We start from the raw sequence: 288,358 nt of genomic DNA on the forward strand, positions 1-288,358 counted from the left end.
GTCTGTGAAACTCTCGAGCAAGCTCCATTGGGTCCGCAGCAACCAAGGCCATAGCTCTGGTTGCCTGATCAGCTCTTGTATTAGCCTCAGACATAGAACAAGGAAGTAGGGTATGGGCTCTAATATGACCAATATAGAATGGATTACTCCTTTGAAGTATGTGTTGCTGAATCTGTATTAGAACATTGGAAACCGGACTTAACTGGCGAATGGAAGCGGCCACCTCGAGAGAGGACACCGCATTAACTACATATTGTGAGTCCGAAAACAAATTAAAGGGCTCAGGAAATTTCTTAAAAACTTCCAATACCACCAAGCATTCTGTAGTCTGAGGGGCATCGGGTTGAAAATTAAATACCACCGGTGACTGATTATCCACCACCATAGCTCCTACTCCTGTTTTTGAGCCATCAGTAAATATGGTTACAGCTCCCAATAAGGGCTTAGGGGAGGTAACTCGTGGAAAGTACACTAAATTCTTTTCCACAAAACTCAAAATTGGATGCTTAGGAAAATGATTATCAATAGTATTAGAAAAGGTGCAAAGCAAAATAGCCCAATTGTCCACAGTGGCGGCCAAGACCTCTACTTGCTCCTTAGTATAGGGTATAATCAGCTTATCAGGCATCTTTGCAAAACAGGTCAAGCAAAATTTTATTCCCATTAAGGCTTGATTAGCCACCAAGTCAGGATAATATCTAAGCGTTTTTGCCCCAATTGAATTACCATGCAGCCACCATAGAGGTCCCTCTTGCCATAAAACTCCTGTTGGAATATTTTTTGTTTTTAATATACAAAGAGAAATTGGCAAAGACGGGTCATGGCGGCATAGCTGTGCCTTGGATATAGCCCCCTCAATCTTGCGTAAAGATTGCATAGCAGCAGGTGTCAACGTCCTTGGGGAGGTAACATCAGGATCACCCTCTAAGATAGAAAATAGGGGCAGTAGCTCTGACCTTGGGACATGTAGATACCCTCGGATCCAATTAATATCTCCTAGTAACTGTTGGAAATCATTAAGGGTCCTTAAGTTTTGGGTACGAATAAGGACCTTTTGTGGTCTGATTGTATCTAGGGAGATAATAGAACCCAGAAACCGTGCTGGTGTAGAGCACTGTACCTTTTCAGGGGCTACAATTAGCCCTTGCTTTTCCAAGGTCTGAACAGTATTTTGAAAAGCTTCCCTAAGTACCTGTTGAGATGAAGCTGTCAACAGAATGTCATCCATGTAATGAATGACCTTTACAGTGGGAAACTGTCTCCTTACAGCCATCAGGGCAGAGTCTACAAATAGCTGACACATAGTAGGACTGTTTGACATCCCCTGGGGGAGGGTTCTCCACTGATAATGAGCATCAGGCTGTTCATGATTTACAGAAGGCAAAGTGAAAGCGAACCTTTCCCTATCCTGGGAACACAGCGGAATGGAAAAGAAGCAATCTTTGATATCTAGTACTATAATTGGCCAATCCTTTGGCAGAGCAGAGAGTAATGGGAGACCCTTTTGGGCTGCCCCCATGACTTGCATCTGACTGTTTACAGCCCGCAAGTCATGTAATAACCTCCATTTTCCTGATGCCTTTTTGATAACAAAGATCGGGGTATTCCATGGTGATACAGAAGGCTCAATGTGACCTAATTGCAATTGTTCCTCAATTAGTTGTTTAGCGGCTTCCAATTTCTCCTGGGAAAGGGGCCACTGGGGGATCCATACAGCCTTATTTGTTGTCCATGGTATGGGTATGGAGCCCATTGTGGAAGCCGATATGTCAGTGGCCCCTAAGAAAAACCCAGTCCTTTGCGGTCTGTCTTACAGACCGGTATTATTGGGTTGGGTATGCCTTGAAGATTTTTTCCCAGGCCTTGAGAAGGAACAGATCCTTGCAACCTCATCATATCTTTGCTTTTATCTGAAAATTCATTAGTCAATCTGAGCTGTAATTGCTGCTGAACATCCCTTCCCCAGAGGTTAATGGGGAGGTCTACTACAAAAGGTTGTATTTTTCCATGCTGATCTTCTATTCTCCAAGTCAGTTCCTTAGAACTGATGCAAGGTGTACGTGCGTACCCTAGCCCCTGTAGGGACTGGCAGGATTGCCGTAAAGGCCATTGCTCAGGCCAGGATTGGGTTCTGATAATGCTTCGATCCGCGCCAGTGTCCACTAAGCCCGAAAAAACTTTTCCTTCAATAGTCAATTCTAAGATCGGTCTGTCATTAAGGGCCATGGACAAACAGGCAAGGTCAACTCCTGTGGACCCCAAGCCCTCATTCCCTCTTACTCTGTCTGCAGAGGGGAATGATTCATGCTTGGAGGGCAAAACTAACAATTGAGCAACCCGGTCACCGGGAGCAACAGAAATTACACCATGAAAAGCTTGACAAAGAATCTTAATCTGCCCCGTATAATCAGGGTCAATAACACCTGGGTGAACTATCAGTCCTTTCATAGTAGATGAGGAGCGCCCCAAAACAATCCCTACATGTCCCTCCTGCAAGGGACCCGACATGTCAGTCTCCATAATTCGAACTCCCATGTCTGGAGTTAATACCATTCCGGAGGTGGCACAGAGGTCCAACCCTGCGGAACCGATGGTGGCTCTCCGTACTGGCGGGTCTGCCTCTGGTGACTCAGAGGTGGGGCTGAAGCCTGAAGCGCCCCGAATATTTTCGGGCCCCGGGGACTGGGGCTCCTCATCCCGTTTTTTGTCTCAGAACTAGAGACTTGTGGGATAGGCTGACCATTAATGTCCTTCACTGAGCGGCATTCATTGGCCCAATGCTTTCCCTTCTTACAGCGAGGGCAAGTGCCTGGCATACGTGGACCAGGCCTTGTAGGCGGTTCGAATGGTCCGCTGCCATTAGGACAATTTCTTTTTAAGTGTCCCATCTGGCCGCACCGAAAGCATCCTTTGTTTTTTGTATCCCGGGCCGATCTAGTGGCTGAAAGCATCGCCTCTGCTAAGCCTGCATTTGTTAAAGGACCTCCAATTTCCCTACAAGCCTTCAACCAAGCATCCAGTCCTTTATGCCTGACTGGTCCTATGGCTCGCTGACATTCTTTAGTGCTTTGTTCAAAAATTATCTGTTGCACAAACGGCAGAGTCACATCTGAATTTCCAAAGATCTTTTCAGAGACCTCAGTCATCCTGGCCACAAAATCTGCGAATGGCTCTGTGGGTCCTTGGACGATCTTAGTCAAACTGCCTGCCACTTCCCCTTTATTGGGTAGGACCTTCCAAGCACGGAAGTAAATATCACTAATTTGCTGGTACACCTCAAGAGGATGATCAACTTGGTTTCCAGCAAACTCCCCTTGTCCCAAAAGCATCTCGGCAGTCCAGTCTGGGTGGCCATTTTGTGCATTAAGCCGAGCCTGAATCTGTGCCTTGTCAGCAGCCAGGGATTTGAATTCCAGGAATTGTCCTCGGGACAGGCATGCCCTAGCAACCTCTGTCCAGTCTGTGGGTGTTAAAACCTGGGTACAGAGTCTGCGCAACAATGCAATGGTATAGTCTGCAGTGGGCCCAAAGTCCCTAGCCGCGGTCACTATGTCTTTCAGCTGTTTATAGGGCACTGGCTCATACCACCTATGATGTGTATCAGCATCCTCAAACACTGGGAAGGCTGAGGCCAAACGAGCCCAAGTGTTATTGCTGATGAAATGATAACCTCCGTCAGGCTTTGCTGCCTGCGCATAAGATGGCAGCGGCGCTGTGGGTGGAGACTCACCCAGCAGCTGCCTAGGCCCTCCTCTGGCCCCGCCTCCAACTGCAGAAACCCGGGGCAGGCGTCTCCGCCCACGCCGCTCCTCCTCGCATCTAGCAACTTCCTCCTCTAAGTCCTCCTCTTCCTGAGGACTCAGCTCGTCGTCCGACAAGTCTAGGTCGGCAAACTCCTCAAGAACCGGATAAAGCCGGTTCCTCTCCTCCATTTTTGTGCCCAAGGGCTCTCTTTGGCCCTTTTCCCTGGGCTTAACTTTTGAATCCTTTTCTTTTTCCTTTTCCTTTTCTTTTTCCTTTTCCTTTTTTCTTTTAGGCCTATCCAAGTCTCCCCCTTTTGATTCCGATTCTGATAAGCTGTCCTGGTGTGCTATTAATGCCTCTCTACCTTTCCTAACAAGATCTGCATTATCACCCCCTCGTAAGCAGTTCCTCACTAGTCGCCATAGCGGCATAGTGCCACGGCCTATTTGGTTTTCATGTTTTGCCTTTTCCAAGTCCCGTCCTAATTTTTTCCATGAGGGCAAGGTGAAATCCCCAGAGACCGCGAACCACGGTGCCTTCTGGTCAATGTCCTTCACGACCTTATCGATTGTGCTCCGAGAAACCTTCAGGCCACACTGTTTAAGCAGCGCCTGCAGGGGAATAACGAGGTCGATGGGACCAGGACCAGCGCCATGAGTGTTGCCCATAATGCGGTCTTATGCACGGGCACCCTACTGGAGAGCCGCTTAAGCTACAGCGGTCTTACTTCCCCCTCAGAGAAAAGCCGTTTTATCTACGACGGACTTACTTTCGATTCTGACTAGGTGTGGTCGCAACAGCAAAGGCACTCTTGACCAGGCTTATGGCAACGCAACCAAAAGCAACACAGGAGCACACAGATCACCATCACCATAAAAACAAGGCAGTACACTCCAGGCTCAACTCCAGCAATCATCATTTTTGGGAGACTTGCTTACCAACGTTGCTGCCCCGCGTGTCGAGTTCTGAATCCTCCTTGGCCCCTCGCCCGGTGACCGAAGGGTGTCCCGGCGTCCCAGGGTTTCGGCACCAGTTGCTGCGAACCCCCCTGGCTAGCAGAGAAGAACAACCACCGAGTCGAGGATCCTTCTCAAATCACGCTTTATTGGAGCCTCTTGGTTGTAGGGAGAGCAAAAGCGAAGGGCCCGGAGCACTAAACGGCAGCCGCTTATATAGGGAGAGCGGACACGGGTCGTGCCTGGATTGGCTACTCGCTCATCTTTCGATGCCCCCGGCCACGGGATTGGCCAAGATTACTGTGCACTACTGCGCATGCGAGAGGTTCCATCTACAGCCTTGCCATATATGGAGTTGTTTACTCGGTGGTGCAGGGGCTCGGTGCCATCTTGTAATGGCGGCTAGCAAATCGGCTCCCTGCACTGAGTGTTTTCTCTTCTGTTTGTTTGTTGCTGTTGTTGTTCTTTGTTTTATCTTGACATTTTTCTTAGACCAAGTGAGCCAATTATTCTGCCTTTGAGACCAGATATTCTCTGTCCCACTTGATCCAGTGTGTTGGTGAGGCTTCCTTCTGATATTTTGATCTTTGATTTTTGAATTTTTAGAGTTTTATTTCATTTTTACTTGTCTTCAGAGATTCTATTTCTTTATTAGATTCTACTTTCATGTCTTGAATTGTTTTCATTATTTCATTAAATGTGTTTTTATGGTCTTCATTCTAGCATTAATTCGGAGTGTCTTTGAGTTCTTCATCATCTTTATTATTGCTATTCCAAATTAATTGTCTTGTGTATCATCTAAGTTGCTTTTCTCAGGGGACATTACTATGGGGATACTCATTTTTGGTATAGTCTTGTTTTGGTTATTCATGATTGTATATTTCAGATGACACCTAGGCATCTGCAGTTAGGTCATCAGTACTGTTTCTTAGTATGAAAATCTTATCTGTATTTTGTTGAGTGTGTTTGAACCTGTTTCCTAATGCCCCATTTTATCAGGTGACCAGCTTTCTGGGGCTTTAGTTTCACTCTCTGGGCAAAACAGTGTTGATGTTTGAGTGCAGTCTCAGCATGAGCCAAGACATGTTTCTAAGCCCAGAAGACCATAAATCCAGAAGACTCTCACAGCCAGTCTTCAGGAGTTTGGGGGGGAAATGCTCAGAACTCCTTTTTAGGCATGGGTTTCTGGTGGAGTTGACAGTTCAAGTCTAGAATCCCTGCATGAAGAGGAGAGGCCAAGAGGTGGTGGAAGATGTTGTTGGTTGTTTTTTTAAAAACTCTTTTACTCTTTGATTCTTTGGAGGGCCTGTCACCCAACTCACAAATAACTTCATATGAAGACTTATTATTACAGCCTTAGCTTGGCTTGATTTTGGCCAGCTTTTCTTAACTTATCCTGACTACCTTTTGCCTTTGGGTTTTTATCTCTCTCTATTTCTATATTAATTTCTTTACTTCTTACTCCATGCTTGCTGTATAACTGGGTGGCTGGCTCCTCAAGTCCTCCTCTCCTCCTTCTTTCACTAAGTCCTTCCCAGATTTCTCCTCTGTTTATTTCCTCTGCCTGCCAGCCCCACCTATTCTTTCTCCTGTCTAGCTGTTGGCCATTCAGCTCTTTATTAGACCAATCAGGTGTTTTAGACAGGCAAAGTACCACAGCTTCACAGAGTTAAACAAATGCAACATAAAAGAATGCAGCACATCTTTGCATCACTAAACAAATGTTCCACAGCATAAATGAATGTAACACATCTTCAACTAATATTCTACAACAGGAAGACACACACAGAACACGTTTGGTCCTCTGACAAGATAGAGGGGTTAATGAAGTTTCAGGTACACATCTTGTGAGCCTTTTTGGAGAGGGGTAGTACTCAGGTCTTGGGAATGGTTGGAGCTGAGAGTGTGACTCCATTGTCTTGATAGAGAAGAAGCCAAGTGTGGGCAGCAGGGAAGGTGGAGTTTGCATGGCATGGGTTCAATTGGTGAAAGGAGTCTAGATTCCCTGCCTAAAGGTGGGACAGGATAAGGGTGCTGAGCAGGGGTGGATGGGGAGTTATCAGCATGAGTTAGGCCTTCCTACCTGAAAACACAGTACCAGAAAGAGCTTAAGGCAGGCATGAAGCCTGTGTCACTAGGGCAGGTCATGAGGATGCACGGAATACTGTTGTGGGGTCTGGTACTCCTCCTAGAGAGGGTGAGTCCACAGGCTGCAGGGATGAGTGGAATTAGTGGCATGGGCCTAGTGTTTGCCTAGAGAAAGGGTCAAGTATGGATAGCAGGGATGGATGAAATAGAGAACAGGATAGGCTTGGTGGTGGAGTCTGGACTGCCTGTCTAGGAATGGGGGCTAAGGACTTTTAGTGTGGGCTAGATAGGGTTGGTGGTGTGAGGGAATACCAGAAGGGTCACAAAAAGGGAGGCACACATGAGACATGTGTTCCTTTGATGTGGGAGAGTCTTCTGTTTGTGTTGATTTCATTGGTTAATAAAGAAACTGCCTTGGCCCATTTGATAGGCCAGCCCTTAGGTGGGTGGAGTAGACAGAACAGGAAGAAGGAAGTGAGGCGCCATGCCTCTCCTCTCTGAGACGGACACAGGTTAAGATCTCTCCTGGTAAGCCACCCCTCGTGGTGCTACACAGATTACTAAATATGGGTTAAAGCAAGATGTGAGAATTAGTTAATAAGAGGTTGAAACTAATGGGCCAGGCAGTGTTTAAATGAATACAGTTTGTGTGTTGTTATTTCAGGGCATAAGCTAGCCAGGCGGCCGGGAGCCGGGTGGGATGAAAAACAGGCCTGCCCGCAGCTCCTCCTACATTCCTTGGGCAGGTGTCAAGGGAAGAATAATGTTTCAAGAATTAAAGGCTGGCAGACCCAGAAAGACAAATATCATATGTACTCACTCATAAGTGGATTTAGACATAAAGCAAAGAAAACAAGCCTACAATTCACAATCCCAGAGAACATAGACAACAAAGAGGACCCTAAGAGAGACATACATGATCTAATCTACATGGGAAGTAGAAAAAAACCAAGATCTCCTGAGTAAATTGGGAGCATGGGAACCATGGAAAAGGGTTGAGGGGAAGGAGGGGGGAAGGGAGGGGAGCAGAGAAAAATGTATAGCTCAATAAATTCAATAAAAGAAACTTAAAAAGATAAAAAAGAATTAGAAGTTGGATATTTTCTAAGGCCATTGTAATCAGAGAACTTAAAAGGTGTAAGGACTGTGGAACCTATTTAAAGTGAGCCTCAAACCTGGTTTGCCTAGCAGTACCTTGTGTAAAATGTGTTTTAATTGTGTCTTCCTACCCCACAATACTTCTGTACACAGCAGTGTGATATATCATTGGGTGCTGAGTGGCAGTAATGGTCAGCACTGGTTTGACTGATCCCTTAGGTCAGTACTAAAGGAAACACCTTTAGAGACACAGGTTGAAGCAAGATGGCTCCGTAGGATTGGCATCTGAGGTCTCAGTGCCATGAGATTTCCTTCTTACTATTAATATTCCACTGAATTGATAGCATGATTTATCCTTACAAATCAACAGAGACAACCCATTTATTAATTTTAGTGATGTAGGAGGACCATTGATCTGTAAGGTTGTGAAGAAAACTCAAGGAAGAACTTTTCCTCCTATAAATGGGACCAGGGAATGTTCCACAGTTGAGCCCTGTGCCTGCTCTGGGGAGGATTGCCTTACAGTGCATAGGACCATCTAAGAGCATTGTCCTCTGTCACTGATATCAGCCAGGTAGAGTTCCTTCTGAGTCTGCGCCTCTCACGCTCCTGCTCCTGAGGCTCTATCTCACTGGTCAAACCCCAAGTCAGCGAGAGGTTCCCAGTGTCTCATGGGAGCACAACACCACCCGCCATTACCAGCACACTCAGGAGTGCAGGGGTAAGCCTGCAGATAGGGTCTGCTTGTCAGGACAGTGTGCAGAGCAGCCTTAGTGGGTGACCTCTAAAGTTGTGTGGCAGTATATAAGTTGCACACAGTGGATTTGTTATGAAATATCATTTTTCTATTTTCAGTTAATATTCAAGATGTGGTATTACAAGAGAATTTGGAAAAAGAAGATCAAATTCTGGTTTCCTTGGCAGGTTTAAAACAGGTATGTGTGCTTCTCTGATACTACATGTGTGTTCCGCAGTTGAGCCCTGTGCCTGCTCTGGGGAGGATTGCTTTACAGTGCATAGGACCATCTAAGAGCACTGTCCTCTGTCACTGATATCAGCCAGGTAGAGTTCCTTCTGAGTCTGCGCCTCTCACGCTCCTGCTCCTGAGGGCTCTATCTCACTGGCTTGTAGTTCTCCATTCCCCTATCACCTGCCCCCTACTTCCTCTTCCTACAAGACCCACTGCATTTACACCTTACCTCAACATCAGCTTTGATCATTTGTCTACAAATCCATGGATGCTGTTGGAAGCACAGACCATAATCACTACTTTCAAGTGGGCCCTCAAGAACCCAGTTTACCTGACCTTAGTAGGTCTCGGCAGGATTCAGTATCAATGAAAAGGAGCATGCTACTATCTGAACAGGCAGTGGGAGTGGAACCACTTCCTGGCTGGGCAACAGTACCTGTTTCTGAACATGATCAGACTTTAACCAGCCATTACTAAGTCCATAAATTTGAAATAGTTGGATTTTTACCAGTGATTCATTTCTTATAGTACAATGGTAACAATCATCCTTCAATATTCTCCATCCATGGGGTATATCTCAAGACCTTCCATGCATGCCTAACATCACAGGTTTGGCTGCATCATGAAAATACTGTATTTTCCCTACACATACTGACCTAAACTAAGGTTTAGCAATTAGACACGGTGAGGGATTAATAACAGCAACTAAGAATAGAGCGACTATAACAACACAGTCTACTAAGGCTTGGTGTGTATTTTCTCTTCTTTGATAATGTAAAAGATGAAGTAGGGTAAGGGGAATGGGCTACCATGTGAAATGGGGCGGGGTGTGTACTGTGCTGTAATACGTGGCTACTGTGTGAAGCAGGGCAAGGTGTGTACTGTGCTGTAACACGTGACTACTGTGTGAAGTAGGGCGGGGTGTGTACTGTGCTGTAACACGTGACTACTGTGTGAAATGGGGCGGTGTGTGTACTGTGCTGTGACACGTGGCTACTGTGTGAAGTAGGGCAGGGTATGTACTGTGCTGTGACACGTGGCTACTGTGTGAAGTGGGGCGGGGTGTGTACTGTGCTGTGACACGTGGCTACTGTGTGAAGTACTGTGATGCAGCACAGCTGTGAGGAGCAGGACAGCAGAGTACATGCAGTGGGCGATCTGGACGAAGGTTTGATTCCCATCCTAGCGCTTCTGCAGGTTGTCTTGCTAGACAAGGTGAGATATTTCAGCATACTGCTCAGAAAAACAGACAGCTTAAAATTTAGGACCTATTCTTTCTCGAAGTTCAGTGACTAGCAGTAACTAGAACTACAAAGTAAGGAATTACTGTAGGAAAAACAAGTCAGTGACAGGTCTGCTCCAAATGTATGTGATACTTAGCTACATTTAGCTACAAGCTCATTTATCTTTTTGATATTTTCTTCCCCCTTTGAAAATAGATCAAAGACATTCTGAAAGGCTCCCTGCGTTTCAACCAGAGCCAGCTGGAGGCTGAGGAGAATGAACAGATCACCATCGCCGACGATCACTACTGCTCCAGTGGCCAGGACCAGAGCCACCAAGTTCCGAGGGCCACCAAGCAGGTACAGGAATTTTGATGAGTACTGAGGAGAATGGCTTTCACGAAGTTAACCTAAGTTCTCCAAAGTTATAAATAAGGCCAATCCTACCAAAGCTCTTCAGGCTACTGGATGTGAAGTCCAGCCTGAACCCTAAGCACTGTCATGCTCTCTAGAGCTAGAGGTGACACTGTTCCTAGTGGTGACGAGACCAATGTCTCTGAGATGCAGTGAGGAATCTATGGGCTCCCAGCTGTCTCTCTAGTCCACTAGCACTGGAAGGACTCTGTAAACTGTCTCAGTGCTGCCTGCAGTGAATTCCTCTTGATGAGATCCCATTTTGCCGAAATCATTCCCCTAACTTCTTGAGGAATAACTCATTAGTGAACAGCTCCTAAGACAAAAGTCAGCAAATGTCCTCTGTGCAAGCAGAGAACATCCTGTTGAATTTACTGCTCTTGCTGTTTGTTTGGGTTTTATTTTTATTTTTTAACAACTCCTTAAACCCGTGAAGCACTCTAAGGTTGAGAGCCGTATCTGCCCATTTTTCCTGTCAGGTACCAGCACCCTCTGTGGGTCATTCCATCAGGATGTTCTGGCTAGAGTGATCTTAGGCCTTTCTTGTGTGCTCAGTCTACCTGCTTATGAGTAACAGAAGAGAAAAGGTGCAAAGACTGGCTAGTCAGGAGCCCTGTGTCCCTGTGGTAAACCTGTAGCTCCTCCAAGGGCCTCACTGTGCATTGGTAACCAACAAAAAAGTTGTTCATGCCCAAGTTATATTTAATTTTTAAATTTTATTATTTATTTATTTTGTAACATACATATGAAGACCAAAAGCCTTATAGAGTTGGTCCTCTCCTACTGTGTGATTCCAAGCAATCAAATTCTGACTTGCTGGTAGGCACCTTTGCCCACTGAGCCATCCTGATGACTCCCTGCAGCCTGTCTTCTAAAGCTTTAATGATTTTGTACAATTGCTTGAGACAGGGCTTCACTGTATAGCATAGGCTAGCCACAAACACTAGGTCCTTCTGCCTCAGACTCCCAAGGTCTGGGATGGTAGGTGTGTGCTAGGCCCTAGTATCCCAGTGACTTCTCTGAAAAGTCAGCTTAGGAAGTTCATTCTTAAGAGAGGAACTAGAGAAAAATTCCTGCATTGGAATGGGAATTGCTTTTCAGTTTTCTGGGTCTTCCTCCAGATGGCAGAGCTCCAGGTGACCTGTAAAGTTGTTGGAAAGGGTCACAGAGCTGTGTGAGTGCATTTTTACCCCATAAATGCAACATTAGCATTTTAATTTGATAAGTTTCTCCAAATTTCCCTTCCCTACATAGATATAGGTAAACTTTGGTGCACATAGACTCACCAACTATTTTTAATTTGCAGTTTTAAAATTAAAATGATTTTCTAGTTGACTGTATAAAAATACTACAGGACAAAAATTTTTGAGAGACACTAACCATATTTGAAATGTTCAGCTGCATAAGACAGGGACAGGCTTTGCTGACTTTCCTAGTTATAAGAACTTGTAGGAAAACTAAGTGTGTTGGCCCTGTGGGAAGTACAAAGCCAATAACAACAAAGATACTCCTGTGTCAGCTCTTACTTTGCTGGAACGTTCTCTGGGAGCCACTGTGGTGCTGAGAGCTGGTCCTGCATGGTCTTGTACCCAACTTCAGGTCTGACGTAAGTTAGTGCATTTTCAGGGAGTGTTCATGGGACTGCTGGCCCTTATGGAGCAGCACCGTGAGCTCGGTTCCATGAGCCCTGGAAACCTGGCATTCATCCTTCCTGAAAAGGAATTGCTCTAGGAACGTGGCACTCGGGAACGGGTGGCTGAAACGTTTGAGCCCACTTCACAGGTTAGAGACTCCAGAAATGCCCCGTTTCTCTTTTCCTGCCACCTCTGTTATGTCGCACTCTATCCTAGACAGGGTGCCTCGCTAGCAGTCAGCACACAGCGCATGGCTCAACCTTGAGTAGACATGCATTTTCTTCCATAGCTGCATCTGAGATCAACCCAGCCTTGCACTAAGGAGCCCATGCCCTGTCTTTGTCTTCTGCAAGAAGACACTAACAGGAGTCAGACTTGTTCTCTGGACGCCCTTTAAGGGAGCTGTCTCTGTCTCAGGGCAGAGGATGCAGGTGTAGTCAGTGGGCAGTGCATGCTAAGGTAAGGTGTTTCCTCACCTGGTACTAGACAGTCTTGGCAAGATTATAGCTTTGTTTGCTAACTTTACCTTTTCCATACCAGGCCACACTATATAGCCCAAGGTACTTTCCAAGTCCTCGGATTAAAAGTATGACCCAACACACCCAGCTAACCCCAGACTTTTACGTGTGTCCATAGATATTAGTGTCTGTCGACTAAAATGATAAAAATCCACTTAAAATTTTTGTAAAGGGGAAAATAATTGTGGACTAAATCAGTGCTATGTGTTTTTCCACTGCCCTTTACTTTTCTTGATTTTCCTATTTATTTTTCTCGATTTACTATTTATTGCTGGTACCTACCAGCACCACCATCACTCCAGGAGACCCACAAATGTGCACCCAAGATTAGCAAGCTGTGAGACAAGAAAACACTCCAGACGTGGTATCTCACGTTGCACAGCCAGCTTCATGAGCCTGCACGTGCCGCCTCACCCTGTTTCATAGATGTGAAATATAAAATTACAAGGGGCTCACAGGAGGCTGGTATCAGAGTGGCATCTATGGCCTGGTAGCTGGCTCCTGGGCCTGACCCTCCTACAGTATGGACGCTGCATTTCCTTGCAGTTTTTCAAACAGTAGCTTGAATTCCATCTCCTGGGTAGCAAGTGTTTGCTTTCAGAGGGCTCACAGGCAGTGCCTCTCTCACCGGCAGCACATGTCTGCCGGAGCAACCAGGTGTCTTCCTAAATGGGGTACAGGGTGAGGTAACCCCTAATGGCCACCTTGCTCGCTGGCCTTTGTACAAGGTTGTCCTGCCTGCTGTCACCATCCTTTCCCTCTGGTTTTACTTCACAGGCCCCTTCAGAGATGCCAGGGTGTTCAGGTGGACGGACCTCCGATGACTTCATTCTGGTTAACAAAGAAGATGAGGGGTGCAGTGCCAGGGGGGCCTTCTCAGGTCAGTCCCAGCCGCTTCTCACCCTCAGAAGCACATCTGGGAAGAGCAGAGCAGCCTGCTCCCCACTGGTATTCTCAGACCCCTTGATGGGCCCAGCATCAGCCTCCTCCAGCAACCCCAGCTCCAGCCCTGATGACGACAGCAGCAGAGACTCTGGCTTTACCATCGTCAGCCCCCTGGACATCTGAACACAGGGACCCGACTTGTGGAGACCCTGCTGCTGAACTAATGTTTTTTCCCAGCATGCATTTTGGCACTGGCACAACCCACCCTTTAACAAGAGGTTTCCTCTTTCCATGCCCTATGTTCACCAGAAGTGCAGGTAGAGCTTTCCACCTGACCCCATGACCCTTGCTCTGAGTTAGGGCAAAGTCAGGCACCCAGCTCTGTGCCCACTGTCAGACAGACCACAGTTGCGCCACCGTCTTCCATCCTCCTCCCCAGCACCTAGCTGGAAGAGCTGCTTTCAGGACTTCCTGTTATCAAGGCTTCGGCCACAGGAAACTTGTTAATACTGTGTGGTGATCTGGCAGGCAGCCTCCCTCCTGCTGCACTCAGAGTGAACTGTAGAAGCAGGGTCTCAGATTAGGACTCAGATTTTGCTTTGACTCAAGTACATTTCCAGGCCCTGGGCTGAATAAACTTCAGCCTCTTCTGTTCTCCCTGAACTGCATTTCACCTTCTAGAATCTCCACAGGCATGAAGCATGAGGCAGCTGTAAGCTACTGTGGCCTGTTACAATGAGGAGCACAAAGGAAAACCACATTTCCACCACCCAGAGCCAAACCCCCACTGGGAATTAGATTTGGAGTCCCTTCTGTGGGAGCAGGCTTCCTAAAACACATTCCAGGTGCCAGAAGAGTACAGGGCCCCTACTCAGCTGTAAACTGAGGTGCTGCTTCAAGGATGGTTCTGCATGCCCTGTGCCCCTGCCTGGGCTGCCACAGGTGTGCCGCCTCCTCTGCTGGCAGAGCACAGAGCTGTGCCGGGCACTCTTTCCTGCAAGGAGAAGGGCTTTCTGTTCCCAAGCAGGCACTCTGCTGGGGACAGTGGGGACTGTTGGCAGATGCAGCACCTGCTACACTTGCCTTGTGTCTCTCTCCGCAGAGGGCAGCAGAGCCTCTGGGCAGTGTCCCCCTCCTTCACAGCACTGCCTTTCTCTGCAGACGTAAGTCTGATGCTCCTCCATCTTGGAAAACAGGGACACTAAAGTCAGCTCCTGTGAGGACTTCTCCTTAGCTGTACTAGATGGCAGGGCTGTTGGCTGCCATGGTGCCTGATGAGCTCTGCCCCTGCCTCGGACTAGTCCTCTCAGCACTCGAAGGAGGCTAGTTCCATGTCCCATGAAGACATAAGAACCAGGGCCACCACATGGTGGGCATCCATCCTCCGAGGGAGGGTTGCCATTAGCCACTTCACAGAGGCATCAGTACCCTTAGACCTAAGGAAGTATTTACTCACCCCTCCAGGCCTGGTACAGTGCTGGCCATGTCTGTCCCAGCTGAGACACTGTTCCCAACATTCTCTTTGCTTTGAGAAGAAGGGTCATAGCTGAGTGTTATTGTCTATCCACAGAGCCAAGAAGGTGACAGGCTGATTCCCTACCATTTAAATGGGCATTTCACAGTCTTTAACCTACCTGCCCTGCCCGTGCCCCCCATCCTGTGCTGTGTGAGTGCCCTGTGAGAGCTCCTGGGTTCACACTGAGGTGTTTCTGTGGTCCCCAGTTAGCCCGCTTTTCTGCTTGGAAGAGGCAGGAAGGAGTGGAGAGTGCTGTGTACTAGGTGACTTCACTCTTCCTGTTGAACATTGCTTCCCTTTCTGTCCCCAACATTGCTGGTGCAAAATGTGTTCCTTCCCTGTACGTTATCAGGTACTCTGTCTAACTGCACATATTGAACTTTTTTCCTTAGCCACATGGTAATCATCAGTTCTGATCGCTCACATTTTGATTGTAGCAGCTAAATACAGTTTTATATATACTCCAAGCTTAGATTACGCCCCATTGTCATTTACTTTTTAAAACATGTCTCTGTGTTTCGTGCAACCCTTTCTGATCAGATTGGAATTGTGAGTTAAAACATTCCTGTGTGTTAAAGAGGGTCACAGACTTGCCTTGTCTTATGGGTTTGCTGTGGTCATGGGGCCTTCCTGGTTTATTTCGTCCAAGATGACCTGCTGTTCTGCGCTAACTGCAGCTTGAAAAGAAAAGAAATGACCACAGCACCACATAAGTATAGCTCTAGAGCACAGCCTACTCCTGTGGGGTTGGCTGTGCTGGACAAGCGTGCAGGTGCTGCCTTTAGTGGCAGGAGAGCTGAACAAGTGAAAAGAATCCCCTAGCCATACCTGCCAGTGTTGATGCAGGTTGCTGTTTGTTTTGTGAAAGCTCTCCCAGTGGCCACTCAAGGACAAAGTGGGGAGTACCCATGGCCCTGTGTCAGCCAGTTCCATCTTTCCCCAGGACACAATCCTGGCCTTTATCCAGAGTGGGAGCTACTAAGTCATGGGAGCCTGGAGAAGAGGCTGAATACACACAGAGCTATCAAGCCAGGCCTCTTCACTGATCAGATGCCTTCCTCCATGCTAGGCAAAACGTTTTTCTGGTAAGAAATAGCAAGTTCATATACCCAATCTCGTGACCATATTGGGGTAGAAGTTGTAGTGCCGTTCATGAGGCTCCATTATCTGCTTAATGGCGTCCTCATGAACCTCGGTGCTGGAACTCAGGCTCATGTAGGAAATGATGCCTCCTTTGGGAGAGAGACCCCATTCTTCCAAGAACCTAGCTCTGAGGTCAGGCAAGCACAGAAGCACCTGGCCATGTGGGGCTGGTGCTGTCCATGGCTTGGCCTCACCTGCTTTTCCTTCCTTTGTAACATGGGCAACCTTCACAGCCTCCTGAGACTGCTTCCTTACCTGCACGATATCACCAATACTGTCTACCCTTGTCAGCTCAGCTAGGTGAAGACATTGGAAGAACAGGTGTGAAGTGAGTGGCAGAGCCATTGGGGGGGGGGATTGTGGTTCCGGAAGTGCCACTCCCATTGATAGTGTGGGCTACAGAGGCCTCTTGATGTGGGGTCCCACCCTGAGGCAGCCCTGCCAGCCACTTCCAATATAGCTTATCCTTCCCTCCGCATGGCAGTCTCCTGCAGCACAGGGTTTGCCACAGGGTAGGAATGGGGGGGGGGTGGTCAGAGCATTTTACATCTTAAATGACACATAGGGAGAACGAGGGGGACACCTGTAGTTTAGATGAAGCCCAGGACCAGCAAGTGAGCAGTCATTTAGCCTGTGCTCAGGCAGCTTCAGGGTCCCAGCCAGTGATGAAAGCGTGACCCAGGAGCCACAAGGCATCACAGGCACAGGGACTAGCTCACTGGACCTTTGGGGCCTTCTCCAGACCAGTAATAGCCACACGTGTGCCAGAAGTGCCTCACCCCTGTCTCCAACTGTCCTTCTCCCTAGTTCAGCTCTCTGCCTTAGGACTTCTCTTAGAGGGTCTGCTGTTTGAGCCCCACTTCTACCTTGGGGACACCCTAGGCCAGTACTGGCTGTTTCCCTTTGGGTTGGGCTTGTTTTGCTGGTTCCTTCCCATTGAGCCTCCTCCTGCAACTCCATTCTTCCCGTTTCCAAACTACAGGCTGAGCCTGGTTTAAAGGGAGTGGCAAAGGGAGGAAGATACTGCTAGGTAAAGCTATCAGGCAGCCCTGGGGCAAGGCAGGGTAAAGCTATCAGGCAGCCCTGGGGCAAGGCTGGGTTGCCCCTGCTCCTGACGTAGGAACCAGCCAAAGCCAGGGCAGCCCCTCTACGTGTGAGTTTTGGAATCCAGGTCTACCCATTTGCCAGTTGGTCCTTATGGAGTTGGTTCTAGCACTCCAAAAAGTGGACACTTTGACTGGAAGCCAGCCTCTGAACTCTAAACACATCTGTTGTAAGACAGGTGGGAAGAGGCAACATTTCTACACTGGGGGAGGAGGCTCCCTCTACACCTGCTCACTTTTATCTACAGAGATACAACTGGATTATCTCAAAGAGGGAGACTGCCTGTGTGCTAAAGGCACAACAGCTCCTTAAATTCCAGAAAGGGCAAGAGGGCCATGCCTGCATTAGGAGAAGCTTCCATCCAGCCTGGGAGGAGAGTCTGTGGTGAGCAGTGGGCACACCTTCCTGCTAGGAAATGCTAGGCACTAGTTGCATGGTAGTTTCACAGTGGCTGCAGAGGTTGTATCCCCCCATCCCAGGCACTTGATATGAGGGGTAACTTCACTCTTTGACACTTTGGTGCACACTCAGAGCCCCAATGACCATAGGAAGCCAGTGTCAGAATTTTGACTGTAGTTAAGAAAATGAGGGGAACTAGTGGTAGTACTGCACGCCATTAATCCCAGCACTCTGGAGGCGGAGGCAGGTGGATCTCTGTGAATTCGAGGCCAGCCTAGTCTCCAAAGCAAGTTCCAGAACAGCCAGGGTTGTCACATACAGAAAGCCTGTCTCCCCCACCCCAAAAAAAGGAAAGAAAGAAAATAATAAAAAATGAAGGGATGGGGCTGCAATGGGTGCCTCTTCCTACCAAAGAATTATAACCAATTAAGCCCACCATGCAGAGACTGTCATTCACCTCGACCTTCCCACAGTACCCTTGACTCTCAACATGACATAACGAGTTCCTGCATTCTTGTTCCTACCCCTGATCCACAGCTACTCAGCTGCCAAAGCCAGGTCCTGCTGTCTAGTTCATAGCCTCCCCGTCCTCCAATTAGCCATTGTAAATAAGGCCTTGTCCCTATCCATTACATGTGCCTTACTCCTCCGAGTCTCCAGCTCACCTTCCTCTAAAGCAGAGGCAACCTGGTCTTTACCCCAGTATGTTCCCACCCCAGCCTGTTCTATCCACCCACACAGCATCCTGAGATAGCACCCTCTGGTGAGGCACGTCCTGACGGAATGCGTATTGCTGACATAGACTCTGCAGGTCAAGAACTCCAAGGCCTCAGTCCCACTCAAGTGGCCAAGTCTTACCTCGGTGAGGCTCCAAAGCCTTCCTCTGAGTCCCAGTATGAGTGATTATGTTTGGTTGGCCAGTGTGTGCAAAGATGATTATAGCCCAAGACTGCTTACCTACAGAGACCTCCATTAGAGATTGCATAACCTCTCTCTCTGTGCTGTGCCTAATAAACATGCAGCTGCCGGGTGGGGCAGTCCCCTCCCAACTTTACCATGTCTGTGTGTGTCCTTTCTTCGTTCCCTAATTTCCCCTAGTCAGAGTTCCAGGACCGAAGTCACACAAAGCATGGCAGACTGTAGAGCCAAGGTGTACCGCCAGGCCTTCCCTGGTCACATCCCAGGCAAACTAACTGGTGGGGGTGGTTTTAAGATTTGGGGAAGGGTAATTATACAGTAGTGAGTAGCTTTCAACCATGCCCAAACTAGCGGGACTTCCAGAGCTCCTGTCCTGAGGCCAGTGGGTCTTCCTCAGCCTTCCCTCCCACCGCTGTGTGTATTCACTTCCAAGTCAGCAGTCACCATGCCCTCCTTGAAAAGAGGGTCCACACGGTAGCCTCTCCTTTATTGAGGATCTGATGTGTGTCAAACACTGCCTGGGACTAGAGACTTGCCATGAAAAGATGGGTCTCTAGCTTTTGGGAACTTGCAGTAAACTGTAAATAACCAGTAAACCAGTAAGATGTAGCACTTGGCGGATGAGCAGAAGGGACACAGGCAGCGATGATGGGGTAGAAAGTCCGCTGGAGAGCGGGAACACGGCAAAGGCCAGAGCCCTGGGACGGACGCCAGTGTTGGGAGGTGTTAAGGTCTGTCAGGCCTGCATTCCTCATCACCCTGGAGATGCTGGAGTTATGTCCAGTCCCCCTCCCATTTAAGAGGGACAGTGGCAGGGATATCACTGGGCCTCGTCTCCCCATCTCTAGGGTGGGATGCTTGTATTGCCAGCCCCCCAGCAGTGGTGTATGTGATTGTACCTGATTGTCACCCACATAGCTCACAGGGCAGGTTCTGTGTGGCTGTCAGACTGTGCCAGTGAAGCCCAGGATGCCATCAGCTTCTGGGTTCAAGGCTCTGCATGACAGCAGCAACTTTCTGGCTTTAATCACAAAAGCCTGAGCTGGGGCCCAGACCCGATGGCTGCCAACTACAGAGGGAAAGCACACTGGAGAGATGGCTCTGCAGTGAAGACCCTGCTGTTCCAGAGGCCCAGGTTCAAGTCACAGCTCTCATGGGTCACAATTGACTGTAGCACCAGTTCCAGGGGATCTGACATGCTAACACATACATGCAGGCAAAACACCAATACACATAAAATAAAAAAACATTTTTAAAAAAGTGCCAGGCTAGCAAATGTGTGAAGCAGAGCTGCGTGACAGGGTGGGAGCTGTGGCAGGCCCTGCAGAGAGGCTAGCCACAGGGTCACCTAGAGGTGGTCAGGCAATAGCCATACTTCACCCCCACCCCCCGAGCTGATCTGGGGACTGAGGCATGCAGAGTGCAAACTTCAGAGCCACCCCTCCTTGGGGTTTGGTAGGCCAGGAAACGGTGGCCACCTACCACCACCTCCATCCCATCATGAAAATAAGTTGTCTCCCTCATTATTATATGGTTATTCCATTTAATTGTTTTTAGATATGCATATACTTTAAGATTTCCATATGGCCTTTCAAAGGGCCTTACTGTTAGTTGTCCCTCCCCACAGTCCCTCCTTTACCCTGCCCTCTCATTTCCCTATTTAATCCTAGTTTTAATTTAATTCTAGTTTCCTGTTTATCCTTTTATAATACCATGTTCTATTCCCCCTCCCGCAACTAAACACCGTGTGCCACCAAGGAAAATCAGTGTCAGGAATGGATTACATTTTTTGAATTATTAGCCAAAAGGGTCCCATAGACTTCCCCAAAACATGAGACTATTCCCAATGCTCCCCAAAAGACAGAAGAAACGACTGTCTCTTTTCACCTCCTCCCCTGCCCTAGACTCCCTTAGCTCATGGACATCCCTCCCACAGCCCTTCTTCTCCAGACCAGAGCAAGCCTGTTCAAAAGTTTCCTCCACAACCTCTGTCCTGGGTCAGGTAGCCTGGTGACTCTCAGGAGGCAGGAAAGCAAGCAGAAGAGCCAGGAAAGGAGCCATGGACTAGGCCTTTCAAAGTGAACTGTTCCCAGTCTAACTACAGCTGTTTGGCTCATACTCCTTTTCTTGGTTTTATTTAACTCTACACTGTTTCTTTTTCATGTCTCAAAAACTTTTGCTAAAATATAAATGTTATGTCGAGATTTGTAAGACTGTTGTATAAACGCTTTCATCTCAGGATTTTTAAGTTCATTGGGTGTAGTTTTAAAATCTTTATAAAAATCTATACAAAAAGTCAGCTTAAAACTTGTAAATTAAAAGGTTAATAGTTTAAAATCTATACATATGTAATCTTACTATATGTAACTTGAATTCAATTCTTGTTTAGGCCGGGCGGTGGTGGCGCACGCCTTTAATCCCAGCACTCGGGAGGCAGAGGCAGGCGGATCTCTGTGAGTTCGAGACCAGCCTGGTCTACAAGAGCTAGTTCCAGGCCAGGCTCCAAAGCCGCAGAGAAACCCTGTCTCGAAAAACCCAAAAAAAAAAAAAAAAAAAAAAAAAAAAAAAAAAAAAAAAAATCAATTCTTGTTTAGGATAAAAGAATGTTTTTTTTTTTTTTTTTTTAAGAAAAAATGGTGTGTGCTGATTGGTTCACCTTGGAGTAAATAACAACCTTGTGGCTTGCTGACATCTTTACTAAACATTTTAAATAAGGAACAATAAATAAATAAATAAATAATAAGGCTTATAAATTCCTCAAGACTATTCAGGGTGACAGAAACTAATTTCAGGATGTATGTCCAGCCTCTTTGTCTTCTCTAACTTTGTCATACTTTAGCTGTTTGGATAAACTGACTCATACAAGAAACTGCAATATTCTGTGAAGTTACACTGTAAAGGGTCAGGAAAGGCTCCTGGTCTCTCTGTGGGCTCTATTTGTGGTTACAGTTATATTTTGATGCTAAAGAATCTTCAATTAGATCTTTAGTTCAATTTTTAAGGCTCAAACTTACCAGGGATAAAACTATAAAATCCTAATTTTATAAAAGCTTCTAACTTGGCCCCCTTACCAGCTGTAGCACTCAGGAAAGTAGGCTCTGCCCCTTGCCTAGGCAGCACAGCAGAGCTGCCTGGTGGTCTGAGGAGGGGGTGACCCAGCCCTGATGTTGTGAGCAAGGGAGAGCTGTGCCCATTACTCATTTGACATCTGGTGGCATGGGCTGAAGAGAGATGCAGTCCCCTCACCTGTCAACACCTGAGACAGGTTGGGGAGCTGGCCCTGGGGTCATAAGAGCAGGAGAGCTATCTCTGTATCTCACCTGGGCAACACATAGAGCTGGCCCTGATGGTGTGGGTTTCTTAAATTTTGTTTTGTTTTGGGTGGGGGATACAGGGGCAGAGGGCAGATATTAAGGGACCAGGAAAAAGGGGTAGCAAGATACATAATGTAAAAGACACAGAATAAATAAATAGAAAAACAAAACCTACTAACTTGGAAACTTAAAAATGACTAAGCCATGCAAGTTAGTAGATAGTTATGTTGTAAATGGCTCAGAACTATGCTTGCAGCCATGCTAAGGACTAATTGAATTCATTCTCAGGGACAATCTTTTGCCTTCTGTATATGCTACCAATGTTAAACCTGAAGCATGTAATCAAAAACAAAGTTTGTTTAAATCAGGTATACATAATAGATTAGATGATGATCCTGAAGCCCCTCAGAGTGATCCGCTTAATATGGTGTTTGAAGTATTTAATGAAAAGGCTTCCCTTATAGACAAAATATCAGTTTCTGGTAACAGTAGCTAAGGCTATCTCCAAAGAAGACTCCACCTAGATTGTGGTATTGCTAACTTAGGAAAAAATCCTAAGACAGGCGGCTTCACCGGTGCAAAGAAATCTAATTAGGTCAGAGTAAACCGAATTAAAATGTCCATTGTTTTATTAAATGCAGCACTCTTGGGTGGCCAAGCGCATGGAGGGGAGACAGAAAAAGGGGAACACATGCAAACCCAGAACCACATGTTTCTTCTCTGGGAGCCCACTTAAATACCCTGTGTGAGTGGTCCTGACCCTTCCCCAGGGAGGGTTCAGGACCTGGCATGCTGGGATTTGGAGTCCAGATCAATGCAACTCCCAGGCCAGGGGGCTGGAATTCATGCCAGGGGCTGGGGCTACACTCAACGACTTAACACTCTCTGTCTCTTGATTGGGACTATTAGAATAGCCCTGAATTAACACTAACCACCGGACAAAGAGCTACCCCATTCCTGCTGCCAGAGATCTGCCCAAAGAATGGACACTGTAGGTTTGACTGACCTATTCTGTCTTGCCGAGATAGGTCAGTTTTCCTAAGTTCCTCTTCCATAGAAAAGTCTCTCGGACCTTCTTGGTCTGGCAGCTGAAGACTTAATGCTACCCTGTGTGACAGCCAATGTAGGAGGAGTGGAGGAGGCCGCTTGTTCGTCCCGGCTGTCCAAACCGAAATAATCACACAGAAACTATATTAATTAAAATACGTCTTGGCCCATTAGCTCTAACTTCTTATTGGCTAACTCTTACATCTTAGTTTAACCCACAGGCTAATAATACCTGCCAGTGATTCCAGTACCAGAAGATCCAGCGGTTTCCTCTGGCCTCAACCGGCACTGCACACACGTGGTGCACAGACATATGCATTGAAACCCATACACATAAAATAACACTTTAAAAAATGAAAGTGACATAAACGTTATTGAGTGGCATGGGATGCAGCAAAGTTTAGTGGCCATGTGACTTAAGGGGCATTTTTCAGCCAAGAAAAGATCTCTGTTCAAAGCCCTTGCTGTTACCCAAGGGAAAGAACAATGCAGGAAAAGTCCATTTCGTCCAAGAATAATTTAGGATGTCCACTAACCCCATGAGAGAAAGAAAACCCATTCTGGTGTCCAGGCACACTGTGTCCTGGGGATCCAGAAGGGATGTCCCTGAGACAAATTACATACTATACCAAGCTGTCTTGTGGGAGGCTTGGGCACACAGCCAAGTGCTGATTCCTTACATATACCCAGCCAGGTGACATCAGTGACTCAGTTGGAATGCTGGAGGAATCTGAGTTTAGTCTAGGTCCCTATAGTGAAGGATCCTTGGTGTCTCTGCACCCCTCCCACATAAGAAAGATCTATCTGTACCTCCTCACTGTTTGCCTCCCTTGAACATGCTCGTCTCCAGGTCACCTGGAAAACAGCCTGTTAACCCAGTGTGACACTGGGGGAAACTGCACTCTTCCCTATAAAAGGGAAATCAGGCCTGGGTACAGAGCTAGTACCAGGACAGGCATCAAAGCTACAGAGAGAACTCCTGTCTCAAAAAAGCAAAAGAAGAAGGAAAAAGGAAAATCAGCCTCCAGCAGGTGACCTAGATTTCCCTGCTTAGAGGATCTGGGAAGCATGGAGGTTGTTTTGCTCACAGATAAGCAGTAGGGCAAACAGGAATGTTAAACACACAAACTTGTTCCTTCGGAGGAAAGGATGCACAGCCTATCACCTGTGTAGAGGGGCTGGGAGTGATGTGGCTAAGAACTTGGGGGCCTCTGCACTATCTGCGTGGCCAGGACCACACTGGATCCCCAGACCTTTATTGTGAATTTGTCAGTGTCACATGTAATATGTAGTCACTTCGTAAGCTTTACTGTACAAACAGGTCTAATTATCAGCAACTGTGCTAAATGTGCCTAAAATAAACGACTCAGGGCCAGATTCCCAAGTTTTGAACCAAGACCATTTGTTGAACTGCCTTGCCTTTTTACCCCTCATTAACTCTTCCTCTGCTGGTCGTGGTGGTAGCAGAGACCCCACAAAAGAATTTCAATGACAGCTAATTTGTTCCATGGACCATGGCTTCCGCAGCTATCTCCTGTGTGGCCAGAGAGCAAGGAGCCCACTCGAGGAGGCCGTGTGAGAGGAGGGGTGGGGGTTGGCAGGCGTGGACTCTGCGCTCAGGAAGGTCGGTGATGGTAAGTGAGACCCGAGAAGCCTATACACTGTGAACTCTAACTCTTTTGTGTAGTCAGGGGCCACTGGCTGCCTCTCGGATGTCTGGAAGGAGCAGGTATGAATGCCCACTTACCACAAAGGTTCAGTTGAAGCATTTATCGAATTATTCTTTATCAATAAAAACTCAGGAATCAGATATTGGGGTAAGGACCTGGCCTGAGTGATCAGAGAAGCTGCAGGGAATTGACCAGTGACCTCCTCTCTCTCATTCCTCGATCCAAAAAGTCCTAGATCCTCTCTAAGCCCCGCCCTTCTACTTCCTGTGTCTCTCTTTTTGTCCTCAGTCCTCCAAACAACTGTGGTTAATTTTGGTCAGCTAGTAGCTAGCTTCATCCTCTGATTCAAAGCAGATTTTATTGGCAGTTTCAGGAGCATCAGAATGAGATCAAAACATCACACAGCACCCAGTGGCAGCACAACCCCATAACAGGGAGCAGAAAAGGCTGTGCTCTGTGCACCTGCTCACATGGCCGAGCCCAGAACAAGAGCTCCGGGACACTGGCCTTGCGGATACAGGACTTGGCCACAGAAGTACACACAACAAATGCTGACCATTACAGATGTTGTCCTTGACAAGGAAAGTAAGAGATTTTTAAACAAAAAGGAAATATATACTTTTGATGCTGGTATTTAATGCCAATATCTGTAGATAGAGACTGCACTTTTGTTTCCCAGCCATTCAGACCCAAATAATCACATGAAACTATATTAATTACAGCAGTTTGGCCAATGGCTCAGGCGTATTTTTAGTTAACTTCTATATCTTAAATTAACCCATTTCTACTAATCTATATATCACCATGTGGGTATGGCATTACCTTATTTTCAACATGTCTTATTTCCTCTGCAGCTAGATGCTGTCTGACCTGACTCCACCTTTGTCTCTGTATCTCTGCTTGGATTTCTTGCCTGGATTTACTCTGATAAGCCATTGGCAGAAATATCAACACATATACAGAAAGACATCTGATGTGGCATTCCCCTCTGTATGCTATGAATAAGTTTTATTGCCATTGGTTAATTAAAAAGCTTATTTGGGCCTATAGCTGGGCACAATATAGCCAAGCAGGAAATCTGATATATAAAGAGAATAGGCAGAGTCAGGGAGAAGATATGTAGCTGCCAAAGGACACAGATGCTGGAACTTTACCCAGTAAGTCACAGCCACATGGAAATACACAAATTAATACAAATGGGTTAATTTAAGATATTAAGAGTTAGCTAGGAATATACCTAAATGATTGGCCAAGCATGGTTTTAATTAATACGGTTTTCGTGTGATTGTTTTGGGCCTGGGTGGCTAGGAAATGAACAAGCTGCCTCCACCTACAGAATGGCACCCAAACATTTGAAGCCAATGACTGCCACCCACTTTGGGTCCTGATGCTGTGTCAAGAGTAAAATAACTCAGGGTTGAGAGTAAAATAACTGAGACCATGCCTGAGGCTCAGTGCTCCCTGCCTGGGCAGATGACAGGATCAGGTCTGCCAGGAGAGCATGGCAGATTCCCATCACAATACACAGAGATATTCCAGACCACACAGTGCACGGCATGGCAGATTTAGCTTTCACTCAGATACAAAGGGTTTATATGCTGCACAGTGCCACCCAGAGGTGAGGTCCTGATGACAGCTCCCACCCAGTCCCAGAGCTGGTGGTAAAAACTACCTCTGCTGTATTGAAAGCCAGAGGGAGGCAGAGCCATGGCCACTGCAACCAAGCTGCTTACCATTTTAACAGTGCTCCTGGTTAAAAAAAATATTGTAGATTAATAAGAGTCTGGATTGTGTATGTTACTGTGTTTTCTTTGAATTTTTTTTGACTGAATGAGCTAAGTACAGAGAGATGTTTGATTCTGATTCTGGGGGCTGCTAAGATAAACCAACATATATACTTTAAAGACATTTCGACATCACAATTTGGTTCTAAGGATGTATTGCTTTGGAAAAGAGGTTCTGCTTTTGTTTCCACAAAAGATGAGAACCTGTGGATTCCTTCCAGGTTAATGTGGTTTGATGGACCAAGAGCCCCTAAAATGTCTGTGTGAAACCCAAAATTACTTCACCCAACAAAAATCAGGAAGCAGTTTGGAGGAAACTATGACCAAATTCCCAAATAGTCTTTATAAATGTTTAGAAATGTATACATTTAAAAGGGGATATGCTATAGACATGAATACATTGCACTGTTATGGATCTTGGTTTTTTGATATAAATTTAAGGTCAATTTTATAAGGTATTGTGTTTGTGCAACTCATTTAAAAATATAATGTATAATTAAAAATGCAGGTTAATAGTCATCAATAAGAGACAAGCTTATAGTCATGTCTGTTAGGTTTTCTAGATGTATAGAGATATATTTCAGATGGATAGTTAGTCTTCAAACCTTTCAAAAACTAACAGATTATGGCATTTAAAATGTTTAAGAAATTAGAACTTTTCTCGACAGTGAGATATGCCTGCTCCTGACAGCACCAATCTACTTCAAGAGGATGATGGGCATCAAAGAGGTTCCTTATGGAGCTGGTTAACCATTGGACAATAAACTGTTCTTGCCTGGACTGCTTACGGTATGCTGTATAAAACTGGACATGAAGGACCCACAGAAAAATGGCTGCTAAATTTTCCTAAAAGTGAGACAGTGTTTCAGAATTCCTGCTTCATGAAATAACTGCCAGACAATTTGCAGAACACAGAAAAAAAGCAACTGATAAACTTTACCAATACAAGGCATAAGAGATCTTCAAATTTCCTGCTTCATGGGAAAGCCTGCCAGATACTATGGGCCTGTAGGCTGAAGACAGGTACTGCAGTGTTATAGAACTTCAGGTGACTGTCCAGGCAGCCAGATGTCTCTGTCAATTGTAGAGTTTTGGAAGTTATTTATAATGCACTTCCTAGGTAATATATCCTTCCGGAGTCTTTGATGGAGCTGAAAAATAGATAGTTATAGTTTTCCTTATTTATGATAAAATATAAGGTACATATAAATATTGTAACTATAATTCTTGCTTGGTAACGCTTTCGTTGTATGTAATTTTACTTGTAAAAGTTAAAACCTTTCTTTTCATTTAGACAGAAAAGGAACGGTGATGTGGGATTCCCCTGTGTATGCTATGAATAAGTTTTATTACCATTGGGCCTATAGGGCACAATATAGCCAGGAAGGAAATCTGATATATAGGAGGAATAGGCGGAGTAAGGAAGAAACCATGTAACCACCAAAGGAGACAGATACCTTGGAACCTTGCTGGTAAAGCATGAGCCTTGTGGTAATACACAGAATAATAGAAATGGGTTAATTTAAGATGTAAGAGCTAGCTAGAAATAAGCTTAAGCTATTGACCAAACAGTATTGTAATTAATATTGTTTCTGTGTGATTATTTCAGGTGTGGGCAGCTGGAAAACAAGCAGCCTCTGCCAAAAGACATCCCACATAATTTCCCCCTTTTCTATATAAATATAAAGGAAGGTTTTAACTTTAACATAGTAAAATTACATATAATAAAACAGTTATCAAGCAAGAATTATAGTTACAATATTTAGTCTATTTGTATTAGGCAAAAATTAAAGAAAATATTCTATCATCTATCTTTGTAAATCTAAAGTTTAGTATTTAATTTATCTCTTATTATAACTAAGAAAAACTATAACTATCTGTCTTCAATTCCATCAAAGACCCCAGATATAATATTACCTAAATAAACAGTAAGTGCATTATAAGCAGCTTCCAAAACTCTAAAACTGACGGAGCCATATTGCTGCCTGGACAGCCACCCAAAGTTCTGTACTGTTGGGGCATCCATCTTCAGTCTACAGGCCCATAGTATATGGCAGACTTTTCCATGAAGCAGGAAATTTGAAAGACTGTTTCACCTATATTGGCAGTTTGTTTGTCACTTTCTTCTGTGTCCTGCAGAATGTCTGGCAGACTCTTGTGTAGCAGGAACCCTGAAGGACTGTCTCACCTTCTTTTTTCAAGTTTAGCAGTCATTTCTCTGTGAGTCCTGCATGTGCAGTGTTTACAGCATACCATCAAGCAGTTCAGGCAAGATCAATTTCATGCCCAAATGGCTAGCCTTGTCACACCGAATGCAAATTCTATAATGAGTTTCTTTATGCCTATTAACCTCTCTGAAGTAATTGGTGCTGTCAGAAGCAGACATGTCTCACTGATGAGAAAAGTCTAAGTTCTTAAAACATTTTAAATGCCATATTCTGTAGGTCATTGAAAGGTTCAAAGAATACCTATCCATCTGAACTATATCTCTGTACATTTAGAAAACCTAACTAATATTGTTATAGTTTGACTATTACAGATGACTATCTATTAATCCATAATTTTAATTATACATTACACTTTTAAACAAGCTGTATAAATATACCTTAAACAAGAGTAGAAAGACATACATAACAAAATTGACCTTAAATTTGTATCAGTAAACTAAAGCCCATACTAATGTAAAGTATTCATTTCTATATCATATCCCATTTTTTGTTACTTTAGAAAGACCTTGACTGTGACCATTAGCCTTTTATAATAAATCCCCTTTAACTGAAAACAAATATTTATCAACAATATTTGGGAATTTGGGCATAGTTTTTAGACTACTTCCTGCTGCTGGGGAGTGCTGTTAATCAGGACTTTCATGGGGTATCCTATGTGGTTGGTACATCTTAGACATTAGTGCTGAAACTGTCATGGATGTTGGACCACCTGGGCCATCACTTCCGAGGGTCTTGTTTGATCAAACCATGTTAGCCAGCAAGGAATCCAAAGCTTCTATTGTCTGTTGAAGCAAAAACAGAACTGCTCTTCCAAGGTAACATGTCCTTAGACTTAAATTTTGGAGTCAAGATACCTTTAAAATATATGTTGGTTTAGCTCAGCAGCCTATACAATGAAATATCTTTATGTAGTTAGCTCATTCAGTCAAAAAACTCAAAGAATACAAAATAATATATATAATCCAGACTTTTAGTTTATTTTTAATCTTTACATGGCTTTTTATTCTTATTTCTTTTACTTTTATTTTTTAATTTTTGGTTTTTTGAGACAGGGTTTCTCTGTGCATCTTTGGCTACCTTGGATCTCACTCTGTAGACCATGCTGACCTTGAACTCACATAGACTTATCTGCCTCTCAAGAGCTGTGTGCTGCCACACCTGACTACTCTATTTCTTTTTTAAAGGAGTTTCTCCTTTTTCTTTTCTCTCCAAATCCTGTGTATATTTTTTAACACACTCTAAACCATTTAAAGGTCTGAATCTGTCTTTACTGTATATCTCTATCTTTTTCTGAGCATATGAGTCTTAAATCTTCTAAGCAGCATGGCTAGGATTAAAGCTGCAGCTTCGGAAGCTGGCTCTACCCCATTCCTTAGATTTCTAAGAGTCTAGTTTCATGGTGGAGGTCCTACCCAGAGCCAGGGTCCTGGTGGGAGATTTATTGCCACAATGCTGTGGATTTTCTAGGTCCATACCACCACCAAAAAGCTCCTCAAAATCACAATTTAAGTGTTTGGTGGCAGGGCCTCTTAAAAGAGTTGTGAAGTTTTTGCTGCAAATGCTGAGTCAGGAAGTCTTTCTTAAATGAGCCGTGCCTCTGCTCACTGCCAGAAAACAGGGCCTACCAGAGAAAAGACAGTTACCAAGAAGCTGTGCTTGACTCTTCTAAAGCTTTCTCAGACTTTATGTGGAAATTGTTGCCAAACGTTTGGCACCATTTGTAGACAGTGTCCATGCTTTTGTTTCCCAGCCACCCAGACCCAAATAATCACACAGAAGCTATATTAATTATAACACTCTTTGGTTGAGGGCCCAGGCATATTTCTAGCTAGCTCTTTCATCTTAAATTAACCCATTTCTAATATTCTATGTATTGCCACATGACCATAGTGTTACCTCATTTTCTATATGTCTCATTTTCTCTGCAGCTGGTTGGCATCTGACCCGACTCTGCCTTCTTTTTCTCTGTATCTCTGCTCAGATTTTCCACCTGGCTTTACTCTGCTAAGTATTGGCTGAAACAGCTTTGTTCATTAACCCATAAAAGCAACACATACACAGAAGAACATCCCATATCAAATATCCTTGCCCATTCCCTCCCCACCCAGCCTCTTCTGGTCTTACAGTTATTGTAAAACCAAATCATTTGTTTGAGTCAATAGGAGACTTCAGAAAGAGCCATGATGAATAATAAGTGTGTTTAGATTTATATCACTAATCAAGTTAAGAAGCACAAAGGACCCAAACTAACCAAGGCAACCAAACAAAGAGAGCTGGAAACATACCTGACCTCAAACATATAACATCCACAGCACTGGAGAAAACCCAAAGCACAAGCCCACAGGACAGGACCATGCCTCACAGAAATTGGACATTGACAAAGACACCCAAAGCATACACCCTACCATTCACTTAAAATGACCCCTATATTCAAATTCCTGAAAATAAAACCACCAAAGAAAGCATAGTTGTCAGGGCACCAGTGTCAGGCATTTAGTTTTGGATATGACCCCCACAGCAAGGGTGGACAGTAGAATTCTGTCAGCAAAGAGTAGTATCTGAAAAATAAGCATCCAAGAAAAGGGTTGATACCCAGAATATAGAAACAACTTAGAAAACACAACAAAAATAAGATTTGTAAACAAACAAATGAATAGACATTGCTTGAAGAAAAGATAAATAACCAAAATGAATGTAATTCTAAATGTCATTTTTTCATCAAGGAAATGCAAATCAGAGCTGCAGCACAACCCAGTCAGAACATTTGTCATCAATAAGGCCAAAGATAACACATGCTGGTAAGGAGCAGAAAAGGGAAAATGTTCACACAGTGGTGGCAAATGTAAATTGGTGCAATTATCACAGTAGACATGGGGGTTTCTCAAAAGTTTAGATATAGAACTATTGATCCCTTCCACTATTGAATATATATCTAAGGAAGATGAAATCAATATACCACAAAAATAGGAAATCAACTAAGGTGTCCTTTGAAGAGTGAATAAAGAAAATGTGGTGTACAAATGCTGCTGTGAAGCAATCTTTTGATATACTGTGAATATGTATATTAATAAAGAGTGAACTGGCCAATAGCTAGGCATGAAGAGGTTAGGTGGGACTTGCAGACAAAAAGAAAGGATGGTATAGAAGAAGGTGGAGTTGCCAGATGTGGAGAGAAACAAGATGAGTATGCCCTGTTGAAGAAAAGGCACCAACATGTGGTATAGATAAGAAATATGGGTTAATTTAAATTGTAAGAGCTAGTTAGTAACAAGCCTAAGCTATCAACCAAGCATTTATAATTAATATTAAGTCTCCGTGTGTTTATTTGGGAGCTGGCTAGTGGTCCTGATGAAAAACCCTGGCTATAAAATACAAAGTAGAATATTAATCATAAAAATATGAAATCCTGTTATTTGCAGCAATATGGACAGTATGCCAAATGAAATAAGAGAGACACAGAGAGATCATAGAGTCACACATGTGGGACTTACAGCGTGGGGCCAGGAAAAGACACATTGTCTACTTCCTCCAAACAGGCCCTGCTTCCAACTTTTCACTACCTTCCAAAATGTCTTCTTGTTATCTATCGTTAGACAGAGAGTCTCATGGTCTATTATCTCTGCAGACACCCTTGCAGACACCTGGGGCAGGCTCTCCCAATCCTTAGACATTTCTCAATCAACATAATTTCACAATTAAGATTAACCATTGTGCTGTCTTGAAAGAAAATGACCCCCAAAGGGAGTGCCACTATTAGGAGGTGTGGCCTTGTTGGAGGAAGTGTGTCACTGTGGGGGTGAACTTTGGAGTCTCTTTTTCTCAAGCTTCCCTCAGTGTCTATCAGTCAACTTCCTGACTTCCTGTTGCCTGCAAGACTCTCAGCTATTCCTCTTATACCATATCTACCTGTGTGCCATGCTTTCACCATAATGGTAATGGACTGAACCTCAAAAACTGTAAGCCACCCCAGTTAAGTGTTTTCTTTGTAAGAGTTTCCATGGTCGTGGTGTCTCTTCACAGAAAAAAGAAAAATTCCAAAGGCAGAAGTTGGTACCAGGGACTATATGATAGATGTGACCATGTTTCTGTGGAGGAATTGGGTACTTTTGGTTTGGAAATCAGTAGAATGCTGAGTCCTGACTGATGGATCATACTAGTAGGAGCATGGAAGACAGTGGCACTGAGAATGCACTATATTTTGAACTATACGGTGTTCACTCCAGAGATTTAAAAGGAGAAGAACATTAGTATGTTGCCTAGAGATTGTTCTTGTGATATTTTGGTAAAGAAAGTGGCTGCTTTTTTGCTTTTGTCCAAAATGTCTGCCTGAGTCTGAAGTGAAGAGTTTTGGATTAATAACATTGGTGGAAGAAATCTCAAAACAGCCGAGTATAGACTGTGTTGTGTGGGTTTAAGTGGTGACTCTAGTGAAGATTTATAATGGAAATGAGCAAGCTGAGCAAGGTAAATTACAAAATGTAAATTTTGATGAGAAAAGGAGCACCAGAGAGTGGAATGGATCTAAATCCAGCGTTCAAGGAGATAAAGAGATTAAGAAAAGGAAAAAAGAGAGTGGTGACCTCAGGGCAAGGTTTCTAACCCAGCTGGGTTGTGAGGAGGGTGGAAGGTGGGGGAGCAGGAGGAGGGGAGGGAAAGGGAATTAAATTGATATATACATATATTCATTTATTTATTAAAACAATCTTTAAAAAAAGAGTTGCCACGGTCATGCTGTCTCTTCACAGCAATAAAAACCCTAAGACACCATCAAACTTTTTTTAATTGATTTTTAAGATATAAAGGTGTCACCTAATTTGGGCTTTTTGGCTTTGAAGTTCAGTTACTATGACATAAAGTCTGCAGCTCAGTGTGCCTTTACCTCAACATGTGTGCACTTCAGCCTAACGTAAGTGACTTTTCACTTATGAATGCTCAGACATCTTCCTCCTGCTAGCCATTTGACTGCGGACCTGTTTCCTAGAGTAGCCACTGGCTGCTGGAAACCCCTCATCTCTTGTGATGGCAGAAGCAGTTTGCTCTGTTCCACAGAGGCTAATCCTACTCTCTCTGTCAGCATGGTGGTATGTGCAGGCAAGCCCACAGCTCAGCAAAACAGGGTCCAATGCTGCACAGACAGTCAAAGGCTGTTTGATCTGGACTGATTTGATTTCAATTGGACAAGCTCAGTTTGGGGAATTCCTTGAGGAAATCTAGACCAACCCTGAACTTAAAAATCTCTCAAAGACAAAGCCCAGACACTCTTCAGTAAGCAGTAAACAAGCTGCCTAGAGAGAAGATGCCAACCGCAGGCGCGCGCGGGCTCTCCAGCCTATTTATCTGGATTGTTATTGTGAAAGGAATTTATGGCCCACTTGCTATCATGAACGGAGGTTATCTGGAGGCGACGGAAGCAGTAAGGAGGCGTAATATTTCATTTTCCCCACATTTCCTTTACTCCAGCCTGACACCACATTGGAGGAGTATTAGTTAGAATTTACTGGCTCTAGAGAACACCTAATTCTCAGATGGCAGCTGACAGAAAAGCTAATTAATTCAGAATGACTAGCCTTCATTTTTATTTAAGTTTTAAATAATGAATGAGGGCAGCAAAGCTATGACAGCTGCACAGCGTGGGTGCAGATCCTGAGACAGCCCCACTGCCTAGGACCGTGCTCTCATCCTACGGTGTCCTGGAGGACATCCCTGCTGACTTCAGCAATGGCAGTGGCCTCACAAACTGTTGTCGTGAGTTACCTGCAGGTCAGTGGTCTATCTTGCTCACTCAGTCAATCTTGCCTTACTCAGTCTTTCCCCTTATCATTCATGTTGATTTTTCATATTAGAAAATGTCACAAGCCAATGGTGGCTATAGGAGTAAAAAGAAAAAAAACCCACAAAGATCTTCACACACTGTCCTAACACCATCAAAGGATTGTTCTTCCTTCTTATTCTCTATAGATGAAAGCATGGCCCCAGGAACGGCAACCTTCACCAAAGGTACTCTCTTAATGTGTCATTGTCCTCATTTCTGGATCCATGTTCATGATTTCCCCTGCTGGAAAAGGAAGCTCTCAGTAGACTCTCCTTCCTACCAAATTCAGCTTAGTAGGAACTTTCCCATAGTTTAGGTAGTTTCTGAAAGTTTATACAATTAGTAGAAATTTCATAAAATTGACTTAAAGATTTTATAGATAGTTTATTTGTTCTAATTTTGCATGTGTGTTGACTGCTGAGGCTGGCTGACTTGGAACTCGCTATGTACCCAGGCTGGTTTTGAACTCACAGTGATTCTTATGCCTCAACCTCTTCATTTCTGGGATTATAGGCATAAAGCACCAGGAACAGCTAAAATGCACAATTAGCACCATTGAGGGACCCACAGAAGCACAGTTTTTTCTCATGGAAGTGGAGCCCCCATCTCTTGAGGATCCAAACCAGGAGAGTTTCTAGCTCTGAGCTATTGAGTCCATTGTCTTTGAGGACACAGGAAGTCATGAGAGTAGCTGTTGATCAGTCATTGATTTTCTGTTGGGAGAGTTTGCACCTCATGAAGCTGAAAAGCATTTAATATCAGCCTGCCTGCCTGCCGGTTCCCACTTTTGCAGCTCATGGACACAGTCCACATACTACCTCAGTTTCCCAACTTAGAAGGTCAGAAGACAGCATACCTACAAGGAAAGCATCCCAAACATGTGCCCAGAAGTACTTCTCTAAAAAAAAAAAAAAAAAAAAAAAAAAAAAAAAAAAAAAAAAAAAAAAAAAAAAAAAAAAAAAAGCTGAGTCCCATGCCTCCTGACTTAAAATGGAAAACTAGTACCAAGAGAAGGACTAAGACAAATAGAATTGCTCAGACACTGCGGGAAGAGAGTAACTTACAAGGGTTTATGTGGGTCCTAATGCCACAAAATAAGAACAGACAGCCATAAGAGGTATGAATAAATAGAGAGCAAGAGTCAAGAAACTTAAGCTAAGACATGAAACAAAAGCAAATGAGGAAATGGGGTAAGTAAAGACACCCTAAGCATGAATTGATCCAGGTTTATGCCCATCAAGGAAAGTTCTGGAAAGAATAGACAGAATTGGGGAAGGGATGGTAGCTAAATAAACAAAGGAGAAAGATAAAATTGAAGACACCAAGATCTTCCAGTAAAGGGCTGTGGGCAGTGGGCATTGGGCAGTGGACCACACAGAGTGTTTACCTAATGTTCAGCCAACCAGGGCATCTACTACACCAACCCACTGACGATGCTCAACCTGCCCTGCATCCACAGCAGGTCCAATCAGTCTGGACATATCCAGACAGCACTTCCTAGTGCTATCATCTGGTCCTACTTCTCCGCAAGCCTTTCTCTTCTGCATTAGCCCCTCTGTTCACCTAGTTGCCAGATGAAGAATTGAGGTTCTCCACATTCACTTTCTCTCCTGCTGTGTTTCTGCCTTTCGTGTGATCGCTAATCAAGTCTCCTATGGCTTTCCTGGTTCACGGCAGTGGCTTCCTGAAGCCACTCCTGCCTCACTTTCTACCCTGCAGCCAGATGATCTGCCACTTTAGCTTCTCCAGCTCCTTGGACTTTGTGTCCCTTACTGCTGCCTTCCAGCTGTGCTCCCAGCTTGGGCTCACTCCGTCCATTCCCATGGTAACCCTTTGGGCTGTGTTTTGCTTTTTCTAGTGTTTACCCCATATCCTTTCTTTTTTATTTTTTTATTTTGTTAATTTTTTTAAGTTTTTTTTTATATTTAAAAATTTCCATCTCCTCCCCTCCTCCTCCCCCTTCCCTCCCCTCTCCTCCACCCATACGCTCCTCCCTCCCTCTCCAGGCCAAGGAGCCATCAGGGTTCCCTACTCTATGTTAAGACCAAGGTCCTCCCAACTCCCCCCAGGTCCAGGAAGGTGATCGACCAAGCTGAGATGGAAATAGAAAACACTAGGTAACCCAGACCAAAAAAGATGAACATGGGATGTATTCACTCATAATCGGTTTCTAGCCATAATTAAAGGACATCGAGCCTATAATTTGGGATCCCTGAGAAGATAATAAGAAGGTGAACCCAAAGAAAAACATATAGTAATCCTCCTGGATATTGGAAGTAGACACGATCGCCGGGAATTGGGATCTTAAGGGTGGGGCGAGATGGGGCCAAGGGAAGATGGGGAGAGAAAAGCATGAAGGGGAGAATGGGGGGAGCTCGGAGGAATGGGATGCTTGGGATACAGGAAGGGTGGATATGGGAGCAGGGAAGCATATATCTTAATTAAGGGAGCCATCTGAGGGTTGTCAAGAGACTTGACTCTAGAGGGCTTCCCGGGTTTCCAGGGAGATGCCCCCAGCTAGTTCCTTGGGCAGCTGAGGAGAGGGAGCCCGAAAAGGCCAGATCCTATAGCCATACTGATGAATTTCTTGCATATCACCATAGAACCTCCACCTGGTGATAGATGAAGAAAATGACAGAGCCCCACATTGGAGCACTGGACTGAGTGCCTAATGTCCTGATGAGGAGCAGAAGGAGGGAGAACATGAGAAAGAAAGGACCGTGAGGGGTGCGTTCACCCATGGAGACGGTGGGACAGAACTAACGGGAGATCACCAACTCCAGTTGGAATAGGACTGATGGAACATGCGACCAAACTGGACTCTCTGAATGTGGCCGACGGTGGGGACTGACTGAGAAGCCAAGGACAATGGCACTGGGCTTTGATTCTTCTGCATGGACGGGCTCTGTGGGACCCCATATCCTTTCATGGGTCCTTATCATTCATGACTCTGCTTAAGTGTCACCTAGGAAAGGTCCCCTTCCCTAACACTTCAAGCTTTCCCTTTCATCAGTCTCTAAGGTCATCTCATATCCTCATTGCGACCAAGAAGGTGACTTACAGGAGAGTCGAACTGATGATTTTCAGACTCTCAGCCTTCAGGCACTCTAAAAATAAGAAAACACTTTGGGGCACAGATGAATGAAAAAGCTAGCCTACATCACTATGACAATGGTAAATAGCAGAATGTAAAATAAATGCAAACAAAAAATCCCCCAAGAAAGTGGAAAAGTAAGCTACAAAGAAATCATTTCAACATGGAGGAAAATGCTTTGGAATTTCAAGATTCAAAGTGGAAATGATTTTGAACCAAGAATTAGATGTCCAGCCAAACTTTCAATCTGAAAATAAAATTTCTGAACAAAACTGAAAATCTACCCTTTATAAACACTATTAGATGTACTCAAAGAAAGAAACTGGGAGGCAGGAGTAGGGTGGGTTCAAAGACATGAATGAATGCAGCACCCTAGCAAGTGGTCAGCACACATTAGAACAGGTAAGGCGAGGCCTCACAGGAAAACCGTTCCAAAGACAACACACTGCCATAGATGCTGTGATTAGAAACAGGAAAGCCTGCCCTGCCTGAAGGGAAGGCCTCACTTGCTAAACTTCCAACTTGTGAAGGAATAGAAAAGAAAGCTTTGAGCAGTAAAGGAAACCCTTCACAACAGAAAAGCAATGCAGACGAAACCGAACAAAAGGGCCATGTTCCAACCTCCGCAAGCCCCTCAGTCACATGGTTCTGGCTTTAGAGTCATGGATACAAAACTCCTTCTGGAATCCCTGCAGCTAAAGAAAGCCACTGAGGCTGGCATGGGATCAGGTATATCTCTGTATGGAAGCCCAGAGGGGGTCATTACATGAAGCTGTGAAATTGTAGCCTGGATGTCCTTGGAGACCCCAAGAGGTTAGAGATGCCAGAGTTATGAGCTACCCTGCCGAGGAAAGCTGCTAAGAGGGAGTGGAACCATCACAGAAAAGAGAAGTGTGTTGCAGTCAACAAAGCTGAAAGGAGTTGGACATCTGAAGAAAGCGTTGACATCAGACATCAGAAGCGGAATTTTGAATTTGCACAGATGGTTTTTGGTCTTGCTTTGGTCCAGTATTTCCTCACGATGCTCCGTTTCCTCCCTTTTGGAATGGCAATGTACATTCTGTGCCATTGTATGTTGGAAGCATGTACATCCTGTGCCATTGTATGTTGGTAGCATGCGTTCTGCTTTTTTATTTTAATCTTAAAGCAGATTACAGTTACGAGATTGCCATGAGTCTCTAAAGAGACTTTGAATATTTAAGCAGTGTTGAGCCTATGATAGAACATGGGACTTACAAAGCTGCACTGAAAGAATTTCTCTATTATGATATGACTACAAGCCTGTAGGGGCCAAAGAGTGGAATGTGTTGGTTTGAACAAGAATGGCCCCCATTGACTCATGTATCTGAATGCTTAGTCATCAGAAAGTGACATTATTTGAGGTGGATTAGGAGTGGCCTTGTGGGAGCAGGTATGTCCTTATTGGAGGAAGTGTGTCACTGGGGGTGGGCTTTGAGGTTTCTGTGCATTTCTCTTCCTACTGCTGTGTATCCGGATGTAGAATTATCAGCTCCTTCTCCAGCACCATGTCTGCCGGCATGCCATCATGCTCGCTGCCATGGCGATAATGGACTAAGCAAGCTCCAGTGAAACGCTTTTCTTTCTACGAGTTGCTGTGGTCACAGAGTCTCTTCACCACAACAGAACACTAAGCATGCTGTTATCACGGTGTAGCTGAAATTACCTGGCGCGAGTGAGAAGGAAACAGAAAACACACAACAAACCGCTTAGGCGTTTACTGGGGATATGTACGGGTGCCTCGTGAGGTCAGTGTGCAGAGAGAGAGCTGAAGATAGCATGGCCAGCTTTTAAAGGCTGTCTAGGACATGCGCACAGGGGGATGATGTGGCCATGTCATACGCAGATGACGGAGCTCATACATGCGTGCAAAGCATCATGTAGCTGCATCATACATACGTGATGCAACCATCCCGCAGGTGGGTCACGTCTGAAAGCTTGTCCTCACATGCGTGGCCCTGGAACCCGGAAGTGTCAGCCATGTTCGTTTGGCTGAAATCATAATGGTAGGCTCCTTCAATTCTTCTCTTAGAACACTGGTGTTGCCATGCTGAACATTCTAGATGTCTCATCATGTGTTCTTTTGAAATAGCCAGCGATCTATTAAAAAGATTAAAGTAATAATACTAATTTTAAAATCTATTTGTTGTGTAGTTACCATTACCTCTTTCCTGGTGCAGATCCATTTCTGTATCTGGAACCATCTGTGGCATAATATCATCACCTCCATTAGCTTTTGTCCATATGAACAGGCCTTCTCTTTTTCATGCTTGACGAATATTTTTGTAGAGTACAGCCATCTAAGTAGACCCTTCCCCTATTGCTGTCTGTTCTTGTAAGTTCTGTCATATTTAAACAAAAGTTACCCTACCTTCTCTCCACCCTCTGTAGCTGTAGTCGAGATGGAATTCCTGTTTTCAATTTCAGTCACAGCTTTGGTCTTTAAGTACTTGATGCTCTTGATCTTACAGGGCAACAGCTTCTCCAGACAACTGGTTAAAGCTAGAACTTCACAGAGGAAGGAAGGCATTTTTGATGGCATCTGAGCATCTCCATGAAGGAGCTGGAGATGTCATTTCCTATGAGGAGTGGGGGATGGGCACACACACTCATTATTTTTTAAATGTATTTATTAGGTGTCTGTATGTGTCCTGGGATGCATGGAGAAGTCAGGACAACTGGCAAGAGTTGGATCTCTCCTTTTAGCATGTGGGTCCTCAAACTGAGCTCAGGACATCACAGTTGACACAGCTTCTACCTACTGAGCCACTTCCCTGAACCACAGGCACTTCTAAAATTATATTTACCAGAACCTAACTTTTTGATGAATTTAGTTTGCTATAATTAAATAAGGCCAATAAAACAATGGAGTAAATCAGTCAAGCTGATGCTCACCACTGCTTTGAGGAGCGGAGAGCTGGGTATCTGGGGAGGACCATGGGTCCCTACATGCCACAGCCTCACCCCTCCATCCTCAGGCTCAGGTCACTCTCTTGGCACTCCTCAGCAGGAGTGCTCTTCAGGTTAGTGTTACAGATGCTAGCTCCTCTAAGTTACCGACTACCTCCCCAACCTTCCTGTGTCTGAGGAGCAGGGAGGGAAGGTGCTTTTGTTAGAAGGCTTGTGGAAGTTATCACATCATAGCACAAGTGTATAGCACAGAAAAGTGCTCACTTACTGGTAAACAGGGGGCAAAGGGAGAGCAGGGCTGGCATTCCAGCATCTTCAAGAAGATGTCAATGATTTCAGATCTCTCAAAATCCAAACTGGGCACTGAGCCTGTGAGACATGGACCTTTGGGAGACATTTAAGACCTCACTTGCCACAAAGTGTGTGGTCTAAGTCAAGTGCCCTGAGCACATCCCTCTTCACAAACCCAAGCAATAGAAAGTACTTCCAGATGATGGCAGAACTAAGGTCTGCTCGTGATGACTTCAGAGGCAACAACTGTGAACTGCAGATTGACCTATCCATGTCTGACATCCTCACTGGATGGTTGAAGGAAGACTATACTGAGAGCATATTAAAGTTTGCATTTACAGCATGTTAAAAGAGTCTTAGAAAACTGGTGACTCTCCCTCCTCTGTGGGGCCCCAACTCAATGTGGGTGACAAGGACATCCTCCTTATGGTATCTTAAACACCCAACCTAAGAAGAATTTACCCCCCCCCCATAATTATCTGTTCTGTCCCTTTAAGAGACAAGCCATGCCCACTCTCTTCCTGCTTGCAGCCTTAGTCTCTCTCTTCTCTTCCCATCTCCCTCTCAGAGAGGCAGGTTCTGTCTTTTCTCTCTCTCTCTCTCTCTCTCTCTCTCTCTCTCTCTCTCTCTCTCTCTCTCTTTCTCTGCCCTTCTCCCTTCCCTTCTATAACCACTAAATGAATATCCAACCTCACTCTGCGTGGAGTGCCTATCTGTTTGTCTCTCACCAGCTACCCACATGGCTTACTGCAGGGGACACCCCGGGGACCAGCCACCTTTGGAGACCTGCCTCGTGGTCTCATGAGCAGTCCCTGCCTAGGACTGGCAGGTTTTGGGACTTCCTGCCCACTGCCTGCCTGCCGGAATCCTGCAGCAAGCTACTTGGGGATCTTCAGCAATCTTTAACAATCCATTACATTGGTGCTGAGACTCAAGAGGCTCTCCCTCCCATTTCTCTCTGGGGGTTGGGATCCTGAACCAGGTATTTTTTTCTCTACAACCACATATTCCATATGCCTGAGCAAGATTTCTACAGTGTGATCTCTACTCACATCACTGGCTTTGATTGGTAAGTCTCCCCCATTCTGCTATGGTTGCTTCCCTCAGCTAAAATTGTGTTCGGACTGACTCCAGGTCAGTCTTCCCGTGGCAGTGCATTCAACTAGGGGCCCAGGATCCCTCAGATTCGTCTTTTTCTTTTTGTCCATTTCTTTTTTTTTTTTCTTTTTTCCCCTCTCTGTAAAAGGCTGCCTGGAGCACCCTCTGGCCTCTCTAGCTTCTGAGTTACCCCAACCAGATCCAACCAGGCCATAGCACCCCATCCGGGGTCAGAGGATGCCCTGCCATGGGTCCCTGTGGTGTTTGTGCCTATTTGCATCTGCCTATAGGGAGAGACATCCCATTATAGGCCTTGTGGTGTTTCACGAGTTTTCACAATTTCAGCTGTGAGTAGCAAGCCATCCATGCCCCCCCCCCGGGATGGAAGCCTTTTAGAGGCCCAAAAACCACTATCCTTAATGTCCTTAATGCCCTATCCTCACTGTGCCAGTGTACCACCAGCTCCACTTTTATGGGAGCTTTCTAATTACTGTCAGCACACAGGCAAATGAACCCTGCCATGGTTACTGCTGCCAACAAGATTGGTCGGATCCATGAGGTGGCTTTTTTTCAATCCCTGCCTTTTGCTCTCCTCTGTAACCTTGTGGCGTGGCGGCTCAGCCACAGGGCAGATCACACATCTAGGTCTCTCTTATTAAGCTTAAAATCACTGTAGCTCAAAAATTGTGGCTTTCCCATACAACATATGACGTCTGCCATTTTGATTGGGGTCAGGTGACTTTGCCGCCATCTTGGCTGAGAGCCAGGTCAGATGACCAAGTTCCACCATCTTTATTGAAGTTCCTCAGTGTTAGCTCTGTTAATTGAAAGCCAGGTCAGGTGACCAGGTGCTCCCATCTCTACTGAAGTATACACTGCCTTGTCTCCCGGTTTACTTATGTTTTTGTTTTCCTTTCACTAAATTCCTCTTGATGACTCTGTTGCATGTGGGATTTGTGCAGTGACATGCCTTTGGTAGGGCCCACCAAGAGCATCCACTTTCCCCAATTCCTGTTCACTCTATGTGTGTGTGTTCATACATGTAACTTAAATGAACCTATGTTTACTATTAAAATGTACCATGTTTACTATTAAATGTTATAATTGTTCATTACATCTCATTTCAGACTACAAAAACAATAAGTCTCATATTTTAAACTGGTATGTACTTTTAAGTCTCTGACAAAAATACTTTATATTTAATCCAACCCTCATTTAAAATATATTAAGCTGTCCTCTACTATTGTCAGTTCTGCCTTTAATCTTCTATTGCAAGCAGTTTTTCTTCTTTTTGTCTTTTTATGAGTGTAAATCTTACCTGTTAAGAGCCAGTCAAATCAAGCTCAAACCCAATTCTCCAGGCAGATTCTATACTGTAGCTATACCTGATAAATAGCCCTCAACTGCTCAGAGATCTGAGGAATATGACATTTAAATATTTAATTATTAAAAAAAAACTTTTCATAACAGAAGAGACAGGCTGGCTCCTAGCAGCAGAACTCTATTTCCTCTAAAGAAGACAGAAGACAAATGGGCATACAACATCCATATGTAATTCGCTTCATTGTAATTGCCAAGCGCTGACCACTGGGAAAAACTGCCTTTTATCTAAACTGAAGATCTCCAGACATGGACAGAATCACTGGAATCAACAGCCTAGCTGCTCAGGTCAAGGTGGGCTTGTCTTCCTACAGATTTCTTAGCCCACAGGATCTTCTGAAGCCTGGCAGTCCTGCGCCAAACAGCAAAAGTCAAATGCGACCTCCAGAGACCATGGAGGACCCTGAGGAGTAGTTCTGGGTGCCAACCAAGTTAAGTTCTCTGTCATTTTTAAATCAATAACTCGAGTAAAATTTTATCCTTCTCAAAGATCTCTGATGCAGTTTGACAGCTGAGAGGTTTTTGTCACCAAACAAATTTCAGATCAAATTTCTCTCTCATGATGCCTTTCATGGTTTTAAAAATACTTTTCATTCTGCAAAAATTTCTGACAAATATGCTGCTGTTTATACAATGTAAATGTCTAAAACTTCTGTTTTCACAAACCCAAAGAATTCTTGTGAGTTCCAGGGAGCCAAATTAAAGGATCCACCTTAAACAGGTCAGATACATCCCCCTCAATTTCCTGGTCCTAAAATTTTTTCCCTTAATTTAACTTTGTCCTTTGTTCTGTCAATACCTCAGACAGGTACAAGAGACACCAGACATTTCCATACCACAAACACTGGACAGGAAGAAAGAAACCAACCATGCCAGGATATGGCCAGCACCCAGCCTTCTCAGTTTCCCCCCAAAGACGATGCCCACAAATAAGCAGGAAGAAGTTTTGGGAAATTGCTGACCCAATTCCTTTAGCCTGTGGTGCCTAACCTCCTGTCCTTTTATTATAAAAAAGAGATGGGAATGTAATTATCTATTCTGTCTGTTTAAGAGATAAGCCATGCCCACTCCCTTCCTGCTTGTAGCCTTAGTCTCTCTCTTCTCTTCCCGTCTCCCTCTCAGAGAGGCAGGATCTGTCTCCCCCCTCTCTCTCTCCTCTGCCCTTCTCCCTTCCCTTCCATAACCACTAAATAATATCCAACCTTACTCTGCATAGTATGCCAATCTGTCTCTCACCCGCTGTCCACATGGCTTACTGCAGGGGACACCCCGGGGACCAGCCACCTTTGGAGACCTGCCTCGTGGTCACATGAGCAGTCCCTGCCTAGAACTGGCTGCTCTAGGGACCCCCTGCCCACTGCCTGCCCACTGGGATCCCGCAGCAAGCTACTTGGGGATGTGCAGCAATCTTTAATAATCCATCTCGTACACACACATACACCACACACACACACACACACACACACACACACACACACACCACACATAGACACACACACACCACACACACACACACACACACACCACACATAGACACACACACACACACACACAGAGTCTGGTTCCTGGGTCTCGCTGTCTTGAGGTGGCAGAGGTAAGCGGATGGGTCTTCATGTCTTCTTTGCCATTACCTAGAAGCCATAGCTTGCCAAAGCAATTTGGACTTTCTATGTCTACACAGGATAAACTTACATGGAAGATAGATTCACTAGGTGCCATGTCTACACAGGATAAACTTATGTGGGTGACTGATTCCCTAGGTGCTATGTCTACATAGGATAAACTTACATGGAAGATAGATTCACTAGGTGCCATATCTACACAGAATACTTATGTGGAAGATATTTACTTGGTGTGCAGAGGTGACAGAATGTGCTTAGCACATCACACATGCCCCTGAGTTTACTCTGTGGGTAGGACATCACTGTAACAGCTAGAGTCCTTACCTGGGCTTCATTCACACATACAATGTGACTTTTTATTTCCACGGGACTGAGCAGGTGCTTGCCATTTTCTGCACATTTTGGACCTGGTCTTCATTTTCCTGGATCCTATATAAAGATACCTGTTTGTTCCTATGCTGTCCTGGATCACACAGCCCCCTAGAAAACAGGAGTAAATTCTCTCTGTGTGTGCATATGTATCTGTGCACACATATGCTCACACACTCACAACTCAGTCGATACACTATCAAATCCACGGGGATTTGTACAAAAGGTGACTCACATGGCTGTTCCCCATGAACATAAGCTGACACTGGATGGAAGTCACCCAACACAGTACCCTGATTTTCCTCACAATTCCTAAAACCCCAAAGCAGGGGCCTTATTTTTGTCTAGCAGTGGGATGAGTATAAACCTCCACAGGTTTGATGCAGAGTGAGCTAGTAAGACCTTTACAAGACAGAATTGTTCCCGGGAGTCTGTAAATCATATCCTTGATTCTATTTAGTTTGACAAATGTCTTTCATTTCCATTTGAATGACAAGGGAACTGCTGACTGGATTGTCCTCACTGGAGGGCAGGTGGCATGTTCCACAAGACAGGACAGACAAGGGCATTTGCCTTGGGAACCCCTCCTGACACTGTGCCCACTCTTCTCCGACACTTAGCATATTAAAAACATAGCCGAAAGAAGCTTGTCTAATTAGCACCAATATGGCCTCAGTGAACACTGAGCTTCCGTATCTGCAAAGGGACATGCCAGCAGTTTCCTCAGCTTCCTGCCGTTTTGCTACAGGGTCTTAACAGTTTCTGGAGCGCCAGGATCACAGGCACTCGCAGCTTCTAATCACCGGTTCTAGACACGAATAAAGCACAAGAAATTATGTCTTATAGTTATTTGACCTGCACACTGTATGATAACCATTCTCACAAATATAGCTACATTCTTTAGAGATGATTTCTAAACTTTTTAACTCCCAATTGAATGTTATTTGCTAAGTTGCTAACAAGTCACCCATTACTTTGTTTCCATAAATTATTCTTTATTTTTCACTCATTTTTCTCCATCAGGTGTTCATCTCTAAGTCAGGAACCTCAGCCAATGATTGGTGTTTATCTGGTATCATCTGAGAAAGTATTTTCCAATGAGACTCATGCCTGGCCAAGGACCAGTCAAGACAGGCATTATTAGAGGGCTCCTGGCTTAACCAGAGCAAAGCAATTCTTCTAAGTGGAAGTGAGAAAGGCCCACAGGGAGGAAGGACTGTGAGATGCTCAGTCAGGCCACCTATTGGTAAGTGAATGACTGAATCTCTGGGGAAAAAAAGGCCCACTGAATGTTCAGAGCCTCACTCTTCCAGAGGGACAGGAAGTGTCACTTGTGGGAAACATTCAGGTTCTTGTCTCTCAAAAGCGCCATGAAGTTTCATTGGTTTTGAAAATAAAAGGTCAGATTAAAAACTTAACTGGTACAAGTACCCTTCACTATAAAGGAGAAACAGACTGAGATTGAACTGAGGGATTTGTCATCAGTGACCCCAGAGGAAAGTGTGGCCTAACCCCACTGTGGGTGACAATTAGTATTCAGCAGGTTGGCCTACCAGATGAGTAACTCTCTGATGGGGAGCCCACATGGAAATGACCATAGGGTCACTGGCTATAAATGACTGGTTACTTCTGTCTGTGATTTTTCTCATGTGCCAGCTATGTGTATTTTTCCCACCGCTTGTGTGTTTATCTCATGCATATATTCTATTTATGGGCACACATAGCTGTGGATGGCCAGGAAGATGATTCTTGCTTTACCTGTAAAATTCTGATGAATAGAAATAATACTAGGATATTTTCATTACTCAGTCTGACATAGGAAAGTAATAGTATTCTCAGTCACAAAGACAGATAATTCTAGACTTCAGATCAAATTCAAAGCAAACTGGTTGCCCCTGGAGACAAACACACAAGGACAATTTCCCAGGTGTTTACTGCTGATTCAAGGTCGTAACTTTCTCAGCAATGGACTTTCTGCACGTACTCCCAACCTCAAGGCTGAGCCAGCTAACTGTTCACGGTTCTAGTCCTGAATTTCAGTGTCATTCTCCGTCTGGGACCCCTGACTGCAGAGCTACTTGCTTACTTTACTCACCATGCCTGGTCAGCGCGACCTCCCCAGCCTGAGGGAAACTGTGGGATCAGTTTGGCTCTGTTTCTTATTGTTTACTCAAGAAGTGCTGTGTGGCCCTGAAAATGTGATTCATACTTGACCAGGGGCTTTGCTGTAGGGGAAGTAGGAGAGAATGTGAGAGGGGTGTGTGTGTGTGTGTGCATGTTGCACGTGCTCGTGTGTGCACATACTAAAGGGGAGATGTAGCTGAGCATGCAGAAGGAGAAGTCTGAGAGACGCAGAGGGAAGTGCTATGTAGCTGTCTGTAAAGAGATGTAGCTCTGTGGACAGAGATTTTCAGAAAAGGATTTCTTCAGTTGAAGTAAGAGAGAAGGTTACCATCAGGAAGCGTGTGTTTCCTTATCTACCCTCAGATAGAAAAAGTCTAGCCCTCAAAGAAGAAATTTTCCTAAGTCCTCACTGCTCTGAAGACATGCTTTTCGTTACCCAGGATGCAGTCCTGGGAGCTGGACTCCCAAGCTGCAGTAGTGGAGTGTGAGCTTACAGTTTAAATGTCAGAATCTGCCACATAACCACTCTTTCAAACTGTGACAGACACCCTAAAAGCCAGTGACTTAGGTGACCTATTTTCAGTAGTCATTTAACAAGTAATTAGCAACTTGGAAGAGGAAATGTTTAAAAAGGTAATGGTGCACTAAAAGCATGTACTGTTGTTGGCGAAATATCATAAAAGATATCTTTAATGTGAACACTACATTATACAATGAAAAACGATGTACAAGGTGCCACTTCCACCCAGCTGCCCACGCCGACACAGAACATCTTCAGCCAGGCAGCCTTAGTCCACTGTCCTTGTGCTCAGCTCTCCAGCTCTGACATTCTGCTTAAGAATTATGGCTCAGCAAGCATGCCACCAAACCCTCTGCAGCCCCAAGACTGGCAAGCACACACAGTAAGATAGCAGATCAGCCTTCTCACCAATAAATATAAACTTAGCAATCCAATCCGCTTCACCTGAGCCAACTGTTTTCACATAGGGATGGTCTGCTTCTTGTGCAACTAGAGCAAATACACTGTTCTTCACAGTGGAACTCAGGGCGTTTTGTATACAAACACAGCGTGTTTGGGCCAGGGATAGACTTTCTTGTTAATGAGTTTATTTGCCTTCACAAAGGGTGGCTACAGCCATTCACAGCTGCAGCAGACTGCAGTTGGGTGTTCTGGTTGTGCTCTGAAACCCCATAGTCTCCCTAGTGACTGGCCCTAGGGCTGTGGCTCTCCAGTGACAGGGAGGCCCCTCAGTCTCCATTTTCATCACTGGCTTTCTCGGGGATGACTTCCAGGTTCCGGCGTGGCTTCTGCACCTCAGAGTTTTCAGTGCCTGGTTTGTTCAGTCCACAAGAAACAGCTGCATAATGGATTTGCTTCAGATTCTCCAACGTCTCATTCTTAGCATATTTCAAAAGATCCGCTTGTCCCTAGAACAAAACATGCAATTAGACAGTGTTAGACACGACCACTGCTGGGCGCACAGACATTCTGTGCAAACACAAGAAATTTCCAGCACCTTCTACTTAAAACATGGCCACCTCTCTAGGAGCAGACTGCTCTCTGAACTCCTTAGGTCAGCTCTTTCAGAGACTGCCGGACCAATCTTGATTATTCCTTTTAATGCTTGCTTTATTTATTTTTTTAAATATTTATTTATTTATTATGTATACAATATTCTGACTGCATGTGTGCCTGAAGGCCAGAAGAGGGCACCTTACCTCATTACAGATGGTTGTGAGCCACCATGTGGTTGCTGGGAATTGAACTCAGGACCCTTGGAAGAGCAGGCAATGCTCTTAACCACTGAGCCATCTCTCCAGCCCCATGCTTGTTTTAAAACCCTGAAATAAACTGTCCTATAGATGTTCCCTCCTGGAGGGGGGGCCCCGTTCCTGGGAAGCTGACAACACTTATGTCGCCATGGATGATCACCTTTCTCACTCTGTGAGATCAAAGACGGCAGAAAGAACTCAAGGGAAGAAGGCCATTTATTTATTTAGTTATTTTGTTTGTTTGTTTGTTTTTTGAGACAGGGCTTCTCTGTAATTTTGGAGCCTGTCCAGGAACTCTGTAGAGCAGGATGGCCTTAAACTCACAGAGATCCACCTGTCTCTGTCTCCCCAGTGCTGGGACTAAAGGCCCGGTAGAAGGCTTTATTTATTTAGACTCATAGTTTAAGGCTACTGTCCATCATCATGGGGAGGTCATGGAGATGCAGGAATATGGAACAGCTCCTCACATTGTGTCTGTAGCCAGGAAGCAGGGACTGGAGGTCAAGCCAGCCCTTCAGTGATCTTTCTCTAGCAAGGTTTCACCTCCAAAGGTCACACAGCGGTCAGAACAGTGCCACCAGCTAGGGTGTCCTACGGGGCATTTCACATTTAAACTATAACTACAAACACCATGCAAATGTTGGGGTGGTAGAGCTGCCTGCAAAGTCCACAGGAGACCCTGGTGACGCAGACTGTAGGAGTCTGTCATGCTCCGGGAAGTAACGCAGTAAGGCACTGGTTCACCCAACCACACATAGAGTCATCTCTGTGCTTCGTCACCAGCCTCCTGTCACCAGGGGTTAAAAGGGATTTCTACATGAAAAATCGCAGCACTAAGTCAGAGAAGCACACGCCCAGACACATCTGTGTGACAACCATATCAGAACCAGGTCGTGACATTTGCAGTGTGCTCCTTAGCTGTTTGTTACTTCATCTCAAGCAGTTAAGCCATGCACTATCCCAGGGCTACAAAGATCTCTCCTAAGCCCCTCTATCTCCCCTACCCCAGACAACCCTGCTGTGAAATCATCCTGCAGACTGGCCTTCAAAAGTGCTGAGTGAGCACAGGGCAGCCCTCACTGAGTCTGCAGGGGACGGGGAAGGGAAGGCCAGCTGCTCTGTGCTCTTAGCCCAGTTTAGCCCTGTATGAAGTCTGACCATCGGCCTGATACACAAGTAACCAACACATGTCAGGAAGAAAACAGGGAGAGACTGGCACAGTTAGTCTAAAATCCAGGCCGATGGGGGTCTGTGTAGTTTGCCTACCTCGTCACTTGGCTCTGGGGGCTGGGCTGCCGTGTGCACCTTACTATTTTGTCTTCATTCCCATAGCAGAAAGACCCCTCCACTGTAACACCAAAAGTGTCTGTGCACTGCTAAGACGCAGTCCCTGTGAGAAGGCAGAGCTGCCACAGTGCTCCCCGCTGCGACCAACAAGTCAGCATCTACTGCCCGCCACTGACAGCTTTTCCTATTTGTGGTTTTGCACTGAATAACGAACCCTTGTCTGGATAGGCCAAGGTTTACTTATCCATTATCCACTCACCTACCAAAGACATCTGGGCTACTTCCACATTCCGGCAATTATTTTTTTAAATCTACTATAAATGTCTTTGGGCATAATTTTCAAGTCATTTTAATAAACGCTGGAGTGTGATAGCTCTACCGTGTGGGTAAGACATGCACAGTTTCTTATAATACCATCACACAGTTTCCCCAGCACCACTCCGGATGAAGTCCTGCCGCTCTGCCTTCCGGCCAGCATTTGGTGCTGCCTAATAAGAATGTCTTGGCTACTCACTGTCTCAATTTTGAATTTATAATAACACAATTTTGAACACTGTTTCATTCATCTTCTGGATACTGTTTTTGGCCACATATCTTCAGGCTTTCTGAAAGCCAGACTGACCTGACCCCTAATGGCTGACCTGTGAGACTGCCACAAATTTGGAAATCACTCCTTTATCTGATGTCTGGCAAGGATTTTCTTATAATCTGTGTCTTCCTTTGACACTGTCTTTCACAGAGCAGCTTTAGTTATAACAAGATCAATGTCTACGGTGGCAAGTCTACAGCTATCACTGTCACATGCAATACTGCCACACTTGCCCGCTGTCTCTTTAGCATTAGTTCTGGGTTCCCCTTCAGACCCATAGTCCGTTTCTCGAGAAGGTGCACCATGTGCCCCGAGTCAGTTTCATATGTGACATTAGGTCGCTTCAGAATTAATTACTGAAAGAGTCTGCCTTGTTTATTGAGGGGCCTCTGCTCAGTCAATTGTGCTTCTTGAAGCTGTCTGCAGCTCTGCTAATGCCACGGTGTTTTAGTTACTATAAAATTTCAGCAGACCTCGAAGTCAGGTAGTTTCAATGGCCCCACCCCAACTTCAATAATATTACTATAGTTTTTTTTCCCCCTTAAATGTTGCATTTCTGGGCTCTTCTCAGTGTTGACATGCAGTTTAGAATAGGCTTGTTGGTATACGCAAAATAAGGGGCTGGGATTTTGGTTGGAATTGTAATGAATCTACAAGTCCAGTTGAAAAGCATCAAGAGCTTGCCAACACGGAGTCACATCTATGGATGCTGTGATGGCTAATTTAGGATGTGACTTGACTACATCTGGAAATCAACTCTTAACAGATCATTTGTAAAGGAAGACCCACAATAACTCTAGGCCACAGCTGCTAGTAGCAGCCCATAGAAAAGGACACGGAAGAAGGACTTCACTTTTGCTGCTTGCCCTCACACTCGTTCACATATCCTGTTGTGGAGGTGTTCCTTCACTGACAGGAGAGCTGTCTTCTTTGGCATTCTATCACAGACTGAAGGCAAGCATCTCTCCGGGAATCCTCCGGAACTCCTGAGCCAGATTGGGACTGCTGAGATTTCCAGCCATGTGGATCAAGCAATCACCAGGCTCTTGTCCCTGCCAAGGTCCACTGTTGGACTAGCCAGACTGATGCTGTAGCCAGCCTAATGAATCCTTTCTAGTTTATATATATATCCATCCTGTCTGTCCTGTTCCTCTAGAGAGCCCTGCAAATACAAAAATGAAATACCTCTGCACTGTTCAGTCCTTTTGGATTTTTGGCCAGCATTTTATAGTTTTCCTCATGTTAGTTTAATATAATTTTTCTAAATTGATACTTAAAGATTTTACTTATGTGGGTGCTAATGTGCTTTTTAATTCAATTCCCCTTCTTTGTTGGTGTAGAAGAAATGGTTTTTGTATAGTAACTGCATGCTGCAACTTTGAAAAAACACTGACTTTACAGTCTGTGACAGTCAGCTGTCAGCTAAGAACACTGACTTTACAGTCAGCTGTCGGCTTCACACATCTGAAACAAGAGGGAGCCACAACTGAGGAAATGTCCCCATCAGACTGGCCTATGGGCATGTGTGGGGCATTTTCTTGATTGCTAATTGATGTAGCAGGTCCTAAACCACGGTGAGTGCCTCCACCAGAAGAATGGTCTTAGGGTAAGTAGGAAAGCAAGCTGAGCAAGCCAGGGAGCAGTTTCGGTTCCTGCCTCCAGCTCCTGCCCGGGCTTCCCCCATGACGGGCTGTGACCTGTAACTTCAAATAGACCCTTCTTCCCCAAAGTTGCTTTTGGTCATAGTGTTTAGCCTACGACTTACTTTTCTACTGCTGTGATAAAACACCAAAAATAAAAGCAATTTAGGAAGGAAAGGAGTTATTTAAATTTTTTGTTTGTTTGTTTTGGTTTTTCAAGACAGGGTTTCTCTGTAGCTCTGGTGCCTGTCCTGGAACTAGCTCTTGTAGACCAGGCTGCCTTGAACTCATAGAGATTCACCTGTCTCTGCTTCCCAAGTGCTAAGATTAAAGGTGTGCACCACCACAGCCCGGCTTTACTTAATCTTACAGTTTATAGTTTATCATCCAGGGAACTTAGGGCAGGAACCCAGAAGCAGGAGTTGATGCAGAGGCCATGGAGGTGTGCTGCTTACTGACTTGTTCCCAATGGCTTGCCAAGCCTGTGTTCATACAGCATCCAGGACCACTTGCCCAAGAGTAAAGCGACCCACGATGAGGTGGGCTCCCCACATCAATCTCTAATCAAGAAAATGCACCAAAGTGTACAGGTCCAACTGGTGGGCATTTCTCAATTGAGGCTCCCTATTGTGAGATGACTCAGGTTTGTGTCTTGCTGAAATCAAAACTAACCAGTGCATCTCAGCAACATAAAACAGATCAGAAAACAGTTTAAGGAATTTTTACTTATTAATTCTTTCAGATATTGTACATAAACAATCATCTCACCATTGAACAAAAACAAGTCCTTTAATTCCTTCTCGTTATCTGCGCCCTTTATCTTACTGCATTGGCTAGAATTTCTGATTCAGTGCTGAAAGCTGGTGAAAGGTGTTGCTGAGATTCTTACACAAAGCATTTAGTATGTGAGCTGCGGGTGTCTGCAGATATCCTAGCGGTTGTTGATGCACCTCCCCCCCCACTCTACTGTGATGAACATTATGAGTGTGTGCTGGGACCCATGTAATTATCTGCATCCACTGCTATGACTGCACTCTCCTTCTTAGCCCAGTGTGCTGGTACACGAGTTAATCTGTGTGTTAATATGTTAACTAAATATCCAATGCACATCCCCAATATTCCAACTGCATATTTCAGTACATATGACACAAGGTTTTACATTCTCCCCTACACCGTTGAGAACATCAGGTTATACTTAGGGTTTTGTTGTTGGTTTGAGTATCAGGATGACAGCGGTCGTACAGAGTGAGTCTGGAAGAAAGTGCTTCTTAAGAAATTGGTCCATTCCCTGTATGTCACCAAGTTTGTGGGCACAGAGTGCTTTATAATCCTTCCCTTGATCCTCTGAATGCCCATAGGATATGAAGTTCTTTTATTTTATCCACTAGTAATTTTTGTCATATCTTTCCCCCCTCAGCCTAGCTAGAGGTTTATTGATTTTTTTATGTTTGTTTATTAAAACAGATTTTTGTCTTGTTAATTTTTTAAAACTTATTTACTGTTTTCAACTCTATTGATTACTCCTTGAATATTACTTTTGTTAATGAAAATTAGTTGGTATTCAGTGAAAATGCCTAGCTGTAATGCCCTCTAGGGCTTAACATGTTCCAAACTGAGCTCTGGACACCATGTTTCTCTGCACAAGCTTCCCTCATTAGAGCAACCCCATTCCTAAAGTCCCCTGATGCAATGACCCTCGCTATCACTTCAGCCACTGCACCTGCAAACAGCAACTTCTGCCTGGGCTTTCAGATCCAGTTCTTCAGCTTCGTGCCAGCCTCACTCGCACCGCGGTGCTCTAAGTTACGTCATCTTTCTCTGACCCCACTCTCAGCATGACCAGGTCATAACACATCTTCTCTTTCTTAGCTTAAAACCCTTTAGTGAGTTCTGCTTGGAGTGAGGATTAAAGTCCTTGTTTGTGTCTCCGAGTCCTGCCCCGCTGCTGGCATTTTATCCCCATATCTCCTGCCTCATTCACTTAGCCCTCACTATTCTAGGCTACTGAAGCCAGCAGGTCCCCTCCATGTGCAGACTGAACCGGCGCCTCCTTCAGGTCACGACACTGACATGTCCTTCCAGAACTGAACTGGCACTCCTGCCCACAGCTCTCCGGGCCCTTTCCTGAGGAGCTTTCCATACTCACAATCACCTGAGGAGCTTTCGGGCTGGGGCTTTGGGAGTGTTGTTTTGTTTCCTGGCCACTGCGGACCCCTGAGCCTAGGACATTAGCAGTTACTTGGTAAGGGGTCAGTGAGGACTGCTGAATGAATGCACAGCAAAGATATGCAGTTTCTTCTCTAGAACATTCAGTTCTGCCTTTCTCTGTGCTTGTACCTATGACAAAGGAGCACTTTACTTTTAGTGCACATGAGAATAAGAAGCCCAGGTCTTGTTTCTCTGTCAGCATACACAGACCTACCACATGATAAAAGGAGCTTACAAATAAAGACCCTGAAAAGCACAGAATTCTGTGTAATAACAGGGCTCTTGGCTGCTTTTGTTACCCAAATTTAGGTGGGTCATTATGGCATCTGAAACAGACTGATCAGATGTCAAACCACTATTCATGAGGCAGAAAAGGGGCTCAGAGGCAACACATCTATGTTTGGGGGCAGCCGCACCTGGCCCCGATGCTGTCCATGTGGCTTCTGAAATAAACTACCGCATTCAGCTCTCCACTGTGAAGACCAGAGTCTGACAGAGGCAGTACTTGCTGAGGTGGTGCTCACAGCCCCGTTCTGAAGCCTTTACAGAACAAGAAGTTCTAACAACACTACTGCCCACTGACCAGGGTGAGCAATTTTGAAGACTTCTGCAAGCTGCTTTATAGTGGTTTCAGGTGAGAAACTCACACCGCACTCAGTTTCAAAGTCTGTTTTGAATTTTGTAACTTACTCTATTTGATTTTTTATCTCAAAAGAACTCTAATAAACTTAGGTCAAAATGCTAAAGGTTTTACTTTGGCACACAAAATAACCTCTAAAAGATGCCACTATACGGATTCTACCAGACTTCAATGATGCGCTACACTCCTTAAACTCCTCAGAAACAGGGAAGCCCAGGTTCAACTCTAAGACCACCTATGAAGCAAGCAGCCCTCTAACACACAAACTACGGAAAGACACAATGGACAAATCTACAGAGCTGCCCCTGGGGAACACAGATGAAGAAATCTTCAATAAAACACTACAACATAAAGAACATCAGCCATGGTTTTATCATGGAAATGCAGGGTTAGTTAAAGGTGCACAAACCGATAAATATAATACATAATATAAATGAACTTAAAGACAAAAATCACATGATCATCTAAGAACTATCTAAAAAAAATGTTTGCTGTACCTAGCAATCAGGGAAATGAAAATCGAAACAACTTTGAGATTTCATTTCACCCCAGTCAGAGTGGCAAAGTGGACAAAAAAATTGCTGGTTCTCCACCCAAAAACATTCTGGAGAAGAGGAGCCCTCGCTCACTCTTTATGATGCTGGGAACTGGTGCAGCCGCTCTGGAAATCACTGTGGAGAATTCTCAGAAAGCTAAAACTAAAACCACCATGTAACCCATTTCTTTAGCCCTTGGTGTCTGGCACAAGGACCTGGCATTCCACTCCACAGACAGTTGCTTAGCCATGTTCACTGTCCCCCATTCGCAACAGATAGAAAATGGAAACCACCTAAATGTCCTTCAACAGATAACCAGGAAAACATGCTCCACACAGACTCTAGAGTACTATCCAGTTGTAAGGAAGAGAAATGTGAAATGTATAAGCACGTGCACAGACATAGAAATGATTATATTGAGTGATGTAACCATGACCTGCAAAGACAGACACCTCATGTTCTCTCCCATCTGTGTTTTTTAGCTCCAAATCTTCATATGTGATTATACAACACGGAATAAACACAGAAACCAGGACAGTACAGAGGGACCACAGGGGTCAGGAGTGGGGAACTGAGAAGGGGACTAGCAGGACACAGGTGATTGATAGGAAGGGGAAATGGAGAATAATGCAGAAGGAAAGAAGAGGGAGAGACAACCACGCCATGGTTGTTTGATGAAGCCTCAATGAATCCTATTATAGTCTCTAAAAGCACATGTATGTGTGTATATAGACATGTATGTATTATGTTATTTTGGGTAAATATAAAATAAGATGACTTCTTAAGGCCTTTCCAAACATTTTTGGCATTATTTGTACTTGTCCCTCTCCCTAGGGCTTCTAGCAAAGTGTACAAAAAGATACCCTGCTTTGACCTTCTTTTTTGTTGCTTTTTCCTAATTAATTAATCTTATGTTTATTAATTTATAAATATGCCTGCATGCCAGAAGGTGTCAGATTCTATTATAGACGGTTGTGAGCCACCATGTGGTTGTTGGGAATTGAACTCAGGACCTCTGGAAGAGCAGCTGGTGCTCTTAACCGCTGAGCCATCTCTCTAGCCCTCTGCTTTGACCGTCTTATCCACTAGAAACACAGAAGACTGTGGCAATCCTTATCAATACCATCAACGCCCCAGGAACAGTGCCAACTTAGGCTGAGGCCTAGACAGCACCAAAGCCCAGGAAGACAGACTTCAGTCCAGTTACAAACTCAGGCCTAGCCATGAGCTGCCCCCACCTGGTGACTACATCTGTATGCATCTCATTTTCCTACCACAGAACTGAGTTTTTTCTATCCTGCAGATCTGCACGCAAGAGGGCCATGCTTTTGTGTCCCTCAGAGATGATGCCACACAGTGAGTGCAGTTGCTATTCCATTTCTCACGAGAATCTTCTGCAAAGCAAACCAGACAATGGAGTCTGCAAAATCCAACATCTCATGACAGCACACACAGCCAAGTTAGCAGGAAGTGGTTACACATTTTATGCAGGCAGTCACGCCATGATGCCTGTACTAAGTATTTTATGGTCACTGCTTTAGGAGATGGGAGACTCATCTACAAAGTGAGTATGCTTCAATTTGCTACATCATAGGCATTTAGAACCTTACAAGCCAAAGGCCCAAGCCTCCTTCAAAAGCTCTGAACAAACAATGGAGACCAGTGGGTGGCAGATATCAGGGTACGTCGGGAGAACATAGAGATTGTTTAGAGCATCGGATCACAGTGTAGATCCTGTGAGATACAACAACAGGCACAATCAAAACGTGAAGTTAGACAACTTAAATGTGTACAACCAAATATAAATTTTATAAATAGTAGGCTGGGGATGTGGCTCAGGCTATGAACTGAAAAAAGGGTAGACAAAATAATGAGATATTATACTTCAGATTGTTCCAATCTATTTGAGACATAACACTGAGTGAATTCTAGTATACATATGGTCTTTAAGCATTAATGGACTGTTGACGTGGACTCCCTGAGGACTTCAGAAAGTGCACCACGCTGGCAGAGATGCTGATAATACAGAGGGGATGAATGCAATGGATATGGGAGACCTTGAAACCTGCCTTTCAACTCTGCAATAAACTTAAACATCACAAAAATAAAATAAATAAAAGACCTTTCAAAAACATGGGTACTATTTAATGTTTTCTTTACTCTTTTTTTAAAGAAAGGATTTATTTTTATGTGTATGGGTATATGGCCTACAGGTACATCTGTGTGCTATGTATGCACAGTGCCTGTGGAGACCAGAAGAGGGTGCCTGACCACCTGGAACTGAAATTGTAGATGTTTGTGAGTTGCTATGTGGGTACTGGGACTCAAAACCAGGCCTCCTGGAAGGGTGGTCAGTTCCGAACCATTGCTCCGGCCTTAGTATCTTTCTTTCAGCTACAATTGAAAGTAGCTCAGAAGGGCTCTGGATCATAATTACAGTGGTAAGTCTGAAACCACAAAGCTCAGTTATGTCAGACAAAAGAGCAAAGCCTTCTGGGAACACTAGCCACCAATTACTGAATGACTGCCTTGTGTCAGGTGCTGTAGTCAGTATTGTAAAGACTGCTCATGACAGTCTCATGTGTCTGCAAAGACACTCTTCTGCTCCTATCTGATAGCAAGGAAGCTGAATTTAGACAAATGAGAGACTTTGGCCAAGGCAGAATCTGAAGAGCAGATTACAGTGAAATACACCTCGCTTCCTATGTGTGTGTCTTGTGTTCCTTTCAGGTAAATGTGAGCCCCACCTAGAGAAAGCTGAACCTCATGCACTGAAGTGAGGAAGCAGAGCCCCCGCCGTCTCAGTGGACTCGGCGTGTTACCACTGCAGCACACGCAGGCTTCCGGTGACTTAAAACACTGGCGTGGAAACAGAGACTTCAGCTCTTGTTTGCTCAATGAGCAATGCATGACTCCCACGGTGGGACTGTGGGAGCATCCCTCAGCATCCTCTCCTGGGTCAGGCCCACTTTCCACTGAAGTCTCACTAAACCTCGCAATGGAAACAAGGTCACCCAACATCAAGTAATTCGCAGCCAGAGCAACAGGCACAGGCGTCTCTCCAGGCCTGAGAACTGTCCGAATGTGCCCGCATATCTCCATCCTGTGGGTCCCCCACATGGGCACTCGTGGCTCAGGGTGAATGTGCACTGCTAGTGAAAGGACGCTGCCCTCTGGCGGCTGCACTCAATCCTGCAGCAGCCCTGGGAGAGGCAGTGGAAGGCTTATCCATCTCTACAGTGCGGCATCCTGGCCATACAAGGACGGCGGGTTCATCTTGGCTTTTGAGTCTTGAAACTCTTACCATCACTCTGGGCTCTTATCTAATTTGTGGTTATCCTCCAACTTACCAAAGCTCTATAAAATTTCAAATAAAAAATCAATTTAATTTAAATCAAGAAAAAATGCCATTCTCTCGAGAACGCAATTTCCTATTTTCATCACCTAAGATGGAGGTTCCTAGGCAGCACTGCAGAGGAGGTAGTACAAGCTAGGCCTGGACAGGAGCAGGGAAGGAGCTGGGCAGGCCCAGGGACTGTCAGGAATGATGCTTTCCACCCAGCAGCAGCCTTGTCCCCAGGAAACATCAACACCAGACTCCAGCCACTGTTGGGCACCATGGTATCGACCACAGTGTTTTCTCTACTGGCTCTGACTCGTGCTCCTGCCTTGGATCTATCACAGGCAGGCGGGCTATGGCACAGTACAGGTATTCAGGTGACAGGTAGGAGGAGTTTCAGAAGCAGCCAGATAGCAGAAGTGAGGTACAACTCGAACCCAGAGAGCAGGAGATATTACGGACCAAGATCAAGGAGAAGGAATGGGGGAGAGAGCACTGAGGGAGGAGTGGGCCAGGACCACCTCCACACCTCTGCGGGTACCAGAAGCAGCACACACGGGACCCTTCCCTCACATGGGGAATGTGAGGGGTCTCTCCAGCACATTGTGTGACCACACAGTAGCTGAGGAACCACTGCACACTAGAATGGTCCCTGGGGATGCGCTATGTTTAAAACAGATCAGAAAGAGCAGCCTGCCCAACGATGAACACTACTGCTTGGTTTTCTGAGCCACTCTATATTTTCACACACTACTTAATCAGAAATTAGCTTCCAGTCAAGTATAGCTTCCCAGAAAAATTGGGAGCATATGATATCACTAATAATATAGTAACTTAAACATTTGAGAATTGTTGCCTAAAGGAAAATAGTCATCCATGGACCATCACATTAACTTTTTAAAAGACAGTCTTCAAGTTTCTAAGATAAGTACTGACCTAGGATAAACAACGAAGATCTAGATCATGTCTGTACAGACACCATCTGGTTAATTGACTTATTTTTGGCAAAAGTTGTATGTTCCTAGAGAGAATAAGTCTCTAATTGCTTTTGGAGTTTTGCTCCTATCCTTGTTTCTGAGGGCAAAGAGCGCAGGACATGGAACCAGCTGGGCATTTCATGTGATGACAGCTGGGTTTGAACCAGCTTCTTTAACCCACTGAACACTCACTATATATACACGAGTGCTCTGCATCTGCCCTTAAGTGAGATTCCAGGCATGTTCACTATTTTCAAGGCAGGTGAGCTCCCAACAAAACAATGTCTTCTAAGTGGCTCTGGCCAACACCACATGGATCAGGAAAAGCACTCAGCTGACCTTTGCTAATCACAGAATCGTGGGGGTGGGGGAGCCCATCTTAAGCCACTAGTTTTGTTACATAGCAGTAGGAACCTGGAACAGCCAGTGAAGGTAGCTATCTTTGGACCAGTGGATTGGTGCTGGGGAAGAGCCAATCCGAGGAGGCTGTCACTGTGGGATGCCTGGCTGGGCCAGCAAACACCATGGAGGCTCCCTTATCACAGAGCTCATAAGCGGCATCACGGAGGGCCAAGGAGAGGCCAGGCAGTAAAGCAATAGATGGACAAGCAGGAGCGAGGAGCAGGAAGAACGCAGAGTTGCACAGAGCGAAGCCGGCAGAGCACTGGCCCTGAGGGACACAGATGTTTCGGGCCACCAGGGCAGGAATACAGTGTTTTGTTACCAGAGTTCTCTCAGGTCTCTCTTGATCTCCCGTGTGTGTTAACACCTCTCATCCATTCTAGTCTCAGAGAAGTTTTGTTCCTGATAACCAGCTGCACCAGGGTTTTCCACCACGGAATTCTGTCACCACTCCTGTGGCATGGCCTCGCAGTTGGTTTTCCTGCTCCAAGCCCTGAGTGCTGTGATCACAGGCATGTAACAGCACACGACATCTAACAGGCTCATAAAGCTGATGACAGTTACACTGGAAACCATAAAAATACTATAAGAAAATACTAAAGAAAATTCTATCTTACACTCAACCAAACAAGGGAAGTCCAAATTTAATGATGGTCTTCTATGTTCTGTGTGTGGAGCTGAGAATGAAACAACTGGAGGGAAGGAGAGAAGGGGCTAATGACACTGGGCCAACTCAGAGACAGAAAACTGAGTGGAGTGGAGTTCAGGGCAGTCGCTGAGGTTGGGATCTGAGGCTGGGGGAGAGCTTGTGGGCTAGATAGTAAAGGCGACACCGTGATGGGTATGAGGAAGGAAAGGGCTGATGGTGTGGTTCAGTAACAGAGCTTGTCTAGCATCAACAAGGCACTGTGTTCTCTCCCCAGCACCCACTGCATATACCAGACAAGATTAATGGCAAATGCTATACTTCAGAACAGAGCAACAATGCTTAGAGATATAGCAATATTGCTTATAAATATCATGAAATTTAAATATTGTAGCAAAGAATCTGGCTGCCATCTGCCCATGTCCTGAGGCTAATTTAAAAATTAAAGGACTAATGTTTTTTTTGGCAGGAGAAATTTAAAGACATGTTGGGTCTATGGCATCGTTACTGCTGAAAATGCTTATGCAGGTCCTCTATGAAATAGTACAAGTAGGACAGAAAAAAATATAAAATATAGCAAGAAAAAAAAGAAGACTAGGCAGCTTAATATTACAGCCAAGGTTTGTGCTGGAAGAGAGGCCACAACTATCAAGGACAATAGGCCTTTAAGACTGGGCCCACTCTGAGCTGGAATAAAGGGAAGACCCACCCAGCTAAGTCTCCAACAATTCCAAGAGAGCCTCGTCATTTTTTGCACTTAGAAAGCAACTGAATAAAAGTGACTGTTAATGTGATTAAAGGCGCAGGGCCCATCCCAAGCTGGCAGCCAAACTTGGCAGTGTCATCCAAATGGCGCTGGGTTTAGAGGCGTACAGGATGCAAGAGCGAATCAGTGACGGGTCTTCTCCTCCAGTGTCAGAGCCTCTCAGGCTGCGCAGCACAGGCAGAGGACACCTTTGCAAAGGCCCTGAGAAGCCCTCGCATGCAGCTGGGAAAGGAAAGCTGGGGATGCAATGGAGATCACAAGGGGCTAGAGACGACAGAGCTGTGGGGTACCAAGGAGAGCTGCATACAGGGCATGGAATCAACCCGAGTGAATTCCGAGTGAACTCCAGAAAAGCTGGAGGGGAGGAGCCATCTAAACCCCTTAAAATTAAAATTCCTGAAAGTGGACATGAAGCCATAGGACTTGGCATTTTACCTGCTAGATCTTGCAGGTTATTCCCCGCCCCCCCTCGTGTCCCCATTCCTCCCTTTTGAAATGGTAATTTATATTCCGTGCCATTATATGTTGGATGCATATAATTTTATGTTTTATTTTACAGGGGTCATAGTAGAAATTATCTTTGAACCTCAGAGGAGACTTTAAAATGTCAAGACTGTGAAAGACTATGGAGACTTCGGAAGTTAGACTAAATCCATTTTATATTATGATATGGCCATGAGCCCATGGAAACTAGAGACTGGAATGTGATGGCTTAGATGAGATACACCCTCTATAGGCACAGGCACTTCCCTTCCTGCTGGAGGCACTTCGGGGAGGTTTAGAAGGCATTGCTATGCTGGAGGACATTTGTCACTGGGACTGGGTTTTGAAGTTTGACAGCCTTGTCCCACTTCCAGATTGCTCTGTTTCATATTTGTGGTTGAGGATTTGAGCTCCCAGGCTCCAGCTCTGGCCATACCTGCTTCTCCTGAGCATCCCTGCTTTAAGGGACTCATCCCTCTGGATGGTAAGAAAAATAAATTCTGTAAGTTGCCTTTGTTATAGTATTTTACCACAGCACAGAAAAGTAACAAATGCAGTACCTTTAAGATTGTAATATTCCAAGTGAAGCTCTCCACCGCCTTCTGTAATTTCCGTTCCTTCAGTCCCTCCTTGGTGCCTATGCTGTGCAAGTGTTCATGGAATTCCATGGCTGAGAGAAATAAAAACAAATGGAGGTTATTATTTCCCCATCCTATAGAAGGCAATGAACTGGGGACATGCATTTTCTAGGCATATCTACAACAATCCCAAGATGCACTGGAATTCCATCAATTTAAGACTGTAAGAGAGGAAAGATAGGAGATTCCACACATCGAGAGATGGAAAGTATTTCTGAGGCCAGTGAACGTTCCTTGCAGGTCTACAATTGTCATTTGCACCTGCTTCTTTTAGATAGGCTGCCCACAACCAGAAAAGGAGCTAAAACTGACACAGGTATTTAGGGTCATCTCTACTGAGGACCCAACACTGGCACAGGCGATGAACAGGATACAAAGACACACACTTCCTGTCAGGAAAGGTCAATGTCAGTTTTGTTTGATGGTAAGACTACTGAGCTGAACTTAGATCCATCACTTTTGTCCTTAGAGCGGTCTTACTGAGAATGTGCGTTACATCTTGTCATCTGTGTGGCTCTCTCACGGACAAAGCATAATCAGGTTCAGTTGTTGGCTCGCTGTTTGCTTGTGTCAGTCTGTATGTGCTTTTGTTTTACAAAAAAATTGCTTTCCAAAAATAAATTTACAAAATTTATTCAAAACTTAACGTAATTCCAAAGGCCCTCAAGGTATACTCGGGTAGGTCTTGCTCCCATCCGCTGTCCTCCACCTCTGTCCTCCTGCGCACTGCTAGTGTATGGGACGAATCTTCCTCTGTGCTGTCTCCGTGCCAACAGAAACGTGCAGTGCAGCTTCCTGCACGAGTGCAGAGCTCTGGCTCACGCCTTCACAGTCATGGCCCGAACTGTTGGTGAGCCAGTGTGGAGCTGGCCAGTGCCCACTGACAGACGCTAAGGAAGTTCATGTCTGCTACTTACTGCATTCACAAGAATATATAATTACTGTAAAGCTGGTAAGACACTATCTGGGTCTCAATCATAGGAAACAAGCACTGTAACAATGAGATGTATCACCAGCCCTACTTTGAGTTTTATTATTTACTTATTTTTAAAGTGTTATCCATTTTCTTTACACTTATATATTTGTGTACTTGTGTGATCTGAGCGTGTGTGTGCATGTGTGTGTGTGTGTGTGTGTGTGTGTGTGTTTACATATGCAAGTATCACATGAAAGGACAATTTGCTCAAGTAGGTTCTCTCCTTTCACTATGTAGGTCCTGAGACCAAACTCAGGTTGGCAGGCTTGGTGGCAAATTCCTTTCACCACTGAACCACTGGGCCTTCAAGTTTAATTCAGTCCTCCTACCTCAGCCTCCAGAATAGTGGGACTGCAGGTGTCTGCTGTTATACCTGCCTTTTTGTGCTGTTCCATTTGCTTTCACTGTTGGTTGAGTGTTCCATCTTCTAATACCCTTCCTACGTGACACCACTTCAAAAAAGCTCTATACAGTGACTGACAACTTTATTTCTTAGTGTTTTTAAACATTAATCAGAAACTGATACATGGGGCTGCATTGAGGGCAAGACCCCGCCAGCTAAGCTTAGAGGCAGCTGTGCGGGTGCACACCTTTAGTCCCAGCACTAAGAAGGCAGGGGCTGGCAGATCTTTGAGTCTGATCTACAGATCAAGTTCCAGGACAGCCAAGTTTAGGCAGTGATGAAAACCAAAAGCTGGTGAGCATGTAATTGAAAAGGGGGGCCATGTTCCAGTCCCCAAAAGCAGCAGAACTTGGCAGCTTTAGCCATGTGGTTCTGGATTTTGAGCTAAAGAGAGAAGAAATGGGCCATGGAGTCTCCCTTTGTGTCTATGGAAAGCCTTTGAAGACAGTCATGTGTCAGGGGTATCCCTGAGTGGTGGCCCAGAGATGTCATTGTGTTAAGTTGTGAAGGTGAAGCCTGGATTACCTTGGAGATCCCAAGATGTTGGAGATGCCAGAGTCCCTGCCAAGGAGAGCTGCTAACAGGGAGTGGAAACAGCCCAAAAGAAAGAAGTGTGTTGCAGTCAACAAAGCTGAACAGAACTGGAGATCTGAAGAGCGTTCAAACATCAGACATGGAGTTGCAGAGTCTGGAGTTTGCCAGGCTGATTTTCAGTCTTGCTTTGGTCCAGTGTTTCCTTGCTGTCCCTTCCTTACATTTTGGAATGGTAATGTATGTCCTGTGCCATTATATGTTGGAAGTATTGATCTGCTTTTTTATTTTTATTTTACAGTTAAGAGAATGTATACATTTCAGAAGAGACATTAAACTTTATACTTTTAAATAAGTTCAAGACTGTTATAGACTGTGGGGACATTTGAAGTTGGACTGAATGCATTTTTGCATTATGCTATGGCTATAAGATTTTGGAGGCCAGAGAGTGGAAACAGTGGTTTGAAGGAAAATGGCCCCCAAAGGGAGTGGTACTATTAGGAGGTGTAGCCTTGTTGGAGTAGGTGTGATCTTGGTGAAGAAAGTGTGTCACTGTGGGGTGGACTTTGAGGTTTCCTGTGCTCAAGCTTCTCTTAATGTCACAGACCACTTCTTGTTGCCTTTTGATCAAAATGTCTATCTGCCTGCATGCTGCCGTGCTCCCTGTCCCGATGATAATGAACTAAAACCTCTGAACTGTAAGTCATCACCTCAAGTGTTTTCCTTTATGACAGTTGCTGTGGTCATGGCGTCTCTTCTAAGTAAAAGAAACCCTAAGACACCATGCAAGCATAAAGACCCAAGTGTGATCTCCAGAACTTGTGCAAAAGCCAGGTGTGAAGGCACATGTACTTTTGAGAAATTGTGCACAAAAATTCTGTGATGATGTGTGTTTGTGATCTTGTACCTGAGGAGTGGAGACAGGGATCCCTGGGACTAGCTGGCAAGTTAGACTTGTCTAATTGATGAGCTCCAGACCAGTAAGTCACACTGTCTCAAAAACTAGTGAATGGTGGCTAAAAGAACTGGGGGTGATGTCTACCCTCCATACACACGCATTCATATATGTACATGTTCACATGAACATATGTGTGCGCGCACACACACACACACACACACACACACCTTGGCAATAACTTACCAGAAATTACTCTAGCAAGTCACAGGGTTTATTTTTTGTTGTTGTTTTTTTTTTAATTTAAGATTGTTGTTCCACAGTAGACATAAAGGACTTGCTTAGGTTAGACATTAAGTAACCTCCTATTTCCAAATATTTACAGCAAAGAACTAATTCAATGAAAAACACCCTATCTTATTAAGAAACTTAAAAATAGGGTCCTTCTCCTTTTATAAAACGGTTATAATTCTGTTTAAAGAATAGGGCAAACTCTACAGTGGCTGGTAACAATCAGATAAACAAAAACGTTAAACTAAGTCATACAGCCTGTCCCAGATCTGTTTTTAAAGCCCCCATTGGTAAATCAGAGGGAAGTAAAGGGCATAGGGAGGAAGAAGTGGTGGGCAGTGGTGGGCAGGAGTCTGTAGCTGATGGATAGCCAGGGAAGTGGGTGTGGTCACTAAGAAACTTTACAGAACATGTGGCTGTAGGTGGGAGGAGGGGGAGCTTTCACAGCTTGTCAGAGGAGGATGGGGACAGACCTCACTGAAGAGTACAAGGACTAGGGAGGCAATCTCAAACCTCATCACCCCAGTGCACCTAACATGCAGACTTTCTACCTCTGGAAGATTATGGTTTAGGAGTTTGGGATGGGTAGAGCCATAGGCATTTTTAGCAAGTGCTGTGAAGGGCTCTAAGCAAGAAGGCAGTGCAAAGTATTTCTTGGAGAAGAGCTGGAGCAGGAGAGTAAGAAGCTGGGACAGACTCGAGAGCATGCGCAGCAGGTACACACTGGAGCCAGGCTCAGAGTGACAACACTTGAAGATCTAGGATTACAAGACTGTAAACTTGGTCTAAACTTCAAGAGAAGGGTGGATAGGAAGTAGGTGGGGAGGGGCAGGCAAGAATCTACATTTTTCTTTCTACTCACTGTTTACCTCACAAAAACATGAATTTTTAAATTATCTTCAACAATGTTTTCACTTATTAAGATTCTAACATGAAACTTAAAGAGGAACAGTTACCTTAAGAAGAAAATGGGAACATTTGCCATGTGATTATTTTAGAGCACTTTCCTGTTTCTGTAGATCAGTAGTCAATTATCTCTAATATTAAAACAAAAAATCTCACCATTTTGCATAATGAGAGTAATTCTTGATTGTTGAAATGAAAACATTAGAAGGTCAGCAAATAACATTTATTAATTACATATTACCAGTAAGCATGATTACATGTTATACTAGACTCTACCAAAACTCATTACTTAGACATACCAACTACTCTGTAAAGATGGTCAAATTTGAAGGTGCATGCCCAGCAGAGTGAGAACAGAAACCTGTAGTTAGGCAGTCAGCATAACTATTCATAATTTTGCTAAGGAACCCAATATTTTAGGTATCATATAGCCAAGATGGCAATAGCATTAAAATGGTGACACAAGAATATATAACAATGAATTTGTTTGAAACCAGAGCCAAAATATGTGTATGTGTAATATCAACTAAGATTTTTGTACTAGGAAGCATACCATATGGAAGAAAGTCCATGTGGCACAATGTAAAACTTAAGATAAATTGTAATAGTAGGTTATTTAAAATTATTTTATTCTTATAAAACAAACTAAAAGTAATCAGACAAATTTACATTTATGAAAACCTAAGTGCTTTAGGTTTGGTTTTTCTTGCTGTGAAGAGACACCATGACCGTGGCAACGCTAATAAAATAAAAACATTTCCTTGGTATGGCTTATATTTTCAGAGACTTAGTCCATTATCATCATGGTTGGTATGGCGGCATACAGATAGACATTGTGCTGTAGAAGAAGCCAAGTGTCCTACATCTTGACTTGTAGGCAACAGGAAGTGAACAGTCTCAAGTCTCACTAGGAGTGGCTTGAACTTTTATGAGACCTCAAAGTCCACCCTCACAGTGACACACTTCCCCCAACAAGGCCACATCTCCTAGTACCACTTCCGGGTGTGTGTGGGGGGAGCAATTTCTTTTAAACTATCACACTAAGAAAGAATATCATGCTTTTACTTAAGAAATCATACAAAACAAGAGAACTGGTCAACCCCTCCCACATGAAGCTCTGGGAAATAAGGCTATGTGCTAAATGCCTCTCACCAGCAGACACAAGCCACTCTGAGCCTGGGACACAGGCAGGGAGTAGGCAGCACAGCTCAGTGATGAGTGCGGCAGGCTGGCCCCAGGCCTCTCAGTTTACATCTCTCGTTCAGAAACAACACTGCTATGCTGGGGGCTTCTCTTGGGTCCTCTTCCTATTAGCTACGCTAGGAACCCAAGAGGCATGAAAGTCCCCTCTATGCTCACAGGACTACTGCACCTGTCCCTGTGGTCTGGATTGCAGATGTTTAGTGACAGCCCTTCAACTCTGGCACACAGCGGTAGCACCCACACAGGTTTTTAATAAGGCCTGTTTAGTAGGACAGGAAGATGAAGAACTACCCAAAGTAGCTTCTTCTGGAATAAGAAGACCAGAAACAGCTGGTGACACTCCATCAGCAGACTCCTCTGGACTGTTACCAGTGGGGAAAGATGCACATCCAAAAAAAAAAAAAAAAAAAGACTGTTTTGGGTGCCTGCCCCCTCATTTGCAGCATTAGGAACTGAAACACAGGAATTTCCAGCCTAAAGACTCAAGTATTTTTCTTAAGATTAGAGATAAGAAAACATAGGTAGTTTGAAAATAACTGGAATTTTGTTTAACCTGCGAAAATTACTTCTGTGATACTCATCTGCAAAATCTGTATTGAGAAGTTCTAAATTGTGTACGAAGCAGTCTTGACGTTCTAAAGAGCATACTGTGGAGAGTAACAGAGTCTGCTGTGGCCCTGTGTGGAGGCAGGGGTAAGATCCTGCTGTGGAGGAATCTTCACGTTCAGAAACAGAAACCAGGTCAGCAATAATGGGAGAAAGGAACATAGCTCTTTTTCTCTCAGGAACAAGGTCTATCTCCTGTGTCTGCTCAGTTTCCAAACACTCTTTCAGAACACATCTGTCACAATTTTGTACATAATAGAGCCACACATAACTTGTCACATTATCTTGGAGTTGGTTGTTGACAAAATAATTACATTTTTCCTATTAGACACTGCCCCAAACACTAGTTTCGTTTAAACTACATTACACACGCGACTGAAAGCACAAAGTAGTCCATGTTTTCTTTAAAGGAAAATGACCCCATGAGAGCACCTGCTAAGGAGGCAGAAGAGGGCAGAGCAGATGGTGCAGTCAGCAAAGCACTTGCTATGCGAGCAGAACTCAGTTTGGTCCCCAGAATCCATGCAGAAGGGTCAGGTGTGATGGTCCTTGTTTGTAATCCCAGTGCTGGTGGGGGAGGGGTTGACAGAGACTGGGGGATCCTGGGCCATGCTAGCAAGCCAACCTGATCTTCCAAGCCCAGGCAATGAAGAGTACCTGTCTTATTTTTTTTTAAGTGGTGTCAGAGGAACAATACCTGAATTAGCCTTCTGTCCTGCACACAGACACACAGATAGACAGAGGCAGACACGGAGAGACAGGGAGAGACAAAGAGACCAGGGTTCTTCAGCATACTGCCACCATATAAAGTCAGAGGCTACAGTTAATTCTGAGTGTGTATGAGGACAGGGTCCTGTGGAAGGCTGACATGATGCACTATTGTGTATATGAGGACACGGTCCCGTGGGAGGCTGACGTGATGCAATGTTCTGCGCTGCTCAACAGTCAGCTTGTTTAAAGGCATCCAAGTTTGCAGGCTGAGAACACATTACACAACCCCCACAAAACACAAACACACAGATACACAAATCTGTACTTAGAGGTGACTAAGCGCAGAAGTCAGCAGATGGTCAGGGCCTCACACAGAGAACCTGCTGGACCTGGGATATCTGCTCTTAAAAAAATTATTTTAAATTGTGTGTGTTTGGGGGGGAGTGGGGATGTACATCTCAGCGCAGGTGTCTGAAGAGCCAAGACACTGGGTTCTCCTGGAGGGGAGTTACAGAAGGACTTGGGAAACAAATGCAAGACCTCTGGAAGAACAGCGCCAGCTCTTTAACCACAAGCCGTCTCTCCAGTGTGGGAGGGGAGGACTGTTTTTAAGTCCTGGCTGTTCTATGCCCCTAAACCCTACAGTTAGACTCCTTTGGTCCCATAGCCTGCTCTTGGGAGAGAACAGTGTGCCATTTTACTTCTGGTGGACTACCTAAACAACCCTGCCGAGCGGTTCTCAGTCTAAGAACACCGAGAGCTAAGGAAAGGACGAATGGAAAATACCTCGTCAGGTGATGGCTAAGAGTTTAATTCTGATCTTCAAGGCCATACTAGAAAGAACCGTGTTAGGGCTATCAGTCTGTTCTGGAGACTACACAAGGTGTGTAAACTTTTAGCTTCTAGCTGGAGAGGCACATAAAAGTATGTCCACTAGACTTCTACATAAATAAACACTGTAGTTCTCCACAATTGGTGGCCTCTGGCAGACATGGGGGTGGGGAGGACTCTGTTTTCTTTAAGGGGCTGGCCACTGTGAGTTTGGCCACGCCCCAGTGAGTATATGGGCGATACAAATTGGTATATTTCCTTCCTTCCTTCCTTTTTCTTCTTTTTTTGGGGGAGGGGAAGAGTCACCAGGGTCAAGAAGTGGACATGGAAGGACTGGGAAGTGAGTGTGATCAGGATACACACATTATCTGAAATTCCCAAATAATCTAGAAACATACTATATGGGAAAAGAAGTGTTTTTCTTCAATTGTGTAGGGTATATGGGCGTGTTCACGGGGGTGTGTGTACATGTGTGTGCATGTGCACTTGTGTGGTTGAAACTGTGTCTAATTGTTTGGGAGTATACGAAAGAGAAATTTCGATTTCTATTGTTTATACTTCTCATCACAGACAACACTGAATAACACACTGACTAACACTAATAACTGAATAACACACTAATAATTGAATAACTAATAACTGAATAACACACTGGACACGCACACACATACGTGCACATATACTTAATAAAGCCACAAAGCAGCAGCTCTTGCTGTGAAATCAGATGCGGCCAAGTCAGAAGAAGGTATCGTCTCCTCATCCCACTGAAATTAGAGCCGCTTTTCATAATCAAATACAAAGCAGGTGACCTTCTAAATACAGTGCTTAGTCTCATCTATAAATTCAAAATACAGTATACAACATGTGGCCAAATACTCGTGAGATAAACTGATCTTAAAATGATGTACTTGAAGTTTAGCTTTATTTTGCCTTTGAAACTATTGAAGTTACTGAGTTAAGTATGGTAAGTTTTTGCTTCCATGGATTCTGTATCTGTGGGTTCAGTGAATTGCTGATAGAAATACTGTGACCATACTAACAATGATTTCTCGGCTGGAATTTGCTGTCTGTCCTAAAAAGGTCTCTCATCAAAGAAAATCAGCACAAGAGTATCTGTGTTTCAAACGGTGACAACTGAAATCAAAGAGTACACATTTCTAAATGCTGTCAAAACTTAACTAGATGGCCTAATTTTAATTTATTTCCATTTTCCAAATTAGGTAAAGTGGGCTGTTTCCTAGAAGATGTAATCTACAAGACAAGGAGAGTTAGGACCTAAGTAGAGGTCAACTCACCAACAGTATTAAGGGTTCAACCCAGCGCCCCACTGCCTGTGAACAAATGCGCTCTCTGAACATCGTCTTTAAGTGTCTACACACAGTACATTTAGACAGACAGCCTTGGTCAAGGACTCTCCTAGCCCAGGGTGAGGTCTGCTGTGGGCATGGTTGAGCATAGGGATCTCATCTCCATCCTGTGGAGGTGGGAACACACATTACTTCCCAACAGCTACAGGCAGCAGTCTCCTTTCCTTGGCCAAAAACAATCTTGGCACTAACAAAAGCCAAACTATTTAAAAATGGATTTTGAACTGTTAAAATCTCATTCCACATGAGATAGAATAGATAAACCAGGTCTCTTAAATATAGCCCTGAAACCAGATGGATGGTGAGATCCCGTGATGCCAAGCCTGCAGCAGCGCGACTTGTGAATGGGCTCCATGCACTCTCTCCCTCCGCCAGCATTTCCCATCTGCGTGACTCTAGGGGTGTGAAGCTGCATAACTTGATGCTTTGTGGAATTTAACTGCCATGCACAACATGCAGTTCACATTAAGTTCAGCAACATACTCCTGTCCTGTCACAGACACACTCAAGGGCCACCTTACCAGCTATTAAGATGAGGCTTGTTCCCCTCTGCCCGACCCACCCCCATTCCTTAGCATTAGCAAGCCCTCAAGTCTGTTCCAAAACACTGAAAAAAATATATATGTATATATACACATACATATATATGTATATATATATACACACACACATAGACACACACATATTTGTTTATTAACATAAACAACTACATCATGCAGAGCCCACCCCACCATGCCTGTCTGCAATTCTTATAGTCTATTTACTTCTGGACAGATAATATGATTCAACAAGTTCAAAAGCATGAACCTATAAACCAATACACAGAAAGTGTCTTTCCTTTCTCCATCTATCAATTTTCAAGTCCCTCTTTAGCAGAGCTGTTACCTCTGAGGAACCCTTACAGAGGATTACCACAGCCTTAGGCTCTGTTCTTCTAGACCCATCTTATAAAATAAATACTATAAATAACATGTATCTTTATAGAATCAGCATGTGCATATTTTTACATATACATGTAAGTATGTGAATAAACATATATACATATATGCACACACACATTATATCTAACGTTCATTATACAGATGTATAACGTATCTTAGCAGGGCTTTCTTGTTGGACATTTAGATTGTTCTCAACATTACAAAGAAAACTTTGCTAAGTATATAATCATATCTTTACAGAGACTCTAAAAAATAGAATTACTGACTCAAAATAGATGCATTTTGCAATTCTGAAATTTTCCATATGACTTTCCTAACTTTGAACCCAACTCACATGCCAGCCTTGAGATTTCTCCAACATCCTCACCAAGCTATCACAAGGTGCATGTAGTGGGTGCTGAGGTGCCTTCAACTTGGATCTGATGGAGGGTGTCAGCATCCCTTCGGCATGCCTTGTCCCTCCATAGACACTCAGGCTGTGGCACCTCAAGTGCCTACTTATTTTGCACCTCCTGACATAGAAGCCCTGGGGGGTCAGGTGTCCACAGTGTCAACCCACAGTCGCACTTGTAGTTGTGGTTTCCAGATTCGTTACCTCCAGTCTAGACCTCTCTTCTCAACCCTACACCGGGAAATCAGCTAGGCAAGTCACATGCAGCTTAACCCCAAACAAGCCGTGATCTTTCTCTGCTCACACTGCCCACATCTCCTACAGTGGTCAAAAGCAGTTCTGTCTCTCAAGGATGGAACAAAGATCTTAAGTCATTCTCATTCCTCTCTTTCTATCCTATTATCCATAAGCAATTTATTAGTAAATACTATCAACCTTACCTTCAGATAGTTAGCTTGGGCCACAAAGAAATTGTTCAATGTGTCTAATAACCATGTTTCTGACTTAGAGTTCAGTAGCCCCTTGCCTATATCCCTGCCTCATCTGTCACGTGACTCTGTGCGTGCTCCCCCAGGCACTGCTCTTGGTGTCAGGAGTGTGCTATGAACAAAAAGCCTGAGGACTTTGCACCTTAAACCAACGAAAACAGACACTGTCTACAAATACAAGGTGTGCAAAAAGGCCATGACTGTCACAGAGGAAGACAGGTGGAGTGAGGGGCAGCCATCAGCGTGAAGATGCTGCTAAGCTTTCATACTGCCCCAGCTTCCTCTCTGCTGCTGTGGTAAAATATGTGGAGTACGCAGCTTGGGGGACAGGGTTTATACGCTCACACTTCCAGGTCACAGTGCACCACTGCATGGGAGTCACAGGAGCCTGAAGCAGCCAATGCCATCAGAGCACCAGCCACCAGCAGAGAGAAACAACTGCATGTGTGCCTAGCGCCCATCTGGCTTTCTTTATTCTCATACGATTCAAGACTCAGACCCAGAGAACAGTGCCATCCATAAGGGGTGATCTCATACAAATTAATGTGGAATAGAGACCATTTCTAAGAAACATGCCCACAGGCCAGCCTGATATAGACAAGCTCCCACAGAATTCTGGACTGTGTCAAGTTGACAGAACTGATCCTGTCCCAGGACTTCCGGCACTTCTTCCCAGCCCTTCCTTCCCAGAGGACTCTCCTATTCCGGCAGCTCCCCCACTGGATGGGAGCCTGGTTTACATAGTTCTCATCTCTACCTCAAGCTCGGCTTCATGATCAAGCCCTCTAAATTTTGCTTACCTAAAATGTTCCATCCTTCAGCAGTTATGATCCCTCTTATATTATGTTGGGGTATGCTGTATGTGATCTGTTACATCAGATGATATTATATTATACTGTAATGATTTCATTACGAGGATTTGCATTTGAGAGCTAAAAAGTCCTCAGAAATCATCTAGGCTAATTTATCTTGGATCTGATGATACCTATTATTGGTATGTGGTAATTTTCAAAACATTCTAGTCTTTGTGTGAGAAACTGTGACTTGTTTGTGGACTTAAATTATGGCTCTTGGCTGTACCAGGCAGTTATAATAGACATAGCAACCAGAGCAGTTCTTTACCCAAGAGGCAGAGCTAAAAGCTAAGGAGGATTACACCTGACCTCACAGTCAGCAGCCGTGGAAACCATCAAGTTGTTATTTAGATGGAAAGGATGTGTTCAGAGACTGTGTTTACAAAGGAAAGCAGAGAAAGACATGGATAAAGAGTAGAGCTTTGGAATTTGATCACAGCCCATGTGCCCCAGGAAGGACAAGCTCCACCTTCCACCTTACCCAGCCCCCCCCCCCCCCGCAACTTCCCTCCCCTTTGTTTGTCGCAAGAGAGAAACGTCACCAATGGAAGTTACATACAAAAAAGGAGTCTATGTCTGCTTCTGAGCTGTCCCTGTCCCCGTGAGGGCAGAGGGAAAAGACACGGGGCCAAGGATGCAACAGAAGGTCTTCTCCACTTTTCCCTGGGAAGAGACATGCTCAAACTGTAGTGTGCTCATGATATGATAACTCATTCCTGAGTGGTATTTTAGAGGATGGTATCTCCAGGAGGTTTGGACTGTCCTCTGAAGCTTCACTAGTGCAAAGGGTGATGTCAAGGCTGAGTAAAGATGATGTGCCCGAGTCATGGGCTTCTGGAGACCAGCTGCTTGCTACTGAGAGTGAGCTGTCACCTTTGTGACCCTTTGCCTTATACTCATGTGTTGGTGACAAAGGGATGGCAGAAGGGGGCAGAAAAGAGCAAGGAATGCTGTTGGCCTCGCTACCCCTTGGCATCCCAAAGCTTTCACTAATTTTCACTAGTCAGTTGGTACTTAAATGATGTTTATGAATAACTGACAGCATGCTTTTTGGTGGTGGCAGGGACCTTAGTGGTGGCAGAAACTCCATAGAGTTGTGGCAATAAACATGGCTCCCACCAGTACCTCTGCCAAGAAGTTATACTCTCAGAAAGTTAAGGAATGGGGTGGATCCAGTTGTCAAAGCCACGGCTTTAATCCTAGCCATATCACTGAGCAAATTAAAGACTCACGTGGTGTTGGTGGTGGTGGTGAAAGAGCTATACAGTAAAGATAGATTCAGACCAAAAACAAACAAACAAACAAACAAATGGTTTATAGTGTGTTAAAATATATTGGGACAGAAAAGTCAAAAAATAAAGTTGAGAGAGAGAGAGAGAGAGAGAGAGAGAGAGAGAGAGAGAGAGAGAGAGAGAGAGAGAGAGAGAGAGAGCGAGCGAGCGCACACGCGAGAGAGCATAGGTGGGTGTGGTGGCACACACCTTTAATCCCAACACTTGGGAGGCAGAGGCAGGAGGATCCTTGTGAGTTCAAGGCCAGTCTGATCTACTGACTGAATTTCAGGACAGCCAAACATAAACAGAGAAACCCTGTCTCAAAAAACCAAAAATTAAGAATAAAAATAAAAGAAATAAAGGTTAAAAAGCTACATAAAGATGGAAAATACACAGAGAATCTGGATACTGTATGTTACTGTGCTGTCGTTGATGCCTTGACTTCAAAATTTAAGTGAAAAGTTATGTTACTTTGGAGAAGAAGAAATGGGAGGCTGTGGATTCATTCTACAAAAAATCAAGTTGTATCAAGGAAGACCCTCTGAAAAATCTCCAATAGGGGCGGATGGCCCAGATGATCCAATAGTTTAGAGGACCTCTGTTTGAGTTTCTTCTGAGATCAAAAACATCAAAAACAGCCTTAAGACTGTTGACTGAGATGATCAAGCCTCACAAAATATTCCAGTCAGGACCTGACCATAATCCTAAATTTTCTTTAGGTCCCCATATGATTATCAGTACCCCCCAATCAGCAGAAAGTAGCCTAGAAAACTATGCCCGTGCTCCCCAAAAATGGATTATGGATGTTTTTCTTTGTTTAGAGTGTTGGTTGTAAGTTGTTATGGATAATGGTGAGAAAGAAAGCTAAACAAAGGAGATTAGATTCAGAGTTTTTGCTTTGAATAAAGAAGGGAGAAGAGCTGTGGGACAATGGTCTTGTTCCTATAAAGATTCGTCATTTGTATTGGTTTTAATAAAACACTGATTGGCCTGTAGCAAGGCAGAAAAGTATAGGCAGGGTGACCAGATCGGAAAAATTCGGTGAAGAAGAAAGGCTCATTCTGCAGTCGTCACCCAGATGCAGAGGAAGCAAGATGAGAATGCCTCACTGATAAAGGTACCAAACCACATGGCAAACACAGTCAAGAATTATGGTTCAATGTAAGATACAAGAATTAGTTAATAAGAAAGCCTGAGCTAATAAGCCATCCAATTTATAACTAATGTACTCTGTGTGTTTCTTTGGGACTGAACAGCTGCAGGACCGAGTGGGACAGAAACCTCTGTCAACAAAGATGACTCAGTCATTAGCACAAAACTTCAAAATCAGATTTTGAAAAACATATTTAAGATAGCTATAAAGGACTCATTCTAGATGAAGTTCCATTAACCAGCTAAGAGGAAGGCAATAAAAGCTTTTACTCCCTGTAGGGTTGCCCTATACCCTTTACTCAGGAGCGCTGAAGCTAGGAACTGGACTGTGTGTGAGCCTCCTGGAGCTTCCACATATGGAAGCTGGGCATCTACACATCCAAGCAGGTAGTGTGCGGTGTGAATGAAATTGCTGGTTGGACCCCATCTACTATTACTGCCACCACGCCAGCTTCTATGCAGCTTTCCTGGGGTAGCAGATAAATAATTACCACTCATTGGGTCACTGTCCCTTGTTCAGCTGCTTTCTGTTCCTGAAATTTTGTTGTTCCTATTCTTTGTCTTTATGGATTTCTGCATTTAAAAAAAGCCCCTGTGGTCATTTTAATGAGGTTTCAGGAGGGAACAAATATTAACCAAAGGTGTTAATTCTTAGTAGGAAGTACATAACTTAGTCTCCTCCAGAGAAGATAAAAATGTGTTTCCGTCTAGTTCCCTGAGCTTCAAGAAGCAGGGCAATTCAGTGATGAGAAGGAGACCCACACGACAAAGCGGGGCTACAGATTTGGACATTGGAAGAGAAAAAGAAATAGAGATGAGGAGGAAATAGCTTTTTTCTAGAAGAATTTGACAGATTGTATCAGTGTTTATATATGTTTTAAAAATAATTCTTCCTCTGCAGGTTCCTGATCAGCTCTCCTGCATGTGTTCCTTACACTTGCTCACTTGAGAAAGGGTGTGCTAAGTCATACACACTTATTCCTGAATAGTTCTGTCTGTCATCACATCTTGGTCTTATTCACATGGTGTTCAGATGCTGCCTCCTGCAGTGCTTTGCATGGTGCAGTTTGTAACCAGCTTTTTCAGGTGGCACTGTGAGCCCTGACTGAACGAATCTACCCACAGGGTCTCCAGCTTCCTCTTCCACTTGCTTCCCCAAGCTGAGGCTCCCTGGGGCAGCACTTCTCTGCCCTCCTCAGGTCTTACCCTTTCTCTAAAGTCACACTGTTTCTGTGTCTCAGAAAAGGGTCTGCTCCCTTCTTACAATCAAGTGTTCCACCCCTCCTCATCTCATCATTTTCGTTTTTAATTTTAAGTGTGCATGTGTTTGAACATCTTCCTCTTTACTGGGTCCTCCAGATTCCCATGAACAAGCATTTTCTCGTTAAACATTTTTCTTACCCCCTAATTCTCTCTGCCACAAGGTTTCCCTGAAAGAATAAACTAGAGAAGCCTTGCTAACCATCAGTGCTGTTCCTATGGCTTGTTCTCCTGCCCTTAAGGCTCTGTCCCTCTGGGGGCCTGCAGACCGACTGCTCCTCAGAGCAACCGTGCCTGCCCAACTCTCTCTCCACAACACCAGCGATGCACTTCTCTCCCACAGAATCTACTGAAGCTCAAGGAGTGTAAGCCAAGGCACACGCCTTAAAAAGTGATGGGTGGATGCTGGCTAGAATTGCTACTCCACTGAGTTGTTTAAATGAAATATTATCTAATAAGAATATGAATTTGGATTTAAAAGCTAGAAATGCATCTGAGTTCCTTCTTTATGACATTTTGGTGACCTGACCTTCCTGTGAAAGACTAAAGTTCTACAAGTGGAGTAATAATTACTTCTCAAGTAAAATCTTACACAAGTGTCTTTTGAACTCGATGCAGATTAGCAATTCTTCATTTGACTAATATGACTTCATATGACTAATGACTGCATGTCCTTACAATAACTATAAACATAAAGAATGAAAGAGCAGGGATCTAAGAACTCCTGCATGGTGGCAAGGGTAACGTAAACCTAAAGGTCATCTTGGTTTGCTTATTTGTATCTTTCTACCCAGGGCTAACCTGGAGCCTCACACAGCGGTCACCCTCCACGTCTCATCAGACTAACTCCTGCTATACAACATTCTACTACGTGCAGCAAGCATTTTCTTATCAAAAGCAAGCTGAACAACACAAGCCCATTATAGAAGTTATCAAATTTCATAAACCTATGAATCTGCAAAGAAAAACCCCATACAAATAGTTGAATTAATAAAGAGTTCCTGTTTAAAATTTCACAAAATTCAACATACTCATACATGTGTTTAATAGAATACTTAATAAAAGTCAAATCCCATTTCTTTAGTTAACACCTGCACAGAATCTTAGAACTCATGTTTTGGGCAAGATACAGAGTGTGACAACATACAATCTTGCTGCTGTAGGAAGCTATCTGATTTGGAAGATGAAATACATTAATAAAATGCACAACCGAAGTTCTGCCAACTGAAGGGAGAAAGTGGACTGAAGGACTCAACAGAAAGCTTTAGTAACACAAACCCTAGCATCGTGAAAGGTCTTCAGAAACACTGGGCAACTTCAAAAGTACTACAGCCTGGCAGAGAGCGATGGAGTCTGCTGGAGGGGGTAGAGTTTGCAGGGGAATGGGCACTTCCTTTCCTTCCTCCCTGATTTCAGAAGCACCTTCTCAAGATTGACAATGTCCCCAACTAATTCTGTCTTTTCAAATTCTCCGCACATAGCTGAAGCCTTCTGCTCAGTAACCCTCTTGTCTTGTTACCAACCACAGAGGCTCTGCATCACTTTTCGAGTGAGCTGAGAGTACTGACAAGCATGCCAAGGCAGTGGCTCTCGACCCATGGGTCACAACCCCTTTGGCAAACCTCTATCTCCAAAAATATTAAAGTTAGAAAGCAGCAATGGAATAATTTTGTAGTTGGGAGTCAGCATAGCATGAGGAACTGTACTAAAGGGTCGCCACGTCAGGAAGGCTGAGAACCACTGCTCTAAGTACCCAACATTTCAACCATATCTTCTGCATGATTTGAAGATTCTAGAAAGATAAAATTAGACTCACATACTTTTCACATTTTGGTATGTCAGAGCTACCAAGAGCCTTATGCACAAAGAAGTTCAAAACATATTTATTAAATGAGGGAGCAGATGGTATAGGTCGAATCTTCGATAACACTGGCAACATGGTGGGAGACTTGGTTGATGGCCTCGTTTGTGAGTTAGGAGATCAGATTAGCATCACATGTTCTGCTAATCAAATGCACTATTCTGTGTAGGATAATGACATGCCAAAATGGCATTTGGATGGATACTGTAGGAGAACTAGCTTGGAAAGGACCAGAAATAAAAACATTTTGCTAACAGTATTTTACTGACAAAAAAAATGTGGATTTGGGAGTTTGTTGATTAGTCACAAATATGAATATTCATCCAATAAATACCAAAACTTTTCACACATGCCTTTATTTTCTATCTACTTTAATTAATTTCTGAAAAAAGTGGCTTTTAAAAAGCACAGCAATTGTGAAATCTCTTTATTGTAAGGAGACCCCAGAAAGCAAGGTCAACCTTCTTCAAACTTGAAATATGTTCATGTTAGAACCTTACAATCTGATCTTTGAGACTGGAGAGCTGAAAACACTGTATTTTTATCACAATATAAGACACTTGAAAAGTATTACAACTACAAACATCTACAGCTGGTTCCTGATTTATGAGGGCTCACACTTGTGATTTTAAACACAACCATGGAGTGAAAGTGGGAAGAATACACAGCTCAAGTTCCAACATTCTCACTCCCAAGGTTAAGCAGCAACAGCGAGCTGCAGGCAGCAGCTCCGTGTTCATGGGCAACAGCTCATGCTCTGCGGTGCGCTGTGCATCTAGGCCACACTGCTCAGCAGGTGGCGAGTTCAGTGTATTTCCTCTATGTGGCATTTTATGTTACAAGACGTTTACTGCATCATAATCCCAGTGTCTACAGAGGCTCCTCATGTAAGAGGCATTTTACAGCACAGTGCAGTACTCTATCAACACCTGAAAATGCAAACACACTAACCAGTAAAGGGGATCTCCTTTCTAAGAGCCATGCCTTGCTCCAGTCATCCTCACCGCATTAGAAGCTCACTGGTGACAGCCGGGAGGCTTCCCAGCAAATACAGAACCAAGGAAGAGATTAATACAGGCTCGTATCATAGCTTCATGCTAGAAACGCCTAGAGGTGGTTGAGTTTTGGAGACAAAGCCTCACGATGTAGCCCAGATTGGTCTCAAACTCGCCACCCTCCTGCCCCAGTGTCCCAAGTGCTGGCACTACTGATGTAAGCCACCTTGTTCAGACCATCGGCAGAATCTGGTAGTTATGGGCCTCCTAGTCAACCGGTGCTGATGTACCTAAAGTCTCTCTCCAGGGGCACCCATCATCTGGGGTTGAGAACCACTGCATTAGGGTTTAGCCATGGAAAAATAAATGTCTTATTTGTTTTCTTCAGAGTACCAAAACGAGGACATAGTTTTGTGGAAAGTGATGATGGTGTTAGTTTTGTTTTAAAGAAACCCACTCACCTGCCTTCTGGCAATGCACAATCTTTTCATACACAGCATCTGCATTCTCAATCAGTGCCTTGAGAGACTGCATCATCTGTAAAGGAACAGCCACACATGAGATCACACCAGACAGCCAGGTTTTAAACTCAGGCAGACAGGTTCACACGCAGGTGAACTGGGTAGAACTGCACTCCGGGGTATTCACGGGTGGTATCAGTGAGTATGCTCAACCTATCTAAGGACTCTTCTGGGTTTTTTGTTTGTCTGTTTTTTGAGGTTTGGTCTTACACTGTAGTTTAGGGTGACCTGGAACTCATTGGGTGGACCAAATGGCCTTAAAATCCGACAAATTTCCCAGCTCAGCCTTTTAAGGGCTGGGAATATAGGAATGAGGCACTGTGCTGACACTGACCTGAGTTCTAAACCCCTGCATTTTATAAATAGCTTAACACCTAGAAACTTCCATCCACTTTAGCCAAAATGTCTTCATAAGAAAACTAGTTTAAAAATATAATAGAACTAAGGATGTAACTGTGGTAGAGCACTCACAGAGCACACTCCAGGGCCTAGGGGTCAATCCCTAGTCTCCCGCACTCACACACACACAGGAGGAGAGAGGTGAAACCAGCAGCAGTATGTGATGGCATTCACCTCAAACAGTATTAAAACACCGCATCTCCTAACACTGTTTCTTTCAATGGTTTGATTCAGTCAGATAAAGACAAGGACATGACTAGGTAGTAAAGATGGTGAACTTCCAAAATGGCTGCCTTCGTCTTCACCCTCCAATCCTGAGACAAAGTATGAAGCTCAGAACAAAGACCTTGTGGATTGTTTCTCCTGCCAGCAGAGCCCCAGCTGACTTACTGGCTCAACAAGTTCGAGGCCAGATTGGGGCATTTTGAGCAACAGTCTTAGGAAAAGCAGCCATTCTGTCCTTCTACAAACTAAAACCACCCTACTCTGAAGGGGAAGAAGACCCTTCAGAGATGTTAAAAGGCAACCCCAGAGAAAACAACAACTTTTCAGGTCCTTGTCTATCTCCTCCGCTTTTTTTTTGGGGGGGGGGGTCCTTTTCCCCCTGTTTTTCTGTGTGCCTACTGTATCTGTGTACTTCCTTACCTTGGCTAAAAGTCTTTCTTCAACTTCTGGTTTTGTCTGCTGAGTTTGATATTTCTTCCCTGCTACCTTTGGCTCAAGATTTATCCTGCCTTTTAATTTTTTAATGGGCAGAGGAACCTGATTGAGACTCCTAGACCTGAACACATCTGTTCCTTTAAATTTCACCTTGTTTTGCTTTGTCTCACTAACTGCCAGCACAATTATTTTTTAGTAGTTAAATAAAGATTGAATTATTTGTATGTATCAGAGAAAACCACATTTTTGTTACATTCATTTAAAATATAACCCACCATGTCTTCTAAGTGCACTATTGTCTTACAGGTGAACAGCACTGATCAATTTCCTGTGCTGTGAGACAGGAAGCAGCAGCTTTAGCAGAGCTCTGTGTTCACTGAGTACGCAGAGCCCACGGCCTCCCGGAAGAATTCAATTTAGCATTCACTCTTCAAGCTCTGAGTAATTCATGGAAATTAAAATATTCTGTTCACAGTTTAGCGTATGGAGCAGGCAGTGATAAAGGACTAGCTAAGAACCCACTGTGCTGATAGAAAGTCACTTTTGCCATTACACATCTGCATACTGGAAAGGTCCAGGCCATTATCAGTAGCCTTTGTTCAGTTCTGATGCTAAGCCACATTAGAGTTGTGAAGAAACAAGCTCTCTTTCTAGAAAGGTTGCTTGCCACATCATTATCAAGGAACTGGCTAATAGTGGTCTGTCAACAAAGCAGAAAAAAGGAAAACACAGGCAATAAAATGAACCCAGTCCCAGTTGTGAGGTGGGGAGCAGGCGGGATGGAGAACAAAGCTACAGCATCAACACAGGCTCACTCACACACATAAACTCAGTTTGTGCTTATGAGTTCTGGTCCTGCTGCATCCTTTCATGGGAGACAATATAAAATCCTTCAGAATAACACTCTTCTTATAAAAGGAGCTTATTAAAGACATCACACCTCATAATGTGAGGATTAAAAAACTGGCTCAAGGAAGGCACTTGCAAATGGTGGCTGCCATGGTCTCCATTAACTCAGGGGGCCTGGCAGAGCGTTTTTCTGCAAGCTCAAAATTGGCTGGCGAGCATGCCTTCTTTTCATATGCTCATTGACAACTCTGCCAGCATGTGACTAACTTTGGTGCTCCTTGGGAGCCTGCTGTGCAGCTCAGAGAATCCACACAGCACAGGTCACTATGGGAATCACCTTCCAAGGAGAACCACCAGAGCTGAAATTGTTCTACCTCCCCAGGATACAGTGCATAAAAAGCCTTGAGAAATCTCAAGAGTGTGGACTGGGAAGCTCCTCTGCTTTCTGTGCTTGCTAAATCTGTAATTGTGCACATGTGTGCAAGTATATGTGCATGTGTGTGTGCACATGCACATGAGTTATATCTATGTGTGTGTGCAGGCAGAGAGATTTCCCCCTCTCAGTCAGTGGCTCCTCTCTTGCACTCCCTCTCTTTGCACATGACCCAGCTCAGTCTGGCCAAGTTCACTAAGGATTCTCCCAGATGCTGCTGTCCCTGCATATGCTCTTCCTTTTATCTACAATAAACCTCCTCCTCCATAGCTTGAACCAGTCATATCCTTTTGTTTTTATTTCTTTTTTTATTCACTCTTTGTGCCAGAATCTGAGCTAAGCGCTTCTGCAGAATGGAGAAATGCTGTTGACACTGAGACTAGGTAGGGAAAGAAGACAGAGCAACTGCGATACACTGCTGCCCAGTCAGCGAGTGACTGGACTGAATGGAAAACATGTGGCTCTGAGGATGCTGCAGGCGCAGCAGGATTGATTCGGTAAGAAGCAATTCCTACCTGGTCTGCTATTTTATAGTCAGCAATTATAGTATGAATGCTGGAGAGAGAGATGCTCAAGATGTAATTCTCGCCTCCTCCATACAAAGGGTCAGTGCTGTATCTCACAGGACTACTCGCATGACCCACGTGAGAAGTCAGGTTCGTAGTCTCGCAGATATGAACAGCAAAGAGCCATCTGGGAGGTGAGCACTTCCTCAGGGCCATCTGGTACTATGGACGATGGAACTGAAACTGATAAACTGGCCATCCCATTTGCCTTCAAAGACTCTGACTGCCCTACAACACCACGACCTTCTGAGTAGCGACTGCACAAGTGAAGGACACTCAGAAGCCAAGGGGACTCCTGAGAGAAAGGCAGAAAGGAAGCACGGTGCCCACCGTTGACACCGGCTCAAAGTCATTGGTTTTCTTCTTAAATTTTCAAGTTTATTTTTCCGTGCTGGAGATCACAGAACTTGTCCTGCCAGCAAGCATACGGCTGCTGTGCGTCAAGACCAAACCATCCTTTCAAATGATGTTTCAATACGGCACTCAGAACACGTGTTTAAAGTAGTTTAGCAATAAGCAAATTACTTTACACTGCTTAACAACTTGTTATTATAAAAGAAATAATTTATATTTAATGTGAAAGCACTAGAATAGACATCTGAGATCTGAGCGCAGACAAAAGCAAAAAATGTCTGTGTGAAATGAGTAAGTTCCTTCAAGTTGTTCTGTCTTCTCTGTGTATATGACATTGGTAGGTCAACAGAATGCAAAGTCAGGTAGAGTGGTTGATTTTATAAACATTATTTATAAAACTCAAGTGAAAGGGTTTCCTCGATGTCTATCAGGAAAGAGGCTTGGCACAGCACTCAGATACCCACTGCCAGATGGAATAATGAGCCACAGGGCATGGGTACTATTTATTCTGTACAAAATACCTTTATACAGTCACTGCTAATGAATTTTTGTCAGTTTTATTTACTAGTAAACTCCTAAATTTCTAACACTAATTCACTAGGAAACTGTGGATTTAACATAGCTCAGAAATCCACCTAGTAAATTTGTTCAATTCTAATGTAAAGTTTAATACAAAACTAAAGCAGATGAAAAGAAAACTTCAACTAAAAGTAAAGAAAAAGTTAAAATTTATATTTTATTAAACTACTATATTCTACTAAAAATCAGAAATGCCTTCATAAGAGAGATATGTTTTGAAAGTAACTCCCCATATTCACGTAAGGTCTGTAAATAAAACCACAGAAGAACTTACTACGTCACACTAAGTTGGTATCAGTTACTGCTTTATCTTCTGCTTGAAATTTGTTTCTCAACAATTAAGAGAAGTTTGGTTTTGGAATAAGAATGTTAATGGTTTCATAGGAGGATTTTATATTTGTTTTTTAGTCGATCTGTCAACTAAGGAACACAGACTTTCTTAACAAAAGTGGTTTGCCATTCATCTTCTTGGGGACAGTCTCGATAGCGTCTTGTGGGCTACAGGCTCTCCCTATCTTTTCTAACAACCCTTCCTCCTCTGCCCATCTCTGCTCACACCCGAGCTCAGGCCATAGAGACGGCTGTGGTGCTAGGAAGACTGCACAGTCTCGGGTAACCTAGAGCAACTGTGGAACAAAGGTCTTTGTTCCTTAATATGGAGTTATGATTATTTATAACTATTAGTCAAGAATTCCCCAAAACTCATAATTTGGAGACCATAGTTTACAAACACGCTGGTCACTGAATGGACATAACCCTCCACACTAACATGCCTAGACTTCTGAAGCCACCTTGGAGGTTCATGTTAGCTCGAGTGGTGTTCAGGCACGACCAGGCTTGGGAAAGACCCTGGGGGTGGAGGAGACCATGCCCGAGGACTCCAGGAGCAGGGACAAAGCTGCAAACATGAAAGGAAGATAAGGCCTTCAGAAGACAAGGCTGTCTTCTGTCACCATCAGGACTGTCTGAATGACACCTGGTGTGTGGTTTGAATGTGTGTCTCCAAGATTAATGTGCTGCTGAACTGACATTGTTCAGAAGTGGGTGTTTTCAAAAGGCCCTGGGGTTCCTCAGTTGAAAGGAATGAGGGATTCATAAAAGGAGCTTCTACCAGTACTCAAAGAATTATTTCCTTTTGCCTTTCACCATGCCCTGATGAAATAAGACTTTCCTTGCCAGATGCTGGTGCCTGTGGACTTCTTGCCCCAGAAATGTCATATAAACTACCCAGCCAGAGGTATCCAGCCATGGCAGCACCAATGGCTTGAGGCAGTCTTCAAAGACAACTTGCTGACTAAGAGTACAGGCTGCTCTTTCAGAGAACCCAGGTTTGGCTCCTGGCATCCACACGCTCTTCCTGGCCTCCATGCACTCACGCACACCCACACCCAGACACACATGCACACACCCACACCCAGACACACATGCACACACAAGATTTAGAATCATTTTTAAGGGGAAGACTCTGACTCTTTCAGGCAGGCAGTCCGACTGCGTGTGGTCTGTGAGCAGAATGCTGCATCTTGCTTTCTGGCAGGGACTTTGAAACACCATAGAGTTGTGGCAATAAACATGGCTACAGCCGGTACCTCAACCATGAGGCTGAAATGGCAGAATGCTAAGGAATGGGCTGGATCCAGCCGTCAAAGCCATGGCTTTAATCCTCTCTTTAGACTCCTGTAGTTAGAAAAAGAGAGATATACAGTAAAGAGAGATTCAAAGACAAAGAAAATCTCTAAATGGTTTATAGTGTGTTAAAAATATATGCAGCCTAAAGGTTAAAGTTCTTAAAAGTAAAAAAGAGAGTAGTTGGGTGTGGTGGTACACACCTTTAATCCCAACACTTGGGAGGCAGCAGTAGATTGACCTCTGAGATTTCAAGGGGCAGAGGTAGATTGACCTCTGTGACTTCAAGGTGTGGTAGCACACACCTTTAATCCCAATGCCTGGGAGGCAGAGACAGACAGATGTCTGTGAGTTCAAGGTGTTGTAGCACACACCTTTAATCCCAGCACTGGGGAGGCAGAGGCGAGTAGATCTCTGTGAGTTCAAGGACAGCCTGGTCTACAGAGTTATTCCAGAACAAAGATATACAGAGAACTTGTCTCAAAAATAAAAGTAATTAAATAAAAAGTTTATTTAAACAAAATAGAGGTTAAAATAAAGCCGCACAAAGATGGAAAATACACAGAGAATCTTGATACTGTATGCTATTATGCTCTCTTTGAACTGTTTGAGTGCTGAGGAAGGAGCAACAGCTGCTAAAAGATATTTGTTTATAAATGCTGCTGAACTAAGTCAAGATAGATATTTTGAAAATACCTTGACTTCAAAATTTGGATCTAAGGTTATGATGCTTTGGAAAAGTTCTTTTGTTTTCACAGAAGATGAGACCCTGTGGATTGCTTCTGCTTCTATCCCAATATAGTATGATAGACCACACCCTCCCAAAAGGTTGCTGTGAACACCCTCAAAAAATTACTTTGTTCAACTGCCAACTGAGATGAATCTAGCACACAGGTTATACCATGAAAGACCTGAATAACAGCGCCCCCATTCAACATGAAGCAGTTTGGAGAGAAATAACTACATCCATATTCCCAAACATGGTTTATAAATGTTCTTTTACATTTAAAGGGGGATATGATATAGATATGAATAACTTACACTGGTATAAATTTTGCTTTATTGGTATAAAGCTAAGGTCAATTTTATTATATGTATATGTATTTCTAATCTTGATTAGGGTATTGTGATTGTATAGTTCATTTAAAAATGTAATGTATAATTATGAAATATAGGTTGTTAATGGATAATCATCAATAATAGTCAAGCTTGTAGTCATGTTAGTTAGACTTTATAGATGTGCATAGATATATTTCAGATAGGCATTCTTCATATCTTTCAAAGACTACAGAATATGGCATTTAATGTTTTAATAATTTAGAGCTTTTCATGACAATGAGACATGTCTGCTCCTGGCATTACCAGCTACTTCATTCAAGAGGAAGGTGGGCATCAAAGTTTATGGAGTTTGTTAGCCATTTGGGCAATAAACTGCTCTTGCTTGAACTGTTGCATAAACTGGACACAGAGAACCTGCAGAGAGAGGACTGCTGAACTTGCCTAAAGGTGAGATGGTCTTTCGGGGTTCCTGACTCATGAAAGAGTCTGTGAGACATTCTGCAGGACACAGAAAAAAAGTGACTGAACTGCCTTTGAAATTTCCTGCTTCATGGAAACGTCTGCTGGATACTATGGGCCTGTAGGCTGAAGATGGATGCCCCAACGGTACAAAAGAACTTTGGGTGACTGTCCAGATAGCGAGATGTCTCTGTCATTTCTAGAGTTTTGGAAGTTGCTTACTTCATGCTTACTTAGGTAGTATATATCTTTCTGGAGTCTTTGATAGAGTTGAAGAATAGATAGTTATAGTTTTTCCATTGTTATGATAAAAGATAAAATAGATCTAAATATTGTAAGTATAATTCTTGCTTGATAACTGTTTTGTTATATGTGATCTTACTATGTTATAGTTAAAGCCTTTTTTTGTTTAAACAGAAAAAGGAAAAATGATGGAGGAGGGTCATCTGTCTATGTGTTACTTTCATTGGTTAATAAAGAAACTGCCTTGGCCCTTTAATAGGACAGAAAATTAGGCAGGCGGAGTAGACAAAACAGAATTGTGGGAGAAAGAAAGCAGAGTCAGGCAGATGCCTCAGGCAAGGCCATAGCTTCCCTCTCTGAGATGGAAGCAGGTTAGAATCTTCCTAGTAAGCCACCACCTTGTGGTGCTACACACATCAATAGAAATTGGTTAATCAAGATGTGAGAGTTAGCCAATAAGAGACTGAAACTAATGGGCCAAGCAGTGTTTAAAAGAATACAGTTTCCATGTAATTATTTTGGGTAAAGCTAGCCAGGTGGTGGGAAGTGGCCTGCCGCTCCTTCTACAGCACAGTTCTGGTTCATCCAGTGTTTTTTTTTTTTTTTTTCCAGGCAAAATTGTGCCTAAGGAGGTGTGAAATTCAAGTTATTTGCAAAATGTTCTTAAATGTATCAATTGGGAACAAATCTGAACAAATCTGCATTTTCAAATCTAGTGCAATTCCAGTATTCACTATGGAAGAGAATATTTCCAGATCTTTCTGAATTTTTTTAATAAAGTGTAATTTTATCCCATTTCCTATCAGAATCAACCAAAACTCAGCGGTGGCATCACACACACCTGCTTACATAAAGCACTCAGCTGTTCTCATGTCTGCCAGAGAAGATGCCAAGTGTTATGAAACTATGCAGAACCTGGGGGCTATGAGTGACCCCTGGCTCCAACCTGCTCTAACACTCCACAGCTTTCATGGCACAGTGAGGGTGGTTCCCAGGGGTTGGAGACGCTTCATGTCCCACAACTGTCACCTGAGCAACAACAAGCACATCCACAGCCTCTTGTGCACTGGATCTTTGCTCCTATATCAGTGCACTACTCCATTTTATCTGACTGAATTTTCACATTCTACAGTCTGTTTGACCGTACAAAATGTCTCTGTCAATGAAACTTCAATGTGGTTTCTGAACTGACTCAAATAAAGAGAAGGTGATACCAAATGCTTACCATCCACGGTACAACATAGGTTTATCTTACTGAAAAAACACTTGAGTTCAGCAAAAATTTTCTACAACCCAGGAGTCTCACTTCTTGCCAGTTGCTGTGGGTAGCTTACAGTGGCACACAGACCAACTGCTTGTGGATTCTTCTGAGAGGCACTTCCAGAGTTAACCACTAGAAGTCCTTAGTAATACACATTTGCTAGGCAAGGAGGTGAGGAGAAAGGAGCAGAGATGAGGGAGAAACAGCACAAAGAGGAAAGCTGTAAGAGAAATCTGCTTCGCAAAGAATAAACCGGGGGGGGGGGGGGGGCGGGGGGGCAGACTGACAGCAAGTCCACAAAAGTCACAACCTACTACTTTTGGAGACTTAGAGACCCCAAACTGAAAGCATACAATGATCGTCTCACCAGTATTTATACTTGAAACAACAGGAGATATTATTTTATGCAACCAATTGAATACATGAAAGTCAAAACAAAGCTTCTAATTAAAAGAAATCCCCTCTTATGCCTGGCCTAATGGGGACATGGCATTACCAGACATCTCCTGGGCTACCAAGCACACTGACATAGGCCACGGGCTGGTGCGTCCTGCCTACTGTGCAAAACACCCCGAGGAAAACTGAAAAGGGCCTCTAACCATACCCAACAAGTTAGTTATGAAGTCAATACACTGAGATACTTATTCCACTATAAACTGCTGGCTATATTTTAAATTCTTGAATTTTAAATTTTAGTTTAGTTTTAAACCAAAATGTTAAAAATACAATTTTTTTTAACAAATGTGTTATTTCAAACAAAATTTCTAGAAAGCAGAATTTTAGATTTGATCTTGTACTATTTCTAATTCTGCACAGTATTATATTCATAATATAATATTGAATATTGAAAATATTCAAAAATGTTGAAATATGAGCATCAAAACAGAACTTACATGCTAAAAAAAGAACCCCATGAATTATAAAGTTAGTCCCATCTAATCTACATAATTTCTACCAGTTCAAGTTTCTCCTCTTGTGATTTCTCCATATAGAGAGTACCAGAAAAACAAACTTACGTATGTATAAACTGTCTCAATTAACTTATTATTCCATTTAATAATAAAACATTTTTGTATACATATCTTGCTGGGGAAAGCTTGGTATGCATCATATCATTTTAGAAATGATCACTATTTTTATGCCATATTCTCACACATTTAAACTATCCAGCACAGGAAAGAAATTGTCTTGCAACTTGCTGACCAAAGCCCACCTGTCCTGGGCCTTTGTTCATGCCAGCCTTTTACCCACTGCTCCTCTAGGCTGTAATGACACCGTGTTACATCATAGCCCTTATTGCTCAGGCAGCTTGGAACTTAATTGTGCACTGCACCCAAATATTCTCTACAGTATTCTGAGCAAGAAAAGTGGTATGGTTAAGTGAAGAGACTAAGCAACCGGAAGGAACTTTTGACAGGACCCGTGGGCAGCCACGTACGGTCTGTGAGGCTATATCCAGTGGCTTCTGCCTCTGGTATGTAACACAGGCCAAGTCCTTCTGTATCATTCAGTCTCAGATATTTAAGAGACAGCTCTCTTTAGAGGCCACATTTTACATACAGAATAGCAGAGAAAACAGTTCAAAGCCTGGCCTGAGTCACTCTACAAAAGAAAGAGTGAACGGAGCTGCTTGAAGAGAATTTCTGGGAGTAAGTCACTGCTGGAGAGTGCAGGACTTCAGTCTGGAGTCTAAGAGCCATCTAGAGTGCTGACATGCTTGTTCAAAGCTGTTATTACTAAGTTAATTAATTTTTTAAAAAAATTGGAATTAAACATAATATACTATTACTGTCTATTTATATCACACCTTTCCTTTTCTCCAAGGAGATTAAGGTGATTAAGAAACTCCTAATTAACTGAAAGTAATTGACTCTCAGTCCTACTCTAGTTTCATTTGTTTCTCTCAGGTCTGGGGTAACCAGGATTAGACATTAGTTAAGAGAGAAAGGCAACTGGAGGCTTCTGTGTGATGAAGGCAAGATTTGCAGTGTAGTGTAATGCCCATGGTATCCCTGGCCCCGAGAGAGGTGTGGGCAAAGTACTTACACCTAACCCAGATACTCCTCCTGCTGCTGCTGAAGGCACAGCCCACAGGCCTAGCCAGGTGGTGGGGAGACCAACCTTCTACTGTAAACTCTGAACGTAATACTATTTCATAATAAGGGTCCTGATCTCCATGCTCAAAGTGCTGAAAAATGACTGCTACCTTGGATCTTAGGGTGGTGTTAAAATACACGCATGCACAAAAGGTGTAAAGCTTCAAAGGTATGCCTATTCTTTGAAAATTAATAATGCCAATAATAATTACTAATATTTACTGAGGACTTACTATGTTTGGGTTGATTAAACTTAGTTGCACAATTCTGGGAGGGGACAATCTCATGCCCACTTTGAAAATAAAGAAATAGACTCGCCTACAATGGTAGCAGTGACCAAAGACTGCCTTGAGATCAGGACTCATGTTCTTTACCAGCACCCCAACAGCAAATAAATAAAGCAATCTCTTCTTTCTCTATCCTCTGTCTCTAGTCAGACACTATATCCTTATATAAAAACAGTTGTGTGTACATGTTCACACCCATGTACACCTACCTAGGCACTCTGTAACTATTCTACTATACTTACTAAGATTCATTCTTTGTAGAACATCCCTAGGAGTCAGCTCACAGCGGTGGGCGGGAGGGAGGGAGGGAGGGAGAGAAAAAGACAATGCTTTCCCAAGGTGGGGTTAGGACTGGCTGGAATGGGTCAAGTCTTCATCTCCAGAAGGACAAGAGTGCAGCACAGCGCCTCACTGGAGCCTTCAAGGGTGACATAGTGCTATCATCTTTCAAACACTTGAACTTCGCTACTCTCCTCTACCCAGTCTGTATGCTACAATCACTGTATAGCACAACACTGACTACTAATTAGCTCATATAACTATTAGGGTAGCATCTTAAGTCTGAACACAGACTAATTCACCCAGGAGTGGAATGTCCATGGATGCCTATGTCTATCTTCCTCTCGTCTGTTGTCTGATCAGTCTTTAGCCTCCTGCCTTTGGCCATACCCTCCTGCCAAGCACCTCATGATGTCTTTGTGGTCCTGGTGAGATCACTTTACAGCCCTCAAAAGATTTAGGAATCTCAGTCTCTTCTACTACTAAGATAAGAAGGACATCCATTCACCCTCAGAAGGCAAAATAAGACACGCAGGCACTGGAGAGGTGGGTGGGAGCTTTAGAACAGCCTTCCCATTGCCTAGGAGGGAGTGGGTTTCCCAGGACTGGTCTCTGACACCAGCACTCTTTACAAGTTCCTCCTTTACTAGACAGTCTGCAGAGTGTTGTCGGCAAAGCTGGGATTTAATAATTTGAGAAGAGCCCATTTCCCTGCCTTAAAAAGGGAGAGGGTGAAAGGAAATGGAGTTTTCAGTCTTAGCAACTCCACTTAGTCCAGTTTTCTCTACCCTGCCCTTCCCACCACAGCCCAAGAAATGCATGATTTGGCTTTAAAAAGAGAGCATGACTTAAACTCAATTATTGCAGTTCTTTTATAATGTCTCATTACCAAGCACTGCAACTGTGACCATAGACATCACTAAATATGTGTGCAGCTACACATTTCGGTTCAAGTTTTGCTGGGCTTCTACACAGAGCTTTCCGTAACCATCCCGTTTTCACATACTATAAAAGCTCACAAGCACTGCTGGCCCCAGTTGTCTCTCCTCTCCCAAATCACACTGCCTGTTCTCTCAGGACAAGACCATGACAATAAGGATCCTTGCTTTCACCAGATGAGAAGAACTCAGACAATGACAATATTTTCCTCTTACTAGGTCAGCAACTGAATCACGTTCTTGTGGACCAAAAGGTCAAAATGCTTGCAGTACATTAGATGAGAAAAACTTTTAAAATCATGGATTATGCTGGCAAAAAATAGTTTAGAAAACACAGAATCACAATTGTTCAGATCCTCCTTGATGGGCAAAGGGCAGAGAGGAAACACTGTAGGCCTTGGGTTAGGGGTAACTCCTGTCAGCCATCTACCGCCTACAGTAGGGAAGCAGAAATTGGTAAGATTTAGTGGCCGTGGTTACATATCCTGAAATATAAAATTTACAGAACTTCCGCATTTTGAATTCTTTTCAGTTATTTACTGTACACATCATTCTTAGTCTGCAGACTACTACAAACTGGCTCTGATTTCTCCTCTAAAATGACACATGATATTCACCTAAAAGTATTCAAGACAATATAGATTTGATATGCTATGTGCACATTTTAGAAGTTAACATAAAAAAATCAAATACAACTACCATTTTTCAGGAAAACACTTGTTAAGACATTTGCAGGTAAAAGAAAAGTCTATGCTACGGTAATATAAAAAAGTCTAATATACAACAATAGAAATTGGTGGGTGCCATCCCAGCTCTGTCTAACTACAGTCAAATAACTATTTTTATTCACAAAGACAGATCTATACTGTCTTGTTTTGGCATGGGATAAGTGATATAAATGCTAAAATTATTTTATGATCTCATGTCTTATAATGACATAAATAATGGAAAAACTCTAGCTGACCTCTTTCCAGTGTGGAAATATAAGTATTATAAAGACAACTAGAAAGAGCCACATTGATTTAAAAATAATTAAGAATTTTCATAAACAGATAAAGACCCCCCTACATAAAACTTCCATGTAGAATGTGACATTCATCCCTAAATATTCAATAGAGAAATATATGCTTTAACTTAACCTTATGTTATTTTTAAGTTAATCAGTATAAATAAAGATTAATGAGTAATGAAACTTATAGAATTAAACTCAATCTTACTGCATCATAGTATCTCCCACTGAGTAAAATCAATGTTCTCATTGTTCAGGATTTGGAAGGAGAGAAGCAAAGTTATAGCAAACTGGAGAGGTCTTGCATTTCTAAAATCAAGGAATGATATGACATTCCTAATAAATAAAATTACATTACCACTGAAACTTACACATCTTGACACAATGGCAAATTAAACAGTTCACCCAAAGGATGATTCTTGGTCAAAAGAAAAGTATTTTTTTAATTTCTTTTATTTTTATTTTATATTTATTTTTATTTAGATTTCTTTTATTTATTATGTGTATAGTGTTCTGTATGTATATATGCCTGCAGGCCAGAAGAGGGCACCAGATCTCATTACAGATGGTTGTGAGCCACCATGTGGTTGCTAGGATTTGAACTCAGGACCTTTGGAAGAGTTAAGAGGTTAAGCCAGTGTTCTTAACCTCTGAGCTATCTTTCCAGCCCCAGCCATTTTTCTCTATGTGATATTTGAGGAAGAAAGTCTTATAGGGGTCCTTAACAGAGAAAATAACTTGGTAAACAACACTTTAAAGGCACCTCAACCCACAGACACAATACCAATATAAAATACTTCTAAAGGGCCTAGATAGACAGCTCAGCAGTTAAGAGCACTTGCTACTCTTGCGGAGGACCTGTGCTCATTTCCCAGCACCCACGTGGTAGCTCAAAACCATCTTTAACTCCACAGGGGTTCTGAAACCATGTTCTGACTTCTACCAAGCCAAGCATGTTATGTGGCACATATACATATATTCAGGTAAAATATTTACTCATTAAAAAATAAAATGAATAAACATTACAAACAACAGCAAAAAAAAAAACCACTTCACAAAGTCTGAGGGCTGAGGGATAGTGGACATTTCAAGGGCCACTAACCAGCAGCCTCAGAGCCATGCACCACCTTTCATAGAAGCCTGAACCCAAAGTGCAGCTTCCCCTCGTTCCCGTAACTATGTCCACCAATTAAACAGATTGAAGAACAAGGGGGAAAGAACAGATATTCAAACAGAAGGCAACGAGGAACTTGAGAAAAGCTAGGAAAGATGACCAGATGCAGAAAAGAGAAACATCAGCTCATTTCCTGATGATGCTACTTCTCCACTGCAGGAAAGCTGCAACAATCAGGGCATAGTGATTGATCTGTTGAGGGCACTGTGAAAGGCATAACCAACAACAATATGGAAAGGCAGTCCCAGCTACTAAAGCTGCTCAGATACTGCTTTTTTAGGGAGAAACAGCCTCCTATAGACAACATCATCTGGGATAGTTGGATCTCAAAGTTTGTGTTCTTGGGTAGAACTGATCGTAGTCCCACTCAGAATCCGCTTGGGTGCTCACTAACATTGCTTCTGGAACATCTGGACAGACTATGGCTGTGATGGATGGAGGTGCTATCTGTATTCATTTCTCTTGGCATCAGTGAGCAAGCTGTATGGCCTATTAGAAGGATTTCAGGGGATGGTTCAGTTATCTAACATGATACAGCTGACCCACTGCTGGCTCTTCCTGCAACTCCTGACCTGCATCTTAGGCATGTGCTCACTTATGTAATCTTACACAGATACTTCCAAACCTTTGCTGAAACAAGAATCTTGCATCCTTTTAGCGGCTGTTGAGCAGATTTTCCTACTTTAGTTCATCTTATGCATCACAAGGATCCAGAAGTAACAGCAGATTCCTGCTGGGTTATTTCCTACCTGACTGATGGTCTAAATGAGGACACTGAATGGTCGTGAAGACTGGTGTTGTGTCCCAACTTGTGAGGCTTCTAGGAGCTACTAAACTGCCAACTGTACTCCTGCACTAAGAGCTATGTCACTGGGACATAGGAGCAGGCTCTGATTGTGAAAGATGTAGGAACACTTACAGTCTTTCCCAGTCTGGTAACAAACCCCCAAAACTAATATTCATAAGGAGGTCACCTGACCAATGTCAAACATCACAGTCAGGATATAACAAGTTGTGAATCATGTTAGTGTTTTTTCTTGTTGGTGCCTCTTGAAGGCAGACTTTAAGACCCAGAGGGAAGCTGTGTGGGCTGTAGCCAACTATACAAATGGTAGGACTGTTGAACAGATTGTGTATCTTGTTCATTATGACATAAAAGTACCTCTGATGAACCTCTTAAAGATACCAAAATTATTCTGGTTATTCTTGATGCCATTTCAAATATCTTTCAGGCTGCTGAGGAACAAGGTGAGACAGAGAAACCCAGTATAACAATTGACAAGTGCAGAAACCTCAGCAAAATTGAAGAGCCATGAAAATGGCTGTAGACAAGGCCTTGCTAGGCTTGGCTGAGAAGTACTTCTCAGTGGAGGGAGAAAAAGACCCAAATGTTGTGCCAGAAACTAACCTCTGAAGGCTTTGCCTTCCGAGCTCAGGATGGGCCCCCAGGACCTTTAACTTCTAATGTCCACTTGAGGCACAGAGTTGTTAGCTACGTCCTTTGTTCCTCATAAATTTCCCTTACTGCTGTCTGAGAACTCTTTTAAATGTGGTTTGCTATTGGAGCTCTTTAACAAAGGACTACACTGGAGCAGCTGTAAACCAGGTGACGCTGTCCTCTGCATTTCCTGTTCTGTGCAGAATTTCATAGCCTGCAATGTTTTGTAAATAAAGATCAAGTTCCACTCTTCTTTACAAAAACAAAAACGGTCCTAAGAAAAAAATATGGAAAGATAAGCTGTGAAGGAATTAAGCAAGAATAAAATCTAGTATTCATGTGTGGTTTGATGGCAGCACCAGACTGATTCTCTGCTCTTGGCATAGGAAGAACAGAAGACTGCTGTCCCTTTAGTGCTTTCTCACAAACTATAAGGTGACTTCTGAGCTTCAGGTTCTGATAAATTGTGTATGTGTGTCCCCAGATACAGATTCAACAACATTAATGCAAATAAAATGATTGAAAAAATAAGTAATCCTTCTCTGCCACTTTAAAAAGTAATACCAGGGTCCTGAACAAAGAAGCAAAACTATGGGACCCTATCAAATGCATGGTCTCACATCACTACCCTACGAATTCTTTTGGAAGTCCTGGAGCAAACGAAATCTCCCAAGAAGTAGAAATGTGCCACCAACAGGCTCCAGCTGGCCACTCACAGATATGACTGGGCAGCAATACACCCATCAATTCCTAGGTTCCTTAGACTTTGAATGCTGTCATTATGTTGGACAATACACTGGCTTGCTTCACACAGGTTGAGTATTTCTCACCCAAAATGTCTATAACCATAGTGTTTCAGATTTTAAAATATTTTCATACACTTTACTAGTTGTCCATATCCAATTTAAGAACCCCAAATCTGCAACATTTCAAATTCGGACTTTTGGTTACAGCACTGATCTGATGGTCATATCCGATGAAACCATCTAACAACATGCTGATTCCCTTAAAGGTGACAAGACTGAAATTAAATGATTAAAAACTGCTCTATGGTTGTGCTGGTTAGTTAGTTTGTTTGTTTTTATCAATATGACACAAGCTAGACCATTTTTAAAAGAAGTTCCCTCAATTAAGGAAATGACCCCACCAGGTTGCCCTGTGAGCAAGCCTGTGGTACATTATCTTGATTGGTGAGTGATCTGAGAGAGCCCAGCTTATTGTGAGCAGTGCTACTCCCGTGTCCTGGGTGCTACAAGAAAGCAGGCTGACTAAGGCGTGAGGAACAAGGCAGAGAGCAGTGTTGCTCCATGGCTTCTGCTCCAGTTACTGCCTTCAGCTTCCTGTCCTTGGATGATGGACTACAAACCATAAAACCATAAAATGAAATAATCTCCTTTCTCGCCAACCTACTTGTGACCATGGCATTTTATCACACCAATAGAAATCCTAACTGAGAAACTGGTACAGGTCATGAGGTATTGCTGTGACAAACCGAAGCACAGGTTTTGGGAGAATTATGGTAGCAGCTGAACTTTGGGTTGGAAAAGCCATTGAGTGTTCAGAGCTCAGTGGGCTCTTCTGTGTGAGCTCTCGGAAGGGCACTGAGAGAAATGTAGCCAGTAGAGACCTAGATTGTGAAACTTCAGAGGGAAGTTTTGAGAGTTTCTTAAAGACTCTATTGGAGCTGTTCGATATTCTGAATTAAAGCAACAAAGTGAAATCTCTGCTTTTCTGGGGGCAACCTACTGGTCAGCTGGGGTTGAAGAACCATGTGTGATTAAGAAAAGACTATCATCGTTGGGGTGAAATCTGGGGAGTTCATTAAGCCAGCACACAGAGCTCTGGTGACCGAAGCGGTACTTCCTGCTGGCAGCTGGAACTGGTAATGTGTAAGAGGCTTCCAGTAGCACAAGATACAAAGGGGGCATGAAGGGCAACTGACCTGGTCCTGTGAGAAGCCAGGACAGAGCACTGGGGAAGGTGCAGCCAAAGCAGCTGTGAGATTTCAGGACTGAAGGGGTCATGGGAGGAGTCCGAGGCTTGGCATCCTGTGGTAGGTTAGAGCCCCTGGCAGTCAGAAGGTCACTGGAGAAGGTGCAGGAGAACTAGGATGAGACCCCATTATTTTAGAGATTCGAAGATCATGGGACCAAGAAGAGCAGCAGTTATGAAGTGGAGCTGGCTTGAGCCAGGAGACAAGTGGTCGGTGCTGTACCCCCTTTAAAGCCCGGGGAACGCTAAAGGGCCTCAGTCTTGGTCAAGCACTAGAGTTTATATACTCCTGACTTTGATTTTACTATGATTTGATTACAACTGTGACCAGCTTCTTCCCTCTTGAACAAAGTATTTGACTTATTTCCTACTTTATGAGCTCACAGTTGAGAGAGCTGAACTTTTAAGGAGACTCTGGAGTGGCGTGGAGACTGGCTACTTTAGAGATCTGGACATTTTGGAGAGGCTTAGGGTTGAGAGTCACTCCGAATGTTAAAGAGGTGAACTTTTAGAGATTGTGAGACTTTTAAAGTTTGGAGTTTGTTTTATATTGTGATACTGATATTAATATAACATCTTGGGGACAACAAGCAAATAAAGGTTTTTGTAACTTTATTATTAAAAAGGCAGCAAATAAAAAAAATCACAGACTAAGCAGGCACAAAGACTCTACAGCTCATTGAACTTCTGTACAGGTAAAGAAGCCATGCAGAATGGAAGCTGTGTAAGTGAAAAGGAGGTAACAAGAGGGATGCATGGATCACCCTAAGAAACAGAAATATGAAATTTTCTGGGTAAACTGAAGGAGGGGGAGACACAGGGGGTGAGGGGAAAGGATGGGGGCCAGAAATATGAGCAAACCGGTTGATCAAGTAGGGAGTGGTATGGAGGGGAAAATGATGAAAAAGATGTCTTGATAGAGGGGGCTATTTTGGGGTTAGGGAGAAACCCAGTGCTGGGGAAACTCCCAGGAATCCACAAGGATAACCCCAGCTAAGACTCCTAGCAATAGTAGAGAGGGTGTCTGAACTGGCCTTCTCCTGTAATCAGATTGGTGACTACTCTGATTATCATCAGGGAACCTTCGTTCAGTAACTGATGGAAGCAGATGCAGTGATCCACAGCCACTGGGCCGAGCTCCTGGAGTACAGTTGAAGAGAGAGAGGAGGGATTATATGAGCAAGGGGGAGTCAAGATCATGATGGGGAAACCCACAGACACAGGAATTTATGGACTTTCTGGACCTACAGCCAGGGAACCTGCATGGGACCAACCTAGGCCCTCCGCATGTGGATGACAGTTGTGTAGCTTGCTCTGTTTGTGAGGCTCTTATTAATGGGATCAGGATCTGAGGTATAGCTGGCTTTTTGGAATCCATTCCCCATGCTGGGTGCCTCACCCAGCCTTCCTGCAGTGGAGGGTTTGGTCTCAACTTAGTAGCCATGCTTTGTGATTCCCACGGGAGGCCTGCCCTTTCCGAATGGAGAAAGAATAGTGGGGGTAGGGAGTAGACAGGAGGTGTGGGGAGGGAACAGGAAGAGAGAAGGGGGGAACTATGGTTGGTATGTAAAATAAATGAAAAAATTTAATGAAAAAAGAGTGGAAGCTGTGAAGCTTCACATTGGATTTTATTCTTTCATTATAAAATATATTTTATGTGCTTCTCTGCCACCAAAAAATGAAAAATCTATAATAGAGTTAAAACTAGATAAACAATTAGTTTGCATCCTCTTTCATAACTCAAGTTCACTGCCCACAGTCAGCCAGTCCTTCCTCATCCCCTAATATTTGGCCTTTCTTGTTCCTTGTTATGTTATACTGCATCCGCAGGCACATTTGTTTATGTTTGTACATATATTATTTGTTAGATTCCGTAGATGAGAGGTAGTTGTCACATGATGGATTCTGTGAAGACACATAAGCTACAAAACTGGATCAGAAAGAGTCATAATCTCCTGTGTGGGCCCTGAAGCACTATGACACAGAAGTTTCTGCCACGGACCACACGTGGGAAGCTGTCATCACACCACCTTAAAAATGTCTCCTTCCCACTGGCAACTGAAAGCACTCGGAGCAGCTCAGGTGCGTAGCTTTTGGGGGCGTCACTTGCTGAGCCTCTCCAGCCACCAAATTAAATTACAAACTATGTCTTTCTGATCTTTTTGCAAAATGCATTCATATTCCGAATTATCCCTCCTCCACTCCCTCTCTTTAGTTCACCCATGCTCTAGACACTTTCCCTTTCTTTCGTTCCCACATTTTTAGTGTCACCACAGGCGACTCCTCTGATTGGAAGCAGCTCTTCACTTCAAGATGAGTGTGAAAAGGAGACAAGAGGAGAGGGGCCCAACAGTGGCCTTACTGCGGACCACTGTCTTGACTCGCAGAAGCAGGCTGCGCTAACTGTGAGACTTAACTAATCTCACTGAGTGCAGCAGCAGCAAGAGAAGGCACACAAAGCCACATCTGTGCTGCTTTCAGTGCCAACTGCCAACACCGCTGTGTGAAGAGGATTTTCACTTCACATATTTAAAGAACAACTTTTCATACAATATAGTGATCATGCTTCCCCTCCTCGACTCCTCCCAGTCCCTCCCTGACACTCCTACTCACCCAACTTTGTTTTATCTTTCAAAAAAAGGAACAAAACAATCAAAAACCAAAACCAAAAAGAACCCTCAATCCCCAGTGACTTCAGACAGACTTAATCTTGGCCTTTTTATTCTCTTTCTTTTTTAAAAAATATTTTTGATTAACTTTTTGAGAATTTCATGCATTGTATTTTGATCATATTCCACTCTCTTCCAACTCCTCCCAGACCCTCCCACTCATTCCACACCACCAAATTCTGCGGCAGCATAGTTTTAACATATCCAACCCCATCAGTGTTGTGGGTGTATGACTTACCAGGTCCACACTCTAAAGTCCCAAGGTCAGTGGGTATGCCCTCCATCCTGGGAGTCTGTCAATCCTGAGCTTGCAAACGTCTCAGGCATGATGTCACCACTACTGTGAGTTCTTATGTGCAACTACCCCGCTGTGTCTGGACAACACACCTACCACCCTGGGCTCTTACAACCTTCCTACCTTCTCTTCTGAAATATCCCCAAGGCTTAGGAGAAGTGGTGTGTTACACATGTCCAAATGGGGAATCTATGTGATAGTCACCATCTCAACAAAAAGAAGCTTCTCTGGTAAGTGTTGAGAGATGTGCTAATCTGTGAATATAGCAATAACTCATTAGGAGTTGGTTTAATAGTATGTCCATTTAGCAAATAATAGTAGCAGAATCTCCCCAAGGGCCCATCTACCACCGGTTCTTGGCCTTGGAGGTGGTGTGATGGATGGGTTCCATCTTATGGAGTGGGCCTTACACCAATCAGGAAGTGTCTGGTCACTGCCACAGCACTCACGTCACCATTGCACGGCTGAGAGTGTCTTGTCACACCAGCCACTGCTGCAGCTTGCACAGTTCCTAGCTAGGTGGCATCTGTGACTACTTCCAGCACCTTCAAGCATTAAGGACGTAGCTAGAGCTGAAGCTTGTAGTGTTTAATAATGGGAGCTGTATCAGTCACTACCCACAGCAATGGGTAAGTGTGCCCTTTCCTTGATGTCCAGGCCAGCACTGGACATCGTTTGTCTTTTGGATATTAGCCATTATGACTGAGTAACATAAACTCTCAAAACAGATGTAATTTGTATTTCCCAATAGCTAAGAATGTTGAACAATTTAAAAAATATTACTCAGCTATTTATATTTTACAGTTTGAAACCTGTTTAGTTCCAAGCCCCATTTTTTAAACTGGGTTGATTATTCTCTTGATGTTTAAATTTTTTAAAAATTCTTTGTTTACTTTATAAATTAACCCTCTGTCAGATGTATAGCTAATAAAAGTTTTCCTTAATCTCAAAAAAATTATAATTAAAAAATAACTTGGAGCTTTTGTTCCTTTTCTATTTTATGGAATAAATACCAGTGTTACTCTTTGGAAGTCTGGTAAAGCTGTGCATTGAATACATATGGCCCGATGCTTTTTTTTAATTAGGAAAAAATCTTAATTACTTTTTTTATTTCATTGGATGTTTTCCAGTCCAATCTGTTATTATGTATCTTGTAATTGGGGCAATAAGACCATTAATAATAAGGGATATTACTGAAAAATCTGTACTCATTTCGTTACTTTCATGGAATTTTAAAATACCTTTTTTGATTCAGTGTTCTGGAATTGGTTATCCCCTCTGCTCTTCTCTTAGGTGTGTTTAACCTTCTCTTCAAAACTAAGCATTCCTGCCATTGGGTGATTCTCTCTGCATCTTGTCTCCAGCAGGAAATGCTCAGTCTCTTGTATATCTTAAGTTTCCATGAGATATAAACTGAAATGGGAGGGAGGGTAAACACTTGGTATAATGTGTTATGGCTGATCTCCACATCAAATTGGTAGGGTTTAGAATCATCATGGAAACACATGCCTAGGTTTAACAAGGGAAGGAAAAGCTACCCTGACTGTGGGTGGCTCCATCCCACGGACCGGTGTCCTGGAATGACTAAGAAAGAAGGTAGACAGTAATGACCTCTGACTAGTTTCATTCAGAGGAGTATTTCCCCAAAATGCTTCTCTATGCACCCCATGGGATGTTTATTAATATCCGCAGAAAGCACGATTCCGCATAACACACTGTGGGAAATGCTAGACCAAGATGTTTGTATTTCCCTTGAATCACCTAAACTCCTTTAAATTATAGCTTTCAGACCAAAACAGTCAAAAATCTTTTGGATAGGATAAATGATGCCAATCCTACCTTCTCCTCAAACACACAAGATGTGTATCAGAGGAAACTTAATTTTCATTTTCTTCCATGGCCTGCGCTAGTGTTCTCAGGTGGAGGAGATGGTGGCACAGCCCTCACCTCTGGATACACTCAGAGCCCCACCCGGGAGGAACGCCCTGCACTGTCAGACTGCTGACACACACAGGGGTTCTAACAGCCTCACCTATACTAGGAATTTGAAGTAAGAGTGTTCATGAATTAAATTCTTCCTCAGCAGGCCTGAGAAGCAGCTCAGCAGTTACACGTTTTGCCTTGTGAGCCTGAGGACACGAGTTCAGTCACTGTCTCCACAACAGGAGAGAATCAGGTCCTGAAAGCTGTCCTCTGACCGGCACACACGATATGGCTCACGCTCCATCGCCCCTCCATCACTTACAAATAGACACACAATAGGAAAAAATTTCTCTCAGAGTTATAAAAACTGTAAGAGTACTGTCTAACAGAATGACAGAGTGAGGGGAAACACTCTTTCAGCACAAGCCCACGCAGCACACACAAGACAGGAAGGCACAGTCAGCTAAGGCTGACCTTCCGTCTGCCCAAGAACAGGACCAAGAGGACTCACCATGTCGTAGGTTGTGACAATCTTCTTCAGAACCTCAGGCACAATGGCCTGCAGCTCCATGGTGGGGTAGGGCTCACTAAGGTTCAAGACCACCAGGGGGGTGTTGTCCGGGCCCAGGAACCGAGGAGACACCGCAAGCATGCACTGCATGAGGTTTGCCACTGAGGAGAGGCCACACAACTCCTTGAATGACACCACTGCATTCTGCAAAACAGAAAAGAGGCCCTTAGGGGGTCACCGTGATGGCGATTCTTAGTTGTAAACCTGACTACATCTGGAATTAACTAAAAATCAAATGGCTGAGCACACATATGAGGGAGTTTTTCTTAAATAATTTGAAGTGTAAAGACCAACTTTTTATTTATTTATTTATTTGTTTGTTTGTCTATTGAGACAGGGTTTCTCTATATAGCCTTGGTTTTTCTGAAACTCTGTGTACCAGACTGGCCTCAAACTCTGAGATCCACCTGCCTCTGCCTCCCAAGTGCAGGGATTATAGGAGTCCACCACCATCACTTGGGTGAAGACCCACTTCTAATCCAGATCTTTGAAGTGAAAAGATAAACTTCTAATTCAGTTATTTTGGGGTGGGAAGATATACCTTTAATCCAGGCCACACCTTCTACTGGAAAGCTATATAAAGGGCAGGGGAGAATGAAGCTTTCTCTCTGACAGCTTGTTCTTCCTCTCACTAGCAAATTCATTCCTTCACTGGCATTAGAGTCTACTTCTTCAGGATTCCAGTGTATGCTGAAGAACAGCTGAGACATCCAGTCTGATGGACTGAACAATTACCTTGATTCTTGGACCTTCCACTGGTAGATAATCATTGTTATTCTAACTGAACCACAGCCTGTAAGCCATTCTAAAAATCCCCTATCACGTGTGTGCCTCTGTGTGTGCATGTGTCCTATGTATGTATACATATACAATGGGGACTTTTCCCAGTCAGAATATGAGTCAGGAGTGTGACTCCAGGCATGCTTGTGCCCTGTGTAGGCAAAACAGGTGGCCAGAAGGAGCAGATCTAGAGATCTATGCTCCTAAGTAATCCATGTTCTGGAAATAATTTTGAATTTAAGCATTTCATTTTTATTAATATTGCTTTAAACATGGCCATCAAGCTATGCATCATCTTGTTCAAACTTATTTTGTGAGCAGGTATAGAAATAAATTATTGTGATATCTAAAGTGTGCTCCCCCAAGCAGTTTGCGGTAAGTCCTGGCTTTTCCTCACAGCACATCCTGCATCTGTCACCTCAGCCTGCAGTTTCCCTTTCTACCACCCACCTACCCACAGCACAAGTCCCCAGAGGGCAGGCTGACATCTATTGGTTCTACCATACATGGCTCTGTGGGGTTTAGGGCAGACAAGCCCTGAAGGCATGATGGTTGAGCCTTAACAGGTTCCAAAGGGAATTATGCTTCATATGCACACCAACAGCCACAGACAGGGGACAATGTTGTTTATTTTGGAACTGAGAGTTTGCCAAAATACCTGTACCCTCAACAATGGAGAAACCCTTCCAGTTTCAGTTACTCTGTGACCAAATGAGGACCATGATGTCCTTACTGCAGGCAACTGTTCTCATTCCAGAGGTAGCAGCAGAGCTGGAGAGGAAACACATTGAAAGTGTTTCCGGGGACAGGAGTCACTGCTAATGCCATTTTTACAACAGTAGCTTAGGAGCAAAAAAGATGGCTCAGTGGTTAGGAGTACTGGCTGCTCTTCTGGAAGGACCTGGGTGTGAGTTCCAGCACTCTCATGTCAGGTCACAACCATCTGTCTCTCTTCAGCTCCAGGGGATCTGACACCCTCTTCTGGGCTTTGTGGGTACCAGGCATGCATGTGGCGCACAGATAAACATGCAGGCAAAACATTCATACTTATAAACTAAAAATAAATCTTATTTAAAAAATAAACATATTATACCTAGCACACACTGCTATGGTCTCCTACACTACTGGCCAGTCCTAGACCACAGCTAGATGAGTCATCCATCCTTAATCAGTCACAGTTCCTGACTGACTGCTCCGAAATATGTTATCATCTTAAGACTTTCATAAATATAGTTATCATAAATATTTTATGTAAACAATTATCTATCCTCTAAAATCTAAAGAACAGTGGCTCATTTAAATGTTCCCAATCACAAGATTTCAAAAAGAAAGATCTGGAACACACCCCTTTTACTTTAACCAATCTACTTTTTGATAGGTCATCAATTTGTGTTCAATCTAAGAAATAATATTTAACAATATCAGAGATTCCCATGTACACTGTGTTAAAACAAACAACAACAACAAAAACCAAACAAACGAAAACATAGCTGTTGACGGGTCATAAGAGGAACATGGGTAAGCAGTTTATGAGTCAGCAACAAGACCAGTTTATTCTAGCATGCAATCAACAGTTCAACAACTACAGCTCTGGAAGTTTAAATGATGAGAAGTGAGACAATTAGTAAACATTCTTGATGGAGGAGAGTTATCTGTCTATGTTACTTTTATTGGTTAATTAATAAAGAAACTGCCTTGGCCCTTTAAGAGACAGAAAATTAGGTAGGCAGAGTAAACAGAACAGAATGCTGGGTAGAAGGCAGTGGGGGAGACGCTTCAGGCAGTCGCTATAGTGAGTCGCCATGCTTCTTCTCTCCAAGATGGATGCAGGTTAAGATCTCTCCTGGTAAGCCACCCCTCGTGGTGCTATATAAATTAGTAAATATGGGTTAAAGCAAGATATGAGAATCAACCAATAAAATGCTACAGATAACGGGCTAGGGGCCAGACAGTATTTAAATGAATACAGTTTCCATGTAATTATTTTGGGTAAAGCTAGCCGGGTGGCAGGACGCAGCCCGCCGCTCCTTCTACACATTCTAACAACCAGTTGCAATTTACAAAGTATTAAAAATTAAATATACCATTGCAAAAAAATAAACACCTACAAATCAGACATGCAAGGAAAGATGTAAACATGAAGACACACCTGCATGTTTTCTCTCAGGTCTGTGGCATCCCGTATGGGGGGCTGGGCGTTCTTGAACACTTCATCTACAGTTTTAATCCACAGTGTTCTCAGAGAAGCATATTCCCGGGACTTCTTCCCTTTCCTCACAGAAAGGCCCCTCTTATGAGGTTTCCCTCCTCCTCTTCGGTTAGTGATGGCCACATGGACAAACAGAGACGCATGGACGAGGACCTCTCCGGTCAAAGACTGCAGGGGAACGTGGCGGTAGCCCGTCTGCAGGCACTCGAAGGGGATCGTGTACTGGCCAATGAACTCGTCCCCGATGTAGTCATCGTCCAGCACGACAAAGCGCACCATGGCCAGCTCGGGGAGGTTGACTTGAAATTCAAAGCTTTCATCAAAAATGGGAGCATCTCCATTCTGGTTTACAGTTTTTGTCCTTTGCTCTGCACAGTCAGCAGGGATTCCATGGATTTCCACGTATACATAAGGATCTACTACATCACCTTTGGCACCCGACCCTTTGGGCTTGGGAAAGTTCTGGCCACTGATAATTTTGATGTGGAGCAACTGAGGTGAAACTCCAGGGACAGAGTCCTTTGTGTTGGCACTAAAGAAGGAGACTTCCTCCCTCATGATGGCCGGCCGAAGAACATAGCCACAGTTTCCGTTCTGCCGAAACCAACCAATGTTCAGATCCATCATGAGTCCTGGCGTCTGAAAGTTCATGGCTACAATCTGACACCCACATTTCCAAAAGTCTTGAGGGTTCATGTTACTAGAGTCAATTCTCATTGGACTAGGAAAGACCCTGGCAAGAAAACGCTTATTGTAATTTACAAAGTCCCCGGGGTTTTCGTTGGCATACTTGCTAGCAAGCACTTCATTAAATGAACACACTTCCCAGTACTTCTGCACCTGAAAGGACACCTGAAATTCCTTGAACTGGACTGACTTGCAAATGCTGACCAGTTCAGACAATTCTTTGCAAAGCTGAAAGCGCTTCACAGGCACTTGGTTGGGTTGTTCCACAATCTCTTTCCCCATCCTCTGAGACATTTCTGCCCCTTCATCTTCATCAGTAACATCACCTTCCACACCAGAGCAATTTGAAGACAGCTTCTTTGCTTTGATTAGTATCTTCCCTTTCAGGACATCTGGGGATGGTAGGTAAGACTCCTCCATGTTAGGTGATGTTGTATACAGCTTGTCTCCTAAGATTTTCTTCATGTGTTGAACCATCACTTTCTGTTGTTTAATAGAACAGTGATTTTCTAAACATAAGATGAGAGGATACTCAGAAGCAAAGAATGCATACTTGTTAATAATGTCGATGACACTGCGGAAGACTATCTGAGAGGTCATGGTATGGCCTGTGTAAATCACAGGCTCGTTATCTGGCCCATCCCATACGTCCAATTCAACACTCCTGCAACCCATTTTAAGTGCGCGGATATAGCCTGTGATGTCAGAGGGGCCCCGAAACTGGTCCTCTATCAAGTATGTATTGTGAGAGGAGTTTATAAAGTAATGAGACAGGGGCTGCTTCATGTCCTGACAGACCTTCTTATGCTCTGGGTCAAATATGTAACAATCAGGGGACATCAAGTAATTAGTGAACCCGTCTATGGAGAGCCAGCCCTTCTCCTGACCTTCTTTGGATGGCTCATATTTGTGGATAATTTCAAGGCTTATCTCCTCATTTATATGTGCCACACCCTGTTCTGCCTCCAGAAACATCATAAGGTCCTTGGTATCAAGGAATTCTTTATTGCTCGAAAACTGAACTAAAAGGAAGTAAATTTCAGGTCTAGTACAAAGTTCATGGAAAACCTCAATAAATTCTTCTTTTGTGACTTCAGTACCAGCCTTGTCCTTTGATTTATGCAATTCTTTGAACTTAAGCTCAATTTTGCTTGTTTTTAGGCCAGGGTTGAGGTTTCTGATACACTGCACAGCATTACACAGCGTTATATGTCCAAGATCATCTACATCAATCTCACTAAACATTTGTGAAACCCAAGAAGTCCTCATGTTGTCCTGACTACTTTCTAACATATCGAGTGTATGTTTCCCATAAGAAATCAAGTATCGGAGTCCTGTTACCCAGATGTTCGCAACATCTGCAGAATTGGCAACCAAATCAAGTGACTCATAATTCTCTCCATATATGACTGAAAATGCACAGTCTTCAGATATCTGCTCAGAAATACCATTGCTGCGGAATATATCTGTGTTTTTTCCTGTTCTAACTTCCTTGATAGATTTGATATCAATCTTGGCTTTCTCAGAATCCTTCTTAGATGGCTCCCACCTCAGGCTTTGCATGTCGGCATCCAGCAAAAAATACCGATGATAAATCCTGGAGTTTGAGCGAACCTTTTTGAGTTCAGAACCCTCAACCATTGAGTTGATACAGTCACTTGCACTGCTGATCTTCTTCTCTGTCGGCATGCTGCTGAATGACACCGTTTTCTTCCGCTCTCTTTTCTGTTTCGTGCCATCCTGGAGGGAAGAAAAGTGTGTTAGGATAACACAGACATGGGTGTTCATGCTCAGACAAGGAATTACATTTTAATTCCATGAAAAATGTATACTATGACTTTTCTAATCTGGCTGTTGGAATGAATGACAGCTGTGCATATTTAAAAGTTTAGAAGAGGCCTTAGAGACTTGGCCTAATGTCACTAGGCCAGAAAGTATTGCTTAATAACTGTACTCATGCTTGAAAAGGATCTCAGTCAGAAAGAGCAGAGGCTTGTTCATAGGACTGGATACACAATTTTCAGGAAATAAAGAACTCCTTTGCTCACAAAATACCAAGAATCCCAAGGCATCAAGAGAAGAACATTAAGTCAACCACAGTACCCATCTGCGTGTGGGGCCTTCATACCACTCATGTACCTGTGCAGATACAGATCTCCGTATAAGTGTTGCCTATGGGCTTAGCATTACATGCCTCAAAATCACCTAGGTTACTTGGTTAAAGCAGATTTCTGAGTCTATGAAATCAAATCTCTAGGGATGGTGGCAGGGATCTGTATTCAGGCAGCATCCCACATGCTGGGTGCAGAGACTACAGCCTGAAAGACCTTTTCTAGACACTTGAGTTTGATAGTATGTTTTAAGTATTTTATTTCTCAATACTATACATGACTAGGCTAGAAATGGTTAACCATGAACCCATAAAGTGCATACTAAATGGATAGATGTGAATCCCTGGCTCTTTACAGCATCACAGTACGCTAGTCACGGTCCTGCAAAGCTCAGGTAGACACAGATTACTGCTAGTCATGCTGGGCTTGAAAGGAGTTACAGGTTACAGCTGGAGCATCTACCGCTGGAGTTATTAAAGCCTGTTTCTGTACATCTTCATGCTGCTGCTCAGGAACCTCCAATATAAACATGGGTTACAGTGCTACCCAAGTACAGTTTCAGGGAGCACCTATCTAAAGGAGTCTGCATCCTCTGCTTTCCTGCAAGTCCAACATACTCACGTCAGAGCTGACACACACTTACTCGTGTGTCTCCACCTTTCCTATACAGATGCCTTTATCTGAGAGGGAAAGGCTGAAGTGACTGCAAATATCTTTGGTGATCTGAGCTTGAAAGACAGCAGTGCTTCTCAAGAAGTGTAGGACATCTGTGATACATTCTAGCATCTTACTGTTTTCACAAATAATAACAAAATAAACAAGTAATAAAAAACAGACTAGGAACACGGGTGTGGAACTATATAACCTCATTATAGAAAAGAAAAAATGTAACCATGTAAGCACATTCAAAGACAATTCTGCTTTTCCTACTCTGCAAATAATCTAGGTAAATAAAATCTCCTATTTTCAAAAGCCATTATTATTCTATCTATATCTGAAATTTAAAACCATTCTTACCTTTTTATTATCTATACTTCCAAAAGCAATTTGCAGAGGGTAACTAAACTTGATCTTTAAATCATATGTGTATCGTTTTCCTCAAAGTTTTAGAATGAACTATAGAGGTTTTCGTGCTCTGAGATACAAAGTAAAACATAAAGCCATCAGGCATTGTATTTTGTTTTAACTATATCATCAGAATGATAAACTACAGAAAGGTAAAAGCTGTGGTAATTGCATCTGTAAGATTTATTGTATCTTAGTCATTCCAATCCCTAAAGCATAGGTTGTTGTTGTTTAATGAGTTGGCATGAAATCAAATATGTAGTCAGCCATGAAGCAAATGTATAAATTCCTATCTGTCAGAACAAAATACATAACTTTGCCTCTAAAAAGACACATTTTGCTTTAATAAGGGCAACATGCTAATTTAGTAATGGAATTTCATAATCTGTAAATTACAACTTAAAGTGCTACTGGTAAAATGAAGTCACAAAGATAAATGGAGGTGTTTACCCACTGATCCATTAAATAGATATGGTATTTCCTCAGCATTTTCCATCTTTTATTCTCCTATTTTTACACTGATTAATAATTTACTACTACAAATTCTAATTTGCTAAAAAGACACATTTCACATTCATGATTTTCTTAATTATCAGAAAAGAGAGGACTCAACAGCAATGCTCCTCAACAGAATGCAGAGAACATATGTATTTATCCACACATGTGGGACAGGCAGGAGCTTGAACACTGTACCGTGGCTTTACAAACCAGGCCAGACTCTGGCTGGAGATTCCAGTCACTGAGCATCTGAGGCACACTCATGGTGCTCACCCAGACATAGCCTGAAGTACTGGCAGCAAGGACACTCTTCACCAGTCTCCTCTCCATATCTGCCTTAGCCAAAGCTGTAACAACACCTGAATGAAAATATCATCTCTCCTTTCACACTAGAAAACAAAGCCATTAGGAGCCACGAGAAGACGCGCTTGCTCACAAACTGTTCCAGTTGGATCCTAACTGTACCTCCTCCCCTCCAGGAGCTTGTGTGGTGGAAGCCTTGGGGAGGTGACTCTATAGAAGGACCATTCATTCACAGACTCAGAACTATTTGGAACACTGAGGTATAGAGAACTTTCCAAGCTGGAGCATAGTTAGAGGAAGTAGGTCATTGAAAGCATGCCCTTGAGCTGGGCTTGGTGGCCCAAGCCTTTACTCCCTGCATTCTGGGGTGGGGCAGAAGCAGCTGGATCTACTTAAGGTCCAGGCCAATCTGGTTTACAAAGGCAGTTCCAGGACAACCAGAGCTACACAGAAAACCATGTCTCAAAAAACAAAAACAAAGTTAAAAAACAGAAAGAAATGAAGGAAGGAAGGAAGGAAGGAAGGAAGGAAGGAAGGAAGGAAGGAAGGAAGGAAAGCATGCCCTTGAAGCATGTATCTTGTCCCTGCTCCTCCCTACTCTTTGCTTCCTGGCTGCAATGAGGCGAGTGGCTTCACATGCTCCCAGCTACCTTATAGCAGGCTCAGAAAAAAATGAAAACAACTGGACTGAAGCCTCTTAAACTATTATCCAAAGTAAATAGTTCTGCTTTTTAAATTGTTTGGCTAAGCTGCTTGGACAATAAGGAGGAGAACAGGTGTGGACTTGATTTATGTATCATTAGCTGTACCAGATTTCCTGGCTAGCAGAAACAGGTGGACATGATGCCAAGACATGTATGCAGCTGGGTTTCCTATAGCCAAGACCAAAGGACAGGGAAGACAGAGGGCCTGAGCAGGAGAGAGAGAGGACTAGACTGAGATGGCTGGAGACCAGATCTCAAACCACCTAACTCCCGATTCTACCCTTTCCTGCTTATTTCAAGTTGGCCTTAACTTTTTAACTCAACTGTGATGAGCACTGTCTAGGATAAAACAGCTGACCACTAGCAGAACTGGAATGAACTCTGTTTCTTAATACATGTTGGCTTAAATTGAATATTGGAAAGAACTCAAACTATATGTACCACACATACAGGTTTTTTTTTTCTTTTTAGATTTTAACTACAAAACTAAGTGGATCTGGCATGCATTAAGCATCTAAAGTTACAGAAGAAGAATCTAACTTCCTGCAATGTCTCTAAGAGTTTGAAGAATATTAAAACACACTTCTCAGAGCTAGTTGATTCTGCACTCATCACCTAGCCCTCTGGAGTGGAGAAAATGACAACATGAAAATGTCTGATGCTGCACCCCTGCTTCTCCATAGCATTTACTAACAGCCGTGGGAATGAGCATGCAGAAAGGCCTGGACTGGGGAGAAATGGTTTCCTCAAGAGTTTACCTCCCTCACAACTTAGAAAATTTGTAATTCTTTATAAAGAACCATAAAATGCTTAAAGATTCCTTTAGACAACACCCACAGCTATCCCCTACCGTATCTCTGTCCACCAGAGCCTTGGCTCTGACTGCCCCTGGAGAGAAGCCCCTAGACTCACATCAACAACTACCAGAAGCATGGCCCCACCTGCACCCCTTGGAGGAATATGGGTAGGCACCAATACAAGAACACATTCACCAACCTAAAGAGCAACATGGCAACACCTGAACCTGGTGGTTCTACAAAAGGAAGACCTGAATATTCTAACCCAGAAGAAGCAGAAGAAAACGTCCTTATAAATAACTTTCTGAAGACAACAGAAGCCCTTAAAGAGGAAATGAAAAATTTCCTTGAAGAAATGGAGGAAAAGACAAACAAAAAAATTGTAAGAAATCAATAAATCCCTGAAAGAAAGCCAAGAAATCAAGAAAAAAGCAAGCAGATAAACCAAACAGTTTAAACAGTTCAAGACTTAAAAATTGAAATAGAGGCAAAAAAGAAAATACAAACTGAGGGAATTCTGAAAATGAAAAATCTTGGTAAATGCAGACTACAGATGCAAGCATAACCAACAGAATAAAAGAGATGGAAGAGAGAATCTCAGGAGCTGAAGATACGGCAGAGGAAACAGATTCATGGGTCAAAGAAAATGTTAAATCCAACAAATCCTTAACATAAAACATCCAGGAAATCTGGAACATCATGAAAAGACCAAACCTAAGAACTATAGGGATAGAAGAAGAACTCCAGCTCAAAGGCACAGAAAATATATTCAACAAAATCATAGAAGAAAACTTTCCCAACCTAAAGAAAGACATGCTATGAAAAGTACAAGAAGCTTACAGAACACCAAATAGACTGAACAAAATAAAAAGTTCCCTTGCCATATAATAATAAAAACACTAAACATACATAAACATACAGAATAAAGAAAGAATGTTAATTTAAAGGAAAAAAGTCAAGTAACATATAAAGGTAAACCTATCAGAATTACACACAACTTCTCAACAAAAGCTTTCAAAGCCAGAAGATCCTGGACAGATGTGCTGCAGACACTAAGGGACCACAGATGCAAGGCTAGACTACTACACCCAGAAAAGCTTTCAATCACCATAGACAGAGAAAACAAGATATTCCATGACAGAACCAGAACTAAACAATACCTATCCACAAATTCAACCTTACAGAAAGTACTAGAAGAAAAACTCTGACCCAAGGAAGCTATCTGTACCCACGAAAACACAGGCAACAGATAAGCTCACAACTCAAACCAGCAAACTCCAAAGAAGGGAAACACACAAACACTACCACCGAAAAATAACAGGAATTAGCAATCATTGGTCATTAATATCTTTTAATATCAATGGACTCAATTTACCTATAAAAAGACAGTTAAAAGAAAAGATGTGAAAAGAGGACTCATCCTTCTGCTGCATACAAGAAACACACCTCAACCTCAAAGACAAACATTACCTCAGAGTAAAGGGTTGGGGAAAGACTTTTCAATCAAATGAATTTAAGAAACAAGCAGGTGCAGCTATCCTAATATCTAACAAAATAGATTTTAAACTAAAATCAATCAGAAGAGATGAAGAGGGATACTTCATACTCACCACAGGAAAAAAAATCCATCAAGATGATGTCTCAATTCTTAACATTTATGCCCGAAATGCAAAAGCACCACATATATAAAAGAACCATTACTAAAACTTAAATCGCACATCAAATCCCACACACTAATAGTAGATGTCATTTTTGTTTTTACCTCTGAGTAGTACTCCATTGTGTAAATGTACCACATTTGCTCTATCCATTTGGTTGAGGGGCATCTAGGTTGTTTCTAGGTTATGGCTACCATGAATAATGCTAATGAACATAGTTGAGCAAATGTTCCTGTGGTATGAGTCTACATCCTTTGGGCATATGCCCAAGAGTCATATTGCTGGGTCTTGAGGTAGGTTGATTCCAAATTTCCCGAGAAACAACCATACTGATTTCCAAGTACAAGTTTGCACTCCCACCTGCAATGGATGAATGTTCCACATCCTCTCTTGCATAAGCTATTATTGGTGGTTTTGATCTTAACCATTCTGACAGGTATAAGATGGTATCTCCGAGTCACTCTGATTTGCTAAGATAGACAAACCCTTATCTAAAGTAACCAAAAGGGAGAGAGAAAACATCCAAATTAACAAAATCATAAATGAAAAGGGGGACAAAACAACAAACACTAAGAAAATCCAAAGAATCATTAGATCATACATTGAAAATTTATACTCCACAAAATTGGAAAATCTAGAAGAAATGGACAATTTTCTGGATAGGTACCAAAATTAAGTCAAAACTAGATAAACAATTTAAATAGACTTATAAACCCTAAGGAAATAGAAGAAAAGACTCCCAACCAAAAAAAAAAAAAGTGCAGGGTCAGATGGTTTAAGCACAGAATTCTACCAGAACCTCAAAGATGAGCAAATACCTATACTTCTCAAATTGTCCCACACAATAGAAACAGAAAGAACACTGCCGAACTCTTTTTGCAGGGCTACAGCTACCCTGATGCCCAAACTACACAGGCTCAATTAATAAAGAGAATTACAGATCAATCTCCCTCATGAACATTGATGCAAAAATACTCAATAAAATATTGGCAAACCAGAGCTGAGCGGTGGTTCAGTGGCTAAGCGTGGCGCTTGCAATTCCCGAGGTCCTGAGTTCGATTCCCGAGTTGGATTCCTCTCACAGAGCGGTGTGGGCCATCTGTCCAGAGTTCGATTCTGTCACAGAGCGGCAGTGGACCATCTGTCCCAAGTGTGGCTGCCTGCCCACGCCCTCTCGTGGCATGGGAGAAAAAAATACTGGCAAACCAAATCCAAAAACGCATCAAAAAAAAAATCATCCACCATGATCAAGTTTGCTTCATCCCAGAAATGCAGGAATGGTTCAACATACGAAAATCTATCTATCAATGTAATCCATCATAAAAATAAACTGAAAAAAATATGATCGTCTCATTAGATGCTTAAAGGCCTTTGACAAAATCCAATACCCCTTCCTGATAAAGGTCCTGGAGAGATCAAGGATACAAGGAACATTCCTAAACATAATAAAGGCAATATACAGCAAGCCGGCAACCAATACCAAATTAGCAATTTTGTGCCAAGAATGACTTTACAGAAAGCAATAAATTACCAAGAGGTTGTGGAAATACCTGTACCACAGCAAAACTCAGGAAAAACAAGAAATCTTTATAGGATTTACATCAAGCATTACAAGTGGAGAGAACCACATTGTGGAGAGTGGAAAACATGCATTTCCCAAATAAAACCTGCCTGCTTTAGTTAGGAGAAAGTTGTCACTATAAGTAGAAGGCCCTCTGTGATATTTAAGCAGTAGCCATTTCATAATGGGCAAGAGTTCATGAATTCTCATCCTGCGACCAGGTAGCAAACAGATGGGCATCATTTCTCCTGCTTGAAACCAACTGGCAAGCACTGATGCAGTTGCTCCTGGAAAAAAGCCCAACCTGTGCATATAGGCTCAACCGTGGGCTCGCAGGCAGTGTGGCATTTCCTACTGTATTTTCCCTACCTTTCAAAGTGATTTGTTGCATAACATTGATCACTCCTTAATGAACGCCATGCAAAAATCCTGCACCACTACCCAGGATCATATCCCAGTAAAGGAGTGAACAAGTCTAAGTAGTGAGGGGATGCAGACAAGGGAACCTCAGGATGGCGAGAGGGGAAAGCATGGAAAAAAATCAGCCCTTGATATTTGTGGTTTGTTTGGGATGAAGCTGTTCCATTTGAATTAGAAGTAGCACAGAAGAAAGGAGCAGAATATGTATGTTTATTAGGGAAGTCTGGATTAGCTGAAAACATAATATTAAAGAAATTCTGTCTTTTAAAAACTAATAAAGCAAAACAAAAACAACAACTGATGAGAAAGAACTTGAAATTCATCAAACTAGCACATCTCAAGAATAGTAATTCTTAATTAAAAGAAGTAGCCATGTCAGGCCTAGCAGCTTACCTTGGAGAGTTTTCCACACATCTTTAAAACTGTGGTGTAGATGCTAGGATAAGGGAGGGGAAAAAAGAAGTGGGGCAAAACAGTCTCTCTCAAGGTCATTTCATCAATCAGATGAAGTGAATAAATATAGGACAATTTGAGCAAAGGCTAAGTGTCATCAAATGCTGGCTCTGGCTCATGTGTCAAGACCCTTAATTTGAAGTATCAAAAAGTTACATGGCCCTGAGAGAAAGAGACCTTGGAATATTCAGCCCTAAAAGGGATGTCTTCCTCAAATCCCTCCCTTCAGAGCACAAGGAAACACACAGAAGAGGAGGCAGAGAAAGTGTAAAGGCCAAAGGGGATGGAGGACACCAAGAAAACAAGGTCGTCTAAATCAACACGATCGAAGCTCATAGGAACACAGAGACTGAGGCAGCACGCCCAGGCCTGCACAGGGCTGCACCAGGTCCTCCGCTTCCAGTTTAGAGTTTCAAAAGGACCCCCAAGATTGAAATGAGCCGGTCTCTGATTCCTGAACCTTCTTGTAGACTCTCTCCCTTGTTTGCTTTGTCCAGTTCTGATGTGTTAGTGTTTTTGCTTTATCTTACATACTATATTATATTACATTATAATTCCTTAAGAAACTGTGGGAGAATTGGGAGGAATAGGAGGGAGACCATAAGCAGGGAATATTACATGAGACAAAACAGCCTATTTTCAATAAAAGGAAAAGAAACACACACAAAAAAAATCAGTGAGAAAGATGGACCATGAACGGTACTAGACAAGGCCTCCAAAAAAGATGGTGTGGTGAGAAATGGTTCAAGGGAAATGCTACTTCAAAAATTCAAAAATCATCTGAGATGATTCCTTTGATAAGCTAATAAGCAGACTGAGCACTGAGAAGGAATGAATCAGTGAACTGAAGAACAAGTCAGTAAAACTAAATGAAAATATAAAGAGAAAAGAGGAAAAAAGTTAACAAAAAACAAATAACGCCAGTGCATCTAAGAGATGCTGCCTACCATGTGAAGAGACTGAGCCAGAAAACCTGAAGAGTCGGTGTCCTGGAACTTTGTAAATCAGAACAAGCAGAATCAAACACACATCTAAATATATCAGAACCAAATTATTGAAAATCTAATAAGAGAAAGAATTTAAGACAAGAAAAGAAAGTTACACACAGAGAAGCACAAATACAATTCATAAGGACTAGAGATGATCTTTATAGCGAGCCACATTGTCCACTCACAACTTACGATAGTTTCATGGGAACAATCGCTTCTTTTCAAGTACTCTGTGTTTTCAAAGACAAGAGTGTGTCCCCCAGCAGATGTCAGCCTCTGAGGAGTCCCAATCTGTTTAAGTAGTTCCTAAAGGATGAACGCATCCCCCTTCATCTAGGAGGGTTAGGACCATGCACTACTAGTAAATGATTTACAGGGCGAAGGGAAGAACTCTAGGAGTGTTATGGTTCTCTGTCTCTTTAAGAGACAAGCCACGCCCACTCCCACTACCTCTGACCTTCCGCCGCCATCTTGGCCTCCCTTCTTACTGTTTCTCTCTCGTGTGTGCATACATGTCTACCTGTCTCCCCTTTTATTCTCTTTCTCTCTCTCTCTCTCTCTCTCTCTCTCTCTCTCTCTCTCTCTCTCTCTCTCTCTCTCTCTCTCTCTCCCTCCCTCCCTCCCTCCCTCCCTCTCTCCTTTAATAAATGTTTATGCCTATTTTCTGTGTCTATGTGCCAGGCCAGACCCGCTGCAAGCTGGCTCTCCCAGCCGCATGGTGGGACCAGCCCACCACCGCTACCTGCCATGCCGCTAGCTGCTCAGGAAACCACCCCGGAAATAGGAACACAGATATTTTTTTTTTTTTTTTTTTTTTTAAAGAACAGCATTTTGGTGCCGAGGACTCGTGAAACCGCTCACCCTGGACCCAAGGCTGGAGCGCTGGCTTAAGGCACCGCCCAGGGCTCCTCAGTCTCCAGGGGCACAGTCAAGGATCAGGGATCCTCTCAACGACCCTACATGCTCCATCTGCCTGGATGCGGCTCCGCGAACAACACCTGCTTCTAATCGTGAGTTTTCCCCCTCCAGCTAGCCTACCCGCCCCCTGTTAACCTGGGAATTGACCGTTGAGCTCCCGGCAACCCCCGTGTTTCCTGGGGTCGAGGGGGACCTCCCTGGTTGTCCCCCTTCACTAGCATTCACACCTGGCTTACATGCTTGGCTAAGCCCGTGCCTGGGACGGCGCAGCCTCCCAGCCCACCTGCACCTGGAGGCCCAGGGTCTCCAGCTCTCCTTCTCTTCCTTCCTTCATCGCGATCGCACTACGATGCGGCCCAACCTCTGGTTTCTGAATCCAGATCCAGCCAGGCTCCTAGCACCCCACTCGTAAAAGCGGGGACGCCCCTTTACGAGTCCTGGGTGTTTGTGCCATCTGCATTTCGCCTAACAGGGAGCAGTCCTCGGGAGGCTTGAGGTGCCATGGGTTTTTTGTGGGTGTTTTCACAGCCTTAGCTATGGGAAGCAAGCCGTCCAAGTCTATCCCTCCATCATCCCCGCTGGGGCAACTTTTAGAGACCCTTAAGCCTCATGTTTTAATGCCTTCCTTACAGTTATCCACACTCATCCATCTCTGCTCCAAAAAATGGCCCTGATACTCCTTTGAGGGCAATTACAAATGGCTGCCTAACGGCACCTTCGACCCCAACATTTTATGGGAGCTAGCAAACTATTGCCACAATACAAGCAGGTGGAAAGAACTTCTCTCTGTCTCTGCTTTCTTCTTCTTCTTCTTCTTCTTCTTCTTCTTCTTCTTCTTCTTCTTCTTCTTCTTCTTCTTCTTCTTCTTCTTCTTTTTGGTTTTTCGAGATAGAGTTTCTCTGTGGCTTTTGGAACCTGTCCTGGAACTAGCTCTTGTAGACCAGGCTGGCCTCGAACTCGCAGAGATCCGTCTGCCTCTGCCTCCCGAGTGCTGGGATTAAAGGCGTGCGCCACCACTGCCCAGCTTTTCTGCTTTCTTCTATATGGCTCTTAAGATTGACCCCTCTGTTCTTGCCCGCTGTTCACCTGCTCACATGTTTTTATATGCCATCTCCTCTGGAACCTTCCGCTCATGCCATGGACCCAACTGATGAACCTTCACCTTCCCGTGCTCAGAGAGCCACCTCTTCTCGCTCTACCCAGTCAGGCACAACCTCGCATAAACCTTCCAATCCATAAGTCCCACGTAAATCTTCCTCCAGGTCCAGACATAAGGAAGGCTCACCTGACCTTTCTCCTTCTAGGTCCCCAGAAGCCTCACCTAAATCTTCTTCTAGACATAAAAAAGCCTCACCTAAACACCCTTCTCCCTCCTCCGCCAGCAGGTCCCCGTCTGGCTCCTCTGGCTCTGCTTCCGCCCCCCCCCCCTTGTCGCAGGTCACGTAGGTCGCCAGAAGCCTCTTCGGATACATCCTCCCCATCTCCCCTCTGCCCTACTCTGCCTCCTCGATCTCCCAAAGCCCCGCTGTGTTCCCCTTCCTCTTGCGCTAGCACCTTCCTTCACGCCTCTGCTCACGTGTTTGCGGGCTGCCAAGCCTGCTGCCATCCTGCCGCTGAGGGAGGTGGCTGGCTCAGATGGATTGGTTAGGGTCCACGTTCTGTTCTCACTGTCCGAACTTTCCCATATAGCCAAATTGCTTGAGTCCTATACGTCTAATCCTACAACTTTCATAAAAGAATTTCAATATATTACTCAATCATATAATCTAACTTTTCATGATATGTTTATGATCCTGTCTAACAACTTACTTCCCAAGGAGTGCAGGCGGGTCTGGGAGCAGGCCAGACAACACGCGGACGAAGTTCACCAAACTCTATCCTCCCACCCTCCTGGGGCAGAGGCGGTCCCAGACCAAGAACCACACTGGGATTATAACACTCCAGGTGGTATCTTGGCCAGAGACCGATTTTTAACTTGTCTCCTAACAAGCCTCCGTAAGGCTGCCCTCAAGCCAGTAAGTTATTCTAAATTCTCAGAGATTAATCAGGATACAAAGGAGGATCCTTCTGCATTTTTGGAACGTCTCACAAAAGCTCTGTTGCAGTTCATGAACCTGGACCCAGAATCCCCCAAGGGCAGACAGCTACTAATGACTCACTTTTTAAGTCAATGTTATTCAGACATCAAGGCCAAGCTCACGCGTTTGGAGAAAGGCCCTTTAACCCCGCAAGCAGAAGTCCTGGAGACGGCTTTTAAAGTGTACCATGTAAGAAATGACAAGGCCCACAATCACTGCCATGTGGTAGCCGCGGCTGCTCAACCAACCGAGATGACAGGGTACCCGTCCCGTCCCGTTCCGTTCATGCTGCTCCCCCACCTCCTGGAGGGCGTGAACCACCGGGCCCGTGCTTCAAGTGTGGTAAGAGGGGTCATTGGGCCCGAGGATGCCCTAACCCTCATCGCAATCCCAGGGGACCTTGCCCAAGGTGTCACAGGTGGTCTGTAGATTGTCCTCGTGTGCTCGGTGACACGGAGGCATTGGACCCAGAGAATGCCCAAGCAGACCTCTTGGGCTTGGCCCTGGATGACTGAAGGTGCCCAAGCCCCATCCCGACTGCCACTGCCATCTGCAATCAGAGCCATGGGTACTTCTCACTGTGTCAGGACAGCTCATCTCGTTCCTCTTGGATACCGGAGCAATGTATTTGGTTCTGAGGGAATTCTGGGGGCCAACCTCTCCTTCAAATTCCCCTATTGTTGGGGTAGAGGGACAGCCTTATTTACCTCAGCGGACTCCGCCACTCAATTGCGTGTTTAGAGGTATTTTTCCTCACTCATTCATTTTTAGTCATGCCAACTTGCCCAGTACCTCTTATGGGAAGAGACCTTTTAACTAAGCTGGGAGCCTCCATTTCTTTCGCTCCCCCATTTGCTTTGTTCCAGATTCATCGATGATGCAGCTGCTGCTTCTCCTGGCCCCCCAACCTTCTGACACTAACACGTCTTTTCCTCTTCCAGCCTCCCAGGTGGATCCTCTGGTGTGGGACACCCAGAACCCGCTGTCGCTAAACACCATTCCCCTGTTGTTATTCAGTTACAAAACCCCACCAAGTATATTATTCAAGCTCAGTACCCCCTCTCTTCCCAGTGCCTTAGAGGACTTAAACCTATTATCTCTGACCTTTTGAGAAAAAGGTTGCTCCACACCACCTCCTCCCCCTTTAATACCCCTAAACTAGCTGTTAAAAAATCTAACGGGACTCATCGTCTGGTTCAGGACTTCCAGCTCATTAACTCTGCTGTTGTTCCTCTTCATCCAGTTGTCCCTAATCCCCTCACCCTTCTGTCTAATATTCCTCCAGGAACCTCTTACTTCTCAGTTCTAGACCTTAAGGATGCTTTTTCTCCATTCCCCTCAGCCCTCAATCTCAAAACATATTTGCCTTCACTTGGACTGATCCTGACACTAATTTTTCCACGCAGCTCACCTGGACCGTCCTTCCCCAGATCTTCCAGCCGGCTTTTCCATTCCAGCCGTGCAGTTTTTTTTTTTTCGGTTCCAGCCTTTTGCTCCTCCCCTCTGCAGCTTCTGTTATGTCATGGCGGCTCAGCAACAGAGCAGATCACGCCTTTAGGTCCCTCTCATTAAGACAACACATGGCTGTTGCCATCTTGGCTGAGGGCCAGGTGGGTCAGGTGACTGTCACCATCTTGGCTGAGAGCCAGGTCATGTGACCAAGCTCTCCCACTTTTACTTCTGCATACCTTGTCTTTTCACCCAGTTTTCGCTAAACTCCTCATGTTAACCCTGTTACATATGTTTTGCGCAATGGCATGTCTTTGATAGGGCCCATCAAAGACATCCATGTTGCCCAAATCCTGTTCACTCTTTCTGTGTATAATAATTGTTCATTACATCTCATTTCAGATTACAAAATCATAAGTCTCATATTTCAAACTGGAATGTATTTTTATTTAATATTAAGCTGTTCTCTACCATTGTCAGTTCTGGCATTAACCTTCCATTGCCAGCAGTTTCTTCTTTCTGCCTTTTTACAAGTCTGGATCTTACCTGTTAAGAGCCAGTATACTACAGCTATATTTAATCCAGCCCTCAACTGCTCAGAGTTCTGGGAAATGTGATATTTAAATATTTAATTATTAAAAACTTTTCACAACAAAAAGAGACAGGTTGGCTCCTAGCAGCAGCTCTCTGCTCCTTCCAAAGAAGACAGAAGACAGACATGAGCAAAACAACGTCCTTCTGTGGTTCGCTTCAACTGCCGAGCGCTGACCGTTGGGAAAAACTGCCTTTCATCTAAACTAAAGACCTCTAGACGTGGACAAAATCGCTGGAATCGACAAGCCTAGCTGCTTAGGTCAAGGTAGGCCTGTCTTCCTACAGATTTCTTAGCCCACAGGGTCTTCTGGAGCCTGGCAGGCCTGCGCTATACAACAAAGGTCAAATGCAACCTTCAGCGACCATGGAGGACCCAAAAGAGTAGCTCTGGGTGCCAACCAAGTAAGTTCTCTGTCATTTTTTTAATCGGTAACTCAACTAAAATCTTATCCTTCTCTAAGATCTCTGATAGTTTGATAGCTGAGAGATTTTGCCAGGTTGAGGTTTTGCCAGGTTACCTCACCAAACAAATTTCAAATCAAATTTATCTCTTATGCTACAGTCATTATATGTCTAAAACTTCTGTTTTCACAAACCCAAGGAGTTTTTGTGAGTTCCAGGGAGCCGAATTAAGGAATCCATCTTAAACAGGTCAGATACCCCCTCAATTCCCTAGTCCAAAAATTTTTTTTCCTTAATATAACTTTGTTCTTTGTTCTGCCAATACCTTAAACAGGATAAGGGACACCAGACATTTTCATGCCACAGACACCAGTCAGAAGCAAAGAGACCAGCTATGCCAGGATGTGGCCAGCACACAGCCTTTTCAGATAACCAGCATCCAGCCTTCTCTCGGGTCCCCCCCCAAGACAATGCCCACAATCAGCTGGAAGCAGTTTTGAGAATTGGCCCCCCAGTTCCTTCAAACTGTGGTGTCTAATCTCCTGCTTTTTATTATAAGGAAGACCTGGGAATGTTATGATTCTCTGCTCTTTAAGAGACAAGCTACGCCCACTCCCGCTACCTCTGACCTTCCGCCGCCATCTTGGCCTCCCTTCTTACTGTTTCTCTAGCGCGTGTGCATGCGTGTCTACCCCTCCCCTTTCTCTCTCTCTCCCCCCCCACCTCTCTCTCTCTCTCTCTCCCTCCCTCCCTCCCTTCCTCCCTCTCTTCTTTAATAAATGTTTATGCCTATTTTCTGTATCTATGTGCCTTTTACCAGCCGCCGCCTGTTTACACGCACCCACCTGCTGTTGGGAACCTGCCCCCGTTTGGCTCTCCCGGACCTGCTGTGGGCTGGCTCTCCCGGCCTCATGGCAGGACCAGCCCAGCTGCTGGGGGGTGGGGGGGATGCCCGGGGAAATAGGAACACGGATATTTTTAAAATAACAATAAGGAGAGTATGCCAACATTATTAAACATTGGAGCAAAGGCAAAGATGCTTTATAGAACTGTTCAGAAAATGTAGCAGTATCAAAAACAAAGGAGGAAAAAAGAGGTAATAGGTTGAAGAAAAGATATAAACAGCATTTTATTAAAAATAACAAAACCAATCACAGAAAAAAAAATCTAATAACTGAGAAATGTTTTCCTGGAATGACCTAGTCAACAGTTTATAGTCTCTAGCAATCGCCCACAGGAATACTGTGGGCCAGTGTTACATGATTAGCTGTGCCTCAATTTCCCCAAAAGTATAACAGGCCTCAAAGAAATATCCATCCCTCCTGAGTTATGTAAAGCAGCTACTGCATAGAGCTTTTAGGATAAAATTAGTTCATACTTGGGGGAGCTTTAAGTACTGCCTAGAATTTTGCACAGCCAACATTACTAGATTCTGTAAAATATATTTTAGGCTGAGGTGAGTTCTTCATAAGAGAAAAGCAAAACTAAATACCACTCTAAATCCATAAGGGTAACAGTTTGACCACTTAGCTTTGTACACGCCTTCCTCTGGCTCCTGTGGAGGCAGCTACCAGAGGCAACACAGAGCCTGCCGGCATTGCAGCCAGAGGCCCTCTCAATACAATACTTCCAAAGGTAGCATATCCACACCTCATTCCAGGGGACAAATAAATAAACAAACCATTTCTCAGGGTCTTCTGTTAATTTCACCAATTTAATTACTGAGCCCATACTAGCCCATTTAATTTACTCTCAACAATTTAATTTCTATATAAATGACCACATATAAATGCATATGTGAACCAAAGGTCATCATAAAACTTCGATGACCTCACTCCACTCAGAGCAGTTTGCGACTAGACTCTTCAGATGATTGCTTCTATTTTACCTTCACGACAATTATTGAACCTATAGTGTTCAACTCTAAGGAAGAAAGCAATTCCCAATTTCTGTGAAATGGCACTTTCACAGTCAGGTTAAAGCATACACGTAATTTGCTGTGACAGGTCACACTCCCTTAAAACAGTGAGGTCTATAATTATGGAACCAGAGGCAATAAATGCAATAGCGTTTTCATTACAAATAGTGTTTTAGTGACACATTTCATCACTGCTGAGACAGTTATTCAAAGTAAATGTACAAAACCATGACATATATGTATCTAATGTAAACTGTAATAAAGTTCACTGGGTTTTCTTCAGTAATGAAAAACTTAATAGTAATATCTCAGGGCTCCTATAAATTAGACTTTATATCCCAGGAGGAAAAAACTGATACTAAGACATTTTAAGTTATGACCTATAGTAATGGTATTTAAGCAGCCCCAATTTGATGTGGAAACTGCCAGTGTTTCTCATAGGTGGTAATTTTTTATTGTTTTTGTTTGTTCTGAGACAGCCTTGGCCGTTCTGAACTCGAACTGTAAACCAGGTTGGCCTTGAACTCAGAGATTCCGCTGCCTCTGCCCTGAGATTAAAGGCATGTGCCACCACACCCAGCTGGTAATTGCATATACAGCACATTACAAAGGTTGCTAATTTATATACCACAGAGACGGTGAAAGATGTGACAGTGTAACTAATGGCTGGAAACTTTCCAGTAAATTGCATTTAATTTGAAAAGGTACACAACATGATCACATAATGTGACCTCTTAGTGCCATGCATGGCCAGTTCTAAGAATACTGTATCCAGCACTAGTATTTCTCTCCTAAGCTGAGCCGGTTCTCCATTATTTCAAGGATAATGTAGAAGGACTATTTAGTCTTCTCCTCTTTTACATCCTAAAGATTGCATTGCTCAGGGTGGAGGAAATGGTAGTTAGCAGTGAAGAGGGACAGCACAACTATGGGCCAGATTAAACACAATGACTGAAGAGACACTCTTCCCATCAGAAACTTTAATAAGTCTACAGCATTTTTAAAAATTAAATCTTAAGGAAATACAGCTATGATGATTTGAATAAGAATGGACCAACCGGCACATAGATTTGAACGCCTGGTGTGAGCTGATGGAACTGTTGCAGAAGGATAAGGGGTGTAACCTTGTTGGAAGAGGTGTGTCAATGGGAATGGGATCTAAGATCTCAAAAGCCCAAGTCAGGCCCAGGGTCCTTTCTCTGCCTCCTGCTTGTGGATCAGATGTAAAGCTCTTAGCTACTGCTTCAGTGCCATGCCCCTGCCATGATGATCATGAAGTCACCTCTGAAACTCTAAGCAAGCCCCCAATCAAATTATCAGATGTGTTCTTTAGTGTGCTGCTTTGGCTATGGTGTCCCTTCACAGCAACAGAACAGTAACTAAGGCACTGCCCCAAAATTATACTATGAATTCACATAATTATTCAATTTTTCTAGATTGTAGAAAAAAACATTTATAGTCCTTTAAAATAAAATTTTTAATATACATATGAAATTTCTGTGTTAGTAAAGGTAACAGAAATAATAAGAAAAGCCACAAAATAATGAATTCTATGGAAGGGAAACTCAGCTCTCCATAAAATATTCTTTTAAGTTTCAAAGCATTCATGAGTCTGCACTAGCCCAGCTCTCAGTTTTGTTATCTCTTCTCTGGACCATGCAGTGTCTGTCATCTCAGCTCTGGGATTTACACTTCATGACAGCCTGATTTGGGGCTCTGATTGTTTTATGTGGGTTAGTCTTATCTCATGTAGAAAGCAAACTTTTAAAGGGAACAAGCCTTGTCTTACATTTTAGATTGCCTTAACTAGAGACTCATGGAGGCTTTGAAGAGTGACCCAGTGGCAAAAGTGTCTACCAAGTCAGCAATAACTCTAGAACCCTAAAAAAGGGAGGGGGCGGAGTCTTATGGGAAGATGCTTTTAAAAGGTGGACTCAAAACTGAAAAGGAAGACAGCAGAACAGAGCAGCAGAGAATGAGGCGACGTAGCCAGCAGTGGCAAGCACAAGAGTCATGTCTGAGGAGCCAAGAGCTGCTGTCACATAGGACAGGTGATACAAAGTGGCCTGTAGCTCCGGAAGAAACAGGTCAGGACTGATTAGGGCCCGCAAGCCTGCAGGCCAACTCCCAAAGTGAAGCTGTAAGTACTGCAGCCCGTACTGCTTGCCCTGCTGGGGGACGGGAGAATAATGTGGAATTCCCCTCTGTATGCTGTGAATATCACTGGTTAATAAAGGAACTGCTTTGGGCCTATAGCAGAGCTATAGGGGAACACAGGTGGGGAAAACTAAACAGAAAGCTAGAAGAAAGAAGGCGGAGTCAGAGAGAAGCCATGGAGCCACCACCAGAGACAGATGTGCTAAAACTCTGCTGGTGGGCCAGGCCTCACGGTGATGCACAGATTAATGGAGATGGGTTAAATTAAGATGTAAGAGTTAGCAATAAGAAAGATGCTACAACTAATGGGCCAAGCGCTGATTTAAATAATACAGTTTCTGTCTGATTATTTTGGTTCTGAGCGGCCGGGGACAAACAAGCGGCCTCCTACAACAGGAGAGCACAGGGCATTGGTACTCCCTGCATTCTACAAGCTCAGCAGTCATGCTTGGTGAAGCACGGGTGGTCAGCACCTAGAGCAGGTTGGTGTGCGAGTGCAGTAGCCCGGAGCTCTGGCAGAAACATGTCATCCTAAGCCTGTCAGATGGCCTCCAGCACAGAGCTGCTGCTGTTGCCTGCACTGCTTGTCCTGCAGGGAGAGGAAGACCACGGGGTAGTGGAGCTGCTACAAGCACTAAGGTGGAGCCAGGTGAGCCTAGGGGTGTCAGACATGGAGGGCGGGGAGGTATCTGGCAGGCAAGAGCTCACAGGGAACTGCCAGACCTGCTGCCTAGCTGAAACATCACCCTGACTCTGGGCAACAGCAGGATATCTGAGACAAATGAGTCTCAGTAATGGTCCAGTAATGGCGCTTCGGACCAACTACTCGTTGCAATGAGTATTTGCATGTAAAGCAGTTTGAACAAAAAAAATATACTGTGTGATACAATGCAGTTTCCAATGCCACTATGATGAACGAACATGAAGTGGAGGTGGGAAAGATGGAGAAATGGAGAGGCGGGACTAGAGACTTGATGGTGGTGGCAGGTGTGAGGAAGACTGCTGTGAACAGGGTGAACCGGGGAACACATCACTGCGAAGTAGGGCCGGCAGGGTGGTGTGCAGCCCCCAAACACGCTGCCCAGCCACCTAATCACCCTGATTCTGAGCAGCATGATGTCTGACATGAAGAAAGGTAAGAGCCCTATGGTCTGTGCTGCCCCTGGAAGCCATGCTGGAATCTGTGGTCTGGTGCCCCAGGCCATGTTGAAGCCCGGGGTTCATGAGTATGTCTGTGAGTTGGGCTGCCACTGGAGACCACGTGGCTATCCAAGGCCCTTGTTAGGAGTGGAGGTCCAGGGGCAAGTTCCCTCTGAGAGGCAATATTAGTGTCTCCCATAGTGTGTACTCGTGCTACTGCAGGAGGCCACACTAAGTATCTGTGGTCCAGGTTATTACCAGAGGCCATTTTGATGATGAGAGGCCTGTACTGCTATGTTGGGGTCCATGGGCCTACAGCAGCATATGTGCACGTGTGTGTGCATGTGTGTGCGTTCCTGGTCTTTGTCACCCACTGCCTGATACCATGCCTGTGCTGCTGCTGAGGGCTATGATCTGCCTGTGGCACATACTGTGGCGGAGGCTGTGTGAACGTCCACGGTCTGTGCTGACACCAGAGACCACGCTGAGGTCCAGAGCATGTGCTGATGCCAGAGACCATGTGGATGCCTGTGGTCCACGCTGTCACCAGAGACCATGTGGATGCCTGTGGTCCACGCTGTCACCAGAGACAGTGTGGATGCCTGTGGTCCATGCTGTCACCAGAGACCATGTGCAAGTCCATGATTCAGTTCATGCTCCTGCTGACTGGAAAGGGCAAGGAAGCTACTTTTGCAGTGGCATCAATAACTGTGGACTCACAGTTGAGAAAGAGGGACATAGAAGGCCTCTGCGCCAACTGCTACCACTGTCCCACCCCAAAAAAGTAACAGCCTGGACAGAAAGCCTAGACAGAAAGAACTCTTAAAATTGTGATATAGAGAATTCCATCTGGACTGGTGAGGGAGTGCGAACCCTGGGGCAACCTGCCCTGGGAGAGAGCACAGACCCCCTCCCCCCAGCTCCCTCTGCAGGCTTGTCTTTGTTTCTCATGACCCTGCCTCTCCCAAGCCTTCCCTAGTGTTTTCAGGTGTCCTGCTCCTATACTAAGGCCATCCACCCAAAGGGGTCAGACTCTGGCCTCCAGGCAGGTCTGAGGATTCCTGCAAGGGAGTGCGGGCTTCTCCAGATTGTGACGCAAGGAATAGGTCCTCCTCTGGCACTGGGGAGATCCAACCAGATTCAGTCACAGCAAAGATTGGTCTAGGACACCAAGCACCTCCCGGCTCCATCTGAAGGAAGAGATGGGCAGGCGCCAATGCAGAAGCTCCTCCAACAACATGAAAGGCAACATGACATCACCAGAATCCAGAAATCCAGAAACAACAAGAATTGAACACCCTACCCCAGAAGATATAGAAGAAACCGAACTTAAACAGTACTTTATGAAAATAATAGAGGACCTTAAACAGGAGGTAAATAACTGCCATAAAGAAATGGAGATGACAAACAAAAAGGTAGACAAAATAAATAAATCTCTCAAAGATACCCAAGAAAAACAAGAAAAGCAAGAAAAAGCAATCAAACAGGTAAGGGAAACAGTACAACACCTGAAAAATGAAATGGAGGTAATGAAGAAAACACAATCTGAGGGAAGACTGGAAATGGAAACTCTGAGTAAACGAACAGAAACTTCAGAGACAAGTATTTCCAACCGAATGCAAGAGATGGAAGAAAGAATATCGGACTCTGAAGATACTATAGAGGAAATAAATTCACAGATTAAAGAACTAAACAAATCTAACAAATTCTTAACACAAAACATCCAGGAAATCTGGGACACCATGAAGAGACCAAACCTAAGAATAATTGGGGTAGAAGAAGGAGAAGAATTACAACTCAAAGGCACAGAAAACCTATTCAACAAAATTATAGAAGAAAACTTCCCCAACCTAAAGAAGGATGTTCCTATGAAGGTACAAGAAGCCTACAGAACACCAAATAGACTGGATCAAAAGAAAGCATCCCCACGCCATATAATAATCAAAACACAAAACATACAGAATAAAGAACAGATATTAAGAGCTGCAAAGGAAAAAGGTCAAGTAACATATAAAGGGAAACCTATCAGAATTACACCTGACTTCTCACTGGAAACCATGAAAGCCAGAAGAGCTTGGATAGATGTGCTACAGACACTAAGGGAACATGGATGCAAGCCTAGACTACTATACCCAGCAAAGCTTGCATTCACCATTGATGGAGAAAAGAAGATATTCCAGGACAAAAACAGATTTAAACAATACGTAGCCACAAATCCAGCCTTGCAGAAAGTAATAGAAGGAAAATCACAAACCAAGGAGTCCAACAATGCCCACAATAACTCAGGCATCTAGCGACCCTTCACCAGCACAACTAGAAGAAGGGAAACACACAAACTCTACTACAAAAAAATGACCGGAGTTAACAACCACTGGTCATTAATATCACTTAATATCAATGGACTCAATTCACCTATAAAAAGGCACAAGCTAAGAAACAGGATCCAACATTCTGCTGTTTACAAGAAACACACCTCAACCACAAAGACAGGCACCTACTCAGAGTAAAGGGTTGGGAAAAGGTTTATCAAGCAAATGGCCCTAAGAAACAAGCCAGTGTGGCCATACTAATTTCTAACAAAGTTGACTTCAAACTAAAATCAATCAGAAGAGATGGAAAGGGACACTTTATACTCATAACAGGAAAAATCCTTCAGAATGAAGTCTCAATCCTGAATATCTATGCCCCTAATATAAAAGCTCCCACATATGTAAAAGAAACACTTCTAGAACTCAAGGCAGCCATCAAACCACACACACTAATAGTTGGAGACTTCAATACTCCTCTCTCACCAATGGACAGGTCAATCAGACAGAAATCTAACAGAGAATTGAAAGACTTAATGGAGGTAATGAACCAATGGACTTAACAGATATCTATAGAACATTCCACCCAAATAGGAAAGAATATACCTTCTTCTCTGCGGCTCATGGAACCTTTTCGAAAATTGACCATATACTTGGTAACAAAGCAAACTTCCACAGTTACAAAAAAATATTAGTAACCACCTGTGTCTTATCGGATCACCATGGATTAAAATTAGAAATCAACAACAATGCCACCCCCAGAAAGCCTACAAACTCATGGAAACTGAACAGTCAACTACTGAACCACACCTGGGTCAAGGAAGAAATAAAGAAAGAAATTAAAGTCTTTCTTGAATTTAATGAAAACCAAGACACAACATACTCAAACCTATGGGACACAATGAAAGCAGTGCTAAGAGGAAAGTTCATAGCACTAAGTGCCCACTTAAAGAAAACGGAGAAAGCGCTCATTGGTGACTTAACAGCACACATGAAAGCTCTGGAAAAAAAAGCAGACTCACCTAGGAGAAGTGGAAGACTGGAAATAATCAAACTGAGGGCAGAAATCAACAAAATAGAAACACAGAAAACAATCCAAAGAATCAATGAAACAAAAAGCTGGTTCTTGGAGAAAATCAACAAGATTGACAAAATCTTAGCCAAACTAATCAAAAGCAGAGGGAGAACACGCAAATTAATAAGATCAGAAATGAAAAGGGGGACATAACCACAGACACAGAGGAAATTCAGAGAATTATTAAATCTTACTACAAAAGCCTGTATGTTACAAAATTGGAAAATGTAAAAGAAATGGACAGTTTTTTAGATAAATACCATATACCAAAGTTAAACCAGGACCAGGTAAATGCTCTAAATAGTCCTGTTAGTCGCGAAGAATTAGAAACTGTTATCAGAAACTTCCCTACCAAAAAGAGCCCAGGACCAGATGGTTTCAATGCGGAATTCTACCAGAACTTCCAAGAAGACCTAATACCTATACTCCTTAAGGTATTTCATAATAAAGAAACACAAGAGTCACTGCCAAATTCCTTTTATGAAGCTACAGTTACCCTGATACCTAAACCACACAAAGACTCAACCAAGAAAGAGAATTACAGGCCAATCTCACTCATGAACATTGACGCAAAAATTCTCAATAAAATACTGGCAAACCGAATCCAAAAACACATTAGAAAAATTATCCACTACGATCAAGTAGGCTTCATGCCAGAGATGCAGGGCTGGTTCAACATACGAAAATCTATCAATGTAATCCATCAGATAAATAAACTGAAGGAAAAAAAACATATGGTCATCTCATTAGATGCTGAAAAGCATTTGACAAAATTCAGCATCCTTTTATGATAAAGGTCTTGGAGAGATTAGGGATACAAGGGTCATTCCTAAATATAATAAGAGCTATTTACAGCAAGCCGACAGCTAACATCAAATTAAATGGAGAGAAACTCAAGGCTATCCCACTAAATTCAGGAACACGGCAAGGCTGTCCACTCTCTCCCTATCTCTTCAATATAGTACTTGAAGTTCTAGCAATAGCAATAAGACAACATAAGGGAATCAAGGCGATTCGATTTGGAAAGGAAGAAGTTAAATTTTCGTTATTTGCAGATGATATGATAGTGTATATAAGCGACCCCAAAAACTCCACCAAAGAACTCCTACAGCTGATAAACTCCTTCAGTAACGTGGCAGGCTACAAGATCAACTCCAAAAAATCAGTCACCCTCCTTTACACAAAGGATAAGGAAGCAGAGAGGGAAATCAGAGAAGTATCACCTTTCACAATAGCCACAAATAGCATAAGATATCTGGGAGTAACTCTAACCAAGGAAGTGAAGGATTTATTTGACAAGAACTTTGTCTTTGAAGAAAGAAATTGAAGAGGATACCAGAAAATGGAAGGATCTCCCCTGCTCGTGGATTGGGAGGATCAACATACTAAAAATGGCAATTCTACCAAAAGCAATCTATAGATTCAATGCAATCCCCATCAAGATCCCATCAAAATTCTTCACAGATATTGAGAGGACAATAATCAACTTTATATGGAAAAACAAGAAACCAAGGATAGCCAAAAAAGTCTTATACAATAAAGGTACTTCTGGAGGCATTAACATCCCTGACTTCAAACTCTATTACAGAGCTACAGTATTGAAAACAGCTTGGTATTGGCATAAAAACAGAGAAGTTGACCAATGGAATCATATATAAGACCTGGATCTTAAACCAGAAACCTACGAACACCTGATTTTTGATAAAGGAGCCAAAAGTACATAATGGAAGAAAGAGGGCATCTTCAACAAATGGTGCTGGCATAACTGGATGTCAACCTGTAGAAGAATGAAAGTAGATCCATATCTATCACCATGCACAAAACTCAAGTCCAAATGGATTAAAGACCTCAATATTAATCTGAACACACTGAGCTTGATGGAGGAGAAATTGGGAAGTACTCTACAACAAATGGGCACAGGAGACCGTTTCCTACGCATAACCCCAGCTGCACAGACATTAAGGGCAACATTGAATAAATGGGACCTCCTGAAGCTGAGCAGCTTCTGTAAAGCAAAGGACATTGTCACTAAGACACAAAGGCAGCCTACTGTCTGGGAAAAGATCTTCACCAACCCTGCAACTGACAAAGGTCTGATCTCTAAAATATATAAGGAACTCAAGAGACTAGACTTTAAAATGCTAATTAACCCAATTAAAAACTGGGGCGCTGAACTGAACAGAGAATTTTCAACAGAAGTTCAAATGGCCAAAAGACACTTAAGGATATGCTCAACCTCCTTAACTATTAGGGAAATGCAAATCAAAACAACTTTGAGATATCATCTTACACCTGTCAGATTGGCTAAAATCCAAAACACCAATGATAACCTTTGCTGGAGAGGTTGTGGGGTACACTCATCCATTGCTGGTGGGAATGCACACTTGTGCAACCACTTTGGAAAGCAGTGTGGCGGTTTCTCAGGAAATTCGGGATCAACCTACCCCAGGACGCAGCAATTCCACTATTGGGAATCTACCCAAGAGATGCCCAATCATACTACAAAAGCTTTGCTCAACTTTGTTCATAGCAGCATTATTTGTAATAGCCAGATCCTGGAAACAACCTAGATGCCCTTCAGTGGAAGAATGGATGAAGAAACTGTGGAATATATACATGCTAGAATACTACTCAGCGGTAAAAAACAATGACATCTTGAATTTTGCATGCAAATGGATGGAAATAGAAAACACTATTCTGAGTGAGGTAACCCAGACCCAAAAAGATGAACATGGGATGTACTCACTCATAATCGGTTTCTAGCCATAATTAAAGGACATCGAGCCTATAATTTGGGATCCTTGAGAAGATAATAAGAAGGTGAACCCCCCCAAAAAAGATATAGTAATCCTCCTGGATATTGGAAGTAGACACGATCGCCAGGCAAAAATTGGGAACTTGAGGGTGGGGCGAGAGGCAGCCAAGAACCTCCACCTGGCGAGAGATGGGGAAGGTGACTGAGCCCCAAGTTGGAGCACCAGACTGAACTCCCAAGGTCCTGATGAGGAGCAGAAAGAGAGAGAACATGAGAAAGAAAGTCAGGACCGTGAGGGAACCTCCACCTGGCGATGGATGAAGAAAATGACTGAGCCCCACACTGGAGCACTGGACTAAGCTCCCAAGGTCCTGATAAGGAGCAGAAGGAGAGAGAGCATGAGAGGGAAAGTCAGGACCATGAGGGGTGCGTTCACCCATGGAGACGGTGGGACAGAACTAATGGGAGATCACCAACTCCAGTTGGAATGGGACTGATGGAACATGCGACCAAACCCGTCTCTCTGAATGTGGCCGACAGTGGGGGCTGACTGAGAAGCAAAGGACAACGGCGCTGGGCTCTGATTCTTCTGCATGGACGGGCTCTGTGGGAGCCTTCTCAGCTTGGTCGATCACCATTCAGGACCTGGGGGGAGTTGGAAGGACCTTGGTCTTGACATAGAGTGGGGAACCCTGATGGCTCCTTGGCCTGGAGAGGGAGGGAGGGGGGGTATGGGTGGAGGGGAGGGGAGGGAAGGGGTAGGAGGAGGGGTGGAGATGGAAATTTTAAATATAAAAAAATAAACCATGAAAAAAAATTGTGATATAGATGCTGAAGTGTAGCTCCCATCACTGAAGGCTTCTGGCGGAGGTGCTGATGGGAAAAGACTCAGTTTTCTTTTCTTGTCTTTTTTTTTTTTTTTAAGATAGGGTTTCTCTGTGTAACAGCACTAGCTGTTCTGGAACTCACTTTGTAGACCAGGCTGGCCTCCCAAGTGCTGGGATCAAAGGTATGCACCACCACCAACCACCTGGACTGTTTTCTTCAATGGGCTAGCTACTGGGAGTCTGGATCATATTCTAATAGAGTATATGGGCATCACAATTAGACTTGTGCAGGTTTTGTTTGCTTTCTTTTCATTTTTGTTTTTGTTATTTTTCCTGTTTTTTCATTTTTCTTTTTTGAGGGTCACAGGGGTGGAGGTTGACCTGGGAGGACTAGGAGACAAATGTGATAGGGTATGTGATGTGAAATTCCCAAGTAATCAATAAAAATATTATATTGGAAAAAAGTTACTATAGCAATTGCTATTTCTGCCAAGTAATAAGTACCATCCATGTACTGTACTGAACTAATGGATGTTCCTTTCTAACCCTCAGAACAACTCGAGGGCAAGTATGTTTACCTTAATGTCACAAGTAAGGAGACTAAGGATTTGAGAAGCAGAGAAAGGAACCCAAACCCTCACCAGGGCTGTATAATGCCATGGCCCTCCATCACTCTACACCAGTACTCATGCCGCCCCTGCTCTACAGCCTCCCAGAATCTGGAAATCAGACTGGAAACACAGCACCATTACTATCCCTGTATTCCGCCCCTGCCGGCAGTCTTTCTAGATGCTCATCAGTAGGAGTTCGTGCTCCTGAATATCCCATCTCTCCCTAAAAACAAACTACTTTCTGGAATAAAATATTCAGGTTCATCAACTACTTCTTGGTTCCATCCCATAAACCCTAATTTTGCTCTAGCCTAGAAATCTAGTTGACATCAGGGAATATGTAATTGAGAATGAGCTAATCTCTCTCTTCTAAATGCTTTTCTGGCTTACAGTAAGTTTTACACAGACAGCAAGGAACCTTCTAAACTGCCCATCCCTAGCTAAAGCACGTGTTTATTTCACATTTTAAAACATATTTTTATGCTGGGTGGTGATGGAACATGCCTTTAATCCCAGCACTTAAGAGGCAGAGGCAGGTGGATCTCTGTGAGTTAGAAGCCAGCCTGGTCTACACAGTGAGTTCCTGGACAGCCAGGGCTACACAGAAACCTTGTCTCAAAAAACAAAACAAAACAAAATTACATTATTGAATCTTCCATGAGTCTAGTGTCATATTATAGTCACCCAATACATCGTATAGAGTAAAACTATGCTTGTAAATTAAGTAAAACAGAATCTAATTTTAATATGATCTCACTTTCAAAGATGATAACTAAAATTCTAAAAATAAAGTAGATTAAAAAAAAAAAATGCCCCAAAATGGGGGAAGACTTAGAGGTTCCTAGCCCTAGACAAAAAATTACAGGTAATTGGTAACAGCTGAGAATTAGGCTTTTTCAGAGAAGAACTCCTTAATTGATTATCCCATAAAAAGTTATCATCCCTAAAACTATACACATACAAACAACAAAAACACACTCAGCAGGTTGCATTTATATACTTGTATATACTTATACATACACACATGCTATGTAACAATAATAATCAAACAAAAAGAATATAACAGTTTGATGCTTTTTTATAATGGAAATTTTTAAGAATTGTAATAAATGTATAATGTAAACTTTATAACCTTAACCACTTTTCTTAAAAAACTTACTTTATGCATGTGTTTTGCTTGTACCATGTATATGCCTGAGGAAGCCAGAAAAGGGCACTGGATCCCCTGAGACAGAATTTACAGACGGTTGTAAACTCCCACGTAGGTGCTGAAGTTGAACTAGGATCCTCTGGAACAACAGTCAGGTTTTTTCTAACCACTGAGGCATCTTCCCAGCCCTGCTTATCCACTTTGAAGACATAAAGTTTTAGCAGTATTAACATACAAATGGACACATCTACAAAACAACTCTTGCACCTAAGAATTAGGGAACATTGCTGAAGAGGGGACAGAAACATCACGCATAGTCAGACCTTATGGAGGCATTTTCTCAACTGAGGCTCCCTCCTCTCTGATGACTCTAGCTTGTGTCAAGCTGACATAAAACCAGCCAGTGCAAGGGTGAGTGTGGGGGGGGGCAGCTAGAGGACGACCTTGGGTATCATCCTCAGGCATCATCTCTCAAAAGAACTATTCTCTTTTCATTTGACACATGGTCTCTCACTGTCCTCGAGCTCACTAAGTGGACATGACACCAACATTGCTTTTTGTCTTTGTTTCGTTTTGTTTTGTGTCTCTTTGTGCCTACCGCATGACTTTTGGTATCTCCCAGTAATGTAAGAAACTACACCCATAGAGTCTCACCAACTGCCGACTACCGAGACATGAGCTGAGCTGAATAAGGACAACAATGGGCATGCCAAAGTGCATGGGGAAGACCGTGAGATCTCTATCGTAACAGGCAACTAAGAGTGCTGGGAGTAGAAGAAATGCTCTTCCCTGGGGTTATCCAGCATCAACTGGTCAGCTCTGAAAAAATGCATATAAGTAACACTATACAGGCTAAGTAGACAGTATTTAGGAATATGATGTGTGTGTATGTGTGTGTAACAACAATTAATTTTTCAAAAGGTCATGAAGTTGCAAGAGCAAAGAGGGGCACACGGGAGACTTTAAAAGATGAAAGACGAGTAAGAAATTATGTGATTATATCATAATCTCAAATAAGATAAATAATTTAAAAAATCCTAAGGATTGCAGTTTGTATGATATATCTTTTCCTATCCTTTTATATTTAAACTCTTTGTCCTTGTGAATCTAAATAGTAGATAGCACAGAATAGGAACACTTTTGTTTAAACCCAGCTTTATTTTCTCTGTCCTTGGTTAAACTGTTCCCTCCCTTCATATTTTACTTTAGTACTAGACAGTTGAATTCATAAATGAAATGAAAAAGCAGTTTATGCCCTGGCAACGCTGAAGCGTGCATGGGCAGCCCATACATGGCAGTTCTGTTGAACTTGGACATATTGGGTTTCATGGTCTAAGTTGATGAGAACCACTGACCAGGTCTTTTCCTCAAGAGAGCACCAGACCCCATTACAGATGGTTGTGAGCCACCATGTGGTTGCTGGGAATTGAACTCAGGACCTTTGAAAGAGCAGGCAGTGCTCTTAACTGCTGAGCCATCTCTCCAGCCCCATTATTCTATATGCATTTCGTCTTTTTATTCCTTTATTCGAAGTATGTTTGAAACCCAGCAGCTGAGCATTCTTTTGTGACCTCAGCAAGTGAATTTTAGGGTAATAGGTAAGGAGGCCTAGAGAGAAGGGGTGTGAGGGCAGAAAACCCTGTGAAGGACAAATGGGGAGATGAATTGGTAGTTTAAAAGGTTAGGTCTCTGCTTAGATGAAAGATTTTGACACAGGTTTCTGCCTAAAGGGATTTATGCAATAAAGAAGAGGAAATTAACATGCAGGAAAGGGGAAACATAGCCCCAAAGGAACAAAGTCGTTGGAAATGCAACAGAGGTTGGTCCCACCACTAGCTTTCCCAAGGGTTGACTTCTGAACTAGATCATTATGGAAAATGGAAAGGTGGGTAAGTGTAATCAGAGCACACAGCAAGCATGAAGGTGTACAGTACGAAAGAGACTACACGGTGTGAGAGACTTATAGGGCAGAATAAGGGTAAGCAGACTATAGAGAAATCAGGCATGAGCTGTGGGCTGGCCAACCTCAATGCGAGAGGAGTGAGCGCCTACTTGGAGAAGGCCTCCACAGCCTGGAGTACACACAGGCTCCGGCGCCAAACAGAACAAATATGAACATGTATGAAACTGATAGTAAATCACACTTCCTTATGTGTGAAAACACAACCCATCGCTTGTTTTTAAGGTCAACAAGTAGAAAAGGCCTTGTTTCCGTTACACTGTTAGGAATCAGCGGTCCACCTATGTAGGCATTTGTCTTGTCTTACCATGCTCATCAATCTGAACTAAAATGATACCTAAATGGCAGTTTGTCATTCCACCTGAACAGCTAGACAAATACAAAGATTATCACTTGAAGCATGGCCATCTGAGACAACAGAAAAGTTGGCATTTTTTAAAAATAGGTTTAAAATAGCTATAATTTTTCAAAATACTTTAATTACTATAACTCAAAATGTTTTACTTAAAAGCCTTAAGCATTATAGTAAATTCCTATTTGTAAGTGACGTAACAAAGCCTGCGGTCTGCTGATGCACACATTCACTTTCTCCGCATTCACTGGCAAGGATCACAACACTCAAACTTTATATCATACCAGGGCAAGTCTCCTGTTTTGTTAAATTAAAAGCTATACTTAGGTTAAGAAATCAATAAAATGTCAATGGCTGCATGGCAGACACCCAGAAGACCCGGGAGACTGGTGTGGAGCACTTGCTGAGCAGAGAAAGCCAATTTGACTGCAAAGGCCCAGGCCTACCATCTCCCTGGAGGATACCTTTTTAAAGCCACAGGTTTCTTCCAAATTAATCAGCTTACCAAACCAAAATGAAAAGCAGTTTTAAAAAGAGCAAGTGTCATCATTTATGTATTTTAAACGGCACGTGCTACTAGTAACTAAAGCAGATTAACTGCTTCCGTGAATCAACCTGTGTCACTGTTGTCAGTCCCAGGGCTAAGTACCAGCTTTTGGAGAAAATCATTGGCAACAGATGCACAACCAATTCCCAGGGCACATACAATTCATTCTAAACACAGCTTCCCAAACATGCTCCATGCTTTAAATAACATAATAAATAGTCTATGCATCATTTTGTACCAATTACAAAACCAAGAAGCTTGAGCAAGCCTACAGAATACATCCTGAAAACTAGAATTCTGAGAGCTGGAACTCGAGAGGCTTGTATTATTATACTCCAGAAACTGGTGTGAGAATGAAATACAGGCATTTACAAAGCATGCTTAGGTTTTATATACAAGTACCGTAATGTAATCTTTAAATGTAACATTTAATTATACTGCATTTTATTTCATTAAAACACTTCAGAAAACAAAGGACTAAATTGAGTCTATTTGCAAACTAACAACCAAAACCCCTTAAAAAACACAGTGCCATCCTTATTCCCAAATCAGACTTCCATGACTAACACCCACTTATAAAAGCAATATTATGATCTGATGTTGGAAGCTGACCTTTCCACCAGCTACATGCCTCCATATTGGCTTGTTAAAGCCGGAGTTTCCTAAAAGAAAGCACCCAGGGAATGAACTGGTGTGAGCAGAAGGATCCTATAAGGAGCAAGGGGCACCCAGTCTCTGGCAGATAGTGGATCTATAACTTGGCTAATGGATATCTACTTTTAGATTGTAACATATCGAGGTGGCACTTCAGGAGTAAAAGTGGGTATTAGTAAATACACTGCAACAGAAGAACTGAAACACAGGGTAGCTCTGCAATACCAGACGCTGGAAACTCAGGTACAATAGAGTCTAAGGCCTTCTACAGGCCCATCCTCCGACTGGCAAACAGGCAGTCTCAAACTGTCGATCTGGCTAGACACTTCTTGAAGGCAGCTCTTTCCAGGCCTGGGATCCATCTACAGCTGCTCACCAGGTCAGGGTTAGTCTTGTTGCCTGTTAACAAAGTGGGGAGGCTGTAAGGACCATCATAAACTGGCCACTTAGGATGGCTTTTTGTTTGTATCTTGAGGATGCTACAGTTCCTCCTTCCTCTGGCCCTTTGTTGGTAGGGCCCTTAACTAAAACCTAGCCCACTTGAGTAGCATGGAGATTAATCCCAGCGGCTAATGGGACTTTGTCTGTAACTGGCAAAGAATGTGTGGGGAGCAGAGTGGCTGTAGAGTCCTGCTTTCATGTGACTCGGGTGAGGTCCAGCACGGCCAGCACTGGCCTGAGAGCACCGCTCACCTTCACATCTAACTAAGGGTCTTCATTCTCTGCTATGATAATTTTGTCAGGACATAATGGGGTGCAAGAGTTGGTACAGGCTGGTTTCTCTAGATATCTCAGAAAGTTTGTCTTGTGTGGTCCAGAGGCGGGTCAGAGCAAAATAAAGGAGCTGTTTGCTGATGAGATAACCAAGGCATACAGGAGCACCATGAAGGGCAAACAGCAATAACATGCCTTCGCAAAGGGACCAGTTGTTAGAAGGGAGATGATGGGGATTGTGTGTGAGTTCATGGATATAAAACACGGCAGTGACCAAACAAAGGTGGCACACGTCTTTAATCCCAGCACTTGGGAGGCAGAGGTAGGCTGATCTCTGAGTTCAAGGTCAGTCTGGTCTACAAAGCCAGTTCTAGGATGGCCAGGGCCACACAGAAAAACTGTCTCAAAACAAACAAACAAAAACAAGGAAGTGAGGTGCCAGAGGCTGAAGAAACTGGTGTATGGGCTGGCCCAATTGATTTTCTAATAGACCGCAAGTGATAAACTATGTTTATTGCCACCCCAGACACAAATGTGGACAGGGGCATCATTACTGCAGCGCCACACTGACAACCTAGGACTCACCTACATTCTGCCGTCACCCCAAAACCCTTTGAAAGGTTAGTCTGCAGCATAGTTTATGACATTACAGAAATATTAAAGATTAAATGAGCAAAAAGTTTTTCTTTTAATCTAATTTCATGCATTTTCCCCCTCTCCCAAACCAAATATGATGTAAAATTCATTCAGGTTTACTGGAAGCTATAATGGCAAAACAGAAATCACATTTTGTCTCTGGAAAAGCTGAAGTTTTAGCTGAATCATATTTTATTCCAATTATAAATTTTTTGAACTAATTTAGTTTTGCTTTGGAAAGCACTGCTGTAGAACAGTTTTTAATTTAATAAGATCATAACTTTAGAATAAGCTGGGATGAACAGTATGAGAAAATCAGCCCTCTGCATTGTACCAGCTTTTGCAGTCCACTATGGCCTGAAAAAATTAGAAGGTTCTTTGATCTAGAAAATGTAATGGATTTTCTTTAAGAATTTTACTTTATAAATTAAGAAAAAAGATAATTCTTGAGAAAAGTGTGGAGAGTAAAACCATAATCAAGAACAATCGAATCCCAGTACAGCGCCCAGTACTCAAGAGCCCAGCAGGACACTGCCCAAAGGGAGGCTCTCCAGCCACAGAGTGGGTTAGGAAGTTCAGGCCATCTCCCTTTCAGGGATGGTTGAGGTTACATTTCAGAGGTTAAATAACTGACCCTAGCATAGATGTTCATCCCTGATCCTTGTTCAGCTCCACGTGGCTGACAACTGACCCCCTGCAATCCTCTTCAGACCCGTGCCTGCCGATTATTTTCTGGGTGATACCATCTGGCTCCGGCACTGATGCTGGCTGGGCAGGAAGAGGGGCAAAGTGGAATGGGTGTCTTTCTTATCTCCCTAAAAGGGGGTGGGAGATAGTCACCAGTAGAGGCTGTATACCCCCTGGGTTCCTAGGCCCTGATCTCTGGTACAATCTGGTCTTTACAGCTCTATCAGGGGATGGGGCAGTTCCCCTCAGTTCACAGCCTCTGGCTGCTTCAGCATCCATTTACCCTCTTGGTTCTTCCACCACTGTACATTTCCCTTGATGATGGCCTCTGTGTTTTTAACACTCTTTTTCTATTTGGGTCCCTGGGATGACTCAGTGCTCAAAGCTCCAGGTGCCAGGTGCAAAGTCAGATCCTGAAGCCGGCCGCCTGGTCTCCACCCACACTGCCATTCTGACTTCAGGTCTGCTGGATCCGCTTTGGCTGGCTGTGTGATCTTAGGAGAACCTATCTCAAACCATCAGTTACCAGTTTCACAGAATGAGGGAAGTGGCTACTTTGTGGGGTTTACAAAGGCAGGAGGAGATATAAAGATACAAAGGCAGAAACACAGGAGAGGCTAGTCCCACTAAGACTGTATCTTTTTTTCTTCCTATTGCTGTGATAAAGGCCATGACCAAAAGCAACATATGGAGGTAAGCCTTTTTTCAGCTGATAGTGTATAGTTGATCGTGGAAAAAAAGTCTGTCCAGGAACCTAGGAGCAGGAACTAAAGCAAAGATCAGGTAGAAGGGCTTCTTGCTGGCTTACTAGCCTGCTTTCTTCGACTACTCTACCCAGACTGGACTAGGCCCTCCCACCCAACACAGACACACAAGTTCTCAAGACTCATCTACCTGAACCAGCTATCAGTGAAAAAGAAAAAGAAGGCAGTTTACTTGAAATCAGCATTCAAACTAGTCTCATGGGTATTAACGATACAATGACTGGAAAAGGCTTCATGTTTTATCTAACACTTTGCTCTGTTACTGTCTGTAAGAAGGAAGTTGGGTGGTCAGTGGTCTCCAACATCCCTTGCTGAAGCAGAAGCTGTGCTGAGGAACTGACCACATCTGTACACCTTGGTGAACCTGGCTGCTGGCTGTTGCTTGGCTTTTGCTTCACTATCACAGTGTAACTAGCTCTGAACAGAGACCAAAGTAACCGTGCTGCTGCCTAGAACTGCTGTCTGGTGTCAAACAAAACAACACAAAAAATTTCACTAAAATCTTAAGTATAATCAACATGGTTTACAACTAACCCTCCTCATCATAATCCTGTTCTGTGCTGCATCTGGCCAGAGCCAAATCAGAGCTATCTCTTCCACCTCTATCTCTTCCAATGGAGTGAGTCTCAGATTCATATACCAAACCATCGTCACCCCCCCAGGATGCTCTCCCACCCCAACCCCGCCCCCGCATCTTTCCTTTCTTATTATTTCTAGTCTGTTTCTAGCACCTAGAACACTTTGTCCCAGTATCACTACTAATTTTATCAGATTGCAAAAGAAAAAAAATACGCAACTTAATCATGATTTTACACAATAATGAGTTAGTTAATGGGCTTATAAATCTTATGCCTTGATTTCCTGCCCTGTTATACTTTAGTTGCTATTGTTTATTGTGGTTAGAACATGTGTACTTATGGGGAAAACTTGAATGATCTTTTGGCACAGGGAATAGTGATGGAAGGATGAAAGAATATCATATAAATTAATTACACCCAAAAGAATTGTTACATTTATGAAGATTTTGAATAGAAAAGAAACAAGTGAGATAAACTTTAGTAATTTACTGATCCCCAATACCCAATCACCACAATTTCAGCATGCAATCAACATAAAAAATAATTGAAATACTCTGTTTTCTTGTTTTATGTTAACCCTTTAACATCCATCATAGTTTATATTTCTAGCACATTCACCTTTCTCAATATGGACTAAATTCCTTCCCCTGATCAACAAACACGGAGAGTCAGTGGCTACCATACCAGGCAGTGCAGGTCAGGATGCCAGGCTTCTCAAGGTCAAGAATTGTTCTAACTAAACCCTGAGTCTCCCTGATATGTCTAGGGGATGCTTTGCCTAAAGCAAATACCCAGCAAATAGGCACTGGTCTCAGGAGTAACTAGCTAAAAAAAGGTTTGCGAAAGTAAGGGCAAGCTGTACATTCTGGAAGAAATATCAGTTTTCTGCGTCTTATACCTTGAAAGGCACAAATGGCTTTAAAAATTATTTTAAAATATAAAATGTAAGAAAAATCATTGTGTTTTAAAAATTCTAATACCTAAAATTACTCCAAAAGCCACACCAAACACAGGGAAAGCAACACCAACCAGAGAGATGAGGGTGGGGGAGAAAGAGACAAAGAAAGACAGGGACAGAGAAACAGCGCAACAGAGAAAGAGATCTGAGAATTCCGATCAAAAACCAATCTCAGGTCATAATAGAAGACCAGAAAGAATCACCAAAAGCTACTTAAACAACTGCTTCCGCTTGATGCTACATAAGAAGCTTAAGGTATTGGAATTAAAACTAACTAAAGCAATCAGGTAAGTTATAGAAATGATCCCTATCTACTAAAGCAGGCTGAAGTCAACAAACTCTCCTGTGCAAGAAAGGACACCCCATGGCAGGAGTAATCATTTTTTCCATAAACTACAGTGAAAAATATTCTCATTTAACTAAGGTCTTATTTGTCCAACCCAGCGGACCTTTCATCAGATCACACAACGAATGCACAGTTTTGTGACTGCTAACGAACTTCCAGCATCCAGCCACTTACTTCGGGTTTATCATCACAGAGTCCTCAGAGCACACACTGCCAACACTGCCATTTATTTGGCTAAGAACAGAAATAGTTTACTACTTTTTAAGTAATTATTTTTTTATTTTCAATCTGAATAAACACTGTCCTTTTCATGAAGATAGATAGTGGTTTTTAAAATCGTCATACTGGTAACTTTCATGCATTTAAACTGTGGATAAAAATAAGTGAAATGTATATGGATCAAACTTGATTACTTCTCAAAGGGTATTACTTTATAACTAGATTACTTCTCTCTGGAGGCAGCATTTGTCTCCTTAGTCTAACTTTTGAAACCAGTGACATATTCTGAGTTTTATGCCAGTTTTTACATATTGTTCAATTCTAAACACAGATCTTGAAGCTACCATACACACCTGAGTAGACCCTTTGTTACTAAGTGCCACACTTTTCAGCAATTCAATAAAGTTGTAAAGATGACAGACTCCATATGGCTGACAATCTGCAACTTGCTGAAATAGTTTTGTGCCTTGCGATTTTCCACTCGCTTGTAGACATTTATTGAGTAGTGTGATGTGTCCGATCTACCATGCCCTAAGGTCAGTAAGCAGACTCAGACCGGCCTTGGCATACATGCTGGCCTGAACCTGCTGGAGTCCTGTCTGTGTTTCAAACAAAGAGGGAGGAAAGGACCCCATGCATACCCCAGGCCATACAGTGCTCATATTCCAGCTGCTCCTGCCAGGAAAGACTGACCTTAGGCTGCTAGATTTCCTCACGTATTATTCAAGCATCAGAAGCCAGATTACTTTAAAAAGGAAACCGAGAAGATTCACATAGAAACAAAAAACTCTTAAGACTTCTGCTAGTGCTGTAAATCTTACAGCCAAGGCTGAGCAAAATGATTCATTATTTAATAAAACCTTACTTTCCCCTAAATCCAGAACTTTGTACCCAGTTACAAGCCCACTAATAGAATCATTATGTGAAAAGTAGTGGAAACAGCTAGAGCAAGTTGGGTTTTTTTTTTTTTTGCTTAGAATTATTAGAACCGCATTTCTTCCTTAAATATACCATAATTTTAAAACTAATATACATATATTTTTCCTTTATCTTTACTAAATGTGAGAATTAATACCTGTCAGGGGAGGTTTATTACTTAAGGTTTGTATCTTAGGAATGAAATAACTTCTATAAATTCAAAAACCAAAGACAATAAGATGACTTCTGGCAAAACAATAGGATAATCTTACAGAACATATTCTTCACCATATACAGAAGAACACTGTGGCTGACCCACACTGGGGCACAAACCACCGCATCTGAAACGCGGCTGTAAAATGAAACAGCCTTAAGCATAGTCAGCAACGGTGCATGTGCTATATGAATTCAAGAACAAGGGTCTGCTCTAATGCTGTCCCAGGAATACTTGAGGATACTTTTGTAAACAGTGTAGGAAGAGCCTTCCAGTGGAACTGTCTACCCCGTCCAAGTCCTCAGAGTTTAATACGGCCGTCACACTTGGCACGAGACTTGTGGTGAACATCTGGCTACACATTTGTCTGAAGCCTTGTTCTGAAGACACTGACTCTTATCCACAACACCCTCTTTATCTCAGTCTACTTGGCTCTCCTTTGGGCCATAGCCACAACTTACAGGCTTTCCACCTCAGGCATTTATAAACACAAAGGAGCGTGGATTGGAGACTGGCTGAATCATGACAAAGCAAACCATAAAGAAAACCCATTATTTACAGCTCGAATGTAACAAGAATGAATGAATATATCTAAGTGAGAGGGATAAGACTAGACAGAAGGCCCACAATGTTCTTTGATTTGTACTTATCATTCTCTCTCTCTGTCTCTCTCTCTCTCTCTGTCTCTCTCTCTCTCTCTCTGTCTCTCTCTCTCTCTCTCTCTCTCTCTCTCTCTCTCTCTCTCTCTCTCTCTCTCTCTCTCTCTCCCTCTCTTTTTCATTTTGTTTTTGAAGACAGGGTCTCACTATACAGCTCTGACTGTCCTGGAACTCACTCTGTAGCCCAGGCTGGCCTCAAACACAGAGATCCACCTGCTTCTGACTCCGGAGTGCTGGGATGAAAGGTGTGTGCCATCACAGCCTGGCTACATTATCATTCTTAATCCAGAAAACTTTAAAGATAGAAATATACTTCTGATGTGGAAAAACATAATTTGAAGCAAAAGCTTACTAACTATAGATTAATGAATTAATATTTACATGAAATACAAAAAGTCATTTTTATTCTTAGAATTACTCAGCTTATATTTCTTCTTTAACACATCAGAATATCTAAAACCAATTATATAATTATTCATTTCAACCAAAAGCAAATAGGGGATTAATACCTATCAATAAGTCTTAATTTCCATCTGAGAAAAGAAAATATCACACAAGAAGAAATGATTAACCCAAGGTTACATAGAGATAGAAGTTTCCAGGAATATTTATTTATTTTCCTTTAAAAAACATATGGTTTTGTTCCCCAGCCTCCCCTCACCCTACCTCCTGGTGTCTGGTAACATTTCATGTCACCCAAGCTGTCTGTGACCTCACTGTGCAGTCACAGCTGGACTTAATGTCCTGCTTTCATCCTCAGTGCCACACAAGGAACTGACTTTGAAGTGTCAGCTCAAAGGCTGTGCACCCCAAATCAGGAAGGTTAATAAAATGATAATTAGACAAATTGCTGGTACTGTACCTAAGCAAACACCCCAAACAAACCACATTGTGCCCCAGAGAGGCTAGCTTTTGACAAGTGACACTACACCTACCAAGTTCTAAAACAGAAGTTCTCAGCCCAGGGTCTATAGTCAACAAGTTCCTGCCTCTGACCGCAGGTTATGTGTGCTGTACTGACCCCGAGAGAACAATTTCCTGAAGACTGTGCCTTGGTGACCAACACTCATTACAGCTGATACAGCATCACCAGCATCAACTGACCCAGTAAAACAAAGGTTTGCTCCAGTGGTACTGGTCTTTCCTTAATCACAACTAATTCTTCAGAGTCAGCTGACCAGAAAACACAGATTCTTAATCCAAAGTATCAAACTAAGGGTCCTGGTACCTTTGAGGGACTCTTCGAATGTTCCTCGGAGACTTGACAAACCAAGCCTCCACCGTCTGCATTGCTCTCTGCATTGTCTTCCAAGAGCTCACTGAACTCTGAAGCACCTGACAGTATCCCCAACAGAAAGCTCCCAACCCCTTAGTCATCATAACCCAGAACAACGCCGTCTGGTCTGCCCAGCAAGGCCCCACTTCTGGTCCAGTTCCAGCCTAGTCTGTTCTTTATGCTATGAAGTACTCTGAGTAAAAGCAACTTGAAGAAACAAGGGTTTACTTCATATCACAACTCTCTGGTCACAATCCATCACTAAAGGAATTCAGGGCAGGAACTCAAGCAGGAACTAAAGCAAAGATCATGAAGAAATGCTACTTGCTGGCTGGTTTTCTCCATGTCTCATTAAGTTTGCTATTTTATACAACTCAGGACCACCTGCACAAGGATGGCACTGCTTTCAGTACAAGGGGACCTCTGACATCAATCATCGAAAAGAAAATGCCATACAGACTTGTCTACAGTCCAACTGAGTGAAGGAGTTTTCTCAATTGGGGTCCTTCTTCCTGGACAACTCTAGCTTTTGTCAAAGAGGCAAAAAACTAGCCAGCATCACTAACATACAAGTTTCTCTCAAAAGCTCCTCAAGCTGTGGTTTTACATATTCATGATTATTACAACCTGCTACATTGAAGTTTGATGATATACTGCTTCAAATACATACACTGTATATGTATATATGTATATATACAGTGTATGTATTGTTCTTATGTATTGTGCAATTTATTTTCTATTCAGGTAATTAATCCAAAATAAAAATATTTTCATTTAATCCACGTACTATGTCATTATACACTTAAACTAGCCTTATGATATCAAAACCATGGAACTGAAAAGATGGTTCAGCAGCTGAGTATATGCTGAATAAGCATAACGAAATGAGTTCAAAGTCTCCAAACACGAATAAATTGAAAGGTATGGTTATGTAGACCTGTGAGCTCAGAGCTGTTGGAGTTAGGGGAACAAAAACACAAGGATCACTAAGGATCACTGGCCACCAGCCCAGTTACAAGTTCAGTTACAGATCCTATCTCAGAGGAATAAAGCCACTTGATGTCTTCCTCCAACTTCTGCATATATATACACATGTGCATGCACAGGCACACACATAAATACACACATGTGCATGAGTACCATGTAAACAGAGACACACATACACACACACAACTTAACCACAAAGTACTTACTTCAATAAGTATGTAGAACAATCAATATCAACTATAAACTACTTTTTACCACTTCTAATGAGTGACATCTACCCAATTCTGAAGCTATTATTTAATAAGCTACTTATTTCAAGAAGCTATTTCTAAATCATTATACTTATGGTGAACTGTTAAAGTTTGAAAAAAACCCTGTTTCAAGTACCTGTGTGTATGTGTATATGTATCTATGTGCACACACAAATATTTATTTCTTGCTACTAATTCTAGACATGCTTAGGAATAGAAAGAGTGAGATCAAATGCTGTGACACTTTTTTTACATCTATTTATTCACTAAAAGTCTTTTTATTAAGAAAGACCATTGCAATTCTTTATTGTCATCTGCTTGCTTTGGCTCCATTCACATTTCAATTTCACGGCATAAAATATTTACCGTATCAAGTTACCAATAGCAGGCAATATCACAGGACACAGAAAGGGTTTTGAAAATAATGAGTATATTTATTCCTTTTGTTTTCTCCTCTGATGATTTATACTTAGGTTATTAAAAACAATTACCTCTGAATCATTAATACTGGAGAACTGTGGTACACAAGACTCAAACATGAATGAAAGAACTGAGATAGTGTTCCTGACTTTATGTGTAAAGTATGAGGAGATGTCCATTGGAAAGGGTTGTCCATGTGAACTACAACACCAGAATGTAGCCACTAGCTCTGCATTTGCTGGTGGTATAACCAGCTGCTAACTCTCGGTGAGTGTCAACTCTAAGTGGAGAGAATTACTGCAGGGTAATCTCTAAGGCTTTTCTAGCAAGACTGTTCAAAGATTCCACTATCTTATAGCATGAAATAATCCGAGGTACTAAGTGTTATGTTATCTTAGGGAACCAGCTGGCTTTCTATCTCCACTGAAACAAGGTGGCATATCCTTCAATAGCAAAACTTTCTTTTAGAAACAGTTGTCTTTTGTCCTAATTTCAAGAATGTCAGGCCCTGGTACACACCATCAGTAGAAGTGTTGGGTGTTTTGATGAATATGAATAATTACAGTTTGAAACTTTCTTAATGTGATAAGTGTTCGTGAAAGCCAAAAAATAAATGACCACTCAGTACCTATGGAAATTAGGTTTACTGCCCTCATAGGAGATGAATAAGGAGATAAGATATATTCTTACATTCAAGAAGCCTAAAGTACAGTTTAAAAAGTAAGACTGCAAACTATTTGAAGAAATAGTAAAAAATGGAAAGGTTTCAACAAAGGTGAGTTTTATGGCCAGGGTTAGTTATCCACCCACATATGACATGAAAAGATAATCTATGTACTAAAATACAAAGTATGTATCACTGATTCAGAGAGACTTTTCTGGTCCTAAAAGACGGGTAGGATTTAGCATGGGTAACACAGGCAATCCCAACTAGGAGGGCATCTTAAACTAAAGCTGAAAGGAATATAGTCAAGCAGAGGTCAGTGGAGAACAGAAATGCAGTGACTGAGGAAAGATAGGAAAGGTGATCTTCTGGGGCACCTGATAGGTGCAGGAGCTGAAGCCAATGTCAAAGGAAAGGAGTGGCTGAGTACAATGGTGTCCAGGAAGTGCTGTAAGACACCGAGGACACTGAAGAACTTAGACAAGAGGAGTCAGACAGGGTCAGAAGTCAAAGCGAGGGGGCCAGGGTAAAGGCCCTGTGCTACAAGAGGTGATCTAAGTTGGTACATAACTTCATAAAGAATAACAGGGTAAGCTGACTTACAGGAGACACCCAGATGATCAGTTAAATCACTTGCAAAGTGACTGCCATTCATAGCAACAAGAAAATAATGGTGACTTACTGAGGTGAAGAACTCTGGTAGACTACTGTCAGAGAGGTGATTTTCCTTTCACCCAAAGATCCCAGCTAATTAAACTGGAATGAACATTGCGGTGCGGTATCTGAAAAGCTCTTCCCTTGAGTGGGACATAGTGTTGACAGTCATGATGAAGGTGAACCAACAGTGGCGCTTGTGGGCACGAGTGCAGATCTATGATGAACAGCCATATAGCATCAGCAGCAGGAGGACAGGAACCAGCACAGCAAGCTGGACAGAAGGTTATGAAGAACTGTATGATAACATGACAAAAAGAATTTCACCAAGGCTATGGTCAACAACATTAGTGCTATGGAAAGGCCAAAGCAAAAACAGAAATTAAAACGTAACAGTAAAGAGGGGGTTGGTTAGAGTACAAAGAATAGGAGCCAGAGGCCACAGAATATTATGATGGGAAGTCTAAATTCAGAGAGAGTGACCAAAGATCCTGGAGCTAGGGTGACACCACCAGAAATAAAGGAGGGACTGGCATTGGGGCAAGGCTGGTACAGCTTCTCTCTGCCTCTTGCTGGGAAGCTGAAGGATACCGAAGAAGCCAGTGAAAAAGACCTGTGGTGTTGAAGCTTAATGTAGAAGCAAAGTACTGCCATTTGTACCAGAAAACAGCAGAGGTGTCTAATCTCAGTCAAGAGGAGAACTAGGGAGCAAGTCTGCAACATCCATGACATCCACAGAGTTAAGAGAGGACAGAGTTAACAGAAACAGTAACTTCACTTGACGGGCCAGACCCTGGCCTGCACTGCTCCTGACACAGTATGTACAGAATTAAAATCACATAGTATGTACAGAAGAGACTCATCGGCTCTGACCTGAAAGGACAGGACTGAGGAAGACACAAGCAAATCCATGACCTTCCAAATGATTGAAAGGGAAAATCTCTTATAAAATTTGTATAAAATGCTTTTTATACAGAAGAACTGACAACTATTTTAAGTCAGTAATTACCCTTCCTTTCCCCCTCTCCTCTTTCCCCTCCCTGATCTATCAAGAATTCAGGATGACACTCATCTTAATTATGTAGCAGAGATCTAAAGAAAATAATGGCTTTAACTTATTTGCTAAGTTTCAAGGAATAAATTGAAGGATTTGTTTTTGTTTATACTTTTAATTTGCTTTATTATAGCCTTGTTAAAAACATTGCCCACAATTACTGTACACAAAGCACATTTTCAGATATCAGAAATTAAATGTAGAGACATGAAAACACTCAGCATATAATCTGAATTGATGTGACATTTCTACAAATATTGTTTTTAAAAACTAGCCTTATAATTATGTATAATTAATGGTTTGTTGCACATCCTTTGCTTAGCTTGGCTCTTAGTATTTTATGGTATCTAAAAATTTTAAAGAAGGAATAGCAGAAATGCTTAATGATATAAATCCTATTATGTAAAAAACCATAGCTTAATGTTGTATAAAGTAACAATATTTTAAAGTGTATCTTGTACATTATATGAAAATGAAAACAACTCAAAATTTCAGTATATGTACTGGATCTCTTTAATGTCATGTGATTCTTATAACCTACCATAATTAATATTTTTTCTTAAAACTTATTTCTATGTCATCTATGAAGAATACAACTGTTCAAATCCAATGGATTGTCCCCAGATTATGCACTAGAGTTCCTAATTTCCCTAACTTTATGAATTACTTTCTTAGACAAGATTAACATTTGTTAATTGAGGTCGGGAAGCACTGACTCAGTGCCAAACATTTGACTTCTAGCAAATTAGTTACTATGATATAATGACATCCATTAAAATGTTATCACTGTTTTATACCTGTGAAAAATAAAAATTTAAAGAAACCACCCACTTTGACACGTGCGATATCTTTTATTGAATATTAAAGTTACAAATGTGTTTATTTACCTCTGTCTATTAGAGACATAGCTGTCTTTTAGTTATTGCAAATAATGCAGAGAAGCTGTAAAGATGATTTACTGGATAAAGCACTTGCCTGAGACGAGCTAAATTCCTGCAATGGAAATGAGAACCAACTCCACAAAACTGTCCTCTGGCTTCAGCACACACACCATGCATGAGCACCACCTCACACACATCATATACATGCATATACAAAATAATGATGATGAGGTAGGGCTGGAGGGATGGCTTGGCAGTCTGGAGCACTCTTCCAGAAGACATGGGCCCAATTCCCAGCACCCATTTAGTGGCTAACAACCATCTGTGACTCCAGTACCCAAGCATCTTATGTCCTCTTCTGGTATCTACAGGTACTACATGGACATTGTGGACATACATGCAGTTAGAATAGCCATATGCATAAAACAAAATAAATCTAAAGAATTTTAATCAAGAAAAGATTATAAAACCTTTAAAAAATAAAGTCAAAGAACATCACCAATCGTATGTGCATTTTCTTGAGTCAGATCCCTAAAAGTAGTTGAAAAGGGTTTATTAATTAAAAATTATGAATTATAATGTTAGTTTTACCTAAACCTCCCTAAACCTTCCCAATTTAGTGCTCCTATTCTTGTTTTCCCTTCATCTCTTTATAACACAAAATCCTATTTCTACTCCCTTGTAAGACCACCCCTCCCTTCCCTGGGACCCTTGCTACCTACCTAACACTGATTTCCATAGTGGCCTACAAATCTATATTCCCACCAGCAATGAATAAGTGTTCCCCTTTCCCTGCATCTTCACCTGAATGAGTTGTCACTTGTTTTACTGATCTTGACAATTCTGATTTGTGTAAGAGGAACTGTAGCACAAATTCTCGTTGTTCTTAATAACCAGAGTCAGATAAAGGGGTTAATGCTGAAGATCAGAGAAGCAGAATGGCTAACCACCAGAGAGTTCTTTTACCTCTACCAATGCTCAAACCAAAGGGGTGATCCTGTCCTCAGACTGAATTTTCAGACTTCATCTGTCTCCACCAAACCTCTCCAAACAAAGAGTTCCTCTCTCTCAGGCATATCACTCCTGTCTCCACATCCCTAGTGCTGGGATTAAAGACACGCACCACCGTTTTGGCTCTCAAATGCTGGGATTAAAGGTGTGTGCCACCTTCCCTGGCCTCTAGTGGTTTAGCTCTGCACTTTGATCTTCAGGCAAGCTTTATTTGTTAAAACACAAACAAAATATCACTACAATGAATCTCCAAGTAGTTTTAACCTGTATTTCCCTGACAGCTAAGGATGTTGAACATTTTTAAAGTGTTCCTCAGCCATTTCAGTTGCATCCTTGGAGAACTATTGGGTTATTTCTTTTCTTGATGTTTAGATGTTTTTTAGTTATTTGCATATCCTAGATACTAACACTCTGTCGGATGTATAATTGGTAAGGATCTTTTTCTATTCTGTAGGCTGCCTCTTTACCTGACAATGGTGTCCTTTGCTGTAAAGAAGTTGTATAGCTTCATGAGGTCCCATTTATTGTTAGACCTAATGCCTGAGCTATGAGCATGCTGTTGAGAAAGTTCCTTCCTGCGCCAATGAGTTCAAGTGAATTCCCTCAAGGCCATATGAAAACCTAACTCTAATATAAAATATATACATATATGAAAAGAATTTAAATGGAATCACCATATAATGGGTGAGACAATGCCCCAACTAGACATCTTATGCCACTATTAAAGCCCCAGTGTCAGAAATGGTTTACATTACATTGAGCCATTAGCCAAAGGAGTTCCAAAAACTCACCCAAATATTATAGGCTGTTGCCTGTAATTGGTTACCCTCCATAAGCTGATGGTAAGGCCTTACTGCTATAAACACAACTTACTTTTGTCAAACATGGAGAAACTTAGCTGGTGCCCAACTAGAAGCTTCACCATTGCTGACTAAAATTCATGGTGCTGGAATGAACTACGCATGCTACTGGCAGAGAAAAGTAACATCAGGATCACTCGGCTATAAACACTGTAACCTACATCAATGACCTGCCTATAAGATGCATTGTACAATAGTGGCACAAATGTTAGGGGAATAAACAACAACCTTTTAAAAAATGAATTTAAGACCCACTCCATGAGAACTCATACCCAACATTGGTAACGTTGCCAAGAACCTGAAACTAAATAGGTAATGGTTGTAGGGGAAACCTAATATTCTTCTGTTAAAGGAACAAAGCCATAAAATGACTCCTAATGACATATTGCTAGATGAATGCATCACTCAGCTCTCAATAGAGATGCTTTGTCTTGCAGGAGATAGTAATTAACACAGAAACGCATAACTGGAACACTGCAGAGAGTGAGAGTCTTGTCTGAAATAGGATGTCTTTATCAAATCTCTCCCCTCAAGGCTTGGGGATCTGGGTGGAAGAAGAGAATGTGGAAAGATTGTAAAGCCAGAGGTAATATATATAGTGTATGATTCCAAAGAAACAATGTCTTCAAAACAAAACCGGAAAAAAATAAAAATGAAAATTATCAACCGTTTTCAAATGAATAATGGGCAGACACTACACTAAAACGTGTGCTACTAGAAAAATGGCATCTGAAAAGATACAGCCCCAAAGACCTGTTGAAAAATACAAAAAGAAATAACTTGAATTTTCAGTTCTTAAAACAATGAACAACAACAAAAACAGAAACAAAATAATTAAACATTAAACATGTTAGCTATAATAAGACAGATGTACCAGTTAGTTAATAGTAGAGCTGATCAATAAAACTAAAGCCTGATAATCTGCAAGGATAAATAAACAAACAAAACCCACCTCTGGTAAATTAGTTTTTAAAGGAGAGTTAATAGAATTGTTACTGTCTAAGTTTAGGTAATATAAAATAATAACTATGAAAACAGTCTTTTTCCAAGGAAAATGTAATTATGAATGGTGGGGTGTCTGTGGAGAGAGGCACTTGGTACCAAGCCCGATGAAGATCTGAGTCTAGCACCCAGGACTGACATGGTGAAAGGAGAGCACAAACTTCAAGTTGTCTTCTGATTTGCACAAGTATGCTGCAGCACACATGCACAGGCACACACATACACAATAGAAAATTTAATGTAATAAATTTCAAAAATCAAAAATAAATTTTATTAAAAAATTATCAAACTTAGCTCAGTAAAAACATCATAAGATAGATAGCCTAGAAAACCATTTCAATAGTTCTGAAGTATCTACCATTTAAAAGGCATCTGGCTCAGTCATTTTAGGATAATTATGCCAAATTTTCTAAGAATATGCAACTCCTATGCCATATAAACAATACAATAACATACAAATAGAAAAGCACACAGCTTCTTTTATGAGTCTAGCTTCTGTACTCTCTACAGTCTTGACAGAAATAATTATTTAGGGGTAATAGAGAGACTGTCTGGTATTCATGGTTTAGCATAACCTTGCTATATAAACCAAACAATAATAAAATAACTTATTTTATGAACTTATGAACCAACATTCAAAGACATTAAAATAAAATACTAGCCACCAATGTATCAAGTACAGCATAATTTATTCTAGAATATAACCAATTTTACAAGTCAAGCTAATGAGAGCAACTAACACATCATCAAGTTCTAAGAAGAAAAACCATGTGACTGTTAACCACTGTAGAAAAAAATGTGAATTTTTTTATACACAATCAGGACAAACTTGAAAAAAACCCAAATGTTTTTATTATTCATCACTATCAAGCACTCCTTAATGACTCATGAACCATTTTGTAAAAGTAATGAAAAAATACTACTATCGTAAGAACAGGACTGTAGCAGTGGGGACAAACGGAGCCCAGGGTTTTTCAGCCACCAGCCTAGCACTAGGCTCAGTGAGAGCCACTGTTGCAATGCAGTAAGGCAGAGAGAGCTACAACAGGACACCCACTGTCGTCCTTTGGCTTTTGCATGCAGACACAGGCATGAACACCCACACACATTTACATATCTCACACGCGCACACACACACACACACACACACACACCAATACCAGTAGACTGTGGCACATAAGGTGGCAAAAGTAGTGTGGAAAAAGTAAACTAAGAGATGGGAAGACAAGTGTTGCTGTGTATGTGTACACGTGTCCAATCTGTCTTAGTTTGCTTTTAGTTGCTGTGACACACAAAGCAACTTAGGGAGGAAAATGGTTGATTTTCACTTTACAACCCCAACCACAATCCATCATCAAAACAGGAAGGGCAGGAACGCAAGACAGAAAGCTGGAGGTAAGATGGAAACAGAGATCCTGAAAACTGCTGCTTACTGGTTTGCTCCCCCTGGCTTGTTCAGTCTGCTTTCTTAATCTAAGACCACCTGTTCAGGTATGACACTGCCCCCAGTAGGGTGGGTCCTCCCATATCAATCACAGACTTGCCTCCAGGATAATGTGATAGTTTTACTCCTTACGGATGACCTTAGCTTGTTCTACTTAACAACAACAACAACAACAAAACTAACAATATAATTGAGCCCTTGTCAACTTCACACATAACCACATAACTATTAAACTATAACCTTTCCTTTATTCTTTATTCCCAGGGCCTAATGTTAGTAACAGAACATTTAAAAGTATAATTTTTCCCACAGAATATTTTTTTAAAATCAAACACTTTAAAAGTTAAGAATCTTTAAAATATCCAGCATCTTTTAAAACTATTTTTGAAATTAAAATATAATCGCATAATTTTCCCCCTTCCCTTTCTCCTTCCACACAGTCTCATGTTACCCTTCCCAACTTGCTTCCTCTCAAATCCATTGCCTGTATTTGTTTGAACTTTCCAACATCTCTTTAAAAGTTCAAAGTTTCTCTAAAATATTCCAAGTATCTTAACTGTGTGCTCCTACTAAATAAAACAGCAAGTTACATACTTTCTTACTCCATGAGAGAAGAATCCGGGCACAGTCACAATCATATTTATGTTTGTAATTTTCAACAGGGTAACCAGGTAAAGCCTTGCAGAGATGGTTTCTGAGTGAGAATGAGACTGAGACCTGGGGGACCCGTGGTCAAGGCAGGGAGCACAGGTAAACACAAGAGCTGTGCACTGGCCTGGAACAGGAACACCAGGAAGGATGATGGTAGCAAATGGCCAGGTCATATCATGACTCATGGGCCAGGGCTTGGATTTCACTTTGTGTTTCACATGGCTGAGTTTAGGCAGAAAAACAATACTGTCTAACTTACGCCACACCACTAAAACAAACCAGAGGTGGTGCTGGTGTAGACCAAGGTGGCAGACGTGCTCAGATGTGGGAATCCCTGAAAGGGATGCAGACAGGACTTACAGGAGTTGCTATGTTGGCTTGTTCAGGCTGTAATAACAAATAGACAGGCAGCCTAAACACAGTATTATTTTCTCAGAGTGAGAGTGAGATGTGGTGCTAAGTGCTTCAAGGACATAACTTCATTCAATCCTTATGACATCTCATAATGTCAGGATTACCATCTTCATCTACAGATCAGGAAGCCTAGGCTTAACAAGATTTTGTGGCCTGCCCAAAGGTCAAAGAGGTGGTTACGCATAATAAAAAGGGTTTCAGCTTGAACATTCTGACTCCTGTAGTCACACCCTTAATTGACTGCATGGCTTTCAGAGAAAGCCAGGAGCTGAAGGCAAAAAATCAATCATAATCAAAACTGGCCCTGAGGGCCAAGCGGTGGTGGCACACGCCTTTAATCCAGCACTGGGGATGCAGAAGCAGGTGGATCTCTGTGAGTTGGAGACTAGCCTGGTCTACAAGAGCAAGTTCCAGGATAGGTTCCAAAGCTAAAGAATAACCCCATCTCAAAAGACCAAAAAACCCAAAAAACAACAAAACAAAACAAAACAAAAAAAACAGGTCACTATGAGACCCAATATTTATCAGAGCTTTCTGGAACAAATCTTAATTAGAAAGTTATTTTTATAATACTAACATATTATCTCTACATATCATTGGTAGAAAATTATGGAATATCCTAATAAAATACTATGAAACCATTAAAAACTAGTATGAAGATACATTTATTACATACACACGTACCTGTTAGACTACTTTTTTTAAAGAATATAGATAAACTTTTAGACTATTCTATTAAAATTACATATAATTTATAAATACAAATGCCTAGATATACACATATTAGAAAGGAATAGGTAAAATGTTAATGTTCACAAAATCTGAAAAATAATGCTTTTGCCAAGCCATAGCTTTAAAAACTATTTCCTACATAACTTTTCTTCATACTCCTCTCAAGTTCAAGGCTTCTAGGGTTGGCTAGCATTCCAAACCACTTAGTAGGAACTTCTTGCGAACGGCAGGGACTGCTCCCCAAATCACTCACAATGTCACTGTCAATACTAGGATGTCGGAGCTAGTTCTGAGAATAACTTCTGACAGCTACTACTCAGGAAACTTAATAGCTTATTCCCCTTCAAGGTCTTATTAAAAAGTGCTTCTTTAATTCTTTGCCTTTAGAGAAATGAGTTAGGAGATAAGATGGAAGAAGAAAAAATGCACCAAGATAGTGAAGAGGAGTAAAGTCAATGAAATACTGAAAATAAATTTGCGAAAGAAAATCGAACAGCCTGGAAGGATGGAAAAGTAGGCTGGGTCATATCTGGCTCCCTGGTCTGGCTCCAGTTCTAAGAGAAGCGTCAGAGAGGGTGGGAGAAAAGAGAACATTCTCCTTCCGGGTCGCTTCTGGGTCTTCCAGCAGAAAGCTATAATCACCAGGAACTTTCCTCACCCTGCCTTTTCATTCTGTGCTCCCCTAGAGATCTGAAAGTCGTTTATGCAGTCTGGTGTGGTCAAAACTCAGTCTTAAAATGAGAGCTGCTGGCCCTCCCCAGTGACAGGACAGCAACTGTACCCCACGGACATGCACGTGTACGACTTGTATGGTTGGACAGGAGGGAACAAGGTGCTGTCCTTGGCTCATTCTTGCATGGCTTTCTTTTTCAGTGCTCTACCACAGTAATTCACAGAATCTCAAAACAGCACCTTGTGGCTCACAAGCTGTACTATTTCCCTTCACCTTTGCTTTTTCAAGGATGGGCAGATCCCATTCACAAACTCTTTGTTGACTCAGATTAGACAAAGTGTTAAGAATGGCCCTTGTTTCTAAGGAATTTACAGTCCAAGGCAAGCACACACAGATCAGTTCAGTACAAAAAGGCACATCAGTTTTCTAAGTATTTTTTGAGAGCCAGGATAAATTAGTTGTTGGGTAAGTACATTTATCGAGTATAGTATATACATGGCCCCAAGTCAATCTTTAGTACTGAAAAAATAGAATAAAAGGCTGGTATGGTATCATCAACTATAATTCTAGAAGCAGGAATATTGCCATAAATTTGAGGACAGAATGAGACTTTGTCTCAATAAATAAAGATTATAATAAAATACCTGATTTTATAACATGAGCCATTGCAAAAATAAACACAAGACAACATAGTTGTTGGAATATGGGAAAAGAGAAAGTATGGGTAGAACTGACCTATCTAGCAACAAAATGGCAAGAAGGAAACAAAACAAGAGGGCTGATTTAGTGAAGCTCTACAGGAAGCTCTCTGAAGATGAGCCCAGGGATAAGAGGGACAGTCAGGACACAAGGACTACAACTGGAGAGGAGCAGCTCTGTTGGGGGCATATTTCACCCACTGAGATTATAAGAGGACAAAGAAAAGAAGTTGCCTAAGTTATTCCCATGGGACTATATTCTAGATATACCCCATCGCCCTCACTACATAAATGCTTTTAAAAAAGAACAATGGCCAGGCAGTGGTGGCACATGCCTTTAATCCCAGCACTTGGGAGGCAGACACAAGAGGATCTCTTTGAGTTCGAGGCCAGCCTAGTCTACAAAGTTGCCTGTGGCCACGTCAGAAGAGTAGCAGGTGATGAATGACTTCAGAAGATCAGCCCACCAGGAAGCAAAGCACTGATGGGACAATCTCAAATAGGAAAGCCCTATGGACTTTAGCTCCAGGATTTTCTCTTGCTACTGTAGTGTCTTTCTTTACATGTTTGCCGCTGCTATTTTTCTCTGGCATTTGGCATGGTATGAAAGGGTGTAAGGAATCCCCTCTGCCTTTAACGTAGTGTGATTATCTCATTGGAATACCCAGTTATATTGGGCATTTCTACCTGTGGGTTATTATAAAAATGATTTCCTCTTAAGCTGTACTATCTAACTGAAGCAAAACAATAATAGTGTAGCTTAAATAGAATTTTGATTACTAAGGATTTTTAAAAAAACACAGTAAGGCATTATGATAAAGATTAGTTTAGTGGGAAAATTAATATAGCTAAAGACAGGATATAGTGTTGCCCCCACCCCTGATAAAGCAGGGGCTGCAGAGGATAGAAAATAGGACTTATGAGTTTCTCTTGAGTATCTGTATACACTCTGGCTTAGGTTAATGATTAAGGAAAACAACTAAGTTCCAGAAGCAAGGCTACCTAAAGTTCTTTTAGTCTCAGTGTTGGGAGATGTGTTCTGCAGGTCTTGGTGTGAATGATAACTAAAACTAAACCTCTGAAACCGTAAGGCACCAAATGCAATGTTTTCCTTTAGAGGAGTTACTGTGGTCATGGCGTCTCTTCACAGCAACAGAAACCCTAAGACACTACAGGAAAAGGGTGGGTATCTGGACTTGTCTTCATTCAGATGCTTGGTAGCACTATAATTATTTTTATTCTGCCACAGCCAACACATTTCTATTGATTTTGTTATAGAAATGAATGCCATTCGGCTGTGTTCTTCAGCTTTATTGTTACTGTTGTCTTTGTGGGGTGTTTTGTTGTTGTTTTTGAGACAGGGTCTCTCTACATAGATCTGGATGTCCTGGAACATAGATACCACATAGTCCAGGTTGGCCTGAATTCACAGAAATCCACTTGGCTCTGTCTCCAAGTACTTGGATTAAAGGCATGTGCCACCAAGGCAGGCTGTGTTTCCCTGTTTTGATACTCTGTGTGTAATTATTAATAATCCCCTCACCTCTTTGTGTAAATTTATGGTCTGTCTTGTTCTCTGATGTCTTCCTGGAACACCAGTAACTGGAATAAAAGATGCTCTTTGGACATAGTTCCTCTGTCAAGATATACAGTGTAATCATGGAGTCTGGAAAAGCCAAGTACTAGAAGTGGAACTCAAACTCAGAGCTCCATGTAACAACAAACACAGTTTCCGACAGCAATCATACAAAGATAAAAACCCACAAGCCAGAGATTTGTATTTGTGTCCAAATCAACAGACCTAAGAACTCTAGACTACACTGGAAACCCTTCACAGTAGATCCCAACATCTACTGGGCTCTCGCCCTAAAGAAGGTGGGACGAGCACAAACAGGGCACCTTACTCTCTCTTGCCAAAGGGTCATAAAGAGATGGGATGACACTAAGAGCTGAAGGAGTTCATGGGAATCATTTGTCCATAAACCAGTGTAGCTAGAGGGAAGGCAGGTTTTAAGGAAAGAAAATAATGTTAAGAGATGGTTCCAACAAAGAAGGTGAGGTATGATGAGATGCTCATGTTGGAAGCACCCCAGTGACAGTGTCAGAGTCAACGGAGACAAATCCAAGCTCCATGAGCACTCCAGGTAGTTAAAATTATAAATGGAATCATACCTCTCTACCTTCCTTACAGGAACAGACGGACTTTAGTTGTGGAAGACAGGGTGTAAAAGCACACTACACTATTCCCGAGAATGGCTATATTTAGACACCCAAGGTTGATGATTCAAGGAGACTCTAGAGCTGTTAGAACTAATAGTTTTAAACAGGGTGAGTATATTTCTGTAAACGTGTAAACAGTTCATGTTTCTGAATTCTCTTCCTCTACTTTTCGGAGGTTTTTGTCAGGAAAAATATAGAGGCAGTAAACTAAATGGAAGTCCTTGATTTAAGGAACTGGTACCTGGTTGTGGAAACAAATAAAAGGAGAAAGGGATATGGAAAAATCAAATTCTAAGTCATCTTCACATTCAGGAGGCATCTAACTATAACACATTTTGATGTCTGTTCTATCCACAACAATGCTTTTAAATGTTACCTTTGCACTATAACTGTAACAACAAAAATACATAACTTTCTGGATTCCTGTAGAAATGTATTCAAACAAAGGCCAATGAAACTGTGAAGGGGGAAACCCTCTCAAGCAGTCTTTCACAGTGGATTGCTTTCTCTTAAGCAGTGGCTTCCCCTCTCACTATAGATTAAAGTTTAAGACTGAACAGAAAATGGGGGCAGCTAAGTGTTTTGTAGTTTTTTCAAAAGACTTGTTTGTTTTCTGCAATGCCTCTTCTTTCTTTGGCTGGTATGATCACTAAAATGAAACTGACTATAGTTCCAAATTTTATTCTATAGCCTTTTAAAATAAATTAAAATATAGAAACATTTCATCCTGCCTAATTATCCAAAAGTTATAAAGCCATCAATAAATATCTCCCCAGGGAAACAAACTTTTGTTTTTTTTGCAGGAATTAAATGACAATCTCCCAATTTCTCTGTAAAAAAGATAAATATGTAACACATTCTGCATGCCTGTTTGCTTGTTTACTTTTCTTTCACTTTCTGTTATTGTTTTCTTAAGCAAGCAGGCAAAAACACAGAGCAGATAAACCTCAGAGTTTATCTGAAGTCCACACATGGCACCCTGAGTAGCCAATAACCACAGAGACCCGCCTTAGTCTTGTAGCCAGCATTTGCTGGGAACCCAAGCCATCCAGAACCTATGTTACATGCCAGTGTAGGCAACACAGCCCCTGCTGGCAAACCTCAAATAAACAGTCCTAGCATCAGACTCCAGTCTCTCAATCCCTCATCCACAGGGGAAGGCAGCACTGTCCCTCAGGAAAAACAAATTAAGCTTCATAATTTGAAAAAAAAAAAAGTCCATTAGGCAATGGAGTTATTTCTCAAATGCTTATCTTGCCATCAGATGATGAATGCCAGCAACAGTGGCACTTGATTTCCCAAGATTCCTTTAGTCACTTTGAGCTTTCCTTTAGTGTTTCTGTGGTCTTTACCTACTCAAGAGAAGGGCTGTCTTAGATGATCTGCATAGAAAAGAGCCTCTGAACAAGCAAAGATCAGAGTCACTGTGGGCCAAAAAAGTCATTTCTATGTTGGTCTGTTTCAGAGAAAAAGGAGACTTTCCATCTTCAAGATAAACACAGCATGCAGACACACGCAACCCTGACAACATGTTGTGACCTGAATTAGAAGAGTCCAGGAATAGAGTATATAGGAATAGAAATAAAGGGTCCGGACGGTCCAGGAATAGAGAAATATAAAGTTGTAAGCCCAAACACATTTTAGGAGAAAAAATAAATAAATAAAGCTGGCAGCCACTGATAACTTTTAACAAACACTTTCTGCCTTAAAAGCAGACATCCTGGCAGTCATGTGTACAGCAGTAAACTTTTAACTTCTGTCTCCTGCTTCCCAGCTTCCCAGCTAGGCAGGTCCTGCAGACAAAGGTTAGTTTCTAACTATCACCTCTATGAACCCTTGGCTGGTATTCCCTTCGTTTTTAACTGTACCCTATGTGACTCTACTCTCTGCCTTGCATTCTGTCAGGAACAGTGAAAAGCAGCTGTGTCAGCCACTGGCTTTCACAAACATCCTAAATTAACGTCCTAACATCCTATAACCAAAAGTTGTAAAACTTAAAATGTAATGTGACTTTAAGCCTGATCTCAAGGTTGCAAAAGCTCTGACTCACACCTATAAGAGGAGGCCCAGAACCAGCCCGGATTGCCACAACTACAGGAGCCTGATCTCCGGCTGTGGTTACAGCTATAGATGATAAGCTTTGTGTGCATCATGGTGATTTTTTTTTTCCTTTTTCTGAAACACAGCTTACTTCTGGCTTAATAGACTTTGGTGGTCTATCCACTATCATTGTGTGATCCTGGACCCAACAGATTTTCTCATCTATTCTCAATTTCAAACATTCTATTCTTTTAATCAAATGTAACAATGTGTCTCAGAAATTCTAGCATTTTTATAGCCAGTAATAGACTATGCCCCATCACCCACCCACCTACCCCCTCAAAAATACACAGAAATTCACTGTTTAAATAGGGCTCATCACTTAAAAGCACTTCATGACTTCTAAAGAGGAGCCAGGTTTGGTTCTCTGAACCCACTGGCAGAGCACAAACATCTCTAAATCCAGTTCCAAGAGTTCTGTCTCCCTCTTCTGGTTTTTGCAGACACTGCACACATGATCCATATACACACATGCAGGCAATACATTCATACACATAAAATAAAAATACATTTTAAAATACTTTTTGAAAATTCTTTGTTAGACTAAGTTATCCTGATGCAGGGTTAAAATTTTTTTCTTACTTTTTTTATACTACTGGGGACTTAAGAGGGTACATTCTTACAAGAGTGCTTTCATCAGAATTAGATAAAGAATTAGGTATTCAAAACAGCTGAAAATAGAAATGAATAGAATATTTACACAAATACTAATAGTCACACAATATGGTATTGACTAAGGGCTTTCTTCACACTAAAAGTAAGCAGAAAGTGCAACTGTATCTTAGTGTACACTAAGACATTTTCTTATCAACAAAACAATGTAAACAAACAGTAAGCACAAACAAACTAGAGAAAGGATGCCAAAATACAAAAGGCAAGGAGCTAAGTAACTAAATACTGCTAGAACCACCAGAATCAAAAAAGAAATAAAGATAAACAGCCAGGAGTATAGCTCCTTGGCAGAAGCCTAAAGCACACAAGGCTCTGAGTCCACTCTCAGCACGGAAGGAAGGAAGGAAGGAAGGAAGGAAGGAAGGAAGGAAGGAAGGAAGGAAGGAAGGAAGGAAGGAAGGAAGGAAGGAAGGAAACATTTTTAGAAATAATTAGTGAAAAATGTTTAACCATACCACTACTAAAAATACAGATAAAAAGTATGTATTTTTTCCATCACATTAGTGTTAACTGAAAGCAATAACACTTGATGAATTGAAGCAGCATCCTAATTGCATGTAAACTGGCAAATTGGATTTTCTGGAGGCAATCTCACGACATCATTAAAAGATTTCAAAATTTATTTTCTTTTACTCAACAGCTCTACTTCCATGCTTTACTCAAAAGAAACAGTAAGATTCACAAGGGTGCATGAATAATAACAAGCACATGGTTTATAATATCTTTGTTAAAGATAAACAAGCAGAAAGATAAGTATGTTGACACCCACATACAATTCCCCAGTCTCAGTCTCTGGATACCATTGTCAACAGGGCCCTTCCATGCTGTTTCTCTCTCTTTCTCACCGACCTTAACAGTTCAGGCCACCATTACCTCTCAGGTGGGTCATATCATATCATATCATATCATATCATATCATCTTATTCCTTCCTAGTTTATTTTCTAAGTCCAAACTTCTTAATACTTGTTGCAAGATATGTACCCCATCCCCTAATCACCTAGCCAGCCCCTCAGCCTATGCAGACACTCTTGCAGTTCCTCCTATGGGCTAGGCTTGTCTCTAAGCATGCATTCTCCCTCCCTAACCTGTTCTCCACAGACAAAACACTTCTTCAGGGCCATCTTCCCTCCTTCTCCTGTATGAGCTCTAGCTCTTTGGCACTCACCACCACAACCTGTATTTATACAAAATCTGTAGCACTGCCCACCGGTATTACAGTCAGAGTATAAGTGAATATGTCATCAGTTTACAGGTACCTCAGGTCAGTGTTTGTGTTAGTTAGGGTTTCTATTGCTGTGATAAAACACCATGGCCAAAAACAACTTGGGAAGGAAACAATTTATCATCCAATGAGGCGAGGACAGGAATTCAAGCAGGGCAGAAAACCAGAGGCATGAACTGATACAGAGGTCATGGAGGAATGCTGCTTACTGGCTTGCTCTCCATGGTGTATTCAGACTGCTTTCTTACGTACCCCTGAACCACCTGCCCAGAAGTGGCACCAGCCACAATGAAATGGGCTCTCCCACATCAATCACCAATTAAGAAAATGTTCACGTGCTTGCCTATGGCTTAATACTGTGGGGGTATTTTCAACTGTGGTTCCCTCTTCTCAGATAACTCTAGTCTGTGTCTGGCTACCACATGGCCAAAGGCCAGCTCTCTACCCTATTCTTACAACAACTCCTCTATCTGCAGTGATACAGATGACATTTGAAGTAATAAAATTGATGCCATAAAGTATTAATTAATTAAATGCGGTTGTTTGAATGTAACTGGCCCTTATAATCTCAGGGAGTGGCACTATTAAGAGGTGTGGCTTTGCTGGAGTGGGTATGGCCTTGTTGGAGGAAGTGTGTCACTATGGGGGTGGGCTTTGAGGTTTCCTATGCTCAGGCTACCACCCAGTGTCTGACTGACTTCCTATTACCTGCAAGATATAGAACTCCGAGCTACTCCTGTAGCAATACATATGCCTGCATGCTGCCATGCTCCCTGCCATGAAGATAATGGACTGATCCTCTGAAACTATAAGAGTACTCGCAGTAAAATGTTTTCCTTATAAGAACTGCTGTGGTCATGGTGTCTCTTCACAGCAATAAAAACCCTACCTAAGATACAAAGTTGCAGAATTTAGAAAATGGAGCACTGCCTCCAGTGTAACTGGGAAAAAAGCAGTGTCCTAACCAGGCCTGTTAGAAACTACAGAAAGAAAATTCTGTGCCATAATTTCAGGGATGCTCTTAGGGTTGCAGAGGAAAAAGAAAAAAAAATCTGCTAATGAAAGTTCACCAAGACTGACCTCCAGTTGGGCTTCACTCCTATAACAAAAAGAGACAACGATGGCATAACCAGCCATTAGGATCAGGCCTGTATCAAAGAACATGCCTCTCTAAAAGGCAGCTCAAGGGGACAGCACAAGGTGACAACCATCATCAAGTCCTGGTCTGCCATTAAGTTCCCTGTGCTCTTATAAGAAAAAGAATAATTGTGCCAGGTGGGCACTGTAGCTGGAAGCTAACAGCATACACCACCTCCCAAGGGCACGATGACCCTGGGTAACAGCCATGTCAAAAGAACAACACAGGTGTATTTCAGAAATAATTCTGGCAATATGTTTACTGTGTAAATCTCCCATATACCCATATGTGATGTGGGATGTTCTTTTGTATATGCGTTGCTTTTATTGATTGATGAATAAAGCTGTTCCAACCAACAGCTTAAAAAAAATAAAGCCAGGTTTGAAATCTGAACAGAGATATAGAGGGAGAATAGATGGAGTCAGGCAGATGTCATGTAAGTGCCAAAGGAGAAAGACGCCAGAACATTACCGGTAAGGCCGCAGCCTCATGGTGATATACAGATTAATAAAAATGGGTTAATTTACGATGTAAGAGCTAGTTAGGAATATGCATAAGCCATTGGACACACAGTGTTATAATTAACAGTTTCTGTGTGGGTGGCAGGAAAACAAATGAACAATCTCTTTCTACACACATGGCCAGACCTGCAGTCTTCTGAAACTTTTTAAATTGATTGAAGTGCAGCCTGGGACTGAGACCTGAAGGAGACATAAAGATGGCAGATCCACGTGGAATATATAAGCCTATTTAAGCTGGTAAAATGTTCTGTTCAAAACTCGTTCCCTTTATGCATTAGCAAGAACCAGCTGCATGCTATTATTAAAGAGCTTTTTCCTTTCATACTTTCTTAGATTGTGCGATCACTTCTCACTGGGAAGGCTACTATAATGCTATAACAACAGCACTGATATTCCTTTCATACATGTTCTGTTAACTTTTCTATAAGACATCACCTTCACAGTTACCTAATATATGGGAACCACAGTGTACAGGCAGTTTCGCGGTTCTTGAGTGTTTGTTGATTCTCCTTTAAGATCTACCAATGTGATTTCTGCTGGACTTGGAAAGACATGGTTCTCTTTATTCTCTTGAGGAGAAGAAATTATTAATCTTTCAGCAAAACTGTTGAACAAGGCTGCCTTCACAAACCAAGACGGGAACTTCTAAAACAGCTTCTTCAACCCAGAACTTTAGTGATAAAGATGAGTACCAACCTAAATGTCCCTCATGAGGAAACTGCTTCAAGATATCACACATACATACAGTGGGGAACTGTGCAGCCATCTTCACAGACTAACTCGAGAAATAGTATAAAGTTTTTTTAAGCAAAATGCTGAGCAAAATTGAAATCTGCTCCCTTGAATATATGCTTGTGTAGCAGCTATCACTGGAAGGCAGAGGCTGGGTGACCAGAACAGAGGGTAAGAAAGACTTTTCCTTGCTTCATCTTTAGTTAATTTAGTCTTGCTAGTATACTACATAATTCAAAAGTAGCTTGCTTTAGGTTTTTATTTAAGCACATATATCTAATAAAACTCTTCTTAGGAAAAACTCAAAAACTAATTTCCCTCCTCCCTCCAAAAACAAACAAAACAAAAGCTTCCAGGGTTCTTGAATAAGCTGCCAAGAGACAGAAGCAGCAGTGCCTTCCTCTCCATTGATTTTGTAGGTAGAAACAGGGGTACTTTCTCTCTTGGCTCTGCTTTCTTCTCTTTCTCAGTCTGTCACCACAGTGATGTGAACATCAGCCACTATAAAGTATCCCCATTTCTTACCAATATTTAAGGACATTCACTTTCTTGAAAGCAATAAAACACTAGAACAGTTTCTAGCAGACAGTGGTGCTGGAATCGACCTTAAAGGAAAGTCAGACTGTGAAACAGCGCAGCTGACAGGTACTAATTATAAACTGTGCTACTGGAGTTTGCAGTACTACAAAAAAAAAAAAAAAAGGAGGACTGAAAGAGACAAAAGGAAGAAATAAGAGAAACTCTTTCTGAGAGCTTCTCTGTCCTTTTGGTTGGCATGGATGATGTCCATCATGGTTCAGTAGGTAGGCATATTTTCTTCTTTTCTAGCAGTGGGTTAAAGTAATGGATGGAGTCATACCGCATGCCTGAAGTTTGACTTTCCTAAATCTTACAGCTACAAACAATGGGGAAATAGTTTTAGATCTCTTCTGTCTCCTAATTCTGACTTTGTATTGCATATGCATCATGCTGTTATAAATACCAGCTGAAGCCTGGAGAAAAAAACCCTGTCCCCAAAAATAAACTACAAGGAAAGAATGACAATTTTTAAACAGATAACTATGAAACATCCTGCTTAAACCCCATGATGAAAATAAGTACCTCTAAAACAAGATGCTAAATTTAATTGCCATGTCATATTGAAAAGACACCCAAATTGAGTAGAATCCAAAATATGGGGAAAGAAAAGTGGCTATTCTAAAACCCTTTAATGAGAAGAACACTTCAGCAGTGCTCTCATGAAACCAACAACTGAAATAACATTCCTGTTTTGACAAAAAGAAAATTACTAATCTCAAAGAGATATTGGAAACAGTCTTAAAGTGTCTCATATGCTTATAGTTGATAGTTCATAAAACAATTAGAACAATGATTTTGAAATCCTGACCTAATACACACACTCACACAGATGCACGCACACACACACAAGCACACAGATGCACACACTCACATAGATGCACACACACATATACACTCACACACACAGACGTGCACACACATACACAGTTGCACACACAGGCGCTCACACTCACATAGACGCACACACATACACACTCACACACAGATGTGCACACACACACAAGCACACAGACGCTCACACTCACATAGATGCACACACACATACACACACAGACGTGCACACACATACACAGCTGCACACACAGACGCTCACACTCCACACACAGACGCGCACACACACACTCATGCACACACACACACACACACACACACGCGCGCGCGTGCGTGCACATGCACACACACATATACACACACATATTTATGGGAACTGACAGCAGTATCACTTGTTTTCTCCTCTCAGTTAGTCTCTTAGAAAGGAACAGAGGCTGAAGGAGGCCGTTTCAAGGGAGAAAAGTGAACTGTGGCGAAGCCCTAGGAGTTTAAGAAAACAGAACATTGTGGCTCTCTTATTTATAGCAGTTCTGACCAAAACAGGGATCGGATCAGCAAATATCCTATTCATACGTTTGTTGGGCTTTAGATTTGCAGATAGAATAAATAACAATTAAGAGATACTCAAACACAGCTGTTCCCAATACTAGCTTTGCTCTGTAGGAGTCAAAGGAGGCCCATTATTTTCTTTCAGTTTTGAAGATCTCTTGAAAATCTGGGTGCTCCATCTACTCAACGAGAGGGGGAAACCAGAAATCAGGGGTTCCTTCCTCAGATCCAATGGGGAAGTAATCTAAGGCATACTTTTCTACAGTAATGTCCTTTAGCCTGTAAGAAAGGGAACAAACGGGAAGTCCCTCCCTCAGGAGACAATGTTCTGCACAGACTTTGACAAGAAAAGGATGAGCTAACCCCAAGTCACATGAATCTTCTATAGCAGTCAAGTCCTCTAAAAGTCCCTAAGGGCCTGTGGGAAGTCACCTGCTGCCCTTGAGCAGTCTAAGGAGATGACTACAAAGAATGCTGCAAGACCCCAGGGAACTTGCCAGGCCACAGTGTAAAACTGCACACCAGTTGTCCACTGGCTCCTTTGCACCAAGACCCCTATGCCAGGAAGTACAAAGTAGCTCCTCCTTTCAAGTTCCATAGGGACTCAGCTTCCTCAGACCACTAAGATTTCAGGGAGACTGGAAAAGCTTGTAATGCCTATTCCAACAATGTATCACTGGCCAGCAGGGAAGGAAGCAATGACAGGCACATCTATACACAGAAATTAGGACAAGAGCCAACAATGGCCTTAGTTTCATACCAGTTTGGGGGGGTGTTTGTTATGACTTGTTTTTTGTTTTTTGTTTTTTATTTTTTTATTTATTGAGACCAGGTCTCAAGTAGCAGGGGTTGGTCTCCATGTAGCTGAGACAGATCTGGAGCTGCTGATCCCCCTGCCTCTACCTCCCAAGTACAGGGATTTACAGATATATGTCACCAAACTTGATTTTCATGTGGTAGCTGTGATGAAGCTCAGGGTTACAAAAGAATAATCACAAAGTGAGTCTGCATTCCAAGGTGACTCCAAGGTTGTTGGATGACTTTGTGAAGGCACACAAACTATTTTCTTTCATTTTACATACCAAGTCCAGTTCCCTCTCCCTCCCCTCATCCCATTCCCTGTACCTACCCACCCCACCCCCCGCCACCATCCCTCTCATCCACTCTTCAGAGAGGGTAAGGCACATTGCTTTGGGGAAGGTTTAAGGCCCTCCCTACTATATCTAGGCTGAGCAAGGTATCCATCGAAAGAGAATGGGTTCCCAAAAAGCCAGTACAAGCAGTAGGGATAAATCCCTTCAGGCTGTCCCAGCCATGCAACTGTCAACCACATTCAGAGGACTAGTTTGGACCTATGTTGTAGCTTCCCTGTCCAGGTGGAGTTGGTGAGCTCCCATTAGCTCAGGTAAACTGTTTCAGTGGGTGCCCCCATCATGGTCTTGACTTCTTTGCTCATATTCCCACTCCTCCCACTCTTCAACTAGACTTTGGGAGCTCAGCCCAGTGCTCCACTGCAGGTCTCTGCCTCTGTTTCCATCAGTTGTTGGATGAAGGTTCTATGGTGATATTTAAGATATTCATCAATCTGAATACAGGGCAAGGCCAATTCGGGCACCCTCTCCTCTACTGCTTAGGGTCTTAGCTGGGGTCATCCTTGTGGATTCCTGGGAATTTGTCTAGTGCCAGGTTTCCTGCTAACCCCACAATGGCTCCCTCAATCAAGATATCTCTTTCTTTGCTCTCATCTCTGTCCTTCCTCCATCTTGACTACTCCGTTCCCTCAAGTTGTCCTCCCGCCCCACCTTCTCCCCTCTTCTTCCAAAGGCACACTAATTTTTGACTGTCGTCACAGGAGAATTCTCTCTTCCTGTCCACCAGGGATTAGAAAGATGTTATTTTTACAGAGAGGAGAATGTTCTACTCCACCTTGATTTTCAGGAATCAACAAATCTCAACTGCAGTAGTATCTACACTCTCTGAGAAAGCCCTAGTAGGGAGTAGGCCGCTGACTGCCAAGTCCCCCTGTCCTTCCTATCATTATCCTAGCCATCTTCTCCCTCTGCTCAGCTTCACCACCTCCATCTCCTCGTTCTTCTTACCACTAGTGCTGTGCCATTCCCAAGCCTCTCCTGTCTTTTCCCTTAGAGCCTGCATTCAGACTCTACCCTCTATAGCAACAAACCTGGTTAGTCAGGTTCACTCACAATTAATTGAGAAAGTTTTGAACTCAAAGCCTTTTTTTTTCATCTCCTTTGTGTTCAAACCATCCCACTGAAATGTGATTTTTGCCAAGGCCACCCACACTCTCTATGGCATTCTAAATACAAGAGGTGTTTCTGATTCCTTGTTTTATTTAATAAGAAGAACACCATTCAGTGTTTACCGAGCATTTGTATGCCAAGCATGATTCTCTGTATTTCATATTCCTCAGCCAAGTTTTCTTCAGTTGATGATACATGCCCTCCTGTATCAGCTGAGCCTTTAAACAGCAATTATGTTTCCAATTCCACAAAAAGTCAGCTCTGAAGCCCAAACTCTCACCTACAGCTGGCTTCTTCCCTTGCTTGCCTCCCTTCTCTGTGCCTTCATTGGGTCTACTTACCTAGTTTAGATACTTAAACACTGACACTCCAGAGTTGTATTCTTGGTTTTGTCCCTGGAATGCTCATGTTAGGTCTAAAGGAAGCTCCAATTCCCCAAAGTTCAAAAGTGATGTGGGATTCCCCCTCTGTATGCTATGAGTATGTTTTATTGCCATTGGTTAATAAAGAAGCTGCTTTCAGCCAATGGCTTAACAGAATATAGCCAGGCTGGAAGAGATATATACAGAGTAGGCAAAGTCAGAGAGAAGCCATGTGGCTGCCATAGGAGACAGACACCAGATCATGTGGCGATACACAGATTAATAGAAATGTGGTAATTTAAGATATGAGAGCTAGCCAATAAGAAGCATGAACTAATAGGCCAAGCAGTGTTGTAATGATACAGTTTCTGTGTGATTATTTCAGGTCTGGGCGGCCAGGAACCGAACAGGCAGTTTCCGCCAACACAAAAGGCAGTTCAAATATCCAGAAATGGGTTCAACCTAGACTACAGGAAGATTCCCAGCAGTCGATGAAAAGCCAGCATTCCTCAGAAACTTATGAAGTTAGTTCCCCTTTACCAAAAAGAGTCATTTCCCTATCAATGACAGAATATTAACATACCTAAACTCATCAGGCTCCAGGCTCCTTCAGTATCACAAGTATCTGTTGTGCATCTCCAAGTCTCTGGCCGTGTCCAGTCTACTGTCTGTGTTCAGGCTCCTTCTTTCTGTCTCTGCTCTGCACTCTCCCAGATGTCTCTGACTGTCCCCGCTCCTGTATCTACAGTGAAATCTCCCCTTAGCCATACCATGGAGTGGTCCTCAGTTTACATAACATTCAGTTCCTAGTCTCCATTACTAAGCACTGGAATACAAAGTCAGGTTCTTCAGCCAGTCTGTCAGCTGACACCAGCTCAGTGCAGTCTCAGGTCTCTATCGAATTCAGTTGAAAGGCCCTTCCTAGAAGTCTCTGGGCATCCTGGCTGCCCCACCCCCGCACTGACTGCACCGAGCCATAGTTGCTGGGCCACCATTCACTTCTTCTGCAAATTATTTTCTTTCCTGACAGGAGTAAAAGACAGGCAGCTGTTCACTTAGCAATTAGGTAATGCAGAGCCTTTGGGCGAGTCATGTAACCTTCGTAGGCCTCAACTTCCAACCTGGAAAATGGTACAGTTGAGCAAGAGGAATGAAGTGTTGCTCCGCCCTGCAAGCTGCCCTTTGTAAATGAGGCTGTGGGCAAATTAGTTAAGACATGTTATATGTTCTCTTGAAAACTCGCATTAAATAAGACATTGCTACAAGCTCTCAGTCTGCTGTTGAAATGATGATTTCCACACCTACGCAAATGTCCTTGAGTGCCGCATATGCTCTCAGACGACTGAAGCACACGTCTACAAACACTGTGCTGGTGGTCAGAGCAGAGATGCTCCAAGTACCCTACAATGCACAGCACAGCCCCCACAGCCAAGAATTACTAATTTAAAATGTCAGTGGTGCTCTAGTTGAAAACCTTACACCAGACCAATCTTGGTTATCAACACCCTGACCCTACCCCAGCTCTAAAACTTCTGATGCTAGAAACCATACAGTGCTTACCAAGACGCTCAGATGAGATGATGGGACAGCTTACTTAGGACAGAGTACAAAGATATTCTCCTTTCAACTAACAGAGTATCTGATCAGATGCCTCAGAAACTTTCTTGGCTATTTTCAGTTTTGTCTCCAATTGTTCATACATGTGTTTATGTTTAATTTTTGTATTTTGTTGTCATGTTATCTGCAATGCATTTGAGGCATTGCCTTATGGAAAAATATTCCTAGAAAAATAACTTTGATTATTAATTATAAAAAACAAAAAATTAAAGGGAAATATGACAGTTGACACCATATTGTGCAATCAAATATTTCCCAAACATTCTGGAAAGGTTTTCTCAATTCTTATTTAAAAGATAGTTTAAGTGCTAACAGGGATGATGATTTTGTTTAGCAGTCTATTTTAGCCTTTAAGAAAGTCTTTGTTTAAACTTAATTTGCTTTAGGAAAAGAAAAGAAAAATGCTTTGATTTTAATACATACCAAAGATAAATGAAAATTATGAAAGAATAATTTCAAGGGCTGAAGAGATGGCTCAGCAGTTAAGAGCACTGGCTGCTCTTCCAGAGGATCCAGGTTTAATTGCCAGTATCTACATGGCAGCTCACACCTGTCTCTAACTCCCATTCCAGAGGACACAACACCCTCTCTGGGTCTCTGTAGAAATGCATGTGGTGCACAGTTATAAATCCACGTAAAACACTCACACACAAAGTTTTTTTAAAGAATAATTTCAATTGCCTTTTTTCAGTCATCCCCCATTCTTTCTTCACTTTAAAAAAAGATTTTATTATATATAACTTCATTTCCTAAATAATCTGGTTGTTAGTTAAAATAAAGTTCATTTCACCTTCTAAAAACATTTTTCCAAAAAATTTGTTATTAATAACCTAAACAGCAATAATTAATATTCATTGAGCACTATGAAGTACTAGGCCAACGTCTTTCTGAACAGGATCTAATTCTAACACCTTCAGAAACACCGAGAGGTGGGTACAATCTCATTCACAGAGAAAGAATTCAAGTTTTTTTCAAAAAAGGTAGCTAGCCCCAAAGTGGCACTACTAAGAAGTAAAACAACTCTGTGTCTATCTGTTTGGGAGAGTTTGATTGTGAATAGGGGGGCGGTTTTGTTAATTCAAGCAATTCAAAGCATAATACACAGAGGGTCAGAGCTATGGTGAAGAACCAGCAATGACTCCTTCTGAAGAGCACAGTGGTGAAGGAGTCCTGGAGAGTTCCCAAAGGAAGGGATTCCAACTATCCCCACGTAAACACTTTCCCTGCAAACTGCACAGGCAGCTTTGTACAAAGGTTGAACTCCTAAGGCCTATGCTTTAGCTTCACTGACTTGAAACAAACACCATAAAAGCAAAATGTGCTTTTTTTTAGTTTTTTTTAAAAACTGATATTTATTAAGTTCTACATTTTTCTCTGCTCCCTTCCCTACCTCTCCCCTCCCCACTTCAACCCTCCCCCAAAGTCCCCATGCTCCCAATTTACTCAGGAGATCTTGTCTTTTTCTACTTCCCATGTAGATTAGATCCATGTCTGTCTCTCTTAGGGTCCTCATTGTTGTCTAAGTTCTCTGGGATTGTGATTTGTATGCTGGTTTTCTTTGCTTTATGTTTAAAAAAAACACTTATGAGTGAGTACATACGATAATTGTCTTTCTGTGTCTGGGTTACCTCACTCAAAATAATGTTTTCTAGCTCCATCCATTTTCCTGCAAAATTCAAGATGTCGTTATTTTTTTCTGCTGTGTAGTACTCCATTGTGTAAATGTAACATTTTCCTCATCCATTCTTCGGTAGAGGGGCATTTAGGTTGTTTCCAGGTTCTGGCTATGACAAACAGTGCTGCTATGAACATAGTTGAGCACATGTTCAAAGGATGAATGAGGATCCTTTGGATATATACCCACAAGTGGTATTGCTGGGTCTTGAGGAAGGTTGTTTCCTAATTTTCTGAGAAATTGCCACACTGACATCCAAAGTGGCTGTACCAGCTTGCATTCCTACTAGCAATGCAGGAGTGTTCCCTTTACCCTATATTCAAAGCTCAGATGGTTGTTCCTCATGGTACAGTCAGTTCCACAGTTCTAGTTACCCTGTTGGTTACTCCATGTTCCTGGAGATAACTCAGCGGTCCTGTGCTTTTCTCTGCTCACTTGGAGTTTGCTGTATCAGGCCTACTTTGACTTAGGTTGCTGACTTTGCCCTGTTTCTGTAAATCCTGGCCTGAATCCCCTCCTTCAGAAATCTCTGGCTTGGAGTTGGTCCTGCAAAGTTTCCTGGCTCTGGTCTACTGCCTCAGAGTTCCCAGGCTCGGGTGCACCAAGAATCACAGAAGAACTGGCTCAGGCTTACTCCGTCAGAGGTCCCAGACTCGTGTTCAGACCTGCAAAAGTTCCAGTTTCCTGCCTCTTCCCTTTGATATCTCAGACCAATGCTCGGACCCGCAGAGGCCATGGCTCAGGCCTACTCCCTCTGAGGTCCCAGACTCATGCCTGGTCCCACAGAGATCTCTGATCCCTGCCTACTCCCTTGGAGGTCCCAGATTCACACTCAGATTGGTCGAGATCCTGCCTCAGGCCTAGTTCCTGGGAGGTCCTAGACTCATGCCCAGACCTACAGGGGTCCTGGCTTAGGTCTACTCCCTTGAAGGTCCCAGATTCACATCCAGACCGTTGATGGTCTCTGGTCTGGCTCACTTGCTCAGTGGTTTCTCCCCTGTACCTGTTCCGGTGGAGTTCGCTGTCTCTGGACCAGGTCACTGGCTCAATCCTGATCCGCCAGTGTCTGGGGACTGGACTGGCTCCAGGACTGGATTGGCTCCTGGCTTCTGCCCCCATGGAGCCTGCTTCCTCAGGCCCACTTTGTCCTAGGTAGCTGGTTCAGTCCTATTCCTGTGGAATTTGTTGCCTCAAACCTGCTCCCGCCCAAGGTGGAGTTCTTTGCCTCAGGCCTACTTTTCCAAAATGTGCTTCTTTAGAAAACAATCTGGCAGGTTTTAAAAATTCAGGTTACCATATAAGCTGTCAATATCATTTCTAGGAATTGAAGTGGAGCCCTACTAATCCTCAGATATAAGTGTACTACCACCATCATCAAGGAAGCCTCCTACAGCAGACAGAGACTGTCACAGAAAAGCAGAATAGGACACAGTGCAGAAACCAACAGGTGGTGAGGAGTCTAGTCTCAACAGACACATCCTTCGTCACAGTTCAGGCACCTACAACTCAGGAAATGCCTCAAAAGAGGGGTCAGAAAGGCTGTAAGGGCCAGAATACCAAGAAGTCTTCTTGAAACCGTTCTCCTAGAAATGGATGCATAAGCAAGACTGGAACAGCAGCAGTGTCAGTGGACATGATGACACGGAGAGGGAAAATCTCATGAGGTCCTGCTCCTAGACGAAGAACTATAGACAACTAACGACTGCTCCAAGAAGGAGAATTTGTTCTCCCAGGGATACATGCACACGTCTGTAGCAATAATAATCAAAGAAAATGAGGCTATCACCTTGAGGCGGGTGATGAGAGCAGGCGGAGGAGGGTACCTTAGAGCAGCTGGAGAGAGGAAAGGAGGAGTGAAAGTGACAGAAGTCTATCTCAATTAAAAATAGACAAGAAAGCAAACTGACATATATACTTAAAATATCAGAGTTACCATATAACCTGTCAGTATCATTTCTAGGCGGTATGGAACAAAAATATATGTTCATACAAAAATTTTTGCACTAATTCAAAGGTAGAGATAGATGATCCTTTGGCTGGTAACTGAAAAATTGATGGTATATACACTGGCATGTTATTCAACTATACAAATCAAACAAATTGATATGAAATGAATTATTAAAACATTGTGCAAAATAAAAGAAGTCAGTTACAAAAGGCCATATACTACTCTCATTTATAGATCAAATGTTCAGAAAAACACATTCAGAGAGATGGCATGTGTTAGTGGTTACCAGGGACTGAGAATGATTACCAATGGACAAGGTGCTTGTTTTACAGGACATGAAGATGTTCTGGAATTCAGCAGTAATAATGGCTATACAACTTTGTGTGATAAAAAGAAAAGCATAATGAATTGTGTGCTTTTAAAAGGGTCACTTTTATAGCATGTGAATAATATCTCAATTACAAACACACTCTGAATAGTTATGATAAAGAAATTCAACAAAAAAGCTCCCATTTACAACTGAAATTGGTTAAGATAACTAAGTGTACAAATAGGATTGTGGAATTTAATATGGACATCTGTTAGCAACAGTGACTTAGGTCATTCACATTTAATAATTTAAAAACATATAAATAAAATACAACTGAATAAAATCTGAAATTCTGCCTCAGAGGTATAGTCTAATACCCCCCCACACACACACCTCAAAAAAAAAAAAAACAAACAAACAAAAAACCCTTGCTTTCAAGAGTATAAAGTTAACTTCCGATCACTAACTTCTAATCAATGCTGGCAAGCTACCTTCTATGCTGCTGTTGCAAACAGTTTGGGGAAACAGATGATTTCCCATGCCCTCTACTTGACAGGCAAGCAAGTCAGCTGCAGTTTGTGAGGAAGTTATCTCACAGGGGCTGACTGTGAGCCCCGCACAGACCTCAGATAACCTTCAACTTCCCTGATGGGCCCTCAGGCACTTCACAAACAGGAAGTAAAGGTTAAGATAGAGTTGTAAACTGCTAACTAATGTCAACAGAGTCCAACAGCAAACACTGAGAGAGGTTTGTGTTTTAAGGAAATTATAGTCCAATCACAAGCTCACTGCTTTTACCTAGGAAACAAACTCCAGCAGTCACAGACAGAAACAGTACAAAAACAGAACAACAAAAATTACTACACAAAGAAAAGCAGCTGAGGTGTGGAAAGGAACTTGATGCAGTTTCTACATCATAACATTAAATTTTAGGGATTTAATTACACAGCATGCTAAGAAGCACAGTAACCACTTCCAGTAAAAGAGACAATAAAAACTATAGTTGAGAAAGCCTATATACAAGACTTGGTAGACAGATCCTCTAACTCTTTAAATGTGCTCAAAGAACTAAAATAAATGAACGATGTTTATAGACAAAAGGAGATAGCTGAGCATGGTGCTCCATGTCCACAGTCCCAGCAATCTGAAAGCTGAGGCAGGAGGATGACCACGAATTGGGGCCATTATGGGCTATATACTGAGTTTTGAGCCAGACTGATGCATCACCAACTACGGAATATGAATAAAAAGATTTAAAGGAGCCAAACATAAACTCTGGCATTAAAAAGTACAGTAAGTGAAGGGAAGGCCTCACTCAGATTAACTAGCAGCTCTGGGCCATCAGAAGATTCAGCAAAAGGGCAACGTCAACTGAGTTTACTCATCTGTAGGAGGGAAGGGGGAATCATACCAAAACAGAGTCCAATAGGGCAGAGTCCTATTGAAGGGACACTGAGATGAGTATGGGGAGATGAGACTAAGAGCACTGTGTTAAAGACCCTTGAGAGAAAATAGAGATGGGCTGATGAATCCAGACCACCACCTGTGCCCACCTGGTCATTAGGTTTCTGATCTCTTCCTGCTGTCTTCTATTCCTTCCCAGCTGGCTGGCCCTTTTCTTGCCCACTAATCATTGCAAGGTCACCTGCCCAAACTCCATCTCAACAAGGTCACAAGGGTGTGGGAGGCAGCTGGTACATACTGAGGTCGCCTTGTCTTACCAGCAGAAGGCAATGCTGCTAAGTTTTATCACTCTTGGTTGATGGAATGTAAGAAATGATATTATTTTGCCATTTAAGATATTTAATTATACTTACTGATATTTTAATTCATTTTCAGAAAGGTTTCAAGATTTTAAATATTATAGAATATTTAAATATTATAGAATGTTTATAGTGTTCTCCAGTATGTGTTCAACTTTGACATGGCTATAAGGAAGTCAGGGTTTAATAACACAAAATGTTGCCTTCACAAGTTATTTTCTTTGACCAAAATGCTAACTGACGCCTTAATAGAGAATAAGAGGTATGAGCCCACATCTATTGAGTCCTGTCATTGGTTACTTCCTTTGGGGGTCATATATTTAGCTGTCTCAAAAAGAAAAAGGCTTTATTTTAAACATATATTTGCATCTTAATTATGGTAAGTTAGGAAAAGATTTTGCTCTAGTGATATTTTATTTGTGTTTTAATAAAAAGCCTTGTCTGAAGATCAGAGTGCAAAGTTAGTCATACTAATCAGCCACACAGGTCAGGCAATGGTGGCACATACCTTTAATCCCAGCAGCCATACTAGTTAGCCATACAGACTGGGAGGTGGTGGTGCATGCTTTCAGTACCAGCACTAGAGAGGATATAAGGTGGAATGAGACAGGAACTTGCTCTCTTTTCAGTCTGGAGATGTCATAGAGGTAAGAGCTCTCTAGTGGTTGGCTGCTTTGCTTCTCTGATCTTCAGGCAAATTTTATTTATTCAAACACAAATAAAATATCACTATATTTTGCACCCAGAACATTTATTTGCCAAGAGCCAATGATAATATTTAACAGGTTAACAGAAGTATATCTATAAGCATACTTAATGGGCACTCGAAATGGCTTCTGAGTCCTCTATTAAGCATGTGAGACTAGAAAGCAAGAGCTTTTTTTTTCAACAGCTACAAAGAGTAGAATATGAGATCTTAAATATGATAAACAAAGTTATCTTTCATAAGACTTAAAAACACAAGTTATATCAAAGGAAGCTTTCTGCAGTTAGAAAAGCATATAGGGGTTTCACATACTGGAGTTGCTTGTGTAATTTCAGAACAGCTTTAAAGCTGAAAAGGTATTATACGCTTTCCGTAGGTTCTGCTTAGCAGGTCTATCACGAATGGAATCAAGGTGCTGAAGTTTGAATAACAGATTTTTCCTGAATCAGTCTAAACATAACGAAAACTGCAGAGCCAATTTTTTCCAGCAATAAAAATTCTACTTTGTAGGAATTAATTTTTACAACCATCAAGAAGGATAATGCTCCTCTACCTTGGCAAAGATTAAGAACAGCTTCTGTTGTAGAACTTTCCTTTTAAACAGCTGCAGACAACTCTGTTTTGTTCTGCTAAATATATCTATATATAACTCAGTAATCAAATCATCTTCATTTTTCCCTGTTTCCAGTGTCTTGGATAAGATTCTTCCATACAATATCTTAACATTTCTTGTTCCCTTAATAGTATAGTTTTTTAATTCTTCAAAATCAAATTATTTCTTGATGATTGTCTAATTTACAGATATGGGTCAGTGGTTCAAAAACATGCTAAAATGATGTATACTTAGAAAAAAACTTGTGTTCACATATGAAAATGAAGAGTATATTCAAGTAATTTAGGGCCCTGTTCTCCCAAAACCTCAGAATTCTATTTCTGATTTGTCTAGGATACAGGTGATAGTACATCTCCTGTTTTGCTCATTTAACCATGACTCAGCCTTTGAAGAATGCTGAAAAGCCAGGTGAAATGGGATCCGTCACCTTCTCAGGACTATCTAATGCCACTTGACTCAAAAGATTATCCCCAGTTCATGTGTTCAATGACTTTAGCCTCTATTAAATAGTCTATGAGGTTGCCGAGAACAGATGTGGTATTAACCAGTCCACAGTCCTTAAAATGTTTGATACAATGAAGTCAGTCAGTTAGTCACATTTCTAATATAAGGATCCCTTGAGCCCTTCATCACTATATTTTAAACTTCCTGATATGACAAAGGTAAAAGATTAAATTAAAAATAAAACAGTCCATCAGGAATGAGTGCACACAGCTGTAATCCTAGAAGTTGAATGGTTGGGACAGAGGATTAAAATTTTGACGCAATCTGGACTACTTGCTCAGAGATATATCTCTTGCCTGCTTGCTCAAGACCCACCACTATACACCCATAATAAATCTAAATGTGCATCCTATTCCATGATGGTCACTAAATTCCAGGATAAGCGATGCACTGTGGATCTATCAGTCTGCTATACTCTGCACTGTGCCCACTTGCATAGTCACCATTAGCTGCATAAAAAAGCTGCTTTGATGAAATGTGAGAATGACACTTACCTATGGGCGTAAAGGTAAGTTTTTAGAAAGGAGTTAGGAATTACAATGGCTTAGGTTTGGGGGCAGTAGTAAATTTTCTTCTAGGTTCCATAACTTCGCTATCCATAAAGTTGGCTAGGTTTACAGTAGCAGGCATAATTCTCTCCTACTGAGCAGGCCTTATACCACTTAGACAGCTGTTGGTTACCCCAAGATACTGGTGCCACAATTGCACCACTGAGTGACCGTGGCAGGCTGGTCATTACTGTGGTCCATTCACTACTGACTGGCTCCCTGGACAGCACACACAGCACCTCAGATACTATTAGAGATGGTCCTCAGGAAGACAGCTTCTGAGTCAGCTCCAGCCCTGTCTTCCAAGTCCTGTATCCAAAGTATATGGTCTCTTCACAATAAGATATTACCTTCACATTCTGGGAGGAAATAGTCTATATTGATTTGGGGGTCTCTTGAACTCCTCTGACCAGCAACTCAAAGTTTCCCATGCCTGGTACTGTCAGACAGTATATGGTTCTTGGGGAAGAATTATCAACCCAAGTAGCATAACTTCATAGGCAGATTAGATAGATAGATAGATAGATAGATAGATAGATAGACAGACAGACAGACAGACAGACAGACAGAGATAGGCAGGCAGGCAGGCAGACAGACAGACAGAAAGACAGAGGTATTAAGTTGATGGATAATGTGTATGTATATATACATATATGTATATATGTACTAACATATGTATATATGTGCTTTTATATATATATACACATGTGGGTATTTTAAAGTAAACATAAAAGGTTTCCTTATTCTCCTATGATTATCCTTTACCCCTTGTTTCTTAGCTACAGTTACTCTCTTTCCCATTTTTCCCTTCATAATATCTATGTCCTATTATCCTCTCGAGAGCTCCTTCCTCCTCTCCCCAAAATGCCCTTTAACTTTCCAGATTTTTGGTGTTACTCCAGGTTATATACTCATCTCTAAAGATCCACAGCTAGGGTCCACCAATAAGAGAGAACATGCAGTGGTTGTCTTTCTGAGTCTAGGTTTGCTCACTTGGTATATTATTTCCTACGCCTATCCATTTACCTGAAAAAAAAAATCATCTTTGTGAGAGCTGAATAGTATTCCACAGTGTATATGCTCCACATTTTCATTGCCCATTCATCAGGAGGACATCTAGATTGTCTGCATTTTCTGGCTACTGTGAAGAGAATGAACATGGCTAAGCAAGTATCAATGGAGTAGGATGCTGAGTCTTTGGGGTATATGCCAAGGAGTGGTACAGCTGGGGATAGCATATTTGATTTTTGGCTTTCTGAGGATTCTCCACACTGATTTCCAGAGTGCTTGGACAAGTTTGAAATACCATTTAAAAAATAAATGAGGGTTCCTGAAGGGGAACCTCAGCCAATCACCTTGTTTGTGGGGTGTGTTCCCCTGAGGCTAAGATTTACTTATAAAACTTGCGGGTGTGCTTCCCACCTCCTCTTTGTTTTCCTGCGCTGGCTGGAACCCTGGCTTTTATAAGTTCCCTTTTCTTTCCTTTATTAAAGCTAAATATTATATATTAAAGCTAGTCTGGTTAATCATAACTGCCGATCGACCACACCCCTTCAGGTTCCTTTTCCCTACATCTTCTCTAGCATTTGTTGTTGATTTTTTTCATTGATCTTTGCTATTATGATTGGGGAAAATGAAATCTCAATTTTTTTTGATTTGCTAATTGCTTGGGGTAAAAACTGTTTTTGAGGAATTTCTTAGCCATTTTTATTTCTTCTTTTGAAAATTATCTTTAAGACCCTGAGTCCAGTATCTGAATGGATCTTGTGGGTTTTTGGGGGGGGGAGGGGCAGGGAGACTGAGTTGTTTTTGTTGTTGTAGTTGAGGTATTTTTCATGAGTTATTTATATATTCTGGATATTAACCCTCTGTTAGCTGGCAAAAATTCTCTCTCACTGGGGGGGGATCCCTCTTCAGTCAGTTGATTGTTTCCTTTGCTGTATAGTTTTATGGGGCCCTATTTGCCTATTGTTGGCCTTAATATCTAATATATAAGATACCCCCAAAATTTCACCAGAAAACTTCCGGAAATAATCAATATATTCAGCAAAGTGGTAGGTTTTAAAGAAAAACAATAAATCAACTACAAACATCAGTAGCCTTTCTATATACCAGCAACAAACAGGTGTAGAATGGGATGTTCTCACTCATAATAGCCCCCCTCCAGGAAGTGAAAGACCTCTACGAGGAAAACTTCAAATCTCTGAGGAGACTGAGGAAGACACTGAAACCCTGGTGAGACCACCTATGCCCAGACTGACAGAATACTGTGAAGACGACCATCCTACCAAAAGCAACCTACAGATTCAATGCAATCTGAATCAAAATCCCCATGACATTCTTCATAAAATAGAAAATAAAACCCTCAAATTCATATAGATCACAAAAGATACCAGATAGCCAAAGCAATCTTAAGCAAAAAGAACAATACTGGAGAACAATACTAACATACCAGGTTTTGAGCTCTATTACAGAGCTTACAGCGATAGAAACAGCCAGCATGGTACTGACACACAAAGGTCAAGTGGATCAATGGAACAAAAGAGAAGATGCAAACATGAGCCCATGAAACTATGTCCATCTGATACTTGATAAAGAAGCAAAGGTACACAGCAGAGAAAAGCCTACATCTGCAACAACAGTGAGGGGACAACTGCATGTCCACATGTAGAAGAATGGAACTAGACCTCTATCACCCTAGACAAAACCAGCTTCAAATGCATCAGAGACCTCAGTATGAAATCTGAAACTGCGTTAAACAAAACAAAACAAAAACATAAGCAATGCCCTATAAAATAAAGGTGTAGAAAGGGTAGCTGAAATAGGACTCTATTTTCTCAGGAATTGGAGATACTTTTAAGAGCCAGGTTCCTAGAACACTTGTCAAAAATCTGTAAAACAATTTCTAGCACAGAGAAGTGGGTAGAATACTTTTAAGTAAAAAAAATATTAAACATATTTTTAAAAGGCCTAGTTTATTCCATTCATAAAAATTCCTAAGTCACTTTAACTAACAAACAAGGAAGGTATAATTCTAATATCGGCTACTGTACTGAACTCCTTTCAAAAGAGAAGATAAAGGAAATAAGGAATTACAAGAAAATACATTTATACATTGTGATCTGGTCCTGATAAATTAATATTCATAATGCTTCACTATATTTTTATTCAGTAATAGCTACCATGTAATGATTATGAATGTAGAAAACTCTGATTTATCTATAGTATTAGAAGTAAATAAAAACAGAGAAACATACAGTAGCACACTCCCATAATCCCAACACTTGAAATATAGAGGCCGTAGAAGGATTAGGAGTTCAAGAACAACCTTGGCTACATAGTGAAATCAAGGCTACAGTGGATTCGACTCTGTCTCAAGTATGTAAATGAACGAAATATAATCCCACATAAGTATTTCTCTTCCCTTATCCTGTGAGACCATATCCTTACTAAGAGCCACACCAGCATTCAAGCCCCTGTGAGGTTCAAAAGGTTTCTCCTTTTTATTTTCTCTCTGCCTCATTTACATATCTCCTTTTCAACACTTTGTTGATCTTTTTCATCAGTTTTCAGTTAATATACCATATAATCATGTCCTTGATTAATATATCAAATAATCATAGCTATAAAATCAACATAACTATTTGAAATACTCTCAGCAGATAACACCACACTAATATGATATTTCATCATCTATAAGATTAACATCTTAACAAATGCAGTATTAAAAAGTCAAATGATAGCCAAAGTGGCTCATGCCTTTAATCCCAGCACGCGGGAGGCAGAGACAGACGGATCTCAGTGAGTCTGAGGCCAGCCTGGTTCACAAAGCAAGTTCCAGGACAGTCAGGACTGTTGCACAAAGAAACCCTGCTCTAAAGCCACTGGGTCAGCAAAAAGTCACTGCCTTATAAGCTCCACGCCACTCTAAAACCTGGATCCCAGTCCACTGACTTAAGCACATGTTGTCATCTTAACAGGCTACACAGTGGAAGACATTTACAAACAATAAAGTAATTACAAGTAGCACCATTAGCAAAACATTACAGACAACTTATTTCACTTTGTTTAAACACACATGCTATTTTATCTCACTGACCTGCGTTCACCCTTTAAAACATGGCTACTATTCATTTTAAAACCCTCCTGGAGAAATTTACAATTGCTTCGCAAATTCTGACATGTAGAGTGGACTAAATGTTCCACATTCACAGAATCTTTAACATATGAGGTCCTAAGATAAAAATTCCAATTACATCTTGCTACCTGAGGTGGCTCTCCCTTGTTCTGAGCCAGCGAGGCTTCAGAAGAGGTAAGGGGGGGAGAAAGTGTATTGTTGTAGAATATTATTTTAAGATGGGTTGCATTTGTTTCTGCTGTGGAACATTTGTTTAATCATGCAAAGATGTGCTGCATTCTTTTACGTTGCATTTGTTTAACTGAAAAACTGTGTTACTTTGCCATCTAAAACACCTGATTGGTCTAATAAAGAGCTGAATGGCCAATAGCTGGGCAGGAGCAAGGACAGGTGTGGCTGGCAGGCAGAGAAAATAAATAGAAGGATAAAAAGAGGGATGAGGAAGCAAGGAAGAAAAAGGAAAGAGGAGGAAGACTCCAGGGACCGGCCAGCCAGCCAGGCAGCCACCCACCCAGCTACGGAGTAAGAAGGAATGAAAGGTATACAGAATAGGGAAAGATAAAAGCCCAGAGACAGAAAGTAGATGGGATAATTTAAGCTAAGAAAAGCTGGCTAGAAACACTCCAAGCTAAGGTCAGGCATTCCTAAATAAGAATAAGACTCCATGTGTGATTTATTTGGGAGCTGAGTGACAGGCCCCCAAAGAACAAAAGAGAAAAGAGTAAAAAAACCCAACCAATCACAATGTTTATTTACTTATATCAAGTATAGAGCCACAAAAGTAATACACTAAAGGAAAGCCAAATATTAAAGAGCAAGCAAACAACTAAACCAGTCAGAAAATGAACAAAAAGAATAATCAAAAGGGGGAAAGTATGATTAAAGGGAATAACAATGAGAAAGTCAGAGATCAGTGAAACAAGCAAACAAAAAAGGAACACAATGGAACAATATACAAGCTCACCAAAGCCAAAGTGGGGGGCGAGGGGAAGACTGACAAACCTCTGGTACACCCAATCAAGAAAAGAGACAGAATGAACAATGCTAGTATTAAATATAGAAACTATACATGCAGTAGGCAGAAGAAAAGGCAACGGAATATAATGACTATTACACCAATACATCTGCAAGTTCTGGCAAAAAGAACAAATTTATAACCAAACAGCATAAAAATAATGCAGGACCTAGGTTTACAGTGTATAGTCTCAAAATTTAAATTGAATTATTTCCTATTAAGTTATCATTTAGTAATTCAATTATTTGCCCCCAAAATGAGTGGGTTTTAGTATAGGGATTCTAATGAATAAAACAATGTTAAATAAAATAATTTTAAGAGTTATCACTCATAAATGCTCTAAAATTAAGATTTCTTCCTTTTATAATTGCTATCCTCATAGATCCATGCATCACTTAACCCTCATCAGAGAAGTGGCTTCTTTCAGTCAACAGTAATCAATACAGAGATCCACAACAGGACAGTGTACAAAGTGAGAAAGTGGTCTATTCTACAGTTTGTAAATAGCCAAAAGAACATGTCTTGGCTAAAACAAACAACAAGCTGAACCTAGAAAAAGGACCAATTTTTATGTTTGTTGGGTAGGTAGTCAGATGGATACAAGGCTGAAAAGATCTCTCAGACTTGATTCCAGTTGAAATGAAGATCAACCCACAAATACACAGAAGATGCAAGTCTTAACAAAATGGCCCGAGTCCTCTGCACATCCTCACTGTGAAGGGCAGAAAGACGCTGAGAACAGGGAAGGAAAAGCTTTTCCAGCACAACTGTGTCATCAGCTATTTCAGGACAGACTGTTCAAGTGATTAAGTTGAGCAGCTAACTATGCATCTCCAAGGAGCTAATGAGACAGAACACAGGCAAGGGAAAAGAAGGATGGCTTGAAAACACACAGTTGTTTTCCCACTGACGACACATGGGGAACGTATGACCACACATGAGAGGAGAAAGTCTACAAATAACTAGCCAACGAGGAAAAATCAAGTATTCCAATGATCTTCACAATTTAACCTTCAAAATCATGTTTATAAAATGTAAATTTTAAATATCTTTAAGTAATTGATACCAAAATTACTCCAAATATTCATCATCAACTACTTGGATCTTTCCTTTAAATTACAGAGCTGGTCAGTTATATGAAATGTATTCGCTCTATAAAATACCACTGACTTGCCTGGATAGAGGTCACTTGTTTCTTTTGGACTATTCTCTTAACCACACTGGATGCTTCCTGTCTCCTCTCTAGCAGTCCTCTTGCTGCTCCCTCTCCTCTCTCAAAGCACAAGAGACGCTGTGACCTCTGCCCGACATCTAACCTGGCTTCATCTGATTAGTATAAAAGACCCTTTAAAATGCATAAAATTTGTAGAAATTGTCAAGGGTTTCAATAGTACAAATAGTGAATTTGAAAGGAATAAACAGAATAGAATAAACCAATAAGAAGTAATTTCACAGAAGAGATAAAACAGTGTTTGAATAAAATGAGGGAAAAGTTAAACTTTTAAAGGACAAATATGAGAGCACAAAAGAATCCTACCTGCTCGAAAGAACCAATCTAAACCAGAGGGAAGCAACTGCTTCCGACAAATCAGTGAATAATCATGAACTCTGGATGGAGCATGAACGGCTCTACCAGGGCAGAAGCACAGACCACTGACAGAGAGATTCCACAGCAGAGAAAACCTGTCCCGCACTGCTTTAGTCCCAGCACTGGGGAGGCAGAGGCAGGCAGATCTCCTGATTTGAGGCCAGCCTGGTCTACAGAGTGAGTTCCAGAACAGCCAGAGCCACAGAAAGAAACACTGTCTTGAAAAGAATATAGAAAGGAGGGGAGGGGAGGGGAAGGAGGGAGGGAGGGAGGGAAGACACAATAAACATGAAGTTTCCAAGAAACCAAATTTTATCTCATTTATTGAGATAAAGAAAACTACATATTTTAATAGTTAAAAAGGAAAAAAATCTTAAAATGCCATTCAATTTGTGAAAGCACATTAGTTTTAATTGATAATCAGAAAGTCAATTTAAATTAGTAATTAAAATGACAGATTTAAGAACTTTCACTTAGCTTTTTAAATTATATTAAATGCACTTTTCATCCTCTGTTCATTGTTTTATCTATATTCCTCACATATAAAATTCCCTGTACTGTTCTCATGAAACCATGGACTCTCCTGGGATTTGTACTGGAGCAGCCCACCCTCTACTTCACTGCTCCACCTCACGCTAGAGCAATCTCTCATAAATAACGGCAGTACTAAAAAAGCCTCACACTACACAAGGAGGAGGACGAGGCTAGCTTTGGTAAATTTAACTGTGTTCTACTGGATTTATAACACTGTGGAAATAAATGCCAGGGTGAATAGAAATCCCTGGTGTCGTAGCAGTGTGAAGAGCAGTATACAATAGAATGGGTGTTACTTTAATACCTGTCCAGGCCCTGCGTTCCAAACTCTGAAGAAAAACTTTTCCTTCTTTTATGGCGGGGACCAGGAAGCATGATCCCAGGCTAGCTCAAACTCACTATGTTGCTAAGGATGACCTTGAATTCCTGATTCTCCTGTCTCTGCCTCCTAAATGCTGGGATTACAGGTGTGTACCACAATGTCCCACTTAAAGGATTCTTGAGACTGAATCCAAGGTTTTGCTCATACATCGCTATGCCCCTTCACATTTTTTAAACAGAAAAAAAAATGTAAGGCAGTTATTTTTTCCACAAAATCATGAAATTCTAAGTCTAACACCTCAAATATTCTGTTCAAAATGATTATATAGAGTTTTTCGACACCCTGTCATAAAGCAATGACTATATGAAAACTATTTTAATATGAAGATATATAAGCACAAATATCTTCATCTATTTATATCTATTAGATAATTGTATTTTTGTTTTCCTTTCTCAAAACAGTTACTCAACATTTCACAAATGTTTATTAAAATTAAATATTTGCTTCCTTTACTGCCAAATTTAAAATGTTATTTGAAGCAAATACATCAAGAAGGTAAACACTGTAATTCTACATTATTTTAATAACTCATAACAGAATCCTAGCAACAACCTGCTAATACAGTTAAGAAAAAACTTCTCCCTAGCCACAGTAGTTAGTGACCCTGCTTCTAAGTGAGGATAAGTGTGTGCTTAGAGAAGGGTCTTCCAGCCACAGGGCACAGGTAGAGCCGCTTGCAGCTGAGGCATGAGAAGTGCCCTGGAGAAGGGCTATTCTGTTGTCCAACACTGAGGCAAGAGGGCTTCTAATCTGGGATAAGAACACAGAATAAAGAGATGGAAGGACTACAGCCTACACGAGTGTCTCAGAAGGACAGCAGTTTGGATAAATCAGGAGAGGATGATTAAGGGATTTCCAGGCACATGCATTCTGGAAAACAAGAAGTGTGAGGCTTTGACCTCAGAGCAGAGTCTCTCAGAACACTGAGGTGAAAGAATTTGACAAAGCAGTTTTCGAGTTTGCTGTCTGCTGCTATAATAAAACACTGGACAAAAACAATTTGGGGGTGGAAGAATTTATTTTGCTGTAAGTTAAGGGAGGGCAAGGTAAGAATTCAAGGCAGGAGTGTGAAGCAGAAACCACTGAAGAACACTGCTTAAGTCCTTGCTTCCAGGTGTACATACCTTTCCTATGCAATCCAGGCCCACCTGACTAGCAATGGTACCTTCCACAGTGGGCTATATCGATTAGTAATCAAGAGAACGTCCCACAGAAAGTGCCCACAGGCTACATTACAGAGGCAACAGTTCGACTAGGTTCCCTCTTACCAGGGGTGTCAAGTGGACAACCACAATTAGACATCTCAGTATTGCTGTAGGAGTATTCATCTGCAAACCAGGGTCGGGGTTGGATGTTGAAAGAAAGGACAGGGGGACAGGAGGAAAGGAAGTTAAGCATCTGTTAGTAACAAGAATCTACGGGACAGTTGAGAACATAGATGTGAGTGACAATTGAGAACACAGTCAGCTGGTAGGAAGAATACACTTTCTAATAACAATGTCAGCCTGATCTTATCTAGCCTGGATTGACAAAGACACGAATTACTTATAGACCTAACCAGGATTCCTCTCATAGCCAAAGTTAATTCAGATTTGTTAATATTTTTATTAAATGAATTTTTTCTTTATGATGTTGGGGACTGAGTCCAACACAACATGCTCTCTACCAGTAATATATCCTCCCAGCTTGAATTAGTATATCTAAAAACAAAAAAAGAATAACTCGGAGGAGAGAACACCTGATCTCACAGTCAGAAGCCCACAAACTTATTTTTGGCTTTTTCAGCAACTTTGTTTATCACTTTGCATTATACAGTGTTAAGTCTCAATCCCCTTCAGAGAAAAATGGTAAAGAAAACCAGTAAGTGAGTGTGACACAGAACAAACCCAAATCTCTGATCACAAAGCACTTAATAGGAAATCACTGCACAAACGTGAAGACACTAGCACAGTACTGAGTTCTACTAGATGTGCCTCCTTCAGCTTTACACAATGAATGCACCATCTGCCCTGATGAGGATGTGCATGCCACACCGCCAGTATTAAAGCCCTCCTATGAAAGAAACACCCACAAGCCTTTCACTTCTAAGCAGAAGCTCAGTCACAACCTGACACAGTTTCTAAATACTCTATGGCTTCTAGTCAACACTGACATGAAATGTAAGTTTGTAAGTTCAAATCCAGATCAACTATTTTATTACATTTATTTATGTATGAAGGGAGTCACATGCCACAGCACATACGTGTGAAAGTCAGAGGGAAACTTGTGGGAATCAATTCCTTCCTTCCCCTGGTGTGGAACAATTCTGTATTCTGTCAATTACATTTTAAATAAACGCTGACTGGCTAATAGACAGGCTGGAAGTATAGGCGGGACAACCAGACAGGAAGTAGAGGTGGGACAATGAGAACAGGAATATTCTGGGAAGAAGGAAGCTTTTTCCCCAGTCCTCCCAGACCACGGAAGAAGCGAGATGTGACCTACCCTGCTGAAAAAGGTACTGAGCCATGTGGATAACATAGATAATAATAATGGGTTAATATAAGTTATAAGAGCAAATACAAAGCTCAGCTAATGAGCCAATCAGCTTCTAACTTATGTAGACCTCTGTGATTTTCTTTGCGGACTTACCGGCTGGGGGAACTGGACAGGACATAAACCCCAACAAGCCCACTCCTCATGTTACATTCCCCCAATAGGTCCTGGGGAATCAAACTCAGGTCATTAGACTTGGAAGCAAGCATCTTTACCACTGAGCTACCCCAACAGCCTTCAGAGAAAAAGTATTTTAAAACAAAAAAAAAATATTGTTGTACAAACCACTGGGTGGGTGCCTGTAAGTCAGATCATCCATATAATATTCATAAAAATAAAGAAGTATACAAATGATGATTGGCATTTTTGCATAAAAGCTGATCACAGGGAGTATCTGATAGACACTGGAAGCAGTTCAGGTTTCCTTCCACTCCGTGAACTCCTACAGCTTCTATTCCTAACAAATCAAGCCAGGTTACTGACTCACTGCTGAAAGAGGTTCTAAACATCCCAACCCCCTTTTAAGTCTTGGGTTTATTCATAAGAAAACAGTCTAAAGCATGAATTAGATTTACATTTCTAAGAACTAGGAAAGTAAGTGTATTATAATGACATTCTGGAATATTCCTTTTCTGTTTCCTACTTCTAAGATGGTCTCCCTTTTTTCCATGATACATGATAAAAAATAAAATTATTACATAAATACAAAACTGTAATGATATAAAATAACAGTGAAGACTTTGGAGCCTTATACATATGTATTCAAATCAAACTTACAGCCATGATTACTCTTACAGAGACAATACCTCTGTTACATGGCCAGATTCTAGATAAAGCCAAAAGACTTTGTTGATAATTGACTATATTATATGAAAGAGAGAGAACTGTAAAAAAAAAAAAGACTGAGACTTGAGCAATTAGAAGGATACCATCACATCAAGACAAGCAGGGCACAGAACAGGCTAGATGGAGAAAACAGAGTCGTGTTTGAGGCATAAGGGAAGCATATATGAAGACTGATGTGGCACTTAAAGCTGTAAAACAGTATGAGATCAGTAAAGAATGTAAACAGAAGAGGCAGGGAAAGACGTCATTCCAGCATTCTGAGGTCAAGTGAGGCTGGAGGGAAGGTGTGAAAGGAGAGCCCAGGAAGCCTGGTACGTGGAGATGGGCAGCTATATTCAATGCTACAGAGAGGTGAGCTGACTAATAGGTTTAAGAGCTTAGAGGTCACTGACAGCCTTAATACAAACAGCTCTGGTGAGCAATAAAGAACCTGAACAGAGTGGGTTTAAGAAAAGTGGGAGCAAGGATTGAAGACAATGCACAAAGATAACTCTTCACACTGCTTTGTCATCAAGGCAGGCAAAGAAACTGCACAAGAGCTAACAAGAGAAAGGGCAGCGAGAAAGCATGATAGAAGTCAGATTGTTCTAAGCCAATGGGAACAATTCAATAACAAGTGAAAACTGGGGTGCGGGGATACAGGGAGAAGTACTGTAGGAATGCACTGAGGCAAAGGGGTGGAGCTTCCCCCTAAATGGGAAAACCAGTTCCGGATACCATGCGGGCCACTGCATCTTGGTAAGGATGACTGAAGTTATGGTGCCATGCTGACAAATGCGCAGACATCACACTGGGTCACAGTTAGGAACAGTAAGGGTTAACTAGTCAGGTCCATTCTGCTGTTCCCTGGGAAGGCAGAAAGAAAGCACCCTAACCCTGAATCCCTAGTCCCCTAGGAGACACCCCTCATTCTTAACCCCGAATTCCCTGGTTCCCTAGGAGACACCATTCAACTCAATGGTCTCGACACACTCCTGCTTTTGCCAAGCTATGGTTGAAACTTTAGAACAAGGAAATTACAAAGCATAAAAGAGTATCTGGGTGACTAAGACCTCAGTGGACATTTCTAATTTTCTGGCCAGGCCTGATGACTTGTGACTGCCATCTTAGCAGTCAGGAGGCTAAGACAGGAGGATGTAGAGTTTGAGGCTGGTCTGAACTAAATGGTGAAAGCCTGCTTCCAAATAACAAAGTTACTAATTTTCTTTATTAGTTATTGCCTGCTTAGAGCACTTTAAAGTGATGAGCCTAAAAGATAGTAAGCAAACAAAGTCAGAAGGAATAAAATCCAATCATACTGCTCTGGTCAGCCATCCCAGTTCCACCCCCTGTCACAAGCCCTTACTCAGCACAGCAGTTCTGGAAGGGTTGAATACTAAAATCACCCTTTGTTTTCACAGCTGAGGAAACTACATGGAAGTGTATGCTGTTTGCTTAGTAAACTTTAAGGTATAAAGCTAGAATTGGACCCCAGTCCTTGCTAAAGAAACACCTTTATATTGAATATGTATTTTGTTATACACACTACAAAAACAAGCTGAGCCTGGTGGTTACAGAGGTGTAGTCACTAGTCTCCAGAGGCTGAGACAAGAGAAGAAGTTCAAGGGCAGCCTGGCCAACTTAGTGAAGTTGTCTCAAATTTACAATGCAAAAAAGACTAAGGGTGTAGCTCAGTGATAGCACATCTGCTTCTGTACAAGTTTACTTTTCGTCAAATGTAGCAAGCAGATAACAGGAGCTGCTGTAGAATACCCATACACATGGTGATAACTCTGGAAGTCTACACTAACTTTAATAATAAGAGGAAAATTAGAAAATATGATAATTTATTCAGATACATAGCAACTTTAGATGCCACATGCTTCCTTCCATAATACCAAAAATTTCCAAAGTAAACATTACAGAAAACAAATGTAGGCAAAAACACTGTATAAATCTTATTTCAATTAACTTTATCTTCATTTGACTAAGTAACCTGTTTTTAATACTTACATCAAAAATATATATAAAATAAACCATAACCTAGAAAATAACTTCAACACCAAATATCACTATTAAGTGTTCCCCACTCCTAAGAGAATTACCCAGCACATGCTACAATACCCAAAGGCCTCTGATCACATGCTGGCTCCTTTCTCTTGATCTCCATCTATTTCCCTAAAATACGGAGACAGCAGGTACTCTGACCAAATCAACTATCTGCTCTGAGTGCTCTCAGCAGCTCCCAACTAATCCAGGGAACGTGTGGTCTTCTGCTCACAATCAACAACTGGCTGGCATGGGACTAGATTACAGTACACTAAGAAATAGACCCAACTCCCTGGAAAGCCACAGGCCACTTAGGGGAGCAAGAAGATTAACTGCACAGCTTCAACTTCATCTATGCCCCTCTCTTCCAAATCCAGTTTCCCCCACACGGCACAAGCCCATCTCATCCCCAGCTCTGCAGACCACCTGCTTCAGCCTCCCTCCCGCATGACGCCCCCAACTCCAGTGATAACACGCATTGCATTATCCCAGTCCCCAACAGAAATTGACAGCCACAAATGAACGCTGAATATCAGCAACAGAAACACCAGAAGTCTACAAACTCACGGAAACACAATGACTCACTGCTGGATTAAAAAAAAAAAAAAAAAAAAAGAAACAAGACAGAAATTAAGAAAAAAGTTAAAGACTTTCTAGAATTGAATGAAAATGATTATACAACATATCTAGACTTACAGAACATTATACCGGAAAGTTCTAGAACAAAAAGAAGAAATCACACTCAAAAAAAGCAGATAGCAAGAAATAATCAAAGTCAGGGCTGAAATAAACAATAGAAACAAACAAAAATGACAAAATACCAACAAACAAACAGACAAAAACCAACGAAGCAAAACAAGAAACCCTTAGTCAAATGAACTAAAGGGCTGAGAGGGAATGTCCAAATTAACAGAATTAGAAGTGCAAAGGAAGACATAACAACAGACAGTGACAAAATCTAGACTCATAAAGACTTTAAAATGCTATATTACATAAAATTGGAAAATTTCCTTAATACATATTACTTATCAACATTAAATCAAGATCAGATAAGCAATTTAAACAGACCTATAACAGTTACCCTGTACACAAACCACATAAAGACCCAACACAGGAAGAGAACTACAGACCAAGTTTCCTCAAGAACACAGATGTAAAAATTCTCAATATGTTCAAGCCAAATCCAACAACACATTAAGAAGATCATCCACCATGATCATGTAGGCTTCATCCCAGGGATGCAGGGATGGTTCAACAGTCATAAATCAATAAGTTTAATTATCCAAGATATAAGCAAACTGAAAGAGGAAAAAATACATGACCATCTCACTGGATGCTTTAATAAAATCCAACACACCTTCATGATAATAGTCCTGGAGAGAGTGGGATACAAGGGACATACCTAAACATAATAAAGGTAGTTAATGACAAGCCCATACCCAACATCAACTTAAAGGAAGAGAAACTCAAAGCAATTCTAGTAAAATCAAGAACAAGAAAAGAAAAGTCTGTGCCTTTTTTGTTTGGTTGGTTTTTTTTTTGGGGGGGGGGGGTGGTTTCCAAGACAGGGTTTATGAACAGCCCTGGCTGTCATGGATCTTGCTTTGTAGATCATCTGCCTCTGCCTCCCGAGAGCTGGGATTGAAGGTGTGTTCCACCAGGCCCAGCTGTCCACTTTCTTCATACCTACTCAATGTAGTACATGAAGTCTTAGCTAGAGCAATCAGACTATTGAAGGAGATTGGGGGATACAAATTAGAAAAGAAGAAGTCAAAGTATCTTTATTTGTAGATAATATACTATAAACAAGTGACCCTAAAAATCCCACTGGGAACTCCTACACCTGGTAGACACTCAGAAAAATACCTGGGTACAAGACTAACTCACAAAAATCCATATCCTCTCTATATACAGAAGACAAACAAACTGAGGGAGAAACCAGGGAAACAATGCTTTTCATAATAGGCTTAAATAAAATAAAATATCTTGGGGCAACTTTAATTAAGCAACTAAAAGATTTGTATGATAAAACTTCAAGTCTTTGAAAAAAGAAATTTAAGTCTTTTTATCAGAAGATGGAAAGATCTCCTACGCTCATGAATTGGTAGGATTAATATATTTTAAAAAGTCATCCTACGAAAAGCAATCTATAGATTCAAAGCAATGCCCATCAAAATTCCAACAGAATTCAACAGATTTTGAAAGGACAATTTCGGATTCATGTGGAAACACACACACAAAACAAACAAACAGGATAGCTGAAACAATCCTGACTAACAAAAAGAACTGTGGGAGGTATCCCAACCTCGGCTCTGCTCTGCATTTACTTCTGTATAAGGACCTCAAGCTAACTGATGCCACCGGAGCTCTGTGTGGGAGCTATCACTATCCCTGATTTCAAGTTGTGCTACAGAGCTATAGGAATAAAACAAACCACACGGTATTGGCACAAAAACAGACACTTTGATCAATGGAATCAATATGAACATCCAGACGTAACTCCATACACATTTGGAATAAAGTATTACAACTGTGTCATAAATGCACAGAACGCATTCTGAAGGTGAGCGCTGCAATGCAATGACATAACTTGATACTCAGCTTCTCATCCAATGAGTAGAAAACATTGTGAAGCAAAGAACCCTATTCTATAACTCCTGAAAACAAATTAAAAAGAATTTTAATAATTACTGAAAACAGTGCTTTACATGCATCATGTCGATCAATTCTCCCAAAGATCCAAGGACCTCAGTCGTTTAGAGATGAGGAAAGCAGACAGCAGATGACCATCAGCCTGGACTAGCAGGCCGTGTCTGAGCACTGCATCCCTCCTCCTTCCAAAAAGCAGCACCCTATAGAAATGAGCTTCGTCTGTGCCCAAGACCTGGTCACAGTGAAGCATTACTTGAGCATCTGACTAATAACATACATGGCCCAGCACTAGGTTACCGGGTTATCTTTCTAGTGCTTGTGACTTTGCTGTATTGTGTACCTCTCCAAGAGTCTCAGGATCAATGACAAGTCCTACAAACTACGTCTTTCCTAGGTTCTAAGACTACCTAAGAACTAAGCTCATTATCTAGACTTCTAGATATGTGTGCGTGTGTGCGCACTATTGGGGACTGAAGGGATTGAACCCCTGTGTCTTGTGCATGCTATTCAAGTACTGTAACACTGAGTCTATTCTTCTGTTTAAAGAATAGTCATTTTTCAGATTCTCATGAAAATGCCAGTGTACTGGTTACTACTGATCATTTCTCTCACACCTGTTACCAAATACTGGGCAGAACCCACTTAAAAATGGCTTAGTTAGCTTGGCTCACAGTTTTAGACCAAGGAAGCCATGGTACAATTCATGGTGTCAGGAGTTACCACATCTGGGCAGATGAGGAAGCAGAATGCAGGAAAGGCTGTCCCAGCCAGCTTTCTCCACTTCCCTTTCCATTCAGTCCAAGACTCCTAACATCATGGCACCAGCCACATTCAATTAGACCCCTCTGGGAATACCAATGAAAAACCACCCATTGTCTTCTAGATGATAACAATCCAAGTAGAGTTGACAATAAGCATTAATCAGCATGTCCGGGAAATTTTTAAACTATAAGTGGCAAATTTTCAGAACATAATTAGCAATAAAATCCAAAATCTCAAAATTTCCTTTTTTATTAAAATTTTTTAATCTTTACTCCAAAATCTTGCAATTCTTTTTTTAAAAAATCACACAGATATTAACTAGACTCAAAGCCTACACATCTCAATAGTGAGAATAGCCTTATAAAGCTGTGGAACTTCACAATGGATTTTACTTTCACCGTAAGACAACACCTAAATATACTATTAAATATAATAGAAAAGAGGGTAAGAAGAACTGAATATTAATGTGGTCAAACTCTTTTTAAGGTAACAGCTTATAAGAAATAATTTATCCAAGTAGCTACAGGAAGGGAACAGAATTCAAGAGTTATAAGAGTGCATGATTTCTTCAACTCTGCAACTGGAGACAAAGTCCCTCCTCGCTCACCACTGGCCTCCGCGGAATCTGCGGCCACAGGGCTGGGGCTAGGACTGGGTGGAGCGAAGAAGCACAGCCTCTATTCTTAGTACGTTCCTGGCCACTCTGAAATCTCCTGGTCACAAATTATGGCCTGCTGTCTTTTAAAATAGAATTCATAGAAAATACCTCAGAATCAAAAAGAGATATGTAAGTTATTACATAAAGCTAATTTCATTTTGAAAGTAATTTTAGGTAAAAAAGTATTATACATTTTCACAAATTTAGCTATAAAGAGGGCCTAAAATACCTTTCACTGCAAATGTACTTGGAAGGGTACATCCTATAAACTTGAAAATAATTATCTTGACAAAAATTAGTAATACAACAGATCTAAACTGATGATACAAGTTACATATTAACTATTGTAAAATTATCTTTAAATTTAAATCACATAATTAGTAATTTCTGCTTGAAAACTATAGGCTGAAAGTAAAAAGAAACAATTATATATTCTCCATCTTCATCATACTTGTTAGTAAGAAAATCAGAAGGCTGTCTGCTCACATCAGGACCAACTTATCTACTATGCACACAATGCTGAAATGAGGCTCACAATAAAGATTCAGGAAAATATTAACTTTTTTCTAGAATGAGAATAATGAAAAGGTCAGTTAGATCAAAAACAGTTTCAATATATAACATTATCTACCATTATACCCAAACAGAATATCATTTTTAATTTTGTTCTACAAAAAAATTTTTATGTAGCCCTACTACAAGTGAAATCCTTCCAATTCAAAAGCCTCCCTAGGAGGCTGCCAAAGCAAGAGATGGCCAGTGGTGTTCTAGCTCAGCCTGGGAAATGACTCCTTCCCTGGACAGGGATTTAGGACTGAGCAGGCGTCCCACTTGCTGCTGACACTGCCTGGAGGCTCCAGCATAGAGCCAGAGCTGCAGCAACTGCAAAGTTTTCTCTCAATCATTCTCAGAGTGATTGGTTTCTTTTCCCTTTGTAACATTTAGAAATATATACTCATAAATGCCAAATTTTTCATACAGTTCATTTTTGCATGAAATGTTAGAGCTGACAACTCATTTTCTCCACACAGAAGGATTTTTAAATTATGAATAATCAATTGGAAACAGCAAAATATAAAGATCTGCAAGTGGAAGAAGAAGCGCCCTTCCAAGCAGCATGTCCACTGGCAGCCTGCTTCTTTAGTTTCATACAAAAGCTGAAACTGGGCCTGGTCTGTGGCTTCTAGCTTTTGTTCTAGGGTAACAGAGCCATGTGGTGCCATGTAGAGAATGAGAACCATTCTGCCAAGTTTGGGACCATGTGTGCAGAGAAGAGTGACTGTCCTTGGTCTACATCGACCTGCATCATTCCCTGTGCCCACGCACCCTACAAAGGTCTCTGTGGCAAGGACACCTGTGGGGATGCCATCTGTCATGAGGTAGAGAACTCAGTCCACATTTCCCTAGAGGCTGTGGGAACAAAGAAACTTCAGAAGACATTCTGCCGTTCTTCCTGGAGTCCAGGACTTGTGCTGGCAGAGGCCGCCAACCGCAGAGCACTCGAGCCTGCAGAGGCTGCATGAGGCTGTCTGCTTCCAGGCTGTGCTTCCACAGCAGCAGCTGGATAAAAGTTCTCCTCGCTTCTCAACAGCAACCACTGTGGCAACGGCAAAGACTGAACTAAAAGACCTCATTCACAGGGCCAGAAAGCCCAAACAGGCCAATCCGCCAGCCAGCTCTTCCCCTGCAAACAGTCTGTCTCTTTGAAAGGTCTCTACAGCTCGGTCCTTCCTCTATCACTCACACGTATTCCTTTACACCCTGTTCTCTAGAAAACAGTAAAGCTCAGTGGTAATTCTATACTGCTTTATTTTGTTGTTAATATGTTTTCTGTTGGTTTTGTTTTGTGGTTACCAAGATCTGAAAAGGCTAAAGAGTGAAAAATCATGCCTGGCTCTGGCCAAATTAACAGTGCCAGAGGTCGCACATTCAGTGTTTCAGGGTCACCAGACAGCACAATTGACAACACTGAGCAGGGTCGTGAAAAGCTACAGGTTACTCAGGACAAATGAGGTATTTGTTTGTTTGTTTTCTTTGACTAAATAAAAAAAGCCGAATTAGCTGCCCACATCTGATGGTCTCCTCCCTGGACCATCCTCACTGTTTTCTTACCAGCACAGTCAAAGGCATCTGTAAACACTTCACTTTCCAAGAGACCACAAGAGATAATTCTGGGATAGCCCCATACGCACACAAATAATAATAATAAAAAAAAAAAAAAAACAGCACAGGGTCACAACTAACTGGCTCACAAGAGTAGGCTAAAGGGACCTGTCCCTCCAAAAGTCCCTAGAGAACAAAAGAAACCTCAGAACCTTGAGTATACAGCACCGTGTTACAGAATCTGCAGCAAATCTTTTCTTCTGCAGACAGCCGCAAACCCAATTTGACCATTTCCCCGAAATAAAGCTTCACACAATGCTTTCCACTGGGTGTGGCTCCTCCTCCACTTGGCTGCACGACACCCAACCTCTGTCAACCTTCAGGCTATATCCTCTCTCACATACGGGCGCACAGTGATAGGCACGACACCGCTCCTACAGATTCCACATTTTCACTGGCAATGCCCTGCTGTGAATGTAAAACTAAAGAGCAGAAGTTCAATTACTCAGCTTTCTGTCTGGGCTACTTTTATGTAGACTTGATAGCTAGAATCATTGTGGAAGAGGGAACCTCACTTGAAAACACGCCACAATCAGATTAGCTTGTGGGCAAGCATGTGGTGCACTTTCTTGACAATTGACGGGGGTGGGCCCAACTTACTGTAGGCAGTGCCACTTCTGGGCTGGTGGTCCTGGGTGCTATCAGAAAGCAGGCTGAGCAAGTCATGAGGAGCAAGTCAGTAAGCAGAGTTCTCCATGACCTCTGATTCAGTTCCTGCCTCCAGGTTCCTGCTCTGGTTTCCCTGGATGATGGACTAACAGCTGTAAGCTAAAGCAGGCCCTTCCTCCCCATGACGCTTTTGGTCATTATGATTTATCATAGCTCTAGAAACCCTAATTAATGGACTTTCTCAGGGATCAGCAAGCATGCCAGAACAGGACTGCCCAGAAAGGGAAGGTCACCAATGCCATCTTCCAGATCCCATACAGATTAACAGATCCATCTGATCACTTAGTACTAACTTCAGCATAAAAGTAAGTGTTTCCACAGAAAGGGTTACAAAGTCATAGGAAAAATACTGATGGAAAAAATGCAATTCGTGGATTACAGGATAAGAAGAAGATGGTTAAGCTTTAAATCAGGAAGGTTTTAAAGTTTAAAACCTAAAAGAAAATAAATTCATATAAATTCTACTTTTCAAAAAGCTCAATATTTGTTCCTCTCTGGCATACAAATTTGTGCACTCCTAGCTTCTAATACTCTTTCTAAGAAGTAAATGTTTCTGAGGCAGATTCTAATTAAATCTTTTTTAAGTGAACCGACACATGAAAAATGATACAAGACCCTCAAAGGTTAATGGGTAGAGGCATATCAGGACCTACATACTCACATAATTCCTTCCATAACAATTTAGATACAAAAATTTTAAAGTTATACCTAATTCTTGCTACAGGGAATCATTCATTTTACTTTAATAGCAGTATACAAATAGACTTCCATCACCATAGTAACACACCTGGGATAGTTAATGTGAGAGCTCATTTGCTTAGTTTTGAAGTTGGGGCTTCTAGCAGTATACTGGATGAGACTTGAGGGGAGTATCTAACTGAACATGTTATCTTCATGTCTGAGAAGCAAATAAAGGTGAGGCTTCAGTCCCATAAGTCCCATTAAGAGAACACTAAATGACTTAAAGACTGTCCACAAGGCCCCACCCCCTCAACATTTCATCACTTCCAACACTGCCATCCTGGGGACGATGACTTCAGTGCCTTTGGAAACGCACATATACTACAGCAAGCAGAAGAATCAGAGTTGATCACATCTCTTTGAAACACAAGCTATAATTTAAGCTTGTCAACTTTTTTTAAAAAAAATAAATAAATTCCCTCTCATTCAAACTGATTCAACAGGTACAAATGAAAATGGTGGTTGGGGAAATAGCTCAGCTGGTAAAGTGCTTGTCTCACAACCATAAAGGCCTGGATTTGGATCTCCAGCACCCCCATAAAAAGTTGGGCCGGTGGCATGTATCTGTAACCCCTAGTGAGACGGGTAGGTCCCTAAATCTTGCTGACAAGCCAGTCTAACTTGAAATGGCTCCAAGTTCAGGAAATCCGCATGCTTGAGGAAGATACCCTGTCAGCCTCGAGCTGCCCATTCAAGCTACACTCACACATGCACCCACACACACAAACATGTACACCACATACAAATACAACCCCAAAACAATTAAAAGAGAAGAAAGGAGAATGGATGGTGGCCCATTTTGTGAAATTAGCCACACAGCAGGAGACAACAGGGTGAGAAAAGGTTTGACTCTGTGCAGCAAGGTGCTGGGGGCGATATGCTCAAGGGGGTGCTGAGGGAAAACCTGTGCTCAGGAGATCAACCTAAAGCTCACCAGCGAATGCACAATAACTGTAGCTACACCTGTGGGGAAGTTGTCACGAACGAGCCAGAACTAGGAGGAGGCCTCGTGCACTGTTCCGATCGCATGAACTGTGCACCCTGATGGGCTTTACCAGTAGAGACAATCGAGGAGCAGCTCCAAGAGGAGACAGAGAAATAAGTCACAGATCCCTCTCAAGATACAGCCACAAATGGGGCAAGAAAAAGGCAGGTGGTAGTTGAGGAAGGGGCTGAAGATGGTGTGGAAATACCCCATTTTGTTTTTGTTTTTTAAGAACCTGAATGCAGTATCCAGCAAACTACTAGTGACAACTGAAAGGAGCAAGGGGAACTTTCCATGACAAAAAATGAAATTAAGGAATTTATGACCATTCATCCCGCTCTGTAGAAGATATCAGAAGAAACACTTAGGTCTAAAGAAAACTTTAGACATACCCAAGAAGACAAAAAGAGCAAATAAACAACTCTAGGACACTCAATCAAAAGAGATCTAATAGAAGATCACAAAAACAACAAAATGACAGGATTGATGCAGACCGTTCCATGGTAACTCTTAATAGTTTCTACTTCCTAATGAGAGGCACAGGTCAGAAAACAGGATCCAATTTTTTTTCCTGACTCCAAAAAACAACACCCCATGACCATGATATACAACACCTTATGGCAAATTTTGGGGGAAAGGTATTCCAAGCAAAGGAACCAAGAAATAAGCAGGGACGGCTATTCTAATATCTGACCAAATCAATTTCAAGCCACTACAAAAGATAGGCAAAAGATAAGGAGGGACAATTTATCCTCATTAAAGGAAAATCAAACAACAGGATATTAAAATCCTAGACATACATGCATCAAACACAGGAGCACCCAATCTGACATGCACACGCATACACACACATACACACACACACACACACACACACACAAATTAGACTTAAAACCATAGATTAACACCTACACAGTGATAGTGATAATTTCAATACCTGACAGTCACTAATAAGCAGGTAATCTGGAAAGAAACTAAATAGAAAACTTAAATGACATCACAAATCAAATGGATCTAACAGGTATGCATTTACAGAACATTCCACCCAAACACTAAAGAATACATGTTCTCAGTGGCCTGTGGGACTTTCTCCAAAATAGACCACACTTTAGGATACAAAGCGAGCTTCAATAAATAGAGGAACATTAAAACTATATTCCACATCCTATCTGACCACCATGTAATAAAGACGGAGAGCAACAACAAAAGAAAAGACAGAAAGTACACACACAGGTTCATGGAAGCTAAAGAAGATACTACTAAACTGAAACTGGGTGAAGAAGCAATCAAGATGGACATTTTAAAATTCCTAGAATTTTAATGAAAATGAAAAGACAAAGTAGAAACAGCCTTTGGCAAAATTCAACAACCACTCATGATAAAAGTCTTGGGGAGAGAAGAGGTATACTGGGATATTAGGTCTGAACATAATAAAGACGTATACAGGAAGCACACAACCTAAACAGAAAACCAAACAACAAAACCTAGAGGTCCTTCAAACTCAGCCTTCTCATCAGGTTACTTCTCTTCCTTGGAACCTGCCCAAGGCAAGTGAAAGGTATGTGCTTCTGTGCTAGATTCCCGCACAGAATGTGGAAAATAAACCCTATCCAAATAGAATAAACAAGACTAATGACAATCTAAGGGCACACACTGAGGGGTCAAAGAGTACACACCACATAATCGAGGCTAGAAACATGTACGGGTTTAAAGTTTACTGCTTTCTAACTAGGAGAACACATGTGTGGGTACAACAGGAGCTTGAGCTCACTCACCATGACACCATAGCGAAGGCGCCACAGCACTGCTCTGTCCTTCCCATCACGATGCAACCTTCTCTGAGTAACCAGCATTTCCTACAAGTAAGGTGTGTCATTTGAGCACACGGTGAAAAGGAGAAAAGAAACGGAGAGACTCGTCTCAGCGAAAGCTGAACGGTCAGGCATCACTATTGGACCGCTTCTCGGAAACATGATTGCTCTGAGAAGGCTTTCTCCAAGACCCAGAATGCAATGCGTAGACAAACCCACAAAACCAGTCACTTGATTTATCAAAAAAGACAATTTAATACATGAATAAAAGATCCTATTTTTAAATAAATGGTGCTGAGGGAATCATTTGCATGTAAATATATAAAACACATATTTAATATAAATATGTATTTCTAGTTAATATAAATACACGGTATAAATTTTTATTTATATTAGTGCATACAAATGGTATGAATAATATAAAATATGTATATGTTCCACATAGTATAGGAAAAATAAAGCAAAGGTTACAAGTTAATTAATGAAAATCTTCATGGTCATAAAAAGAGATTTCTTTAAAAGAGGACACAAAAACTATAACCATAACTGGAAATGTTAATAAATTTGGTTTCACAAAAATTAGAAATTGTTTTTCACTACAAGATAGCCTCTCAGGCCAGTGAAGAGACAAGCCATACCCAAGAGAAGACATTTACATCTATATTTCACAAAAGACACATGCAGAAAACATAAAGTTATGCAAATCAATTTTAAAAAAAAAATTCAAACCGGCAAGGGAGTCAAACTGGCCTTTAAAACAAAGACAACATCCAAATGATCAAGAAACATGAAAAAGTTCTCAGTATCACAGTCACCAGAACATTCAACCAGAAAACCACAGTAATGTTCCATTAATCACATAGCCATGAAAATAACTACAAAAAAACCCACTGATAATACAAATTATGTATATTTGGAGCAATTAGAAGTATTCAACCTGTTTAGTATTTAAAACATTTTAACTAGCTAGGAAAATTGCTTGGCAGTATCTACTACAGCGAACAGAATTATGTGCTATAAAAAAGATTAGTATTTTTAATAAATAAAAAATTATTTATGAGACCATACATAAGCAATGAAAGCCTTAAAACAAGGCTTTCTATACAAGAAATGTATAAATTTCTTGTAACCAACTATTAAATGCCTCAAAGATAAGTATATCCTTCATGCTATTATTTCATTAACCCCGAACTGGGAGCACCGGAATGATTCTGCAGGCAGTTAAAATGAATGCCTCAATAGGCAGGAGGGTGGAGACACCTAAACAACTCATTTATACTTTTCAAGAATAAGCATTAAAATATAAAATAACTCGAAAAATCATAAGAACCATGACTACAGGAGAAGAGTTTTGGAAAGAAGAAACATAAAAGGAAGCAGGGGACCACTGGGAACAGTCATAAAGCTCGACTCTAACGGCTGCTACAAACAGGCCACTTTGTCCCTCTGTGGCCACACTAATGGGTAAAAAGCAACTAAAGCTTCATAAGCAATATTCATAAAAAGTGTGCAACTGCTTCCTGGCCATTTTCAATCAGAAAGCAGAAACCTGCTACCCATCTCATCCTCTAAGGAGACAGACTAGTCTCCCACCAGCTCACTCTTCTGCCATGTCTTTATAAACAGAGTATATGCATACATGAGTAGGTGTATGCACGCAGATATCTACAGCAGAAAAAGATCCACAAAATTGCTATCTGTAAGACTACATTTTGTTCTATTAATAACCACATACTGCAATATTACAGAACAAATTTTCCAATTCTATTATACTGGTATGCAAATAAATTAATTCAACCATAGCCAGGAGCTAAATACTTATTAACCAGTATGGCCTCGTATAACTCTAGTGACAGAATTTTATGTGATCACTTTCCACTCTGAAAATATCATGAGTCTTCACTATTGATGTGTTTTAAATCCAACTGCTTAGTTCTGGGGATATTAACACCTGCAGCTTTCAATTCAGTATATTTAGCACACTACAAGATGCCCAAATACTGACTTCACAGTAAATGAAAATGCTTTGCAGATCAGGGAGAACTTAGGGCATTGCGGCCAGGACTGCAGCTCTAAAATCAGTTAGGCACATGTGGTTTCTTCTAATATTAAGAAGCCAGAATGGCTTGGGCAAATAAGAGCTAAATGAGTAGGTATAATTTAAAAAAAAAATCTATATTTTAGAAGTTAGAGTAGAAAAAATAGGGAATCAGAAAACAAAACAAACAAAAAAATCCCACATGGACTTTCAAAGACAGACAAATTTGATCTGAATGCTGACTTTGCACGTGTAAATTCAGTGGCCCTGCATGGGAACTCTCAATCCTTGTGGAAAGGTTTCCTTGCCTGTAAAGAGGACGATGTCGCATCCTGCAAGTTATGGGGAGAGAGGTGTGAAATGGTGACCATGAAACATCTGTTTCTCTTTAATCCATCCACTGCAATAAAGGACTGGATTTCTAGCATCAGATAACAAAATAAACTGAGAGAACAGAGATTCCCATTTCAACACTGCATATCAGAACCTCACACTACTTCTTTATTATTAATTCCACAGCACTCCCAATAAATACTTTGACATTCCAATATCAATGAATAAAAGTTTAAGTAATTTAACTCCTTAAAAAGAAACAAAAGCTGAGCAGAAACTATGTAAGTCGCTTTTAAAAACCCAAATACCAGGAAAGAGATTAAGAGCTTTAACAGCTCCAGGACAGGCTCTAAAGCTGCAGAGAAACCCTGTCTCAAAAAAACCAAAAAAAAAAAAAAAAAAAAAAAAAAAAAAAAAAAAAAAAAAAGAGTTTTAACAGACAGTAACACTCTCTGGCTATGCTATTTAAACTCTTAGACCAAAACATAAAAATTCAAAGGTCCATTCTTAATTCAGGAACATAAAAGGGACAAATTATTCGACCTCATCAGAACAATTCTGAAAGGAATGAAATTTCTGGACTCAACTTTATATGAAAGTTTTTCCTTATGATTATTTTCAAATAATTTTCTAAAAATTAAGTGATGGAAAAAAATCTCTTTTTGAAGAACACAGCACATAAAGTGGTATGTTCAAATGAGAATCACTTGGAGTTAAATCTAATAATCTCTTCAAAAAACTGTTGAGTTGTCATTCATCAGAACTTACTTATTAACTCACATCTGACACACACACACACACACACACACGTACACACTTTCCATAAGACATTGAACTTTTTCATAAAGTCAGGGAGTAAGTAAGACACAGGTACCTATGAGGTAGAGAGAAGCAGATAAGACACAGGTACCTATGAGGTAGAGAGAAGCAGATAAGACACAGGTACCTATGAGGTAGAGAGAAGCAGAACAGTATGAAAATACAGGTGAAGCTGGAGCTAGACGGCAGAAAAAAAACACTTCATACTACCTGAGAAGCAACCAACCAAACAACATCCTAGGAGTTACAGAGGAGAACGTACTCCAAGCAGAGAAAGGCTAGGCTTTGATAGAATGTCATCCCACCCAGCTCCAAACTTCTGGGAGTGAATGGAGACACTATTAAATATTTGCAGCGACAAAAAAATAAAAACCCAGACTTTCCCAAGCCAGTCAAGACGAATGAGAATGTCATGCAACTGTGGCCACTTACACATGTTCAACTGTACTAAACACAGGATTCAGAAAAGCACCTAATAGTTCACTCTCCAAAGCATCAACAGCACAGACCTAGAAAGTTTCTCGGCGCTTTTTTGTTACTGCCTTCCAACACAGGCACAGTACCAATGAACTCCAATTCCAATGACCCCGAAGGAGCCAGCTCTTTACAGAACAACCTTTAGCGAGAATGGGAGAGGAAAAACTCCCTGGCTGATGCGGCAGGGATCCCGACTGCCTGCCATGCACGGAGCGCCTCATCTCACTGTGTGTCCACAGTGCTGGGAGAGGGTCTGTGTCCTCCTCATCTTAGATATGGGCATACAAGGCCACACAGAAAGCATGCAGGGGAGTCAGGTGATTTGCCATCCTCTCATTTAACTCCAATGCTCTGCCTTATGAATAATCCAAACAAGTACCACACAGCCAGGGTGCAGCCAAGTTGAGAGGGTTCCTAGAATACATTTTACCTAATAAAACCTGCCATGGTCAAGTGCTACAGGCCAGAGAACCCTGCTCTGACGTTGTAGAGTACAAAGGTGCCAAGTGTCTACCAACAGCCTGAATTCACCCGACTGTCAGGTCAATGCAATTAACTATTCGTTTTGTGAACTCCAACGTTTCAGAGTTATTCTGACATAAGGAGGAAAAAGGGGTGTGACTATATTTCTCCAGTGGCTCTGGCATACTCATATACCAAACATAACCTTCCTGATTCATTATTATCAGCAGAGAAAAAGGACTGGTTGAGTGGCTTGCATGGTTTCTATATATAATACTTTCAGCCATTCATGTGTCCTTCTGGTAAAAATGTTTGCATCCCACAAATAAAAACAAAAAGGAGCTGAACTAACACAGAGGTATAGCAGTTGAGTAGGTAATACCATCCAAAACTTAATATTTAAGGGATTTGGGGACCAATACATACATCTAAAAGAAACTACAAATGTTCATTTTTATTTTCATTATGTCCTACAAATAGTATTGCTATATCTATTGAAAATTCAAAATCTGATAACTTAAGCCTTAAAACCAAGCAGCATAAGTTAAGCCCCTTACAGAACACCCAGCACTTCAGAAGGAAGTAAACTGATTTGGGAAGAGGATATTCTAAGAAAGCATAAATGAATGATACAATCAACTAATTAAACAATTTCCCACCGACTGACTTTATGGATTTGATTTAAAATGCAAATCATATAAAAGATTAAAAGAAGGAAAAGCAAAGGGTGGGCAAGAGATTGCACTGGGTAAAAACGATACGCTGATTCCTCTGGGACAAGCTCGTTAGCTGGAGCAGTGAGTCATGCTCGGACTCCACTGGATCTAAACGCACTAGTACAGAGGGAAGTGCAGAGCCGCTGACTGGCCCTAAGATTTTCTGATCTAAAGGCTCCATCTGGATCTGCCTATCCAGACAATTTACTTTGTGATCCAGTTTCTATGTGCCTAGCAAGCAGCTGCCTTTGTTTCTCCTTGTGTGAAAAAGGGAAAGAAAAGCAAGAGACTAAAGTTAAATACAGACATTAAGTTCCAATTCAGAAAAAGAGAAAAGTTACTGAGCCCTGTACTTTATCAGTGCAGAACTGACCAATGCCAGTCTCTGCCGTAAAGAGCTCAATTAACTAAACCATGCCCCAGTATAATGCTCAGGTATGTGTTTATTATCTTGCTTGAATATGAAAAACAGAGTTCTTTAAAAGTCTGATGTTCTTCCTGCTTGGGAGCTCAGCATCAAGGCAGAAGAATATATGTTTCTATAAAGATTGCAAGACCATTTCTTCTACTCAACAATATACAATTTCTATATTAAGAAAAACAAAGTCAGTGTGAAGCTGGAGGCCTGGCCAAGTAGTTAGGCCAGGTGATGAGACAGCTGCCTGGCTGTGTTACCCTATCAACTACTACTTCTCCAGCAGAGACAACGTCCTCTCCCCTCCAACAGGAGATCTGGTATCCTGGACCAGCAAGGCTCCCTTACTTACACAAAAAGTGTAAATGGATAGAGTGACCTAACACGGCACAGTGAAGAGACACACTGCAGCCCCAGCACAGACAGAGGCCGGCCTCTCTGAACTCTGCCTCCTCCACCCCCAAGGGTGACATGGGACCATGTCAGAGTCGGGGGAAAACCACACTTTTCACATGTCCTGCCACAGTGACTGTTACTTCATCTGAACACCAAGTAACGCAATAGCTGCACAGCTCAGAATGGAAAAGGGCCCCGCATCAATAGCTGCCACACTCTAAGAATGTGGAGAGGGAGGATGACAAAGAGATCTGGGGTAGGGATGAAGAGTTGGTCAAAGGCTCTGCAGGTTGACTCTGGTAATGACTAGGAGACTCCATCCATTGCTACAGCTCATAAAACTGATACCACGTACAACTGCAAAAACAGAACCCTTTTGAGTGTGAAGTATTTTATTAGTTCTGATTGAAACAAACCACCAAAATTAATATAGTCATACTCATACATTTATTCTAAAACAAACCTAAAGCCCCAATATTATTTTATATTTTAATTAATGAATAAAGTATGTATGTAAAAAATAAGTGGCCATCTGAAAAAATTAACCAAATTATCTATTTGAAAATAAAAATAGATTGTATTTAGTAGTGTGCCCAAGTGAACTACGGAAAGAGAAAATGAAAGCGGTGTTTCATTACTAGATTACTAAAGGTGACAGACACAGCTCCGCCCTAAGGATCCAGCAGTGTGACTCTGCAGACTACCTCAGGAACATACGTTTGTTTCCAGCAAGTTAAAGAGAGCTATAACTACCTGCCAGTGCTTTCCACAACTTATGCATCCTCTCAAATCATCTATAAAATGTTCTATAAGACCTCTCCTGATTTTATCAAGATTGCTATCATAACTGAGGAGCTCTTTTATTATAGAGCTGTGTATCTATTTTGGGAGAAAAAAACATTTAACAATAATTTCTTGCTCATTGCTATTTATAAAACAGATGAAACACCAAAGAAATTATTTTAAATAAGTAAACACACCAATCGTGTCAGTGTTCCGCCTTCCTTCTCCTACCACTATCACGTGTCCCTCGCTCTGACTTAGTGTGACCCTGACCTGACAGGATGTGAAGCCTGAGAAGTAGAAGGCAGAAAAGAAGCTCACGGCTGCCAGCAGCCAGCACACGCCACACATGCTAGCCTCCGGCCCTCGGCCACTGCCCTGTGCTGTCTTCAGCACCCAGCTTAGGAAGAACCCATGAAACCAAGCCAACACCTCTATGGCCTTTCCCCATGAGCTCCACTTGGGCTTACGCGCCTGTTATTTCTGAACAAAAGTGAAATATAATTTCTGTGCTCGTGTGGCAAAGGCACCTGTGCAGCATTCGTTGTTTTGGGGACTTGATATTAAATTAAGAGGCTTCTTATGTTTTAAGATATTATCTTTACACTATATAATGCGTCTTTAGGAAGCACAACACTAAATCCCTAAAATCTTGATGCTCCAAGACACCAATTCACAAAGAAACATAACTACTTACCTATCTAGAGTGGCCTTTCTTTCTATACTGTAGGTACAATCAACTTTCAACACTACTTCCATAATTTTCCAGAACAGTTAAGAAAAAAATAAGTTGAAATAAAGACCAGAAAGGGGAATCTGTCAAGTCGTCTTACTCGGTACAAGATACTAAGATATGATTGGTAAATCCAAAACCACCTGCTTAAGAAAGCACTTTGAGAACAAACATGAACTTCCTCCCCATCCCCTAGCCCTACAGTAAATAACTTGCTGAGTGCCTGCACTGAGCCTGGCGCTGTGTTTCTAGGTCCTCATGCTGAATAAAACGCTAACTAGTCCTTAAGAATGAAGAAAAATTAAAGCATAACTCTGACACTCAGAATTCAATATAAGCAGCACCGCCATTTCCCAACAGGGATTCTGAACAGTCGCCCTTTTCGCTGGGTTTCTACAGCCTTCTGTGGTGAAGCAATTCCAAGGACTCAACCTCAAGTTCACATCCTCTGTCTTAGCTTCCACAACAACAAAACCACAGCACTGCTACTAGCCATCAGTGTTCCCTATGAACCTCAACGTGGAGACTAACAAATTTCAGCTTTTTACATATGAAAACAAGCCCTCAAAACCCTGGGAAGGAAAGGTTGTGAAGATTAAGCAAGTCTCTGAAACCATCACATAAAATTTTATTACTATCACAATGTAAAATCACCACAAATATTTGTTAACCAATAAAAAACAGAAATATCGCATAGTTCCGCAAATGGAATCAATAATCATATATACCTGAAAACAAACTACATACTAGAAGAAAAGACGCCACTAAAAGCTACCCAGGCAATGAAGACGCTACTTCTCTCGGTTTTAAAGTTTGCTGCAGGAAGGTGATGTCTGGATCGTTAAGACCTTCCACTGTGCCTGCCTCCCACATGGAGACTGAGCAAGCAGATGACAAGGGGAACACAGCTTCTCAGCGGCCTCGCAGCAGCAAGTGGTGGGTTTCAGATATGAAGCAGAGGTTCATAACAGTCACTATCACAGGACGAGATTTCTGAATTTCGAGTCCACCAGAGCCGCCTCTGCCGCTGGCACATCCTGACTCTCTGGGTTATCAGCGAGAAGGATGTGAGCTGCACTCCTAATGTGTGCTGCTCCTCACTGCCCTGTCCCAAAGCCCCCTTCATTTTCCAAGAGCAGCAATCCATAGCTGCTCCAAAATTAAGCAAGTCAAATGGATCAATCCGGCCCAAGGCTCTTCTCAGCTTGTCAACTTTCTTCTCTATGGTATGTCACAAGAAATATTTTTATGTTGCAAACTAAACTGTAATATTTGAAGGAAACCACCACAAACTCTTAATGTCACTTCTTGAAATTTAAAATTCACAAAACAACTGGTGGTTTTCTAAATAGCATCATGGGGGAGAAAAAAGCAAAACCATTGAAAAGGAACTTGCTGATCTGGAGGCCTGCCTACGGCAGCTCGGAAGGAATTAAATTGTGCGGGAACTGTAATCTCCCAGAGCTTTTGAGCCTAAAACAGAGGAATCTGCCGTTCTGTTTCCTTTCTCCACATAATTAAAGGAGGGGGATATATATCTTACATCCTCCAATTACGATTGCTTGCTAGGGACAACTGATTACAATGTAGATTAGAAGAAACCTATTAAATAATATATGTTCATTGTCTGAGGTTTTAAGAAAATATTTTCACATGATCCCTGTCTTTAAAATTCAACAGCGACCTTAGAGGGAGTGTGCCACCAGGCTAAGCTGCTGTTGAAAAGCATGTCTCTACCCAGGCAGGTACAAAGCCCATTTAATTCCAAGTCGATCCGGAGAGGTGACAGCCCCAAGTTGCTCTGGGAACGTCAGAACACAGCTCTCATGCACACTCCAGATCACCTCTCCATTCTTCCCCAATGCCAAGGGCTTCCAGTCCCTGCTCCAGCACTCCAAACACCCTCGCTTCCCCTTCGCAGCGGCTCACTCTGCATCGCCTCCTTCCGCCACCGCTTCCCCGGGCGGGCGGGGAGAGTGAGCCCAAGGACGCGCGCGGGTCTCCAACCTACCTTGATGATGCTGCTCCGGCGGGGCAGGCCGCCCGGCTTGCTGTCCCTGGGGACGGGACCGGCGGTCGGGCTAGGGGTCCGCGCGAGCGCCACGCCTCGAGGTCCCCTGGCAGGGCTGGCCCGGGCTTCGTCCCCGGACACGCCGAGGCTGCAGTCTCCGTTGGAAACCCCGCCGCTGTCATAGCGCGCCCGCCCGTGGCCGAGGCGACCTCCCCCGCCGCCGCCGCCGCCGCCTTCCCCAGCTCCGGCTTTCAGGGCGCCCTTGGCGCCGAGGGCCGGGCCCGGGGAGGTGGGCAGGGCCTCGCCTGCGGCGCCCCGGCCACACTCCGCCATGGGCGCCCCACGACCCGCCTGCACAAAGCCGCGTCCCCGCGTCCCCGCGCCGCCTCGGGCCGCCTCGCGCGGCCCCTCCTCCTCGCCGCCTCCCGCCGCCGCCGCCTCGGCTGCTTCTTCCGCTTTTTCTTTTCTTTTTTTTTTTTTTTTTTCTTTCTTCCTCTTTCTGATTTAGATGTGACGCGTGTGGCGAGCTGGCCTCCCGCACGGAGGGCGTCGTGCCGGCCGGATCACCTCTGGGGTCCTGCCGGGGTCGGGGAGAGACAGAGAGGGGAGAGAGTCAGCTCGGGCGGCGGCGCCGCGGCTGCCGGCACCTGGGGAAGGAAAACACGCCCCGGCACACGCGCCGCTGCGGGCGCCAAAAATAACGCGCGCGCGCCGGCGCCCACCGCCGCGCGCCGCGTCCCCTCAGGCCGGGCGTCCGCGCGGGCTCGCAGCGGTGTCCCTCGCGCCCCCTCCACGGCGCTCGAAGCGCTGGCGGCACGCGGAGGCGCGGCGGTCGCGCGGGGCTCCCGGGCTCCCGGCTCCGCCCAGGCCCGTCAGTCCCCTCAGGGCTCAGCCGAGGCCCAGGGCGGCTGGCGACGGCCCCCGGGCCCACCGCGACTTACCCGCGGCCATCGCCTCCCGAGCTTCGCGCCGCCCCCTACAGGCCGCAGGGACCCGTCCGGGCCCGGGTCGCAGCCAGCCGTTAGGATTGTGGTCTCCCAGGCCGGGTCAGCGGGCGCAGGTCGTACCCCACCTCCAACTGTCAGTCATCGGACGCCATCCCTGGCCCGAGGCACAGCGTGCACGCGGGTCGGGGCGAGCGAAGGTCCTGGGCCGTGGGCTTGGCTGCTGCACCTCGTGTCCAGCCTCAGCCCCGCACTCGGAACCGGGTCCCTTCCCACCCAGTTCCCTTTGGGCTTCCCCGGTGGAGCGGACCCATTTTCTATACAGAAACAGTTCTCTTGCGTGCTCTTGGACTGCTAAACTCAACGGACATGATGACTGCTTGCCAAGATCTGGGGTAGGGGTGGGATGGCTGGCAGTCATTGAGAGACAGAGGACATCTGCAGGGTTTATTTGCCTCTGGGTTGTCCTGCCGCCATCGGGGGTGGGGTATCGCTCTAGTTCCTCCCTGCCCATGTCCTTCCTAATCCTGCCCCCAGGGATGCTTGTTCTAACAATCCCTCGTGGGTACCATCCAAATCAAGCACGTCTTTTGGGACAGGATCAAAAATTAGTGAGCAACGTGCAGCTCCCACATGCAATACTTTCCCTAAACCTCCATTCCTGGAGCCAAGGGAGAAGGCAGGACCACTATGCAGCCTACTGGAAGCACTGGCAAGACCTCTGCGCCGTCTGATACCAGAGGTTCCACCGCTTTCCCATCCCATGCACCCTGAGGGCCAAGTTCATGCCTGACTCTGGCACCCCCAGTTTTTTTCTCACTGTGCATTTCCTTTTCGTTTCCCCGGGCACAGGAGAAACTGAGAGTCCACTGAGACTGAACTTCGAGACCTTGCCCTCATTTGTCAAGAGGCCTTTAAGGAAATAAGCTTGACGATCATAAATATACCCACCCTTGCCCCAGAAACATCAAAACCTTCCCTGTTATTCCTGCGGTGTCTTAATTCCTCTGATCCTCTGGCATGCTTTTGTAACCTACTGGACAAAGTCAAACTGGGCCTACACACTAACATATTTTCTGTGGATAGACAACGTTTCAATTGTTTTTTCTGCCCCACCCCTCCATGCTAATTGCTTTCCTAGTTGAGCTTCAAAACTTTTTGTCTTGTGACAGTTTTGCAGGGAAATACTTTCAAATAATTCAGTTTCTCAAATGTTCTATCAGATTTGCAGTCATGGTTGCTTGTATGTTGTGAGACAGAGGACAGCGTGCAGGGAGGGGTCGCCTGGAGAATCCTGCCCTTTCTCTAGACTCTAATTCTCTGCATTCTACGTGTCAACAGCAGAACACTGTGACCCACAAAGAACCTTCAACTCCTACCTTGAGTGCCCTGGGCTGGGCAGGTGCGCGCTGAGGGTGGAGCACCCAGAATGGGTTGCTTCTGTGGTGGTGGTGGTTTGTGACACTGCCATCTAACGCACCCTCCCGACCCCTCCAAAACGAGCACCTATCTGCTTCATTCCAGATTCCCAACAGATCATATTAGGGAGAGTTCATTGAAATAAACGGCATTTAAATTAAGTGTTCCCCAAAGCATCTTGGCAGAGCTGTAGCTAATGATGGCGGAGGTCTATGCCAGGTTTGGATTTATCCTGGACCTAAGTGGTTGTCTCCCACAAGCCACTGCTCACACGTGAGAGAGGTACCTGTTCCACAAACAGCCAACTGGTACCCTTCCTTGGTTCCTGTGGCATGCGATTCTTGGATCCCTACTTGCTTCTCAAGCTCAACCATCACAAGTGCAGCAAGTAAGCAATTGTTTCTCCTCCTTCCTGCCTCTGTCTCTACAGTTACTAAGTGATTGCTTCCCATCACTCCTCTTCCCTGAGCAATGTTATTAAAGAAATTGTAAATATTATGCCAAACTCCTTGCTGAAGTGTTTCACGGCATTGTAAAATTCATAGAAGTTAGAGTTAGAAAAGGAGCCAAAATGCAGTCATTCAAGAAATACTGTTAGCATTTCTTTTCAACTAATTTTCAGCACAAAGCAATAAAATATGCTCGTGTCGTTGATAAATTTGCTCTTCTGGATAACTCTAAGGTGTTGGTGTCAGTTTATAGCATTCATACAATAATGGCTGAATTCTGATAAGTAATTTGTTCATGTTTAAAGTCAACAAATACCTTCATGATCTCACTCTAGCATGCTGGTGATTCGCAATGTTGACTCTCTTAGGCCTTCACATTTCAATCACCTCAGCTTTTAATTGTTGTTCTTCACCAAACTGTCTTCCGTTTGTTTGTATTATTAATTTGATAGCTAGGCCCTGAGCTATTCAGGGTCCCTGGTCCATAATGAACTTTCAGTCTCCCCAGATAACCCCGATGCTGTTTACAGATGCCTCGCTGTCACTTACACCCTCTCGGTTAGGAACTGGGATCTGGTTTCCAGTTCACAGGGTCTAATGTTACGACTCCAGATTTTTCTGACTCGCTGAGCACTTGGACTCCACATAATTTTCTCCTCAATGTATTATGACAACGTTGGCTTCCCAAGCCCCACTCTCATCTTATTTTCTATGCGTCTCTAAAGATGCAGTCCAGTTTCAGGACCTTCCTCTTTTACTGCTCCACGCAGGCTTAATGTGAAAGCTAGCTGGAACAGAAATAGAAAATGCTTTAAGAGAGTAGCAGATTATATGGAAGTGCTGGTCCATACAAGGTGCCCACTGGTTTCCTGACTCAACCATGCTTTCCATTCTTATCCATTATGACCCTGAAACTTACACTGTGTTTATTTTAACACCATCATTAACAACAAGAAATACGCAATGACCCTTTCTTTCTGGGCACGTCTGTGGCAAGTTAGACCTGCCAAAAGTTTTCATTTCCATATTCTTACTCTCCTTTGGCACTCAGAGACCTTCAACCGCTTTCCTTGGATCTGTCCTCTACAAGTAGATATGGCTGCCAAGAAACTATGCACTCAGTGAATTGTATCAATGCTTTCCAGCCAGGGAGAAACCACCTCGTGAATTCATTAAATTTTCTCAGTGGCTATTGAATTAGGTAGCACTTTGAGGTAATCTATTAATTACTGGGGATTCAATAAAAATATTCTATTTAAAAAGCAACAATATGATAGACTAATACAATTCCCCCAAAGGTACTTGTTTATCACACTGTGTTTTAATTCTTTCTTGTATACTTGAGTGCTTTTATGTTATTTTATTACAGGAGTCATTGGGCATTGCAAACACAAACGTTTGTATGGCCGATGGGTAATGGACTTGTTCCATAGAGTTCTAGAATTTATAGTCTTCAACAATGGCATACTTTGCTTATAAAATACAGAGGAATATCCTGCCTGGTCCATCTATGGTTTTCTAATTTTCATAGGTTCTTGACACAAGAAACATGTCAGTGTTCTTCTGTCTCTGAGGAAGTCGTGAACATGTTGATGGATACACTCTCAGCCAGTGGGGAACAGCAATGTGCTGGAGCGAGGACTCGAAGCAGCTGGTCACTGCTTCCGGGGAGAAATGCCGGCCCAAGCAGACAGCTTCGTCTTATTTTTCCAGAGAAGCCATAAATCTGGAATATAAAACTTGCTATTTATTCAGTTGATTTTCTTACAGATATCACAAAATAAAAAAGGTTTTGGTGTGTTTACTACTGATGTTATTATTAATATTTTGTGACAGTCTCTTATTTACTGTAGTCCAGACTGATCTGGAACTCACTAGGTATCCCAGGCTAGTCTCAAACTCTTGGTAATCCTCCTGGGTGCTGGGATTATAGACACCATATCCATCTTTATTCTTTCTAAGGTTTATGGAAAGACCTGTTTTCTCCCATTCCACCTTCAATGTCATGATAAGCAATAGCTTAGGAAAATCCTTCTAAACTTGAATTTCATTATATCATGTTAACATGGCTTTTAAGGACACATTTATTTCCACGAACGTTAGCAGTCAAATATCCAATGTGCAGTGTGTGGCTCCAGCCCATTCCCTTCATCTACTGTTTCCCACTTTCAACCTTAGAAATGTTTCGTCTCTGAAACCCGAAGCCAGAGACCCACTGTCTAGCCAAAAACTTCGCCATTTCCTCAGTCCTGTTCTAATGTGCTTTCTGTTTCTATAATAAAAACCACGAGCAAAAGTAACTTGAAGAAAAGGTTTAGTTCACTTTATACTTCCATGTCAGGGTGCACTGTGTGGTGCGGGTCAATTGAAGAAAGAAGGCACTCCAAGATGAAAGAAACCTTAAGGCTATGTGGCAGCAGGAAGGTCCAGCCTCTCTGGTGGACTTGACCCCAAACAACCATACAAAGGCATATTTATTAAAAGTTACACAAAGTATTTCCTCATACCAAGGTCCCTAATCTAATTTACTTGTCTTACTAAAGGAAAGCATCACATGCCCTCAGGACTCTAGTCTTAATAATTATTATGTATCATATTATTGCAATACACAATAATATAAGAGCCTCAGGTGTGCCTTAGGTGTCTTGTGACCAAAGTCATGAGATGGCTGCGGTGCCCCTTTACCAAAACAGTCACTGTTTTCCACAAGGATTCTTCAGGGTCAAAGAACTTCTAATATCTAGCCTGAATACAGTGAGTCTGCTAAATTACTACAACACTTCCAGGTCACTGTGTGAACTCCTGACAGGAACTCAAGGCAGAGGCTAGAAGCAGAAACCATACAGGCACTGCTTGCTTGCTCACTCACTAGCTTGGGACTGTGGCACAGTGGGCTGGGCCCTCCCACATCCGTCATTATACAGGATGTCCATCCTCCAGGCAGCCCATGCTGTCCTTGGGCACTCTTACACTGCTTCCACCTCAACGGGAGTGGTGGCGGGGAGCCCACTGCGTGGCATTCTCACTGGCATGCTAGCCCCTTCTTATCCTTGCCCTCCAGTGCCCACTTTGCCAGTATTAATCTCTACGTAGATGCCATTGTGGCCTTCTCCATACATACTCCAAGCTGCCACTCAGCTAAAGCAAACAACGTAGCCAAGCTATCTGAACTGTCTGACAACTATGACTTTTGTCTCTAGTAGGGTCGTTGGGGCTTTTAGACAACATTGCTACTGAGCACAGATCTTTGTTCTCCACACTGCTGATCTTTTGATTTGGCCATTGGCTCCCTAGCTCGGCAGGTGCCCAAGAATTCTTATACAGACAGTAAACTTCCTCCACTCTGCCTGCCCTTACCTCCACGCACCCCTCCTGTGGTCTAAAGTTAGCTTCAAATGAGAAACTGTGTGTTAGGTGTGATTAGTAGGCGCCTCTCTTAGAATGTGATTGGTCTTTAGGAGACCATAAAGTTTTATTACTTTCTTCTGAGTATAAGGTGGACCCTTCCTGATAGGGTCCATACCAGTGCTAAACACATAAAAACAAGGAGAAATCAAGACCTTTGGAAACAACCTCAGCCTTGTCTCTAGTATCATAAAGCATAGGAGAGCAGGTGCCTCCAGAAGATGGGGCCACAGTTGGTGGTGGGCACTTGGCTCTCATGCACAACATCCCAGACCCGAGAAGAAGAAAGCGCTCCAGCTGTGCTCAAGATACTGGCTTCTTAGACTATGGGTAGCAAGTCTCTATGGGGGAGTCACACAAGTGAGTATAGGGCTCACAAAACTCAGGCCACATGATCTATTTCATTCCAGGTCAAATGCATGACGAATGTGAGGTTCTGGCAGCACTCACCCACACTGCATCAGGTGGCTTCACCACAGCCTTGGATCTGAAAGTGCACTTGCACTCTCGGACACCCTGTGCCACCCCAAGGAATGCTGCCAGGAGCACTGCAGCTCAGCCTGACACTGCTGTGTGCTAAGAGCTGTATAGATAGAAATGTTCTGCTTTTAGATAATTGGTGGTTTAATTACAGAAAACAATGACTTCTAATATTTTCCTACCACATATAAATATCTATTAGTAGTGTATTGGATCATGTTGAATTTAGAATGATTTGTTTTTAAAATTGTCTTTTAAGTTGTTCGTTTGAGCTTCATTTTTAACTGTTAAATGAATTTTGACCTGAAATTAATATAATTTCCAGGAATTTCTGAAATGGCCCTATACATACTTCTGCCATTTTCTGCTACATATTTATGCAAAGCAGTATCCTTTGCATTGACATTCATAAAATCAAATTTTCAATCAATTCTGGGAAGCATTGAAGATGTTCCTTCAATGAACACATCCTGCTAACACCCAGCAAGATTTAAATCAGTAAATGTCTATATTCCTGCATACATGGATGGCATAGAAATTTTGGGAGTGAAAAGGGAACAGGAATGGAAAGGTTTATGGAGCTCTGCTTGAGGCCATGAGAAGGGCACACAGAAGCTCAGGGCGGAGATGATGTCATCAGATGCACCCTAAACTGGACTCCAAGGGCAGAATCCCTAGGTGGCCAACTTGAATTTACTCTGTGTGGTTTTAAGTCTCTGACACTGCTAGTTAAGAGTGATTGTTCCAATCATAGCCCCCTCCACTGTGGCACTGCGGGTAAAAGAACAGTCTATGAAGGAAAGAAGACACCCACCTCCACAGCTCACTCCCAGCCAGCATGGTACTCACAACAGCTGATGAGAGATGCCAGGGCCCCGCGGACCCTTGGGTTGAAGAGGCCAAGGCACCTATGGAAGGAGGTGGAGGCTGCTCTCTCCTAATCTCACTGACATGAGGCAGGTCCTCCCTCTCCTGCCTTTTTGTTCAGTCTGTTTTTCTCTCCGTGGCTACCTTCCTTCCACATATTAGTATGTCGTAGGCTGCCTTTCCTAAAACCTTTCCTTAACGGTCTTTCTCCTCGCTCTCCTTGCCCTCGCGTGAGACTCCTCTGTCTAGGAAATACCCTGCTGGATGAGTCTCACTTCTTTCTCTGTTTTCAGGCTGCAATGTCTACTCTCTGCCCTTTCCTCTGGAACTGCCCTCACAGAGATCCTGGTGTAGATCCCAGTGAACACATTCAGTGCTGTTCTTTAGGGTTTTTGTTGTTGTTGTTGTTGTTGACTTTTCTGGAACATTTGATACTAACTCCTCTACCGTTGACATGTTCCCTGGTTCTGCCAAGGTTCTGGGCCTGACTAAGCCACACATCAGCTTTAATATTACATCCAAACTCAGACCTATTTTCCTATACTCCATATGTCATTCAAAAGTGTTCAACCCACATGGTAGCGTCATGGAAAAAGTCAGCAATAGCCACCCCCTGATTCTGTTGCTCCACTTGATCACTGAGGCATCCCAATCAGCCTAGAAACACCTCCCAAGCCCATTCCCACCGGAATAGACCATTCACGGTGTCATTACACATCACTCCTGCTTCTCCTGCCTGCCCGGCTCCCTTCCAGGATCCATCCACCTGTTTCTCCAACTCCAACAGAGTGATCCCCGGGAGGGCATGGGAAATCACTCTTCAAATCTGAAAGTCTCCAACAGTCCTGCTTCAAGAAAACTTCATTTTTTCTCGTGTTTCCTAAGGCCACTTTCTTGGTTATGTTGAGTTTATCTATTGTCTACTGCATATACATTAACAGTTCCACTAAAAATAAATTTATGGAGCAGTTCAGGCCTCACTAGAGGACATTAAAACCCCTGACCTATATTTGAGAGTAGGCTATAACAAAGTCCTACCAGCCAAACACACCACCCCTCCAGCTTGCACACTCCCTAACTACATAATTATTCAAAAATTCCCACACAAACAATACATAACACCAGATGGGATGAAATCTCCATGCAGTACCGCAAAAGGAACAGATTACCTGGCCAAAGGAAGCTTCTCTGAGCAGCCTCCATTTACACATATTAACAATGACACAAACCAAATGGCAAACTCCACCTTGTTCATAATGGAAGAGGCACCTGGAGCCTCTGTGAGGTACAAAGGTTAGCTTAATCTTGTCACGCAAAGGCTCAACATAATGTACTCTACCCTCTATGGGACTTGGGAAGGGATACAGGGAAGGCAGTGGAGGGGCTTTGGGGCAAATGAGAAGACTGAGAGTAGCATGCTCTATGGCTTTATAATCTGGCGTGGTGTCAGCCAGGGGACAGAAACACCAGAGGAACACAGAAAGGAAGCCAGGCTTGTGTGAGCTAGGCGTAGAGGAAGTGATGGAACTGACTTGCTACATGGGGTCAGAGGTCACAGTGGGGAAGCTGACAGCACAAGCCACAGGGCATCTTAGTTTCTGTCTTCATCAGCGTCCTGTACAAACTGTCCTTATACTACTTAAGTGCTGTTAAGGCGCTGTGAGGAGGTAGACTCATGTGATCTTTGAATCCTTGAATTCATATGCTATCATATGAAACATGGACCTTGAGCTAGATTGGGAAGAAGGTTAACACTCCCTGCAGGCCCTTCAGTCACTGGAATGCATTACAGCTTTGGAATTTCCTTTACATGGGACCCTTGAGAACTGAGAAGGCAATTATCCACCAGGATGGTAGGGGCAGCTCCAGCCCCAAGGCAAAAGGTCACATTGGAGGACTCTGGGTTGACCTGCTGGTTCTGGGTATTCAATCACAGATTTTTGGCTGTATCATTGAAGTCAAATTAAATGCTGTAGCACCACCAGCAGCCCTCAGGGCCCCCCTCCAACTCTACCTAATCTACTTTAGTGGAATTACTATTTGGTGTGATGCAATGAAATGGTTTAGCCTTTTTTCCAAATGCAAAGTTCTCTCCTGTGGAGTTTTGGTGTCTGGAAACCAAATATCTTTGTCATCATGTATTTTCAGAATCTGAGTTCTAACAGTTTACTCCACTGGCCCATTTCCCCTACCTTGTAAGTTAAGGTCCCTTCCTCTCTCTCTATCGTTAAGTCAGAGATCCCAGGTTACTTGGTCAATTACAGATACCTTTTTCCAGATATAGTAACTTCTTTGATGCTGTGGGTTTGCTGTGTTTGTGATAATTAGGTGCAGTTAGAACTACACAGTGGCTCACAACTGTCTATAACTACAGTTCTAGGGAACCTGATACCCTCACACAGACGCAAAACACATAGGCAAAACACCAATGAACATAAAATAGAAATAAATAAATAAATATAAATAAACAATTATTTAAAAGGAGCAGTTGGGAGTATGGTCCAAAGCAAGAGCAATGTGACCACAGTGTATGAAGCAATTACCTTCATTGTTCAGTTCTGGTGCGGATGCTTTCGGGACTCAACTCGTGTTGCATCCAAAACACAGTTGTTTTCCCTTCCGTATTCTCTAGGGTCAGAGTCAGCCTTCTTGCCTCACAGAAGCACACACTGAGCCAGCTCCATGTTCCTCACCCACCAACTCTCTCAGAAGACCTTATTAGTCTGCACTGATACTTCAGCCATAAAAGTCATCCTCACGGTCTCCACTACATCTCTTTTTCCATTTGAGCATGCAGCTTAGCTCAAAGGTCCTCCATAAGACCTTTCCTCTGTAGAGCTGTGTAACACAATCTACTATTGCTGTGGCTCTTTCTTTTAAGGGCATTCAAGCCCTCATCTGCTTTAGGCTAGTAGGAAGCACCCTGCCTGGGTGACTCAGCTCAGACCTGAGGCTCTCTGCCTGGCAGTCAGTCACTGCTTGAGGTAAAGCAAATCCTTTAAGCCTTGGGGATTTTATTTTTCCACCTTGGCCACATGGGAATAAAAATGATAGCTGGGTAGGGAAGCAGTGACATGACTCAGAAGGTAAAGGTACTTGTGGCCTGAAGAGCGGATTTCAACCCCAAGGACATACCTGGTGAAGGGAGAGAAGCAACTCCTGAAGCAATACACATACTACACACATGTGCACGCACACACGAGCATGTACACATGCATGCACACACACACACACAAATAAATTTAATAAAAATGTTTTAAATAAAAATAATCCGCGAGACGGAGGCAGATAGATCTCTCTGAGTATTGGGCTAATCTGGTCTACAAAGTGAGTTCTATGACAGCCAGATCTGTTATACGAAGAAATCCTGTCTTGAAAAACCAAAAATAAAAAATAATTAAAAAATAATAGTGACTGTCCTTTGTATCTGTTTCCTAGGATAGATGATGCAATCAGTCACAAGCCTTCAAGAATGTCATGAATACTGATTTTAAAAGTAGCAACTTAAATCCATAAGCACATTATATTTCCCCTGATAATGCACAGGACACTTCCAGCACACAGGCATCTAAGCGCATCTCCATGTGCTGTATTTCACTTCTAGGTGCAAAGTCCTGTACCAGTGGCCTCCTTATCTCCACGTTTAATAGAATGAAATACATGTTTTACCATGGATATAAACACAGTTTGGACTGTGTTCCACAAAAGTCTGTTAGCAATAGATTCCTGTTACCTATTGGCTTGGGGATTGTTTGCACATCAACTTGTCCATCATTACTCAGCAATAAAACCATTTTAGTCGCTGGACAGTGGTGGCGCTTGCCTTTAATCCAAGCACTTGGGAGGCGGAGGCAGGCAGACCTCTGTGAGTTCAAGGTCAGCCTGGTCCACAAGAGCTAGTTCCAGGATAGCTATGGCTGTTGCCCAGAGAAATCCTGTCTTGAAAAACCAAAAAGAAAGAAAAAAATTTTTTTTTAGTCTTCTAAATCTAAACTGATAATTCCAAAGAGAAAGAAACTGAACAGTGAGAGAAACAGAGGATCTCATTGAGAAAGAGGGGTAGTCGGTTAGAAAACAGAAAATGTCTTGGGGAAATCCACTAATCAATCCAGAAAGGCAGGTAAGTGCTGGGGCTCACAGGTCAGGATTGTTCCTAATATCAAAATGAAAGAACGGATTAGAACTAGGGCTTTCTTGTGTGGCTAGCTCAATGGCCCGACTCTGGCAAGAATAAAACAGTGGAGAGGATGAAATGCTTGTTTACTGGTTCTCCTAGCAAGTCCAGCTGATTCCAGGCCTCAGGGGGACATACAAGAACCCCGGGATGAGTAGGGCATCTGAGAGTCACCTTACATCCAGGCTGTCACGCAGGTGAGAAGGGACATGGAAGTGGGAGCTGCCTGGTGGGTGAGCCCACCCTGTTCCATCAAGGACAGCTCAGGGACCTGGAGAGCACAGTGACACCGACTGCAGCGGCAATCCTCCTGACAAGGGCTGTATTTTGGAGAAAGGTGAGTCTTGCACCTCCTCCAGGATTATGGGAGGGCGTACTTAAGGCAGGAGGATGATGGGAGGAAAAGATTAAAACCAGAGCTGCCTTTCACTCCAGCTGCTACGCCAGCAAAAGGCCTGGTGAGGCCTGAGCTGAGCCCCATCTGTTGGACACCTGACCTCAAGCTCCTCTGGAAGCAATAAAGGAACATTGGACCTTAAACGAAGGAGACACAGAGAAAATTGTTTGCAGTGGTTTCCCTCTGGTCGCGGGGAGGGTAACCAGAGGACTTAGTCGGAGCTGCCTGTTAAAGAGCTATTTGATTTAGACGATGGACTAACTTGTCTAGAAAATCCAACAAATAATCCCAATTAGCCTGTGACAACATGTAACTCCAGCAAAACCGAGGTACGTAAGGACTGCGCGGTATCGGCTACGCAACCTGAAGAGGCTCCCGGTGAAACACAGATGCTGAAACGAGGCAGGGCAGGCGGATCTCTGCGAGTTCGAGGCCAGCACTCGGGAGGCAGGGCAGGCGGGTCTCTGCGAGTTCGAGGCCAGCCTGGTCTACAAGAGCTAGTTCCAGGACAGGCTCCAAAGCTGCAGAGAAACCCTGTCTCGAAAAACCAAAAAAGAAAAAAAAAAAAAGAAAGAAAAGAAAAAAAAGAATCGTAAGATGGTGACAGAGTAACAGCAGAGAAATATCCCAAGTTCTGAGACTAGGAGCCTAAGGGTAGGGCATAAAGTCCTGGAAGCAACCCCTGGAAGCACACATATGGGAATAACAGAAGACCTTCGCAGAAACACATCTGCAGACATCAGTACTGAAATACATGGCTGGACCCATAGACAACAGGAGAGAAAGTCCACGTCTGGAAAAACCAGGGATGTGGTGAAGCAGAAGAGCAGGCGTATGGAAGTCTACAAGAACAAAGGGTTAAAACGATCCCAATCCTTTTAGTGGCACAAATTAACCATACGCAGAGACAGAAAAATGCACTTCTTATAAATGCAAGAAACAAAAGCAGCTAAACAATGAAACCATATTCTCTCATCACAACACTGCAATATAATTATAATTAAATAAAGAGAATAGAGCTCTGCAGAGTCAGGCCCATGGAAAGGAAAGCCGAATCTCTATACTAGCCCTCACGGGGGGAAGCTGTAGTCACACAAAATAAGTGCCATGAGATCCTGCAATTTCTCTAAGTGCATACTACTAAAGAAATCAGATGAGAAATGTCATAAGTTAACTCTGTACCTAAAATTCCTAGCATGGAAGTTATGAACCAAACCACAGTAAGAAAATACGATGGCAGCCTTAAAAGGAAAGCAGTATCATTGTGACAAAAGGGGCAGAACTGGCAAAGTATTCCAATAAAGAGAGGAACAGAATGGTGGCGCACGCCTTTAATCCCAGCACTCAGGAGGCAGAGGCAGGCGGATCTCTGTGAGTGAGTTTGAGGCCAGCCTGGTCTACAAAGTGAGGATCCAGGACAGCCAGGGCTATTATAATGAAAACCCCGGCTCAAAAAACCAGAGAGAGAGAGAGACAGAGAGACAGAGAGAGAGAGACAGAGAGAAAGAGACACACACAGAGAGAAATATAGCAAGTTAATATGATCAGTGAAAGATCAAATTGATTTTATTAAATTTTAAGAAACACTGTTTAGGTTTGAAGATGCAGCTAAGTAGGAGAGGGCTCACCCTTGGTTCAATCCCCAGCCTGCAAACAAGGAGACAACAAACAAAAAAAGCCATTTTCTTAGCTGCAAGTGTCTGACTAATTGATTTAATGGGCATGCTTTTCTGATTTTTCACAAGCATGTAATAGAAAACACATAGGCACAAACAGAAACCCGTAGGATAAGATTGGTGCTATTATCCCAGCGCTAGAGGTGCATTTAAAAGTTTTAAAGAGTGGACAATTCCTACATAGCTTAACCTGCCCCAGGGCAGAGTTTTAAAGTATGGTGTGCTTCCTTCAAAACAGCGTGGATTGTTGAGCCTGAAATTCACCATTAAAGTGCAAAACCCGAAGCAACATTTCACAAGCAAAACAGAATGGGAGAGAAGCCACTGTTCCAACATGCGAACAATCAGGATTCTCCCTGGAACAGAGCTTAGTATCAGTGGAATTAGTTATAAGAAATTAGCCACATAAATAGCCATTTTCACATCAAAAGCTACATATAAGTTCCATCACAATGTTCTCAAGAAGAAAGAAAAATTACAAACACAAGGAAGAATAAAATTTAAAATCTTCTTTTATCAAGTTAATGTATCTACATCCAGAAGCTAGAAAAAGGCCGCAATTATATTAGATAGAATTCAGAAATGATGCAAGACATTCACAAAATTCACTGGGCATGGTGGGTTATGCCTAGAACCCCAACTTTCAGGAAGCTGAGACAGATGTCAAGCCTTGAGTTCAAGGCTAATCTGGACTATAGTGTGAGAGCTTGTATCAGAAAACAAAAGAGAGAGACAGACAGACAGACAGACCCCCATAGCACTTCTCTGCACTGAGGGCAAGCAAGTAGAAAATGTTAAGTCCTCCTAGGAAAACAATGAGATGAAGCTAATGACAGAACGGGTTTGTTATTAAAATATCATAAAACAAAGATGAAAGTAAAGGAGTATATAGTAAATAAAATAGAAATCAGACATTTGGAAAACCTAAATTTAGAAGACTACACATTTCTAAGTTATGAGGGGAGGAGATAAGAGGCAGTGTAGGGGAGAAAATAAGCAGAATACATTATATATGTGAAAGAAATGTTAAATAACAAGATCAATCAACAAAAAAAGAGGAAAGCAGGTTTAATTCATGTTTTAGTTAGGATTTCTACAGCTACAAGGAAACACCATGACTGAAAAGCAAGCTGGAGAGGAAAGGGTTTATTTGGCTTACACTTCAGCATTGCTGTTTATCATCCAAGTCAGGACAGGAGCTCAAACAGGGCCGGATTCCAGAGGCAGGAGCTGATGCAGAGGCCATGGAGGGGTGCTGCTTACTGGCTTACTTCCCCTGACTTGCTCAGCCCACCTTCTTAACCCACCACCGGCTGGGCCCTCCCCCACTGATCACTAAATGAGAAATAGCCTTATAGCTGGATTGCAGGGAGGCTTTTCCTCAGCTGAGGCTCTTTCCTCTGATGACTCTGGCTTGTGTAAAGTTGACACACGAAACCACCCAGTACAATTCACTTTGAAATCAGGTTTTGATAAGATAATATGCAACATTTTGTAAATTGAGTATATGAATCATCTGAAATAAGAAATCAATTGTTCTTAGATATGTGTTCGTGTTAATTTCAAATATTTTAAATTCTGTTTGTTTTTTAATACAGGGTTTCTCTGTATAGCCCTTGTCTTAGAACTCACTCTGTAGACCAGGCTCAGAGATCTGCCTGCCTCTTCTTCCTGAGTGCTGGGATCAAAGCTGTGCACCCACACCCGGCTTAAGTTCATAAAGTCATACAAAACACAGCTATCAAATTGGCACAATTATTTTTTTAGTTTTTTTTTTTGTTTTTGTTTTGTTTTGTTTTTGTTTTTGTTTTTCCGAGACAGATTTTCTCTGTGGCTTTGGAGCCTGTCCTGGAACTAGCTCTTGTAGACCAGGCTAGCCTTGAACTCACAGAGATCCTCCTGCCTCTGCCTCCCAAGTGCTGGGATTAAAGTCGTGCGCCACCGCCGCCCGGTTTGGCACAATTATTTTTAAAAAAATCAACTGAATAGAAAATCTAAAATACATTTAGGACATTAGATTACTGTTGTCAAAAGAAACTTAAGCAGAATATATGTAACTTAAATTATCCAGTAGGCATATTTTGAAAAATAAAAAAGCAGGTGAAATTAATTTTAATAATCTTTTATCTATTAAAATATTTTAAATGTATTCAATATGAATATTACCTGATATATTTTGCATTCTTTGCTTATATCCACCGTCAAATTTTATGAACATTTTGCAAGTATTTTACACATTTATTCAGGCTCCCCATATCTCACCATGACTATAACCTTCATGAAAATCGCGTTGAGCAAACTATATATGTTGACATATAGTAGAATCATCCTACATAATATGGCATAGAAATACTTGTATATAAAACACACATATATGTGTACATACATATGTAAATGGCTAAAGAAAAGTGAGTACAATTTTATCATTGTGGCATTATTTATATCAAAACACCAGAAACATTGAAATAGCATTAACTAGAGACCAGATTAGGAAAAATTATAAAAAATTCCACAAAACAAAGTTCCTGAAATGAGTCTAAAAATACTAGGAATAGATACCAAAAACAGTAAAATTGCAATGAATAAAAAGTCCAAATGAAATACTGCATAATATTCTTTTCAATTATACAATAATATATTTTTGTATAACTGAAAATAAAAAACCTGAATTATGAAGAATGCCAAAGTAATACTGCATAATTATATAAAGTTCAATACTATTACACACTACTTTACAATCATATACACTATAACAGTAACATACTATGTAATGCACATATTTATAATAACAGATTGTTACATAGAATATTGTGTATTGCAATAATCAAAAGCAGTTTTACATTGGTTTGATTTCAGTGGACTTAGATTTCTCTTGCTAGAGAGATATTTTTGTCTCCAGGAAAGAAGAGGAAACGCTATGCTACGTTGCAACATGACCACAAGAATTGCCTAGTTCTGATGACACGGTGCAGTTGTGCCGGGTGCATGTGGCTGAGAGAAATCCAGCTAGGCTTATGCCTCCCTTTGATGCCATTTAAGATGGTGTCACATAAAGATTCAGCTTTCTCACTCAGGGGTTGGGAGAAAGAAAGTTTCAGTTCACTGAGGCAGCCATGTGTACACCGCAACCTTTAACTCCTCCCTTTGGTGTCTGGAGCGTGTCTGCCACGGCCATCCTGGGAAATAGTTGAGGAAGCAGTCATCCCAACATTGTGTTCTGTGGGCTAGAGGATGAAGCTTGGTAAGTTTATGAGAAATCCTGGAGCTGTAGACTTAACTGGATTAATTAAAATTAATAGGATAACTTTAGGGAGAGTAAATTATATTTTAGTGAAGTTGCTTTAAAAATAAACATTAGGGTATTAGAAGAGCGAGTAATTCTCTCTGAAGAAAAATCAGACTCCAAGAACTTAGAACATTTTTCTCCATGAGAAGTTTCAGGATTATGGTAATATTCTGTCCACTCTGATTCATGCCATGGGTTTTGGTGGGCTGTTTGCCTCATGATTTGCATAGTTGACTAAAGAAGAAAAATTTAAATATAATTTTGGTTCATTTCAAACAGCCATGTGTGACCAGAGGATACTATTTGGACAGTATACCAACAGGAAATTGAAGCAATGCAACCAAAGAGGACTTGAACATACATACATACACAGGAAAGGCAGGAGTCGGGTGGTCTGGAGAAAGTGCAGCACCCCAGAAACTCAGCATGTTTTTGTATAGAGTTGGACAGAGAGGCAGAGTTATTGCATACAGCTAGACAAGGTTGTTACATATAGATAACAAGGAGGCAGGACTATGTATATAGTTGGAGGAACCCAGGCTGGAAATATCCAGATGGAGCCAGGGAGAAAGCTATGGTGGACTTTTTCTGCTCACACTATCAGTATCCGTACTGAGAACCCCTTGGAAGGATTTGCCATTTCCCTGAGCCTTAAGGGGCCTTGAGGTCTTTGCCCTTTTTCTAAGGGTGTGAGATTTTGGAGTCCTTGACACGGCCACGCCTGTGTCAACAGCACACAGTCACCCAGGACTTCATTCCCTCAGGGCTCTCTTTGCTCCTAGAATGAAATCTCAAAAAACAAATAAACAAACAAACAACAACAACAAAAAACCCCAGCTTGCTTAGTAGACTGCACAGACCCCATGCTCAAAGTCTAGGAGTTTATCACAAGATAAAGAAAATTCTGTGGCCCTAAAATAAGCAAAAACAAACAAACAAACACAAAACAACAACAAGAAGAATCTTGCCCCCCCCATAAAAAGCCAGAAAGGGGGAAAAATCAGTCAGCAAAAATTTTCATAGCAAATTTGTTAAGAAAAAAAATACTGGAATTATACTTAAGAGAGCTACCATGCTAAGATGTAAGACCCATGGAGAGCATGAAGCATTTGAAAGTAGGACTCAAAGATACAAGCTCATTATTATTCTTTTTGACCACCCTCCACATTTTACTTATACTTTAATATTGATATTAAAGACAGAGTTGAGAACAACTACTGATAGGAATACACACACTCACACACACACACACACACTTTAGATTTGACGTTGGGGACATGAAACTTCTGGCATATTTTGTTTGCAAGCCTCAGTGCTTGATTACACTGGGTTTTGTTTGAAGGATACCTTAAGAAGAGAGAAACAAACAGATTTCATTTTTCTCCCTTTGTCTGAAATTATACCAGGTATCCATGGCTTAAACCTATTTCTATAGCTGTCTATGCTGTCTGTATCGGGATGAGCAATTCAGGTTGTCTTTGCCAGGACCGTGATGATTCTTCTTGTGGGTAACTGATTTGCACCATTATAGTTTTTCACATCCTTACCAAGAGTAAGTTTGGTGACATTAGCAGGTTGATAAACACTAAAATTAACCATTGGGTCTTGCCTTTCTGGAGAACATTAAAATTCCTATTTTCTGCTGGATGGTGGTGGTGCACGTTAATCCCAGCTCTTGGGAGTCAAAGGCAGGCAGATTCCAAGGAGTTCAAGGCCAGTCTGGTCTACAGAGTGAGTTCCAGGACAGCAGGACCATCACACAGAGAAACCTTGTCTCAAAAAACAAAAATCATATTTCCTTTCAATAGCACTATATCTCATAGCATTTACAGTCCCACCTTAATGCTGTCCAAATGTGGCCATCCAGCAGACACCCAGCGCTCCATGGCTCACCACCCCACTTCCAGTTCTGATCTGATCTGTTCTTTGCTATAGATAAGGCCACAGAGGAGCTTGACACGCGGCCCTCATATAGGATGACTTTAGTTTTGTTACAGTAGATAGTCCCTGATTTATTATTACTATGAATATGGCTTGTCTTGATTTTTTTGAGTTAGAATCTCATGGTGTAGCCCAGGCTGACCTTAAATTTTCAAGTCTCCTACCATTCCCTGATTTCCGTTTATTGGTTAGAGACACTCATAAGGCCCCATTTCCAAATAAAATTTTCTTGTTTATTATTTTGCCCTCTCTATAGACTTTTATTAATTATGTAAAGTAAATACAGTGTTTAATGTTCTAAGTACTAGATACATTAATGTATCTCATCCCTATGAGAACTCAGTAAATTAGACACTCTGGTCATCCTCACTGTACGATGAGGAAACTGAGTCACAGAAAGGTAAATTAAGTCAAGGTTGAACATTTAGCTCATGGCAGAACCAATATTTGAAGCTGACTACAAAGTATATTGGCCACTTAATTATTATAGTACATATCATATTTCATAATTCAGATGCCAGGCTCTTTCCAATTCCCAATCTGACTGAAGGTCTGAGGTCACATCTAGGTATAGAGATTTAGCAGGGCAGAGGTACCTAGAACATCCTAAAATCAACAACCAACAAAGAGCCCACAGGTCATAAAGGAAGTGGTGGATGGAGAGAGTTTAATGTTCTCTGGGAAGTCAGTTTCCCTAGCCTTGGGCTGTTACTACCAGAAAACCAGGGCTATATTATTTCACATAAAGCAATAGCAGGCCCGTATCTATGATTTCTTTGCCCTTCAGTGATTTTTTTCCTCCAAGTGATACTCTGTTTAAGGACTTTAAAAAGCTAACTGCCATCACAGAAGGCCAATACACGGGCATCTGAATAATTCTGCGTCGACAATGCAGCAGAGTGCTGTCCATCCCTGGAGACACTTTCAGGAAGATTACTCAGCCTCTGAACTCAGATGGAAACAGCCCAAGGCCAAATGGCCATAAATCAAGTTCAAAACCATTGCCTACCATGGAAGTTCAGCCTTGGATCTCAGATTTTACGTCAAACAACATTTAGCTTTATAAAAATAAAAGCAAACTGAAAATGGGGAGGTGGAGGCTACTAACTCCATGGAAAGGATATCATACTCAAATGGAAAATCCCACTGCAAGGACACTGAGGAAAAAAAAATCAAAAAATTGTTTCCCACAAAGTCGATGGCTGAAGATCCCTCATTCTGTGTTCTACAACATGTAGAAATCCAGTGGATTCATATTTTTATGGTTTTTTCATGTGGGTTGATTCTCTGGGAACTTGATTTTGAGAGAGATGAATAGCAGGAGTTAGACAAGTGCTCTTGGGGACACGATGGCCATAAAGAAGAGGAAAGAACAGGGTTGGGAGGGAGAGCTCCTGCTCTGCCTCACAGGAGAATGCAGCAGCTACACCTAAGCAGAACGCAGGAACTGGGCAGGCCCTGGAGCCTCAGCCAGCCTACACTGGATCAAGCAGGAGAGCACAGCCTTAAAGGCCCCACTGGCCAATGACTACGTGCCTGGTCAGAGGACAGGCCCACTAGGTGGTTCCCTCCGGCTCTGGAGAGAGCCAAGGGCCATGTGTGGACAGCATTCCCAGCAGCTGAGAGAACGGGTCTTTCAGTCCTGACAGCAGAATGGGTTGCATATGACAGTTCCCATTCCACTTCAGCTTTCACAAGCTGTGTATGTAGAAGGAACACACATTGTTTTTAATGTCGCTAGAGACAGGTCACTGGGTTATTGCTGTCCCCGTAACAGAAGGTGTAGTGAGGTTAGAAAACAAACCTTGGCCTTGTATGCAACTCAGGGCAAGCCATTTATGATAATATAAAACCCATGTCCTTGGGAGCTAGGGTTCAATCAGTAACACGCTTTCCACACAGGCATGAGGACCTGGTTTTGATCTCCAGGACACATGTAAACGCTGATGTAGTGTGTGTATGTAATCCTAGTCCTGGAGAGGCAGAGACGAGAAGACTCAAGGGCTAGTTGAAAGCCAGCCTAGAAAAATCGCTGAGCTCTAAGTTCAGCGAGAGACCTTAGCTCTAAAAACTAAGGTAAAGCTGCTAGTGCTGGCTCAGCAGGTAAAAGTGCCCTGAGAGCCACGTGAAAACAAGAGTTAGCAAGCCAGGCATCCCACAAATGCCTGGGAGTCCAGTCCTGAGGGACCTGATGATATCTTTGGCATGTATACAGACACAAAACCACATACACGTTCAGACACACACACGGACACACCACGCATGCACACACATACATACACACACACACAAATAAATCTAAAAAACATAAGGAGGACAGTGATTGAGAAAAATACCTGACATTGTCCTCTGACCTCCACACATGTATGTGAATACACATATGACTATGCATGCATGCATCATACCACACACACTAATTAAAAGAAACATTTTTTAAAGCACGTGTTCTCTTCCAGCAGTTTAAAAGTTGGGTCCACAGAAAAGGCTGAGTTCATTCTTTTCATTACTAGATATATACCTAGGTATGCTGGCTGGCAAAACAAGGTTCATTTGTAAAATTACAGCGGGAAGCAGGGCAGAAATATAGATGATTCACACTCACAAGTCTAAGGCTGGAACCACAACTGATGCTCACTAGTAACCCCCAAATTAAGAATTAAAATGTCCTGATCCAGGCTGGCAAGATGGCCCAGTGTCTGAGGTTGCTTTCAGCCAAACCTGGTACCTGGACCCACGCACAGGACGGAGAGAGCTATCTCTGTCCAGCTGTCCTCTAACCCCACATTCAGACCATGGTGATAAGTGAGTAAATAAATAGCTAATAAAACAAAACAAGTCAAACATCTGTATCTTTAGATGATAGATAGATAGATAGATACATACATACATACATACATACATAGATACATAGATACATAGATAGATAGATAGATACATACATACATACATACATAGATACATAGATACATAGATACATACATACATACATACATACATACAATTTCCCAGGAATATATATATATTTGTATGTATATATATATTTGTATATATATTTGTGTATATATATATATATATATATATATATATATATATCCCTGAAAAATTCATGAGAGCCAAATAAGGGAAATTTGGGAATAGGGATAAGAAATGCACAAAGGAATGAAATTTAGAGACTTCTAAATCACACTAGAATATACAAATTACAAGACAAAGTTCACCCTTCATAGGTCAAATGACTATTTTCATTGATCATTTTCATCACGACAAAATTTTTAAATCCACCAAAAGAGTTAAAATATAGACAAATATCTAGTGTGTTTTCAAGCATAATCTGATCTGGAGTGGGTCAGCCTAACCTTGCTCCTACTGGCTGAGAATGCTGCTAGCCTGTCCTAAGGTTACTGTAACTCTGGGTCCCTAGCGGTCATTTCCGCACAGGTAAAAACGAAATCTGTATTAGTCACCAAATCAGAGTGGTTTAGGGAAGGAAACTGGGTGCTCAGCTAAGAAGATACTGGCAGCCAGATTGCATTCTCTTTAAAAGACAGCTGTTGGGAGTCTGCAGACAAAGCAGCAGCTCACCAGGTTCCTGAAAACAGCCAGCCTCGGTCCTCCCTCAGTAAAACACTAGCACAGCACACAGCAGAGCTCACTCCTGCCTCTCGCACTGCAGAGAGGACCTCCAAATGCCTTTGTCCTAAGAAGCACAAAGAGCAGGGTATGTGACAGAGCCTCAGTCTGGTTTTGTTGAGCTATAAACCGTATTAATCTGCATTTTCAACATTCTACATTTGGGCTGATGTCTCTGCATACACAAAGCCCCTCTATATGCTATAAATAGACTTACTGTGTGGATTCCTTTACAGTCTCTACAGCTATACACAGAAAAATGCTTTCTACCAGGAAAACAGTGCTGTCAGAGCAAAATAAATGTTGCAGGAGTGTGCCTCTGTAGCTATAGGAATAAGTGCTTGCACACCGCTTTGCTTCTGAAGATGGAAACAGGGTGCAAGCATCCACGATTTTAGGACCCACGTGCCCAGCACTAGGAGAAGTCTGCCAGTCCAGCTTAAAGACATCCCCTACTGGGGATATTTCTGAACATAGCCTGCTATGTTCGCTCGCTGTTTGAAGTTCAATGGCAACTTCATGTTGTTCCATATATATGTATGTACGTGTATACATATATGTGACATACATGTTTATAAATATACCACAACAGATAGACACAGTATTTCACATATATGCTGTGATATATATCACTATATACGCATATGTGAACATCTTAGGGATGTGGTGACATGATGTCTATGACTGCTTTTTGTTTTCTCCTGCTGAGCTTGTACCAGGCCTTCTAGACAAGGGCTCTACCACTGAGCTACAGCCCCTGCATCTTACTTGTAAATACTTCATAGAATAGTATAAAATTACAAAATCTTAATACCTGATGAAATGACATGAAACGTACACAATATTTGATTCTAATTTTTCATATATTTGAATGTTTAAAAATAAAAGGGGGAAATGTAAACAAGATTGTATGATTTCTTGCTTGCGTGCTAAGCAGAACTCCTCGGTGAGCACTCAGATTTTAACCTCCGTTCTGACCATGCAGACGGGCACACCCAACTGCACTGTGCACATAACAGCTCCTCTCGCCACGGACCTGTCACAGGTGGCTTGCCAGTTTTTCCCTTTTACTCATGACTTCCTGCTCTTCAAACTTTGACTCCATCCCCACCCTTTTCAAATCTGCCTCTGGCCTGACTCCCCTCTCTGTTTCTGCCTTGCCCCATGCTGTTCTATGATTATGCTGATTTCCTGATGGTTAGAAACTTTAGAATACAAAAATATAATACGTATTTTTTGGTAAAATACTAATTTTAGGCTGCCCTGAAGTACAGAAAGAAAACACAAGTCAGAGTTTTCTTCACTTCAGAGTCTACTTTCTCCAAACAGCCCCTCTGATCACTCAATATGTCCTTTCAGATGGCTTTCTATCCACGTTCAATAACATAAGCAAATTTTAATTTGGGGGCATTTTTAAAACCACATTCTTTTATTTTTAAAAGATTTATTTTAGCTTTACATGTGTGCGTGTCTGTGTGGTCTGTGTGTGTGTGTGTGTGTGTTTCTCTGTGTGTGTATGACTATGTGTGCATGCACAGATACCTGAGGAGGCAAAACAAAGGTGTCAGATCTCCTGGGACTGGTGTTACAGGCAGTTCGAAAACATCCAGTGTGGGTGCTGGGAATTGAATTCTGATCCTCGACAGCCCAGTGCTCCCCACACCTACACCCAGCGTCCCTCCAGCCCCATGTTTTCTTAGATTGCTGCACTGCAATGGACCTGTGCAACAACACTAATTAACAATGGCTAGAAAAAATCCTAAATTACTCCTGATTTTCCCTTAAATCTTGTATACACTTTCATTCTTTGTGTGTGTATGTGCATGTGCATATTACAGATCATGTGTGGAGGTCACAAAACAACCTTTTTAAGTTTTATGTTATGTGCGTGCATGTATGTCTGTGTGAGGGTGTCAGACCTTGTAGTTACAGATACTTGTGAGCTGCCCTATGGGTGCTGGGAATTGAACCTGGAATCTTTGAAAGATCAGTCAGTGCTCTTAACCAATAAGCCATCTCTCCAGCCCCAACAGGACAACTTTCAAGAGTTCCTTCTCTCCTTCCACCATGTGGGTCCCTGAGGACTGAATTCAGGTGGTCAAGCACATCAACCATCAACTATCCCCCACTCTCAGATTTAAGAGTTGTGTCTTTGGATAAGCTTATAAGCTCTCGTCTGTTGCACTTTCTCTTTCGTCTGATAGATTTTATTTAATTCCTTAAAGGTAAGGACTGCCCTTTACACTTCATGGCTTTTGATGACTTAGTCATATATTTTTACTGTTTGTGCGTATTGACTGAAAGGGTTAAATAAAAATTACCTTTTCCAAGAAGCTGATTGTTTTCACTACGCTCAGTCCGGGTGAGCTGGAAATCGCTCTGATCTGCAATCATTGCTGTTGGAGGCGGCAGCTCAACCGGCTGGTCTCAGGGACAGCTGTTGTGAGGGTGGGCTTGCGCCACCGCTGATGAGGCAGCTCTTCTCCGACAGATTTGCCTAATAAAGGAACCACCCAGCTCTTCGGGCCTTAAGTGATTGTTCTCACGGTCACCTTACAGTCTACCCAGAACCAAGAACATATTCAATTACACAGTTGAAGGACAGAGTTCACATAAAAACACTACTTTAGCAAAGACCTATTAAGGCTAAGCTAGGTCATAATGAATATTCCTCAGACAATGACCCCAAGTATTGATTGACTAATATGTTCAAGCCACATTTAATGCCTACTCTCTATCAGTCCCTATGGAATTGGTGACAATAAAAATTATGAAGGCTAGAATCCCTACTGACAAAAGCTTTATAATCTAAACTTAGGTTTGCAATAATTTAAGAAATGAATTTCAATCCATGTTATTTAACAATGTTTTTCTATTTTCATTGTGGTTACATCCTGATAAATTCATTCTAACCTGAAGATGTTAAGTCAGACACATCTAATCCACTAGAGGCTGATCACCATAGCTTCCAACACAGTGCCCCACAGAGTATCAGTTGTTCACTCTGGTGGCACCACAGGCGATGCCAGCAGCCCCTGCCTACTGCCCAGCATTTAGAGAGACTGACACACTCATGTGACTGGCCAGGGAGAACACAAGAGTCAAAGTCTCTATAAGGCTCATTTTGCTTTTGCTTCATCTTGTGGAAATGATACACAGTGAATCATTTTAGATCAATGTCAAATGTATTTTTATAGCAGCTGCAAGATTTGCATTTGTTCAAATTCATTTAGCCAAACTGTCTTAATGGAAGTCAGTCCTTCTAAAGAGCTTCCCCAATAAGTACTTCCTGTTTTCTTTGTCCATACAAAGGATAAATGTTGTGAATTATTAAATATAGTGTACCTGCGCTAAGCTAAGGGACCAGGTTTATGCAGGGCCAGCTGTAAAAACTGGATGCATAACCCTCAAGTCACTGTGAATGATACCAAGTAATGCATATAATCTGAGTAAACTAATGGTTGCTTTCTGCCAATTTCATAGCCATCTGAAGGCCCATACCCACCTCACAACAGTCTTTCTGAAATGCTCTCATGCCGAAGACTGAACATGTCATATTAAGACTTAAGCATCAAAAAGCTTGGAAGTCACTGAGCTAAAGAAAATGCAGCCCAGACACTTACATAATGCCTTCATCAAATGCTTCTGGAGCAAACTCCACAAGAATCAGAAAGTGATTTCACTGTTGGCTAACTATCTGCTTTTAGCAACCAGTACCCCCGACACTGACACTCGGCGGCAGCAGTGATTTTTTTCCAAAGCCCACCAAGGTTCTGGATGCAATGGGTGAGGTAGAGCATGAGCCACACAGTGATAATCAAACAGTGGCAACATACCTCAGCAACTATGGATTGAGTACTGGGAATCTGGAGGGCAGGCCAGCAGCCTGATTTCTCCCCAAGAAGGCTTCGTTTTCTCTAAGATTAGATAACGACCACCCTGAGTATCAAGACTTTTCTTAAAGTCTCCTGATTCGTGTATCTGAGAAAGACCTGCAGAGTACCAGACTGAGTTCCAAGGACTATCTGGGTGTTCCAGCCTGTACAAGTCAACAGGTAAGGTTACTGGATACAGCCACCAGTTCCTTCAGGAAATGTGAGCTAAGAAAACCTTTTCTCCCCCTCTTGCTTTTGCCAGAAATATTAAAGTAAAATAATTTATTAAATAATTTATTAAAATAAACTATTACAGAACTAGACATAAAACTGAAACAATGGTCTTCATTTGATCAAAATCTTATGCTTCAAAGGACAGCCTGAAGAAAGTAAAAACAATAATTGAAGAAATATAAGAAAATATGTCCAAATTATACATCTGGCAAGAAATTTGCTTTCAGAATATATAAAGGAAATTCACAATTCAACAATGAAGAGATAATTCAGCTTAAAAATAGAAATAAGCATATAAAAAGATGATCAACATTATTATTCACTGGAGAAATGTAAATCAAAATCACAGTGAGATACAACTTCATTCCCACCATGATGGTCGAAATAAAAATACAGACAATAACAAGTATTGGCAAGGATGTAGAGAAATTGGAATCCTAATACATCTCTGACAGGACTATAAAATGGAACAGTTTCCTTGGAAAATAGTTTTACAATTTTTCAAAACATTAAATGAAGAAATATAATTTGACCTTGAAATGCACTTCCCCAAATCAAAATACATATTCACAAAAAAACATATAAAAATGTTCACTTAGCATCATTCAGAATAGTTAACCAGGAGAACAGCCCAAAGATTTGACTGGTGAATGACAAAATGTGGTATACATAGAGTGGAGTACTACTGAGGAATAGAAAGGAATGAAGTACTGGTGTGAACTATGGCTTGGATGAGCATTCAAATCTCTATGCTGAGAGGCTAGCCACAAACAGCACAAGGTATATGATTGCCTTTACATGAGAAGCCCACGATGAAAAGAGGCAGGATGTACATTAGCAGTGTCAGGGCCTTCTTTTAGGAGTGATGAAAGGCACTGCAATTAATAATGATGATCTTATGACTCTAAGAGTACTGATAACCACTGGGTGGTTTGAAAGGGCAAACTTTTTATAGACATGAATTATGACTCAATAAAGCATCATAAAAATACAGAATTCTGGGTTTCTTGCTGCCATTTTATTTTTGTGATGAATTATTTTTGCTACATTTGTGTATGTAATTTTTGATTATCTGACTACTTTTGGAAAAACATTGAAGTCAAGTTAATATACAAAGAAAGTAACTGAACCTTTCAAATACATGTTAATGATTAACTAGGTTCTTAAGGCACAGAGGAGGGATTTTCCCTTCCACAAATGGTTTCATCACACAGTGCTGTCACTCAACACAACTGGAACACGTGGAAGTTTCAAACCTGAGTGTTTCCTGCTTCTGCATCCTCAGCAGACATGAACACTAGACCCAGGTGGAGCGTGCTCCCTTCAGGAGCTCTCAACAGTTAAATCACCCTGCGGGGTTCATGTGACCAGATCGCAATGTTTCTCCACCTCTCTTTCATTTTCATCCCCTAGGAAACCATCTTTCCTTGCCATTAGCTCATACAAGGAAACTTAATACTATGAATATAGTATAGATCCTGTGTACATTCTATGAATGTGTTCAATGTAGAAAAAAAAATAAGCTTCTTGTTCCAAAGCAGTTTTTACTTCCTTCTGATTGCTATACCACCTGCATTGAGAATGCATGGTCTACCTTTGACTACAATGTGTGTGTTTGAATATATTTATTATTTTCTTTACTACAGTCAAATTTAGAACTCTTTCAATAAATTCAATCTATAAATTTAAGTAGAAAAAGATAATTTTTATAAGCTTAATTTGGAAAGTACTATAAACGATTTGCAAATATGCTAAAATATGAAATAGTTTTCAAAATTATCTTTGTGAGAACACTCGCAGACTGTGTAATTGGCTTATGATATGCTACTATGTGGGGAAAAGCATGCAAAGCTATTTCAACAACACATCTTCTAGAAGTATGTACATATAGGAGCACAAACGGCTAGAAAATACTCATCGAAACATTAATCAATGATTCTCTGTAGGTATAAAAGAAGCCAATGAGCTTAAGTTGAGTTCATAGGTCTATGAACGCCAAGCTTTCTAAAATGAGTTTGATTACATATTATACTCAGAAAAAGTGGTTACCAACAAAATGTTTAATAAAGTTAATTTGTATGAGAGAAAAATCTATAGGGGCAGGAGAGATGGCACAGAGGTTAAGGGCACTTGCTGCTATTGCACAGGACCTGAGTCTGGGTCCCAGCATCCATGGAAAGTGGCTGTAACTCCAGATTGAGAGGATCCAATGGCTGTGGCTTCCATGAATACCTACACTCACATGCCTGTATCCACACAGAGGCACATAGTTAAAACTATTAAGTCTTTCCAAAAAGGAAAAAAGTTATTGGCATCTATTTGGTAGTATTTACAGTAAGTGTGTGTGTGGTTGGGGGAAGGCTTTGTTTTATTTCTGTGATCTGCCGTAGATGAGGGAACTTTTCTTGCCTTGCTTTTGCTTGTCTTTTCAATGCTTACTAAAATATCAGCCCTTAGTAAAGGGCAAATAAACCATGACCTTGACTTTCAGCAATTATCTTTCTATAAAACTAACTCTAGGGTATTTTGAACTTCTGGGAATACCATTCAACATGCAGGCATTTGCTGATAAACATTTAAAAACAGTGAATCCTGAAGCTGACTAGAGGTCATTAGATTTCAAAAGAGTACGAGTAAATGACAGCTCAGATTTGACCATAGTAATTTGGGGGTGACTAGAGGAACAACTATTTTACATACCGTTTGAATACAAAGCTTGCAGAGTGCTCTTATTTGGTGTTCAAAGCAACCCTGTGTGACACTAAGAACATTTCTGTTGTTAGTGCTGAGTTCACCAGGCAAAGGACTGAAGTAGGCTGCTGGGGAGGGGGGGTGAAGTCCTAGGTGAATGTGTGTTGTCTGACAGGGCACTGCCAAGTCAAGGACCAATGCCTCAGGCCATGGAAGTGGCAAAGTCTTCCACGGTGGTACTTAGAGGCTGACAAAGCCTTCCTTGGTTCCAGCTGTGACTGTTGATGGTGTGTGAACCACCACAGCTCTCTCCCCTGAGAATACTCATGGCTTGCAGAGCTGCTCCTACTGAGATTAGCTAAATGTGCCTCCTTGTTTATCTATAAGAGCCCTACTTCTTTGTTCAGATGTATGCAATAATCCCAACTCCCTGTTCAACCGATCACAACAAGGATGCTGAGCCTCCCGGGTGCAGCAGCTTCTCCACATGAGAGCACAGCCCACCTGATCTCAGCTTTTGTGTCCAGGTCTCTGTCATTTCTTCATTCCCTCACTGTTCCAGTTGGGTTAGTTTCAGGAGGCCCACAGAGAGAGCATGACACTGGATTCCAACCCAAGTCTTACAGCTGAGCTTCACATTTTGGGCTCTCCCATTCTTATTAAAATGAAATAAATATTTACTACAAGTCAAGCAAATGAGGAAATTGTGATAGACACTGTTACCAAATGTTTACTCCCATAAAGCAATGTCAGTGCACCCTTACTTCTCCCTACACTGTGGCCCTCTTATGACTCCACAGTAATGTCCAGTTAGTGGTTTAGGTGAGGGTCACAGACCCTAGGAAGGCTTCAGCCTGATAATTATCCCTCCCATCCTGTGGGCTGGGTTCTGCCTCAAGGCGTAATGGGTCATCTTATCCAGGACTCTTGGATCTCACAGAAGTATTTGGATGGGGTGAAGGATAGGGCCAGCCTCAGACAGGCTTAGGACTCTACATGGAAGTGTTCGGCACAGTTACACATGGCAGGATGTGGAGTGTGTAAGGAACATGCTGCCACCATGTGCTGGCAACCTTTATCAACTTGATACTAGCTAGAGTCATTTTGGAAGAGGACACCTCGATTGAGAAAATGTCCCCACAAGATGGCCTGTGGGCAAGCCTGTGGTGCATTTTCTTGATTGACAATTGACGCAGGAGGGCCAAGCTCACTGTGAGTGGTGCCACCCCTGCTGTGGTCCTGAGTGCTGTAAGAAAGCAGGCTGAGCAAGACACAAGAAGCAAGCCTGTGGGCAGCACCCCTCCTTGGCTTCTGCTTCAGTTCCTGCCTCCAGATTCCTGGCCTGCCTTCCCTGGACGATGGACTAAGACTGTGAACTGAAATGAATCCCTTCCTCCTCAGGTTGCTTTTAGCCGTGGGGTTTTGTCACAGTAACAGAAGGCTGACTAGGACACGCTACACGCATCGCTGCTTCCTTTTAGATCAGGTCCAGTACGAGTATGCCCTAACTCCAGACAATCCCAGCCTGCGTTTCCTGATAATCTCATATATTTTAAGAGAAAATTCATTTAAATTAAAAAATCATCAAAAAAATAACACTTCTCATAATTCATTGATAAGCATATAAATACGTACGTGGTGGGAACATGTTCTGGGTTTTAACTGTCATTCGCCCACGAGTATTCATGATTTGTCTGCTAAGTTGGAGATGACTCATGCCCAAGATTTTTAAGTCAATTTCATTTTACTAGTAAAAGAACATGTCTTCATTTGCTTTTTAATATTTCTAAAAATTTACAGTTTAAAACTAAAAAACAAAATCAAAAGCAAGCCAGTGTTTAAATAAACCAGAGATGGCCTGTGGGATGGCTCAGTGTGTGGAGTCCCTGCCTACCCAGCCTGACAACCTGAGTTTGATCTCCAGGAGCCATATGGTACAAGAGAGAACTGATTCTTGCAAGCTGCCCTCTGACCTATATATACACTAAAATTTAATTTATATGTACATAAATATATGTATGTGTAGATGTGTATATATACACACATACATATATATCATGCAACATTATCTATCTATCTATCTATCTATCTATATCTGATTTTGTATAAATATGCCAAATGTCATTCAATGAAGAAAGAATAAAATTATGTTTTTTTAAAGAAATTATGCTGGAACAACTGGATAGCTATGTAGAAGAAATCAAATCTCTACCTTATCTACACTTGGTGTGGGGAGTCGTTCTGAGTGGTGTAGGAAGTTGTTCTGTATATGTGTGGCTTTTTATTGATTAATGAATAAAGAAACTGCCTTGGCCTGTAATAGGGTAAAATAAAGTTAGGCGGGGAAAACTAAACTGAATGCTGGGAGAAAGAAGGCAGTGTCACAAAAAGACATGTAGCTGCCGTGGACAGATGAGCTGGAACCTTGTGCCAGTAAGCCACAGCCACGTGGCAATACACAGATTAATAGAAATAGGTTAAATTAAGAAGTAAGGGCTAGCCAATAAAAACGTAGAGCTAATAGGCCAAGCAGTGGTTTAATTAATACAGTTTCTGTGTGGTTATTTTGAGTCTGGGCAGCCGGGAACAAACAAGTGGTCTCCTACTACATACACCATACTCTGAACTTAACACAAATGCTTCAGAGACGCAAATATATACAAAACCATAAACTATTAAGAAGGACTCCAGGAAAGTAACTCTGCAATTTGGGATAGGCAAATATTTCTTGGAATGTTGGAAGCTTTCACATGTAAATCATACTCCATTCCATCAAAATTAAGAACATTACTTCTCAAAAGATATTATTTTTAAAAATGTAAAAAAGAAAAGTAAGGTTCTGGACATTGTGGCCCATGTCTTTATTCCCAGCCCCAGCACTCAGGAGGCAGGTGGATCTTAGTGAGTTCAAAGCCAGCCTGGTCTACAGAGAGAGTTCCAGGACAGCCAGGCCTACACAGTGAGACCCTGTCTTGAAAAAAAATTTAAAAGTGAGGTGTAGTGGCATATGCCTCTAACCTCAGCACTTGGGAGATGAGATAGGAGGAATAAGGAGTTCAAGGCCAGCCTAGGCTACATAAAACGAAACAAGAAAGAAAGGAAGAAAGGGAGAGAGGGACGAGAAGAGAATCCACCCTCCAAAGAGAAAACATCATGAGCAATAGATGTACCTGGCATGGATCTTATGTTTAATATATGTATCTGACAGGGATCTTGTGTTTAATATATGTACTTGACATAGATCATATGTTTAATATATGTACCTGACATGGATCTTATGTTTAATATATGTACCTGACATGGATCTTATATTTAACATATGTACCTGACATGGATCTCATGTTCAATATATGTACCTGGCATGAATCTTATGTTCAAATTATGTAAACAGCTTTTACAACTCAATAATAATGAAAATTAACAAAGACTGGAATAGCTATTTCAAAGAAAGTTACACAAAATAGGGTGAAAATAAGATACGGCATATAGCATACATCAATAGATCACTAAAGAAATACAAATTGAATCCATAATAATATCATGGCACACCTGCTAGAGTTGATGAAGCCTGACAATACCAAATATTGGTGAGGATGTGAAGATCCTGGGACTCTCGGGACCTTGGCTGTTGGTAGGTAATTACTTTAGATAATAATCTGGCAGGTTATCATGAAGTCAAATAATTACTAAATATAGCACTTGGCAGTTGTGCTTCTAGGTATTTATTTACCCAAGAGATGTGAAAACACACATTCACAACAAGTAATGTGTGTGGACACATAGAGGAGAGTGTTCACAGTAGCTCCTGCCAGGAAGCAAACCAAAGTCCATCAGAGATGAGCAGACAAACAAACTACGATGCCTTCCAACTAGAAAACAGTACTTAGTTATTAAAGGGAGAAAGTAAGGATGGGAAGATGGCCCAGCCTTCAGAACACTTGACGTTCTTTCAGAGACCTGGGTTTGGTTTCAAGCACCCGCATCATGACTCATAATTACCTAAACTCTAGTTTAGGAGATCTGATGCCCTCTGACCTCTGTGGGTACCAGACATTCACATGATACACACACACACACACACACACACACACACACACACACACACACACACACGCCGCAACAAGGGTGACTCTCACTTATTATACAGAGTAATGCAAAAGTATATGCACTGTATTATTCCATTATTATAAAGTTCTGAAACTGGAAAACCTATCCATAATGGTACAACTCAAACAGTGGTGGCCTAAGGTAGGGAAAAGAAGTGGAAGGAATGCCCAAGTGCCACAGTGGGGACTGTGCCACACCAGATGCTGGAGCCACCCACATCAGGATTGTGGCTGTGATACACAGGAACATATGTCCATCACATCATTAAAATAGATGTGCTTTCTAAAGATAATATCTGCAGCATCCTATAAGAATATTCTTGTAAGACTAAAATATTCATTTTATAAGTGCCATGTTAATTAAAGTGAATTTCCCTGGGCACACACGGGGAGGTGGGATTTCACTTACTAACTATAAAAGTTTAAATAAAACCTATCTTTGTAAGACTGTAGGATCTCTCCGTGTGCGTCACCCTCTCTCCCTGTCTCTCTATATGCACATGTATGTGTTTCATAATAACGAACAGCTTTATTATTTAAAGGTGGTTTATGAATTCTCTGCCAAATAGATAGAACTAGAAAAAATCATCCTGAGTGAGGTAACCCAGACCCAGAAAGACAAACATGGTATGTAGTCACTTATAAGGGGATATTAGCTGTAAAGCAAAAGATAACCAGGCTACAATCCACAGACAGCCCCAGTGGCTAAGTAACAAGGAGGGCTTAGCAGGGACACAGGATCTCCCTGGTAAGGGGAAATAGAATAGATTTTACAGATGGACTGTGGGTCCATCTGTGGGTGGTATGGGGATAAGAGAGACCAGATGGGGGTGGAGGGAGAGAATACTGGGACAGATGACTGAAATTGGGGGATATTTCAGGGGCAAAGTGGAAATTTAGTGCAATAGAAACTTCATGGAGCCAATGTGGGTCACACTAGCAAAGACTCCTAGAGATGGGCAAAATGGAACCTAAACAAGCCATCTTCCGTAACCAGGCAAGGCCTTAAGTAGAGGGATTAGGGCACCAACCCAGCCATAAAACCTCCCACTTACAGCTTGTACTGCCTGCAGAGTGTTCTGGGACCAGAGCCTAGCAAAATCCTCATCAAAGAGACCAGAGAGACATCATCCAGCAACCGAGGAGCTCGGGGGAATCCTGCAAGGAAGGGGAGGAAGGATCAGAAGAGCCAGAGAGGTCAGGGACACCTCGAGAACACTGCCCACAGAATCAACTGACCAGGCCTCATGGGGGCTCACAGAGGTTAGGGAGCCTGTAGGAGTCTGACCTGTGTCCTCTGCATATAAATCATGGTTGTACAGCTTGGTGTTCTCATGGGACTCCTTACAGTGGAAGCAGGGGATGTCTCTTGCCAGCTTTTGGGACCCTTTTCCTCCTGCTGGGTTGTCTGGTCTTATTGTAGTCTGTTATGCCATATTTGGTGAAAGACCCTGGGAGGTCTGCTCTTTTCTGAGAGGAGATGCGGGGCGGTAGATCTGGAGAAAAGTGCAGGTGAGGGGAGAGACAAGAGGAGGGGAGAGAGGGGAGACTGCAGTCAGGATGGTATATATGAGAAAAGAAGAAATAAAAAAGGAAGGAAAAAACGAAACTCAAGGTGGTTCATGAGCAGCTCCACTGACTGGGACATAACTGTAAACTTACGCTCTCACTGGAAAATCTGGGAATAACGTTGAGGCCTGCATTCTTTCCTGGCTCACATGCCACACTGGTGTCAGATAAATAAGTGAAAAAAATGAATAAACAGGTATTCACTTCTCTCACTATAAAAGAAACACTTAATCAAACATGAACCAAAAAAGTTATACCTGGCCCCAATACTATATACCATTACCTATCACTATAACAAAAACAACATGTTTGAGCAGGTTCCAAAAGAACATAGGATTTAAACAGGAAAGACTGAAAATACTCTCACTCCTATGCAACTTTGTCAATGTTTGAGGGGCTGCTCCACGGAGGACAGTCCCTGTGTTGGATATCAGTATGAGCTCCAAACTGCAGCCTGTGTGTCCCTGGACACTTTGCTAGAAGTCTGCGGTCACAGCAGCTACCTGAAATCACAACTCAGTTACAACATCCCAAGTGACTTGCATACCCATTAAATTTTTAATAGATGTGCCCTGTATCTGAGAGGATGTCAGCCCAAGAGCTACTGAAGGAAGGGAGGCATGAGACTGGCGGCTGGCATTCAGCATGACAATGTCTTCATCATTCCGTATTTACCTGTGTTATTTGAGTTTAACTCAATAGAAAGTATGTTTTTTGTAAAGTGTGAAACAGTAAAGAAAGAGCAACCAGAAACAGCCTGTAGGCTGCATATTAATTATGACTGCTGACATCCAGAGGCTCCGATCAAGGAAAGATTTGCTTCTCCTGCCATCCACTCAAGCAATGCCCGCCACAGACACTTCTCCAAGTGCCTTCTCCAAGCCAAGATTCAGCACCGAGTCAATCTGCGGCCTGCAAATGGACACTGCCAAGGTTTTAACGAGAGTCAGCACTTAGGTCAACTTACTGTTATGCCATTTCAGGGGTAGAAGCAAACCATTTTGTTCCCTCCAAGGGTGCACAAAGGGAAAATTCCAGGAAAGCAGAATGTTACATTCAAGAATATTTTTGTTTGGAATAGATGTGAAGATAAAGAAATACTAAAACTTTATCGGTATGATTCCCTTAAAGGTTCTTTGAGAGAAGCGTTACCAGCTACGCTAATGCAGTTTCTCCAGTACTAAATATGAAATTTTATGATCTTCAAACTTAAAAAAATTGTATGTACTTTGTTTAACTTTTTTATGTGCATGAGTGTTTTGTCTACACATGTGTATATGTACCACCTGTGTGCCTGATGTTCCTGGAGACCAGAAAGGGGGTGTCTGATCCCTTGAAACTGGAGTTACAGGTGGTTGTGTGATAACATGTTAGAATCTAAATCCGGGTCTTCTGAGAGAGCAGCAGTACTCCTGACTGCTGAGCCATCATCCTTCTGGCCCTCTTCAAATGTTTAACTGTGAGCCACAGTTCAAAAATACACACACACACACACACACACACACACACAATCTGTATCCACTCACCTGAGAGAAGTGAAAGCCTACCCTCGTGGTTAGACAAGCCCAAATGTTTCCTAATTTATTGTATATTATTCTGCACATTCTAGTTTAAATCATCCTATTCTTTCCACGTCTGTAATTGTTTTGTTCTGTGATGTTGGGGATCAAGCCAAAGACCTTGCACGTACTGGGTAAATGCTGTACTTTGGAGCTATGTTTTCAACCCTGTATTATCAGTTGTCCCTCAATGCTTTGAAAATGCTTGTGACTACTTACAGTATTTATTGCACCACCTGTGTATAGGTCAAGACTTAGTAGTCACAAAACACTTGAAAGATAAGACAGGAAATTTGGGAGAAGAGGGAGACTGATGGCTTCAGGAAAGAAAATAGGAAACATAAGAAATCAAAAAGAAAAAGAGAGGAAGTGTCACACAGGCGAGTGAGACGGGAAAGCTGGTTCCTGTCTGCTGTCTTGGCCTGCTCAGTGCCTGTACTTCCACATGCCCTCCTGGCCTCCCTGCTCCTGCCGTCTTCCTTGTCACACTTCCCGTTTCTGTACTCAGCTGCGTGTCACCTCTCAGTTATCTAAAGGTGCCTTTTGTTTTCTGAGATCTCTAAGACCCTCTTGAGGACCTTAGCTGGCTCCTGCATCCCCAGTCCTCTTTCTCTGGGATGCCCAACCTCTAAGGTGTGGAGTTAAAGAACTCAAGTGCACAGCACGGTGGAAGAGGAGCTGTTTGGGTACAATTTATAAGGTTACTGTTTCTCAGACTCTAAGGGCTTCTAGACCCTGGGAGAAAACTCTGAAGGCCACCAGTGTGGCCTAGCTCTCACTGTTAAGCACTGGCTTGGGCTAGCGCCCTTGCCTGTGCCTGTGGGAAGAACTGATAGGATTCTAGGAATCAAGAATGGGTGGAGGTGGGATTTAAAAAACCTTGACCAGCAACTGGGGAAGATTCTCCAAGCAGTATGGTATGGAAGGACACAGTGGGAGACAGGAGGAGCTGGAAGTTTACCAGCAGGAGGCCAATCAGTAGACTGGATCCAGGCCAGCCCTGAAACAGGAAGCCTCTAGACTGTCTAGAGTAGAGAAGATGAGAGGTGAGAAGAGGAATTTCTCAACAAGATTCCCAAGTTGGTATCTTCATATGCTCAGCCCAGGACCAGGGTCAACAGATATGCTGAGCCCTGGGCCCCCTGTTAAATCTCTTTTGAAGGAAGCAAGAATTCCTGCTGCCTCTCAGCAGCCTCTGAGAACTGAGTTCCTCAGAGCAGGAAGAGCACAGGAGAGCAGCAGTGGGGCACCCGAGTCTGGTCCGTTTGCTGCACAGCCTCGGCTACAATTTGGTTTCTTGGTGGGTGTTTTTTCCCTTCTTTTTCTTCATTGCTAAGACAGGAAATGACGTGAGGCTTTGAACACTATGATAGCATATAGTTGTTCTGAGAAAAACCTCCTGTTTCCAGGCCAGGCACCTCAGAATGTTGGTTTCTGTGTGGTTGTGGAACACCTCAAGGTGCTCTGTTAAGTTAAGAGCAGGTCCAGCAGAAGATGCTGGACCACAGCTGATGATGAAAGCACGGCTTTGATCTTCACCCAGGTTCCCTAATCACTGCCTGTTACCCACTCTGTCTTTCTGTCTTCTCAGACTTGAGGGGACTTCATGACCACCAGGCTCAGTGCTACACCTTATAAATAAAGTCTTATCCTGGCTTCTCTTCTGCTCTTTCTCCATCCTACATAAAAAGGTTATTAATGATGCATTTTCTCAAGAAGAAGAAGAAGAAGAAGAAGAAGAAGAAGAAGAAGAAGAAGAAGAAGAAGAAGAGGAAGAGGAAGAGGAGGATTCTTCTTCTTCGCTTCTTCTTCTTCCTCCTCCTCCTCTCTCCACCTACTAACACTCCCTCCTCCTCCTCCTCCTCCTCCCCTCTCCTTCTCTTCTCCTTCTCCGTGCTCCTTCGCCTTCTCCTTCTCCTTTCTCCCTTCTCCTTCTCTCTCCTTCTCCTTCTCCTTCTCCTTCCTCTCCTCTCCTCCTGCTCCTCCCCTTCCCCCCCTCTTGCCCGCTTTGTAAGGAGAAAATAAAAACCACAAGGATGCAGTAGTTTTCATCTCTCATAGCCAAAATGAATGAATCACCCCCAACCCCTTTAGTGCTTGGCAGAGGAAGTACAATTGCGAATGTTACCGGCACTAAACCAGATTAATTTTCCATTCAAGAAGGGAAGTAAGCAGCACGGTAAAGGGAGGCAAATTGCAGAGCCCTATTATTTAGCACATTTGCAATGAAAGGCAATACTGCTATTGAAGACAAGCTGAGGCTCTCTCCCTTCCTCTCAGTAATACCCGCCCACAGGTTGCCTAGCAACTAAATTACATCACTGAGAACACTCCCCAGCAATAACTGACCCTGAATTTTAATATTTGTGTTGATGCTGAAGTGGGCTAAATAAATAAATAAACACAACCACCCCGAAAGAGCATTCATTTTGATAAGTAAGCTACAACTGCAGACTGTAGGCTAGCAAAGACAATTTAAAATATTCTATTTTTGTGATCTTTCTCTTTTCTGGAACATTGTGTTAAAAAGTATAAAAAAATCTGGGTAAGCTTATTTTCAAATATCACAATTGCTATATGTAGATGACAATAGAAATTCAACTTAAGAAAGTAATTCTAAAATCTATGAAAATATAAAAAAATGAAATGTCAATTCTAATTTTTTGGACAACCTTTTCAAAATGAGAGCTAACAGTCAGTGTAGATCATAAAAGACCACACAGAACCCCAGCATCACCTTCACACATGTGGCAGAAAGGGAAAGGCAGCCTATCCCAGGTTTCTTGTCAGCGTGCTGTGTGTGTGCATGTGCGTGCGTGGGCATGAGTCCAGAGCAGCACAGGCACGAGTCCAACAGCAGGACCTGAGCAAGCCGGAAAGAACACCTCGTCATCCCTATTGTCCCCTGGGCACACTTAGAAATGAGCTCTCAGGAGTTCAGGATTGCTCGTTTCCCCTGGTCTGGCCACATCAGAGGATGAGAAGAAAGCATGATGCCCCCTCTTTTATTTCAGTGTGTGCTAAGATGCTCCTGGACAACTGAGTTCTCACCAACCACACTCCCTCAGCATTCTCCACAGCAGGTAAAGCAAAGGCTTGTTTAGTGTTCAAACCCCAGTCCTCTGATAGCTGCCTGTAGGACGAACCCCTTTAGGCATCTGACCTTTCATTTCATTGGTAAAAGGAAGCACCATTAACAATGATCTGTTCGACCAGGCAGTGTTGGCGTGCACCTTTAATCCCAGCACTTGGGAGGCAGAGGCAGGCAGATTCTAAGTTCGAGGCCAGCCTGGTCTACAAGAGCTAGTTCCAGGACAGCCAGGGCTACACAGAGAACCTGTCTTGAAAAACCAAAACAAAACAAAAATTTGTCAATCATCTCTTTGCAGAGTTGTGAGGTCTAAGGTCACCTAGCTCAATGTTGTCAAATAGTAAATAGACAATTTCCACCATTCTTGGTCATATTTTATAGTATTATTTATGTAGCAGGCATTATTATATACTGTTATTATTATATACTGGATCCTCCTTCAGGAATAAACTGAATCTTCTCCCAGCTACAAGGATTGCTGACCCAAGGTGACCATTAGCTATGAGCCCACTTTAGAGATGGTTTTGCCAAAATTTATGCATTTGTTTAGGAACAGCCTAAAACCAATGAATACAGAGCATATGGAGCCCCAGCCCTTTCACTGCGGCCTAGCACACTGCAGGCCACGCTAGCAGAAGAGTTGACCTGGGCCCATATCACAGCTCGGTCTCTTCCTTGTCTACCCTTGCTTCCTGTTCTCCCTCTCGGCATATGTTAAGTCTAAGGACACATTCCCAAACATGGCCCACACAGATCTGTATCTCAGCTCAGAGTCTGCTTTCTGGGGACACTAGCTTCCCATCTTCCTGTGGAAACCATAACAGTGTTCCCAAAGGCTGCGTTATCCCTCAGGGAAATCTGTTGATAATACTATGATATTCTTGCCTTCTGATGATCCACTGGCAACAATCCCACTGCTACCTACAATAAGTAGCAGACTGTATTATAACTGCACATCAAAGAGGGACACCAAGTTTAACATACAGAATACTCTCTACTGTGACAAGCTCTAGTCACGCGTGTTCCATGGAAAACTGAAAGCACAGGACAAGGTTATTTTGGGGGTGGTACGATGATTCTTATTTTCTTTGCACTTTTCTGCATTCCCGGCTTTATGGCAAGGAATGAAGTGTCCTTCCTATGGGGGTAGGCTCCCAAGGGCTGAGTACCACTCAGCAGTTATGATCTGCTGGCCTGGGCACCCTGTCCCTTTAAGAGACAAGCCCCGTCCACTACCCCCTTCCCCTGCCTCCACCAAGGTTAGCAGATCTTAGGCTTTATCCAGCTCTTTCTCTTCCCTCCCCTTTTCCAAAGAGCGCTCTCTCTCTCTCTCTCTCTCTCTCTCCCCCTCCTCCTCTCCCTCCCCCTCTCTCTCTCTCCCTCCCTCTCCTTCTCTCCTCTCTCCTCTCCCCTCCCCTCCCCTCCCCTCTCCTCTCCTCTCCTCTCCTCTCCCCTCTCTCCCTCCACCCTTTCCCTCTCTCTCTTCTACCTCCCCCCTCCATCTTCCCCCTTCTCCTCTTTCCCCTTTCCCTTTTCCCTCCATAGCCAGGTCACAACCATGGCCCCTCGTGGGACTGCCCCCATCTTTTAAAAGAATAACAACTATTGCTCTTGCTCTTTCCCCCAAGAACAGCAGCATTCCTAGGTGATAAAGAGCATACTATCCCTCACTACCATACAAGTCAGCTTCTGCTCACACTTCCAGTGGCTGCGACCCATAGATAGCAAGCTTTGACTAAGGGAGTGCAGATTTGAAAGCAAATCCCCCCACCCCCACAACTTGTATATTTGAATACTTAGTCCTGAACTTTTGGGGAATGAAAGACCCCCCGAAGAGGACCTTCCCTCAGGAGGAGACCCCGGGACCCAAGGATCTAGCCGAGACCATGGATGCAAACTGTAAGAGGTTTATTAGGTAGTCACAGGTACCTGCGGGCGACAAAGTCGTTCGGAATACTTGCGCACCGCTAGGCAAGGGGACCCCCCTTTTTATGGGGTAGGGGAAGCAAAAGCGCGCGTACAGAAGCAGATGCCTGGTTACAGGGTTGTCATTGGTGGATTCAAATAGGGTGGTGGGTTCACCTTGAAGACATGCAGGGAACTCAGATAATAGCTGACTTGGCCCTATCTAGGGTGTGGAATGGGTCCCAGGGACTTTCTATTCCCCGTTTGGGGCCAGATGGCTGACCACAGATATCTTTTTGGCGCCTAAGGGCCCTAACCTTTCATCTGCCCTGTTTGTGCAGGCCCTGCGAAATGGCGTTACTGCTGCTAGCTTATTATTATTTTTTTGGGTAGGGGTTTTAGGGGTCTTTCAGGGAAGGATTAGGAGGTATGGCCTTGTTGAAGGAGGTGTGTCACTGGGAGTAGACTTGGACTTAGATGTTTCAAAAGTCCACACCAGGCTGCTCATGCTCTCCTCTCTCTCCTCCCTCTCTCTCTCTCTCTCTCTCTCTCTCTCTCTCTCTCTCTCTCTCTCTCTCTCTCTCTCTCTCTCCTTGCTGCCTTTGGGCCAGGATACAAGGATGCAAAGCTCTTAGCTACTGCTCCAGCATCCTGTCTGTCTGCTTCCTGCCATGATGATCATGAACTAACCCTCTACGACTGTAAGGCCCCTATTAAATGCTTTCTCTTACAAGACCTGCATGGGGGTGTCTTCACAGCAATAGAACAACATCGAAGATAGTGATTCTTTTCCAAACACGAGCTTGTTTTGGTGTTCAATGTGTACAGAAAGGGTTGGGTTCTAGAAGCCAGGCCTGGGAGTAGGTATGGGAGGAGGGAAAGCCTCTGCCTTATGCATTAAGTCTTAGGTTTTTCTCCGAAAACCTCAGGAGTTAGGATTTTGAAATGTTAGAGCCTTCACTTTCAGTTTTGTTGGTGTGATTTGAAGGGCGAGACGTAAGGTCTGGTTGAAACCGTCAATATAAAGCTGACAACCGGAAAGTGGTAATTTTCTAGTCACTGTCAACAAGTAGGGAAGTAGAGAGCAAAGGGAGAAGCTTACAGGGTAGGGCATCAGAGAGGGCTCCACAGAGGAGTGGGCCTTAGCTGTCCTGAAGCTGCCTGAGATTTAGCAGAGGAGAGTGTGGTACTTTAGCCAAAGCACAGAAGGGAACCAGGGGGGAGTTTGGGGAACAGTGAACAGTACCCACCTTTCCAACTGGAGCTAAGGAGGCCCCTAGAGAATAAAGAAGCTGTGCCAATCAACATAATGCTAGGTGTCTACATGGAAACAAAGCAGGAGGTCCCTGAGAGCTCCTGACAAGCAGAAGGTTGCTATCAAATGTTTTGATATTCAAAATTGTGACACAGAAGGAGGAATGTGGCAGAGCCATCAAAGGATGATTCTGTGGCCTCAGCTAAGTGGAGGTCACGCAGCCTGGCCTGGGGTAGTCTGATGGCAGTCAGCTAAGTGGAGGTCACTCAGCCCAGTCTGGGGTAGTCTGATGGCAATCAGCTAAGTGGAGGTCACGCAGCCCAATCTGGGGTAGTCTGATGGCAGCTCAGTCTGAGGTAGTCTGACAGCAGTCAGCGAGCACGTGAACTTGGGTTTGATAACAGTAGTTCTCCTGTGCATGCTGCTCACATCAAATAGTGCCGACTTGCTAACACTTAGAATTACCTGGCAGAGTCTCTGTGAGGGATTCCAGACCAGGTTAACCTGTAGGCTGTCTGTAGGAGCATGTCTTGATTGTTAATTGATGTGGGAAGACCGGTCCACTGCGGTATCATTCCCTAGGCAAGGAATCCTGGATACAACATAAAACACACAGAGGAAACTGAGCAGGAGCATGCCCATTTGTTTAGCTCTGCTCTTGGTTGTGAATGTGACATGACTTTTTCAAGCTCCTGTGGCCCTGGCTTCTCTGCAGTGATCAGCTATAGCCTAGACTTGTGAACTGAAAGAAACCCTTGCCTCCTAAGTGGCTTTGGTTAGGACACTTTATCACAATAGGAAGGAAGCTAAGACAATACAAAGGGCTGAATCATTGCTTTCTAGAGATTCTTTATTGTTCTATTGAAATATTGTTATATTTCATTCTGATGATAGCTAAGAATGGTCCTACTCCTAAAGAAGTAAAGGAAGCAGGAACAAGGAAATACAGACCAGAAACCTACATGTGCAATTATTTCTGAGGCTCCATCCCTCCCTGGCTTTCTGCCTCAAGGAGCAAATAAGATATTTTAGAGTTCTTCCAATAGTGTCCTGGAATAACTCCACAACTTCCCCCATTTATGACACTCAAGGAATGGGGGGCATTTAACAACTTCCCAGATAGTCTGGTTGGATTTACTGGTTATGTCAGCATTGCCGGTGGATCGCCTGCCCCTCAGCCCTTCATGAGGTAATTATTTGCACCCCTATTTTTCAGACAGGTGTAATTTTAGGTGTTCATCTCTCTTCACCAAAATAATGAATTGTTATCTAAGTTTTTTACTGTAAAATAAATAATTTCTTTCTTTTCCCTAAAAACTTTTAAAGGATGATCTTTGCCCTACTCTGCTTTCCTGTTACTATGAGAACGCACTAACCAAAAACAACTTGGGGAGGAAAGTCCACCATCGGGGAAGCTCTGGCACCTGGAGGCCCGAATTGCTGCAGAGGCCATGGAGAAGCATTGTTTACTGGCTTGCTCTTCATGGCTTCTGGGTTCCCCTTCTTCTGTCACCCAGGACCACCTAGGGTAGCACCACAGTGAGCTGGTCCCTCCCACACTATCTCCAAAGTTCCAAATCAACAGATAGTTTTGAATCCCAAACAAAGTAGGTCAGCCACCTTTATCTACATTGCTGTCAAAGCAGCCCTAACTTGCTGGGTTTGGTGTTTGTCCCCTTCTTGCGCTTCTCCTTTAATTGACCTTCCTTATGTCAGTGCTCACTGGACTTTTCGACAGTTGTGGAATGGGATCTCTACAAAGATGGCTAATTGTTCCTGACCAATTTGTTGTGTATTCCTCATCCCTACTCCCAGGATTCCAGCCATTTCTCCCTCCAGTCTCCACTCAATTGTTGCCTTCCACCATGCCAAAGTCAAGTCAAGCATCGCCTCCTTCATCTAATTTATGCTGGTCAGAGGCCACTTTGTTGGGCTTTTCTCATCCATTTTGTGGACTTCCAATAAATCTTATTTTTGTGAAAGGCTAAAGTCAGCACGGCAGCATTTGGTAAGGACTGGACTGTGTGGCAAAGGTAGGGCTTACAACTGAACTAGTTTGTGTTGCCGCTCTGAAAGGGAAGGCATTAGTGTTACAGCTCTGCTATGGTGGGGGAAGTCAAAACTATCCTGACAACCAGGAGCCAAGAAATACCACAAAGTCACACCACACAACACACCTCACACAGGACCCAGGAGGGTGGCTGGGCAGAGTTTATATAGGGTTTCTTGGTGGGGAGGTTTACCAGGGTGGCTGGGATTGGTACAATTTTTGTGGTCTGATCTTGGGGAAAGCTTAGTAATTGGTGGGATTCTGTGGTCAGACTCTGGGACAAACTCAAGGATTGGTGGGATTTCGTGTGCAAGGACTGATGGCATTTTGTGCTCAGGGATTGGTGAGATTCTTTTTCTTGGCCCTGGTCTTGGACGTGGGGTCAATTCAACAGCAGGGTGCTCTTCCCTTGACCCTTTTACCCTACAGTGTTCACCTTTGCTGAATCTGCTCTCCACCAACATGCATACTGCTGAATATCTTTTCTGTTCTATCTTTCTTATGAGCCAAAATATGAAAATACACACAAAGGGATGGATATGGGGGCTTGGCAGGGCATGCCCTTGGTCTGAGCTAGTTTTATGAGACAACGTCTAGTTATTATGGTAGTGACAAGGAGACTTTTACTCTGTCTTCCTGTGAAATCACCTGAACTGGACTTCTGAAGTTCTAGTTAGGAACATAAATGGAAATGTTCCTCCGCAGACAGCTACAGCTAGTGGGCACAGGTTAGTTACAGGACTAAGAGTGTGGACCCTTAGGACATAAATGAAAGATGCTGAAATCCAGAACTTAGGTGATAAGGATGTTACAGAACTGAACATGAAAAGTGGGAACCGTAAAAGGCAAGTCTGAGTTACTTTCAGACAATAAAGCTGACTATAGTTTTGTGGGTCAGTTGTTTGTTTATTGGGCTTTTACGTACGGAGAGCAAGGGTAAAGGGTTACCGGCAGGAATGTGTCTGAGCCTAAGCAGCCACACTAGAAAGTCTCCCTCCAGCACAGATGATATTCACCATTGGTACCAACTCTTCTGGATCAAGGACACCTGCCAACTAAAATTTGGTTTTATCTGCTATTGTGTCCCATCCCATGGCTAGCCCCATTTCATAGGGCCAATAATAACATTTTTCCTCCTAGCCACCTGCCTTCTCATCTCTCTCAAAAAACAGCTGCCTGAGGACTCCAGGATGACAGCAAACCAGATGCTGCTCCAGCCACACCTCTCACTGAGCGTGAGCACACCACCTCCCAGCTCTCCCCTCTCTCATGTCGCCCCATGCCCACAGGAAGTAGCCAGACTTGAGCTGATGCCCCTATATCCAAGGACTCTGGGATGTTTGGTCAAAAGTGAGACCCCAGCCCTCTAACACCCCTAAATCCAAAGAGTCTGGAATGTAATATTGAGTTGGAAGAGTCACCCCAGCCTCTAGTGAGGGAGTTGCCTTGGTCCGGACTCCAACTCCCAGCCTGCCAAGCGCTGACCCCTCCCCAGGGAGGGTCAGGACCACTACCACAGGCTATTTAGGATCACGCTGGAAAAAGGAACACATGGTTTTGGGGCTTTGCCTGTGCTCTCCCTCTCTGTTTTCCCCCTCCACCCGCCATGCTCCCAGCCACCTGGGGGGCGCTGCATTTATTAAACATGGGCATTTTTGATTTGGTCTAATTGGAGTTATTTTGCGTCAGTGGAGAGGCTCTTCAGCTTTTTAGCTCTTGAGGAAGAGGGGGGGGGGAGAGGGAGAGAGGGAGAGGGGGGGGGAGAGGGAGAGAGAAACAGACAGAGAGACAGACAGAAACACATAGACAGAGATACAGAGAAAGAAATACACAGAGAAAGAGAGAAAGAAATACACATAGAGACAGAGACAGAGAGACACAGGCAGAGACACAACGAGATGGAGACAGAGACACATAGACAGACAGACACACACATTACCTATATTTATAGGACAAACTTCACTTTTTCTGTTACTAAGCCTTTCTCACACATTTTAAAGAGAGCTTTACCTTTTTATTCAAGTGAGCATACCTACATTTCATGTAATTGTATTATATGTGCCTATAATAATTGTTTTTCATATATTTTTTGGTTGTTTTCATATGCTGTTTGTGTCAAAAAATATTTTAAAAAAATCTATGGCCACTTCAGTTTTTATTAAATTCCCCTTTGTTTTGTGTTAAAATTATAATTTTATTTTGCATGCTCAATTAAACCTGCATGCAGATTTATAAATTTGAGTATTGTGATTATGTATTAAGAGACCCAAAAAACATATACTACCTTTTAAACTTGAGTGCTCTAAACAACTTCAAACCTATTAAGGTTTCATAAGTCCTTAAGATGCTATTTGTTTATAGAAAACAACATTAATTAGAGTTAAAAGGTAAAGATTCCATTAAGTTATAAAACCTAATGTTGCATTCATAGATTTTGGTAAGGATTTCCTTTCAAAACAGGTTCTAAATACAAATACATACACACTTTAAATTTTTATTTAATAGTAATTGGTAACATAAAATTATATGATTTCTTTTTCAAAATAGTTTTGATAAAAAAACCATTAAGTGTAAGGCTTTTCCTTAAATTAATAAACATATAAATTTATTGAAGATGTTTGTGTTGCTTCCTTTACACAGTGAAGATTATAGGAGTCATAATCCCCTCCAAAACAGTATCATTGACAATCTTAACTTAGAAGAGTCTATCCTATGTATGAATATGTATATATATGCACTGTCTGTCTTCCCGTGGCCATGTTTTTTTTTTTACATAATTTACTTTGTACAAACCGGCATGGAAGTAAGTGTTCATATAGACTCAAGTTGTTAAATTGGCCCAGCTTCCATATGGCTTGAAGTTTAAATAAATAAATAAAAATTTAAAAGTCACTAAAGTTCTAAAGCTGTTTTGTTGCTTATTTTAGCATCCTTACACTTGATGGAGATTATCATATGCTCTGTTTTGCTTTTGTTTTTGTCTTCCTCTTCTTCACTATAGCATAAAACAAGAGACTGCTGTGGCCCAGGCTTGCATGAGAGAATGCAGTTGTAGCAGGCCACCTAAGAAGAAGGACTCCTAGGGTCCCGGGGCGTGGCACTACTGGGAGGTGTGCCCTTGTTGGCGGGAGTGTGTCCCTGGGGGCTGGCTTTGAGGTCTCAGAAGATCAAACTAAACCTAGAGGCTCACAGTCTCCTCCTGTTGCCTGTGGATCCAGATGTAGAACTCTCAGCTCCTCTCCAGCACCGTGTTTCCTGCCGTGACAGTAATGGACTAAACCTCTTGGAAATTGTAAGCCAGCACCAAATAAATGTTTTCCTTTATAAAAGTTGAAGTGATCATGGTGTCTTTTTACAGCAATAGAAATCTTAACTAATATAGCATGTTTTAAAAAATATTTTGGTGCCTTAGATCCGTTCCTTGTCTTTCAAATATACCATGTTTAAAATAAATAAGTTCATTTGCACAATTTAAAAAAAAAGAAAAAAAAGTGTCCCAACTCTGGTTACCCTAAGAAACTAAGCTAACATGTCCAAATTAAAGGGGCAAATAACATCAAAGTGCAGTGTATATTGAAGCAGTGGACCATGTGACCACTGAGGTTAAGCAGTGATGGGTAGAATGTGCCCAGATCTTTCTTTGGGGACAAGTAATGTGAGTTTTAAGTTTAAATTTTCTATAGTTTTTAAGAAAATAATCATACAGTTCTAGTTAAAATGTTATCTCCTTGATTTGAATCTCAGTTCTGGCTCTACAATATAGAACCTATTGCTTGAGAATATAAATTAATTTTAAGAGGCGATTACTCTGATGCCATGGTATAATATTTTCTTCTGGCTAAGTGCCCTCTGAGATACTAAACTGTTTATTCCTAGGATTAGGATTAAGAGGATGAATTATATCTTTGTTTTTGGCCATGTTTCATTTGTATGTGAGGAGGCATAGTATTTTAAGGATTTTAAGGATTTTCCTTTAAAAACAAATGAACAAACAGATTTTTTTCAAGATCCATACCTTGGTTGTAACTATGTAAAAGACAACTCTAAATATTTTTTAAAATTGTCATTTTAAATCCTACTTCAAGGGCTCACAAAGACATCTTGAAGTTAATCTCAATGTTACATCATAATGACATATTTGGGACAATATGTCAAAATTCTTCTTTATTTTTAGTTCAAAACAAAAGACAAAGTAGGGGCTGAAGAGAAGGCTCAGTAGTTAAGAGCACTGGCTGCTGCTCTTCCAGAGGACCTGGGCTCACATCCCAGCACCCACCTGCAACTCCAGTTCCAGGGCATCTGACTCCCTCTCCAGGCCTCTGCTGGCATCTTCACACACACGGTACATAGACATACATGCAAGCAAAACACCCATACACATTAAACACATGCTAAATGATTAACATACTTTATACAAAAATAAACAGGTGAATCAAGAGAAATAAAATCACAAATGTCAAACTATATCCTGCTTCAGAGGCCTCGTAAACAGAAATGAAAAGTAATGCTCTCTTTTTCTAACAGAAGCTAGTCATATATTTTACCTGTTAGACATCTAAGAAATCGTATTTTTTCTATGTTTTGGATACAGCCTCCTGAGTTTTTAGTTAAAATTAACTCATTAAAATTATCTTCTAAATTTCACAATAACAATTATAAAGATGCATGTATAGTCTAAGAATGTTATGAAAATCAAACTTACTGTCTGTGTTCCCAGGCCACGGTCACTCACATTTTTGCTCTAGATTAAACTCTCTTATTCCCATTGAATTTAGAGCCATGTTTATGTACTGACAGCTGGCTACTATACTGAATGAAAATGAGGACATGGTTGCTACACACTATGGTTGAGGACAAGGTTTTTATTGTCGCTATGAGGGAGAGAACAGCCAGATGCATCTGGAAGGGTCAAGACCACAAGTGGACGAGTGCGGGAGAGCAAGAGAGGAAGAGAATGGGGGCAGTGTGTGGAGCAAGTGGACCAAGAGAGGAGCAAACCAAGAGAGAGAACCAAGAGAGTATGTAGCTGAAACGGCAGGGTTAGGTAGGGACCAGAAGCTTCCCCATGGGCTGGGGAAGTTTAAGGTGGGGGCAGGGTGAGAAGCAGAGAGAGTCACAGGTACTGAGTAAGCCTAAAGGCAAGCAGACACTTTGGTGTGCTCATAGGCACCACAGTTAGCAATCTGTCCTGAGTTTCTTTGGGACCTGACATACACTAGGTTTGCCCTGGTGACCTTATCCTCTACATGGTGGGAAAAGTCAACTAGAGAAGTGAAAGTCACGAAGGACACCTCAGGTGAGTAACAGCCCAAGTCTCAAGGGATGAGGTAAGCCACTAAAGACTCCTAACACAATCAAGTGGCAAGCTGTGTGTCACAGCACAAGACTGTAGCACCCAGGAAGCTAAAGCTAGCCTGGCTGAATGGAAAGACTGCCTTAGAAGAGGAAAGGAAACCGGGTGGGGGTGGGGACAAGTCCGGTGCAGTTGGTTACACAGCTTCCTCAAGGTTTAACCCCCACACTCCCAGGGTCCCACGGTGATCCATCCTGCACCCTCTCTGACTTTCCTCACTCTTACTTGCCTCCTTCCTCTTAGACTCTGAGAACTGACTTCACTCTGCAAGGTGGGCCTCAGGCCAGCAGCCTTAGCTTCCCCTGGGAGCTTGAAGGAACACAGATTCTCAGGCGCACCTAGACCTACTGACTCAGGCTTGCATGTTCGCTGGGTCTTTCTGGGTGACTGGTGTCTGCACAGTCAGAAGCTCTGCAGCGAGACAGAACTCAGCACCGTTGCTTCCTTGAGCCTAGGTGAGGTTCCGTCACAGGGGCAACGTCGGTGCTGGGAACTCCCTGTGAAGCACTAGAATAGGGTTAGCTGGTTGTCTGCGTCCTCCCCGGTGCCTGTGGGATACAGACTCATCTAGGCCAATAGAAGCACTGGAGCAGCTGCACCAGAGAAAGGAGAAAGCAGTCTATAGAGTACCACCCTGTCACCTTTTCCCAAGCCCCACCCACTGCTGCCAATGCAAGTCCGTGGGAGAAGGACTTCTCCAGACACACTGACTTTGGTCTTCACGTCCAGGGACTGGGGTACTTTGAGCCTCCTGCTTTTAGCCACCTTATGACAAAACCAGTCCACCACCTTCCCTGGCTGCCTGGACTGGCTCTCAATGCAGTGGAGGCAGCTACCGAGACTCAGTACCTGGCTAGTTCTCCAGGTTTGCACCCAGCAGGACTGATGGGTCAGCTTCTAGCCTCTTACCAGAAGAGCCCCTGGGGTAGCCTCCCCTGCTGAGTTGCACCAACACTGTTAGGTTGGGTAACGCCTCCAGCTTTGCCAACTTCGTTGGAATATTTTTTTTTTCACTTGTAACTATGTGACCGCAGATGCTGCCACAAGCATCATGTGACCCCGGCTGCTGTGGAGAGGGAGCCCCGCCTCTTATTTCTCTGTGACCACTGGGCTTTGCTTTTCCCCTTCCCTGTCCAGTTGAATAAGCTGTCAGGTCTGAAGAGACTATAAAGTATAAAGAGGAAGCTGTCCACCTATAAAAGGCATGAGAACAACAAATACCTTTTTATGTTTTTTTTTTTTAAAAAAAAAACTTTTCAGAAAGTGCTGTTTTAAAATGCAACATGTGTATATGCTGGATGCTGAAAGCTGGGAAAATACAGAAAAGCATTCATTACCCATGAGACCACAGTGTAGAGAAAGCACCCTTAGCATTTTGGTAAATTTCTCACTAAACATATATGCTCAAACCCTAGAGTAAATAACTAGGATGGCTGTGGAAGAGTCAATGCAAATATATTTTTCTCTTGCCTGTGGAATTCCTCAAATCCAAGCCCGTTAGAAACAGAACTATGTCAGAGATGACTCCATGCTTAAGAGCACTGGCTGCCCTTCCAGAGGACCTGGGTTCAATTCCCAGCACCCACACGGCAGTGTACGACTGCCTGTAAGTCCAGTTCCAGGGGATCTGACACCCGCACACAGACATGCCTGCAGGCAGAATACCAATGCACATAAAATATAAAAACAAATAATTAAGAAAAGAAATGGAACTACTTTCTACATGTGGCTGGGAAGGCTAGCATAATAAACGCTATTTGGCATTTTGTTAGTGATGTCTTTAAATTGAATTCTATAAATGATAACTATTTAGCACAGGCCAGGGCCCACACAGTGGCACTTAACCGCAACTTCTGTCATGGATAAGTGGGGGAGCAAGGGCAGACTACAGCCGCGCTCAGGCATGGGATGGAACCCTAACCCAATCTGTCTGCTTGGAGCCTCTTAGTAAGCTTGGACTCACATGAGGCAAAGGCCTGAAAAGCAAGAACCAACTCTCCCCACAGACCTTATGGACCTCACGCTGCATGTCCCTGGCTGCCGAGCACACAAATACCCTTAGGAAGAGGGCTGCTGATGGAGACTATGAAAAGCTTATGTTCTGAGAGTTTTAAACATACTGGTGGTGGTTATCTTCATTGTCAAATAGACCAGGTGTGGAATTACACAACTCGGGACCTGAAAGGGTGCTTCCAGAGAGGATCAGCCGAGGAAGGAAGACCCACGCTGAATGTGGACCTTACCGTCTATGATCTGGAGCCCCAGACTGAATAAAAGAAGAAAAAAGAGTCAGCCATTGTGCCAGCATCCCCTTTTGCTGCTTCCTGTTCCTGTATGGCCGTGAGGAGACCCAGCCACAGGCGTCTACCACTGTTGTGCAATAACCTTTTGGTATGCTATGAAGATTTGTCCCTCAGACTGGTTTAATAAAATGGTGGACGGTCAATAGTTAGGCAGAATTTTGGATGCCGAGAGAACAATGGGAAGAAGAGAGTTGCTAAGGACAGAGTAAGGGAAGAAAGCCACGAGGCACCAAGTAAATTAACACTGGGCTAAAGTAGTCAGAGCTAGTTAGCAACAAGCCCAAGCTGTCAGGCGAACTTTCCTAATTAATAAGTCTCTGTGTGGTTATCTGGAAGCTGGCAGGTAGGACAGAAAATCCACCCACACACCACCATGGAGCTGCCTGTACGGTAGCTGCGCACCACGGCTTTAAATGGAGAGACAAAATAAAGTGTTTGTTTAGGTTGCTTCTGACAGATATCTTCACAGCATTGAGAGGCGTGACTAACAAACAGCACCTTGTCCATTTTTGTCTTCATGTAAAATATCTGTCTCCAGGAAGGGTGCTCTACTTCCCTGTGAGAAGGATCCCCAAAATGCCACCTTCCTGGCTCCTTCACCTCTGAGGGGCTCCCTAAAGTTTCCTCTGTTGGGAAACATGAAGGTGCTGAGCTTGGCTGGTCTTGGATGATCCTGAGGAATAGCTTCTCAGTGGCAGATCGGCGTCGCCATCCACACACATGCCTGCTGATGAGTGACAGATCACCGTGAATGTTGTTTGTTCTGAGTATCAGTCGTGTCAGTAAAATTTCAAGTATCAAAGCGAATACTTTCCCCACCAGCCTTTAGTGTTGTAAGCTCAGTTACTCAGGGGCATTACCTATAATGCACCTTTTAAGGCCGGCAACTGGGCTTTGTTTCTAGGGCTGACTTAATTTCTGGGAGGTGGTGATCTGTGGCACCATACTAATTTGTAGACTGATTTACTACAGTGTTCTGTCTCTCCAAGAACCTGTAGATTTATGAAAATGCTCATCCTTCCTAAACTGCTCCCTTCAGAAAGGAATGGAGATGCACACACTTCTGTTACTGAATCTAACCAGGGGAGGGAAGCCAGCCGTGTGTCTGCTTAGACCCCATGACAACACTGCTTTTCATTCCCATGCCATCTGAACAGGAATCAGCTGGACTGTCTAGGTGTCCAGCAAGCTTGCTTCTGCAGAGACAGCTGAAATAGACTCCTTTTGCTTGAGCTAAGCAAATGCTAGCAATGCTATCAGGACCCGGGCATGCCAGATGGCAGCTGCCACACCTTGCCGGTTACCAATCAGTATCCAACAGCTGGACCTGACCAAACAACAACTGTCCTTGACGCTGGCTTCTGGTCATCTGCCGGTTATAAATAGAAGCTCAATGCCATGACAGCGAGCAAAGTACTTGCTCCAGCAATCAAGGAAGCCCAGCCGAAACAGCAGCACTGTGAGCTCCAGGACAAAGCCTGTGAATAGAAAAGCACCAAGTCTGAGAAGAGTGTACGCCAGCACGAGGCATATGCAGCCAGAAGCGACGGTGTTTTCACGAGTTCTAGAATAGCTCTGGATTGAAGAGGAAGTCATGATAGCCTGAGGCTAACCACATGTAAAGTCCTCCAGGTTTGACAGATAACAACTGTTAGAGCTTGCTTAAGAAAATAGGAAAGCAAATCCAAAATACAAAGCCAAGCTTTTCCACACTGAAAATGATGCTAGTTCATGATTCTGCTTCATGTAATACAAAATAACCCCTTCAATATTTCATAGCAGAAATAAAATCCTGTGCCTGAGTGTTTTGGTCTTCTATGTATGGGCTGAGTTATATTAAAATGCTGCATTGGAAAGAGACTTCCCTTGTGTTCTAGAGCCCAGTGCCCACATATGTCACCACAGACACATATGTGTCACCACAGACATATATGTCACCACAGACACACATGTTGCCACAGGCACATATGTTGCCACAGACACATGCCACCCACAGATACATATGTCGCCCACAGACACATATGTCACCCAGACACATATGTCACCCACAGACACGTATATATCAGCACAGACACATAATGTCACCACAGACACATATATGTCACCACAGACACATATATGTCACCCTCAGACACATACGCACATATATATCACCCACAGACACATATATATCACCACACATATGTCACCCACAGATACATATGTCACCACAGACACATATGTCACCACAGACACATATATGTCACCAGAGACACATATGTGTCACCGCAGATACACACACATATATATCACCCACAGACACATATATATCACCACAGATACATATGTCACCCACAGATACATATGTCACCCTCAGACACATATGTCACCCACAGACAAAGGGCAGAAGTACAAAGCCACGCTGGGTTACGGATGATCTGTTGAAGGAGACTCTGGACGCATTCATACACTCTGGGTAAAATGCAAACACGCCAATAAGAAAGGAAAGAGCAACAAAACTATGAAATGAACTGAGAACGATTACAGAAAGACTTAAACTGTTCTGTTGTTACACAGGCCACCCTTCCAAAGGCTGAGGAGCAAACATGAGCGGGCCCAGGAGCCTCCAGACTGAGCCTCATTTCCCTAGAGACAGCTGGGCATGTCCTCCAGGGCTGACAACTGGGACAGGAACGTGCGGACAGAACCAGCAAAACTGTGGACTTGGTGAGGCTCCAGGAAGCAGGGGTGTGTGTGTGTGTGTGTGTGTGTGTGTGTGTGGCGTGTGTCCATCCTTCCAGCACATCTCTTTCCTTCTGGGGCAGTCTGTTTGGCACTTAGATAGTGCTCTTTTAAATTTAAAAGCCACTCTTGATATGCAAGTAGTTATACTTTGAGGCTTGAGAGACTGAAAGCCCCTGGGTCCCTCATCACTTCATCTGTGTAGATTGAAGGGCTAGTCCTATAAAGTCAGCGGACAAATTACTGCTTTCAGTCTACAGGTGGATTAGCAGTCCCTGGGCATCTCAGAAACAGCAGGACTCCTGGCCGGACACCCTTGGGCACACACTGGATGCACCCGGGATTTGCAGTGCTTCCAGTGGGGGCCTAGTGAGTCTGTTTATCAATATCTGCCTCCATGGGGACATTTGACAAGAAGTTTCTTGGTTGTTTTCCTTTTTATTTTATTTTTTAGAGGTGGGGGTATTTGCTTGAGGGTTTTTGTTTTTTTTTTTTTTTTTTGTGGCTATTATTTTTCTAGACTGGTCTTGAATGCCTTCATGCTCCTGCCTCCACATTCCAAGCTCTGGGATTAGCGCATGAGCCACCAGGCTTTGCTCTCTGCTTGCGTTTCATTATTCAGTCAAATTAACCTCTGTCAAACTTAGAGGACCTAGTCTTCCCTGTTGCTCAAGACTCTTTCTTTCTTTCTTTCTTTCTTTCTTTCTTTCTTTCTTTCTTTCTTTCTTCCTTTTCTAGCAGGTTTTATAGCTTTGGCCCCATGTCTCAGGTACTATTCACCAGAGATTCTGAGAAAAGCAGCATTATCTCAGCAACGAAGGTGTTCCCCTCACAGTCTGGCAATGGGAAAGCAAATGGAGAAGGTGTGATAAACAGTAAATGGCAGAATTTTCCAATTGCACAAATGTGTCTCAAAAGATAGAGCTGCAAATTTACAGGAAAATGGTGGGCCTCCTGGTAAGGCTGACTCTCCACAATACAGATTATCAGAAGAGCCCACTGGAAGCTATGAGCAAACTTCCCCTCCGCCAAGACAGGGTTTCCTAGTAGCTATGGGGGGCAGCTTACTCCATAGATCAGGCTGGCCTCGAACTCACAGAGACCCACCTGCCTCTGGCTCCCGAGTGCTGGGATTAAAGGTGTGTGTCACCACCACCTGGCGGGCAAAGAGTTTTTATCTTGAAGACCTTTCTATGTAATAGTAGAAGTTAATAATTTCATCAAAGAAAAGCAGAAGAGTTCCAGTTTGAGGAGGAAAAAAACCCGGGGAAAAGTTCATTCCTCCATTTTTGCACACCAAGAGGACTGCTGGCCCCACCCCCATGCAGTTGTTTTCCTTCCAAGCATATTTGTGTAGTCCAGACACCCCTGACCTCCAGAACGGAGAGATCCCATACTTGGTAACACAGGTTTTGCTTTATTGATGGGATCATGACTCCCTAGGACTTCCATCAAGGCCAATGGCCTTCCAGTGGCTTCCAAACCCGGCCAGCACAGCTTGACATGTGAATTCCTCATCCTGAGCTCTAGCTCCAGGTCCCACCCATTCCCAGCCACTGTGAAGTCCCCTAAATTGGTGACACCCCACAGTTACCACAGTGTGCATGGTGACCAATGAGGGCCACCGAATTGCTTGCCATCCTGACATGCAGCTAACAGCTGACAAACTCACTGAGACGGATGTGGACAATGCATTGAGGAGAATGGTTCTCTTGGGGTTACCAGGAACGGCAGAACAGTGGCTACAAGTCCTGTGAGCATTGCTCTGTGTGACCCGGCCCCTGAGTGCAGAGACTGGCTCCAGGGTGAGCAGTTACAGGCTGCAGACAGGCTCTTCCCATAGTCAGTGAAGCCCCTGCGCTGCTTCTAAGGCTTTGGATTGACTGGATCAGGGCTCTCCAGAATACTAGGGAATTCTTACTGACAAGGGACTTGAGCTGCACCTACAGAACACATCTCAGCTACACCTGGGCGAGCTGTTGAGTCATGTGATGTTGTTTCCTTACTCACAGTGACACATGAAGCTGACCATCACAGAGGAACACATTTTTGCTTTGTTTCGTTTAAGAAAGGGTCTCTTGCATCAAACTCACAGCTGAGGGTGACCTTGAACTCCTGGTTCTTCTGCTGGTAGGCAGAAGAGTGCCAGGATCACAGGCGAGTGTCACGACTTTGGACACTGCTCTTGATTCCCGATGCGGATAGTTCCACACTGAAGAAGCTTCAGTGGTCCCAGCTATTCCTATCACAGTATCAAACAGAAAATGAACAACAACAAAAAATATTTACTGCATGAATCAGACTTTGACAGGGCACAAGATGTGAGCTCATCTCTTGGTGGGCAGAAGGAGCCAGGCAACGACCTGGGAGCATTAGTGATTGCTAGGTTTGGACCCGGGGCACACTATGCCTCACCAATTTTATCTCAGCAACAGAAGTTAACTTTTACAAAAGACCTCACGGAAGGGAGAATGCATGTGGAGAAGCCAGACGCTCTGCAGCTGGTGGGAAGTTGGGCAAGAGGAAGGCTATGAGGAGGGGCAGCCAGTCTTCCCCCACAGCCTCCCTGCCAAAGCTTTGCACCCCACCCCAACCCCAGCCAAAAAAGCAAAGTAGGAAGCAGCAGCTGCAAACCAGAGTGGCTGGTGAGCCTTAGTGGCTGTCTGAGGGATTTGGAGCAAGTGCTCATCCTTGTGACCCCTACTTTCCTGCTCAGAGAATCACTGTGCTAGCCTCCAAGACTTCAGACCACAGAAAATCTGTACTGTGAGTGGAACTGAAGCCCAGAGCTCAGGAGCTGCCCACAGCTCAAAACATATTGCAGGGATGAGGAAGGAAACCTACAGTTCTCTTCTGGGCCTTGGAGACACTCTTGGGGTCAACCAGCATGGCCTCCTGGGTCAGTCAACTCCAGTGATCACTGATCCCTTAGGATCTAAGGGACTGAGTGGCTTTGACATATAGATTTTCAAAAATATTAGCTGCACGTATTATATTATTTCCGTCATCCGGAGTACTGCAACTGAAGAAACAGAGCTGAGTAAGGAGCTCGTACCATTCCCAGGAGCCGAACCGAGCCACCAGGGCAGGCATCCTGCTAACACCAGCCTTTTTATTGCCGCCCTCAAAGTGTTCTATTAATCAAGACATAATGGGGAAACAGATTTGCTAGCTGAGGGCTGGGGAAAGGGTGGATTTGCTGGCTGAGAGCAAAGCATGGTCTTCATCATCCTCCCCTCATTTTATGTCTGGATCCCGCAGAACAGTTTCCGGCCAGCAAGAAACCAGTTGAGTAGGCAGGATAAGGAGAGAACGGACAAACAGAGAACAAACAGAGAACATCACTACGGAGCTCAGCCAAGGCTCAGCTCTCCAAACAGCTGCCAACCCCTTTCCCAGCTGAATGAAGATTTCACGTTTTTGCCTCCATTTATGGGGAGAACCATGGGAGAAGGTCCAGCTCAATTTATTAACATTTGACAGTTGTCTCCATTAACTTCAAGAGGCTTGAGTCCAACCACACTGACTTCCTAGACACTATGGAATGACTGCTTAGCTATTACATGATACCATTGTGATGGGAACGTATAAATACATAATATCAGCCACCTCACCCTCCAGGATGTCAACAATAACAAGAAAAATCACCACTGACAGGGATGGCCAATTTCTAGACATCCTTATCCAAAAAGAGATGTGCAGAATACACTGTACTTGGAAAAGTATGAGAAAATTTGACTTGCTTAGGGGAGTGGGTTTTTTGTTTGTTTGTTTGTTTTGTTTTTAAAGACAGGGTTTCTCTGTTTAGTCCTGGCTTTCCTGGAACTCATTCTGTAGATCAGGCTGGCCCCATACTCAGAGATCTTCCTGCCTCTGTCTCATAAGTGCTGTGTTTAAAGGTGTGTACCACCACTGCTTGGCTAGGGGAGTGATTCTTGCTGCCAGGAATTTAGGGCTGCCACACCTGGCCTAGCCAGGAGTTAGCATGCAGCCCTAATCCATCCTTTGTGTTACAGACACAAACATCTCTGGGAGTTTTCTATGGATACAAAGTCTATGCAAAACTTGGTTAGGAGTAGCCCAGGAAACCTTAGCACCTTCTGAATCAGGTATTTGCATTGGGCATTGTGCTTTTGGAAGCTTCATTCAGGTTGTTTGGAGCATATGGAAATCAACTGGCAGAAGTGTAAATGTGGGAAACATAAAAGTGCATGGGCGAAGGGAAAGTGCTTCAGTCCACCAAGGCTGGGGACCCCTGCGGCCACAAAAAGGCTAAGTTCATTGTCTCTGAGGCTTCATTCCATGGACCCGTGTGAGCTCACACACCCGCACTGCAATACCCGCCATAGCGATCCCACTGAAATCAGGAACGAGACAAGGCTGTCCACTCTCTCCATACCTATTCAACACAGTACTCAAAAGGTAGGTTCTAGCTAGAGCAATAAGACAACGAAAGGAGATCAAGAAGATACACATTAGAAAAGAAGTCAAAACTCTCCTATTCGCTGATGACATGATAGTGTACCTAGGTGACCAAATTTTGTTATCCATTCGTCTGACAGAGAACTCCAGCTGTGAAGCAGCACTAAACATGAAGGTGTAAATGTCTCTGTTTGGAGTGTAAGTTTCTTTGGGTATATGCCAAGGAGTAAAACAGCTGGGGCACATGGCAGTTCTATTTTTAGGCTTTGGAGGGCTCTCCAAGCTGGTTTCCACAACAGCCGTATTAATCTGCACCTCCGCCAACGGCGAATATGGCTCCCTCTGTCCACGATCTTCCCAGCATTTGCTCTCAGATTTGCTGCTGATTTGTAACTTTCCACAGCAACTCAAGCTGCAGCTCATGCTCTAAGGGAGCCTGCAAGATCCCTTACTGCCCCTCCAGCCTTGGTGACTGCACCCCCTCGTGGTCACAAGGCTACAGCAGGCACTAAGGGGCTTTTTGAGCAGCTACCGAGCTCCAGGTTGAAGACACATCTAGACTTACTACAATCGAGGGCGCTATGCAGCTTCGCCCTGTCCAAAGTTGTACAACACTTGGCCTCTCTCCTGACATCACTGTCTCCCTGTCCAGCCCCTGTGGCTTCACCGAAGCATCTTTTGTCACTTTAAAAAGATTAATAATTAGAGCAATGAAGACATAATGGGGGGAGAGGGCCTCAAAAAGAACTAGCCACAAACCAGTCTGGGACAGGAAGGGTTGGTTTGTGCTCCTGAATACAAACCAAAATCCTGAGAACTCCGAAGATTATTCACAAAATTACATGCTCCCCTTCGGTGACCTTTTGACTATATTCTCATTTATTTAAAAAAGAAAAGTGTCAGATGACCCACCAAAGCAAAGTCAAGATTGTTGGGTAAAGTACAAGAGAGATTTTCAAAGATTTAAGGAATTTATGGTAAAGAAGAGTTAGAAACTCAGCCTAGGCTCTGTCTTCCTTTGTCCCAGAGGAAGTCAGAAAATTTAGGGGAGCTCCCATATCATGTATAAAGAGAAGGGAAGGGAAGCCCAAGGTTTCCCGAAGTGTAGAGGACAAGGGCCCATGGCCAAGTGCATAGCTCTTTATAGGGTGGTTCCAAGCAGCAACAGGCTATCTGCTTTGCAAATGCTTTGGCAACAGGATTACAGAATAAAATGCTGTGGGCTTTAGTTGAAAGTATCTGGAATGTTCTTACATTCAAGCATCTACCTCAGGTTTCATGGTTCTGAGAAGAGACTTGAATGCATGTAGCTCTCAGCCGTAAGCGTATGATCAGTACGTACATGGTGCCTGCTGTTTGTCAGTATCTCTTCCTGCTTCCTCAGAAGCAGGCACAGCTCCTGACCCACTTTGGTGGGTCATTTCTATAAGCATGTCGCACAGAGGGTAGTCTGGCAATGCCGGCTCTAGGAACGAGGACATTTGATTTCAGAGTCACCATTCCCTTTTGTTTTCTCTGTCTCCACAGTTTGCGATGATGATTCTACTCTGTCTGAAAATTCCTGATGGAGCTATGGCCACCATCAGACAGAAAAGTTACAATCAATGTCTCAGGCTATTGAGGTGCTGAAAAATTACCCAAATGGTATCTTTATACACAGTCCAAGGTATATGTACCAAATGTGTCCATCAAAAAGGGGCTTTTGCTTTTTTATAAAATATCAAAATTTTAAAACTGTTCAAGAATGCTGGACGGTGGTGGCGCATGCCTTTTAACCTCAGCACTCGGGAGGCAGAGGCAGGCGGACCTCTGTGAATTCAAGGCCAGCCTGATCTAAAAGAAATAGGTCCAGGACGGGCTCAATAGCTACAGCAAAACACTGTTTTGAAAAACAAAAGACCAAAAAACAAAACAAAACAAAAAACACAAAAAACAAAACAACAACAACAAAACTGCTCAAGCATCCAATAATAAAGAACTGGGGAGACAAACTGGTTTGCGGATTGTGGTCAGGAGTGGAATACATGACAGACACTGAAGGATCAGCAAGGTCAGTCTATGGCAGTGGCTCTAACCTTCCCGACGCTGAGACTCACGAATACAACTCTCATGTTATGGCTACTTCATAATTGTATTTTTGCTACTGTTAGGAGTTGTAATGGAAGTATCTCTGTTTTTTGGTGGTCTTACGTGACCACTGCGAAAGGATCATTTAACCCCTGGACAGGCTGGTTTTGTGTGTCTACTTTTTTTCTTTGTTTGTTTGCTTTGGTTTTGGTCTTTGGTTTTTTGAGACAGGGTTTCTAGCTGTTCTAGAACTAGCTCTTGCAGACCAGGCTGGCCTGGAACTCACAGAGATCTGCCTGCCTGCCTCTGCCTCCCAAGTACTGGGTGTAGAACCCAGCCATGACAAGCTCAAAAGAGGCCCGAGTCTCAGTAGTTTACCCTGGTTGCAAGAAAGACCACAAACTAAAACTACTCCCCTACCAGGACATACCCAACGCTTTTTACCAGGACAGTCCCAGACAAATAGCCAATCAGGGGTCCTGACCCTTATAAATCCCTCACTCCCACCTTTGCTACTACAAAAACGCAACCTCATCTGAGCTCAGGGTTCTCCAACCACTCCAATATGATAGACACACGAAGAGTCTGAGTTTGCAAACTTGTATAAGAATGAAGGCTCTTTGCTTTAACATACCGAACTCGGTCTCCTGGTTGGCTTTGGGGGACTCCGTGATCTGGGCAGAACACTGGGATTAAAGGTGTGCGCCATCACCACCCGGCTTGTGTGTCCACTTAACACAAGCTAGAGCCATCAGAGAAAGGAGTCTCATTTGAGGGAATGTCTCAGTGAGATCCAGCTATAAGGCATTTTCTTAACTAGTGACCAATGCGGGAGGACCCACAGTGCATGGTGCCATCCCTGGGCTGTTGGTCCTGGGTTCTAGAAGAAGGTGGGCTGAACAAGCCAGGGGAAACAAGTCAGTAAGCAGCACTCCTCCATGACCTCTGCATCAGCTCCTGCTTCTGGGATCCTGCCCTGTTTGAGCTCCTGTCCTGACTTCCTTCAGTGTTGAACAGCAATGCCAAATTAGCCCTTTCCTTCCAAACTCCCTTTTGGTCATGATGCTTGATTGCAGCAACAGAAACTCAACTCAGACAACCCCAAAGGGGTTGTGACCCACAAGCTGAGAACCCCTGGTCTGTGATGCTGTGGAAGCTTTGAAGGGTCTGGAAAACTACAGTGGTAAAAATAATAAATAGCATGCTTATAACTCCCAGAAAGGATACAGGGGGCTGTAGCTCTGGCGAATATTGGGGTCAAGATAGGAAACAACAGCGTGAACTGAAAGTTCAGTGAGCATCACCGCACTGCGTGCTGGGCACGATCAAGATCGAGACCACCTACGCACTGTGCGCTCAGCAAGATCAAGACCGGCCGTGCACTGTGTGCTCATTGCGATCAAGACCGTCCACTGCTCAGCACCATCAAGACTGTCCATGTTACACTGCCTCTGTTCCACCACAGTGACTTAAAGGTGAAAGCAGACTGGGGAGAGGCTCTGTGAGAAAGAGCACTGCGTAAGAAGCACGAGGACCAGAGTGTGAATCCCCAGAACTCACATCAAAGCGAGGCAGACCCCGTGGGCCTCTAAACTCTCGCATTGGAAAGCAGTGACAGGTGGGTCCTGAGAGCGTGCTGGCCAGACAGCCTAGCAGAAATGAGCTTCAGGTCCCACGAGAGAAGCTGTCATGAGGGAATAAAGCAGAGAGCATCAGAAGAGGACATTCCACACTTTCCTCCGTTCCCTGCATATGCATGGATGTACACACACACACACACACACACACACACACACGCATAGACTACATGCCAGCCCTTTCATCCTCCAAAACATAAAAAAATTAAAATAATTTTTAAAATGAAAAGGAGAATGGTAATTACTTCTCATTCCTTACCTCCCTATTCTATTTGGTGTTTTTTTACAAATTGAGGATTTGTTTTACGTCTAGCTCAATAAAACTAAAATTAATGCCAAAAAATATGAGATGACATTAAAATCACTTATCATCAGCATGCAGATAAATGTTATGAATGTCCTATTTGAAGAGCCCTGAGGGTCAATAACACTTTCCTTATGGTAATTGAAAGTGTCCAAGTAAGCCAGGTAGTGGTGGAGCACACCTTTAACACCAGCACTCAGGAGGCAGAGGCAGGTAGATTTGAGTTCAAGGTCAGCATGGTCTACAGTGTGAGTTCCAGGACTGTTGTATAGGGGGGAAGAAGGGGGTTTCTTTGGACAGAAATCTCTGACACATTTTCTTTTCCTGGAATTTATCTCAGATATGTTGTTTGGATGGACAGGTAGTGCTTGTGCCATTTCAGGCCAGACTTCAGAGAACACATTATCCTAGGACCTTCCCTCTTTCTCCTTGATAAAGCAACATCTTCATCATCTTTATGGATTTTGTCTCCGCCTATGTGAGCCAGAATATAAAAATGCACTGAGAGGATGCCAAGGCTATAATTGTATGTGTCAAGGTTAAAGATAAAACCTAGGCAAATAACTAACAGAGAACATCACCATTCACTGTGTGTACTTTGATCCCGTTTTCTTTATATGAAAACATGGACTGAGCCTGCATCTCTAAGGCTTGCTCCCTACCTCACATTCTAGAAGAGATGTTGTAATGTCATCTTGGACAGGGGATGCACAACCTGGAGGGACCCCACTCCCCAGTGAGATCAGCAGCCTCTCAGCCCGTCCCTGCAACAACAGAGTAAGAACAGATCCTAGCGGGTTTCCAAAGACTCCAAATACACATTTGTATGCAAATTGTTCCAGTTTTATATGTTGGCAATTCATATAAAAACATGAAGGCATTATGAGTTCCAAACCAAACATGTCTCTTGGCTGAACTGAGATGTGGCCTCAAATAAAATCCAACTCTTTTGATTTTACAGAGGCAGCCAAGGCTCAGAGGGGAGTGGGGTCACTTGCATGGGGTCCCAGGGTTGGAGTCAGAGGACCCTGGTCCCCTTCCAGCTGCCCCTCTTTTCCCAGCTTGGTAACAAACATTTAACACAGCAGCATCTTACTTCAGACATGGGCTAAGCCTTCCTACCCAAGCACATATGTCAATCAACTAACCTCAGCTGTGTGCCAAACAGAAGGCTCCGGCATCTTCTCCCTGCCCTTGGTGTCAGGCACAGCCAAGTATTCCACTCAGTTTCAATGCGTATGGAAAGAAAGGTAGGAATTCTTACCTTCAGGCAGCCCATGGAAGAGTGGGAATGTCTTCACTTTCTAGGGGAATATTTTTTGTAAGGTTTTGCCTGGGAAGGCTGTTTCCAGGAAGCGTTACGGACCTCTGTGTAGAGGGCCCCCACGGCTGCTTCACAGTCTGGGCCTTTGCCACAAACTCATGTTTCCCATGTTTCAGAAGGAAATCAACCTGCTGGCTAAGAGTGTAGTCTCTGGAGCCAAACGGCCTGGGTTCACATCAGCACCTTGAAACCTAGCAGCAGGTGATCTCGGGCACGACTTGGAAATGCACTATGCCACCACCACCTCTTCAATTGTTCAGTGTGAAGGAACAATGCCAGCACCTGCTTCTGAGACTGTCGTGAGGACCCAGTGAGCTCCGGTGCATGGGCACCTGGAAGGTGCTATGTATGCCAGCTGTACCTGCAGTCGCCTAGAGAGCATTTCATCCCCAGAGAGCAGGTTCAACTGATGTCACATGAGTCTTTATATCCACTCAGGTGACTTCAATGCACACGACACAGAGGCGCTCGTCTCCTAGAAAGGAGCTTGGAAATAAACAAGGTGTTCTCAGAATGATTGGATCTTTAAAATCTAGAAATGCTGTCCTAAGTATGTTTTCGTGATCCCCCAGGAAGTTTCTAGAATGGTCACCTATCAGTGACGAATGCTTCCATGAACATTCCCCATCTTCTAGCATTCTTCTCATGTCTCCTGTGTCTGTGTCAAGACATGCAGGAGCTCTCAGAGCCTCTGATTCAGCCAGATGGTAGTCAGCAAAAGCAAGCATTATCATAAGGTGACAGGGTGTTTTTAAGTCCCAATACTCTTAAGTTAGTAAAATGTGCTTGTGGAGGTGTAACCAGTGTTGGGAGGGAGAAGATGACTTCTCTACTCCCTGGCACATTACAATTCCAGGATTTAGGCTGATAGGGGACCAGGAGATTCATGTACGGTTCCCAGCTTTAAAAGATGCTCCCTCAGAAGTCACGTCCTTGGAGGTGCTGGCAGATTGAGTCTGAAAGGTCACAGCTGACGGCGAGTTTATCAGCTGAACTGCTTCCTAAGGATGCATTAATAGCCCTGCCCTCGTGAATGCAGCTCAGGCTGCTGGTCAATGAGACCAGTCATGTGGGTTTTACTCTGCTGTGATAGCTGTGCTCTCAAGTGACCTGTCCAAATAAATGTCTCTGCTGATGAGCAGCTAGTATCACTGGAGTGAGGGTGATGGATAGTGGACAGATGAGAGTCAGCGTGATGGGCCATCTGCCCCGACACGGGAAACTGAGTGGTAAGGTTTTTACGGCAACCAAAGCCTTGCAGAGGTGGTGGCAGCTGCTGCTTTTTTGTTACCCTCTGAGCATTCCCTGGGCTAGATGTTTTAGCAAGCATTCTACGCAACAAATACATCTCATGGTAGATTTGTGAGTCCCCAGATGCCCTTAGCGACTGAGGAATTTGTCACTCAGAAGGAAGGAGTCAGTGGACAAAAAGTCGATTTGTTTTCTGTGTATTCCAACCTGAAGCGTCGTGTTTTCCTCTGGACTCCAGCCACTAGGTTGCAGGACTAGTTCAGAAAAGTCCAGGCCACCAGCCAATACTCTGCCCTTTCTCCGTCCTGGCTATCAAATTTGCTGGCAACAGCCCTACTTGCATGAGCTATGTGTTAGAATCAACTCAGAAGCAATGCACACAATGACAAGACCATCCCTGGGGGGCGGGAATGAAGTTCACCAGGTATAAATCTTCAGAGAGCTGTGCAATAAAGTACTTATGGCTAACAGCATGGTATAGTGCACTTCAAAGCTATTGACGGGCTAGGTCTCGTATGAAGTGCTCTTCATAAAATAAAAGTACAGGGTCTAGAGTGTAGCTTAGAAGTAGGGTGCTTGCCTCTTGTGCACAAGGTTCCAGGTTCAATTCCCAACACACACACACACACACACACACACACATCACCACTGCCACCACCATCACCAATAACAACAGCAACAGCAAAAAACTACCACCCAGGGACATAACACTTTGGGAGGTATTAGAGTAGAGACATTTATTACCTTGCTGTTGGGCATGGTGTTAGTCTCACAGATATTTGCCTATATTCCAATTGTATATATGAAATCTGCACAGTTCTTTCTGCATCAGCTGCACCTCAGCAAAAATAGCTTGGCCAATGCAGGAGAACAAAGCACAGCAGTTATACTAGTGATAGCAAGAGCCCTGTGAGCAGGTAGCTAGCTCCTCTTTACAAATGAAAGAAAGCCAGAGAGGTTATATGGCGTGTCCATTTGTCAGGGCACAGGTTCCATAGTGCCTCCTATGACTGCTCCTCAGACCCTGCTTCCACTCCCTAGAATCTCCATACACAGCCCTCTGCCAGACTCATGGGCTCCTGGGTCCTCGTTTTCAGTTTACAGCCAGCTGATGCTGAGCACTCACTAGGTACTAAGCCTTGGAGTGTGCACATCTGCTCTCCACCAGAATCCCTACGATCATTAGTCACCCCTTATAGATGAAGCCTGGAGAGCTTCGTAATTCATCTAAAACCATAAAGTTAGGGCAAGACCAAATCCAAAGTCAGGTCTGAAGTTCAGGCTCACTGAACTCCTTTCTTAAGCACCTTCCTACACAACTGCTCATCCTCCCTGGCCCTCACACAAAGGAGTGTGCTCTGAACACTTCAGTAGGGTTCCAGGAATGGTGGTGACTGACAATAACACAGTGGGGACCCCGCTGGCTTACTTACAAGGCGTCTATCAAAGCTCTTTGCTTTTAGCAAGTGACATCCACACCACCATTGGTTTGGGCACAACAGTTATCACCACTTCACTACAGGACCCAGCCACGACAAGCTCAACAGAGGCTCAAGCCTCAGTAGTTTACCCTAAAGCAATACCTGGTTCCCAGAAAGACCACAAATTGAGACCACCCAGGCACCACCCAGGAACAGACCATCCAAAGGAAATTCCTAAGGTTCCAACCATTGTAGACAGGATCACCTGCCAGCACACACCCATTGCTTTTCCTTAGACAAATGTCAGCCAATCAGGGGTCCTGAACCTTAGAAATTCCTTACCCCCAACCTCTGCCATTATAAAATCCCCACGCCTGGTGTAGGAGGTCCTTCTGCCTATGTGTTGCTTTTATTGGTTAATGAATAAAGAAACTAGCTTGGCCTATAGCAAGGTAGAACTTAATTAGGTGGGGAAAACTAAGCTGAATGCTGGGAGAAAGGAGGTGGAGACAGGGAGAAGCCATGGAGCTACCACCAGAGATAGACATGCTGAAACTCTGTTGGTAGGCCATGACCTTGTGGTTATGCACAGATTAATGGAGATGGGTTAAATTAAGATGTAAGAGTTAGCAAATAAGATGCTAGAGCTAATAGGCCAAGTAATGATTTAAATAATACAGTTTCTGTGTGATTATTTCAGGTCTGAGCTGCCGGGACAGCCAGGAGACAAACAGTCTCATACAACACACCCCAACTGAGCTTGGGCCTCCTCCCATCACACCAATACTTTGGATACACAGAGAGACCAAGTTTGCTTGAATAAGAATAAAGGCTTTTGGTTTTACATACAGGACTCGGTCTCCTAGTTGTTTTTTGGGGGACTCTGTGATCTGAGCATAACACACAAATGAGAGAGCAGGGAGAGGATGGCACAGCCATTGGCCCAGCTACCTAGATGGGAGCTACAGAGCTGGGAAGCAAACCCAGAAAGCTTGACCCCACGGTTCTCATTCAGAAGTCCATCTCCCTGCCTACAAAACTGGCCTGAAACCCAGCACACCATTTTAAATGATTTTTTATTGAGGAAAAATAATTATATCACTGAAATGGGAATTCCAAACATTTGTGCCAAGATGGCAAGAAGTGATCTTTGACACTCAGCCACATATCCTGCTCTGAGAACGAGCGTTGTCAGAAGGGGTTAGTGAAGATAGCCACAGAGACCCTGGAATCAAGTGGCGGGAGCCATGCTGTGGATCCTTGTCCAAATCCCTGCTTCCACTCAGTGCCACTGAGGCCTGCTGAGGTGGCCTTGGATTCTTGGCTGCCCTGGTGTGACCTCCTTAGGGTGAGCTCCAGAGGTCTGCTGGCTCCCAGCCTGCTGCCAGTTTGGACTCTGTATCCGGAATACCCGTGCCAAGTTTAATTGTGAATTCTGGGAGCTTGAGCCAATGTGTCCCCAAAGATACACTCGCTGTAACGGTGTAGTCAGGATGACCGCAATGACTGTGTCCAGGAACTAACTTGACGTTCTGCTATGGCTGTCTTTATTTATTTATTTATTTTTGGTTTTTTTTTTTTTTTTGAGACAGGGTTTCTTTGTAGCTTTGGGGCCTATCCTGGATTGCTCTGTTGACCAAGCTCAAACTCACAGAGATCCCCCTGTCTCTGCCTCCCAAGTGCTGGAATTAAAGGTGGCAATGTGTGCCACCGCCACTGCCCAGGAGCAAAGTTGTTTTAAAAAACAAGCGCCCATGCAAATGGAGGGGATAAGAGGCATAAAGAGAGCCAGTCACCCCTTTCAGTGACTGTCCCAGGCCCTCTCCCTGGTGCGTGATGCAGACTCTACAGCTCAGCGCTGGTTCCAGACTTCTCCTGCAAGTGGTTGTCCCAGGCCCCCGACCCAGTGCTGATCCCAGGCCCCCTACCTGACCCAGTGCTGGTCCCAGGTCCCTCCCCTCAAGTGCTGGTCCCAGGTCCCCTGACCCAGTGCTGGTCCCAGACCCCCTGCCTGACCCAGTGCTGGTCCCAGACCCCCCTGACCCAGTGCTGCTCCCAGACCCCCTGACCCAGTGCTGGTCCCAGACCCCCCTGACCCAGTGCTGCTGCCAGACCCCCCTGACCCAGTGCTGGTCCCAGGCCCCTCCCCACAAGTGCTGGTTCCAGATCTCCTGACCCAGCGCTGGTCCCAGACCCCTGACCCAGTGCTGGTCCCAGACCCCCCTGACCCAGTGCTGCTCCCAGACCCCCCTGATCCAGTGCTGCTCCCAGACCCCCCTGACCCAGTGCTGCTCCCAGACCCCCCTGACCCAGTGCTGCTCCCAGGCCCCTCCCCACAAGTGCTGGTTCCAGATCTCCTGACCCAGTGCTGGTCCCAGACCCCTGACCCAGTGCTGGTCCCAGACCCCCCTGACCCAGTGCTGTTCCCAGGCCCCTCCCCACAAGTGCTGGTTCCAGATCTCCTGACCCAGCGCTGGTCCCAGACCCCTGACCCAGTGCTGGTCCCAGACCCCCCTGACCCAGTGCTGTTCCCAGGCCCCTCCCCACAAGTGCTGGTTCCAGATCTCCTGACCCAGCGCTGGTCC

General features: G+C 42.8%; 2 protein-coding genes and 1 pseudogene across 5 annotated transcripts in view; 2 read left to right on the plus strand and 1 right to left on the minus strand.

Annotated features, from left to right (window-relative positions):
* The window catches only part of Tbc1d5 (TBC1 domain family member 5), a 466,882-nt gene extending 448,136 nt beyond the window's left edge, over positions 1 to 18,746 (plus strand). For all 4 annotated transcript variants that reach the window (XM_038341979.1, XM_038341980.1, XM_038341981.1 and 1 more), the window contains 3 exons: positions 8,742 to 8,821; positions 10,296 to 10,439; positions 13,423 to 18,746. In XM_038341979.1, coding sequence (XP_038197907.1) covers positions 8,742 to 8,821; positions 10,296 to 10,439; positions 13,423 to 13,713 — 515 coding nt within the window. In that variant the 3' untranslated portion in view covers positions 13,714 to 18,746. The remainder of the gene's footprint in view (positions 1 to 8,741; positions 8,822 to 10,295; positions 10,440 to 13,422) is intronic.
* Positions 18,747 to 48,029: 29,283 nt separating this feature from the next.
* Plcl2 (phospholipase C like 2) lies at positions 48,030 to 218,300 on the minus strand. Its single transcript, XM_038344040.1, has 6 exons — positions 217,968 to 218,300; positions 107,842 to 110,328; positions 104,853 to 105,056; positions 81,694 to 81,769; positions 63,219 to 63,328; positions 48,030 to 48,799 (listed from the first exon to the last, which is right to left on the minus strand). Exons 1-6 carry the CDS (start codon positions 218,298 to 218,300, stop codon positions 48,620 to 48,622), a joined length of 3,390 nt encoding a protein of 1,129 aa, XP_038199968.1. The 3' UTR covers positions 48,030 to 48,619.
* On the plus strand, positions 92,239 to 97,538 carry LOC119822598 (annotated as a pseudogene).
* Positions 218,301 to 288,358: the final 70,058 nt, after the last annotated feature.

This window comes from Arvicola amphibius, chromosome 9 (genome assembly GCF_903992535.2).
Source record: "Arvicola amphibius chromosome 9, mArvAmp1.2, whole genome shotgun sequence".
NCBI classification, from domain to species: Eukaryota; Metazoa; Chordata; class Mammalia; order Rodentia; family Cricetidae; genus Arvicola; species Arvicola amphibius.

Coding starts and splice junctions, on each gene's coding strand:
- Plcl2 (XM_038344040.1), bottom strand. CDS start 218,300: ATGGCGGAGTGTGGCCGGGGCGCCGCAGGCGAGGCCCTGCCCACCTCC. Junction 63,329..81,693: donor TGTGCATTGCCAGAAGGCAG/GTGAGTGGGTTT, acceptor TATTTCTCTCAG/CCATGGAATTCCATGAACAC. Junction 48,800..63,218: donor GGAATATTACAATCTTAAAG/GTACTGCATTTG, acceptor GTTTTGTTCTAG/GGACAAGCGGATCTTTTGAA.